Source organism: Moschus berezovskii, chromosome 14, assembly GCF_049115385.1.
Source record: "Moschus berezovskii isolate FMDL1 chromosome 14, NW_MosBer_1.0, whole genome shotgun sequence".
Lineage (NCBI taxonomy): Eukaryota > Metazoa > Chordata > Mammalia > Artiodactyla > Moschidae > Moschus > Moschus berezovskii.
This window is the reverse complement of record NC_142473.1, coordinates 39,165,800-39,441,654: the sequence shown is the minus strand read 5'-3', so window position 1 is coordinate 39,441,654 and position 275,855 is coordinate 39,165,800. Positions and strand designations below refer to the sequence as shown.

The following is a 275,855-nucleotide window of genomic DNA, read 5'->3' as shown; positions in this document are numbered from 1 at the left end:
AAACGAACGGCCATGAGAAAATACTTGAGCAGATAATAGTTGAAAGCTTCCATAAATTGGGGAAGAAAATAACCACCCAAGTCCAAGAAATTCAGACAGTCCCAAACTGGATAAAGCCAAGGTGAAACACCCCAAGACACATATTAATCAAATTAATGAAGATCAAACACAAAGAGCAAATATTAAAAGCAGCAAGGGAAAAGCAACAAATAACACACAAGGGGATTCCCATAAGGATAACAGCTGATCTTTCAATAGAAACTCTTCAAGCCAGAAGGGAATGGCAGGACATACTTAAAGTGATGAAAAAGAAAAACCTACAATCTAGAGTACTGTACCCAGCAAGGATCTCATTCAAATATGAAGGAGAAATCAAAAGCTTTAGAGACAAGCAAAGGTTCAGAGAATTCAGCACCACCAAACCAGCTCTTCAACAAATGCTAAAGGATCTTCTCTAGACAGAAAACACAGAAAAGGTTTATAAACTCAAACCCAAAACAACAAAGTAAATGGCAATGGGATCATACTTATCAATAATTACCTTAAATGTAAATGGGTAGAATGCCGCAACCAAAAGACAAAGACTGGCTGAATGGATACAAAAACAAGACCCCATATATGTTGTCTAGAAGAGACCCACCTCAAACCTAGGGACACATACAGACTGAAAGTGAAGGGCTGCAAAAGGATATTTCATGCAAATGGAGAGCAAAAGAAAGCAGGAGTAGCAATCCTCATATCAGATAAAATAGACTTTGAAATAAAGGCCATGAAAAGAGACAAAGAAGGACACCACATAATAATCAACGGATCAATCCAAGAAGAAGATAACAATTATAAATATATATGTACCCCATAGGAGCACTGCAATGTGTAAGGCAAATGCTAACAAGTATGAAAGGGGAAATTAACAGTAACACAATAATAGTGGGACACTTTAATACCCCACTCACACTTATGCATAGAAACAGAAAATTAGCAAGGACACACAAACTTTAAATGATACAATGGACCTGTCAGACCTAATTGATATCTATAGGACATTTCACCTCAAAACAATGAATTTCACCTTTCTCTCAAGTGCACATGGAACCTTCTCCAGGATAGATCACACCCAGGGCCATAAATCTAGCCTTGGTAAATTCAAAAAAATTGAAATCATCTCAAGCATAATTTTTTATCACAATGTGGTAAGATTAGATGTCAAGTACATTAAAAAGCAGAGACATTACTTTGCCAACCAAGGTCCGTCTAGTCAAGGCTATGGTTTTTCCAGTGGTCATGTATGGATGTGAGAGTTGGACTGTGAAGAAAGCTGATCACCAAAGAATTGATGCTTTTGAACTGTGGTGCTGGAGAAGACCCTTGAGAGTCCCTTGGACAGCAAGGAGATCCAACCAGTCCATTCTAGAGGAGATCAATCCTGGGTGTTCATTGGAAGGACTGATGCTAAAGCTGAAACTCCACTACTTTGGCCACCTCATGTGATGAGTTGACTCACTGGAAAAGACTCTGATGCTGGGAAGGATTGGGGGCGGGAGGAGACGGGGACGACAGAGAATGAGATGACTGGATGGCATCACTGACTCAATGGACATGAGTTTGAGTGAACTCCTGGAGTTGGTGATGGACAGGGAGGCCTCGTGTGCTGTAATTCATGGGGTTGCAAAGAGTTGCACACGACTGAGCGACTGAACTGAACAGGAAAAAAAACTATTAAAAATACAAATATATGGAGGCTAAATGACACAGTTCTGAAAAACCAACAAATCACAGAAGAAATCAAAAAAGAAATCAAAGTATACATAAAAATGAATGAAAATGAAAACAACACCCAAAAATCTATGGGATTCAGTAAAAGCAGTGCTAAGGGAAAGGTTCATAGCAATACAAGCCCACCTCAAGAAACAGGAGAGAAATCAAATAAATAACCTAACTCAACACTTAAAGCAACTAGAAAAGGAAGAAATGAAGAACCTCAGGGTTAGTAGAAGGAAAGAAATCATAAAAATTAGGGCAGAAATAAGTGAAAAAGGAACAAAAGAGACCATGGCAAAAATCAACAAAGCCAAAAGCTGGTTCTTGGAGAAGATAAATAAAATAGACAAACCATTAGCCAGACTCATCAAGAAACAAAGGGAGAAGAATAAAATCAACAAAATTAGAAATGAAAATGGAGAAATCACAACAGACAACACAGAAATATGAAGGATCATAAGAGACTACTATCAGCAACTATATGCCAATAAAACGGACAACTTGGAAGGAATGGACAAATTCTTAGAAAAGTATAACTATCGAAATATGAACCAGGAAGAAATAGAAAATCTTAACAGACTCATCAGTTCAGTTCAGTTCAGTTCAGTCGCTCAGTCGTGTCCGACTCTCCGCGACCCCATGAATCACAGCACGCCAGGCCTCCCTATCCATCACCAACTCCCGGAGTACACTCAAACTCATGTCCATAGAGTCGGTGAAACCATCCAGCCATCTCATTCTCGGTCGTCCCCTTCTCCTCTCGCCCCCAACCTTTCCCAGCATCAGAGTCTTTTCCAGTGAGTCAACTCGTCGCATGAGGTGGCCAAAGTATTGCAGTTTCAGCTTTAGCATCAGTCCTTCCAATGAACACCCAGGATCGATCTCCCTTAGAATGGACTGGTTGGATCTCCTTGCAGTCCAAGGGACTCTCAAGAGTCTTTTCCAACACCACAGTTCAAAAGCATCAATTCTTCAGCAATCAGCTTTCTTCACAGTCCAACTCTCACATCCATACATGACCACGGAAAAGACCATAGCCTTGACTAGACGGACCTTTGTTGGCAAAGTAATGTCTCTGCTTTTTAATATATTATCAAGGTTGGTCATAACTTTCCTTCCAAGGAGTAAGCGTCTTTTAATTTCATGGCTGCAATCAGCATCTGCAGTGATTTTGGAGCCCAAAAAAATAAAGTCTGACACTGTTTCCACTGTTTCCCCATCTATTTCCCATGAAGTGATGGGACCAGATGCCATGATCTTTGTTTTCTGAATGTTGAGCTTCAACCCAACCTTTTCACTCTCCTCTTTCACTTTCATCAAGAGGCTTTTGAGTTCCTCTTCACTTTCTGCCATAAGGGTAGTGTCATCTGCATATCTGAGGTTATTGATATTTCTCCCAGAAATCTTGATTCCAGCTTGTGCTTCTTCCAGCCCAGCATTCCTCATGATGTACTCTGCATATAAGTTAAATAAGCAAGGTGACAATAAACAGCCTTGACGCACTCCTCTTCCTATTTGGAACCAGTCGGTTGTTCCATGTACAGTTCTGACTGTTGCTTCCTGACCTGCATACAGGTTTCTCAAGAGGCAGGTCAGGTGGTCTGGTATTCCCTTCTCTTTCAGAATGTTCCACAGTTTATTGTGATCCACACAGTCAAAGGCTTTGGCATAGTCAATGAAGCAGAAATAGATGTTTTTCTGGAACGCTCTTGCTTTCTCCATGATCCAGCGGATGTTGGCAATTTGATCTCTGGTGCCTCTGCCTTTTCTAAAACCTGCTTGAACATCTGGAAGTTCACGGTTCACATATTGCTGAAGCCTGGCTTGGAGAATTTTGAGCATGACTTTACTAGCGTGTGAGATGAGCGCAATTGTGCAATAGTTTGAGCATTCTTTGGCATTGCCTTTCTTTGGTATTGGAATGAAGACTGACCTTTTCCAGTCCTGTGGCCACTGCTGAGTTTTCCAAATTTGCTGGCATATTGAGTGCAGCACTTTCACAGCATCATCTTTCAAGATTTGAAATAGCTCAACTGGAATTCCATCAACACCACTAGCTTTGTTTGTAGTGATGCTTTCTAAGGCCCACTTGACCTCACATTCCAAGATGTCTGGCTCTAGGTCAGTGATCACATTATCGTGACTATCTTGCTCGTGAAGACCTTTTTTGTACAGTTCTTCTGTGTATTCTTGCCACCTCTTCTTAATATCTTCTGCTTCTGTTAGGTCCCTATCATTTCTGTCCTTTATCAAGCCCATCTTTGCATGAAATGTTCCCTTGGAATCTCTAATTTTCTTGAAGAGCTCTCTTGTTTTTCCTATTCTGTTGTGATCACTGAGGAAGGCTTTCTTATCTCTCCTTGCTCATCACAAGCACAGAAATCGAAACTGTAATCAGAAATCTTCCAACAAACAAAAGCCCAGAACCAGATGGCTTCACAGATGAATTCTACCAAAAATTTAGAGAAGAGATAACACCTATCCTACTCAAACTCTTCCAGAAAATTGCAGAGGAAGGTAAACTTCCAAACTCATTCTATGAGGCCACCATCACCCAAATACCAAAACCAGACAAAGATGGAAGAAAAAAAGAAAACTACAGGCCAATATCACTGATGAGCATATCCTTAACACTGATGCAAAAATCCTTAACAAAATTCTAGCAAGCAGAATCCAACAACATATTAAAAAGTTCATACATCACGACCAAGTGGGCTTTATCCCAGGGATGCAAGGATTCTTCGATATTTGCAAATCAATCAATGTGATACACCACATTAATAAATTAAAAACCATATGATTATCTCAAGAGATGCAGAGAAAGCCTTGGACAAAATTCAACATCCATTTATGATAAAAACCCTCCAGAAAGCGGGCATAGAAGGAACATACCTCTACATAATAAACGCCATATATGATAAACCCACAGCAAATGTTATCTTCAATGGTGACAAACTGAAAGCATTTCCCCTAAAGTCAGGAACAAGACAAGGGTGCCCACTCTCACCACTGCTATTCAACATAGTTTTGGGAGTTTTAGCGACAGCAATCAGAGAAGAAAAAGAAAAGGAATCCAGATTGGAAAAGAAGAAGTAAAACTCTCACTGTTTCCAGATGACATGATCCTCTATACAGAAAACCCTAAAGACTCCACCAGAAAATCACTAGAGCTAATCAATGAATATAGTAAAGTTGCAGGATATAAAATTAACACAGTGATCCCTTGCATTCCTATACACCAACAATGAGAAAACAAAGAGAAATTAAGGAAACAAATTGCAACAAAAAGAATAAAATACTTAAAAATAAATTTACCTAAAGATACAAAAGACATACATATATATCAGTTCAGTTCAGTTCAGTCGCTCAGTCGTGTCCGACTCTCCGTGACCTCATGAATCACAGCACGCCAGGCCTCCCTATCCATCACCAACTCCCGGAGTACACTCAAATTCATGTCCACAGAGTCGGTGATGCCATCCAGCCATCTCATTCTCCGTCGTCCCCTTCTCCTCCCGCTCCCAACCTTTCCCAGCATCAGAGTCTTTTCCAGTGAGTCAACTCGTCGCATGAGGTGGCCAAAGTATTGCAGTTTCAGCTTTAGCATCAGTCCTTCCAATGAACACCCAGGATTGATCTCCTCTAGAATGGACTGGTTGGATCTCCTTGCAGTATAAGGGACCCTCAAGAGTCTTCTCCAACGCCACAGTTCAAAACCATCGATTCTTCGGTGATCAGCTTTCTTCACAGTCCAACTCTCACATCCATACATGATCACGGGAAAAACCATTGCCTTGACTAGACGGACCTTTGTTGGCAAAGTAATGTCTCTGCTTTTTAATATACTATCAAGGTTGGTCATAACTTTCCTTCCAAGGAGCAAGCGTCTTTTAATTTCATGGCTGCAATCAGCATCTGCCTATAAAACACTGATGAAAGAAATCAAAGAGGACACAAACAGATGGAGAAATATACCATGTTCATGGATCAGAAGAATCAATATAGTGAAAATGAGTATACTACCCAAAGCAATCTATAGATTCAATGCACTCCCTATCAAGCTACCAATGGTATTTTTCAGAGAATTAGAACAAATAATTTCACAGTTTGTATGGAAATACAGAAAACCTCGAACAGCCAAAGCAATCTTGAGAAAGAAGAATGGAACTGGAGGAATCAACCTGCCTGACTTCAGGCTATACTACAAAGCAACAGTCATTAAAACAGTATGGTACTGGCACAAAGATAGAAACATAGATCAATGGAACAAAATAGAAAGCCCAGAGATAAATCCATACACCTATGGACACCTTATCTTTTACAAAGGAGGCAAGAATATACACTGGAGAAAAGACAATCTCTTTAACAAGTGGTGCTGGGAAAACTGGTCAATGACTTGTAAAAGAATGAAACTAGAACACTTTATAACACCATACACAAAAATAAACTCAAAATGAATTAAAGTTCTAAATATAAGACCAGAAACTATAAAACTCCTAGAGGACAACATAGGCAAAACACTCTCCAACATAAATCATAGCAGGATCCTCTATGACCCACCTCTCAGAGTAATGGAAATAAAAGCAAAAATAAAAAAATGGGACCTATTTAAACCTAAAAGCTTTTGCACAATGAAGGAAACTATAAGCAAGGTGAAAAGACAGCCTTCAGAATGGGAGAAAATAGTAGCAAATGAAGCAACTGACAAAGAGTTAATCTCAAAAATATACAAGCAACTCCTGCAGCTCAGTTCCAGAAAAATAAGTGACCCAATCAAAACACGGGCCAAAGAACTAAACAGACATTTCTCCAAAGAAGACATAGAGATGGCTAACCTATGAAAAGATGCTCAACATCAGCATTATCAGAGAAATGCAAATCAAAACCACAATGAGGTACCATCTCATGCGGGTCAGAATGGCTGCTATCAAAAAGTCTACAAACAATAAATGCTGGAGAAGGTGCGGAGAAAAAGGAAACTTCTTACACTGTTGGTGGGAATGTAAACTAGTACAGCCACTCTGGAGAACAGTGTTTAGTTCAGTTCAGTTCAGTCGCTCAGTCGTGTCCGACTCTCCGCGACCCCATGAATCACAGCATGCCAGGCCTCCCTGTCCATCACCAACTCCCGGAGTTCACTCAAACTCATGTCCATCGAGTCGGTGATGCCAGCCAGCCATCTCATTCTCTGTCGTCCCCATCTCCTCCCGCCCCCAACCTTTCCCAGCATCAGAGTCTTTTCCAGTGAGTCAACTTGTTGCATGAGGTGGCCAAAGTATTGCAGTTTCAGCTTTAGCATCAGTCCTTCCAATGAACACCCAGGAGTGATCTCCTTTAGAATGGACTGGTTGGATCTCCATGGAGAACAGTGTAGAGATTCCTTAAAAAACTGGAAATAGAACTGCCATACCATCCAGCAATCCCATTGCTGGGCATACACACCGAAGAAACCAGAATTGAAATAGACACCTGTACCCCAGTGTTCATTGCAGCACTGGTTACAATAGCTAGGTCATGAAGCAACATAGATGTCCATCAGCAGACGAATGGATAAGAAAGCTGTGGTACATATACACAATGGAATATACTCAGATATATAAAAGAATGCATTTGAATCAGTTCTAATGAGGTGGATGAAACTGGAGCCTATTATACAGAGCGAAGTCAGAAAGAAAAACACTAATACAGTATATTAACTCATATATATGGAATTTAGAAAGATGGTAACGATGACCGTATATGCAAGACATCAAAAGAGACACAGATGTAAAGAACAGACTTTTGGACTCTGTGGGAGAAGGCGAGGGTGGGATGATTTGAGAGAACAGCTGTAAAACATATATATATCATATGTGAAATAGATTGACAGTCCAGGTTCGATGCATGAGACAGGGTGCTCAGGGCTGGTGCACTGGGATGACCCTGAAGGATGGGGTGGGGAAGGAGGTGGGAGGGAGGATCATGATGGGGAACACATGTACACCCATGGCTGATTCATGTGAATGTATGGCAATACCCACCACAATACTGTAAAGTAATTAGCCTCCAATTAAAATTTTTAGAAAAAGAGAAGAAAATTAAGAAAAAAACCCAAAACTCAACATTCAGAAAACGAAGACCATGGCATCCAGTCCCATCACTTCATGGCAAGTAGAAGTGGAAAAGTGGAAGCAATGACAGAATTTATTTTCTTGGGCTCCCAAATCACTGTGGATGGTGACTGCAGCCATGAAATGAAAGATGCTTCTTCCTTGAAAAGAAAGCTATGATAACCTAGATGGGTATTCAAAAGCAGAGATATCACTTTGCCGGCAGAGGTCCATACAGTCAAAGCTATGGTTTTTCCAGTAGTCACATATAGCTGTGCGAGCTGGACCATAAAGAAGGCTAAGCTCCAAAGAATTGATGCTTTTGAATTGTGCTGGAGAAGACTCTTGAGAGTCCCTTCCACTGTAAACCAGTTAAGTCTTAAAGGAAATCAACCCAAATATTTATTGGATGGACTGATGCTGAAGCACCAATATTTTGGCCACCTGATGTGAAGAGTCCACTGATTGGAAAAGACCCTGATGCTGGGAAAGACTGAAGGTAAAAAGAGAAGGAGGGAGAGAGGATAAGATGGTTAGATAGCATCATCGACTCAACGGACATGAATTTGAGTCAACTCCATGAGATAATGAAAGACAGGGGAACCTGGGGTGCTGCAGTCCCTGGGGCTGCAGCAAGTCAGACATAACTTAGGCCCCTAACAACAATACCAGAAGAGGATTTCTCTTCACGGATGATTCCGTGGAAGGCGTAGCAGTTGAGAAAAGGTGTAATTTAGGATGTTAGAATTCCATAGCTGGACCTAACTTTGCAGTCTACTTGTTACAACTGTGGCCCAGAAGCTAACATTCTGAAGGCCCCTCAGCTAGTGATGTCAATGTGGGCACCCTGTTCATCCTCAAGTTCTTTGCTTTTTCCAAAACCGTGCGTGCGTGCTGCTTATTCCGCAGGTAAGTGAGAATATAAATATCTGTTTAGTTACTGATAGTAAGTCTAATTTAGTAGATTAACTCTAAATTCACTATGCCAGTAAGGCTACTCTTTATTGGGACGTGCCTAAGTTTATCATGCCACCTTAAGTGGATCTTCCTTAGCGCGGCGCCCGGGGCAATCGGATCCTCCCTCCGGGTTTACAAAACGATCCTAGAGACAGCCCGCTAGTCCTCCTACCTGTCCGCCGGTCAGTGTATCCGTCCGCCCCTCCGCGCGTCCGCCCCTCCGTCCGTGCGCGCATCCCTCCGCCCCTCCGCGCGTCTGCCCCTCCGTCCGTGCGCGCATCCCTCCACCCGTGCGCGCGTCCCTCTGCTCCGCCGCCCCTCCGCCCCGCGCTGGGAGGCGAGGGTTGGCTGTTCCCCGGCCTGCGGCTCCTAGCCGCACCCGTTTCCCCGCGCGGCTGGCAGAGGTGCGACTGAGCAGGCGCTCGCCGCAACTTTTCCTTCTTCGTGAACGGAGTGACCAAGACGACTTCGCAGAGTTCTGCAGAAGGTGCCCAGAGACCTAAGAAGGGGAACGTGCGCCCTTAGTTAAATACGCCTATAGTTCGGTCTGGACGCGAGAGAATACACTTTCCACCCACTTCTTAGGCGCTGCTCGCTCTTAAGACGGAAAAGGACCAAAGAGGAAGTTCGAGGCCGCCGGTAAGGCTAGGCTGCGGCAATGGCGAAGAGGGCGGCTGGCAGCGTGCGGTGGGGCTCCGTGTGGCTGCTCCGCGTTCTGGTGTTGGTGCTGGAGCGCTTCCAGCTCATCGCAGGTAGGACGTGAGGGAGAGGAGGGAGGGAGGAGGGGTAGCGGTCGCTAGGCGGTGAGGTCGCGGTCGGCTGGGTTAAGGGGCACGAATAACCCCGAGGTCGCTTTCGGAAAATGCTGATTCATTTACTGAACAATTACATACTGATCCCTGCTTTGTGCAGAGTCGCCTCATGTAGGAGCCTGACAAGTGTTTCCTCAAGTTTGTGCTCTGGTGTTCTGTAAACTTCTTTCTGTCTAGCATCATGCTAGTTGCTGGAACTGAGGGAAAAAATAAAAATTGTGAAATGAGATTACTCCGGGACTTTCCTGGTTGTCCAGTGGTTGAGACTACACTGCAGGAGGCAAGGGTTCAATTTCTCTTGGGAGGGCGCTAAGATCCTGCATGCCACCCGTGGTGGCCAAAAACAAAAAACACTCAACAGAAACCTCTTCAACAGGGGAGAAGGAATTGGGCCATGGATCATACTAGCTGAGAGTCCCTTAAATTCCCTTTAAAAAGAAAAGGAAATAGACTCCACCTGCATATCTTGACTTCACTAAAGTCTTTACTGAGAGTGCATGGGTGTAACCGAAAGTGGGGTCCACCTGTTGGTCCCTCAAAATCCAGTGAAGAGGCCAGGTTGGTGGAAAGGAAACTGCTTTATTTTGGATATTGGTGGATTGGCTGGGTGGATGGGGTGGGGGTGGGTTTGGTGGGGGAAGGAAGAAACAAAGTTTGAGGATTTTATATGGATTAATGAGGGGCCATGAACTAAGGAGTTTTGTATCTGAGGATGCCCCCCTTGACCTGCCCCCCCCCCCGCAAAAAAAAGGGGAAGATGTTTCCAATCACATGATTGTGTTTTCGAGTACCAGGAGTATGTTTCTTTCAAGGGTCTTTCATAACCTTCTCTTGTTGCCGCAGGTTTACTGCAAGTGGAGATGGCAGGGACGACTCAGATGGTTTTCTTGAATGAAAATGTGACTATCTTTTGCAAGATCCCTGGTTCCCCACACCTGGACATCAACAGTATGGGTATCACCTGGTTTCAGAAGACTCGAGAGTCTGAAACCCCCACCAAACTATTTGAGTATTTCGGAAACCACAGGGAAGCATCCCAGCGTGGAGCCTGTGTGTCTCTACCGAGTCTGCAGAGGGGAGATGCCTCATTGCAGCTGCCTGGTGTCCGGCTGGAGGATGCAGGGGAGTACCGCTGTGAGCTGGTGGTTACTCCTCAGAAGGCACAGGGGACTGTCTGGTTGGAGGTTGTAGGTGAGTGCCTGAGGGCGTGCCCTGTGGTTCTCATGGTGATTGGGGCTTGCGGTGGAGATGTGGATGGGCTGAGTGGAGCAGAGGTCTAGAGCGTGGGCCTAGGAGTCGAATAGACATAGGTTTAAGTCCAGGACTTCTGTGGACTTCTTAACAACTTTGGGCAAGTTTTTAATCATGCTGAAACTCTAAACACATGTAATAGTATTTTTACTGAGAGAATTGATTGTAGGGAAGTGGCTTGGGAAAATGCAGGTAAGCTAGCTAGTAGGAAGTTGTTGTATAGCACAGGGAGCTCAGCTCGGTGTTCTGAGATGCCCTAGAAGGGTGGAATGGGGGTGGGGTGGGGTGAAGGGGCTCAAGAGGGAGGGAATATATGTGTACATAGAGCTGATTCACACTGTAACACAGCAGAAACTAACACAACACTGTAAAGCAATTATACTCCAACTAAAAAAATTTTTTTAATGCAGGTAAAATGCTCAGTATAGAGCTTAGTCTTTTTAAAGTAGCAATAAAAGATACTCACAGTAATTAGATAATTTCCCTGGTATGTCTATAGTTAGCCTTCTGAAAGGTAGCTGGGGAAGGAGAGAGATTGCACTCTGGTTCCATGGGTCTGAATCCTATTCTGTCTGAGTTTGCTGCTTCCAAACTGAGTGATTGGTCAGCCATTTAACATCTTTACCTGTAAATTTTCTCACTCAAAATGAGGTGACAAGTCTTACCTGCCTCATAGTGGTCCGAGGATTACATAATGTATGAAAATGCTCAGCCAGTACTGTTTTGAGCCAGGTGCTCAGTCAAGACTTACAACAGCAGCATTCTTCCCTAAACACCTTTTTGAACTCCTCTTTCTGCTATTATAAGTAGGTTGGATTCTCTGTGGATGGGTTTGGGGCTGCCATAACTGAAAACACTACTGACTGGGTGGCTTATACAACAGAAATTAATTTTTGCACGATTCTGGAGTCTAGAAGTCTGAGATCAAGGTGACAGTAGGGTTGGTTTCTTCTGAGGCCTCTTTCTTTGCCTTGTTGGTGGTTGTCTTTTTCCCATGTTTGTGCATCCTAATCTCCTTCTGTAAAGACATGAGTCAGATTAGGGCTCAACCTAATGATTTCTTTTTAACTTACCAACAACCTCAGTAAAAACCCTATCTCTCAGCTTTTGCTTGTCTGTAAAGCTTTTGATTTTTCCTTCATATTTGAATGAGATCCTTGCTGGGTACAGTAATCTGCGCTGTAGGTGTTTCTCTTTTATCACTTTAAGTATATCCTGCCATTCCCTTCTAGCCTGAAGAGTTTCTATTGAAAGATCAGCTGTTATCCTTATGGGAATCCCCTTGTGTGTTATTTGTTGCTTTTCCCTTGCTGCTTTTAATATTTGCTCTTTGTTAATTTGATTAATATGTGTCGTGGGGTGTTTCACCTTGGCTTTATCCTGTTTGGGACTCTCTGGGTTTCCTGGACTTGGGTGGCTATTTCCTTCCCTATTTTAGGGAAGCTTTCTATGATTACCCCCTCAAGTATTTTCTCTTGGCCTTTCGTTTTGTCTTCTTCTTCTGGGACTCCTATGATTTGAATGTTGGGGCATTTAACATTGTCCCAAAGGTCTCTCAGGTTGTCCTCATTTCTTTTAATTCTTTTTTCCTCTCTGCTTCACTTATTTCCACCATTCTATCTTCCATCTCACTTATCCTATCTTCTGCCTCAGTTATTCTACTTTTGGTTCCCTCCAGAGTGCTTTTGATCTCAGTTATTGCATTATTCATTATTGATTGACTTTTTTATTTCTTCTAGGTTCTTGTTGAACTTTTCTTGCATCTTCTCAATCCTTGTCTCCAGGCTATTTATCTGTAACTCTTATTTTGTTTTTGAGATTTTGGATCATCTTTACTATTCTGAATTCAGGTAGACCCCCTATCTCCTCCTCTTTTGTTTGGTTTGGTGGGCTTTAACATGTTCCTTTACCTGCTGAATATTTCTCTGCCTTTTCATCTTGTTTAGGTTGCTGTGTTTGGGGTGGCCTTTCTGAAGGCTGGAAGTCTGTGGTTCCTCTTTATTGTGGAGGGTCCTCCCTGTGGGTGGGGTTGGACGAGTGGCTTGTCAAGGTTTCCTGGTTAGGGAAGCTTGTGTCTGTGTTCTGGTGGGTGGAGCTGGATCTCTTCATCTGGAGTGCAATGAAGTATCCAGTAGTGAGTTTTGAGGTGTCTATGGCTTTGGTGTGACTTTTGGCTGCCTGTTTTTTTTGTACTCAGGGTTATTTTCCTGCTTTGTTGGAGAATTTACTTGGTATGTCTTGCTGTGAAACTTGTTGGCTCTAGGGTGGAGCTTGGTGTCACTGTAGGTATGGAGGCTTTTGGATGAGCTCTTGTCAATTATTGTTCCCTGGAATCAGGAGTTTTCTGGTGTTCTCAAGTTTTGGATTTAAGCCTCCTGCCTCTGGCTTTCAGTCTTATCCTTACAGTAGCCTCAAGACTTCTCCATCCATACAGCATCAGTGAAAAAACATCTAGGTTAATGGTGAGAAGATTCTCCACCATGGGTGACACCCAGAGAGGTTCACAGAGGTACATGGAGAAGAGAAGAGGGAGGAGGGAGATAGAGGTGACCAGGAGGAGAGGAGGGGCAGTCAAAAGGAGAGAGACCAGGCTAGCCTGTGATCAGTTCCCTAAGTGTTCTCCACAGCCTGAACACCCAGAGAGCTTCACAGAGTTAAGTAGAGAAGAGAAGGGGGAGGGAGGAGATAGAGGTGACCTGGGGAGAAAAAGGAGAGTCAAAAGGGGAGAGAGCAAGCAAGCCAGTAATCACACGCCTGAGTAAAAATGGGAACTGAAGATTGGATTCTTAAAGGTACAGAATTGATAACAAATACCAGAAAGCAAAGATTAAAATCTAGAGAAGAGGTTAGACTCTCAAAAATACAATATTAAAGACACAAAACAAAATGGCAAAAATTATTTTAAAAAAATATGAAATTTGCTTTAAAAATAGGGTCTGTTTTTGCAAGGTAATAGTAGATTATAAAAATGAAAATTAAAGGAGTAATAAAGAACTTAAAAATTTAAAAAAATTAAAAAAAAATAATAGTAAAATATATCTAGGAGTTTTTCTGGAGCTGTTGAGGGCAGTGTGGGGTCAGTTCAGTTGCAGATAGTTCCTTGTTCCAGCTTATAGTTTTTCTCAACCTCTATAGGCCCCTTCCAATGCTTAGTCAATGCTAACTACAGGGTTTTAATCTGTTGCACCTGTCACTTCCAAAGTGGTTCCCTCTTTGTTTATTTTGGTTTCCTCTGTTTGCAAGTCTCTTCAGTGAATACGTTCTGCCCTGACACAAAGGGGCGAAGGTGGTCAGTTATTTAGGCTTACTTGTTCAGTTGTGCTGTGGGGAGGGAGGAACACTGAAAACAAATATCGCTGGCGTGCATGGGGAGTGCTCGCAGTGTATGGACCACACTGGGTCTGCCCCAGCTCACAGCGCATGTGCTTATATGACCCAGCAATCCCACTGCTGTGACACCGAGGAAACCAGAATTGAAAGAGACACGTGTACCCCAGTGTTCATCGCAGCACTGTTTACAATAGCTAGGACGTGGAAGCAACCTAGATGCCCCTCAGCAGACGAATGGATAAGAAAGCTGTGGTACATATACACAAAGGAATATTACTCAGCTATTAAAAAGAATGCATTTGAATCAGTTCTAATGAGGCAGATGAAATGAGCCTATTATACAGAGTGAAGTAAGTCAGAAAGAAAAACACCTATACAGTATATTAACGCATATACCTCGATAGCATATTAAAAAGCAGAGACATTACTTTGCCAACAAAGATCCGTCTAGTCAAGGCTATGGTTTTTCCTGTGGTCATGTATGGATGTGAGAGTTGGACTGTGAAGAAAGCTGATCGCTGAAGAATTGATGCTTTTGAGCTGTGGTGCTGGAGAAGACTCTTGAGAGTCCCTTGGACTGCACGGAGATCCAACCAGTCCATTCTAAAGGAGATCAATCCTGGGTGTTCATTGGAAGGACTGATGCTAAAGCTGAAACTTCAATAATTTGGCCACCTCATGCAACGAGTTGACTCACTGGAAAAGAGTCTGATGCTGGGAGGGATTGGGGGCGGGAGGAGAAGGGGACGACAGAGAATGAGATGGCTGGATGGCATCACCGACTCGATGGACATGAGTTTGAGTGAACTACCGGAGTTGGTGATGGACAGGGAGGCCTGGCGTGCTGTGATTCATGGGGTCGCAGTGTCGGACACAACTGAGCGACTGAACTGAACTGAACTGAGTGGAATTTAGAAAGATGGTAACAATGACCCTATATGTGAGACATCAAAAGAGACACAGATGTGAAGAACAGACTTTTGGCCTCTGGGAGAAGGCGAAGGTGGGATGATTTGAGAGAATAGCATTGAAACATGTATATTATTACATGTGAAATAGATCGCCAGTCCAGGTTCAACGCATGAGACAGGGCACTCCGGGCTGGTGCATGGGATGACCCTGAGGGATGGGATGAGGAGGGAGTTGGGAAGGGGTTCAGGATGGGGAACACATGTACACCCATGGCTGATTCATGTCAATGTATGGCAAAAACCACTACAATATTGTAAAGTAATTAACCTCCAATTAAATTAATAATAAAAAAAACCCCTATCTCTAAATATAGTCACAGTCTGAGGGAATAGGTTTGCTGCTGCTGCTGCTAAGTCACTTCAGTCGTGTCCGACTCTGTGTGACCCCATAGACGGAAGCCCACCAGGCTTCCCCATCCCTGGGATTCTCCAGGCAAGAACACTGGAGTGGGAATAGGTTTAGGCTTCAACATATGAATTTGGGAGGGGGTACAATTCAGTGTAACTGGGGGGCAGTATCTGTGAGCCCTCTGCAATTTCACTGAAGACTTGGAATGTTTGTACATAACAATTTTGGAGGTGGGGATGTATATTAGAATTCCTCTGCAACTGATAGCCTAAAAGTTTTTTTTTCTTTCAAAAATTAAATAGAGTTTATTTTTTTAGAAGAGGTTTAGATTTATGGAGAAATTGCAAAGATAGTACAGAGTTCCCATATTACTCTTGCCTCCACACCCGTCTTGCCCTATTAACATTTGCATTTATGCTATATTTTTATAATTAATGAACCAATATTGATACATTATTATTTATTAAAGTCCATAGTTTATTTGCTTCTAGCTTATTCGGTAAAAATCTGCCTGCAGTGGGGGAGACCCGGGTTGGATCCCTGGGTCGGGAAGATCCTCTGGAGAAGGAAATGGCAACCCACTCCAGTATCCTTGCCTGGAAAATCTCATGATCACAGGAGCCTGGTGGGCTGCAGTCCATGGGGTTGGAAAGAGTAGGGCACGACTGAGTGACTAACACTTAAGTAGTTTATTCAGATTTCCTTAGTTTTTTTTCTCCTGATAATTTTCTTTGCTCTGAAGGCTACTTTTTTCAAAAATAGTTCTATTTAATTATTTGTTTTTGGGTGTGCTTGGTCTTCATCGCTCCATGGACTTTTCTCTAGTTGTGGCAGATAGGGGATGCTTCTCATTGCAGGGGCCTCTCATTGTGGAGCATGGGCTCTAGGGCACATGTGCTTAATCATTATTTGAAAGTCCCTATCTGATAATTCCAAAATCTGTGTCATTCCAGAGTTTGGGTCTGATGCTTGCTTTGTCTTTTCATACTTTTTGGCATGCCTTGTGATTTTTTGTTGAAAACCAGATATTACGTATCAGATATTAGGAACTGAGGTGAATCGGCTTTTGGTATGAGAATCTGTGTTTCTTTGGCTAGGAGTTGGACTATGTTTAATGTTAATGCTGTACCTGTAGGTGCCAGAGACTTCAGTTCCTTCTGGTGTCTTTACCCACCTGCCTTGTTTTCTTTGAGTTTCTTCACGAACTCCTTCTGAAATAGAGCCTGTGTTTAACAGCTCTCTCAGTTGTAATCTACTGTTATCATTCTGGGGCTCTGTTGATATAGTGGTAAGGTGTCATAGAGGGGCAGCTGTTTATAATTTTCTGATTAAATCTCATTCTTTGAGTTGCCTGAGCCCCTAGACTGTCTCACCTTCACAAGTGTTTCTAGGTGAGACAGGAAGGCTAGAGGGGGCTGGAGTTGGCTAAACATCACTATCCCAGGTCAGATAAGACTTTGGCAAATTCTTTTCCCTTGAGAGCATCCTTTATTGTGGAGAATGCACTGGGTGTGTATACATATATTTATATATATAATTTTTATTTAATTACTCAGTTTTGACTGCTCTGGGTCTTTGTTGCTGTGCATGGGCTTTCCCTAGTTGCAGCAAGTAGGCGCTCCTCGCAGGCTGTGGTGTGTGCGCTTATTACAGTGGCTTCTCTTGTTGCAGAGCACAGGCTCTAGGGCGCACAGGCTTCAGTGGTTGTGGTACATGGGTTTAGTTGCTCTGCAGCAATGTGGAATCTTCCCAGACCAGGGATCATGCCCGTGTCCCCTACATTGGCAGGTGGATTGTTGACCCCAGGACCACCAGGGAGTCCTGGGTATATTTTGAAATAGTTAACTTTTCTTCTCTTCCCTGCTCAAAACAGGAGGGGATTTTTCTTGAATCTTCACAGTTGAGAGCCTGGTGGGATTCTTGGAGGTACAACTCATGAAAGTGTGTGGCCCCGTCTAAGGCTGGGCCTCTAGGAGATTTTTACTTTCAACCTAGTCCACACTTATCCTTTAGCAATTTGTCAGAGTTAGTGCTTGTGTAAGTCAACCAGTTTATTACTCTAGTACCTTCTGCTTAAGGTTTTATGATCTTGGCCGTGATTCCCTCAATCTCTGTTGTTTACAGGGTGATGGTTTGCCCTGTCACCTCAATTCTCTGATGAATCTAAGAAAAGCTGTGGATTTTCAGTTTGTTCAGCTCAGCTTTCTTTCCTGTTCCAAGGATAGAAATGATGACTTTCAAGATCATTACATGTGAGAGGGTAAGCCAGAGGTCAGTAGTGCCTTTAAGAATGCAGCTTATTTTCCTTTCACAAAAATGTAGCCAATCCAGGGCAGATATGGCAGTGCTCTGATCATCTGGGACCCAGGATCCTTTTATCTTGTCATTTTGCTGTCCTCAACCTGCATTTCCACCTTGTGTTTAGAAACGGCTTCTCTGTCCCCAGCCACGACATACTATGAAGTGGAGGGGGAGAGACACTGTTCTTTTCTTTAAGATGCCCTTGTTATTTCAGGATACTTCTTAGAAGTTGCTCTCACCACTTCTGATTACAATCAAACTTGCAAACCCTTTGTTCACATGACTACACCCAGCTGCAGAGGAGGGTGGGAAAAGTAGCTTTAACTTGGAGGTGTCATGGAAGATTGGAGACTGGCAGCAATTAGCAGTCTCTGCCCACATCAGTGTTTATTCCAAGGGTTTCCTCAGATTCCCAAAGGTATCTATGACACAGAGGGGCTTCAGAAACTCTGCGTTATAAAACTTCCTGAGATTTGGGGTCACAGCATATCAGTACCCCGCTGGTACTGGGACCAGCGTACTCAGAACACTTAGTCTAAGCAGAATACCATTCAGTATACTTCGCTTTCCTAAAGGCTTGCCATGGGTCTGACATTGAACTGATAATAAGCAAATCTCTACCTACCCTCAGAGAATGATTTCTCTCCCCTGGCAGCTCAGCCAGTCAGCAACTTATCTGAACAAGTCATGGTGACAGATAACAAGGACAAACATATTTTGTGTACATCAAGTGGGTTCTACCCAGAGGATATTAACATCACATGGAAAAAGTGGACCCAGAATGATCCCCAGTTCCGGGAATTTTCTAAGAACATCACCACTGACCACATAGTCAAGAATGAGGATGGTACATTTAATATCACTAGCCACCTGAGGCTGAAGCCATCTCTGGAAGACAATGGGACCATCTATCAGTGTGTGGTATGGCATGTATCCTTGCCCACAATCCAGAGTTTCAACTTCCACTTGATTCTGCATCCAGGTAAGCATCTTCCTGGACATTTCCCTTACTCTTCATCTTGAGGGGAGTATCATATAAACTTTGGTTATATAGGGAAGGGGAGAAAGATTAGTCTGATTTAGCTCAGCCACTCCAGTACTCTTGCCTAGAAAATCCCATGGATGGAGAAGCCTGGTAGGCTGCAGTCCGTGGGGTCGCTAAGGGTCGGACACGACTGAGCGATTTCACTTTCACTTTTCACTTTCACACATTGGAGAAGGAAACGGCAACCCACTCCAGTGTTCTTGCCTGGAGAATACCAGGGACGGGGGAGCCTGGGGGGCTTCCGTCTATGGGGTCACACAGAATCGGACACGACTAAAGTGACTTAGCAGCAGCAGCAGCAGCTCAGCCCCAGAGTCAGCAGTCCAGATTAGGTCCCTAAGCCAGGACAGATGGTATAATAGGTAGACAGATGGTCTAATAGGTGACCTGGCTTCTATGGTCATGGCTCTGGTCCTCGGTGGGGATGACCCTGTTGGTCCAATGCATCTGCATAAAGCTGAGAGAGGTAATGAAGGCAGAGGCTGACTGGTGGCCCTGAGGGATGTGGTCTGGGTGTGCCAGATGGGGCTTGAGATGATCCTGAAGGGCGAGAGAAATTGTTCTTGAAAGTAAAGACTAGGGATTGTGTAGGTGGTGTGTACACAGATGTGTTTAGGGTATCTCAGAAACACGGGGACTGTGAAATTGAAATATGCTTTGTGTGTTTGGTATCAGGGATTTGTCTGGGCTGGGTGATATGTGTATATCTTAGCCCATTGTTGTTGGTTAGTTGCTAAGTTGTATCCAACTCTTTTGTGACCCCATGCACTGTAACTCGCCAGGCTCTTCTGTCCATGGGATTTCCTAGGTAAGAATATGGAAGTAGATTGGCAGGCAGATTCTCTACCATCACCAGTCACCAGGTAAGCCCTCTTAGTCCACATGGACTGCTGTAACAAATTGCCACAGACTGGGTGGCTTATAAGTGCCTCCTCAGGTGCTGCAGTGGTAAAGAATCCGCCTGCCAATGAAGGAGATGCGGGTTCAGTCCCTGGGTTGGGAAGATCCCCTGGAGAAGGAAATCGCAACCCACTTCGGTATTTTTACCTAGGAAATCCCATGGACCAGAAGAGCCTGATAGGCTACAGTGCATGGGATCGCAAAGAGGCAGCCACGACTGAGTGAGCGTGCACATGCACGCATGCGGGTGGCTGATAAGCAACAGCACTTCATTTCTCACAGTTCTAGAGGCTGGAAGCCCAAGATTAGTGGCCAGCATGGTTGGGTGAGAGCCCTTTTGCAGGCTTCAGACTTCTCATGCTATCCTCACAAGGTGGAAGGGGTGAGGGATCTCTCAAGGTCCTCCTTTATAGGGCAATGATCTCACTCCTGAGTGCCCTACCCTCATGACCTGATCACCTCCCCAAAGCGCTGTCTCATAATGCTGTCATACTGGGCATTAAGATTTCAGCATTCAGATTTTGAGGGGAGAGTGACATTCAGTCTGTAGCGGATGGTATAGTGGTGTGGAAGCTTTAAACGTGCACAGCGTGTGCATATTGTATGTGGTGTTTGATATTGCTGTATTTCTGATAGTGCTAAACAGGCTGTTTGACGTCTGGAGATGTAAGTGATAGGATGGAGGAGGGCAGAGACACGTGATAGAGGGTGGTGGTACTATCTCTGACAGAAGATGGCATACAATCACACAGATCCTAGAAGCAGTCACGTGATCTCTTTGGCCCCTGCCAGTAGGCTTCCTCCTAACGTTTTCTTCCTTCTTTCTGCAGAATCTGAGAAGAAATCTGACTGGTTCTATATTGGAATGAGTGTATTATTCATTATTGGACTGATCATACTTTTATATTTTTTTTCTTAAGAAAAGGTAAGGTGCTCCAAAGCAAAGTTCAGCCTTGTGTTTTGGAGTAGGCTCTGGGAGTTCAGAATTCATGGCCAGTGCATGTATTGGAGAGCTCTCAGGATTGATGCTGGGGTGTTCTAAGTATATTCATGATGTGTGGCTTTTTTTGATGTGTTGGGGAGGAACTGTGTCATCTGGTCTCCATGTAGTGGCCTGGGACTCTGGGAAGATGTGCTGTAAAGCCCCTCTGCCTCCTCCTGATGAACCAGCTCACTGTGAATCAGGCCTGACCTCGTTGTTCACACCAGGCCCATGAGTGATACATGAGCTGCAGTATTGCTGTCACATATAGAGTCCATGGCTCAAAGAGGGGATTTCCTTCCCCACCATTTGCGCATATTTTATTAATAACTCAATGGGATAACTTACCACCCAGATTATATTGGTTTAACCAAGAATTTCCAACCCTAGTGAGGGTGTTTCCAAACATGTTATTCCCTATGGTCCAAATAGCAAATAAAACAACTCAAACTGTTGTCGAGGCCAGTTTAAATGCATTAGTTAAATGCTTTTGGGTAATAAAATTGTCCCCAATTATTTACAGGCCTGCCAACACAGAATCTGTGCAGTAGCTAGTATATCTTATTATAAATGCTTTTGGAAAAGCAGACCAATCCATTCATCAAGAAAAAAGGCTGTTTGTCTAAAGTTGGCCAACAGATTCATAGGACTGACTTACTCTTCTGATTTAACCTGGGTCAGTGAAACGCTGGAAAAGGTGCTTGCTGGAGGATGCGGAGAGAGGGTCTGCTCTCAGTGCTGTGTCATGAAGAGTTGGACTATTGTCTGTAGTCCGCCAGGCTCCTCTGTCTGTGGAATTTTCCAAGCAAGAACACTGGAATGGGTTGCCATTTCCTTCTCCAGGCGTTCTTCCCAACACAGAGATCGAACCCAAGTCTCCTGCATTCCAGGTGGATTCTTTACCGCTTGAGCCATTGGGGAAGCTAGAGGATGAGAGACACTGTAATCAGAGACTTCTGGAGGATAAGAGACCCTCGAAGCTGGAACTGGATCAGATGACCGCTTTCTCAACGCATCAACAAATCTAGCTAAGATCATCAGTGCCAACAGAACGACTCTTGAGTGCATGAGACTTATTTTTCAAAGCCACTTGAAAAATAAAGCAATAGAGTGGCTTGTTACACAGCAAAAGCTGACTGATACAACTCTTCTGGAAGCTGGATTTTGACCCAAAAGTGTGGTTGCCATGGAGATGTGCTGCTGAGACCCCCTTCAAGAGACAGCCTGCTATGAAGAGGGTACTTAGCCACCATGTTCTATCTATGGCATCTCAGGCATCTGCTGTAGTTTTCAGGTTTACTTGCAAGCTAATGCCATGCTATCCCTCACTTATCCCTTCTTCCTCCCTTCACAGATAGCAGACCTGTGTCAAAGTTTCAGTCAGGACTGTACTTTATTTCCCTCTGATTTACCCTGTATTTATTTATCTTCTCTTCCCCAATAACAATGGCATAGTGGGAAAAACTGGAATTGATCATGAAGTAAGAGTACACAGAAGCAGGGTTACGTAATGAATTGTGTGGTTGCATATGCACTGTGTATCACTGCTTCAGTTATTGGCATCAGTTCCTGGAGGGACCTGAGGACAGGGGAAAGACAGAAGTTTACACTCCTGTACCCAAGTGGCCAGTCTAGGTGGCCTGCCTTTCCCATCACTCCAGAGTGGAAATAGAGTTGGGTGTAGGAGAGATGAAGATATACGATGCCCAAGCAGGTGGACCTGGCTGAGAGATGCCGATTGTAGGGAAAGAGCAGTTGGCAGCGGCAGAAGTCAGGCTCTCTCTCGTTCCACGGCCTCTCGCTCTTGCCCCACGTTTGGTAAATAATGATTATGTAAGAGCTGAGATCACTTATAGCACTGTGCATGCACGTCATCAGGTACTTCTTGGCCACAGGCTGCTTTTGTTCTGTAAGTATATATAAGCTCCGCCTGAAAAGCCCTGGAGGCTGCATTAAGTCTACATTACGGCTGTGTTAAAGTTATGTTATGGCTGCTGCTATGGGTGCTGTGCCAGTCAGGAGAGAATACATGTGTCTGCAGTTCCTACGGCTCCTTGTGTCTTCTTCCAGCCTCTTAGTTCACACCTCCCCTACCCTGGGTTCAGCGAACTGTGCATACAATGAGATACAGCAAGATAGCTGGTATAGTCAGCAGGATACAGAGAGACACCAATACTCTAGGTTCTAATGCAACAAACTCACTCTCTGGAACCCAGTTCTGACTCTAATCCCATTGTTTGGCCTTTCCCCCACTCCTTTCAAGTTGGAACAGATCTGTTGTTATTCAAGCCTACCCTAATCTGGGGTCAGCAGCATGCATGTCTTCTTCCTCCAGGTCTTCTGCACGTCTTAGTACAATAAGGTGTCTGACACTGGCCCTGGTGAGACCTCAGAGGTGAACCCAGAGATTTATGGGGAGCCAGAGCTACTCTTTGCAGCAAGCACTCTAGGAAAGTTCTCCCTAAGAAAAGATATTGGAGAGGAACTCAAGAGCAGGACAGAGCTGAGAGAATGATACACGAGGAGAGTGGGTTCATAGAAGCTGGCTGAGTCCTCCCCAGCAGAAAGATCAGAGGGCCACCTAGGTGGGCCACATGTGGGCTGTGTGGTGACTGGCTGGAGATGCCAAACCCAGAGGCATTAGGCCTGAGCAGTTTTCCATAATGTCTAAGTAGGCTAGTTTCTCCAGCCTAGCAATTCAGTTTCACTACTGGAAGAGGGTGGCTTGGCTTCCCTTCTCTGGTGAGCGCAGGACTGAGACCCAGGGCATGTGTCACAACACCTGCGTGAGTTGGAGACAGGGATGGCATATGTGCAACATCAGTCTGCACTGCCACCTGACTGGCTGGAGTTGGGGGAGCCTGCAAGGTAGGGACCCCAGTCCACATGAAGAAGGCAGAAAATGGAGGGTTCTTCATAGACACGAGTGGGAAAAAGTGTCAGTGAGGTGCTATAATAGGGAAGAAACTTTGTATTCTATTACAAGTTAACCAATAAAGGACTGTTGCCTATAAGGTTGAATTATACATAATGGCCCATCCCTGGGAAGCCTGCCTTCCAGGTAATGAGTATTGAGCTAAAATACCTTTATTTAGCTCAAACGAAACATCCTGATGACCTATGAATGACTGCAGAAAGGAAGAAATGAACACATCTCCTCTGGAGGATGACCAGAACCAGTAAAGATGTTTGATTTTTACTTCCGTTGCCTGAATTCTAACTCAGGCAAGATGGTTCTGAGGGGCATGAGTCCACCATCTTCCTGGGCTGCTGCTGCTGCTGTTGCTAAGTCACTTCAGTCGTGTCTGATTCTGTGTGACCCCATGGACGGAAGCCCACCAGGCTCCCCCGTCCCTGGGATTCTCCAGGCAAGAACACTGGAGTGGGTTGCCATTTCCTTCTTCAATGTGTGAAAGTGAAGTCGCTCAGTCGTGTCCGACCCTTAGCGACCCCACGGACTGCAGCCCACCAGGCTCCTCCATCCATGGGATTTTCTAGGCAAGAGTACTGGAGTGGCTTGCCATTGCCTTCTCCCTTCCTGGGCTACTGACTTTCTAAATAAAGTTGCTATTCCTTGCCCCAACAACTCGTCTCTTGATTTATTGGCCTCTCATGTGGCGAGCAGTATGAGCTTGGACTCAGTAGCAGTCCCTCTGGCTCCTTTGGTGTTTGGACATGATCTGGGCTGTCACTTATAGATGAGTCTGCATCAGTCTCAAATCTAGGACCTTCCTGAGTTACACTCTCCCTCTTGTCCTTGGTCTGGAGACCTCTCTCTGCTGGTGGTGGTTTTCGAGAGCAAGGTGGCACCCCTAGTAAAAGGTGATGCTCAGGCCATTGGGTTCGTGCAGTGGTGGGAAGGGAAAGCGCTTTGGTGTGAGACAGACTCAGGTCCGAATCTTGGGTCTGTCACCACTTACTAGCTGTATGATCTTAGCAAGTGACCCCCAAGTCCAATCCCATTTCCTCATCTGCAGATTTGGAGAAGACCTCCTTCCTCTGCACTGGACCACAGTGACATGAGACACATCCTTTCTGGGGGATCTGCACACAGGGTGTGGACGAGCTTAGACTGCTCCATCTGTTCTCACATGATGCCCTGGAGGCAGAATATCAGAAATAATTCTCACAATTTCCTGCTAGGCTGAGGGGAGGTTAGGGGAGTTCTGTCTATAGTTAGACAAGTGCCTTAAAGAGATGGGTGGCCCCAGAGGATGGGAGCACTGTTACTGGACAAGAACATCTGTGGGTTGGTCAAAGGAGGTCTGGTCCAGCTGCTCCCTCCATGCCGGAGCTTTTCAGCTTTTCCCTGCTGCTGCTGCTACTAAGTCACTTCAGTCGTGTCCGACTCTGTGCGACCCCATAGACGGAAGCCCACCAGGCTCCCCCTTCCCTGGGATTCTCCAGGCAAGAACACTGGAGTGGGTTGCCATTTCCTTCTCCAATGTGTGAAAGTGAAAAGTGAAAGTGAAGTCGCTCAGTCGTGTCCGACCCTTAGCGACCCCACAGACTGCAACCCACCAGGCTCCTCCATCCATGGGGTTTTCTAGGCAAGAGTACTGGAGTGGCTTGCTAGGGATCTCACAGGGTGAAAAGCCTAGGACTAGTGATTCTGATTTTCTGGGATCAAGTAGGTCTTGCCCGTGGCCAGCAGGTGGCGCTAAGCCCTCAGTTCTGCCATTTCACTATCACCAGCTGTTTAAAGGTGTATGAAGGAGTGGAGGAAGGTTGCTCTGAATGGTCCCCAAGGAAGGTGCTGCCCAGACGCTTCTCCTTAGTGAGTCTGGCCTCCTCCTCTGGTCTTAAGGACAGGTAGGCTGAGTCTTTAGACTAAGAACCAGGTACTGTCCCCAGAACCTTGGGCCAACTTTAAACAGCTTTCTCATCTCCTTCCTCTAAACCAGAAACAAGGCAGCACAGCAAAAAATCAGCTTTCGGGTGGGAGTGGGGGGGGTGTTTCTGTGGGTACAGGGACGGGGCATCTTAGAGCCTGAACCAGCAGCTCCTTCGTCCTTCAGCCCTGCCTCTGGAATAGCCTGGGACAAACTCTCACTGATCCAACCAAAGCCGTCTACAGGCCTCCTCACACTGCGCTATTGACCTTGACTTGTCCTGTACATTATTCATCATTCACTCATTCAGCACTTACTCAGAGACAGTCACAGTGCTCAATCAGGCACAGTCCCTGACCGCAAGGAGCCACGGACTGGGGAGTGGGGAGACAGACCCACAAACGCTGGCGAAAGCAGAACGCCCACAGGCACAGAGGAAGGGACAGGACCATCACTTTCCAGAGGAATCAGGGGAGGCTTCAAGGAGGCAGCATGGTGGCTTGGACTTTTATACATTTCCACAGGGAGAGATGAGGCCTGGACAGTCCAGGCAAAGGGAATAACATCATCTAAAGCTCAGAGGTAGGAAGATCAATGCTGTATGCAGGGAGCGGATATTGAGACTGCCAGGGTGGTGGGCAGTTACATAGGGTCCTGGCCAGAGAACAGCAGGCTGTAATGACTAGAAGTCAGGCAAAGCCTGAAATGACTGGTGATGGGTCTAGCCTTGACCAGAAGGTAATGGGGAACTACTGGAGGCACTTGCCACTGGAGAGAAAGAAGTCTTTTAAAAAGACCACTCTGGTGGCCACATGGTAGATGGAGTCCAGAGGGTTGAGACAGAGAAAGCAGCCCAGGTAATAGGTGCTGCCACAGCCCCTGTCATCAGGGTCTGAGCTGGATGGGGACACAGTGTAGAAGGTAAGTCCAGGCAGAGAAACTCCTCACTAGGGGACATATAATAGCACTTTCTGTCTTGGCATTTGCTTGCTCAGGTTTCTTATCTTGTAGCTGATTCAACAGCAGTCTCAACAGTTAACCATAGCACACACTATGGACGAGGCACTCAAGCATTTGACATGTGCTCTTCATTTACTCCTAAAGCAATTCTATGAGGTCGGTACTATTAGTAGCCCCACTTTATGGATGAGGCAACTGAAGCACACAAAGGTTACGTTAGGTGAAGCCTGAGAACTCGAGCCAGGGTGTGAACGAAAGCACTTGTTTTGAGAGCTAATGCTCCAGTCGTCACACTAAGGCCCATGACGTCCCCGCCTCTTTCCTTGAGCACCTCAGCCTTCCAGCAGATCCCTGGGAATGGAGGCAAAGCTCAGGGCTGTAAGCCTGATGAGTCCCCAATCGAAACGGGCAGACACGCTGGCAGGGCAGGGCTACCGGAGGCAGAGAAAGGAAGCGTTCCTGAATGGTGGAAGAGGACCAACCCCAGGTCTCTTTCTCGGCCTCCCAGCTAGGGTCCCTGGAGCCTCTGAAATGTGGCTGGCAGCAACCAGCCCCTGCCCTCCCTGCCCACCAGCAAGAACAGCCCAGAGTTTAGGTCACAAAGGCGTAGGCTTTATTGACGACAAAGAAGGCAGAATTCTGGGCAAGTACACACAGCACTGCTCCAAGAGTCCGGCTTGGGGTCAAGCTGGTCACAGTCAACGTCTTTTCTGCCTCAGGGACCTCACCCACCCCCACCAACCTGTGCTTTCCAACATTTCCTTTTCTCGCAATCCAATGGCTCTCTAAGGCCACCTTCTTGACAAAGTGAGTGGCAGCCACTGGTGGGGAGCCAGGCCAGAGCATAGGCCAGGCCTGTGGTGGGCCCAGGACCCTAGTCTCTCTCAGCTTCTTTCAGTCCACAGCCTCCCAGGGTGGGGGACAGAATGGGAACAGGCAGGTGCCGCAGCCATGGGCCATGGAGCCCCCATTAAAGAAGCTTTTGAGGTCAGAGGCAAGCAGCCTCTCTCTCCTCCCCGTGCCTGAGCAGGGCTCAGAAAGCTAAGCCACTCAGTGCCGTTTCTGCTGAACCTGCCCGGGGGGCAGGGGCTCGACATCTCCAGCCCTCCAGCTCGACTGTGCTCCCTCATCGCCTGCTCTCCCTAGCAGGCCAGGCCCACCCTTTCGTCCATCACTTTTTCAGGGACCAAGTAGGGGCTGGGGCCTCACCACAGGAATCTCTTGGGGCCACAGAAACAGGGCAGCAGGCCTCCAATTTGGGGCCTGTTCTTCCCCAGCCACCTGCCCAGCTTGTGGCCAGTCAGTCGTGGGGACCCAGGACTAGATGGAGACCCAATTTTAGGGCCTGACCCTTTCCACAGCTCTGTCAGTCTGGGGCAGGGGAGGGGGACGAGCCAGTCCCGAGTTGGGGCTGGGAGGAGCAGAGACAAAAATAACCCAGTGCAGGCTCCTGCTGAGGCCAGAAATAGAGTAGTGACAAGTGCCTTGTAACACTCTGGGCGAGCAGCAGGCAGGGAGGCTGAGCTGGAGGACCCAGCCTCACACCAGGTCCTGGCCTGGCTGAGGGGCCCACACCACATCCGCTCTACATACCATGCCACATTGGCGTGTGCACACATAAAGAGGGGGCCCAGAGGAGCAGAGCTCAGGACAGGGAGTCTGGAGAGATGCTGAACTTGGGCTTGGCCTTGGCCACGGCCATGCTGCGCTTGCGTAAGGGCCCGCGGGCGAGGGTCAGGACATCCAGCAGGCTGGGGTCCTCCTCAAGCTGGCGGGCAGTGCAGAGTGGTGTGGGCACTTTGATAGTGTTGCCAAACTTGGAGTAGTCCACGGTGTAGCGGCCATCCTCCTCGGCCACAATGGGTACAAAGCGCTGGCCCCACAGGATCTCGTCGGCCAGGTAGGAGGTGCGGGCCTGGGTGGTGATGCCCGTGGTTTCCACCACACCTTCCAGGATGACAATGATCTCAAGGTCCTGATGATGGTGCAGGTCGCAGGGCGCCAGGTCATAGAGCGGGCTGTTGGCGTCAATGACGTGGTAGATGATGAGCGGAGCCACCAGGAAGATGCTATTGCCGCCCACACCATTCTCCATGGGGATGTCCACCTGGTGGAGGGGGACCACCTCACCCTCAGGGCTGGTGGTCTTGCGTACCACCTGCATGTGGATGGTGGCGCTGATGATCATGCTCTTGCGGAGGTCGCCCACGCGCAGCATGAAGCAGAGGCGGCCGTGGCGCAGGGCGATGACCGCGTGCTTGCTGAAGATGAGGGTCTCAGCCCGCCGGTGGGCCTGGGCTGTCTTCATGAAGATGCAGCCCAGCATGATGGCGTTGATCATGAGCCCCACGATGTTCTGCACAATGAGGATCAGGATGGCCAGAGGGCACTCCTCGGTCACCATGCGCCCGCCGAAACCAATGGTCACCTGGACCTCAATGGAGAAAAGGAAGGCAGACGAAAAGGAGTGGATGCTGGTGACACAGGGCACAGCGGCACCCTCGCCAGGGGCCAGGTCACCGTGGGCAAAGGCGATGAGCCACCAGACCATGGCAAAGAGCAGCCAGCTGCACAGGAAGGACATGGTGAAGATGAGCAGCGTGTATGGCCACTTGAGATCCACCAGCGTGGTGAACACGTCCTGTAGGAAGCGGCCTTGCTCCCGGATGTTCTTGTGGGCCACGTTGCAGTTGCCGTTCTTAGACACGAAGCGGGCTCTCCGCTCACGGGCTCGGTATCGGGGCTCTGTGGGGTCCTCCGCTAGTCGCGTCAGCACATACTCCTCGGGGATGATGCCTTTGCGGGACAGCATGGCTCCAGGGACCACCAGGGAGAGGCCTCCCCCATGGAGGAGGGGGACAACCCCTGGCTGAGCCTTCTCCTTACTGTGGGGTTCCCACCCTGGGACCACCCTCAGTCTGCACTGGTCTTACTTCTGAGACGCCTCTCCAGCTAGACTCATCCTCACCTCCACCTGGCCCCTGCTTCACTTCCTTATACCAGCCTCACACCGCAGCCCACCTGCCCCACTGCCTACTGAATCACCTCTACTCTGCCTGTTCGCCACCCGGCGCTGGATCCCAGGTTAATTCTCCTCCACCCGCTGGCGACCCCTAGGCTTCTTCCTAGGACCCCTTCTCCCCACCAGCCTTCCTTCTCAACCCACCTCTCCCACCTGGGAAAGTCACACCTCCGGCTCTTACCGACCGATCAGACCTCACACAACGTCCACCGTGTGTCCCGTCTCGCCCATTTCCGCCCTGGGCTCCCCTCCAAGCTCCGGTTCCACACGGTCTCCCCTCCAGGTACGCTCCCTCTTTCCCCACCCCACCCCGCGGAGCGCTTTCGCCGATCTGCGATCCCCCTCCAGCTCTCGTCCTCTCTGTCTCCTTGGGATCCTGCGCCCTCCAGAGTCGCCAGTCCACCCGGCCCCACTCCAGATCCCCTCGCCCCGGCGCGACCCGGCGGGGCTCCACTGGGAGTCGCGGCGCCCCGGCCCCGCGCCCGCCGCACGCACGCCGGCGCCGCGCCCCCGCCCGCTGCTCCGGGCCCGCCCCGCCCGCCCGTCGCCACGGCACCTGCTCCTGCTCCTCAAGCCGCAGTCCTCGCGTCCCCGCCCCCTCTGCCGCCCGGGCGCCCGCGGCGGGTCGTTCTGCGGCCCGTCTGTCCGTCAGTCTGCCGGCGGAGGCCGACCTGCGCTAGGCGGGGTCGGGGATTGGGGACCCCGGGCGCCCGGGGCGTGGAGTAGGGGCCGCGGGCCGCCAGGGGGCGCCCGACCTATTCCTGGGCTGGAGGGCGGGCGGGCGGGCAGCGGCGCAGGCCCCGCCCCTCGCCATTCACCTCCCGCGCCGGCCTGCTCCCGAGCTCGCGGTCTGGCTTGGGGACTTTGCCTAATCAGATGGTCCGAAGAGGTTCCTCCCAGCCCTCACACTATGCAATCAGGGCGGGGTGAGGGGCGTGAAGGGAGTCGCGACCCGATCTCCCATTCTGGGGACAGATTCCCTGTTGTCCTGGCTCTCCTGCTCCAATTTTCCCTTCCTCGGTTATGCCAGTATCTGCCTGGGCTTTGTGGGTTCCCCGCGATAGGAGATAGAGGAGCTGTGTCACCAACCTGGTGACTGGGGCGGGGGGCAGATTAGGTGGCCGGAGGACTTCTCAACAGACCGCTTCTCCTTGGCGATACTTTTTAGTATTTTCTGAGTCACGGATTCTTTGGGAATCTGATAAAAGCTACGGACTTCCTCCCCGGAAAAAAAGTACCTTAGTAGGTGTAGAAACAGTTTAACACCCACTACAGGGAATGCTGGATGCTTAAGCCCAGAAGCTTGGGTGGTTGCGTCTTCTTCAGTCATGACCCATCCTTTTAAAACCACCCCTGCATTTTAAAGAGGCTTTGAGCCACGGGCACCTTCCGGATGGCTCAGCAGTAAAGAATCAGCCTGCCAATGCAGGAGATGCAGAAGACGCAGATTCGATCCCTGGATTGGGAAGATCCCCTGGAGAAGGAAATGGCAACCTACTCCAGTATCCTTACCTAGAAAATCTCATGGACAGAGGAACCTGGCGGGCCACAGTTATGGGGTTGTAAAGACACGGCTGAGCACGCACGTACTTAAGCTACTGGTGCTTGCTTTACATGTCCTGGGGTACATGATTTTGTCTGCTTTAGGTTATTGGAGGCACCTAGGTCTGAGGAGCTGTGTCAAAGGGCTGTTTTGGGCACTGTATGTGTGGGGCGCAGGGAGGGCTCAAGATCTTGGCCTGAAGAGGAATGGTGTTTCTACTGCAGGCATCTACCTTGGGTTGTTCTGTGGCTTGGGCCCCTCTACTACTCATGGTAAGCATGATTTGGGGCTGTGTTACCAGAGATGCAGATGAAGGTAGGAGGAGAAGGGGAAGACAGAGGATAAGATGGTTGGATGGCATCATGAACTCGATGGACGTGAGTTTGAGCAAGCTCTGGGAGTTGGTGATGGACAGGGAAGCCTGGTGTGCTGCAGTCCATGGGGTCACAAAGAGTCAAACACGACTGAGTGACTGAACTGACCAAAGATGCAATGCTTAGGATGGGGAGGGGAAAACAGGATGAGCAGAGAGGGGAGCTCAAAGAGACAGTTACCCAGGAAACCTCTGGGGCAACTACAGCTGTTCAGCCATCAGGAAAGAAGCCTTGGAGAGCCTTCACAGGGAGTTTGTGTACTATTGCAGAAACCCCTGGTGTCCAGGGAGCATGGACTAGTTATTTTGTGTGGCTCAAAATATAGAATTGGTATGGAGACTGAGTGGAACAGAGGCAGGCTTTGATTTCATGTATGGAAAAGAAAGTGAGAGAAAGTGCTAGTCACTCAGTCATGTCCACCTCTTTTGTGACCCCACAAACTGTAGCCCACAAGGCTTCTCTGTCCATGAGATTTTCCAGGCAAGAATACTGGAGTGGGTTGCCATTCCCTTCTCTAGGGCATCTTCCAGACCCATTGCAGGCGAGTTCTTTACTGTCTGAGCCACCAGGGAATCATCATGCATGTATGGAAAAGTTAGTTCTAATAACCAGAGATGACCCTCATCTGTGGGGTGTCCGTATCATGGTTGGTGGACCATCAGGGGTGCTATAGAGAGATTTAGGTTGAGATGACCTTGGGCATCTCTGCAAGACTTCAGTGTGAGCTGTGATGTGCCCCTGTGCCTATGCTGCTGCTGCTAAGTCACTTCAGTCGTGTCCGACTCTGTGTGACCCCATAGACGGAAGCCCACCAGGCTTCCCCGTCCCTGGGATTCTCCAGGCAAGAACACTGGAGTGGGTTGCCATTTCCTTCTCCAAAGTGTGAAAGTGAAAATTGAAAGTGAAGTCGCTCAGTCGTGTCCGACCCTTAGCGACCCCACGGACTGCAGCCCACCAGGCTCCTCCATCCATGGGATTTTCCAGGCAAGAGTACTGGAGTGGGTTGCCATTGCCTTCTCTGGTGCCTATGCTACTTTCCTTTAATTCCTCGGTGGGGGAGGGGGGTCACAGACATGAGGATTGGGAATCATTTTTCCCCTCCTCAGGCTCAGGCTCTGCTCCTTCCCAGCGGAGGGAGTTGCTGGGCCCCCAGAGGCATCTCTGAGGCATCTCAGAGCTAGAAAGGCTAGGACTTGCCTCACAGGGTGGCCCCAAGGCCTCAGCTATTCCTTGCTCTTCCTTTTGCAGGAAGGCTTGCTCCCCACCCAAAGGGCTCAGCCTCCTGCTGTGCTCCATCCTTCACCTCCTCATACTTATCTCCCCCCAACACTGAGTTTGTCAGGTCTCTTTCTCACTCAGAAACCTTCTTCACTTTCCTGTTGTGCACAGGCTTGTCCCAGACCTTTGGTTGGCCCTGGCATTCAAGGCCCTCTGATCTTGTTCTCCCTCCCCTTCTTGGGCCTTTTTCATTAACTCTCTGCTTAGATAAAATTCCTACCCTTCCCATGATCAACTTCAACCCTGCCTCTCCCAGGCACCCTGCCAGGTCTCACAGAGCTCTTCCTTCTGAGCTCCTCTGGCTCCTAGAACAGCCAGAAGGGTCTATGCTGGGCCCCTCTCCAATGACTGGTGGGTTTCCCTTACACTGTCTGACTCTGACCCCCTTGCAAATGACAAGGCTGCAGGTCCAAGACACCTGTGTCTGCACCCCGGGACTCAGTACAGCTACTACTAAAGGAAACATATAAATGATCATAAAGCAATATGGAAATGAGCACCTTCCTTTCTTGCTGGGACAGGTGTGCACTCTTGTCTCATGATGCCTGTGGAGTCTGAGGACAACTGTCGTAGTCCCCCCAGTGTCCGGGCCCAGCATCTCCCAATCACTACCTGGCTGACTTGTGGTATAGGTACTGTGCTTTCCCTCTGACGGGCCACCCTTCCTCAACTTCTGAATGTCCCTATGTGTGGGATGGAGTTGGGGACATGTGATTCAGGCCCCTCTCCTTTTCAGAGGGGGTACGCTGCAGGGGCCAGTAGCCATCCGTCATGGGCGAGAGACAGGAAGACTCCATCAGCCCTGATGGCAAACACCTGGACCCAGCTATGCTTGAAGTAGTACACCTCCTGACACCTTCTCAGTCACATAGGGTAAGAAATTCCAGTTTTTTTTAAAGCCACTCTGAGTTGGGTTCTTGTCATTTGTAATCGAAATGCACTGATCCAGAGTACCTGGGGACCCACAATTTTAACCCAAGAATTAAAGTAAGAAGGACAAGGGACCAGACTGTATGGGAATCTGCCACCTTATCTGATGATATAATCACAAAAATACTATAACCTTGTTATGGACTGAATGACATCCCCCCCAAAATTTGTATGTTGGAGCCTCCAATGTGATAGGGCCAGTGAAGAGGTAATTAGGTTAAATGAGGTCACAGGAGTACAGCCTCATCCATTATGTCTAGTATCCTAGTAAGGAGAGCGAGACCAGGGGTGTGCACAGAGAGGAAAGGCCATGTGAAGATGCAGCTGGAAGGAGAGAGGCCTCAGGAGAAATGAAGCCGTGACACTTGGACTTACACTCTCCATCACTGTCAGAAGTAAATTTCTGCTGTTTAAGTCACCCAGGCTATGGTGTTTTGCTATGGCAGAACACAACCTAGCAGATGAAGACAGCCCTCATTTCACAGATGAGGAAAAGTGCTTTCGGCCACACTCACACAGCTTCCTCTGGTCTACTTGATGCTAAAGTCAGATTGGATCCATGGGACCCACGGCCCACCCCAGTCCCTGCCGACCAGACCCACGACCTCTGGCCTTCAGTAGGAAATAACCAATCTCTTTATTTACAAGTGATTTACAGTTAGAAAACCCAGGCAGGAGGGTGGGGCAGGGATGGCACTTGGGCTGTGGTAGGTCACTTGTCAGCACGGACAAAAGAGGCAAAGACACTGTCCTTCCGGCTGAGCAGCTTCTCTGGCTTGTCGAACTCAAGGATGGCACCGCGCTTCAGGACAATCACCAGGTCTGCGCTCAGGATGGTGTGCACGCGGTGCTGGGTGAGGCAGGAAGGGCTGTCAGCGTGGTATGGGCAGGGCTGGGGCCACTGAGGCATCCCTCCTGCATCTTGGAGGAGGAACCAAGTGGCCAGAATGTCCTGTCTCCATGGTGACTGCCCTTTCCCGGGGTGAGACTCCAAACCCTCCATCCACTAATGCCACCTTCTCCCTCACCAGGTCTCAGATCTGCTCAGAGATCCCCAACACCTGCATCTCCCATTTGCTCTGGAGAAGTAACCCTAGCCTAGCTCACAGGGCCTTGGGACAGGAGTGGACCCTGGAACCTGGATAAAGAGGGCAGGTCTAAGGGAAGTGTGGGTGCAAACCCTCCTACACTCCAAATCCTGCAATCCAGACTCCTTGCAAGCCTGCCAGACTGCTTGCCCTGCACTGCCCAGGGCTCTCTCTTGATTTCCAGGTGCAGGTGAGCCCAGAGGCTGCCCACTGATGATAGCCTCATGAGGCCAGCCCTCTCTCTGCGTGTCCCCCCTGCACCCCATCAGTGGGCCCCTTACCGCGATGGTGACCACGGTGCGGTCTGCGAAAGCCGTCATCACCACTTTCTGGAGGATGTTTTCCTGCCAGGTGGGAGCAGCAGCTGTTGGCTCACCTGCCCAGGGGGTGGGGTTTGGCCTGGCTACTGGCCCAGTTCCCATGTGACCCCCAAACCCAGCCCTGCCCCCTCCCTGGGGCTCTAGTCCCCACAGGACCAACCCACTTCCCAGCATTCAGGGGCTGGGCTCTGCCTGTTGGGAGTTCAGCTGTGTGTGGGCATGTGTGCGTACATGCAGGCTGTGAGTGTGTCTGGGTGTGCTGTCTGGTGGGGGATGGGTGTGAAATCTGTGGGTCCCTGTGCAGCTTGTGTATATGCGTGTTATAAGCATCCTCTCAGACTAGCTGAAATCAGGGTCCCTCAGTCTTTGCCTTTTCTGCCCCAAATGACCCTTGATGTTAAAGGCAACCTGAACTTCAGAACTACTTTCTGAACTTCTCCCTAACACCCCCTGAAAACCCTGTCCAAGACCCCTGCCCCATGGGTGTGCCCAGCACCGACCGTGGCCATGTCGATGGAAGCCGTGGCTTCGTCCATGATGAAAATACTGGTCTTCCTCACGAAGGCCCGGGCCAAGCAGAACAGCTGCCTCTGGCCCTGGCTGAAGTTCTCCCCGCCTTCCGTGATGATGGCATCTGAAAACAGTGCCGGGGAGGGCTGAGTTAACCCCGCGTTGTGAGTTGAGTGGATGGAGTGGCTTGTGTGGGAATGTGTGTACAGGGCTAACATGTAAGTGTGTGTCATGGGTAGAGGTGTGTGCAGGGTGGCTGCGCCTTACACAGCACAGCAATTACAGGAGTTACAAAGCGAAGAGTGTCCCCTGGAGTTATGCGCGGCTGTGGCCCTGGGCAGCGGTGTGAGCACAGAGTGTATACGTCAGGCATATGTGTGGGCCATGGTGGGGTAATTTTCTGAAGCCAAGGCTTGGCCCCAGGGGTTGCAGCAGGTACACCAAGGCTCTGCTGACCCCCTCCAGCCCCCGGACTGGGGACAGACTCTTCTCAGTAGTGTTGATGACTAAGCTGTGCCTGCGATCCCTGAGTTGGTCTCTCCTTCCTCAGGGTGGAACAGGACAAGAAAGTGGATGGGGAGGGTGGGGCATGGTATCAGGGACTTGCAAGCTCTGTGTCACAGTGACCCTTACTGTCCCCCCTGTGCCCTGCAGGAGGGGCCAGATCCTGAACTGACCAGTTGTGTGACCTGGGACAAGTCACATGACTAACTCAATGGTTTCTGGGTTTCTGCCAGACCCTAATCTCTAAACTCTGGGTGAAGTTAAGATGTGGGTGTGAGTCGTCCATCCCTAGCCCTTACAGGTATCCCTCAGTGCCCGGCCAGTTCTCAGCCAGGAGTAGTTACCAAGGCCTCCCGGTAGCGCCTTCACCACCAGCTTCAGCTGGGCTATCTCCAGGGCCTCCCACAGTGTGTTGTCAGAGCACTTCCGCTCTGGGTCCAGGTTAAATCTGGAGGGTGACACACAAATCCCTTCAGGAAGGGAGCAGGGTCCTGGCTCCATTCCCAGGGTATGTGCAGTGGGCAAGGCTGGAAAAGGGAGCAGTGAGGGACCTGATTGACTTGGGGGCTTGGCTGGGAGGGGGCAGCAAGCTGCTGGCTGTGGGAGGGGGGAGGAAAGCATCCCAGGCCTGAGGAGTGGGAGACCCCTACCTGGGCTCAGCAGGAAAGAGAAAGGCATGAGGGTGCAGCTCTAAAGAACCAGCGCCAACCCTTCATGCCAGAGCTAGAGCAGGGCTGCCCCTGGCCTTGCCATTCTCTCCTCTCTCTGCCCAGATCTGGGGCTGGGGTGGGCCTGGCAGTGGGGCAGGGGGCTCACCGGATGGTGCCGCTAAAGAGGACGGGGTCCTGCAGGATGATGGAGAGGCGCGAGCGCAGGGTGTGCAGCGGCAGTTTGGCGATGTCGATGCCGTCAATGATGATTCGGCCTGTGTGCAGACAGTGTCACAGGCGGGGCACCAGGGAGCGGGGAGATGACGGCGCTGGGGACAGGGTCCGCCTGGGACATGGGTCCCAATGAGGACGCAGGGGAAGGCAGCGATGGCTGGGCCTCCTGCGACTTCTGAGCAAACCCAGGACCGAGATCCCGTCTGGTGGCTGTGGGATGCCTGTCACACGGCTCACCTTCGAACATGTCCACCATGCGGAAGAAGGCGAGAGAGAAGGAGGACTTCCCACTGCCTGTGCGGCCGCAGATGCCAATCTGGAAGGAGAGGAGCAGCCCCGCTGTGGGCACCGGGGTGGCTGGGAGCCGTGAGGGCTGGCTCTGGGCTGTGTGGGCGTGGGAGTGTCTCTTCAGCCAGGGCTGGTCCCAGGTTCGGGCTTGTTTCCTGCAGTGGCTCCAGAGGGGGCTCCGGCTTGCCTGGCTGCGTGTGGGCGTGGCTGTGTTGGGTACAGGGCCTCAGGGGAGCTGGGGGCACTGGGGGCACTCTCAGTGCGGTGTGGCAGGAGGGCACAGGGGTGGCCGAGTGTGGTGTGCAAGGTGTGCCCCCCCTTAAACTGGAGCCATCCCTTACCCCATAGCTTCCTGCCCATGGATCCCTACAGAAATGACCATCAGGGACCAACCCAGAGACAGAGATGGCGATACAGAAGGACTGGAGAGGCAGGGACAGAAGTATATCGAAAGGTCAGGGAGAGTAAGATGGGCAGCCACAATGATGAAGTGGGAGAGACAGGAGGAGGGGCGGAGGGGGTCAGTCAAAGTCAGATCAGAGTGCCAGATGGGGGTTCCCTCCCCAGGACAGGCCCTCGCTCTCTGCCCCAGGACTCTGCTCTGAAGTTCGGGGACCAGTGTCCTGGGAGAGCCCCCGACAAAGCGCCTCTGAGCCCGTGGAGTCTGTGGTGTCCGTCTCCGTGGTGGGTGAGTGGGGGCAGCAGGAGGAGAAGAGGAGAGGCCCAGGGCTGGGAGACTGGGGGTTGGAGTGGGTGTGAGGTCTGGAGGGCCCTGAGGGTCAGAAGGTGACCCCGGGGGTGCTGTCCAGCTCTCCCCGCCCCACCTTCTGTCCGGGGGAGATGAGGGCGTTGACGTGCTTCAGCACCGGCTTCAGGGAGCTGTCATAGCGCACACTCAGGTTCTGGATCTGGATCTTGCCTTGGTCCGGCCAGTTCTTGGGGATCAGCGATGGTGCTGGGGACCGGTGTGGGGGGCCACAGCTGGTATCCAGGAGTGCCCCCGCACCCCCAGGTCCCCAGGCTCCTCAACCCAAACACACATCCACGCTGGGCCGTTTCCTCGGGAGCCCTCCCGCGCCCCTCACCCAGCAGCCCCTCGTAGCGCTCCGCTTCGGTCTTCAGCAGCCCGTGGATGCGTTTCACGGCCCCCAGCTGGAGCTCCATGTCCGCCAGGTTCCTCACCATCCAGTTGAGGTAGTTGGACACCTGCCGGGAGTGAGCCGGTCACCTGGTCCCATTGGTGATCCCCTGATCCTGTCCCGGGGCCCTGGGATGGCTCTTCTTACAGCCCAGGGTGCCTTCGACTGCCCACCACTGGCAGTGCAGGGGGCCCTCCCTGGGGGTTACAGTGAATGTGGATCCTCACCCAGCACCCATCTGGGGCCCAGGCCTGGGTAAAGGGGTGGGGACCTGCAGGGAGCCCTCCTGCCCACATGGTCCCTCTGGTATCAGACTCGGTGTAGCCTGGGGGAAGGCCCAGGAGCATCTCAGTTGGGGGAGAGGGGTACCCTGTTGTCTGCTGGTGTCTACCCCTTCTCCTGCCCTGCCTGTCACCACTCACCATTAGGGCGTAGGTGAGGCCCAGGCCCACGAGGCCGGCAGAGAGCTCCTTGTGCAGGGAGTTGGAGATGGAGGTCACGGCCGCGATGAGGACCACACATGCACCAATGTACTCCTGCGGAGGGAGCGGGGCTGGCCTGGGCCCTCGGTGGGCGCTTTAGCCACAGCACGCCCCAACCCAAGCCACACTCACTCCCTTAGGACAGAGAGCAGCTCAGCTGAGACTCAACCGCAGCCCCGCACTGCACATACATATCATCAGACACACAGGAGGGCGTGAAGGCTGGAGCCCTGGGAGACACCGTGTGCACACAGCAGTGCTCCCCCCACCCCCATGCCCAACACGCATGCCTCACCAGCTGGCCCCACGTGCCACATGACCCACTTCACACACACACACTTGTCACAGCCCAGCGCGCAACTCTTCTCCCTCTTGGCCTGCACCTCAGACACACAAGCCTCCAGGCGGTGAGAGAGGGAAGAGGAGGCTAAGGGCAGACACAGGGAGGACCCCCAGGGTTGGGAGAAGCAGGAGGGCTCGGCACCAACCCCCGTGTGCACACCTGAGTCAGCATCCATCCTTCCTTCCCGCCCTCCGGCCCCTGTTTGGCCCTTGCTCTGGCAGCACAGCGCTATCAGTGCTCCCTGTCCTGGGGCTGGGGGGTGGGGGGAGGCACTTGCCATGCGGACTTCCAGCCACCTGTTGGCGGCCGTGAGGAAGAGGGAGGCGATGTTGTTGGAGTCTGTGTATTCAAGGAGCTTCTGCTGGAACCGGGCCTCGTACCTGGAGGGAGGGTGAGGAAGGTGAGGGGGAATCATTTTGGTCCACGCAGCCCCTGGGACCCTCCTCCCCTGCAGCCCTGAAACATGCCACCTCTGCCACCTGATGTACGCCACTCCTCTCTGGAATGCCTTCCCAGCTCCCTTGTTATTCACACCTGTCAGGAGCGCCACCTCCTTCAGACTCTTGTTTTCACTCCAAGACCAGTTCTCCTCTGTAGGGCTTCCCTCTTACACTAAAGGGCTCCTCCACCCACCCCGTTGCTCAGGCCAGAAACCTGATTCACATCCAATCCCTCAGTCCTGTCTACCTCCAGTACCACCCTTGCCTCTCTGCCTGCCTCTCGCCTGCTTCCTGCCCACCACAAACTCACCTGGACTATAGCATCAGCTTCCTAACAGGTCTACCTGCCATCTCTCTACAGTCCACTCTCCACACAGCAGCCAGCATAAGCTTCCCAAATCATGAACTGCATCCTATCTCTCTGACGCTAAGAATATGAAAGACTTTTTAGGATAAAGAACAACCTCCTTGCCTGTGGGAGCCAGCCCCTGCCAACCTCACCAGCCTCCTTCCATGCCACAAATCCCCTTGCTCACTGCGTTGCAGCCACAGAAATAACAGCAAAGTAATTTATTACATTGCTTGCCTTTTTTCAGTTTTGTGACAATGCCAAGTTCCTCCCCACCCAAGGCCTTTTATCACTGTTTCCTTTGCCTGGAATGCTAGCTCCTCTGCTCTACCCAAGGCTGATTCCTCTCAACCTTCAGGCTTTACCTTAAATGACATTTTTTCAGAGTGGCCTTTCCTGGCCTATTGTTCTCCATCTCTGCAGCCTGTTTGTTTCATAATCTCTGCTCATATATTAATTTCTCTGTTTATCATCGATCTCTGTCACTAGACTGTAAACTCCATGAGGATGGAGACCTTGTCTGTTTCAGTCACTAATGTATCCCCAGCACTTGTGTGTTCTCAGTGACTGCTGCTGCTGCTGCTTCTAAGTCGCTTCAGTGGTGTCCTACTCTGTGTGACCCCATAGACAGCAGCCCACTAGGCTGCGCCGTCCCTGGGATTCTCCAGGCAAGAACACTGGAGTGGGTTGCCATTTCCTTCTCCAATGCATGAAAGTGAAAAGTGAAAGTGAAGTCGCTCAGTCGTGTCCAACTCTTAGCAACTCCATGGACTGCAGCCTACCAGGCTCCGCAGTCCATGGGATTTTCCAGGCGAGAGAACTGGAGTGGGGTTGCCATTGCCTTCTCTGGCTCAGTGACTGAGTCGTGTCTAATTCTTTGTGACCCTATGAACTGTAGCCCGCAAGGCTCCTCTGTCCGTGGGATTCTCCAGGCAAAGATACTGGAGTGGGTTGCCATTTCCTCCTCCAGGGGATCTTCCCAACTCAGGGATCAAACCCATGTCTCTTATGTCTCCTGCATTGGCAGGTAGGTCCTTTACCACAAGCGCCACCTGGGAAACCCTATCCCCAGCACCTGGCACTGTCAATAAATATCTGTTGAGTGAACGAACCTTCTCCTATCCCTCTAAGATAGATGGATCTTTCTGTGCAAGGAGCTCTGGAGGCTTCGTCCCTGTTCTCGTGCCCTCATCATATTCTCCCTCGTGTTACTCTGTATGGATCTGCCTCTTCTCTCTGACCAGCCTGGGCTCCTGGTGCCACTCTCCTTGGCCACCTCTTCAGGCCTTGGGCCAGGCCTACAGGAGGGGGCAGCTGTGCTTCTTTGATGGCAAATAAAGGAAAACCATCCCAACATGGCCTCAGGGAAACCACCGAGGGGACTCAGAGGGACTCCAGATGGATCTTGTTGGGCGTTTGCTTTTCACTCCCAGAAGGTGTTTGTCCTGCTTTGATTATTTCTGGGTGAAGGGTCTGAGTCTGAATCACGTGTCTGAGGAGAGCAAAGTGAATCTCTGGGGTGTGAGAGGGTGTGATTGCCCAACCACAGGGTAGATGTGTGTGTGGCGGGGTGATGTGTCCTACGGGAGTGTGAAACCATATGTCAGAGGGCTTGAGGGAGTAAGTGCGTGTTGAAGATGTGTATGTGTGAGTGCTCGTGTACCTGGAGAGCCTGAGGCATGTGTGCCTGGCCTGAGGGGTGGGTGTGCATGAAGGTGCATGTGAGATGGGGCTTCTGTGTAGGCGTGTGCTGAGGTAAGGACTGTGCAAAGAGCCCCAGACAGGGTCACGCAGAACCAGGCCAGAGTCTTACTATCACTGGCTATGTTTCAGGACTGAAGCTAAGTTTTTCATGGGGCTAGTAATAGTTCCTACATGAACTGTTAACTGAGTGACCTACAATCACTCAGTGCTGGGCATCCTTGAAACGTTTTGGGGAGAAAAAGTAGGGCTTCCAGGAAAACCAGAGGGTCAGCCAGACCGGGGTCCCAAGCCCAGAACCAGCCCTCACTGTCTGTGTGACCTCAGGCTGGTTGCTCAGCCTCATCTGTAGAATGGGGCTTCTCCTACCTATGTCACGAGGCTCTTGTGAGGATTAAATGTTATAATCCATACACATGCCTGGCACACAGGAAGTGTACAACCAATAAATAAACACTAGTTTGCTCTTGGCAGGGCAGGCTGCTGGGCAAAAGCCAATGAATTCAACACCTTCAGGGATGATTTTAAAAAGTCCTTCTTTCAAATTTAAAAATCATCCCCTGTGTCGGTGCAAGGTGAAGTAGGCCTCCCGGGGAGCAGTTTCTCTAGCCAAAGATAGGCTTGGTTGAGGAGAGTTGCAGGATGCTGGCACCCACGCAGATCCTGTCGAAGGGGTCTGGCCCACTTGAGGAAAGTCATAATCTCTCTGCCCCAGGCCGAGCCTGAAGGCCTCCAGGATACCAATGCTAAGAGGAGCATCACCAAAAGTTAGAGTAGAGGTTGGCCTGGGAGTGCTGAGGGATCCAAAGGGTGGAAGAACTGGGGAGTTCAGACTGGAGAAGAGGAAAAAGCTGGGAGGAAACCCTGGAGTCAGGCCAGGCTCCAGGGAGTTTCCATGGGGAAGACAGCACAGGCTCACACAGTGGCAGGGGAGGTTCAGGGAGCAGGGCCAAGGCCAGGGCAGAGTTCAGCTTTGCTTTACTCAGGTGAGACCCCAAAGAGGACTTCCCATTGGCCCCAGATCCCCGAGGAGTGAATTGGGACTGTGGTGTGGCTCCAGGAGTCTGGTCAGCCGGACTTTGGGGGCTGGAGGGAGGAGGTACAAGCCTGCTCAGACCCTCTCCTTGAGCCCTAGGGTTCCTGGACACAAGGCCAGTGTCGCATGTTTATTGTCATGCCCCGTGCAGCTGTGTCATCCTAAAAATAACCTAGAGTTACTCTCCAAGGCTTAGAGACAAGGGCCCCAGAATCTGGGTCAGACGTCTCTAACGTGTCTGTCCAGAGGGGAGATGCTCTAGTATTTCAGACAGAGACTGAGGTGGGTAGCAACAGCCCTAACCCCCACTCCAAGGCAGTCTCAGATGCCTCTGTTAAGCTGAACGTCACAACTCAGAGTGGCAAGAGGATGGCAGGACACTGACATTTGGGGGAAGTTTCTATAGCCTGGTGAACTCTTATCTACTCTTTGAGTCCTAGCACTAATGCCACCTCCTCAGTGAAGGCTTCCATGAGTGCCTCCCTGCTATGCTACCATAGCCTTTCTTTCGGAGTACTTGGCACATGGGTTTGTCCTGGCCTGCTCAAAGCCTAGACTGTAAATGCCTCCAGGGTATGGGCTCATCTGGATTATTTCTATCTTTTCAGTGCCTGGTAAGGGGCTGGGTGAACACTCAGTAAATGTGTGTTGAATGAACAAGCCAGCTTCAAATCTGGACTTTGTGGAACCTCAGTTTCCTCAGTTTCTCAGTGGGAATCATCTAGCTTTCCAGGTCAGATTGCAGTACAGAATGATGAGTACTGGCGTGTAAAGTACTCAGCAGTACTAGTGTCTGGCTCACAGTTGTGTCTCAATGAAAGATGGCTTCAGGGCTGGCCCACATACTGTGAGGGTCTTTCCAGCATAGATTCATGAGGAATTGTCTCTGCCTCGTCTCTTTTCACATTTTACCTTAGTTCACAGAGGCCCTGGGCTTGGCTCCAGGTCTGAGAGTCTCCCCTCTGGATCATGCAGCTGGAGCCCAGTGGACCTGACCCCTCGGATGGACCGGCCTCGGGGCCTGATGAGGGGCTGGCAGACATGTGTTCTGCGCTTTCCTAAGTGGAGCCCTGAGAATCAAATCCCATGACCTGTGACCCTGGCTCCATCCCCACCACCCTACCCTCCCAGGGTGAATCTGGTACCTGAAAGCCCGGATGGTGGTGAGGCCTTCCACAGTTTCAGCGAAGTGCGAGAGCAGCGGGAGCTGGGTGGTGTCATCCAGCTGCTGCAGGTCCCTGTGGGGGAAGCAGGGAGCAGAGCCGAATGGTTAAGAGGGTGGATCGGGGCTCAGCCTGGGTCTGAATCCACCCCTACTACTGTGGGGCCAAATGGCTTCACCCTCTGGGCCTCAGTTTCTCACCTGTGCAGAGGGAAGGGGAGGGTACCACCCCATCGTGTTTGTGCAGATGCTTAAGCAGAGCACGTTGAAGGGTTACCGTTAGCCTGCACGTCATCCACCTCACGTCTGTATCTGTCTGCTGGCTTTGCTGCAGCACCTCACTCTGTGGTGAGGCTCTACAGGCAGTGTTAGTTCCCTTTCAGAGGTGAACAACCTTAACAGCCAGTCAAAGGAACAGGAGGACCAAACTCCCCAGTAACCACCACAGGTGCTGGCACATCACAGGCCAGGATTTAAAGAGCTCCTTGAGAGGGAAAGGCCAGTGGTTTCCATGGCAACAGAATTTGCTCCTGCTCCCCAGAGCTGCACCTGACAAGTGTATTAGTGCCCGGGAGGCCAGGTTGGAATGCAGGAAGCAGCTTTCCTGGAGAAACCACGCCCACGGCCAGAGTGGATGCCAGGGGAATAGGGTGGTTTCTCTGGCAGAAGAAATGAACTTTGTAGAACAGCTTGTATAGTGTTTAAAAAGCCTCTGTGATTTTGTGAATATCAATGCACTTTGTTCTTTGTGGGTACCAAGGGATTCCAGATCAACCAGGCAAAAAGCCATTTATACAGATCTTGATCCTTGCGGGCAAGGTAATTGTAGCCAAAATGTATCTAAATTTAATTATTATTATTATTATACCCAATGAGTATTTTGACTCATTTCTAACAAACTCTGTGTACTTGGGAGACATCCTTAACCTTTCTGTCCACAACCCCAGTACCAAACACATTTTATATTACAAATCAGTACACACATGCACACACACCCCACACACACCCATACACAGCCAAAACAAAGGTTTCATCAAGAAAAGCTTACTGTTACTATATGCCAATACAGTCTGATATTTTCTATTTCATTGAAAGCCTGGTTGTGATCTATGATACTGGTACCATGATGCACTGATAGGTTGTGGTTGGCAGTTTGAGAAACACTGGCCAAGAGGCTCTTAGAAACTGGCCCTACAAATCTTTGAATCTGTGAGCTTAATAGAATCACTCCCAGAAAGAACTTCTTAGAAAAAGTTCTTAGAAAATTTTGAGTAGGAAAGAGCCATGCATGGTTCCACGGCCCAGGAAGGTGAATGTGCTCAGTGAGAAAGGCTGTGAGAGGCTCCCTCGAGTCCAGGGGTTTTCTATCTGTGCTCTGGACTCGCGTGAGTTGGGAGGCCTGATTGCCATCAGACCCGTCACATCAGGTGCCCTCTGATTTTATGCGTCAGCAATCAGCCTGGACACTAGAATCATACAAGGGCACAGTCGCATGTAAACACCCTGACCTAGCAATCCCATTCCTGAATGTATCACCCCAGGAAATAGTTCCGATAGTAATGGCAGTGCGTGTGTGCTGCCAGATGCTTATATTAGGATAGTGGAATATGAATATTTCTATTTTCATTTTGGGGAAGGGGACATGACTCTACCACTTCTATGATGGTTCTGAGAACAGAGCTGAAGTGGCTATTGCAAAGCAGCTCCTGTCCCTCACCCCCACTGGCCAGTGCTGCCCTCACCTGGATGCCACCCGGAAGTACTTCTGGATGAAGTAGCACACGACAGCCAGGGGCAGGAGGGCCACGAGGAACACCGGTGTGACATAGGAGATGACGGCCAGAGCTGAGACACAGAGCAGGGTGGAGCGGCTCAGGCACTCCAGCGTGGACGGGATGTGCTGCGGGAAGGGAGGGGGAGAAAGGGAGGTGAATCATTTTTTCAAAACTTAAAAAATATATATTTATTTATGTATGTCTGCATTGAGTCTTAGTTGTGGCCCGTGGGATCTTGGCTGTGGTATGTGGGAGCAGCCCACGGGCTCCAGAGCTCTTGGGTTCTGTAGTTTGCAGCACGCAGGCTCTCTATCTGAGGCCCTCTGGGCTTAGCCGTTGAGGCACGCAGGCTTAGTTGCTCTGCAACATGTGGGATCTTAGTTCCCCCACCAGGAATTGAACCCTCATCTGCTGCACTGGAAGACGAATTCTTCCACTGGACAACCAGGGAAGTTCTGGGAGGTGAGTTTGGGTATTTGGTCATCTTCAGCGTGTTACCTGCTGCCAGGTTTTGCTCTTCCTTTCCTACTGGTGCATGTTTTATCCCTGCAGCTAGACTGTAGGCTCCCTGAGACCAGACATTAGGACTTTGCTTTTTCACCATTTAGTACGATAAAGAATAAAGGACATAGGCAGAATCAAAATGCTTGTTCTCCAGAAAATCAGTCACCTTAGTGCAGAGTATACTGGAACCTTCTTGTGAGCCAGAGTGGGCTTGGCCAGAAGCCAAAGGGATGTGGTTTCCTTCAGCCTCAACAGGAGAGTCTCCCAGGGAAAGCCCCAGGTCCTGAGGCAGCATTATAATCAGATGGAGCCCACTAGGTTCTTAGCCCAAGGCTCTGATCACCTGAACTGGGGAAGCCAGCATCAGACAGGAGAAGCTCCTGGGGACCTGGCTTTTCTTTGGACTGGGGACCTACATCACTGCGATCTTGTGTACCTGGTCGATGGTGTTACAATCAGATGAAAATCTGTTCAGGATGCTTCCAAGGGGCGTGGTCTCGAAAAACCTAAGAGGCGATCAGAGGACAGTTACTCATCCGTGTATTGATTTCCTTCCTGTTTACTGAAGGAAGGTAGTTATTTTTTTGTTTCCACATCTCTGGAGTCATCCCCAGGTCTGCCTTTCCAGGGCGGTTGCCTGTGTCTGGCCTGTGTCCCTGAGAATTCCCGAGGCCGCCCAAAGGGGTGCAGCTTCTCTGCAGCTTCTCTTTGCAGCTTCTCTGACCCTTCTGCCCATGTGTGACCACTGCCACCATTCTCTGCCACATTCAGCAGCTGTCCTCCTGGGGACATAGAGTTCTCTCCAGAGAGACGACTCTCCTGGGGGTGGGGATGGGGCGGGGAGGGCAGAGGACGGGGCCCTGGGGACAGCCTGTCAGCTGGCTGACCATGCGAGGCCACTCCAGCTGTCAGCACTCTGGCTGTGACCCGGAACCAGCCCAACCCCAACCAAAGAATTTCAGAACCACAGATCTGGGACAAATAGAGGATAAGTAAACTTGGAGGCTGTGTCTGTGGGCCACAGACTGATCATGAAACTGAAGAGAAGTGATTGTGATTGGATGATGAGGAGGGATCAGATAGCCTGTTTGCCTGCTGGGTTTGTAAACTGAGTTGGCAGCCAATCAGGCTGTGACAGCTTTAAAAGTCTTTCACACCAAGCAGCCTTTGGGGTTTTGATTGATCCCATTACAGAGGATTAGAATAACTACCCTGTGTGTCCCTGGGGTCAGAACCTGCAGAATGGCTGAATGAGGAAGCAGAGGCAGGGGAGAGCTGAACCGGGGGTGGCACCTGCCTAGAAAGGGGAAACGTTCATGCAGAGCCTGCAGACCCTTGAAGGGCTGTTGTGAGAATTAGATGAGCTAACTGAGTGACATTTCTAGCACCCTGTCTAGCTGAAGAGATGACAGTTTCCCTGTTTTCTGCACCAAGGAGGGGGCTTTTCCCACCCCATGTCCTTGAGTCACATCTAGCGACCTGCAATAGAGATCGTATGTATTGATATGTCCCTATTTCACAGATGGGAGAGCGGAGGCCCAGAGAACAATGACTCGCCCACAGCCAGGCACAGCCAGGGGAGAGGGCTACCTCATGGGAGCCAGGATGATCTGGTTCAGCAGGCTGCGGTGCAACCTCTTGGCCACCTTCAGCCCCGTCCATTCCACTGTGACGGACGTGACGAGGCACAGCACGATGCCCAGGCTGCAGAGCACCGTGAACACCATGGCGTAGCCGGTCTGGTTGAGGGAACACTCCTGGGCCTGGCAGAGAATGAGGCTGGCATCCTGTGGGGGGCCGCCCGTGCTCCGTCCTCCCCGTCCCCTGGGCCCGGCACTGGGGCTGCTGGACCCACCTGGCTGAGGGAGCAGTTCCTGGCCATGGGGCTCAGGGTCAGGGCGCTGTCAGTCCACTTGGCCAGCCAGTAGTCGATGGCCACCAAGACCATGTGCTTGAGCAGCTGGGAGAAGACGAGCAGCGAGAGCAGCAGGACGCCGGCCGACGACAGGTACTTGGCGCAGGCCCGCCACGGGATCTTGGCACGCTGGTGCAGCACCGACGACAGGCTGTCGTCCTCCTCGCTCTCGGCCGCATCCTCTGCAGGTGGAAGAACCCGTTATGGATGAACCTTGCACACCCCTCTGACGAGGACCTGGGGTTGTATCAGTACCACTTACAGATGGGGAGACTGAGGCGCACAGCGGGGAAGGTCTGCGTCAGAGGCTCACCATCTCCCCACTCCCAGACCCCAACCCTCAGTCTCCTCATGGTGAAGCAGACATCAGGCCATGATTCCACTCCAGTCCCATTGCCTGTACCTTCCTCCTCTTCCTCATCCTGCAGGAGCCCATCTCTTGAGGACATGGCCCGGGGCAGGCCCTGGGGTGGCTCTGTGGCTTTTCTCTCCAAGACAGTTTCCTGAAAGATAGATGGGGCCTGGCTAATGACCTCAGGGTGTGCAGAGGGGGAAAGGGAGGCGGTGGGGGGAATCGCCCCTGGTGATGGCCACTGGCAGTTACCAAGTTGCCCCTGCCTGGAGGATGGTCCAGATGGACACATGGTTGCCTGCCAGAATTTACTCCTTCCCCTGTGTCAGCTACTAGCATCCCAGTGTTCCTGTGGGAGACCACCTCTCCCTTATTCTTTGTTTCTCTGATTCAGGTGGGCTAATCATTCTCTCTGGCTCCCTGAGTGGGCATGTGACTCAGGATTGGTCAGTCTTCACATTCCACATCCCTGACCACAATGATTTGTTCAGGATGGGCACACGACCAAACTGGACCAACAGGAGTCAGCCCTGGGACCTTTGCTGAACTATCATAAAACAGGCACTGTCTTTCTGGCAGAGCTGCTGACCTGGAAGAATGGAAGCCTGAGATGCCGATGGCCCTCACTGCCTCCATAAGAATGAAGCCGGTGTGAGAGAAGCAGAGCCAAGGGGTGGGAGAATTAGATTCCTGATGATATTGCTTGATCACCTGGATCCAGCTCCAGCTGAAGCTATAGCATCACTGGACATTCTAGTTTCCTGAGCCAGTAAATCCTTAACTGCCCACCCCCTTTTTCTCTTTGTTTAGCTAGTCTGAGTTGGTTATCTGAAGCTTTGTAACTAAATGGTATCTGACTATCTCAGGACATGGGCAAGGCATCAGCCTGACTCTGCCTTGGGTAGCTGGCACAGGTACTGGCTCTCTAGTAGGAGCAATTTGATGCCCAGCTCCCACATCTGTCCTTTGTGTGTGTTTGTGGGGGGCTTCCTAGGGCCAATGAGGGCAGGAAGGCCTTTATGAGTTCAGGTTCTAGCAGAACCTTATCCTCAGGGGCCAGGCTGCGCGGCCCCCAGGCTACACCCACCTTCTCCAGTTCTTGGTCCTGCCGGTTCATCAGCGTCTTCCAGTGCTCAAAGAGCTGGCACTCAGACCTCTGGAAGTCCTTGAGTGTGCCCTCCCTCTGGATGGTGCCATCCTTCATCGCAATGATCTAAAAAGGCAGAAACAAACTCAGTGGGGGGCTGGCTGAGGCGGGGGAGTGGAGGTCATACCCCTGCCTGACCAAGGGGTCTGAGACGGATGTGTGCAGAGCACACATCCCTTCCCCACCACAAATGGCTCCAGCTTACCCACTGCCCTCATCAGGACACTCCAGGATTTAGAATCTGGTACATCTCAGGGGTAGTTCTCCATGGTTGCCCCATGGTTGACAGGAGGGTTTGCAGAGCATTAGTGCATCCTGGTCAAGTTGTCTGTTTATCCCCAAGGACTCCAGCAATGACAGCTGTTTGCATGCACTTAATGGGCCAACAGCTCATTACCCTTAGCTCCTCCTCACATCAGGCCTGACAGGTTCCACCAGTGTTTGGCAAAGCACCTGTTGGTCTAAAGGTGTGAGGCCTCTTTGAGATCAATAAAACGTCTTTTATTTGAAACATTCAATGCTTTATACTCACGTAGACCCATCATTAATTCAGAAACCCAACCTGTTCTTCTCACTCCCACTCACCCCATGCAGGGGTTCAAGGACCAGTGCCCCAAAGTCCTATTCACTTAAGGAACCAGGCACTTCTGTGTTTGCCTTCTTTGGACTAAGGATTCTCCTGAATTGTCTCACCAGGGTCACCACAGAAACTCAGACACAAACTTGTACCTCCTTAAATAGCTATTTTAAAAATCTGGAATCCTACACCCCCGCCCCCAGCCCCTGCTGCTTTTTTTCTGCTTTAATAGCTTTTTTGAAAAGTCTGGATCTTTTTCCTTTTTATTCATAGTAGAGGGGAAGAGCTTACTACATGTAGAAGGAAGACTTATTTAAGGGGAATTATCAGGGGCATTTAACACAGACAGGGAGGCCTGGCGTGCTGTGATTCATGGGGTCGCGGAGAGTCGGACACGACTGAGCGACTGAACTGAACTGAACTGAACTGAAAGCTTAGGATAGGAGAAGGCAATGGCAAGCCACTCCAGTACTATTGCCTAGAAAATCCCATGGATGGAGGAGCCTGGTAGGCTGCAGTCCGTGGGGTCGCTAAGGGTTGGACATAACTGAGTGACTTCACTTTCACTTATTGGAGAAGGAAATGGCAACCCACTCCAGTGTTCTTGCCTGGAGAATCCCAGGGACGGGGGACCCTGGTGGGCTTCTGTCTATGGGGTCACACAGAGTCAGACATGACTGAAGTGACGCAGCAGCAGCAGCAGCAGCAGCAAAGCTTAGGATGGGCCTCATTTTCATAGACAAATTTATGTAGGAGTCAGGCAAGGCCCCGATTTCAAAAGTCACATGATTTCCACTTTAAAAATTAAAAGCTTTCCAATTATTTGAAAAATAACTACTGTCTTCGTGTTGAGGAATATGGGGATTTAACTGATGTGATATTTCATTCTACTGATAACAGTGACTTTTCCATTACTACTGCCAATGTTTGTTTCCATATTTCCCGTTTGATCCTAACTTGAATCTGACGCACTAGCAGGCAGGAACATGGCTCTCCTGTCCACATGGGCACTCCCCAAGGACAGGGGAATGAGTCATCAAACTGGGTAGGAAATGGAAGTAGGAACTGAGTGTCTGCTTCTTTCTGAGACTTCTTGGTGCTGACCTTGCGTGCACCCATGGGGCCCACGGTCAGGATGCAGATGTCTGCAACTCTAGGTGACACCAAACCCTTCGACTATGCCAGGTCTCCCTGATGGGCCCAGCCTGAGTGAAGCCATCCAGTGCTGCTCTCTTCTGCTCTGTGACCCTCAGCAATTGCTGCTGAGACAACTGATTGAGTCCTTTGAAGACGCCCAACTGCCTCTCCCACCACAGCCCTGCACAGTTCGACCCGCCGCTGGCCCCTCACCCAGTCTGCATGTGGTAGGTATTGTAGCTTGTGGGTCACTAGGACCACGGTCCTCTTATCATCTCGGAGCAGCTCAAGGATCCCGGCCTGCATCAGATGGTCACTCAGATGGACGTCAAGGGCTGAGAAGGGGTCATCCTGGGTAGATGGGAGAAAACAGGGGCGAGCATGGGGGTGGGTAACAGTGGCTATAAGAACAGTGGATGTGCATGGTCTGGTTTAGGGACTGACACCACTTCGCTGTGTGACCTTGTACAACGTACCTAACCTCTCTGGACCTCAGTTGCCTCATCTTAAAATGGGCTATCAGTCATCACTCTCAAACAGATCTAATCACAAGCACTTCCTGACTCCCGAACCTCCAGTGGCTCCCCATAGTCTATTACGTCCGAATTCCTCAGCACCCTAATCCAGACCCTTTCCCACCTGCTCAGCCTTCCTTTCCAGCCTCACTTCCCATCTGTCTTGTAAAAGCTCCCTACGCTCTGATTTCCAGGGAATCTGCCATTCCAGGCCTTTGCCCAGGCTCTTCCCTCTGCCTGGAGTGCTGAGCTGCCTTTTGTCTGTCAGGTGAACTATTATTCCTCCTTCAGCACCTCCCCGCGGCACCAGCTCTTCCTGTGTCCTTCCCTGATTCCTGAGCCTACTCTTCCCTCCCTCTTTCCCAGTGACACCCTGCAGGAAGTCAGGTCTGATAGCTATTTGTCTCCCCTGGACCGTGGGGCCCTCAAGAACTGATGTCCCCTGTGCCCGTGCCTAGTACAGAGTAGGAGCTTAAAAGTTAGCTGAAATAAATTAAAGTATCCACTTTATTTCTCTCTAACAAGGTTGTTTAAAGCTCACAAGGGATCATGAATAAACTAGTACTTTGTAAAATGCTATGCCTGTGTCAGATGGTAACAAACACTGTGAACTTTTCCATTATGCAGTGAGTTTAGTGGGGAGGTGGCGGGGAGGAGAATAAAGCTAGGATTGGAGACCTGAAAGTCCTTCCAATGGTCTGCCCAAATGGCTCCCTCTTTCCTTCCGTTTAACTGACTCATTCTTTAATACTCTCTTCTATGAAGCCCTGCCTGATTACTCTTGTCCTCACAATTGTCTCCTTGGACAAGGCCCTTCATAGTCTGTCACACAGTTTGGCTTTCAAGTGGGCTGTGGCTCTTGAGTATGGGCGAGCTCTGTTTCCCTAATTAGATTCTAAACCTCTGAAGCCAAGGGCTCTGTCTTGGAATTCTTCAGTATCAACTAAGGCACACCACACAGAACTTGGCATGAAGGAGGGCAGGTATAGCCAAGCTTTATCTCAAGTTTGATTATTAGAGGTTACCTGGGGTGCTGTATTAAGAAGGATTCTGAGGCCAAGTTAAGTTTTCATGGGAGAGAAAATTGAGATTAATTAGCAATGTCTGCTCTGGGCCTGAAACAGGAAATGGCAATTCACTTTCCATGTATTTGTGATTCTTATATTTGGGCTAAATAAGTATTAATAGGTTGGGGATGTTCTACAAAGCAGGGGCCTATAATTACTGCACACCTCCCCTCATGGCTACTGCAGAGCTGTGTGAAGTCCACATTGATCAACTGGACTAATCTTGTCTCACTATTTCCATCAACAAGATCAGTAGGTAGGGAGGGAGGTGGGAGGGGGGTTCAGGATGGGGAACACATGTACACCCATGGCTGATTCATGTCAATGTATGGCAAAAACCACTACAGTATTGTAAAGTAATTAGCCTTCAATTAAAATAAATAAATTAATTTTAAAAAAATCAGTAGGTAATATCTCTGGCAGGAGAAGTTTGCTCCTGGAGAGGGATGTTGTTTGGTGATGGTGTATGTGTCTGTTTGTGTGTGTATGTCTGTCTGTCTATCTGAATCAAGGGGGTAGCCAGACACAAGGACCCCAAGGAAGTTGCTGGCTGGTGCACTCACCAAGAAAACGACGTTGGTGTGCTGGTAGAGGGCTCGGGCCACGCTGATTCGCTGGCGCTGACCACCGGACAGGTTGATGCCCTGCCGCCAAAGGGGAGGAAAGGTCAGGCCTACACAGCCCTTCAGCAGAGACTGTCCAGGCCCATACTTGATGTGAGCTCTTTGGCTTCATCCACCTCTTTGTGCCCTCCTCATCTGGTAGAGAGGAGGAACTTGTACACGTTCACTACACACTTGTACACACCTCATTCAGAAGTGGGGAGAATGATCCCCAGGCCTTTGACAATTCATCATGTAGGTGCTAGGGACCATCTGACCCATGAAAACCAGGACAGAGGAAAGTGAAAGTCTCTCAGTTATGTCTGACTCTTTGCTACCCCATGGACTATACAGTCCATGGAATCCTCCAGGCCAGAATACTGGAGTGGGTAGCGATCTTCCCAACCCAGAGATCAAACCCAGGTCTCCTGCATTGCAGGTGGATTCTTTACCAGCTGAGTCACAAGGGAAGCCCAAGGATACTGGTGTGGGTAGCCTATCCCTTCTCCAGTGGATCTTCCTGACCCAGGAATTGAACCAGGGTTTCCTGCATTGCAGGTAGACTCTTTACCAACTGAGCTATCAGGGAAACCCTAGGAAGGGGGGATTTAAATCACACACCAGGACAGCCATGGGAGAATCCTATTCATCTAAGCTTATGGAGGAGGGACCCCACCTGAGGATGGAACAGGAAGAGCAACCCTGAGCCCGGCACAGTGCTGGGCAGGCTCTCAGTACATACTCCGGGTGTCAGTAGAGAGGTCAGGCCCTCCCCAGCCTGGGAAAGTGCTAAGCTGACCTCTGCACCCAGCAAGACTGGAAACTTGTCCAGGACAGCCACCAGCCCAGGGCTCAAGGAGATCATTCTGATCCTACGGCAGGCACTCTGCAGCCATACCTCTCTTTCATTTCGCATTCCCCGCTCTCCCTGAGAACGATCTCAGGCCATGGTGATGGTGATGGGTGGGGAGCAGGGGAGGCCAAGGGCCCCAGCTTTGAGTAACTCCCCTGGAAGTTGCTACTAACCCGTTCCCCAATCTGGGTCTGGTCTCCATGGGGCAAGATGTCGATGTCTGGCTGTAGGGAGCAGGCTTCAATGACCATCTTGTACCTGCAGTGGGGCGGGGTGGGGACACAGCTGAGCAGCCTGGCCGGAGGTGGGCCTGAACTTCTGCAGAGGGTCATTACCCTCCGGGCAGCTGTGCCAGGATGAGCGATGGCTTTAATGGGCCTCCTGATGGGTGTGAGCAAACACCACGTGAGCATGGAAAGGGCTGAGGGCAGCGCCTGACACCATCTTGTAGCAAGATAAATATTTGAAGGATGAAATTGGATGGGAGCAAATAGCCATGTAAGTGACAAGAGAGGGCCTGTGGCCCCTGTGCAGTGGGAACAGCTAGAGCCAGAGCCCACGCTTGGGGCACTGCCAGGGAAAAATCACTGCTGGTTTGTTGAGGCAGTAAATGATGATGGCTGCTCAAATATTTGCCCAGCCTGCTCCCCTCATACTTCCCTGGTCAGCTCTCAGTCTGGGTGGGTGCCAGCCAGGGTGCGTGGAGGCATCAGAGTGTCTTGGTGACAGGTACTTGGGTGTTAGAAGATGGATTTGAAACCCATTTCTGTCACTTCCTGGCTGGGTGGTCTTGGGCAAGTTACCTAACCTTCCTGAGTCTTGGTTTCCTCATCTATACAATGGGGATAATAATAGTACCTGCCTACTGGGATTGGTGTGAGCATTAGAAGAAATCACGAATACCAAGAGCCTCTGGAAAGAGGTCCATGGATGTCAGCGGTCATTAGCCCTGGAGGGATTTGTGTGTGAGCTGCAGAGCTGGGGGAGGGGAATCACGAGAATGGAGAGGGCAGAGCGCTGGGGGAGCCTATTCACCAACCTCAAGAGGGGGTACCAGTGCGCCCGCACCTCCCTCCCCTCCTACCCTCTCAACCACGGGAGCTGGACTGCCCAGATGTCCAGAACATCCGGATCATTTCCAGATGGACCATATGGAACAGGCTGGAATCCAGATGAGCGGGCTGGAGAGCAGGATGGCGGGGTGGGGGAGATGGATGGAGGAGCAGACAGCTGGCTGGGCTTAGGGGCTGGGGAGGGAGACCAAAGCATGACCAATTTCTCCCCTCCCCCAGCCTGCCTCCCTCTGGGAGGCTTTTACCGTTGCTTGTTGAAGGCACTCTCAAAGGTGATGTTCTCCTCCACGGTGGCATTTAGCAGCCACGGCTTCTGAGAAGCATAGGCCACTGGGCCTCTCTTCCTGGAAAAAGCAGGGCAGGAGGAGGGGAGGCATTCTCAGGGGGTCACTGTCAGAGGTGGTTATCAAGCTGACAGATAAAACTGGGACTAGGGGGCGGGGCGCCGCGAAGATGAGGAGGTGCAGTTGGCTGAAATCTGCTCTGTGTGTGGCTCCTGGTGGCCTTTCCCTCCCCCGAGGCCTGAGGCAGTCTTGGAAGCTGGGCCTTAGCTGACTGCGGGACATGGGACCTCGACCCCTCCCTGCACTCCCTGTCCCACTCTGCAGTCTGTTCCCCTTCCCAGGTCTACTCAGAGCCTGGGAGAAGCCAACTAAGCGAATATTTGAACCCTGATCTTCTTCCTTGCGTAGCCCTCAAACCACTCAACTTTGATGTTAGCAGCTAACTCTCCAAATGGAAATTTTAAAAAGAGCAGTGTTAAGGAAATCACGTTTAGCGTGGTATGATTTCTGAAGACAAAGAAAGAAAAAAAGGAAAAAGAAAAGGAAAAGATGACCACAGGGATAAAAATTATCTGGTGTGAAGGGCTTGATGCCCGGAAGCAGCAGTGGTCTCCCAGCCACCCTGTGAAGCACAGCCCCCTCCCTGGCCTCCTCTGTGGCTGGGCCGGACCTGGGGGGCTGCCTTCCTGAGCTCTGTGGCTCCTCAGGCCTCACAGCCCCTCTGAGGAAGTCTGCCCCAGGGAGCAGCGCCCGGGGTCACAGTACCTGACGTCCGCATCGGCCACCGTTTCCCGCTCGGGGCTGCAGCAGGGAGGGAAAGACACACATTCAGGGTTCACCCGTGTGGACTGATCACTCCATAGACATTGTCAGCTCCTTCAGACCCAGCGTGAGGGCCTTGATAACCCCTGAGACAGAGTCTGCAGCCACAAATGCCACAGGTCCTCGTGGGGAGCCTCCACTGCCTGAATACAATCGGGGTGTGAAATTACAAGGGAGAGTGGAGGGAGGGCACCTTGGGTGTAGGCTTATGGTGGTGGCGGCCTTCCTACGTCAGAGGAGTCTGAGGCCCAACTCGTGGCTCCTGCAGACCCAGCCTCTGAGTCAGGGCTCGGATGCACTGGCCGGGCTCATGGGCTGACACGGCTGCACAGACAGCTGGGGCAGGGAGTGCACTCTGACAGCAGCCAGTCCGGGTGGGATAGGCCACCATGGGTGCCTGCAAGTCCGGGGGTGGGAACCCACAGCTGATGCAACTCAGGGTGGCACCTGGAGGGCTGAGAAGAGCTCCAAGTGTGATTCCCAGAAGACAACTGTGGGGCCTAGGAGAGTCACCCAGAGGGACAGGGTCAGCTGTGGTGGCCATGTGGCCTGGATGGGCCCCAGCTGCTCTGGGGTCAAATATTCTGTCCTGTTGCTCTTGTCCACATGTTCACACTTGTCCCATACCGTGAGGTTTGCTTTTTGGCTCAAGAGTTATGGTCACTATGGCTAGAGAGGCTGGGCTGTCATCAGGCCCTGGCACTTGGTGACAAGTTAGGAGAAACGGTGGAGAAAATATGGGGACGGGAAACCTCTGTGGAGTTAGAGAGTGAAGGCCAGACACTTACACTGAGTTTCAGGGTCAAGTCAGCCTTCCCAGGCCTGACTTCCCACCACCTCCAGTGTGTCTTGATTGTCTTGAAAGAAGTGTGCTTAGGGAGGGTTTTGAAGGTCTTACAGCCACATTAATCTATTTCACTTGGATGTTTTAGACAACCAGAACATAAAGCACGTAGACCATAAAGCAGCAAGATTGAATTTTCTGTCTGGCCTGGGGGATAACCGCTTCTTCTCCTTACAGCTTTGTTTCTCAACATTTTTTCCTTGGCCATTTTTCCCAGGGCCATTTTAGACATATTTTTTCTAACTGTCCTTTCCCTGCCACATTTGTCTTCCAATTCAGTGTTTTTTTGTTTTTTTTTAAATTATATTCACAAGTTTGTGCAACCACCGCTGCTGTCTAAATCCACAATATCTTCATCATCCCTAAAAGAAGCCCCATATCCATTAGCAGTCATTGCCTTCCTCCCTTCCCACTAATCCACTTTCTGACTCTATCCACCATGACATTTTAAAACAACAGATCTACTGTATGTCTGCTTATATACTGTGGCCCTTTGGAGAGCCACAAAACATGGGAATATCTAAGTTTTTCCTCTCCAGTACCAGATTTTGCCCTCTTTGAGAATGCATGCCTCGTGTATTATAGAGCTTGTTGTCTCTAAGTGTATGTGGACTATACAGCACTGCCTATACTCAGCACCCCTCCCTGCCCCCACACCCTGCCTAGCCCTTCCCCCACCTTATTATTATTATTATTTTTTAAAAAACTATTTTCCTCCCCTGTATTTCCTCTCCCTACTTTTTAAAAATAAGCCGTATGGCATGGCATTTGGGATCTTCGTTCCCTGACCAGGGGTTGAACCTGTGTCGCTTGCAGTGGAAGTGTGGAGTCTTAACCATTGAACCACCAGGGAGTTCCCCCAAGCCCCTTCCCTTTATTGGGGACCCACTTCCAACCCAGTCCCAAGGCTGTACCTGGGGTCTTCTCCCGTCTCACTGTCAGGAAGGCTGCTGGGGCATAAATGGGAAAAAACAACACCAGTTACTTCTCCCCCGCCCATTGCCTTTATTTAGATCACACTGCGTTTTTGGGGAGAAGCAACCTCCACAGTCCCCACTCCTCCCACCCATCCCCAGTGTCCCCAAGTGGCTTTTCAATTTCTGTCTCTCCCACAGCCTCTGGATGGGCTTCCTCCAGGTAGCAAGTGGCACCACTCCCAGCAGCAGTGAGGCTGACTTGGTGTCAGGATGGGCTTTTAGTTGGGAAAACTAAAGCTCAGAGAGGGAAAGTGACTTTCCCCAAGGTCATAATCATTTCATACAGTGTTTTCAAACTGTGGATTGGGACCCAATATAGGGTCTGAAATAAGTAAACTGCAACTGCACTAGAACAAACAACATACAGCTCCCCCACCCCCAAACCAGTTTGCATCACATGTGGTCAAGATGTGTATTCTACATGTAAAACTTTTTCTTGCCTATCAGTGCATATATGTAGCAGACTGTGACATGAAATGCACTTCATACTGTGAATCATAGTAAAAAAAATTTTTTTTAAAAACACTGTGTGAAGTGACCTGAATTTTGGTGCCAACTTTGCTAGTGCTTTTTCTCTTGCCCCAGGCCACCTCTCAACCTTCCAGAAGCAACCTTCTGCCAATGAAGTGTGTACTTCTGACATGCACATTTGAGGAAAATCAATCTGTTCTGTTTTCAAGCAGATCTTACTGTAATAAAACTAGCTAACAATTATTATAATTTTGATAAGCACAGGGATAAGCACTGCAATCAGTTCAGTTCAGTTGCCCAGTCATGTCCAACTCTTTGTGACCCCATGGACTGCAGGACACCAGGATTCCCTGGCCTTCACTATCTACTGGAGTTTAGCACTGCAATGCTATTATCTATTTTAAAGTTCAAAAAAACCATATGGAAGAGGTCTCTTTATAGACAAGGAAAGTGAGACTTTTGAGAGTCTAAGTAAATTGTCCAAAGTCACACATCCAGCAAATAGCAGAGGAAATAGATTTGTCTGATTCCAAAGCTCCATGCTCTTAATGACTATGTTATATTGCCTCACTATGACTACCTAGGCCATAGCTCTGATAAATTTCTTCAAGGAAAATCAGGCTGGATAGAAACAGGGATGGGAAGAAGACAGATGAAATTCTCTTCTGTCCTCTGCTGAGGGGCAGAACTTAACTGAGACCTTGATGGATATATAATCACCAACTCCCTATGATCTTATTCTTCTATCTTTATTAGTTTCACTTCATTCTCTCAACTCAACCTAACTCGTATTGCTTAATCATCAGATTGCTGTAATTTATGGACAAGCTGGTAACATGAAACAGATAAAAAACTCAAGCTTCCATATTCCAACTCTGCGTCCACAGCCCAGAGAAGCTTATCTCTGCAGTCTTCTGCCTTGACTGCTTCCAGAGTTGCAAAGGCTGTTATTTATCCGGAGGGAAGCACATCTGTGGCCTCCCCAAGGACCCTGGGACACAGGGAGCTCCTTCGGCTCTAACTCAGTTTGCATCATTATCTGGGCTGCTCAATTAGCCCTTATAATGGACTACTTTCCCCTCTAATAAGTTCCTGTGTAATCCCGGTGGTATTTTAAGGCAGAAGAGCATCTTTTTTAGCCCCCACAGGGCTTAGCATATGGGAGATCTGTTATAAATGGAGGTTGATAACAGACATCTTTAATTATTTGGGAGGAAGGAAGGGAGGGGGACTGGCACTCAACGTGAGCCATTGTGTGCAGTTGTTTGTATCCATGGTTTCATCCTCACAACTCTATAGAGAGGTTTTCCATCTTACGGAAAAGCCAAGGCTTAGAGTTTGCCTGATGTACCCAAAGGTCAGAGCTAGGAAGAGGAGAAGCTGGGGTATGAATCCAGGTTCATCGTCTCCTCTTTCCAGCATAGTTCCAGCCTTCCTAGAATGAGCCTCCTCATTGTATATGCATGTCTTAATCTGAAAAGTAAAGAAGGGTACACATGGCATGCACTTCCTCCCACTGATTGCTGGGCTCTTAAAGGAGTGTTCCTCCCCTGCCTGCACTTTTGGGACCAAACACTGAGCTAAGAAGATAATCTCTCCAGTTCTCTGACCTGCTTCCTTCTCTGCAGCCAGCTGTGAGCTGGGTCCCTGTGTGCACATCAACCTGAATCATGGCCCACAGCCTGCCCTCAAATGGTTCATGGACTGGCAGAGTGAATCCAACATGTGCAGAAGTCAGAAAGCTATAGAGGCCAAAAGAAAAGTAGAAGCAAGAAAGTACTATAGAACTTTGGGAGAAAAGTATACAAACACATATGCAAATATGCAGAAAAAAGACTGGAAACTGCTGGGTGGTGGGATATTGTGTGTGTTCATATTAGGTGGTTTTTGCCCTTTTTCTGGAGAAGGAAATGGCAACCCACACCAGTGTTCTTGCCTGGAGAATCCCAGGGACGGGGGAGCCTGGGGGGCTTCCGTCTATGGGGTCACACAGAGTCGGACACAACTGAAGTGACTTAGCAGCAGTAGCAGCAGCCCTTTTTACACTTGCTTCTTTTCTTATTCAGTGTACATTCTTTTAGAATCAGAGAAAAATATACTTTTTTAAAATAATTTTTTTTGATGTGGCTCATTTTAAAAGATGCATACTCTTTGGAAGGAAAGTTATGACCAACCTAGATAGCATATTAAAAAGCAGAGACATTACTTTGCCAACAAAGGTCCGTCTAGTCAAGGCTATGGTTTTTCCCGTGGTCATGTATGGATGTGAGAGTTGGACTGTGAAGAAAGCTGATCACCGAAGAATTGATGCTTTTGAACTGTGGTGCTGGAGAAGACTCTTGAGAGTCCCTTGGACTGCAAGGAGATCCAACCAGTCCATTCTAAAGGAGATCAATCCTGGGTGTTCATTGGAAGGACTGATGCTAAAGCTGAAACTCCAATACTTTGGCCACCTCATGTGACGAGTTGACTCACTGGAAAAGACTCTGATGCTGGGAGGGTTTGGGGGCAGGAGGAGACGGGGACGACAGAGAATGAGATGGCTGGACGGCATCACCGACTCAATGGACATGAGTTTGAGTGAACTCTGGGAGTTGGTGATGGACAGGGAGGCCTGGCGTGCTGTGATTCATGGGGTTGCAGAGAGTCGGACACGACTGAGCGACTGAACTGAACTGATTTTAAAGTCTTTTTTTGAATTTGTTACAATATTGCTTCTGTTTTATGTTTTTGCTTTTTGGCTGCGAGGCATGTGAGATCTTAGCTTCCTGACCAAGGATCAAAGGACCAAGGACCCCCTGCATTGGAAGGCAAAGTGTTAACCACTGGACCACCAGGTAAGTCCAAATGTATATTTTACAAGTAGTCTGGAGGAGGAAGAAATCTGAGAAAGTGAGGAAGGGCTCATAGAAGTTACAGGTGAATGGAACCTCAAAGAGAGAAGGATTGAGACTAGGAGTGGAAAGAGGGAATTCCAGGCTGGAGGAGGAGCTAGCATGAGTGCAGGCAGTGAGAGAAATGGAAGGAACACAGGCTATAAAGTCTGTACCTGAGGGGCTTCTCTACTCACTGGCTGTGAAATCTTAGGTGAGTCCCTTTACTTAGGTAGCCTTGTTTCCTTATCTATAAAATTGAGGTCATGGTAAGAACCTCACCATGACACTGGGAGAATGTATTAACAACACAGCTCAGAGTTGGCTGGAGGGAAAGATGAGGATGGGGTTTGAGAATGAGGGATGGAGTAGGGGCATGGGGAGACCATCCTTTTAGCTCAGTGCTTGGTTTCAAAGGTGCAGGCGGAGGAGGAATCCAAAGGCCCCAACACTCGTTTAAGACCCCCAACAATAAACAAAGAGGAAAACTGTGGGGGCTGAGGTTGGAAGGGCACGTCAGGACTTACAGGTCTCCACGAGACTTACAGGTCTCCCCAGAGAAACTTATTGCTGCTCTGAAATGTAACCTTTCACCCCCAGTGCCCTTTCCAATTGAGGTCATTGGGTCCTCATGCCAAATCTCTGAGGGAGGCAAGGGTTTTGCTATTCTTCAGATGAGGAGACTAAGGCTCAGACAGGTGAAATAACCTGCTCAACGCTCCACAGCTATCGAGTGGCAGAGTGGGGACTCCAACCAGAGATCAGCCCGTTCTCAAGGCGGCTCGTCACAAGCGCACAGCGCCCCCTCCGGCTGCCCACTGCCTCTCCACAACTGCTTTCTCCAGGAAACCTGGGGTGTCCTTGAGCTCCTGACCCAACTCCCCAAAGGCTCCAGGGACTGTATGAACAGATGGATCACAAGGCTATTCTGAGAGGAGCCTATTTTTTTTTTTTTTTTGCATTTTGGCCACACCCTGCAGCATGTGGGATCTTAAATTCCCTGACCAGGGATTGAACCCACACCTCCTGTGTTGGAAGACAGAGTCTTAACCATTGGACCACCAGAGAAATCTAAGAGGAGTTGTTTTTCACCCCTGGAGAATCAGGCGTCTCAGGAAGCAGCCTTCACAGCCAATCACCACAAGGCAGCAATGTTCTGAGAGCAAGTAGGGCCTGGTCCTCACACCCTAGTGGGTGGCAGGAGCAGCAGGGAGCTCCAGTGAGGCCAGTTTGCAGTTCCTGTTGGGGAGCTGGGATCTTTCTCCCACCCCTAAGTTTTTCTCGGATCCCTGCTTCCTGCTGGCTCCCAGGGGACATCTAAAATCAATCTACTGTGGACACTAACAGTCCTCTTCTTTATTTCCAAGGAAAGAACTTCACTAGAGTCTATCTACTAATTTTGACCACTTATTAGAATGTTTTTCTCTTAATGATCAAGGAGAGAGTTTGCAAATTCCAAGTTAATGGTGCATCAGAGCACAGAGCTGGGCCGGGGCAGGCGAGTATCATTAGAGAGAATTTTGAAAGCTGCAGTTTTCCCAGAGACCTGGAGCCCAGCAGCTGATGTGTGGGATCTGCTCAGGGCGGCCACAGTAATTCTTCAGCCTGGAATTCAGGGCGTTACCCCTGGACTCCAGGGCCCCCACAGGCTTCTGTCTACCTAAGACTGATGAGCCCCCTGAGGGTGGGGCCAGGTCTTCTCCTTTGTAGCTTACACAGAGTGGCTTACAAAATACACATCCCGTGTGGGCACCGCATTGGAATAACCCTCCAGCCCCACCTCCAAGGAGCTCAGTGTCCTGGGGGAGACAGACACACAAGCATGCGATATGAGGCACACACAAAGAAGATTTGTGCATTCTAAATGTTGGTGGAGAAGTTGGGTGGTAGATTATGGGTGAGGGAAACAGCTTGGGCCAAGGTGTGTGGGAAGGAGAGAGACATAAAGACATATTTAATGACAGTCTCCTAAAGGTCATAAACTATTCCCAGTTCATTCATTTAGCAAATGAACTCATTTAGCAAAGGCACTGTAGACACAGAGAGACAAATAAGATATGATCTTTGTCCTCAGGGAGCTCACTGCAGTCTCTCCTGGGAGGCAGGCTGGGGTATAATTAAAGAGCAATAGGGGGATTTTTTTCCTGGCATAGAAGTACATTGTCAAAGAATAATATTTACACTAATATTTATAGGGCACTTGGTATGTGCCAGGTTAAGCCTCACATTAACTCCGTGGGTAATAAGGGGAAACTGGTACAGAAGGGTCACAGAATTTCCCAAAGGATAGAGTCCAGGTTTGAACTCAGGCTGCCTGCCTCCTGAACTTTTGATCCTATGCGCTCAGCAGTACCGCTCATCTTTTTCAAGGAAGGAATAAATGAATGGTGCACACGCAAACCCATCTCCCAGAGCATTCTCTGTTGTGTGCCTCCTGCTCCCCCAAATCCCTGCCTTGGGCCTCCTGGGACTCTTTCTGGCTGCCTGGTTACCAGGTCTCAGCCTTGGTATGGATTAAAAAATAATATGGGAGCAACCTGGCATCACCCTCACCTCTGGCTGCAAACAGGCAGGCCCTCGGGAGGGGCTGCTGGGTCAAATGCTATTTTGCTCTTGGTTCATTTTGCAAGTGTATCATTTCCCTGCAGACCTGGGGACCAAGGTCTGAGGCACGGAGCTCCTGCAAGTAATGGAGAAGGGCCCTCAACATACAGCCCCTACACCTAACTCACTGCCCAGGGTAGGTGGGCCAGGCAGAGCTGGGTACAAGCCAGGATTCTGAGAGCAGATGAAGCCAATGAGCCATGTCTGGCCAGCCTATTCCTTCTCCCAGTTACTGTAATGAGCTCGGGGCTGGTCTCCCTTCCTGTGGCCTCTCTCTCTCCCATCCCTCATCCTGTATCATCAGTACCTTTCTTCTACAGCCTTCAGACTAAATCTTATTTCCTGAGCCTGGAACACAGGGTGCCTGACCTCAGCTCTGCCCATATTTTCAGTTCTGACCTTCACTAGTGCCCCCCACACCCACTGCTCCGGGTACCAGAACCACATCCTCTCACATCAGCATGCCTTTGCCCACCCTGATACCCCTACCTGGAACACCTTCCCCTCCCACCGCTGCCTCTTGCATCTGATGAAGCCACAGGGGTCCTTCAAAACTCAAGACACCACATCCACATGAATCTTCTCTCCTTGACCACAGAGTTCACTGTTCCTCTGAGGTTGATGGTGGCACGAGGTGGCACCATGGCACTGGATATCTGTTCCCCTCCTTTGGAAGCAGGGCCACGTCTTCACGATCTTTGCATTCCTATTGCTGTGCCTGGGGTCTGGCGTACAGCAGGCACTCGATAAATATGGGGCGAGTAAACACACCAGCACAGAGAAACCAGAGCACAAGTGGAGTCATGAATAAATTCTCACAGCTTCTCAGGGTGGGCTGCAGGCTACCCTGACGTGCTCGCTATGCTTGGGAGGGAAACTGAGCCATGGAAGAGGACAAAGTAGCTTCTGGAGACATGAGATCCTCCCTGAGCCTCAAACAGAACCAGGATGTGGGGCCCAAGCTGCCTGTTGAGGAGAGTGAGTATCCATGCAGACAGAGCTGTGAGCAGCGATGTGATGGTTCTTTTGGGGTCGGCGGACAGGGTATCACAGCCATAGCGGCTGCTGGCCTTCAGAAGGTCAGGCTGGCTGTTTCTTCATGTTGCTCTCCAGCCCCTTCTCTCTCAGCACACAGTGGAAAGCCCATGCACTTGAGCACTACTTAAGTGTACATTCCACTTCTGCCATTTAAGAGCTGGGTGGCCCAGGGCAACTTGCTTCACCTCAGTTTTCTCATCTGTTAAATGGGGATAATGAGAACTGTCTGCCTCATAGAGTTTGGTGAAGACTGACTAACACAATGAAGTAAATAAAGTGCCTAACACAGTAATCTTGCACACAAGAGCCTCTCCAACTCCCTGGAGAGGACCCTGAACCCCCTGGGGCTGGGGCAGATTTTTTTCATCTGTTAAATGGGGCTAATGAGAACACCTGCCTCATAGAGTTTGGTGAAGACTGACCAAGACAATGAAGTAAATAAAGTGTCTTACACAGTAATTCTGCACAAAAGAGCTGCTCCAACTCCCTGGAGAGACCCCCTGGGGTTGGGGCAGAGGCTTCCGAAGAGAAAGGAGGAGCAGTCAGACCCTGAGAGCTTGGAGAGGAGGTGGGAACTGAGGCCAAGGCCTCTGCAGAGGACAGAGAGGTCTGACGCTGGTGTAAAAGGGCACACGAGGGTGAGGGGTGTGGGGAGGAGATGAGGGAAGTGGGACAAAGGGGACAGGCTCAGAGAGGGCTGAGCCAGATGCAGAAACGGGAATCTAGGAGTGACCCCAGTCTCTGAGCAGTGTAATCCCATCCAGGAAATCCCACCCTACCCTGAGAGAGGGCCTGGATCCAGCTTGCCCTCTACATGGAAACTGGAGAATAATCTCTGGAGCTAAGACCCAAGGGACCCCAGCCCAAGGCAACAGGCAGGCTTGAGGGAAGCAGTCCAGGTTTGGACTCTGGTCCACACGCTGAGCATGTCACCCCACCTCTCTGTCCTCAGTTCTTACTTCTGTGAAATGGGGTAATAACACCCAGCCGGAGGATTCAACGAGCTCGTGTGTGCAGTGCACTTAGCAAAGGGCCTGCCCATAGCAGCTGCCCAATAACTATCAGTTGTTTTGTTCGGCTCATAGTTCACTGGAGTTTCCTGTCTTCCTGTCACAGATATACACAGGCAGCCAGTGGCAGGGCTCCTCCCTCCAAAGCCCTGAGAGGCAGTTGGCACCAGGGTCTGGCAATCCAATGCCTGGACCTTTCCAATCAGGCTGTGTTAAGAAACGCCTGAATAAGATGGGGAATGGAGGCAGAGACCCTGTGCCCCCATACACACCACATTCCCAGTGGAGTTAAGGTTCCTGAGACTGAAGTTAGAGGAAACCCAAGGAGCTCATTGCTAGCCCACAGCCCTGTTGAGGAAGGAAACTTGCCATTTGTTGGGTGCACTGTTCAGGGGCATTTTGGAAAAGCAGGAAATGGGGGTGCCCGTTCCAAGGCCTTTCTCTCTGCTCAGTCTGCTCTCAAGTTGGTGAAAAAACCTGACATCTTGACTGCTAATTTGCCCCTAGAAATGATCGCTAGGGAAATTTGTCCTCTGTTGAATTGGCCTCGATTTTTATTCCTAAAACCTTGATCAGATCCCTCTTTCTCTTGGATACTTGGGGGCAGGGAGGTGTTGGGGGCAGAGGATGGTGGACTCTAAGCCAGGTTACATGTTGACTGCAGTAGCCAGGTTCTGCCCAGGTTTCTGAACAGCTTTCCCACACTCTTCATTTCTTGGCTCGTCTTTTCTTACTTTTAAAAAAGCTTTTATCGTATATGTATCTTTAATCAACTAGTTTCAAGTGCTTTTTGGAAATAGGTAGCCACATATAGTAGATTCATGATTGACTCAGGCTGGGGTTCAGCTCTTTAATTGAGATAGTGATCTTTGCCCAGAATCCTACATTTGCCTGATTTATCTCTGGTTCCTTGAAATATGCACTGACTAGTTTATATCAGCTCTGCTGATGACCAAGCCAGAAACCAACGTTCGTGTTACGGATCCCCGCACTGGGAGGCAGTACAGCTGACTGAACATGGAGTTTGGAGTCAAACAGAACTGAGTTTGAATTCCAGCTCTGCCACTAATTGGGTAGGTGAATTAGGGCAAATAGTTTGGCCCTTCTGTACAAAATGAGATCTGTTAATAGTACTCACCTTGCTGGTTTTCATAAGAATTAAATGAAATAGTGTGTGCAGAGGACTTAGCAAAGTACCTGGTACATAGTGAAAGTGTTAGTCACTCAGTTGTGTCCGACTCCTTGTGACCCCAGGGAATGTAGCCCGCCAAGCTCCTCTCTCCATGGGATTTCCCAGGCAAGAATACTGGAGTGGGTTGCCATTTCCTTCTCCAGGGGATCTTCCCGATCCAGGGATCGAACCCAGATGCCTGCATTGCAGGCAGATTCTTTGCCATCAGAGCCACCAGGGAAGTCCTTGGCACATAGTGAGGGCTAATACTAATGATGGTAACGAGAATAAGTAACTGGTTTCACTGAGTGCTCGTGGAACACACTCAATACATGCGTGACACACCCTGCACTGAGAAAAACGGTTGCAAGGAGGGCTGCCCGCCTGCCCACTGTCTTTCCACTAACTGAGCCCGGAAGATGCACACTGTACCTGTTCCAGAAGACGGCCCCTGAGATCTTCTGCATCTCCCCCAGGGTGGCGAGGAGGAGCGAGGACTTGCCGCAGCCCACCTGCCCCACGATCATGGTCAGCTGGCCTGCAGGGAGGGAGGGCGGCAGGTGGAACTGAGGCCAGAGGGAGCCGGAACAACTACCACCCAGAAAGACAGACAGACAGGCAGACAGATATACCCAACTCTGGGGCCCCCTCTTGCTCTCCTCCTACCTAGAATCCCCAGGGAGTCCTTTCCTCCTTTGAGCCTTTCCTTCTGGAAACCCACACTCTGTCTCTGGCTCTCCACGTCCTTCTACTGCTAGTTCCCTGCCCTTTCCTGGGGGCCTACATCTCACTCCAGTGCTCTCCAGTGTGAGCTCAGTGCCTCCTGGCCCCCACAAAGGCCACCCTATCCTTCCCCCTCCCGGGCTTTGCTCAAGCTGCTGCTTCTGCTGGACTGTCCACCCTGCTCACGGCCTGAAGGACCCTGCTCATTCTTGGAGTCCCCAGCTCCTTCACAACGCCTTCCCTGGCTACTGTGGATCACCTTTCCTTTTGTGAAGCACCCACTCTGTATGCAACAGATGGTTTGACATCAAGGCCCCGCTGTCTGGCCCTGTCCTTGCTGCTGCTCTCCCACCAAGCACCTGGACTCCCCGAGGAAGGAGCCCAGCCCCTCTCTAGCCTTCATACCCCAGAGCACCCACCAAGAGTGCACATACAGCAGCTGCTCAGTCGGTCCTGATTTTTCTTTTTCTCTCCTTGTCATTCAGTGGAACATGGGGAGGGGGTACTTTCAGACATGACACCGAGGGGGACACCCCAAGACCATGATGGAGGGGTGAGCTGGGCCATACCTCGGGGGATGCGGATGGTGATATTGGACAGTGTGGGGATTCCATCAGGAGTCCACGTGAAGAAGCCTCCAATGATCTTCATTAGGGGCACCCACCGACCGGAAGAGAACAGAAAGGCAACTGAGTTTGGTGTGAATAGTCTTGCATCCCCTCCCCCATGAAAGCAAAAATTAAAAAAAAAACACACTGACTCCAGTCCACCTCCAAGGCAGGGGAGTTGGGGCATGGCCTTCTCATGCAGACCTCTACCTGAGGCACCCTCCCCGGAGGATAGACACAGGTCCCCCCACTTGGTGGAGATGGAAGCACTGGCCCTGGTCTCAGGACTCCTTTGGACACTACAGGCAGGCAGGGTGACCTCCATTCAGGGCAGAGGGCTCAGGACACAGGTGTCTGGTCCTTCAGATGTTGTGCTTCCTTCTGGAGATGGTGCTGGGTGGCCAGGCATGGAGGTGCAGGGTCTAGGACTCACCTGGACACAGCAGTTGTCAGCATCCCCATCTGTGCCAGGGGCCAGGCTCTGCAGCGGGTTCGTGAGGCCCCGACAATCCTCCCGGGCTGGACGTTTGCGGTTCACAACCTTGAGGGGCTGGAGTTGATTAGAGAAGGTGAGGGCCCAGGGACTGGGAGCTATGCAAGGAAGCTGAGGCTGGACAGGAGCAGGGGTGGGGGGTGCAGGGCAGCAGGGCACTCACCACCACCTGGTACTTGCTGGCTTGGCCCTGGGGCGCGGGTTCTCGCGGAGCACACTGCTCCTCACGGATCTCTGCGCTGGACAGGAACTCGCTCAGCTTTTGCACGCTGCAGAGGAAGCGCAGACACCCCTCACCCTGCCGGGGGGCAGAGGGGAGGGGAGAGGGAGGAGGGCGAGGCCTGAGAGAGCAGCTCTGAGAAGACTTCAGCTTCCAGTTGTGGCCCCCACAAAGCCCACACAGGAGGGGACAGACCAGGGCCATTCCATGGGGGCAATAGGAGTTACTGGGTTTGTTAGGGTTGACTAGTCAGCTGGAGTAGTTTAGGGCATGGATTTGGAGGGACTGACTAGTTTTAGGGTTAGTTTAAAGTTAGTTGGTTAGTATGGTTATTAGACTGAAGGATAGTTGGTGTTGGGCTTTATCAGTTACTATTAGAGTTCTGATAGGTTAGTTAGGATTAGGATTGGCTATTAACCATTGAGTTGGGGCTTGCCTGGTGACTCAGACAGTAAAGAATCTGCTTGCAATGCAAGAGACCCATGTTCAATCCTGGGATCAGGAAGATCCACTGGAGAAGGGAATGGCTAACCACTCCAGTACCCTTTCCTGGAGTATTCCATGGACAGAGGAGCCTGGCAGGCTACAGTCCATGGGGTCACAAAGAATCAGACATGACTGAGCTACTAACTACACAGCAGACACTGTTAAATGCTTTATAAGCACATAATTTAATTCCCATTAAATAATTTGATCTTGCTGGGGGAGGAATGGAAGAGGTATTATTCCCAACTCATGGAGGAAAAGGCTATTCTCCACCCCAAGGATTTCCTTATGAACTCAGAGGAGGTTCCAGAAGCTTCACTTGACTCATTCTCTCTTATCCCTAGGGGTTGGCAAGGTGTCTGGAGAATCTTGAGAACTGTTCAAACAATCCCACATTTTGCTTAAATTTCCAATAGTCTGGGGGCCACCCCTACCTCTATTTCTGTTCTGAGCACAACACTCCCTCCCCATACAAGGAGCAGACTGCCAGCCTCTGCCTGCTTCTCCTTTTGTCCCCATTCCAACACAGCTCGGTGGGGTGGTGCGGGGGCAAGGAGTGGGAGATGGAGTCGACTTAGGGTAAAGCTTCAGGCTGTGTCATGTTCCCACTTTAAGCCCAGAGTCTGGTCTCCTTCTTTAAAAAGGCTGTAGCTATCCTGAGGTGAGATGAGGAGTATTTATATAGAAATTCTTCTGGGTCAGGCAAGAGATTCCCCATAGTTGTAACACCTTTGAGTGTATGGGTTCTACACAGAATCATCGGCTGGGGTAGGGGTGGGGGAGGAGGGCTGATCATTAGCAGTCACAGTGTCACTAAAAGTGAGTCAACACAGCTGACCCTGGAAGTGGGAGCTAACCCCCTTTCCAGTCAGCTGCTCCTTAGTAAGATTCTCCTAAGACCACAGCTCTGCTGTGTTCCTTGACCCTCTTTCCACCAGCTACTTCATTCCAACAGCCACCCTCCTGCTAGCTGCCTCGGGCCTGCCAGGGTCCAGGAGAGGGAGGTCACTTCCCTCAAGGCTGCAGGGGTTTGAGTACAGAGGATGTTTGTTCCTGTCTGGTCCCACTGCTGATAAGGAAGGACATAACCAGCTCTCCCCAGAGGCACGCCTGGCCCTTGCTTTCACAAAGCTAGTTCAGAGGCCTCAGGAGATCTTCACACTCCAGCTGTGGCATTCCCCAGCCAGAGCCTCAGCCTTCTACCTCCAGGTTTTCACTCCCAAGAAGGTGATGCCTCTGGAAGAGTGGCAGAGTCACCACTGGGCTCTTGAGCCCTGAAGTGGGGCCTCCCAGCATGCAGGCCAGTTGGAGACGGGAGTGCAGGTGCTTGGGGAAAGCCTCTTCACTGACCAGGACTGTGAAGGCGCTGAGTCCCATGGAGAGACAGAGGGTGTTCATCTTGGGGAAGACAAACATTTCAGGGATGCCTTCTAACATCTGCAGGGCTGTCACTTGGGAGAGGGATGACGTTCATTCTGAGTGGCTCTTGAAGGCAGAACTTGGACCAATGGTTAGAATTTATGAGGATATACCAAGTTCGGCTCAATGTTGATTTTTTTTTTTATGGAGTTGTCTTGAAGGTGACATTGAGTTCCCCCTCCTTGGAGGACAAAAGAAATTTGGTTAGTCCTTCTCGGGGATGGTGTAGAGGGAAGCTACACATGGACTATGTCCCTCTGACCAACCACAACCAGCTTCAGCAAAGCCCACATCAATGGGCAGGCGTGTCCCGGGACCAAACAGCTGTGGTTGCTGTGGTCACCGGAGTGAGCCTGGGCCCGACACGTGAGCAGCCTGTCGCCCTGGCTGGACCCCTCCTCTCACCTGACCAGAGCCTTGACTGTGGACCGGACCACGCTGGACAGCAGGAACAGTGGCGTGACCAGGATGTGGAAGAGGGAGAGGGAGGCGAAGGCCACCGAGGGGGAGAAGTCGGCCTCTCTGAAGAAGCTGACGTGGCCCACGAAGGTCTGTGGACAGAGGCACAAATGAGACGGAGCAAAGTGTGATTCAGGGCACGGGCCCCTCCTACGCTGGCAGTCCTCCGTTCCCGGGGAAGGAAACCAGAAGCGGGGGGCAAGGGATCCAGGGGAACTTCTGGTTGGAGATGCTGTCATCCTGAGTCATCTCATGGAACCATCCCTCCTGGCCCTGCCTCCTTCATTCCAGGAACAGCAGGAGCCCTCAGGTTAGGTCAGCTCTGCCCACTCTCAAACAGTCCTCAGCCAGAAAATGTGAACATGCTAATTACAAAACCACCTCCTCAGCTGCGCCCTGCAGCCTCCGGCTACCTGGCTTGGCTCGGCAGCCTCTGTTACCCAGAGTTCCCCAAGAGCCAGGCCGGGAACCAGCCCAGTAAATCATGTTGAAAGTGAATTCCCAAGCGTGACTGACAGGCTGTGAACTTGACACCGTTCAGAGACTCCGGCCCCCGGGGAAAGAAATGCATCTTTTTAAAGAACTGCAGCGGTCACAGAAGCCAAGGATGGGAGTCCTGAGAGAAGGGGCTGTGGGCGTGTGGCCTTTCTGGAGGGCTGTGCTGCTGGCCCCCACTGATCAGCTCCCACACAGCTTTGGCCAAAATTGCTTTAGAAAACCACCACTGTGATATTTAATGATATGGAGAATTGTTCATGTCATAGTCTTAACTTTTAAAAAGGTTGCAAAACTGCGTGTGAAGCACGATCCTATTTTTGTAAAAATGCTGCATTCTGTGACTCAAGAAAAGACTGGAAAGAAACACACTGAAGTTGTTGCCAGTGGGATTATGGGTGATTTAAGTTGTCTTTGCCTTCTCCCTTCTGAATTTCCCAACATTTCTACAAAAATGTGTCTCACTTTTATAATGAAAAAGTTTGATGGCAGTTTTTTAGAGAAAGTTTAGTTGCTCTCGAGACTAAGCATGAGGTCTTCCAGGCCAGGAGGCAGAGGTCTTGTCTGCCTGGAGTGGGGTGTGGAGGAGGAACCAGCTCCATACACAGATAGACTTGCCATCCATGACCCTATTCTCAGTGCCCCTGCTGAACCTAGCTTCTGAAGCCCCTGTGCAGAAAGGCCAAACCCTGGGAATCTCTCACTCCAGAAATCCCCACTGCCCCCCAACAATGGGAGATGGAGAAAGGATCCACTTACGATGAGGACAGCTGCAATGGGGATGGCCGTGTTCATGAAAACTGCGGAGGAAGCACAGAGGGAGTTTAGCAGGGTGAAGAAGACAGCTGGAGGTGAAGCTGCCCAGGTTGGACTGGAGGCAGGGCAGCCTCTGGGGTCCTTACCCAGACAGCAGGGTGGAGCTAGGGTATGCCCTTGAGTCATACAAGCCTCTAAAGAAAGGCTGAAATGCTCTTACTCTGCTCCATGTGGACAGTGTGAAGAAAGCCCTGCGAGAAAGTCGCAGGGGGAGGACTGGAGAGTTGGCGACCTGTGGTCAAACGTGAGGTCAGCAGCATGTGTTTCTGGGGGCACCAAGTTGCTTCTCCTTTCTCTGACTCTGATCCCTGAATCTACCCGGACTGAGTCTTAGAGGATTCCCAGTCTCCCATGGCTCTTAGAACTTCCCTGGTGGCACAGATGGTAGAGAATCTGCCTGCAATGTGAGAGACCTGGGTACAATCCCTGGGTCAGGAAGATCCCCTGGAGGAGGAAATGGCAACCCACTCCAGTATTCTTGCTTGGAGAATCCCCATGGACGGAGGAGCCTGATGGACTACCGTCCACCAGGTCGCAAAGTGTCAGGCACGACCGAGCAACTAACACTCACTCTCGCCTGGCTCTTAGGAAGGATTTCAAACTCGTTCACACTGAGGTATTAGTGACTGAGGACAGCTCGAAGCAGGGACTGGCTTAGCTCTAAGGCTGCGAGTCCATGCCTAGGTGGGGCAGTCAGTTTCCTGCAACAGAGGCCCCTTTGTTCCGTTTACAGAGCAGCCCTCAGACTCTTCACAGGGACCCCAAAGAGCAAAGAGATATGGACTTAAAGTCAGAGAAGGGTGGAGTCCTCATTTTTTCTAACCTGTGTAATCCTGGGCTGATCGTTTACCTCCCTGGACCTCAGTTTCTTTCCCGAGTTTTGTTAACTTGTACCGACTTGTTCCCACACTGGGGCACTCTCCAAGGTGAGAGCAGGTAATGTAGGGAATGGGCTCCATGAAGCCTCAGTGCTACCTAAGTACTACACCTCTCGGGAGGCTAGCTTGGCCCTGCTCCTCTGGCCCAATCTGTGAGATGCCTGAGGCAGCCTTGACCCCTGGCCCAAACTTCCGGAGAGAGCACCCCTCTTGGAGTAAGCGGTGCCCATTCTAGCTGCCAACTTCCGACCTCCTCCCCCTTCCTTCCTGGAGCCTCTTCCAGACCAGCCAAGAGTCTGGTTCTGCAATTAGCCAGATGAAAGCAGAAGGGGCCAGGAACCAGAGGCCAAGGGCTCAGCCTGTGCACATAGCCCCTGTTCAATGAATGGTGACACGTCTGACACTCTGAAGAATTCCAGACGTTCAACACCATTCCAAGAAGCTGACTGTCTGGTTACTCCAAGAGTCCAGCACCAGCAAGAACATCCACAGTGTGTGTTGGAGATGTGGAACCCCAAGGGAGAGGAAGAACGTGGTCCCTGCCCTCATGGGGTTCCCGGTCTGAGGAAGGAGATAAGGAACTACACTCCCAGGAGGCACCTTACAGGATGGGAGACAGGGAACATACCCCTGTGGGGCTCTCAAGCAAATAGGAAAGACACTGTTCCCATCTTTGGGGGATTCCTGATCTATGGGCCCTGCCATTGGAGGGCTCCCTGTCTCATGGAGAAGATATGGCTGGAGCCCTTGGGGAACTGCCCACCTCTCTGACCACAAGACTTTTTGTCAACACTAGTATCATACATGATGGTGTTTTGACTGCTCTTCCTGGATGAAGGCTCCATGGCCTCCTGGTGCTCACCACAATGCCACAGCCCTCCCTCATGGCCCTCTTACACTGCAGGAGGCAGGATATAAGCAGTGTTGGTTTTCTCACAGCACAGGGAACCCAGATCTGGGACACAGGACACAGCATGGCCATCACTGGCTGGGGAGAGGGAGGGAGAGGACCATGTCCATCAGGCCTGGGCCCTTGACCATCACCATACAGCTCGAAAGACAGGTAGCCTCGCCCCTCCCCTACAGGCGGTTCCTCCTTGGAGTTCCCTCAGGGCGAATGGCACCTTCTGTTCCTCTCCTGACCACCCTGTCAGCAGGAACTTGTGCAGCCCACCCTGCCCCAGGCCAAGACCCCTCTCACACATGTGGGGGCTCAACTCGCAGCTAAAGAACAGGCCAGGAAGTTAGATTATAAACTGGTACAACTCGCTCAGAAAGCAATCTGGTGCTTCGTAGCTAGAGCTGCACAGAAGTTCAGACCTTCTGATCCTGTAATCTCTCTCCTGGGAATTTATCCTGAATAATCACTCAAGAGAAGCACAGAGCTCTCAGTAAGACGGTGTGAGCCACAGCATTATTTGTCACAGCAAAACGAAAACCGCAACCACAGCAAAAAAGCACTGAAATGAAGTAAACTGGAAACATCTAACAGGAGCGGCTGTTTTAGTAAACAAGGGACAGCCACTCCAGGCAGACTTTACAGTCAGGAAACGTGTGATAATTGACATTTTGTTCTACTCCATGTTTTCCTTGGTCGTGATTTTTTAATTTATTTTTTTCTATTTTATTGTCCTCATTCTTGTAGCTGCCTGCAGTCCTTTGAGGAATGAGACCAGCTATACATAAATCTGAAAAGGCGCATTCCAAAGCTGATGCAGCAACATGGAGAACACAAGCGATACGTAATTAACTTCTGTCCGGTTCTGGCTGTTGTATGGAGATGCTAAAAATGAAAAGGTTATTTTCCATTGTCCTCATTCTCTTTTGGAAGGATGGCCTTTTTACAGCGAGCTCTGGGTCACTTTCAGGGATGGGGGTTGGGTGAATATACTCACCAGCTGCAAGATCAGCCCATTAGGACCTGGGGTGAACACAGCTGGAATTGGGGGTGTCGGTGCCAGAGTCTGGGAGGTGTTAGCCGCAGGCATGCAACAAGGTCTGGCATCTCCCTGCACTCAGCAGACCCCCCTGTGCCTGGGATGAAGATATGGTGGGGTGGGGTGGGAAGGGAGCTGGGCATCCCTTCAAGCTGTCATGGCTTGAAGACCTGAGGCCTTGCTTCCATTTCCCTGAACCACATAAGGGCCTATAGGAGGAGTGGGAAATAAGAGCAAGAATAGATTTCTCTCCAGTTTTGGCATGGGGCAGGCTGACTCACTTTGATGTGATCTAGGAAAAAATTTAAAAAAGAAAAACATGACAGTGCTCAAACCTTGAATGTTGGGGAGTAGGAAATACTGTTAAATAACACGAAGTGAAAGCAGAAGATTACGAAACGAGGTGTGAGTGTGATGCTGTTATGGAAAAGTTTAGTTGCGTGTAGGCAGGCCTGAAAGGCCACCTTCAAAAGGGAAAGCCTTTCTGTAACAGTGCAGAGTTAAGGAGAGCTACTGTTTTAATAACCCCCTCCTCCTTGAAGAAATATTCATTCAGAAATTGAGGGTCTCCCCTGTTCCAGGCATTGCATTCCAGGCGACCAGCACAACTCCTCACGACTGAGGGGTACAGTAGTGGACGACTGTGTCACCCCTCAAACAAAACGAAATAACACATCCATTGAAAACAAAGCAGGGCTCAGATAACCCGCGCCCTGCTGCCTTTGGTCAAGGAACACTGCCTGGCCCGTGGGTGCCAGCCCCCACACTGTAATAACAGGAGCTTTTCATCTCCAAAGCGTTGATAAATATTTCAGAAGCCACGCATCGGGGAGTCACAGTGAGCCATTTGTGCCTCTGGTTACATTCACCCCCTCCCCGCCAGGGTCAGGGGAGAAGCTGCCGGCTCACAGTGAGGCAGGCCGCCCCTGCAAGAGCACTATTCAGTCTGATAGTCAGTCTGAAGTCAAGAGAGGGAAGGAAAGCAGGTTCATGGTGTGTTGGGCGCTGTAGGTGGTGGAAGTGAGGCAGGAGGCTCACAGCCAGCTGAGTCCTGCCTCCAGCTCCCCCCACACCGCCCCCCGGCCACCCAGTGCCCCCGCTCCCCAGGCAGGCCAGGGCAGGCATCAGCAGCCCACTGAGGCTGGCGGGAGGAAGAGCAGATGCTAAAGTCCCGAGATGCTGGAGAAGTCTGGAGGTCACCTTGTCCCCAGACATGGGCTGTCCTCAGTCAGGGCCTCTACCCCGGGGGAAAGAGGGAGCTTAAGACTTGCCAAGAATAGCCAGGCCCTGGGTTTCCAGGAGGGGCAGGGGCTGGGTGCTCCGTGAAAGGCAGAGCTGGGTTTGGTGGGGGCGGGGGGTTGCTTTTTGTTTTTCAGGACACAGTATGAGGCCAGTCACATTTATCCAACATGAACCACTTGAGTGTGGTTCCGACCCGACTGGGAAGAGGGAAGGCCCCTGACCACAGAACACTGGAAAAGACGGCAAACCCGTCTTTCCTTTAAACTCTTTCAGTGCCTCCCTGCCTCAGGAGGAAACCCAACGCACACAATGCTGCATGATCTGGCCCTGTGCTCTTTGGTCACAGCAGTGTATTTGAGTCTTGAGCACGTTGTCAGCCTTTTCACTTCTCGGCCTTTGGGCCTGGAACATTCTTCCTTTACTCGGCTGACACACAATTCTTTGGGCGTCAGCAGTGGGTTTCACCTAGCACAAGCCTTCCCTGACACCCACCACCCCTAGGACTAGGGTGGGTGCTATTCCGATGGACTCCCCTTTCTGCTCCTGTCACTCAGGGCACAGTTGCACACCTGGCTTCCACTGAGCAGCCTGCAGCAGGGACTGGTACTTCTTCTCACCACCTGGCATGCTCCAGGCCCTGACACATAGTAGGTACTCAGTAAATGTCTATTAGGTATGGGAATGAAATAAAAGAGGCCAGGGCCAGGTGTGCACCATGAAAGCAAACCCGGGGGATTTAGAACTGACCACAGGCATGGCCCCTGTTCACATCATGGTCTCCCACAAGGCGCAGAGGCAAAGGCCATGCAGCCTCCTCACTAATGCCCAGGGCCTGTAGAGTCTGGCAAAGAGAGAAGGCTCTGGAATGAGTGCTGCACAAAGGACAGAATGAACGGGCAGCATGTCGGCTGGATGACGGTTAGGGCCTGGGACCCTTCTGTCACCTCTGCAGAGCTTGTCCTCCAATTCATGGCTGGACTGGACACCTAGAGCTATGTGGGTACTGCAAGAAAACAAGGGTGGGTCTGACTTCTAAGAGGAGTGAGCACAGCACTCACCCCCGCTTTTCCTCACTTGGTCTTCTACTTACTAAAACCTGGCCTGTGCCAGGTGCAGCCAAACCTCCTCCTGCATGAAGCTTTGTGTGCACTCCCTGCCCACGTAGACTTCCTTCTCCATTCTCTGCCATTTATTGGCTGAGGACCTCAGGGAGTCCTTTCACTTTCCTGAGCCTCAGTCTTTCCTGCTGTAAAATGGGACAACAGGGCTACACAACTCACAGAGTTGTGAGGGTTAGTGCAATCAGACTCGCTGAGCAGCCAGTGCAGAGCCGGTCTTGTGGTTGAGAACTCCCAGCCACACTGTCTCACGTATGTGAGCTCTGACTTGTTCGCAGAGTATAAACTCCGTGAGAACACGAGCACATCTTTTGGCCTCTTGAGTGATTAACACAGGGCAGGGCTCACTCAGTGCCATCTGAGTAACTCATATCTGTTTTTGTTCAAGAGGAAATGCCCATTTTGGATTTTGATAGCAGGGAAACTGCACTCATTTCCTTTTCACCCCCTGTGCTGACCTGCCCTGAACCAACTCAGGGCTCCATACAAAGGAGATCTCAGTGATGCTGACATTGAGACCGTCAGATAGAGTGTCAGAGGCAACCTTGTCTGCCTGACAGTCTGACTGCCTAGTGTACGATGACCAGACTGAAAACCCAGCAGGCAGCACCACCGACAGGCCCCATCAGGAAAAATGACTCCAGGGCTCCACTGCAGCACCAGGACCCCATGGTTGGTGGCAGAAGAGAGAATGAAAGATGCCCCATTACCTCAAGCCTAATCACCTGTGTCCTAATTCCAGGTGACAGAGAGCAGAAGGCAGGAAGTCCAGGAGGACATAAATGAAAACACACTCAAAGCCAATAACTGCAGCCTGGCAGAGCCCCTAACCTGCCTCTCCCCATCCCACCATCAACCAACACAGAGAAACCCATCCCAGGAAGGGTGAACACCCAGAGAGCAGCACTTGGCTTTCCAAGCTCGCTCTCTCCGAGGGCTTTTCCTGTTCCCCTCTGCCTTCTCCCATGGACCAGCCTGGGCTGCTCTGTTACCAAGTACTGGACAGGGGAGGGGCCCTGGGCAGACCTCTGCATAGCTCCAGAGCCCCTGATTCCTTCCAGAGTCATCTCAGCTCTGGAAAACAGGCAGTCTCCTTGCCCTAGGTCCTCCTGCCCCAAACCCTTCACAAAGCCATGGCTTGTTGTCTGGGGGCCCATAGGACAAACAGCATTTACTAGACAGGCTTCACTGGGCTAGCCCGGAAACCTAGGCATCTTATAATGCTGTTTACATAGGAAGCCATGTCCCAGCGGGTTGCAATTCAGATCGCAGGAAATGAGCATACATTTCCCAGATGCAAAGGAGCTCCCACATGCCCCTGTCTATATGATCTGAGGCTACCTCTACCTTGCTGCTGGGAATCTTGGGGACTTGGTGCCTCCAATTTCCTTACTGCTTCTCTTCTCTCTCTCCCATTGTAGCAATGGTGAGCCTGCCCCATTCCACCCTGCCACATTCTTGTTGGGAGGGAGAAGCCCTCCCCTACCTCAACAGCTGTTCCTCTCGATGGGGTGTCTGGAAGCCAAGTGTCTGTAACTCACAGAGCTGAACAGAGTGTGCGGTTACTGTTACCACGACCAGCCCAGGGATAGGCAGAGCTGACAGACAGGCTGAAGAAGGCCTGGGGCTGTGGACACTGGTTTCCCTGAGCTCCCCAGAGGCTCCGCCCCAATTTCTCCTGTTCTGTCAAGTGCTCACAAGAGCCCCTCGGACACCAAGGAGATCCGACCAGTTGATCCTAAAGGAAATCAGTCCTGAATATTCACTGGAAGGACTGATGCTGAAGCTGAAACTCCAATACTTTGGCCAATACTCCAATACTGATGAGAAGAACTGACTCATTTGAAAAGACCCTGATGCTGGGAAAGATTGAAGGCAGGAGGAGAAGGGGATGACAGAGGATGAGATGGTTGGATGGCATCACCGACTCGATGGGCATGAGTTTGAGTAAGCTCCTGGAGCTGGTGATGGACAGGGAAGCCTGGTGGGCTGCAGTCCATGGGGTAGCAAAGAGTTGAACACGACTGAGCAAATGAACTGAACTGATCAAGTGCTCAGTCCAGGAGGAGGCCACAGGGTCATGGCAGAGGAACCTGGAGTGTCTCAGTAAGGAGTCCAGGAAGCCTGCCATGCTCATCACTCCATTCTGTGAAAATCAGCTCTTAGCAGGATTTCCTGCAGAAAGATGCCATGTCTGGTGCCATGCCATGATGGTGGATGGGCTGGTCACTGCTGCATGGACCAGGATACCATCTGTCCTGTGCTGTCTGGCCAGACACAAGGAGGTGCTCAGTGCAAGCCCTGCCCTGTGAGAACCTTCAGATTGAATGCAGACCCCTTTGCCCCGCCAGACCCTCTCTCTAGGCAGTGGACTGCCAGGAACACACAGACGACCCGAATCCCATATCGTTCCCCCTGTGCCTCTCTGGGAAACACAGTCAGTGCGCCCTCCACTGCTGCCCACGGCTGGCATGCCCACACGTATGTCTCTTCTGGGCACACCAAGAGAACCAGCTTCAGCTGGCAGAGGGGGTGGTAGTGTCTATCTCTAATTTCCTTCTTTGTTTCCCATTCCCATCAAAGCCCATTCTCGGCTGCTTCTCCTCCATTCAGAGACCACAGCCTGAAAATGGTGTTCCATTGTGTCCTAAATTTTCTTCACCTCATTTAGGTTGTCAGCTCTGAGAGTCTCAGTGATTCCAGAGAATCTAGTCTGAGCCATGCTATTAACCTCAGAAGTGACCTCAGGAAGAAACCCACTCTGGGCCTCAATTTCCCACCTGTAAAATCGTTCTCCCAACTTGCAAAAACATTTCCCATTTACTTCTCCCTGCCAATTCTGTGTAATTTCCACAGATAAATCTTTTTATTCACAAATCCCCTCTTCAGCTATGTGGATTCATTTAACCTGTACACTGAGTTCTTGTCCTTTTATTTTTTCCCTTTGGGGGCTTCCCCTCAGCCCTTCCTACAAAAATGGCTTTTAAACTGGGCAGATCAGGGAATCAGCATGGGTCTTCTAGCTGCTAAATATCTACCTCCTGATTATGTACTTGGTCAGTAACTGCAAAGGGGTGAGTCCATGGAGCCACCAGACCAACTGTGGAGATAAACTTAGGCCAGGACTCCATCCACTGCGTGACCTCTGTAAGCCCACTTTGACCAGGGAGCCACCTGAATTCAAGAACTGAATTTCTAATTTTGAGAAGTTCTTTCAGCCTTTTTTTGCTATTTTGCCTTGTGCCCTCCTTTAGCTCTTTAGTTATTTTAACACATATATTTTATTATCTCTTTCAAACTATTTTATCATCTCGAGGTATTGAAGAACTAATTCTAGTTTTTTGCATTTGCTGACTTTCACTCTTTTCTGGTGGATTTTAATTTCTTTATTATTAGCTCATTATTTAACAGCAATGGTTGCCACTGGAGTCCTATGTTCTCTGGAAAACGGTTTTAATATGTGTATCTTCTGGGACCATAAGAGTTTTACCAGTTTTGGGGGTTTTTTTCTCTATGTTCTGGATTTGGGCTTCCCAAACCACTTGATTCGGAGAAGGCAATGGCAAGCCACTCCAGTACTATTGCCTAGAAAATCCCATGGATGGAGGAGCCTGGTAGGCTGCAGTCTGTGGGGTCGCTAAGGGTCGGACACGACTGAGTGACTTCACTTTCACTTTTCACTTTCACACATTGGAGAAGGAAATGGCAACCCACTCCAGTGTTCTTGCCTGGAGAATCCCAGGGACGGGGGAGCCTGGTGGGCTTCCGTCTATGGGGTCACACAGAGTTGGACACGACTGAAGTGACTTAGCAGCAGCAAACCACTTGATTAATGTAAATTCAGTCCCTATACCTGTAAGTACCTCAAGTTTGAGCTTTTGTTCTTTAAAGAGAGAACTTCTCACTCCTATGGCCCCAGGGAGACAAAAGCTTCCTTGTAGTTTCTTTAGGGCAGTGGCAGCTCAGCATGACTTATTGAAAAGAAGTCCTCACACTTGGGAGAATTCAAAACTGCGTTATTTATTCATTTATTGATGCCTCTCAATAACATATCAGTTAGTAAGACATCAAAGACCAGATCTGTCTTTCTCATCACTGTGTCTTGAGGGCCAGCCCAGTGTCCTACACATGGCAGGCTCTCAATACAGTTGCTGAATCAATGGCTGAGAACACCGCTTTCTGGCAGTTCTGTTATAAGAGTTTGATCATCCCTGGATGGAATGGTCCCAAAGTCTCCTGCTTCTGCACCCCTACTTCCTCCTCCAGCCCTGACACCCTATCCTGTCATGTGGGCAGCAGCACACAGTGCTGGCTGGTTGGTGGAGGCGGGGGTACTCACTGGAGATGGATGTGCAGATGGCGAAGGCCCGGAGGCTGGTCATCTCCTTCTTGCGGGTCATCTCGACCCGCGTGCGGAAGATGTTCTCCCAGGCATACAGCTTGAGCAGCTTGATGCCACGGAGCATCTCGTTGGTCTGCTTCAGCCTCTCATTGGAGTACTCCTGCCAGAAGTCACCAAATCAGAAGAGGGTTTCTTTTGCCCCCATCCCACTCAAGAGGAAGGAGCTGAGTCAATGCCTTCACCATTTTACAGACCCAGCTTCTGTCCCCACAGGAATGTCCCTGTATTAACCTTATTTCACAAAGAAACTGATGTCTGGACAGCTGACGTGACCTGCTTAAGGTCAGTCACAGTGTGGATGTGAGGGGCTGTTTGGTGGCACCCGGGGGAAGAGTGAGGAGACCCATTAATATGAGGGGAGACGAGTGGGGGAAGGGTGGGGAGGGGGGCACATGCACACTGTGGATACTTACCAGTGTGCTTCGCTGGGCCTGGGAGAGCTTGGTGGCCACGAAGTACTGGACAGGGGCCAGTACGATGATGACGGCCGCTCCAATTAAGGCACTGATCCCGAGGATGTAGTAAAGGAGAATCACACCCACGATGATCTGAGGGAGGGTCATGGAGATGAGATCCCTTTGACCTGGGGGCTGCCCTGCCAGGTCATGTTGATGTTGTTCAGTCACTAAGTCGTGTCCAATTCTTTGTGACCCCATGGACTGTAGCCCGCCAAGCTCCCCTGTCCATGGGATTTTCCAGGCAAGAATACTGGAGTGGGTTGCCATTTCCTTCTCTAGAGAATCTTCCCAACCCAGGTATGGAACCTGCATCTCCTACACTGACAGGCATATTCTTTATCACTGAATCACCAGGGAAGCCCCTGCCAGGGGTATTGACAAAGTCTGCACTCCACCCCCCCAACCCCACTACCCTAAAGCTGGACATGCCTTGGTGTCCAGCCTTCCAAAGTTTCCTGGGAGAAAGAAAAGGAGGTGTGACAGTGTGATTTCAGAAGGAGGGATTAATATGATGGGTTCTCACACAAGCAGAGAGTTTCTGGACTGACAACTAACTACATTTATCTGCAAGCTTGACTGAGGCATTCACTCTCTCCAGGTCTACTTTCCAGATGGAAGTCAGCCTCAGAGCTGAGGCTGCACAAAGAGTGGCGGTACCTTTTGTTCAGTTTGTTGCTTATCAAGGTTGATATTTCACTCCATTGGAAAAAAGTGATACCTGAGAAAAGGGGTAAAAGAACTGCATCCATGCCTGACAAAACCAGTCCAGGGTCTGAGAGTTTACTTTTTATTCTAATGTTCCTGGTGTCTTTAATTTTTAATGAATCTGGTAGGTATTCTCTAAAAAGAGAATTCATTCTGCTTCTAGCTTTATGTAAGTGACAGCCGGCTTCTGAATATTGATGAGAAGTGTAAATTACTCTTGCCAGCCCCCAAAGCCTCAAGATGACAATTTCGCAGGTTGCCTTCAAAGGCAGACACTTCTAAATTCAGGGCTTATTCTAGAAGAACAGATGTGTTGTCTTCCTTAACTGAAAAAAAAAAGGTTAGGTTGGCCCTGCACTGCCTGAGCCCTCAACAAATTGTCACTAAGCTCCTGCACCATCTCAAGGACAGAGGAGTGAGTGGCTGACTCTGTAATATCTATTAATTACAGAATGCCTCCTCCATTAGCGGGTTCTTAGGGGCTGGTAAATGACCCCTTCACCACCTGCCTCCCAATGTTTAACTGATGTTAAATGCTGGCACGGGTGGGCAGAGAAGCACATTAGGGAACATTTCTGCTCTTGCTAGAACCCACTCCCATCATCATTCTGGAAAATTATCGTTGGCATCTACCCTTTTCATTAGCTGTCTTCATTTGGAGGCAATCAGGGTGTTGTTCAGCAGCTTGGGTAAAGATGGACACCACAAAAGCTCTTAGAGCATTCCCAGGGCCCCAGCTGGGTGTAGGTATCTGTATCCACCACCACCTCCATGGCTGGCAGCTGCTGGGGATGTGACCACTGCTGCCACCAGGCTCATCCTCACACTTCGCCCACCCTGTGTCACACTACCAAGACCCTCTGTCTGCTCTGATCTTCTTCAGGGGTCTGAACGGACCACTGGAAGAACACACCAGAAATCAGGGATTCAGAGTGTGCAAAGCAAGTGTGGGGAATAAAAAGACTATTTTATCTCCTAGTCACAGGCCAGGAGAGCAATCTCGTGTAGTAGTGGGGCGATCACAGTCCAAGAGTTGGGAGCCCTGAGTTTGAATGCAGTCAAAGCACTTACTGGTTGTGCAATCTTGAGTCTCAGCTTCTTCATTTTTAAGGTGGTGATTTTAATTGCCCACTTAGCAGAATTGTTGTGAAGATTGCATGCATGCATGCTAAGTCACTTCAGTCACGTTCGACTCTTTGTAAACCCTATGGATTGAAGCCCTCCAGGCTGCCCTGTCCATGGGATTCTCCAGATAAGAATTCAGGAGTGGGTTACCATGCCCTTCTCCAGGGTTGTGAAGATTAAATGAACATATATGATAAGCATATATATAGTGCCTGGCACACAGCTGGAGACAAGATGGCTGATCCTCCTTATTAAAATAAACAAACAAGCCTCATGGGAACTCTGTCACTAGGGGACCACAGAAAGGATATACCTTGGTATGGTGTTGCTACCAGGTTGCTGGTCGCCCAGGGTAAGGCCCTTGCCCTCTTTGGGTTTCTGATGCTCATGGGATAAAGTGGCACAGAGGTCCCCACTATGGGCAAGTTCCTTAACATAGTTGTCCATAAGCTTCAGGGGGCCCACAAAGCCCCTGAAATTGTAGGCAAAACGTGTGAATGCACGTTTGTTTTTCTGAGGAGAAGTTTCATTACGTTTTCAAAAGTAATGACCTGTATGGGAAAAGAATCTAAAAAAGAGTGGATGTATGTGTATATATAACTGCTTCACTTTGCTGCACACCTGAAACTAACACAACATTGTATATCAACTATACAGCAATAAAAATTATATAAAAGAAGTATATGTAGATCAGGGACGGTGCAGAGCTGGGGGCAAGGATGAGGAGTGACTCATCCAGTGGGTATAGGTTTCTTTTTTGGGGTAATGAAAGTGTTCTAAAATTGTGATGATGTTGCATAATTCTGTGAACATGCTAAAATCCACTGAATTGTGCACTTTAAATGGGTGAATTATATCTCAATGAAACTGTTATTTAAAAGGCCTTTGTGATCAAAAAATGATTTCAATTGGGAAGAGCCTTTGGGGATGAAGGAATGGGGCTCCCGAGCTCTTTTCAACACCATCAAAAGCCTCGTGTGCCCTGTGGATAACCAGGCTGCATATGGAATCCTGAGCCAGTTGAAGGGATTATATTAGTTCTGGTGGTAATACGGGGTCTTGAGGGCTGGTCAAAGCTCTAAGTGCAAAGGTACAGTCTTTGAGGAATTAAGAACAAAAAATCAAGGTCTTCCTTGGTGGTCTGGTGGCTAAGATAAATGCAGGGGCCTGGGTTTTATCTCTGGTTTGGGAATTACAGCCCACACGCTGTAACTAAGGATTTGCATGCCACAGTGAATATTGAAGATCCTGTGTGCCACAACTAAGACCCAGTGCAGCCAAATGAATAAATAAATATTAGAAAATAAATTTTAAAAACCTAGAAAATCATATGATACTTCATGATAAATAAGTATAGATAAGTAATCAGTGGGGGCTTCTTTGGTGGCTCAGCGGTAAAGAATCTGCCTGCAGTGAAGGAGACTTGGGTTCATTCCCTGGGTTGGGAAGATCCCCTGGAGGAGGACATGGCAACCCACTCCAGTATTCTTGCCTGGAGAATCCCATGGATAGTGAAGCCTGCCGGGCTACAGTCCATAGGGTCATACAGAGTCGGACACGACTGATGTGACTAAGCAGCAACAGCAGCAAGTAATCAGTGGAGGTAAAAATTCCTACCTAACTTTCCTCCCACTGTGTTGTGAGTGTTAATTACACAAGTGAGAGAGGCTGGACAGGCCAGGCACAGGGCAAGGGTTATTAGTTGTTAGTTAGTATTAGTACTGTTAGCAATGGTCCATATGCAATAAAAACTATTATTAATAGTAACCAGGTTTGTAGCAGGTTTGATGGACAAAATCTCCTGAAACGAGTTGTTCAAGGGAAAACAAGTGAAATGATGAAAGATAAAATGGTAAATCTTAGCAGAGCGGAGGGGGCACAGGAGTCTGGGGGTGAGTAAGTGGGGGATAGCATATATGGCTGTTGCCATAGAAAGGACCATCAGATTTCCTGCCCTACAACCAATCTTGTCTAGAAGGAAATGGCAACCCACTCCAGTATGCTTGCCTGGAGAATTCCATGGACAGAGGAGCCTGGTGGGATAGAGTCCAAGAGGTCACAAAGAGTCAGACACGACTGAGTGACTAACACACTTCTTCCAATCTTGTCTAGCTGCCTCCCTATACAAGCCTCTTCTATTTTCCTTTTTTCCTTTAGTGTCTCTTAAATACAAACTTTGAGTTTCCCAGGTGGCTGAGTGATAAAGAATCTGCCTGCTAAGCAGGAGACTTGGGTTCGATCCCTGGGTCAGGAAGATTCCCTGGAGAAGGAAACAGCAACCCATGCCAGTATTCTTTCCTGGGAAATTCCACAGACAGAGGAGCCTGGCGAGCTACAGTCCATGGGGTTGAAAAAGAGCTGGACACGAGTGAGTGACTAAACAACACTCTATGTCAGGCTCCCTGCTTGGTGCTTTGCTTACATCATCTAACTGAATCATCAGAGCAACTCCAGAGAGCAGGAATCTTCCCCTTTTTCACAGATGAGGAAACTAAGGTTCAGGATAGGTTAAATATCTTGAACCCAGGGAGCCTGTAGACTTTCTGGGAATGGATCTGGTATTTTGGCTTTTGACCTGAGCACCAGAATGAAGATTCACCCCCAGCCACAGGACAGGAGTCACAGACTCTGTGGTGGAAGAGCTCAGGATGGGAGAAGGAGCAGAGGAGGCCAGAAGTCAGGAAACCATGCCAAGGATTCTCATTCTATTGTCAGAGGAGAACACGCCTCCTCCAGAGCCAATCTCAAAAGTTGTCTAGCTTTAGAAAATGCCATGTTTTAGATTTCCAAAATTAAAACAGGCTTATTTGAGAATTTAGAAACGAATAAATCAAAAATTTATAGGGCTTCCCTGGTGTCTCAGTGATAAAGAACACACCTGCAAATGTAGGAGACATGGGTTCAATTGCTGATCTGGGAAGATCCCACATGCTGTGGAGCAACTAAGCCCTTGCACCACAACTACTGAGCCTGTGCTCTAGAGCCTGGGAGCTGCAACCACTGAGCCCTCACGCCACAACGACTGTAGCCCACAGGAGAAGCCATCAGAATGAGAACCCTGTGCAATGCGATGAACAGTAGGCCCCACTCACCGCAACTAGAGAAAAGTCCGCTCAGCCACAAAGACTCAGCACAGCCAAAACTAAATATAATTTTAAAGAGAATTCATTTCTTTAGAAAATCACTTGTAAGCCCCCATGAGGCCCTTTAGTTCTTTTTTTCCTGTGTGGATCTGTGCAAAGGCATACATATGTGTATTCCAATTTATCAGGAAGCACGTCGTGAATACTAAAAACACACTTAAAAACACATCATGAACACTTTTCAATGTAAGTAAGTACTTTGCTATCACACAACTTTTATGTGAAAGTGTTATACAAATGATTATCCTTCAGTTTTGTTTTTTTTTAAAGGTTGGCTGCACTTTTAAAGTCTTAGTAGCCATTGCCTTCATTGATCATCAAGAGAGACGCCTAGACCCCTTGGAGAGTGTGAGGCAGTGTAGACACCCAGGATGCACCCCATGGAGATCCCAAGGAGGTGAAAGGTATAGGTAAACATGGAATGGAAGATGGCAGGCTCTTAGCCACTGGGCATGCACCAGCAATTTCCGATTTTGTGTCTCCCAACTCCCAACAAAGCACACATCCCTTACCTGTACTGGCATGGCCCAGAGGTTTGGGCACAAGAAGAAAAACCACATGAGCTGGTTGGTGTCGATGGCTACCAGGTTACAGATCTGCCCGGCTGTCATTTCTCCCATGGATAGGTTGGAGGTGGACAGGTGCATTATTTTATTATAAATCTTGGTCTGGAAATGAGAGTAGAGTGTTTCACATTTGTCATCATCAACCCCCTAATCACCACTCCAGAAGCCATGTGTCTCTAAAGTGCCAGGGGCTCTTCAGGCATCCCCCCATGGAGCCCCAGATCAGCACTGTAAAGAGCACTGTGCGACTGTTCCAGTTTTACAAATGGAGAAGCTAAGGCTCAGAGAGGTAAAGGGCTTTGACTACAGTCCAAGCAAGTCAGAGAGGCAGCATTCCCATGAGGAATCTACACCATCATGACAAGCTACTACCCCAGCAAGCAAGACCTTTCCCTTGGAGACAGGACTTAATTGCCTATTAAATCTTAAAAGCATATTGTCATGCCCAGTTGTATTCTTGATTTACTGGAGGCCAGTGGAGAACATACTTGAGAGCCATAAAAATGATGAAAGGTGGCAGCCTTCTGTTTTAATGTGGCTTATCCAGTGGGGAAAGGGGTTTGCTCTGGGGCTAAATCCTATCTTAATTGAGCCTTGAAACAAATTCAAGGGTTCAGCCTGGTAAGGTCTTATGTGAGACAAATGCATATGTCAATCAGCCCTAGCACTATCCCAAGTCCAGCCACCCCCGAGGACCTTGTTCTGTCTCTCCAGGGCACATGAGGAACAGCCATGGTAATGGCTTCCCACGAGCTCTGAACCTAAAAGCTCTATGTGCAGAGGGATTGTGCCTCCCAGAAAGATGGCAATTTTCAGGCTATGTGTCTTGAAACAAGAAAAAATGCATTTCTGTCTTAATGACCTGGGGATGCCTGCTCTTGAAGGAAATTCTATTGCTCATTCTGTTGTAAGGTGGATTCCCAGCCCTTAATTCATCTTTTGTGTAAAGCCAGGCTTTTTCATGGGGCAGGTCAGCTTAAAGTACAAACTTCTTCTGTCTTTTTTGAGTTTATGTACATCATGGTTGAGGTTTAAAATAATGGCAATGACATTTTTTTGACTGATCTAGGCTTATCCTAAATTATATACAATCTAGTTTCAGTGAAGTAGGAACATAAGTAAACTAACAAAGAAAGCATTATTAAGTAAAGACAAGCAATCACAGAATTACACAACTAAAACCTGGTATATGTCAAAAATTATATACAATACAGGAATTTTGCTTCATAACCTTTTGTGCAAGAACTGTGGTTGTTCTCAAACTCACGAAAACATAAATATTTATCTATAGATTTCTATAAATCTTTGAAAGGAAGAATCTTTTTCTAATTTGTTCCCATAATTAATGCCAGCATTCTCTTTTGTGGATATAATGAATTAATCTTTCTTATTCATGCAAAATATTCAGACAGTCTAATAAAAACAATTACATGCTAATACATTAAAAAGTCATATTTGGCTCTTTAGCATAATTGGAAAATATTAGGTTAGACTGTGATTTATGACAGAAATAGAAAGTAGATTTAATTACAAAACTGCTTGACTACAAAACTGGCTGTTGTTTGCAGTGGTATGTGCCTGCTTATCACTGGAAGGCTCTGAACAGAGGTTGGAATTTTAGAAAGGTTTTCTGAACTTGCAATAGCTTGGTTCTCCTAGATCTGAACCCCTATGAGTCTTAGGGGTCTTGGATTTTTCTGGGATCTTTCCATCATTTTCACATGAAGACCTTCATAAGGAAATGGCTGTGCTTTTCAGAGAAAAACCATTGGAGATGGAGTGTTGTCATGCACAGCTTCACAAGTTGTGTACTACACAACTCCAGGGGGCCCTATTCACATGGACTATACCAAGATAACCAGAGTTTGGACCTTGACACTGTCCCCAGCCTAGGCTATACCCTTCTCCTTAGTCCCCTTTCTGCAGTGCTTCTGATCCTGGCTCCCAGAGAACCAGTCAATGTAAATGACTTTCAGGAACATTTCTGAAGAATGAGGCAGCTTTGGGATTTAGTCACAACCTCTTAGTGTTCCACCAACTTCATGGGAATTGCTGGGTATGCCAGAATCTGCTAGCTGTCCCTCATTATCCATTCTCTTCTTTTCAAAAGAAGAATTTGTAGCAGGGTATAAAAGCCTGTCAAGAATAAAGCCACAGTTTCTAGCCTCTCTAGGTATAGCCATGGGGCCAATTGCTCCCCAACGGGATGGGTGAAGATCTCTGCAAATTCTGCATCATGATTTGAAAAGAAGGCAGCCTTCCCTCCTACTGTCCCACCTTTATTCTCGTTGGTTTAAATGTAGACACAATAGTGGCGATATCCATAGTCACATTAAACCATGGGACAAAGTCATGTGAGAAGGCTGGCAGCACACAGTACAGAAGGAGCCAAGATCTCTGATGACTGTATCAGCCCTGACCAAACGTGAAAGACAAACTTCCATCCTGTTTAAGCCACTATCTCACTGGGTCTCTCCATTCTAACAGTGGAACTAAAATTCTAATGAAAACACTGGGGCTCGTCACTACCTTGCCTAAAGGGTCCCTGAATCCTTCCTGACCTTGATCAGCCTTCCAGACTGTGAGGAGGAAGTCACGGCAGGCAGTAGCAAGAACCTAGACCCAGGGACCTACCAGGCCAGATATGTCCCTCTCATCATGGCCTGAGACTTAAGAGCTCAAATTGATCTTGGTCTGGTCTGAAATTGCTCAGTTGTGTCCAACTCTTTGTGATCCCATGGACTGTAGGCCACCAGGCTCTTATGTCCATGAAATTCTCCAGGCAAGAATACTGGAGTGGATTGTCACTCCCTTCTCCAGGGGATCTTCCCAATCCAGGGATTGAAACCTGGGTCTCTTGAATTGCAAGCAGATTCTTTACCATCTGAGCTACTCAGTCTATCTAATCCTGATATGTCAAAGATGCTTTTTTGTAACCAAAGAAGACTGTCCAGTAGCAGAGCCCTGGAACAGTATTTGTAGAAGGATTATGAGGCTGCACTTGCATTCAGCAGGAAAAAGTTCTGTGATTGATTAGTGATGTCTGTCCCACTTCGAGGCTAAGCAGCTGACATCTCAGATCTAGTCCAAGGCATAACTAGGGCTGGAACTACTACAGTTCCAAGGCCAGCCCAAGGCACTTTCCACTGTGTCACACTGCCTTGTCAATGGTTAGTTTCAAAACACTGTCAAAGGGCAACAAAACAATAAATTCACAGCGGAATCATTCTTGAGTGTTCATGAGGACACATAACGTGGTCCTTATTGCAAAGCGAAAAGATAATCATTCAAGTACCTGTATTGCTCCTCTCAAGTTAATTCCAGTTTCAATGGCGACATAGTAAGATGCTTGCAGAAATGTCCTTTGCAGTAGGAGGGCAAGGAACAGAAGCACGGCTAAGACATAGGCATTAGCAAGGAACTCTTGGGATGAGACAAAGTAAACTCCGAGAAACTGTGTCTGTTGGAAAGAGAAATTCAGAGGTAGCTGTCATTGCCAGCAAAATGACTGCCGTTAATACCTGTTTTGGGCCACAGAGGCCATTGTTATAGGACTCTCCATGCTTGCAAGACTTGTGCAACTGTTTATGAGTGGAAAAATCAGGCTAAACATTCTTGTTGCTATAGGGAGGGTTGCCTATACTCTCGCCATCAGCCCACTTAGGTAAACAGAATGTGACCCAGTTCTAACCTTATGTCCATAAATATGATTCTCAGTTTTGTGGACACGAGGCCAGGGGATTTCACTCCAAATGGGGCAAGAATAAATAGAGCAAATCGTAAAGCAGTCAAAACTAGAGCCACTAAAACAGATCGCACGAGATGTATTCTCTGCTACAAAAGTGGAATCAGCTGAGGTTTTGTCTCACACTCACCAACAGCTTTCACTGTAGAAATTTCTGGGAAGAAAGACCAACAGAAAACATGGCAGTAGTGCTCCCAGGGAGGGATGGGACCGCATTGCCTGTAATGGACTATTTCAGACCCAAGCACCCCAGTCTTGTGGGCTCCTGGGACCTCCTTTCAAATGGAAGGCTTTCTGAACCTCCAGCAAGATCTCAGACAATAAGCAGTGGGGGAAAAAACCAAATGGTTTGATTTTGTTGCTAAAGATACCAGAGAACAACAGCGTGTCTGTTTCTAAATTCAGCATCAACAGCTCCCAGGAAAACTTTGATCTTGATTAAGTCCATCGCTCCACATCAATGTTTCCATGAAGACATAGTTCACCCCTTTCTGAGACTCTGCCCTGAACTCTGCAAGTGATTTGGAAGGTTGTGGGAGCTGCTGCTGCAGGGTAAAGAGTGGTGGGAACAAAATGATGAGAAGGAGCCTGAGGGCGTGTCCACACTAGGATCAGGCTGAAAGGGTCAGGATTCTAAGCGGAGGCCTTTTCTAGAGTCAGAAATCCCTATATCCTGGACATAGACCTTTCTGATAGTAGGAAAGATTTGCCTCTTGGTTCAACAGGGCCCTTCAACCAGCTCTCACAGGTCCATGGAGCTGGTTCTGGTTACAACTATATTGCCCTTCCTCTGTGGGACAGGGTTGCTCCCTTTTGGGGACAGCAGGAAACAGTCACAGGGAAAACTGAGGGTCCTACTGAAACCCGAAGCCTCTGATTCTGTCTCACTTGTTAAAGCACAAGAGGGAAAGGCAGAGGGTGGAAGGGAGAAGGAAGAGAGTGGGGGTTGCTGGAAGCAGTAAAATGGACCTTAAAATTAGGCTGCTGAGTTTGAGACCTAATCTTACAAGGAAGCAAGGGGCAGGGCCCGATGTTTACCAGGTGCAATGCTCACAATACCCAAAGAGAAGCACACCATTACTAGACCAATTTTATATATGAGGAAATGGAGTTTCATCATGGTTACGTGGCTGGCCCAGGGTCACATGCTGATAAAGGGAAAGATGAGAACATGAAACCATGTGATGCCAAAAACACTACCATAGATCCACTACCTGAGCCTCATCCAACCTTTTGAGTCTCCTACTGTCAGCTGCAAGTTTTGGACCTTGCAGGGACTGAAACCTGCCCACTTGGCTAGTTCTGGGTCCAAAAATGAAGGCATCTGGTCTAGGGGAAAACCTGGTCCTGTCTAACATGCCTTGGAATTCCGTTCTACCAGCCTCTGTAGAGACCCAGCTCTGGAGAATGGAGTCCATTATTTTAAAGCCACAAAGGACATGGTGGGGATTTATCCCAAAGGAAATAATTTAACATAATGAAATAGCTGTATGTGCAAAGATGTACTTTCTCTGGGTTAGAGCAGGCAAAAATCCATGTAAATGTGTAACCACAAGGGATGGTTAAGTATATTATGATACTCATGGGAAACACTACATACCCAAGAACACCAATCAATATGAAAGCTCTTAAGTAGCATGGAACGGTTCACATTCACCATATCACAATGATCAGAAAGCACATGGGCTACAGAATGAGGGCTAGAAAAATCAACCGATCTCATTGTTTAGGTTACAGGTGCGTGTATGTTCTTTGTTAAATGCACTCAACAATATCTGTACATTTTCCACAAAGCAACAAATTCTCTTTTTAGAATTTGTTGGGATTTTGGGGCTTGCTCCCTTTCCCCAAAATGCACACATGTTAGGGTCAAAAATAATATTTATTTGGGTCAAGAGTTTTGTAACCTGTTAAAATGAAAATCTGCTTGCAGGTGTAAGTCATTGGGTCATTTTCTGATCTCTCTTCAAAGAGAGAGCATAAAAGAGATAGGGGCCAGAACCTTTTGATTAAGAAGTAGGTACTAGACTAGCCAAAGAGGCCAGGGATACTGCTTATGGACAGCAAGCCCTGGGAAGCTTCAAATGGCTGTCAGGGCACTGGCATCGCCCAGCACCCTAACAGCTGGAGGGAAAGGCCAAGGACTTACAACTTGACGTTTGGTGGAAAATGCTTCGGAAGATCAGACGCCCTTGTCTCACATTTTCACAAGCTTTCAGGGAAGAAATTGTGTTTGTTTCCAGGGGATTTCATAGTAGCACTCAATAAATATATTTTAAAGTAATCAATGCATATGATCTTCATCTCCATCTACTTTTTATAGAAGCTATCCATTTCCTTATTTTACAGTTGAGCCAATCAAGGCATGCAGAATGTAAGGTCCCAGCTCTGGAAGGCCCCGGTAAAAACGTTGATAACTGTCTTTGACCACTTATAGACCAAGGCACCCACCTATCCATCCACAACCATTTGACATGGTGGTTTAGAGTTTGCTGCTGCTGCTGCTAAGTCGCTTCAGTCGTGTCCGACTCTGTGCAATCCCATAGACAGCGGCCCACCAGGCTCCTCCGTCCCTGGGATTCTCCAGGCAAGAACACTGGAGTGGGATGCCATTTCCTTCTCCAACGCATGAAAGTGAAAAGTGAAAGTGAACTTGCTCAGTCGTGTCCGACTCATAGCAACCCCATGGACTGCAGCTCACCAGGCTCCTCCGTCCATGGGATTCTCCAGGCAAGAGTACTGGAGTGGGTGCCACTGCCCTCTCCGTCAGCCCATATCTGAGTTCAAGTTCTGACTCATTATGTTAGTGACTGTGTTTTTAGTAAGTTCCTCAACCTCCCTGAGCTTCAGTTTCTTTACATGTAAGATGAAGCTATTAAGGGTTTCTACTTCAGAGAGCTGTTATGATAATTCAGTGTAATAATGTAAGTAAAAATTTTTCTTAGGACTTCCCCAGTGGTCCAATGTTAACACTCCACACTCTCAACGCAGGGGGCATTGCCTTAATCCTTGGTTGGGGAACTAAGATCCCACATGTTGCATGGTGTGGAAAACAAAGATTTGTAGTAAGTATAAGCACTCAGTTGGAGAAGGCAATGGCAAGCCACTCCATACTCTTGCCTAGAAAATCCCATGGATGGAGGAGCCTGGTAGGCTGCAGTCCATGGGGTCGCTAAGGGTCGGACACGACTGAGCGACTTCACTTTCACTTTTCACTTTCACACATTGGAGAAGGAAATGGCAACCCACTCCAGTGTTCTTGCCTGGAGAATCCCAGGGACGGGGGAGCCTGGTGGGCTCTGTCTATGGGGTCACACAGAGTCGGACACGACTGAAGTGACTTAGCAGCAGCAGCAGCATAAGCACTCAATATATGGTAATGTCTGCATTTTTCATTGAAAAATCATTTATCTTGTGCTTCCAGTGTGTCAGGCATGGAGCTGGGCACACAGCATCAGCCAATGCAGATCCTGTCCTAGGGGACTCAGGGTCAAGTTGAAGAAAAAGAAAATGGGTGTTCTGATGGTGCAAACATAGGATATTCCAGAGCACGGAAGAGGAGCATCTAATTCACTCAGAGGAAGGCTTCCTGGAGGAGGTGACATCAAAGACACGTCCTCACAGTTCAGAGGGAGTTAGTGAGGCCTGCCAGACCAGAGCAGCCGCATGGACACTGTCATACAGAGACCAACCCGCACGTTGACAGCACAGTCACAGAAATGTGTCTAAGTTCTCAAAGTGCCCAGAGTGACAGCCCCAAATATGGGTGTCCAGATGGGGACACGGATACACGCAGAAACAGACATACCGAGAGACACAGGGACAACAGCAAGACACACAAAGACTCATAAGCAGGGCCCAGGAGAACTCATTCAGAAATGAGTTCTACACATGATCCCCATGGAGGCTTAGAGGCCGTGTGAAGTTTTGTTTGGCCCTGAGGTCAAACCCAAACTGTTCTTTCTTCCTCTGCTCAGCTGACAGCCTAGAGCAGTGCTGGCCGGTTTCAGATGCCAGCAGTTCTTTATAAATCCAATTCCCTTGCCCTCCAGCCAGATCAGAGGCATCCACGGCAGGTGACAGATTGTGGGTGGGGGTTGGGTGAGAGAGGGGGCTGGAAAGAGATCTGTCAGGGGTTTTGCAGGGCCTGGGTCCCAGCGTTGCCTGAGGAGTGATGGTGGGGACAGGAGTGTTGAGGATCTAGCAGGCCATATGACACTTCCAGTAATAAAAGAAGAAATAAGAAATGCCTGTCCTTGAGGATGCCAAGGGCGGCATGATTTCTTGCCAACTGCGAGGATCCTGGCAAGGGAAGAGATGACAGGGCAGCCACTGATAACAGAGTAAACAGTGGGTGCCCGGCTGCGCCGACTGCAGCAGGATGGATCCAGGTTGAGCGGGAAGAAGGGCTCTCTCACGGAGAGGGTTGTTAAACACAGCTAGAGAGCTTCCTTCTCTGTTCATGAAGACTAGGATAGCACCTGTCTCTCTGGGTGAGAGCCACTGGGAGGCTGGGGGTGGTGGTGAACCAAATAACTTCAATAAATGAACCCTTTCCCCCACTCGACCTTCCTTGGTGGCTCAGACGGTAAAGCGTCTGTCTACAATGCGGGAGACCTGAGTTCCAACCCTGGGTCGGGAAGACCTCCTGAAGAAGGAAATGGCAACCCACTCCAGTACTCTTGCCTGGAAAATCCCATGGACAGAGAACCTGGTAGGCTACAGTCCACGGGGTCGCAAAGAGTTGGACACGACTGAGCAACTTCACTTCACTTTCCCCCACTACATGAGAATTAAGGCATATCCCAGGCAACCACACGACTGAGGACTCGCTGTTGCCGACACTGGAGACGATATTTACTTTCAACTCTCGTTTCTGTGTCTGTAATTTGCTGACTGCATTTGGGCTGCTGGGAACAAATATTAAATTTGATAAGGCCTGCTGCCACTGAGGAAGGGCCATCTGTCTCGGCGATTTATGTGCTGACAAGTAACTAAGACAAGAGCATTCCAGTGAGAGGGCAGCAAATCCCTGGGTTTGTGTACAAAGAGAAAAGAGAAGGCAAAGCTAACATTCAAATGAACTAGTATTCTAAGCGTTGTTCTTACCATTTTTTTGATACATCTGGCCCCAGAGTTCTTAGGAGACTAGTGTAAGAGTTTAGGGAAACAGGATGAAGGAGATGATGTGGATACACTGAGAAGGGCTCTGGCTGGCGTCACTTTCCCCTAATGTTAACAATCGGCTCCATACTGCTGTAGGCTTATCAGTGTGGAGTATTTGGGAATCCCCTATGGCTTCCCTGGTGGCTCAGATATAAAGAATCTGCCTGCAGTGCAGGAGACCTGGGTTTGATCCCTGGGTCAAGAAGATCCCCTGGAGAAGGACATGGCTACCCACTCCAGTATTCTTGCCTGGAGAATCCCATGAACAGAGGAACCTGGCGGGCTACAATCCATGGGATTACAGAGCCAGACATGACAGAGTAACTAACATTTCTTTTTTTTTTTTCATTTATGGTTAGACTGAAGCTGAAGGTGACACTCCTTTTTACAAAAGAAACAATCTCTTCCCCCTTGTCTTGGGCCAAATAAAGTTCAGCAGCTCAAAAGCCAGAGAAGGTCTCAAGAGCCACTGAAGTCTAAACAAGCAAAAAGAGTCCTAATCATCTTTTCTTTTCTTTTTTTTTTTAAGGCTTTCTTATGTTAGTTTTTAAAAGAATCAATGCATTATATAAACATTTTTAAAAGTGAAAAAACTGTGAAGTACTGTAAAGTTTTCATGAAATTTATTTCCGAGTTAATAGTTCTCACATCCTTAAATGAATAAGAAATCTACCCATCTCAACTTAGGTAACTCCTGCTCATCTGTCAATGCCCCATTCAAATACCTTCTCCTTTTCAAAGCTGTCATGATCACTGGCTGAGTTAATTACTCCTTTTCCCGTAGTTCCTTGTATCTACTTCCAAGTAGCAGTATTTAGCACATGAGTGGCACTAGTGGTAAAGAACTTGCCTGCCACTGCAGGAGACGTAAGAGACACAGGTTAGATCCTGGGTTGGGAAGATCCCCTGGAGGAGGGCATGGCAACCCACTCCACTATTCTTGGCCTGGAGAGTCCCATGGACAGAGGAGCCTGGCGGTCTACAGTCCATAGGGTCGCAAAGAGTTGGATATGACTGAAGTGACTTAGCACACATGAAATATTTTATTTAGATTGCTCTCTCTTCCATTTGGTTTCATATTCCTCGAGGCCAGAGATGAAGACTTGATAATAATAATCAATTTAATATCACGACTGTAAGTGCCCAGACTATGGAGTAAAAGAGACTTGGTTTCAAATCCTGACTCTGTCACTAACTAGCTGAGAGACCCTAGGGAAAGTTACTTAACCTCTTTGAGCCCCAAGTTCTTCATCTATAAAATGGGGATTAAAGATACCTACTTTATAAGCTGTATGATTTTGTCAATTATATCTCAAAATGCTGTTACAAAAAAAAAAAAAAACAACAAACTTACCCTAAAAGGCTGTTTAGGGATTCAATAAGATAGCACATGGATGTGTATTAAGCAGTCAATCAGTGGTTGTTATTATGAATTTTCCTCATCATAACCATTGTCTCTATACTCTCACAGTCTTACCCAGGTCTGGCACATGGGACGGCTCAATAATTGTTTGCTGAGTAAATCAGACAGACTTAGAGTGTCTCATATTCCTGGCCAAAAGTGCTCAGCTGATTAATTATGTCTCTGGAAAAAAATTCATATGCACCTCCTGGGAATTAAATGGTATTTGCAGTTTTGGAACCCACGAGATGGATAATACTACACAAGGGGAAGTCGTAAATTAGTAATCAGCTCCCTAATCAGTAATTACCTGCATCATTTTTGGACTGTCTCTTTGTGGTTAAAGGTTATAATGATGTTCCTGCTGGTAAGACTCGGAATCTTATTAGAGGCGAAAAGTTTTCCATTTTGTGGCCATCTAAACCTGGCATCATCGACTCAGTGGACATGAGTTTGAGCAGACTCTGGGAGATAGTGAAGGACAGGGAAGTACTCGCGTGCCACAGTCTGTGGGGGTCGCAAAGAGTCGGACGTGACTGAGCGACTGAACAACAAACCTAAGCAGCTGCAGAGAAACAGATGAAAGAATCGGGTACTCCACCCTCACCCCCAGAGTGAGTGCTGTCGCCCCAAGGAAGGAAAACAAACCCCAGAAAGAGTTTCTGTCTCTGTTGTCCGACAAATTTCAGTTTGGAGCATCTTTAGAGCCGGAAAGGCCACTGGGTATCATCTAGTCTAATGGGTTTCAGATACTTTTAAGACACGGAATTCTTTTTCAAAAAATAAATTTTAATCAGAAGTTCTAACACGTCAATAAAACTGGGGCAGCTTTTAACAAAATTTGGAGTGGAGGGAGAAAAAGCCCCACAGATGGAGGTTTCCCACTCTCCTCCCCACAACAGCAGCCACCAAAGTGGCCCTGCAGAGCCTCAAGCCCTATGAGCATACAAAACTGAAGAAGAGAGATCCTGTAAAAGTTATCGAGAGTCCGTTAGGATAGCATGAATTAAAAACTAATAAATAAAAGCTTTAGACACCTCCTGCAACTTTCTGAATGATGACATAACCAAGAGAAGTATTATGGTGATAACGGTATGCTGCTGTTTAGTTGCTAAGTCAAAAACGCAGGGCACCATAAATTCTCTAGGGGCACAAGCTTCCCTTCGAGCATTTCTGCCTACCAGATGCAGACATCTCCTAGAGACAGATATTGCTAAGGGCTCTGCATGGTGAGGAACTGCCCTGTGCTCACACACATCAACCTCTTGCCTGTTCTCACAAGTGAGTGAAAACCTTGCAGAGGGTGCCCTGCTCTACCCCTGGGGGCCTACCTTGGGCTGGAAGACGCCATTCTCCTTCCCAAGGTGGTCCACGATTCCAAAGATGCACAGTGGCCCGGCAAAGCCCAGCAGGTCAGCCAAGATGCGGAACGTGCTGCTGAGGACCAGGCGCCTCCCAAAGGCACAGCAAAGGGCCTGCCAGATGGCCGGGGCACCTTGTGTGCTTTGCATGTCCTTCCGCTGCCCAGAGAGACAGAGTGAGAGTGGCTGAGGGCCCATTCACAGCAGGGCCCAGCCTCCCAGGGAACTCCTGGCTCCTGCTGCCTAGAGAAACCCAGTGGCCACGTCTGCTACAAAAAGGTGGATTCAGGGAAGAAATTATAGAACCACCAAGTGGATGGTTGTGCAGGTCCAAATAGAGACCTAACGTGGTCCAGATAGGGAAACTGAGGCCAGGTGATGGATCAAGGTCAAATGGCTGGGCAGGGACTGTGTGGTGAGCATAGTGCTGTAACAAGGGCATGGCATATGTCAGTCCAATGCCACTGCGTCTGTCTTGGTGTTTTCCTCTGAAATTCTAGGGCAGAGGCAGGGAATGAGCACTGGATTGGGAGTCAGGCGACCGACTCTGCCTCCTGCCAGAGGTAGGCTAGCTCCAGGGACGTCATGGCCTTTCTCAGGGCGTCAGTTTCCTCATCAGTGGTTTGAGGAGCTGCCTTCTGGCCTATCTCAAAGAGTTACTGCAAGGATTAGGCCAATAATGCCCTTGCTCTCCAAATGGGTGACAATCCCCACCTGTACAGTCACTGAGCTCCAAAAGAAAGACCACAAGACACGGGAAATCCAGTAGGGTTACCTCCCTTTAGAGCCTCAGTTTCTCCACATGGACAATGAAAGTGTTAGGCTAGGTGACCTAAACCGTGAGGATCATTCCAGCTCTGACTGTCCTATGGGTCTTTGGTCTTGGACTTCTCCCTGGTTCACTGTGTGACTTAGGGCAAGCCTCTTTCCCTCATGGGACTCAGTTTCCCCACTGTCCCATCAGGGGTTTGACCTGATGCTTTCTGAGTTCCCTTTCTGTGACGCTAAACCAGAGGGCAGGGAACGGACAGTGTGATCACGCCCCCACTGACCGCCTGGGCATCGAAGGCCTCGCAGAGCCGCTGGTAGTTGGTGAGGGCCCGCATGGCGATGGGCAGCTTCCCAATGGCTCGGAGATCGATGGGCTTCTTGTGGGCAGTCTTGATGAAGGCGTTCATCCACCAGTAGGTGCCTTTGGACAGCAGGTTCACAAAGGGCTGCAGGAAGCGCACCCCCAGGTCCTGCAGGTCCTCTGGGGGCTTCACCTCCCTTGGTGTCTTGAAGAAGATGTACCTCTGTGGGCACACAGGACACCGGGGAAGGGTAAGTGCAACTTCTCACCACCTCTACTTTGTCCCAGCAGAGATCTGGGGTTGTGTCGTCCCACCCTTGACTTCTAACAGGTCAGGCCATCATTTGCCTCTCCCCAGGAAAAAGACCCCCCAACTCCTCTTGACCACCAGTGCCAGGGCCTCCTGACTTGTAACTCTTCATCGAGGTCCTACTTTGAATCTCCTGGGCTGGGTTGGGTTGGGCAAGAGCAGGAGTCTCCCATATGCCATCTTCTATCTCCTACAAATCTGAAGAAACCACCATGTTCATATAGGGTTTGCAGAATGTGGAGCCATGCAGACCTGGGTTCGAATTCTGCCCCCTCCACTTACTAGCAAGGTATCTTTGGATAAACCTCATCTAAAATGTCTCATCTTAAAAAGGGATTTTACTTGTATCACAGCGATGCTGTGAGGGTCAGTGGAGGCAGAGAATATGAAAGCCTGTGTACCCTGCAAATCACCAACTAAAAGCAGAGGAGTCAGAGAAATGCAAATTAAAGTAGCACTTCACACTCATCAGACTGGCCCAAATTAGAAACGGCTATAGCCCACATTGCTGGTTGGAGGAAGGCAAAGGGCTTTCTAATTCATTGCTGGTAGATTACAGCATTTCTGAAAGGCAATCTGCAACATCAACTAAAATTTCAAATACACAGGCCCTCTGAGCCAGCAAATCTGCTCCTTGGATTCCCTCCCATAGAAATAGAAGCAGCTTTACATAGATACAAGTATGTTTAATATGCCATTATTTGTGATGGCAAAAAATTGGCAACAAAGTGAATGCTCATCAATAGGGTAATTGCTCTGTTACATGATGGAATATTATGCAGCCATTAAGAAGACTAAATTAACCATACTAGACTTGGAGGGAGTCCTAAGAAATATCTGATAGATGAGAAAAGCAAGATGTAAAAAACTATGTCTAATATGATCCCATTTTCATAAAACAAACATTGAAAGAAACAATGCCTATTTAGGTTAAGGAGATATCCTTAACAGATGCAAGTATGTAGCAGAATATATTAATAAAAAGAATGGAAGTATACGTATTAGAATGTTAATCTGGGTTACCAGGGGAGGGACGGGTTGAGGGAGGGGAAGATATGAATCTCAGAGAGGGAAAGAGAGCAAGCAGAAATGATAAAAAAAAAAAAAAAACCCAAAACTCAAAAGATATGTATGCAGCCACACTTACCACATTTACTAATTCATGTGTAATTATATGAATACATTAAAATAAAACAAGCCCCCCTACCTCAAAAAGAAAAAAAAAATCAAACTCAGAGAAGTCAGAACCTGAAGTTTTATTTCCTCTCTATTAAACCCAGAATCCTATAGCCTTGGCTGTCACCTCCTTTCTCCCTGGGAGCCTGGGGTAGAGGGTTGCTGGGCTGGATAGAATGTTCCTCCTGAAACATCCCTCACTGGCCTCAACTCTCCTTTTGAGGACAGGTAAAAGAAGCTGACTCCTTCCAGGACTTGGCTAAGAAGCAGGGTGGCGGCCCACATCCAGGGGCAGGACCCTGGTCAGCAGGTGTGTCCGCAGGTAGGTGGCAGCCCAGGGGGGCCTGCTTACCCTCACCCTGATGACGTTGATCTCCACGAGGAGAAGCATCCCGTAGAGGATCACCAGCAGCCCCGTGAGGCAGAAGCGCAGCTGCGAGAAGCCGATGGCGTGGTCGTAGAACTTGACAAACTTGATGGTCTTGGTGATGAAGGCCAGGGTCCAGTAGACTAGCAGGGCTGCCGGGGAGAGGCGAGAGGGGAGGGCGTGCGTGCACGTATGTGCATGTGTGTGCACTCACGTGTGTGCAAGTGTGTGCAAGAGGACAGAAAAGTGTGTCAGGGATGAGGTGTGCCTGTGGGCAAGCACACTCAGTGTGAGAGATGTCTGTGTGTGTGAATATAAGAGTATATGATTTTGAGACAGTGAAAGTGAAGGTGTTAGTCATTCATTCATGTCTGACCCTCTCTGCGACCCTATGGACTGTGGCCCACCAGGCTCCTCTGTCCATGGAATTCTCCAGGCAAGAATACTGGAGCAGGTTGCCATGCCCTTCTCCAGGGGATCTTCCTCACTCAGGGATCAAACCCGGGTCTCTTGCATTGCAGGTAGATTCTTTACTGTCTGAGCTACTAAAGAAGCAATGTGCATACATTAAAACATTCATGACAGGCATGTTCAGAAATAATAATAATCCTACAAGTCAAGATGCCAAATTTTCCTTTATAATAAATAAGAAGAAAAATGGTGAAATTATTTCTTGAATTTAGCTAAGTTATAGGCAATGTGTCAAATAAGCACTTTAAACATATTTATCTCATTTATTCCTCACAAAAGCCTCATGAGCAAAGTCCTGCCATCACCCTCAATTAAACAGATAAAGGAATCAGAAAGGTTTAGTAACTGATCCAAGGTCACACAGCCATTAAGTGGCATAACTGGGCTAGCCTAATGCCTAATACATGTAGGCTCCACCTTATAATGGCTTCCTTGTGGAATCCCCAGTCTGGGAATATCTTAAAGGTCCTTCAATCTAGTCCTTTAATTTTACAGATGAGGAAGCTGAGGCCCAGAGAGAGGAGGGGACCTGCCCAAGCTCACTGCGAGCTAATGACAGAGGGAGGGTGAAGGCCTAGGTCCCTGGCCTACCTCACCCAGAGCCCACTATGGCACAGTGATGCTCTTCAGGGAGCATGGGGAGTGGGGGATACAGAAACGTGAGTCACAGTCTTGTGAGGCAGTGCATATTGTGGTTAGAGCTGGGCCTGCAGCCAGATATGCTTGGGCTCAGATTCTGTGACTTAATAGCTACATGATCCTGGCAAAGTCATTTAACCCATCCAGGCTTCAGTTGCCTCATCCAAGAATGGGAATAAATATACTACCTCAAAGGTTGTTGTGAGCAATGTATGGAAAGAATTTAGCACAGTGAGCCTAGCACACACTGGGTGTTCTTTGGATAGCGGGTGTTGATATATTTATTATCTCCAGACTTCAGACCTGGGACTGTAACATCAGAAGCCATCGGTGGATGCTATCCTCTAAATTCCTATCTACCCCATTCAAATCCACCAATAAACCAGCCAGTTTTGGCTTACAACTTACAAAAGAGAGCAGTAATTAAGTCCCCCTTTAGGGAGTGCTTTAGCACAGGCAGTCCTTCCCCCTTCCTTACTCCCTAGAGTCATATGGTTTACGATATATGACATATGGGATCTTATATATGATATAAGGTCAGCCTAAATGCCTAGAGTTCTTCTCTAGAGGAATCATAGAGAGGGAAGAAGACCATCACCCTGCCTTTCATCCCTAGGTGGGCCTGGACGTGAATACATCTCTTGGGGCAAAAGCTGTGTCTGTCTCAGCCTGGCTCTGGGCTGGGAACTAGGTTGAGACACTGGGTGGGGAGGGGTGAATGCCACCTATCTCAGGTCCCCAAGTGACAGCATCAGGATAGAAGGCAGGAGTGTCTGCTTCTGGTCCCAGCCCTCAAGTCTGGATGGTGTCTCTCAGCTAAGTATGGTCTCCGGGTTACAAGGAATCCCCTACCTGGAGGCCACACCCCTATGGCCTCCACACCTATACTCTCCCAATAGACTCTATCCCAGGCACCAGAAGCTCTGGAGGCCTTCGTGACGGTTTCCTACTGGGACCAGACTTCTAAATACGTCTCAGATTGGTCTAGCCTCTAATGCTTAACAGATATGATCTGATTTGATCTTTATAAGAACCCTATGACTTAGCCAGGGACTTACTATTCCTGTCCAGATGGGGAGACTGAGGCTCAGAGAGCCTGAGAGTCTTGTCCAAGGTCACACAGGGAGTTAGCGGTGGACCCAGGACTAAGCCCAGGGGTAATTTCCACAGCCGTACCCTACAGTGCTGAGCCCTCAGCCTGTGGCCAGATACAGCAGTGTCCGGCAGAAGCTTCGGGCTTGTCTGAGAGAACAGGAGAAGGGAAAGAACAGCACAGGGGCTGCTGCTGAGCTTTAAAATCTGAATTCCCCTGAATTCACAACACTGTTAATCAACTATCCTCCAATAGAAAATAAAAAGTTAAAAAAGTAAAATAATGAAAAAAAACCCTCTGAATTCTCATTACCTCTGCTTCTTCCCTCTCTCTCCGCTCCCTCACCCCCACAACCTACCTATTACCAAATTCTATTTACTTCCTAATTATCTTGAATCCATCCACTTCTGTCCATCCGGGTGGCCAGCTGGGTTGCCACCATCATGTCTCCCCTGGACTACCTTTAGAGCTTTCTCAGGGTTTCCCCACTTCCCCTCTCACCCTTCATAGACCAATACATTTAATGAAATATGATCTCAATGCATCCATGCTCATAACAGCATAATTGGTAGTTGCCAAAAGATGGAAGCAACCCAACTGCTTATTGATGGATGAATGTATAAACAAAATATGGTATATATATAATATATATATATATATACAACGGAATGTGTGTATACACAATGGAATATATATATATACACACACAGACACACACAATGGAACGTCATTCAGCCTTAAATAGGAAGAACTTTCTGACGCTTGCTACAAATGAGTGAACTTGAGAATATAAAACAAAGTTAAATGAACCAGTCACGAATGGACAAAATAGTGCATGCTTTAACTTAAATGAGGAGCCTAACGTAGTCAAATTCACAGAGACAGAAAGTAGAATGCCAGCTTTGAAGGGTTGAGGGTAGTTAGTTATTGTTTAATGGGAAAATGAGACAGTTTTGGAGATGGATGGTGGTGATAGTTACCCAACAAGGTGAGTGTATTGAATGCCACTGAAGTGTACTTTTAAAAGTGATTAAAATAAGTTTTATGCTACATATCCTCAATGGCTTCCCATTGTCCTTGGGATAAAGACCCAACGCGTGTGGTGTGGCCTTCAAGGTCCTGCCCTACCTGCCACTCTAGCCTTCACAGCTCAGCTCCCTTCTGCCCTCTGCACTCTAGCACTCCTTCCCTCCCCCACTCCAGATTTCCTAATGTGCTTTCTTTCTTCTGCCTCTGGGCCTTTGCACATGCCACTCCTCTGTCTGAAGCATTTCCCTGTCCCTTTCCCCAACTAATTCCTACCTATCCTTCCATTTTCAACTCAAACATGACTTTCTCATAGAATACCTCCTGATCTCACCCAGGTCCATGAACAAGGTTACTTGTAAGCTGCATCACGGTTCACCTTTCTGCAGGACTCCAGACCTGCGACCAGACAGTAGCCTCCACAGAAGCACAGATCTTTCTCTAATACTCACTGCCCTGCAGCACATGGGGTGCATCCTCTTCACTTTCCCCTGTTCTAGAACTTTCCGCTCCGCAGAGAGCAAAACTCTACCTAAAGAGAATGGAGGGAGTTAGTCCTTGTTCCTTGGAGAAGGACTGGTCCGTCCAAGGGTGGTAATTTGTGCTTCATTGTTGTTGTTGAGACACTAAGTCATATTCGACTCGTTCAACCCCGTGGACTGTAGCCGGCCAGGCCCCTCTGTCCACGGAATTTCCCAGGCAAGAATACTGGAGTGGGTTGCCAGTCCCTTCTCCAGGGATTGAACCTGTGTCTCCTGCATTGGCAGGCAGATTCTTTACTGCTGATGCAGGGGAAGCCCAATTTGTGCTTTAGGCAGAGAATATTATATGCTTTCTGGAGAATGACAAAATGAACTTGCCAGATGCCCAGATAGGGTGTTTCCAGGGGCACTGGTCACCCGGGCCTGGTGATTAAGGAGGGGTCTCTGTGCATGAGAAGCTGCTTCAGACACTGGTGCAGGAGACTCTCTGAAGCCTGTATTTAACATCTCTCCACGTGCTGCCCCTCAGTCCCCCAACCACACTCACATGGGGGCCCCTGGGGTGAGGATATCTCTTGGATGATCCTGATGGAGTGCAGCTCCCACCTTACCAGGAAGGTAGACCTGAGACTAGCTTGGGAAGCACTCTCTGCCCACTTAAGACACCAGGCTGTCTCTGGCTTATCATAGAGAGCTCCAGACTCCAGATGTCAATTAATGCTGTGACTTCTAAAAATCATGGTCTGACTTAATGACACACAGTCTGACCACAGCTTAACAGTAAGATGTACAGCCCGGCCTTAGACATCCAGACCGAGCCCCACACAGAGGAAGATCTGTGGATTTATACCTTGGGTCCAACACAGTCTGAGGACTTTTAGACACACAGCTTCATTCTTTTTAAGAGCCTGCTTGGGTCCCAGACTCCTGGGTTCTAAACCGGGCTTTACCCCTTGACTAGCTGGGGAGACTAGTGCAAACCACTTAACTTCTGAGCCCTGGTCTCCTGATCTGCAAAAGGGTAATAGTGGTACCTCTCTCATAGAGTTGTTGTAAGGATTAAATGGAGTTAATACATGTAAAATGCTTAGGATTGTGCCTGACACATAGAAGGTGCTAAATGAGTGTTCGCTGTCATTATGCGTAACCTCTGTGAGTTCAGTGTTCACGTCTGTAAAATGGGGATAGCAACAGTACAAGAGGGAGAGTGTGGGGGTTAAGTGAGATGATGCATGGAGGAAGCTTAGCACTGAGCCTGGCACACAGTACAGTCTCAATAAAGGTCAACAGTCATCACTGTTGCTTCTGCCTGGGACCCTGGCCACATGGTGTCAGAAGGTCTAAGCAGGCACTCCTAAGCGTTGGCAAACCACAGGCTCTGGTCCTGGGGCCCTTCTCTTTTCTAAAGGTTACCACATCTGGGCTCAAGTTTACATGCCACCTACAAAGCCATGACTGCCCCGGACTTCCCCTGAGTGCCTAACTTGTTTATCTGTCTGCCTGATACTCGAGCTGGCTGTTTCAATTCTGTGTGGCTTAAACACCCCAACTCCTGCTCCTTTGCCACGTCAGTCACTAACACACTGTTCACGCAGGTGCCCAGGCCCAAAGCCTAGGAGTCTTCCATTCCTCTCCTGGCCCCCGACCTAACCTTCAACCATTCTCCCTGCATTTGCCTTGGCCTACCAGCTTCTTTGCCAAGTTTGCTCCTATCAGAAGGTCTTTGAATTTGCTTTACCATTTGCATGCAATATCTACCCCCCAAAGCCTGCATGCTCACTCTCACCAGAGGCCTCCTCCAAGCATCCTATACAGACAGCAACACTGCCTTTCCTCTCTGCCCCTCACCATACTGTGTGTTCTTCCTAGCATCATCACTACTTGCTTGTCTACTGTCTTTGTCTGTAGGTCTCCTCCACCAGACTGGAGGCTCCACAATGGCAGGGATTTTTCTCCACTTCTGAACCTCTGGCGCCTAGCACAGCGCCTGGCACGGGAACAAATGGAAGCCCCTACTCCCTCCCCCTCTCACCGTTCCCGCTTCCCTACCGATCAGCAGCTTGGGGAAGTTGGAGGTCTCAATGTTGTGATAGTAGACCACAGAGGTGACAGCGGCCATGAACGCCATCCCGGCTGGCATGTACAGGTGGAGGTGGCGGGACTCGGTCACCCTAAGAGGAGGGCAAGAGAGACGGAGAGAGGAGAGGTGGGTGAGCTGCGCCATACCCCAACAGAGTAGTCCAGGCCTTGTGTTCAGAGCTCAGCATGCAGTGCAGCCTCCAGAACACATGTATGGCAGCTATATGTTGGCAGCTCTGCTCGGCAGTACCCCAAACACGCCTGTTAAATAAGGGGCCCAGGCGTTCACACAGAGATGCTATGAGGGTTTGGTGTTCAGGCTTTGAAATTCATGGTCTTCTCTCCCTGGGTTCACGCTTACAGGATCTGGCAGAGGGAAGCTGGCCTTGGCAGTCACAGCTGCAAAGCTTCCAGCCTGAAACCAGAATGCAGAGAAGCTGGGGTCCTGATGCCATCATTAAGCTACCACACCAACTAAAAAAGGTGGCCTCCAGATTTCTTGTTAAATGAGAATGTAAATGTTGATATTCTTTAAGCCTTGATTAGTGGATAGTCTCAGCACAAGGTCTTCACACTGTTACAGGAGGAACAAGGCAGTCACTAGTGGGGACACTGGGAATAGCCAACACCCTGCCCAGGGGGCCTTCAAAACTCTTGCCTCTGTACTCCTTGAAATAACTCTGAAGTGACTTCCTTGGCAGTTCAGTGGCTAAACACCACACTCCCAATGCAGGGAGCCTGGGCTCGATCCCTGGTCAGGGAACTAGAGCCCACATGCTGCAACTAAGACCTGGCACAGACAAATAATAAATAAATCCTTTAAAAAGAAATACATAGAACATTTTTTAAAAAGAAAGAATTTTGAAAAACTCTACTCCTGCATAGATTTTAAGTGACATCTAAAATGTTATTTCATAAGTTGAAATACAGTCTTCTATTTGTAGTAGAAGGTAGAAATAATAAATATTTTATAATATAAAATGACAATGAATAATTACAATTGAAATAAGTATTTTATGACATGACTTAAACAGATTTTTGGCTGCTTTATTGAATAATACATACCGATTTAGGTAACAAATTAGGTAAAAGTTTCTACAGGGCTTTTTCCAGTTTATGCTGGTCTGGGAAAACATTCTATGTTAAGAAAAAAATTTTTTAGATAACTTAAAAACCTTTGGTTGTTCTAAATTCAGAGCACCACAGAGAAATAATCCTTATAGGAAGACAAAAAGCCCTATAGATTAGCCCCATACCTTAATCACGGAGAAGGCGATGGCACCCCACTCCAGTACTCTTTCCTGGAAAATCCCATGGACGGAGGAGCCTGGTGGGCTGCAGTCCATGGGGTTGGGAAAAGTCAGACACAACTGAGCGACTTCACTTTCACTTTTCACTTTCATGCATTGGAGAAGGAAATGGCAACCCACTCCAGTGTTCTTGCCTGGAGAATCCCAGGGACGGGGGAGCCTGGTGGGCTGCCATCTATGGGGTCGCACAGTCGGACACGACTGGAGCAACTTAGCAGCAGCAGCAGCATACCTTAATCAATCACTATAAGAGGCCTGCATATGTGCTAAGCCACTTCATTTGTGTCTGGCTCTTTGTGTCCCCATGGACTGTGGTCTGCCAGGCTCCTCTGTCCATCAGATTTTCCAGGCAAGAATACTGGAATGGGTTGCCATGCCCTTTTCCAGGGGATCTTCCCCTACACAGGGATTGAACCCATGGTATCTGTGTCTCCTGCATTAGCAGGCAGGTTCTTTACCACTAGCACCACCTGGGAAGCTCAAATGAGGCTTATGCTTGAAGACCACTGCATTAACACCCCCTCTCTTATCTGCCCTGTAGACTTCCCAGCAAGTCTGTAAACCCAGGTTGGGTGGATTGGGGGTGTCAAAAGGCAGGGACTGTGGCTTCTCCTCCAATCTGATGCCCTTCCCATGTCCCTCTTTCATGCTTGCCTGCCCAGGGGTGTAGGCTACAGATGGAAACCAGAAGACACCAGGCAACAAGTGCCCAACTGAGGAGCTGACCCACCCTCTGGGGAGCTGATGGTGATTTGCACTGAGCGTAGAGAGGTTTGGGATACAGTTGCTGCCCACAGGGTGGGGTCTGCTGAACAGCCAGCAGGAAGGAGTCCCCAGCTTGATTCTTTCCAGTCTCCCACATCCTGGGAGTGTGCTATCTGCCCAGGGCTCTGCCACTCTGCACTCTGCATCTTCTCCATGCTCTAATATCATCCTGGACTCTCCTATGAAGCAGGTCAGGCAAGGATTATGAAGCTCATTTCACAGGTAGAGAAAGTGAGGCCCAGGAAGGCTGAGTGGCTTGTCCAAAGCCCCACAGCTGATACATGGCATAGCAGATATGCTGGTGAAGACCGAGGTCTACCTTTTCTACAGAAATGATGTTTTCCTCTCCATTGCTTTGTTTCTTATAGCCCAGTAAGTATCTTCTGGCTCCAGGGCTCACAAGGCAGCCCTCCCCTCTCTGGCATTTGCGCTGCTTTGGAAAGGGTGCTGGGATGGAAGGTGGGAGGCAGATTTGTCACCTGCTAGTTTTGTGGCAGTATGCATTCTTGTCCTGCTCATCCGTTGGGCTTTGGAGGAAGCCCAAGGCAAGCAGTTATCACAGATATTATCTCTGAAGCCAGCAGGCAGTGGGAGTGGAGGGTGAGGGAGTGTGTGTATCAATGGGTGGGGATGCCCTCCCCGTGCCATCCACCTGCAGGAGCCAGGGCTGGCAGGAGCGGAGTCTGGGCATAGTCTACTCCCCGCTCAGAAGGGTTGGACCTCAGCTATTTAAGCCAAATGCCCACCACCTTCCACCACCGCTTCACCCAGGGAGTCATTCTTCCTTAATGCGGTGGCTGCTCACCTCCTTCTCATCTGCAGCCCCAACTGCTGACACACCGCTTTCAGCTGCAGTCATCTCTCACCTAGACTACTGCAGTCACCTCCTTGGTGCTGTTTCTACCTCCAGCTACTCACTGCTGCCACCCTGCCCTCAAGTTCTCACCTCCAAGTGTGCTGATTACATCGCTTCTAAACTGCCTGCAAAATTCAACTCAAACACTCAGCCTGTCGTTGGAAACCTTGCTGGAGATGCCCTCAGTGTCCAAGTCTCAGCCTTCACAGCTCTGGTGTGTTTCACACTAGCCCCGCTGCACTGCTCCCACCCTCTCCGGAACTCCTCTGCTCCTCAGAACCCTAGTCATCCTTCCAGACTTGGCTCAGAAGCCCCCTCAACCATGAAGCTTCCCAATCTGCCTTCCTTTATCCTCCCAGAGTACTTACTTGCAAGATTATTTCATTTATTCTCTTAAGGAGTCACAAAGGGACTATGGAACTTTCTCATGTGCCTTGCATGGTGAAAACAAAGATGAGTAAAATGCAGCTTCCAACTCTGAGGCCTTTCTGGCTTAGGGGGAAAGAGTTTGCAAACAGATACAGATGAGAACATAGAGTGTGACCTGTGCAGTGGCAGAGGTGTGGAGAGCATGCTGCGAGGCCCTGGGAAAGGTGGGCATGGGGAGAAGGCCTTTGGGAATGAGGTTCGAGATAGGGAGGGCCAACTGTGAGGAACCTGGATGTCAGGCTAAGGACTTGGGATCTTGAAAACAACTGGGAGCCAAGAAAAGATCTCAAGCAAGAGTGATTTTTGCCCTGAGAAGGTAACTCCAGCAGTCTGTGGGAGAGGCTGAGTATAACCGCAGGAGCTATGGTACTCTAATAAATTATAGGATTCTTTCACTGGGTCTTGGTGTGCAGATCTGGGTGGGCATGATTCTCAGTGCCCAGTGCCTGGCACAGAGAGCCTGGCACACGTATGTTAGGTAAACGGTTGCCGAATTTATTAGCAAAGGAAACCGTATCGGCTCATGGAATGCAGGTGAGCTGGGGTCTCCTTGGGCCTTTTGGGAGGCAGCCTGGAAGAGACCCGCTCTCTTGGGTCCTCTGAGAGTCACTCACCCATCAGACAGGATGCCCTCCGCAATCTCGCAGACCAGGACGAAGAGCAGCATGAAGGTCAGGATCCAGCGCAGGTTGTGCCCAGGGAAGTGGAGCCATGTGCTGTGGTGAATGTGCACCTTGGAACTCTGGCTGCCCCATCCTGCAAGGAGACACAGGGAGAAGTGGGAAGCCTGGCTCACCTGGAGGAGGCTTCTTGACCCCCAGGAAGGCGCTTAGGCTCTGGGCCCATGGTGGGGATGAGGAGTGTACCCAGGACAACACCCCAGTCTGTTCACTTGAACTAAACGTCTCAAATGAAGCCCAGACCCATGGAGGCCCACACGTGTAGGTACCCATTTTATATCTGGTTTTTCATGTGACAAACTACAGCATAAATAAACCATCTGGTTGAGAGCAACAGTGTAAATGCTGGTACAGTTTTTGATGTATCTGTGAGCATAGTTTCCTTCCTATTTCTAATTATCTTTGTCAGTAACCAGCAACTTTTTGCTTCTGCAGCATCCTTGTCTTTCTAATTCTTTGACAATTATTCCCTTCTTCCCCAAAGCTGTGTAGGAATGTTAAGATTTGCTTTTTCTCTTAGAGGGAATTAACAGGTTTGGGGAGAAGCAGGGAACACCCTGTGAGTTGACAGAGCTAGCCAGCTTGGGAAATTCGAAGTCTTGCGGAGACACACAGGGGACCCCAGGAAAGAGGCACTGAAAACCTCCCGGGCGGTTCCGCCCAGCTCTGCAGAGGGTTTTCAAACAGGGTGCTGGGGGCCCCCCCGGGGTCGCTGCTAAGTCGGATGGGCTCTGCACGGAGCCTGAGAAGTTGCGCTCCAGGCACACGCGCGCCCGTATGGGGTTGGCTGAGAAAGCGGAGCCTCTTCTCGCTCAGGGCGAGTGGGATCCCAGGATCTCCGGAGGCTGCTGACCACCACTGTCCGGCTCAGCCCGAGGGCTCGCAGGGCCTCCATCCCAGCCTCCGAGGCGCAGGCTGCTCTCCCTGGCCCCAGTGGCGGCTGACGAGGAGGGTGCCCTGGGGGAGGGGTGGCCCGGCTCCCTACACAGCGCCTCTGAGAGTACAGCCCGACCCCCTCCCGACCTTTCCAGCACGGAAAGGGACTCCCTGCCTTCCCCCTTCTCCATTCCGGCTCTAGCCCTGCGGTGGCACAACTTGGGGGTCCCCTGGGTCAGGAGCGTCCGTTGCGGTTGGTGCGGTTTCAGGGACATCCCAGTAGTGAGGGCGGCGCGGGCAAGCGAGCGCAGGGACCGAAGGGCATCATACAGAGCAGGGGAACCCCGGAGGGAGGCGAGCGGCGATCGCCCGCCCGCAAGGGGACACCCAGAGCGGCAGGACGCAGCGCCTCCTCCTCCCTCCCGGCCTCCGCCCTCCCCTCCGCCGCCGCCCGCCCAGAGCGCTCACCGATGAAGAGGATGGGGAAGGTGATGAAGAGCAGGAATACGTGCGGCACCACGTTGAGCGCGTCCACGAAGCAACCGTTGTTGAGGACGCCCCGGTCCACCCGGTAGGCGGCCGAGTGGTTCTCGCTGCCGCAGAAAGCCAGGGGCATGGCGGCGCGGCGCGGGCTCGGGCTGCGGCTGCGGCTGCCGCTGGCTCCACGCGCCTCGCGCGCTCCGTGCCCTGCAGCTCCGCGGCCCGGCCCGGCCGCCAGGCCGCCGCCCCCACCGCGGGCCCCGCCCCGCCGGCGCGCCCGCGCCCCCACCCCCACCTCCCTGCTCCGCTACCCGCGGGGCCCCGGGGGGCGGCGGGGCGCCCCACCCGCCCGGCCGCGCTGGGACCGGGAGTTCCAGCTGTGGCGCCCCGCGAGGTGCTGTGCGGGGGGCCGCCTGGTGGGTGCCCCGCTGCGCGCGCACCCTGGGGCATGGGAAAAAGCAGGCTGGCTGGCTGGGTGGGCCCGCTTGATTCTGGGCGGGAGGCTGAGGGGTGCAGAAGAGAGGAAGGGCCTCAAGTGTCCGGAGTGAGTGCTGTAGGAGTCTCATTACCCTGGGTCTAAAATGTGGGCTCACCTGGCCTGGTGCTAGTGGATTAAGTTAGATCTGAGGGTCCTGATGGAGGCAGAGTGGGACAAATCCCACCCCATATGAACAGGAAAAGCTTTGGAAAACAGTATCTAGGGGGACAGTTCGATTGTTTTCAAAAGTCCTTCCAGGGGCTGGATGTTCACAAGTGCCTTATAGCCTATCCCACTCTTTCACAAAGGGCATCTCCCAGTACTCCTGCTAAGTACAGGTTATAATCTCTCCCATTTTTCTGATGAGGAAACTGAGGCTCAGGGAGTTTACATGACTGACCCAAGGTTTCACTGTATCCAGTGAAGGCAATGGAAGGCAGCCAAGAGAGGTGGAAAGATAATGTCACCCTAAGCTGTATCCTTGGTGCCTCAGTGGTGAAGAATCTGCCTGCCAATGCAAGAGACACAGGAGACTTGAGTTCGATCCTTGGGTGGGGATGATCCCCTGGAATAGGAAATGGCAACCCACTCCATTATTCTTGCCTGGGAAATCCTATGGACAGAGGAGCATGGCAGGCTGTAGTCCATGGGGTCACAAAGAGTCGGACGTGACTGAGTGAGCGAGCACACAAGCTGTATCCTTAACCTGACACACACAAGCTTAAGGAGTTCAGGAACCCTCAGCTTGTGAAATTGTAAAGACAATGTCATGCCTTTTTGGCCTTTTGGAAAAATTCTCACAGGTCTGTGGTCAAAAACAGTTTATGTCCTATGAAGAAAGAAGACAAAGGGGATTTTGGTTTAGATTTTAGAAGAATTTTCTGAGTTAGAGATTTGCAACATAAATGCATGTATTCTCAGGGGGAGCTGGGGTGCCATCAAGGAAGCTGTCTTCAGTCCCTTTCCCTCTGAGCCTCTCTGAGCCAGTTCTGAGGCCACTTTGAGGCTCGGAGCCTTTACAGAACACTGTCAGGCAGGGCTTCAGCTCTGCCTCAGGCCTTGAGAGAGGCCAGGGCAGAGCCAGGCACCACAGGAGAAGGCAGGTGAGGCTGAGTGAAGAGCTTAGGAAGGGCAGGAGATCAGAGTCCGAAGTCCTTGGACAGTCTCTGACTTTGGGGAATCTCCATGAGGCTGAAAGAGGCCTGCAGTATTAGCCAAAATAGTGAAAACTTGGTGGCGGTAAATGTCCAGTGCCAGTGAAAGGAGTTAATTAAGATGGGTGAAGGCAGCCCCTGAAAAAGCGATTGCTGAGTGTATGTGTGTAACCAAGTGGGAAAAGCTTATGAGACAATGTCAGGTGAAAAATCAAGAAATAAAATTGTTTGTTTCCTTTGATTATAGTCATATTAAATATATATATTTGAATGCAAGCCCGCAGGGGAAGCTCAGACTTGGAAATGGCTGTTAGGTTAGGGTGGTGTATAGTGTACATTAGCTGCTGTTGCTGTGCTGATTCTTATTGTTATTACCATTCTCTTTCTGTAAGAACGGAACAACTAAGTTTCAAAGAGATATGATGTGCCCTTGGTCACCTAATAAGATTGTTTTGAGGATTTTATTTTTGACTCCCAAGTTTTCTTTTCACACTTTCTGCTGCCATTCTGGGGACTTCCTTAGTGGTCCAGTGATTAAGTCTTCACATTTCAATGCAGAGCGTGCAGGTTCGTTCCCTGGCTGGGGAGCTAAGCTCCCACCTGCCTTGTTGCCAAACAAACCAAAACATAAAACAGAGGCAATATTATTGAAGTAACAAATTCAATAAAGACTTTAAAAATGGTCCACGTAAAAAAAATATTAAAAAAACAAACAAGCAACTTTTTGTTGCCATTTTGTTTTTGTAGTTATAATTTCAGTTTTTCACACTTTCAGCAGTGCTACTTTACCTTTCAGTAGTAGCAATATTTTGTTGTTGTTGAGTCACTCAGTCATGTCCGACTCTTTTCGACCCCATGGACTGCTGCTCGCCAGGCTTCCCTGTCCTTCACCAGAGAATATATACGTGTATTCCAGTAGTACAGTAGTAATATAGGTGTGTTTAAAAGACAAGTCCCCAGTCCTGGCTCTACCGCTGTGAGTTATGTCACATAGGACAAGTCACCATTCTGTACTTAACTTTCCTCTTTTCTAAATGGGGAAGATAATAATACAGACCCTAGAGGATTAAAATGAGGTCACAGGCATACATGTGCTGTGTTAGACTGGAAGATGATCCTGTTTACTTCATCCTCTGGGGGCTCACACATGAGACCCCATCAATCAATGAAGGTTATCTAGTGGTCTTTCCCTTCCTTGCACTCAGCACACAGTGCCCAGCATAACCCACACACTTGCTTCTTCTAGGTCATTTGAAATTTAAAAAAAGCCTGCTCTGATGCTAGGAGGGATTGGGAGTGGGAGGAGATGGGGACGACAGAGAATGAGATGGCTGGATGGCATCACCGACTCTGGACATGAGTTTGAGTGAACTCCGGGAGTTGGTGATGGACAGGCAGGCCTGGTATGCTGTGATTCATGGGGTCTCAAAGAGTCGGACACGACTGAGGGACTGAACTAAACTGAACTGAACTGAACCTAAACTGGGGAGCTTCCCAGGTGACATTAATAGTAAAGAATCTGCCTAAAATGCAGGAGACATGAGTTTGGTCCCTGGGTCAGGAAGCTCCCCTGGAAGTGGACATGGCAACCCACTCCAGTGTTCTTGCTTGTTAATCCCATGGAAAGAGAAACCTGGCAGGCTACAGTTCAAAGGGTTGCAAAGATTTGGACACGACTGAAGCGATTTAGCACACAACCCAAGCTGGACTGACATATACAGGACAATTAAGGGATCACTCACTGGGACTAAGAGAGTGCTGGGTCTAGAGGCTGGAAAGGGTACCACATTTGCCATCTCTAATGCAAACCTACTGCATGACTGTGGGCAAATTCCACCCTTCTCTACACCTAGCTTTCTAGTGAGGATACCCATCCCACTGCCCATCATGTGACCGTATTATCTTGAAAAGTGTGGAGCTAGGGGACTTCCTTGGTGGTCCAGTGGCTGAGACTCTGTGCTTCCAATGCAGGAAGCCAGTTGGATCCTTGATCGGGGAACTAAATCTCACATGCCTCAACTAAGAGTTTGCATGCCACAGCTAAGACGCAGCATAGCCAAACAAATAAATCTTTTTAAGAAGTGTGGAACTGGGTGCATAAAGAGGCATGAAAGTACTGCTGTAACGTGGATCGTAATCTAGAAAACACCCAAATGTTCATCAATAGAGGCCTAGTGAAAGCAAAGCCAAAAAACAAATGAACAATATCATAATTCCATGCTTATGGGACACTGCGAGGCAAATACAGAGAATGAAGTAGGGTTATGTACAGAGATGTGGAAAGATGTCCAAGGCATAGATACAGAGAAGTTTGTGTGTGTGGCATGAAACCATTTTATTTCTGCAACAGAAGCAGACAGGGAGCTGCACTGTCTCTATGGGGAGGCACTGCATCTCAAGCTTTTCCACCTCTAAAGATGCTGGCTCTATTACATCAATAGCAGGCTTGAAACAAGGGTATTCCCTTTCGAGAATTCTCAGCTTTCCTTGGAGTAGAATGGAAAAGCTGGGAAGGATTTCATGACCTGGATTCTTGAGCTCAAAGGGCTCACCAGGTGAACGTGATTGCAGGCAGAGATCCTCCCTCGCTCTGTGTAAAGCGAAAGGAAATCTGGGTACAAGGCTTCAGAAAACTTCCTTCTAGCTGTGATGTTGTTCATCCTTTAGTGCCGTGTCTCAGGTGTGTCAGTAACCATGACAGAGGAGGTCATCAAGATGATAATGGTGAGATAGTAGAGAAGGAGGATATTTTAAGAAATTCACCCTTTCAGTAACCCCAGTCAATAGTGAGATGGTGAAAAACAAAACCAAAACTGCTATTATCCATGCTATGCAGAAGTACAGAGAGTAAAGTAGGGCTATCCGTGCATGCATGCTAAGTCACTCAGTTGTGTCCGACTCTTTGTGACCCCATGGACTGCAGCCTACCAGGCTCCTCTGTCCATGGAATTCTCCAGGCAAGAACACTGGAGTGGGTTGCCATGCCCTCCTGCAAGGCATCTGCTTGGCTCAAGGATCCAACCTCCTTCTCTTAAGTCTCCTGCATTAGCAGTACCTCTAGCGCCACCTGGGAAGCCCCAGGGCTATCCAAGCGGACTCGGAAAGATATTTTCCCCCGCCCCCAACTCTCCCTTCAGGCAGATGATTGCAAAGGAAATTCCAGGCAGAGAACAGACAATTGATATATCAAAGAGAGACAAGTTCTTGAGACCAGGAACCTGCACTCAACCTCCCTGCCTACCTGCTGCACGTGTGTGTGTGTGTGTGTGTGTGTGTGTGTGTCTGTAGGGTGGGGAGGAGGGGTGGATAGCCACCCAGCAAGGGAAAGGCTAGGTGTCAGTTGTGCCAGAACAATCCACACAAGGGCCATTTTGAAGGGAGATTCCCTTGCCTCAGAGCAGGGGCACCAGCTGACAGCAGCAGGGAACCCTCTGCCACCCTCGCCTGGGTGGATGCTGCAGAAACAAGATGAACCCTCCCCAGTGTCTTGGCAACGTGTAAATGGGGAGGTGGGGAAGGAACTCCGAGAAAACCCAGGGTTAACATTTTCTGTCAGCCTGGAAGGGATGGAGGTCTGAAACAGAAATTAAATAAGTTCTTAAGCTCTGCTCTAAGATCACCCTCACCAGACTAACACAAGCCGGAGGACAACTCCATGCGTGGCCTGGTTTCTCTGCGCGCTTGAGGACAAGCCCATCCTCTCACTGTATCCCCGAAAGACCCAGCTCCCCAGTACCTTGATTTAAAATGGAGGCTTTACTGAACTCCTCATGGGTAAGTGGGAAGATGTAATTTTCACACCTCACAACAGAGACTTAGAAGAATCTCCTGTTTCTCCTCCAGCCCCGTCAGTCTTCTCTGATTTGTGTTTTCTTACATCTCCTCTTTCTTTTTTCCCACACAGCCTCTTCTTCAAAGCATGCCCCTCAGTCCCCAGGGCAATTCAGCATTTGCTTCAGCTTCTACACCCACTCAGGGTTTCTCAGGCGTGCCCTGTCCCTTCCCTGGCTGCTGACTGGCCTCAAGCCTGCTCTCTTCCTGGACAGATTATTGGGAGAGAGAATCAGATTTTTCTCTCTTTTGTTTCCCCAACAACTGTTGAGTTCTTAGTGTATACCACACTACCTGATTTAAGTATCAGAGGTAGAAGTTACTATTATCAGAGAAAACTGAGACTTGGAGGAGTTAAGCTCTTTTCCCAAGGTCACACAGCTGGAAATTGGTAGAGAAAGGACCAAAACCCAGTTGGGGCCAGCTTCAGAGCCTGCTCTGTCAGTCATTCCTTAAAGCGATGCTGAGGGTTCTGAGAATTTTACTGCCTCTGAGACTTCATCTCCTGAGAAGGGAATGAATGCAGGCCCCGAAGGACAGACCTCTGGGGAAACCTGCACAGCTGTGTGCTCTGCCTTTTCTCTGTGTTAGAAGCCAAAGGAAACACCCAGTCATGACATCAGTCACTGGCATCAGTCGGGGGCCAGGTGGGAGGACCTGAGTGTGAGGGGGCCTCACCTGTGGGTGAAGCAGGCTCACAGATGACCTTGCAGTGATTTGCTTCGGAGTTGATTTCCAGCGACAGAGGGAATGATTGCACGTGAGATGCACAGGGATCCCATAACATGCGCTGGGCTGCCTTTCCCCACCCCAGGTGGCCCTGCAGCAGAATCCCCATCTGAGCTCCTCTCTCTGGCACAGCCTGGCCCCAGACAGGTGCCTCTGGCAGGCACAGTACAGCCCCAGCTCTCTGGGCCTGAGGGGCCCCGCCAGAGCCAGGGCTGGAGCCGGGTGAGGTGGGGGATGCTGCTGGGCCACCTGTCTTCCTTTTACCTTTCTTCCACCCCCCCACCCACCCAGAGGGACCTCAGCTCCTGTTCCCCTGAACCAAGGCTCCTGGACCCAACTCGGTGCTGGGGAAGTTCAGGTTCCAGTTCAGCCCTGACCAGCTATGTGACCTTGGGCAAGTCAGCTTCCCTGGTCTTCAACTGTAAAGGTGGACAAATAAGCCTTCTCTCGCGATTCAGTTGTGTAAGAAAGCCTAGCAAATTGGAGACCGCATATCAGGCTTTCCAATTCTCAGATCAGCTTCTTATCCAAGGACAAGACATTGATCCCCCTCCTAGTTTTATTAAGTGAAACTGACATACAACAATGCATAAGTTTAAGATGTATAACATAATGGCTAAATATATGGATATTATTATCATTGTGTTAACATCCATTTTTTTACAGAGTTATAATTTTTTTTTTCCTGTGATGAGAATTTTTTAAGTTGCTCTCTTAGCAACTTTAAAATATACAATACAGTACTGCTCACTGTGGTCACCATACCATACATTACATGCTCAGAACTTATTATCTTATAACTGGAAGTTTGTACCTTTTGACCACCTTCATCCATTTTCCCTATCCTGCTCCTCCACCCTCCATCTCTGGTAACCACCAATTCATTTCTACGAGTTCAGCTTTTTTAGATTCTGCACATAAGTGAGTTCATACAGTTATCTGTCTTTCTCTGACTTATTAACTTAGCATAGTGCCCACAAGATTCATCCATTTTGTTGCAAAGGGCAGGATTTCCTTCTTTTTATGGCTAATATTCCATTTCACATAAAGACCGTATTTTCTTTATCCATTCATGCTTCGATGGACACTTAGGTTGCTTTCCATGTATTGGCTATTATAAGAAATGCTGCAACACTTACTGATTTTTAATAATTGATTGAGTTCCTACCTAAAACTTGAGTGGGAAAGAATAAAATGCCAAGGCCCTTATAGCATCCCCTAGGTTGATCATCATCTCCCTTTAAAGCAGGTGATATAATCATCATTACAGAGTTGAGCATGAAGCAGAGTGGAAAAGTCACTGACCCAAGGACCCACAGCCATGTAGGTAGCAGAACTCAGGTCCCTCCTGGAGCATCCTGCTGAGAAACAGGGGTGGGTTGGCGTAGGGGTGGAATAAATGAGGAAGGCCAATGGGGTATGGGAGCTTTCCAGTTGGAAGGTGTGAGGAGGTGTCATGGGGGTGTCTGGAAGTTGTCTCTGCAAAGCAAGTCACGGTCCTTATTTAGACTTGGCCACTTGAGGGTGTGCCTATACATAAGTATATATACAGCCAACTTCCTGGCACATTGGTGAAAACCTGGTGTATAAATTAAGGTACGTGTGGGCATGCCTGCCACAGTGATTCTGTTGGGGAGGAGGAAAGAAGACCCTTCTCTCTGGTGCTTGGGCAAAGCAAGACCCCTTCACTCAGGCAAACAGACCTGAAAGGGAGGGCGGGAAGGAAAGCTGGGGATGAGAGAGACAGAGGCGTCGAGACAGACTCACAGCCACTACCTAACATGTACCTACTTACTCGAAAGAGACTTTACTGAAGCAACCCCCCTCATTACCTGTACAGACTCGAAATTTATTTTTAGCTAAAATTTAGTATATTAAACATTCAAATTCGTGAATATATTTAAGCTTAAGCTTTTTGAGTAGCCAGGGTGCCCTTGAGAAGACAATCATTTAATGATGTGAGTGTTCTGGGGCTTGGGCAAAGGACAGAGCCTGGAGAAGTTGTGTGAAGAGTAAAGAGCCCAGTGGTTTGGAGAGAAGCATCACCTTTTCCACTAGAGCTGGAGAAATCAAATCAAACTCCTCTGGTAGTCCAGCCCCCTGGTGGGAGAGGGTGGGGGGAGGAAGATGTTGAAATTTGCTTGCTCTCTTATTTAGGAGAAATAACTTAGCTCAGTCCATGGCCACTCCAATCTGTATCTGAGGCGGTTAGTCAATCCATTATAGGCTTTATTGGGTATCTGCTGTGTGCAGACTAGGCTTCCCAGATTACATTGTTCCCTGCAACCCTGTAAACTATTATTGTGTCCTTAGGAAGCTAAAGCCCAGAGAGGCCGAGGGACTTGCCCTAACTCACAAGCCAGTGAAATGCATAGCCTGCACTGAAACCCATGTTCATCTGGATCTGGAACCACTATGCTTCCCATACCAGTGGTTCTCAGAGTGAGATCCCCGGGCCAGTGGCATTACTAAGGAATTTGTTAGAAATGCAGATTCTTTGGTCCACCCTAAACTTATAGAATCTGAAATTCTGGGGATGGAGTTGAGAAATCTGTCTTACTTTTATTTTTAAAAATATTTATTTGTTAGGCTGCACCGAACCTCAGTTGAGGCCTGAGGGATCGTCCATCTTTGTTTCAGAGTTTGAGATCTTTAGTTGCAGCATGCGAACTCTTAGTTGAAGTATATAGGATCTAGTACCCTGACTAAGAATTGAACCTGGGAGCTTGGAGTCTCAGCCATCGGACTTCAGGGAAGTCCTAAGAAGTCTGTTTTAACAAGTCCTCCGGGTGATTCTAACCCATTCAGAGTTTGAGAACCATTGCTGTCTACTGCATTGTCTTTTGATTAGGAATAACAGATTGTCCCTACCCTTAGGGGTTTACAATCTGCTTGGGAAAACAGGATAAACATACATCTATTTATTTTTTTTTAAGGTGACTTGGCTTGCAGAGTTAGCTGTCTTGATGTTTTGGGGAACAGTGGCCTTGGGGATGGCCCAGCCTATACAGGGGAAGAAGGGGGAAACTGGCTGGTTAGGGAGGGATACAACTGTGTGTAAAGGTGGGAAAGCTGGGGTCAGACTTTTCCAGAGGCAGTGAGGGAACCAGTAAGCCTGGCAGGGATGAGGCTCCATGAGGAAGGACAATGGGAGGCTGGATGACTTGTGCTTTGGAATTTCCAGCTATGTAGCTCCCCCTAGAGATTCTGCCCCACTGTTCATTTGACAATCCACATTTAGGAAGCATCTGTTGGGTGTGCCTGGCAGGGAGCAATGGGAGCTAAAAATAGGTTCCTTGACCCACTGACTGCCTGCTTCTAGGCTTTCAGCCTTGGACTCAAATGTTACTTTCTTGTGTGAAGCCTTCCCTGACCCTCCCTCTTGGTAGGCTACTTAAAGTTTCTCCTTTTGGTCTCTGAGCACTTTGTACAGTCCCTGTCACTGCCCTCGCCCATAGTGATGGGCCATTTGCTGGTCTGCCTGACCCACTGTGGGCCAACCCTGAGTCTCATGTAACTTTGCTTCTGGCACATGGTGGGTGCTCAAATCTCAATATTTGTTAAATGGATGAGTGAGTGGATGAATGAACGAACAGGTTGATCAATGATTATGTTTCCCCATGGGCACGACAGCTGGGTGCTTGCTCAGCTAAGTGGAAAATTGATGTCTATGAATTGATTCAGCTTTTTCATTGACTTACATCGTATCATACAGGTGCACTTTCTTTGTCTGTCTGTAACAGATTCCTCCTCATTCATGTGTTGGCATATCTCTACTGAACACCTATTATATGACCAGCCCCTTACAAAATTCAGAGACCCAGTGGTGAATACACGGTCTGCTTTGAGTGAACTTATTCTTTAATCTTCTGGGAGTTCCCAACATCTCATTATTAAGGTTTTTTGTTTTAATCATCACCCTATTATAGAGTGGATCTAACCTCTTTTGGATCAGAGATACTTTTGAAAACCTGATAAAATTTAGACCACTTCTCCAAAAGGAGATTTACATTCTGAGGTTCATAAGCTCTCCCTAAATCTATCCGTGAACCCTGAGTTAGGAACTGCAGGCCTAAGGTGGCTGCTCAGTGGGTATTGGTTGAACTGTGCAGAAGGTTTCGAGCCACGTCAAGCAGAATTTTGCCCCTCGGTGTCTGTCAAGTAAGGGGGCCTGAACGGTAGAGTCTGAGCTGACTCAGTGGTCTCAGGATCACCATAAACTGACGAAGAGTCTGTGATCAGAGTGGCCAGCTGTGCAGCACACGGGTAGAGAGGAAGAAGCTCTGCTTCCTCTGAGGTGACAGCCTCCATCACTTGCCTGTGATGCTCTCTGAGAACCTCCCTTGTCTGTCCACCTGTGGCCAGCATGTGGACTGTGGGGAAATAAAACTCCCTTAGATTTCTCAGGTGTCTATTAAAAAAAAAAAGAAACCCTAGCCTCCTGAGATTTGGAAATATATATGATGTAAAGAAGAAATTTTTGCTTTCACTTTCCCTAGAAGCATTTTGCCCTTCATACACCATGAGGAGGTCTTCCCTGATGGCTCAGGGAGTAAAGAATCTGCCTGCAACTCAAGAGACACAGGAGACATGACTTGGTTCCTGGATCAGGAAGATCCCCTGGAGGAGGGCATGTCAACCCACTCCAGTATTCTTGCCTAGAGAATTCCATGGACTGAGGATCCTGGTGGGCTATAGTCCAAAGGGTTACAAAGAGTCAGACATGACTGAGCAACTAAGCACATGCATACGCGTGTGCACATGCACACACACACATATACACACACATACACACACATACACAGACATACACAGACACACACAAACACACACACACACACACATACACACACACATACACACACATACACAGACACACACAAACACATACCATGAGAATTAGATCTGTAGTCATTTGTTTAGATAATTGCTTTTACCCCAAAGGATAACAAAACATATCCAGCAATTCCACCTGTGGATAGATGCTCAAAATTATTGAAAGCAGAGTCTGGAAGAGATATTTGTACACCCATGTTCATAGCAACGTTATTCACAATAGCTAAAGAGTAGAAGCAACCCAAGCGTACGCCAAGAACTGAATGGATTAGAGAAATGTGCTATTTCCACACAATGGAACAGTATTCAGCCTTAAAGTCACATGCTACAACATGGAAGAACCTTGGGGAGATTATGCTAAGTGAGATATGTGTGCTTAGTCACTCAGTTGTGTCCGGCTCTTTGCGACCCCATGGACTGTAGCCTGCCAGGCTCCTCTTCCATGGGGATTTTCTAGACAAGAATACTGGAGTGGTTTGCAACGCCCTCCTCCAGGGGATCTCCCCAACCCAGAGACTGAACCCAGGTCTCCCACACTGCAGGTGAATTCTTTACCATCTGAGCCACCAGGGGAGTCGAGAAAAGACAAACACTATATGATTCCACTTATATGAGGTACTTGGAGTAGTCAAATTCATAAAGAGAGAAAACAATGGTGGTTGCCAGGGGCTGAGCGGACAGGGGTTATGGAGGATTATTTTAAATCCACTGAGTACAGAGTTTCAGTTGGGCAAGATAAAAGAGTTTTAGAGATGGATGGTGGTGATGGGTACACAATAACGGGAGTGTGCTGAGCGTCACTGAACTGTGCGCGTGAAAAGATGAAGACAGGAAACTGCAGGTTATGTGTATCGGGTCACAATTTAGAAAATGATAGCAAAGCTTCTCTTATCTCTCCAAGAGAGCCAGAAGGTTATAGCCAGGGCCAGGTCCCCAGGTTAAGCCCCTGAGCTACCAGGAAGACAGGAGCACTAGCTCCCTAGGTGTGTATGCTCCAGAAGTTTAGATTGAGAATCCTTTCCATCCCTTCTCAAAGAAGAAAAGACGTTTTCAGTTTCCTTTTCAAGAGGGGGGCGGGAAATGGCTCTCTGCCTCCTATATATAAATGGAGAAAACCCAGTTTACCATCCCTGGCCTATGGGTTGTCCCATTACTCATGTAGGGGACTTTCCCATCTGGTTTTCATCTCATCACCTCAGGGGTAAGATCGGGGGCAGTGGGAGGAGTGGGAAGGAGGGGCTAACTCCCTTATTGCCTATAAGATAATTGATAGGAAATCTGCCTGTGCAGAATACCTCCAGCACACATTCAGGACACAGTTACTAAGGATGAATATTAAACACCCAACCAGCACATGTGTGTGCGTGTGCGCTCACAAGCACACACCCTCAGCTGGTGGCCTGTTGGGGAACAGGTGCAGCTTCCCTAGTAAGTGAAGGTGCAGGAGGACTGTGCACAGAACACGCGGTTGGGGAGACAGCCCCCCAGCTGCTATAGTTGTGGGTGCAGAGCACAGAGGCCGGCTGAGCAACACCTCGACCTCAGAGTCCAGCTTGGGGAAGCGCATCCTGAAACGGGTCCTGAGCTCCTCTTTCTATCCACTGTAGATCAAATAATAATGTTAATTTGAGATCCAAGAACTGTTTCTAAGCACTTTACCTCTGTTCCTTTTGATTCTCGCGAGTCTATGAAGTAGGCACTGTTTTGTTGTTGTTATTGTTCAGTTGCTGTCACGTCTGACTCTATTGCAGCCCTATGGACTGTAGCCGCCAGGCTCCTCTGTCCATGGGATTTCCCAGACAAGAGTATTGGAATACATTACCTTCTCCAGGAGATCTTCCTAACTCAGAGATTGAATCTGTGTCTCTTGCATTAGCAGGTGGATTCTTTACCACTGCGCCACCTGGGAGGCCCCATATACTGTCTATGTAACACTTGTATAGTTGAAGAAATGGAGGTAGACATAAGTAACATGCCCAAGGTCAGGTTTCAGTTCTCGCTTCTCTGGACATTTGGAATCAAGTGTTGGAACCCCTGTATCTCAGCCCGAGAGTTCTGTGGTCATAGCAGATCTTTCATATCCACATTTCTTGTCCCTAAGTGGTGACCAAGCAGCCTGCCCTGGCAGCTGGAGTGGGTGAGTTCCACACACCAAGGGAGTTATCTCCTGGCCTCCTGAGCCTCCTCCAGAGTAGATCAAAGCAGAGGAAAAGGGAGACCAGAAGGAAGGGAGGAAGGAAGGGAGCTTGGGGGAACCAAGGTCCTTAGGGACACTAGTTTGGGACTGCCCGGATCTATCCCTGGTCCTCCGTAACAGCATCCCAATTTTCCTCTTGGAACCCAGCTTCCCCTTTACTCAGTCCAATCGGGTTCTGGTAGGGTCACATGGACGAACATGTGATCCAGGCCTGGCCAATAAGGGAAAGCCTACTCCCAGGACAAATTTATTGGAGCTACTAGGTTAGAAGAGTGCTCTTCCCACTGAGGTAGCACTGCCTGGTAGAATATGTTTTGAATACTGGAGGCCATCTTGGCATCAGATGGAAGAGCCCATCTGAGAATGAAGCCACCCAGAGGAGGGTAGAGCCAACAGATCATGTGATGGATAATTTTATGTTAACTTGGCCAAATGCTGCTATGAAGGTATTTTCTTTAGATGAAATTAGCCTTTAAATTAGTAGACTTAGAGTAAAGAAGATTATCCTCCATGATGTGGGTGGGTCTCATTCAATCAGTTGAAATCCATAATAAAGAAACCCTACTTTAGGACATTAGGGTACTAATGTCCCCTGAGGAACAGGGGGACAGATTACCTTCAGACACAAACTGCAACATCATTTCTTCGTTAGGTCTCCAGCTTGTTGGCCTGCTCTGCAAATTTTGGACTTACCAAGCCTCATAATCATTTGAGCCAATTCCTTAAAATCTCTCTCCCCTCCTTGACACTCACAGATGGCCAGAACAGATTCCTGATATCATTGTTTTAACACTTGGATCTGACATCAAGTACTCCTGGATTTTTCACTAAGGTGGTCGTCTTGAATTGTGTTTCTGTCACTTACGTCTTAAAGGGTCCATCTCAGGAGGGAGCAGGAGCTCACACTGACTGAACTCTATGCCAGGCCCATCGCTCCCCTTTCACAGTCCCCTGGGCCTTGAAGGATGCAGAGACATTCGCACGGGCATGAAGCGGACAGGGCAGAGTGAACATGTGCAAACACACAGGTAAGCGATAGAGCACGGAGAGCCCAGGAAATCCATGTGTGGCGGGTGTGGAAAAAGTGATGGGCGAGACACTGGGTTGGAGACGTTGTCAGGGGCTACGTGACGCAGGATTTGAATGCCAGGCAGAGGAGTTTGGACTTTGTCCCGAGGACAGCAAGGGAGCCACTGAAGAGCGTTATGCAGAGCAGTTAAATGAACTGACTCAGGCTTTGGTTGGTTCACTGAGCAGTGTGAAGCACACAGGATGCACAGATAACAGAAGCAGAGAGAAATCATTTTATGGCTGGTGATTTTATAATATCCTAGACATGACTTCCCTCTCATCTGCTGGAAGCAGTAAAGCACAGTGGTTAATGATGTGGCCTGCTGGAGCCACCCTGCCTAGCTCCGCATCCTGGCTCTGCCGCTTCCTGTCTATTTAACCTCAGGAGGGTCTTGGTGCCTGTTTCTGTAGCAAAAGTAACATCTTTGTCCACCTCTTACTAAAGTCCTGCAATGATTACGTGTCATCACATACTTAGGGCTCAGCACAGTATTTGACACGTTACCTCATGCGACGAGTTGACTCACTGGAAAAGACTCTGATGCTGGGAAAGGTTGGGGGCGGGAGGAGAAGGGGACGACAGAGAATGAGATGGCTGGATGGCATCACTGACTCTGTGGACATGAGTTTGAGTGAACTCCGGGAGTTGGTGATGGACAGGGAGGCCTGGTGTGCTGTGATTCATGGGGTCGCGGAGAGTCGGACACAACTGAGCGACTGAACTGAACTGAAGGTGGTATAGTGGTAAGAACCCGCCTGCCAAGGCAGGAGATGCAAGAGACATGGCTTTGATCTCTGGGTCAGGAAGATCTCTTAGAATAGGAAATGGCAACCTGCTCCAGTATTCTTGCCTGGAGAATCCCATGGACAGAGGATCCTGGCAGGCTATAGTCCATGGGATTGCAAAGAGTAGGACACCACTGAGTGACTGGACACACATACACACACACGCCTAGTAGTTAGTAGCAATCTTACCCCTACCAAGGCCAACAGGCAGCCTCCTCGGCTGCAAACCCCAGGCCCCAGGGCAGCAGCAGCGGCAGGCCCTGCCCTCTGTCCTTTCCTGTGCCAGCCCCACCTGCCTTCCCTGGAGACCTTTCCAGGAGTCTGCCTTTCCAGTTCTCACAGAGGCATGGCCAGCCCAGGCCTTGGGGAGTTGGGAAGGGTCACTGCAGGGACAGGAGGAGAAAAGGGCTTTTAGTTCTAGAAACAGATTCTCCTTTAAGTCTTGATCTTGGGAATTAGGCTGGAATCGGGTAAAAACAAGTTTCCCAGCCCTGCACAAGCCCAAAGGGGGTGTTCTGGGATCACAGAGACTGTCAACTCAGCCCTTTCACTCCGTCTTCCAGATGCAGAGGTGAGAGGCTCAAAGCGGGCTCCACCCCAGGGACCAGCTGTGGGAAGAAACTTCAATGACATGGACACAGGGCTGAAAGTTCAGAGTCAAAGGGCAGCCTTGAATTCCCAGCCGTTTCGTCCCGTCTCCTCACTGTGCAGTGCAGTGGAAACGGCGGGCCTACCTCCCTCCACCTTAGGGGGACTCTGGACAAGACACCACCTTTTTGGCCCTAATTTTCTTGAATACCCACCAATGGGGGTTGGATTCAAAGGTGGCAAATAGTGTTCTACTTAGTGGCCAGACGTTTGATCAGTTTTAACAGCTACCTGGTTAGCTGATTAGAAAGAGTGCTAGGGACTGCAGGAGTGATGTCCACCCTGCCTGTGGGAGGCAACGGGTGGTGTGTGGGCAGTCTGTGGCCTGGATGGGTTTTTCGTCCTGAGTACTCAGTCTTGGCTCTGAAGTGGATTCCCATATCTGACCCAGACTCCCAGGTGGACTCTGAGCCTCAGTCTTGCCCTTATGCATCGCCACCTCACCCCCACCCCCAGAAGGCCAAATACTACTTTTAAGCCTCCCTTCTATACATATTCTCTGAAGTTTTCCAGTTTTTAAGTGGTTGATGCCAATGTCTGCTAGGTACTTTGGGCTTAACCTGGAATGGCTTTGCAACACACGAGAACTGATTTCCTTGAATCATGAGCGTCAGGCATCATAGAAAAGGAAGCTGAAGCCCAGGACTTACGTTCCTCCCCCCGTCCGCAGCCTCCCTTTATTTTATCCTCTCTTCTGGCCCTGTCCAATAGCACACTCTCCCGGCTCTTCTTTCATTAACCAGGGGCTCAAAGCCCTCTTGTCTCACTCATCCGGTCTTGATAAGCACTGATAAACTCATTGACCCCGAGGTGCCAATACTAAGAATAGCTGCAGATGAATTTCAAAGGGTGAAATTCCAGGCATGAAGGAGCTAAAGGCCTCAGCAGCATAATTGTAGGTCATACGAGGAAGTAGCCATCCTTGAAGAACTGAACATTCATTGCTCTTCAACTGTGGGAAGAATTGTCCTGCTAACAGCCTAAAACCTGAGACACACCAATGAGGGTTGCCCTGCCCCCTGCAGCTCAGAGTGGAGAAAGGTATGTGTTCCTGAGACAGAGCACCTGGGTTTTGAATGCCAGCTCCACAACTTCTTGACTGTGGGACTTGGGGAAAGTCACTTCACCTCTTTCTACCTCAGTCATCTCTTAAAAAGATGGGGTTGATGATGGCAGTCCCTACCTGGTGGAGTTGTTGAGGGGAGTAGATGAGCTTACCATAGAAAGACCAGTACCTGGCAGACAGCTGATGCTAAGTGCTGCCTGTTAACACTGGGCTCCTTGGTGGGGTGAGGGCGCTGCGGCAATCTTGCTCATTGCAGTTTGAGGTGGCAGACACCAGGGTCCAGCTCAGGGATGGCACACAGGAGGTGTCATCACATAGGAGGTGTCCCTTCCTTCGACCTTCACTTTGGAGTGGTCACCAGAGCCAGGTTAGGAGCCAGATAAGAAAACACAGAATTCCTCAGCATGGTTGCTGTCTCTGGGAACCAGCTGTTAGGAGGTCATCGTGGCTTTGTCTCTAGTGCGATCGGAAAATCCAAGTTTCTCCCTCTCTCCTTTCTCTCTCTGCTCCTCCCATTGATCATGACTTGCAGCCCACAGGTCTGCCCTTGCCTTGCCTCAGCCGCCTTGTTGGGTGGTATGTGACTCTGCCCCCAGCCACAGCTGACTGGACATGAGATTGGCCCCTTCCCCCAAGACCGCCCATTCAGGTGAGTTGGCCCAGTCAGATTCTGCCTCTGGAATCAAGAATTGGGAAATGGTGGTGGAGCTACAGCTGAAAGGTCATCTAGAATAAGGTAGAAGATGGTGATGGCTGTGTTCAAGGTGAGCTCCGAGGATGCAGAAGAAGCTGGTGGCAGAGACAGGAAGCCTAGTCAGAGAAAGCTGCTCCTCTGAGGCACCTTAAATCAGAATCACCTTCCACTTCTCAGAGGCCTGGAGACCCTCCGCTCCTCGTCTTGGATCCCCATGATATGCCAACCACTCTTTTCCTTGGAGCCAGCCTGGGGACTCATCCCTGGACCCTGAACCAAGAGGGCTTCCACTCACCCCCTGCCAGCCCCTTCAAGTTCTGCCCTTCTGCCTCACATCCTTGCCTCCCACTCCCATGGAGTGGACCACCTGAAGCTGCCTTGCTCACATCCTGTCTTGGTGACTTCAAGAGAAATAGCTGTGACCATGCTGTCTGTGAGAGAAACTGGGACACCTCACACCTTGAGGTGACCCTCTGGAGCTGCATGCTTCAGCTATACTTTCTGGAGTTGAGCAAAGTACGTGCCACAAGAGTTTCATTTCCTGCCATCCTTCTGCTGAGAAGACATGGAAGAGCCCAGCCTGTCTCCAGCTTCCCTAGCCCCCTGCTCCAATCCAGCTCCTAGCCATTGGATCACATCCTTCAAGTCAGTCCCAGATCTCAGCACCCGGATCTGTTTCTCATCCTTGAATAGGAGGCAAAACTACATGAATTTTAATTTGACAGCCTTGAACCTGCTGTCCAAAGCCACACTCACTCCTATAACCTAGAAAAGAAGTCTGCTTATTTTATTAATGAGTTCAGAGTAAGGCTGTGGCATCAATCTTAGCAGCAAGGAGATCAGGAGAGGGAGGAGAGGGATGGGGGGAGAGAGAGAGAGAGACCCAAGAGTCAGGTCCTAGCAGAGTTCAAGAAGCAGTCTCCCAGATTCACTGGGCCAGAGGAGTGACAGAAGAGTCTGCATCAAAGGGCCTCTTCAGAATGGCTGGCTGCTCCGTCCCTCCATGTTGGCCTTCAGAAGGGTGGCCCGAGGTGCTCTTTACACAGCCCTGCTTCAGGGTCAGAGGAAGTTTGCCATCCCTGGGGAGCGGCTGCGGGTTTCCAGGGAGCCTGCAGGCGGCTGTGTCTCAGATGGTTCCAGGCATGAAGATCAGGAGGGTGGAGCCACAGCTCACTGGCTTCTAGGGGTGAATTTGTTTTCTCCTTTGAACTTCAGAAGAAGGTCCTGCGGGGAAGAGGAACAAACCAGGCAGGTACAGGCCTGCGGGCGGGCACTCAGCCGAGGGCAAGGCCAACGCCAGGGAGCACACACTGCACCCCCAGAGGCACAAAGCCTTGCCAGCTTCCGGACGCCCCTCTCGGTGCAGGCCCCGAGCGGCCACACCCCAGCCATAGCCACGGCACACAGGAGCCAGGGAGGGAGCAGAAGGGACACTGGGGAAGAGGTAAGAGGGGACCAGAAGGCAAAGGCGACGAGGTCCCTCGAAAAGAGCAGATGGCAAGTGACAGAAAACATAGGGCCACCGAGGCCACCTTGCAAGCCACAGCCACAGTTGAGGTCAACGGACTTGGGAGCATGAGGCCCTAATGTTTTGAGAAATTTGTAACAAAAAAGTCAGCATATCCAGGCTTCAGTCTGCTCCAGAAGCTGCCGGCTGTGGGCTTTAGGCCATACCAAACACCAGGTTCATGGCCACCTACCAGCTCTGTCCATGGGCACTGCCCTGTCACAGGGCAGGAAATACATCCCAAAGCCGGGCTCCAGATAGAGTCCTCTATCTGTCCCACAGATAGAGTTCAGAGTCAAGGGGGAGAGAAGGTGTCGAGGATAGTCTGGTCTGAGCCGGGCTCAGGCTACAACAGGTCACAACAGTACATGGACCAGTCAGATAGGCCAGCCTTGGTTCTTTGGACCAGCTTCAATTGCTTCTGAACTGCCCTGGCTCTACTCCAGCACAGTATCCTGGTGGAGCTCCCAGGGGTGGGCTCATAGGGAAGGGGAGGTCCAGGCTGCGCTTCCTTTGGGTTCTCTCAGCCCATCACGCCTAGTTTGAGGTGCTGCCGTGCCCAGCAGAGAATGGTGCTTACTGCTCCATCCTGCTCACAGGGGTCTGGGGGGAACCCAGGGCAGATCCCCAGGGCTGTGATGAGTGAGGACACCCAGGTCTCAAGCATGCTACAAACTGGGCTCTGCTCAGCTTCCCTGAACAGGAGGGCCTCTGAGTCCCACAGAATTCCAGCATCATCACCAGCAGGCCCAGGATGGCACATCTCCTAGATAGCAGTCCAAAGAACCTGCTGGCAGCGTGGGCAGCAGATGGCCACGCCATGCAGCCCGCCTGCCTATTCACCGTGGGGGCTGCCGGGCTCCGGTTGCAGGAGGAACCCATGTCTAAGCACAGGAGCACAGTCTTCAAGGAACTTTCGGACTGGCTGGGGGCTTTCAGCTGCAGAGGAGGGAAGAGAGGGGCTACATCCGCAGAGCAGAGCAGGAAACACAAAACAGGGCTTGGTTATTCCAGGCAGAGCTCCTCTGGACCTCTCCCTTCACTGGGCTCCTGCTTTGGGTCCTGCCTGGACCCTGGGTTCCAGAATTAGTTGCTATAAGACCTTGATTTCCCTAAGACAGACAGGACTCAGCCTCTGCTGGGAGGGGGAGTGAGCAGGCACAGCTGTGACAGGCAAGCACGGAGTCGGGGGAGGTGATGTGACGAAGTGAGGAGGAAGGCCAGCGAGAGAGGCACACGCAGAGATGGGGAGAGACAGAAGCAGAGACGGACAGACAGATGCTGGGAGGAAACGGGTGCACACGCGTGGCGGAGACAGGGAATCGGACTCAGAGCCAGAGCTGAGAGACACAAGTAAAGGGGGAGAAGGGGGAAAGGGATGAAGGGGAGACGGATGCAGGGGAGAGGAGTGGACAGGAGGAAGATGGACAGGAAGGATGGGGGAGTGAGAGGGAGGGGGAGGAAAGACAGACGAGACAGAGAGACGGACACAGAGATAGGAACGAAGCACACAGGGACAGACAGACCCTGGACCAAGGGAAGCCTGCAGGGTGGGGCCAACGCCGACAGTCCTGGCTACATGAGGTAAAGTAGCGAAGGATCAGGCAGCCCTTCCGGAGAGCAAAAGACACAGAAGCCTTTAAACCGGCTGGTGATGGGGCCAGAGATGAAGTGCTGCATGGAGCATCAGAAATCTGAGGCTGTATCCCTACTTTGTTGTTTACTTGGCCTGTTTTCCACATGGAAAGAATTTGGACAAGATGGACTTGGAGACAGCTCTGGTAACACTTGAGGGCTGTGACTTTGTTCTAGGCTTGCTCTAGACAGGGAGCTTTCTAGGATCAATTACTAGATGTTGTGTGCTTGGGCCGTTCCTTCAAGCTGGAAGAGGGTTGGGGCTGGGAGAAAGAAAGTGGCCAAGATTCCAGAGGAGGAAGAGGAAGACAGAAGAGTGGGCCAGGCACCCGCACACACTTACAGCTCATCGTCATACTCCTTGGGGGGACAGACGGCAACGACAAGGTCGATCCAGTCCTGTGGGGAGAAGCTGTGTGACTCTAGGGCATGCTCAGTGGTCGTGGCATGTCTGACCCTGACACTCCATTCCCATGCCTGGGCACCACGGCCCAGGACAAGCCAGCTGGGGTCTTCTTCCCATGGGAAGGTAGGCCCAGGTTGGGCCAGAGGTCCTCCTGGTGGGGAGGACTCTCACAGTGCAATCCTTCAGTCTGGGGAAGCTTCCAGTCTCTGAGGTTTCAGAACCATTGAGACCAGAGTTGCCAGGTCCTTGAATGACACCAGATTCCCAAATGGGGATCTGTGGACCACAGTCAAGCAAAAACCTCAGAATCACTCAGGAAATTTCTTCAAATTCTAGATTCATGGACTTGGTCCCCAGAAATCTGAGGTTAGGTCCTGGGAAATAGCATTTTCAACAAACTCCCTAGGTCATTCTGATGCACAGCCAATTAGGGAATTCAGGCTATTTCTGCTCCTAACATTTAAATCCCCTCAATGGAATCACCTCCATCCTTAGCTTGTTCCTCATTGTCCATCCTTGGCTTGGGTATATCCAACACAAATTTTGCGGAATTTATCATTAGGCCCCTCTACCATGTAATCATTTCTGATATTGAACTGAAATCTCTCCCCAGGACCTCCCTCCATCCAATCCAGTTCTGCCCTCAAAATCACAGAAAACACTCTGTTCCCTCTACCCTAATGCAGCACTTCAGATAGTCAAAGACAGTCATCATGTTACCCGTAAGTCTTCTCTTCTCCACATCCCTTCATGTGGGTCCCAGGCCCATCTGGTCAGCATCCTCGGCACTGAACTTAATATCTCAGGCTCGGCTGCCTGCATACAGTTGCACAGGTTGTGCATTGCACAACATGAGCGAGCACCATTCACACTGTAGTCTGCAGGAGGGCATCCCCTCTGATTGCGCAGTGCACAGCCTGGGAGACCTTACATGGCAGTCCTGACCCAGGTGGGTGTCTAAAGAGCCAGAGCAGACTACCACCAGCCCCTCCTCCATTCTGGGCCTTCTACTTCTGTTAATGCTTTTGAGTAGCCCGAAGCACTCTTTTGATTCCTGTTTGGCATGTACTTAGTGAAGACTTTAAGTCTTTTTCTTGGGTGGGTTGCCACATCTGGTCTTGTGAAGTCTATTTATGCTTCTTGGTTTTCGTACTCAAGGTCAGAAACTGACTTTCTGAATTCTGTTTTGTCAGATTAAGACCACTGGCCAGGTAGGATATGTGGGTGTCACCCAAGAGTTACCTGACCTTGGATATCTGCCCTGGGATGGGGCACCCTGATTGTAAGGTCTGGCTGAAGAGGCCAGGGTTTGAGGCAGGCAGACCAGGGAGGGAAGAAGGGCGGGGGTTTGTTCTTACCCCTTGATTCCAGGCCTTCTGCAAGGTGGCCTCAGCCTCAGCCAAGGTGTAGTCCGTCACGATCTTGCCATTGATGGCCATGATCTCATCCCCTTTCACAATGCCGCCTGCAGGAAAGTAAGGCTGACATGCAACTGGGCTGTACGCGGAAAACAGGGCGTCACTGTAGGGCCGCAGAAGGGGCCTGACTCTTGGGTTCTGAAAGCTCATATAGGTTCAGAAAGCACGAGGGGAAACAATTGACCAGGTTACTCAAGGGCAGCACTTCCTTCCCACCCCTTCACACGCCCTGCCCCCAGCTCAGCTGAATCAGGACACCAGTGATGAATTCCTGCCAACCCAGCTCTGTCCCTCTGGCTGCAGAGGAAGGCTGACCTGCATTTCCGGTGAGGTTAGCCAGAAACACGAGCTACTTCCGTGAGCCCTCCCTCACGGTGCTTCAGCCGTTCTGGTTGGTTTTAGGTCCCTGAGCCTGAGTTCTCTCCTGCCTCAGAGCGTTCACGTGATGTTTCACCTGGAGCACTTGCCTTCCCTCTTTCCTCATTTGTTCCAATTCTGAGATAAAACTCTTGAGAGGTCTTCTCTGACTCACTCCCCACACTCAGTCTCAAGTGGATCTTTCCTATTATTCTCTCATAGCATAGTATTCTCCTGGTCTTTTCCTGTACAGCATATTCACAATTTGTAATCATATATCTATTTGTTGACTGGTGGTCCCTCCTATCAGACTGTCAGCTCCATAAGGGCAGGGGTTGTATTTTTGACTCACCACCACATATCCAGTGCTTAATGAAATACCGAATACAAAATAGGAATTCAACAGATAGTTCTTGAATGAATGAGTGTGGTTGAAGGTGTTCCTGGATAAGCAGACCTATGATCTGATAAGTTTGAGAAAAGCTGAAGTTATAAACAAATTAGAAGTACTCGCTGCAGGACTTGTCAGAGCCTTGAATATACTAATATAGTATGCTTGAGCATACTAATATGCATTGTGCCTCTCCAAGAAGTTGATTGTGCATGGTTTCCCCACACATCTTCAACTTCAGAGCCTCTTCTTTTTTTGAGGACTTTCTCCGAGTCCTGCTCTCCACAGAACATTCTGTGTTATGTTGACACAGTTTCCCCAGGAGCCTCGTGGGCAAGAAGGCCTACCAGACTGTGGTGTGTGCCGCTGAGGATGGCGGCTGTGATGGCTTAAAACACAAGTGCTCCTGGGGGAACTCTCACCAGCTGCTCGTATGTCCAAGCAGTGTGGGACCAAACTGTAGACAGCAGCTTCTGGACAGTGGGCCCGGGGAGAGGCAGCGTTCACATTTTCATCTTGTGCAAACCCAAGATGGAGCCTCAGGGCCAATAAGACAGTGCTCGGGCTGGGGCTTTGTAAGGAGGGGAGGGCCCAGGAAGTCACCCAGCCATCCTGGTGCTCTTTCCCTGCTAGACATGGCAGACAGGTGGGGCCAAGCATCAACACTTCCCTCAGCTGGTACAGGAAAGGAGGGCAGAGGAGAGGCTGTGAGCTAGGTGGGCAGAAGTGGGCCATGGCAGCTGCCTGGTGGAGAAGGACACCCTCCTATAGCAGAAATGAAGGCTCAGAGTGTGGCTGTGAGGGACGAGGTCATGAAGGCCATGGGAGGCTGAGCTGGCCTCACCCTAGTAACTCACAGAAGCCTGGCTGCCGCCGTGGCCAGATCACCTTGCCATCACTCCGCCTCCTTCCTCAGGCCCACCCCACCCTCTGTTCTCACCTCGGCTTGTGGGAGGGACTCCAGCCTAGCACTGTCGAGGAGGGATCTGACCCCGGGATTTCCTGCAAGGGTGTGTGGTGTGTTCGTCGCTCAGTCATGTCCGACTCTTTGCGACCCCATGGACTGTAGTCCACCAGGCTCCTCTGTTCTTGCCTGGGATTTCCTAGGCAAGAATACTGGAGTGGGTTGCCATGCCCTCCTCCAGAGGATCTTCTCTACCCAGGGATCAAGCCTTGGTCTCCTGCATTGCAGGCAAATTCTTTCCCTTCTGAGCTACCAGGGAAGCCCTCTTTGGCCTGCAAAGGGACTCCTCCTTCAAGGGCATCTATTCCTCCACAAGGAGTCAGGAGTACTGAAAAGCTGCCAGACTGGAAGAAGAATTCATAAGTGGTGGCATTTTGGACACTGACACATGAATGGGTTGATCGTTTGAAGCAGGAATCTGTGCTGGGTCCACAGAGGCGTCACTCATTAGCAGGAGGTGTTTTTTTGTTGGTAAGGGGATCAAGGCAAAGCAAGAAGATCTGCTGCAGAAGGTCCCAAGCAGGGGCGGCACTTGTGCTGGCCAGTAAAGCAAAGGACCAAACTGTGTGTCCAAGTGCTGCCTCCACTGCTACTGGCCGCAGGTCCTGAACCCTTCCTGTGCCTGTTTCCTGAGATGTGAAATGAGAGTGATAACCATAGCTACTCTTGGGGTTGTATACGGATTAAACAGGTTAATGCACATGAAATACTTAGACACAAACTATATGCAGGTACTTAGAATAACATCTGGTGCAAGGTTAGTTCTGGACAGATGTTGGCTCTTATCATTGTTAAAAGCATGGCTAAAGTTTCAGTGGTTTCTCTGTTGCCTTTACTTGTGCGGTCCTCTGCCTGGAAAGCTCCTTCTCTCCTTCTCAAGGCAAGCATTGACTTACCTTTAAAGGCTCGGCTCAGGTATCACCGTCACAGGGAGCCCTCCAGGCTGCCCCCTTTCCCTCAGTGGGTTAGGCCCTCAGGGTTCCCACAGCTTCCCTCTACCCTCTCAGTCCTTGGCCAGCCCGCTGCACACCATACTGTTACAGTCAGCATTCGGTGATTCTGAGGATGTTTCCACCCCTAGACAGGGAGCCCCTGGAGGGCAGAGCGGTGTCTGCGTGGCTCCGTGCTCGCAGATCCCGACACCATCATGTGCCTGAGGGGAACATGTGGGACTGGTGGATGGATCCAGCGGGGAGAGCATTCCTGAGAGCTGCCAGCCCGCTCCCAGCAGGCTGCTGTTTGCTTTCCTGGAGGAGCCAGTATAACCATCACACCATCCCCAAACCTGAGCATGGCTGGTCCCTACTCACCGTGCCGCTCAGCAGCTCCGCCCTCGTAAACAGCGGAGACAACCACCTTCCCAATCGGGGAGTCCACACCGCCTTCCAGGGCCAGGTCTAAAGCTCCCTCCTGATGAGAGGGAAACAGGCCTTTGGAGCCAAGCAGACAACAGACTGTGGGCACCTGGGCGCCCAGGACCCTCTTGTCGGGGCCACAGAGAGGGCAGGAGAAGCCGTGGGGGGCAATGACAGGCAGTGCCATCAGCAAGAAAATGGGGCGTGGGCACCAAGTGGGGCCTGGGCGTGTGGTCCCACCAGAGAAGGGGTGTCCCCAGGGGGGCAGCGGAGAGTGGGGATCTGAGAAGTCACCCAGGAGTGACTTTGAGAGTAGGAGAAACAAGGGACCAAGACAGAAGCAGGCAGGGACAGAGAAGCGTGGTCCCCGCCCAACCTGTGTGCCCCATACCTTCTTAATGCGCAGGAGCCGGACATCCTTCCCCACGATCTGCTCCGGGGTGAACTAGAGGGAGGAGACAAGGGGTGAAGGATGCAGGTGGGGGCAGGGGTGGGAGGGAAAGCCAGGCACCTGTGGGACTTTGGGCCCCGCAGAAGGGATGGACAAGGGGACCCCGCCCGCCCCATTCCCATCAGTCATCAATTGGGGGCCCCATGGACACCCATACACAGATGGTTTTTCCCTGGGATTATTGTGAGGACTAGGCGATAGCGTGCCTGGCATCACCAGCACAGTGCCTGGTACACAGTTAGTACTCAGCGAGTGTAACTATTGTTATAAAGCACACGCGTACACAGTTCACAGTGGAATGCTGTCTGAAAGAAGCCTTAACAGGCAAGAGCCTCCTTGGGGATCTTCACAGCCCCTGACTCATCCCCAGGACCCTCACAGCCCAGAAGGCATCCCCACCAAATAGACCATAATCCCCGCCCCCTGCTCCTGGGCTTACTCCCCAGGGGAGGAGAGTCATCTCTCACCATGGAGTAGGGGTCGAAGCCTTCCTCATATTTCCGGAAATCCTGGAAGCAAAGAGACAGTGTTAGGGCTTTGGGCTCCTCCAGGGGCACTGCAGGAAACAAGCTTATGGTGAAGGAAGACAGGGAATGGCTGGGAGGTAGGGAGAGAGTGGGGGGTCAGGAGGCAGTTGTGGCCAGCATGGGGGATGCGGGGAGGAGGCTGGTTGCCCCAACAGCCAGAGCATCTATGTCTGGGAGAAGCAGGAAGCTTGGGAAGCGTTTGAAGGACCCCAGCCCTGGACCCTCCACTGTTCCGGAGGGGTGGGCATCTGTGGCTGGCAGGGGCACCTGCTGACATCGAGGTGGTCTGGGCAGCCTTGCTGAAGGTCTCCTTGCCCACAACTTTAGGTCTTTCAGGCCCTATCTCAGTCCCTCCAAGCCCACCTGAAGCCAGGTCCAGGTTCTGGGGGTGAAGCCCAGCTTTTCTCCACCCACTGCTTTGACCCTCAAAGAAGGACGATACAGCTTAGGGGTCTTCCTGTGGAAACCAGCTACATACAGCATGATGGGCATGGGGAAGGGATGTCAGGCACCCAGAGGAAAAGAGGGCGTCTGTGCTTGCCCAGTGTCCAGTACTGTTCTTTATGTTACGCTTATCTAGAAGGCAAGACTCCCCCAGAACTCTAGCCAAGGGAGGAGGAGGGGGACCCTCAGCTCAGAGGACCTGGCTTAGTTGGGGCAGTGGGGACAACATCCCCAAGAAGTAGAAACAAAGAGATGAGGAGGGAGAAGGGGAAGCAGTGTCAGAAAACACAGTCTTTCTAGGAGTCACACACAGAGAGCAGGAGCTCAGGGTCCACAGACTCAGGGGCTGGACACCCCAAGCCTGGGGGCAGCAAAGCCTCAGTCAGTCCCCTTGGCAAGGTGGGTGCAAAGGAGAAGCCCTGCGACCGATGCCCACACAAGCTTTGTTGAGTGGAGCCATCCCCTAGCACACAGTCACCTGGGCCATACCGTGTCCCCTGGGGCCTGTGGTTGGCATCATGGACAGCCACAGCCCCCTCTATGCCCAGCAAGGAACAACCATGGTGAGGGCACAAGACAGGGGCCAGAGAGCAGCAGCCAGGTCCCTGGGCATCTGCCTCCTCTGCCTCCTCATGAGCCTTCATCACTCAGGCTCACCCCAAAAAAAGCCTGGGGGTCTCCAGCCCGGCCCAGCTCTGAGGCCACTCCCAGGCTGGCATGTGGGTGTCAGGGCAGAAGAGAAAGAAAGGGGTGCAGCAAATCCATGGGCAAGAAGGGTAATGGCAGGACATGGAGTCCATTCTCTTCTACCAAGAGGTCTCTGCCCACCCACGGCTGTTTCTTCTGGAAAACTGAGCCGTGCTGGCCATGGGTCTCCCTCTTTCCTTCCCTCTGAGAATCTGCTCTCAGTCGCTGGCCAGATGACAAGGACTTGTGCCTTGCGTGAATTCAGATGAGAGATCTATAAGCCACTAGCGCTGGTCAGTCCTTGAAGAGGGAATTAGCCCTTCATCCAACAGATTGGAGACACTGGGACCCAGAGAGGTGACACCATGCTCAAGAGGGTGGTAGAGGATTTAGGAGCCTGACTGTGGAGCCCGACCTCCTATGTTAAATTCAAATCTGGGGTCTGACACTGGCAGTGCCACCAAGGGCATGATTCCCAATCTTTCTGCATCTACAAAATGGGGATGATATAAACACTTACTTCCTAGGTTCTGGTAAAGATTAAAAGAGTTAAAATACATAAAGTATTTATAAACAGTGCTTGGCACAGCACAGCTTGGGTACCTGTCACTGCCCGGTGGGTTGGGAGCAGCCTCCTTAGAAGTCCCCCCGGTCTCACTGTACAGTTGATACCTCCCCTTTCTTCCCTGCCTGCAGTCTTTTTCAGCCTGTAGTCAGATATAAGGCTAATGGTGAGCATGTTGGTGGGCTTCCTGAGGGGCTCAGTGGTAAAGAATTTGCCTGTCAATGCAGGAGACACAGAAGACCTGGGTTCAATCCCTGGTTTAGGAAGATCCCCTGGAGGAGGAAACGGCAACCCACTCCAATATTCTCACCTGGAGAATCCCATGGACAGAGCTTGGCAGGCTACTACAGTCCATGGGGTGGCAAAGAGTTGGGCGTGACTGAGCATGCACACACGAGGATGTTGGCTACAAGATCTCCATCTTGGGCTCTTTCATTGGCAATAAGTTGGTTAACTAATGGCTGCCCCTGAGGATGTAAGCCCCAGGAGGCGGGAGGATAAACGGTTGCCTGCCTGAACACACTCAGGGACCAGCAAGGACTTCTGCGGGCCCTGTGCACAGGAGTGCCCCCTGCAGACAGAGGTCCTTGGTCCTTACTTTCTTCCTGATGCTGGTTTGGGGCCAAGTGGGATTTGTTGAAGCTGTGATCTGCCTTGAGAAGGAAAGGAGGGGCAGGGGCAGGGAAATGCCTCAGGCAGCCCTTTCTCTCTACGGCTGGAGCAAGCAGCCACCTTGGCCTCTGTGACACTCTGAGCGTTCCCTTTTCCTGCTCCTCTATGAACAAACGGCAGCAAAAGAGGTGAGTCCCCAGGGACCTGCGGCTTTCTCAGCTTGGGCATGGGAGTCTCAGCACCCCAGGATTCCCACCTTATATGAGAACTCCCCAGCCCTGAGCCACAGGGAATGAGGGACACAGTTTTGGCCTGAGGCTGCCAGCAGATGGTGCTTGGGGCCACCTTGGAGCTGACAGGCACTCCCAGAGAGGTCAGAGTGGGAGGGGCAGAAGGAGGTGCAAAGGACCACAGACACACAACGGGGATCCTTTTACTTGTCGGAACGCTGTCTGATAAACCACCATCCTCTTCAACATCTCCTGTGGCTGCCAGTGGGGGAAAAAAAAAAAATCTATGCTGGACTCTGCCAATAGGGCTTGTCTGCCCCCTGGTGCCAGGCCTTGGGCCTGCCAGCCTGGGACTGCCTGGCCAACATCCCTCCCCAAACAGATGCAGCCTGATTTACCGGGGCGGGGGGGTGGGGGGTGGGTGGGCTCAACACCCCCAGACACAGCAGCTACCAGTCCCAGGCAAGCAGACACCACCCCTTGTCATCAGCCTGAAAACGCAATGCGGAGGCGTCCACAGGCTGTCATGGGAGAGTGAACTTTCACTCTTTGCGGAGCTGAGAGGACAGCTAAAACTCAAAATAAGTATCCAAGAGGCTCCACCCTGACATTTAGGTAGGCTTTCCTTGAGAGGGGAATATAAACTCTAGCACGGCTCTTCCCACTGTGGGTGGGAGGCCTGTCAGTGGCCGGCACTCCTGGAGGGTGTGCACCTGGTCCCAATTTGCTCAGTCATAGGTGATGGGGGTGGGGGGTAGACCGTCCCACTCCCCCCCAGGACCACACCCCACACTCCCAGCCCCAGTGAGGAGTGAGACGTGAAATGGAGAAGTGAAATGGGTCAGCTTTGCTCACTGCCCCATCTGAGGGTGACCCACCATAGGCCTTAGGGGCTCAGGCCAGGGCAACTGGAATCGCTGTAGGTTTTGGCAAAATGGCATGGAGATCAGAACTTGGGCTTTGGAGTCTGAGAGACTGGAGTAAATAGAGTCAGACTTGGCTCTGCCTTGGACAACCTACTTAACCTTTCTAAGCCTCAGTTTCCTTAAGTGTTGAACAGGGGTAGCAAAGGAACCATCTCACCTAATTATTGTGAGGATTAAATGGGGCCTTACAGAGCCTGACACATGGAGGCTGATAATAATCAGTGCTGTTATTATTCTTACTTTGAGATGGCGCTCTAGGCCGTTTGATCAAGTGAGGAACAGGAATTTCACTGGTAGTGGCAACACTCACCTATACCCACATGGATTCACCACCTGCCTAATGAGAAGGTTATTAGCCTTACAAAGAGTTATTACAGAGTTATTACAAACTCTGATGTGCGTTTGAATCCCACCTCGCTTTTCCTCTAGAGGCGGCAGCAGCCAGGGGAGACAGCCCGTGTCCACTCCTCTGAAGCAGCCTTTCAGGGGACCTGAGGGGCTTACCAGGACCTCGGATTTCACAGGTGGCCTGTAGACGTAGTTGGACTCCTGGTGGACCATGACAGGCTTGGAGATGGTGGACACGCCAGGGCCTCGTGGAGGCTGTGGGCTTGGGCAGAATGTCTACAGGGGTTAGTTTAAAGGGAGGTCATGAGATCAGTGGCCCAGGCCAACCACGGCATTTTGACACACAGGCAAATTCACACCATGCACTGAGCCAGCCTGGTCCATTCGCCCTGCGGGATGTCCTCGGTGTGTGACCTTCAGCAGAGGGACAAGAAGTCCATCGCGGCCACAGTGTGTCCTGAGGCTACAGAAACATTTGGGTGGTTCCGAGGAATCAGGGACTTGAGCCAGAGCTTGTTGTGGGGGCGCCAGAGGGCACTGTCACTCAAAGGAAACTTTAAAGGCTCCCCCCCAGTGGCCACGGGTGCCATCCATCCTCTTCTCTTTCTAAGGAGGCAGCTGCAGTCCCCGGACTTCACTTGCAGCATCTGCTGCTCCTGGTGGGTGGGCACAGAGTCCCTGGAGGCGGGGGCTGGGAGGGCAGGCCAGTAAGCACAGCATCAGGAGAGCTGAGGCAACATGTCTGCTTGGCTCTGACCCAATTCATCACGTTGGGCAAGACAAATTGGGTCACAGCCCTGCCCCAAACCCTTCATGGGTCCTCACTGACTACCAAGCTCCTTGGCTCAGCCCCCAGGAGCTTCTCTACCTTCCTTGGCAATCACATCCCTCACTCCTTGCCCTCCTCACGCTGATTAGATTGAGCCTCCAAAACGCTCAGCTTTCTTGCCTTGAGGCTTTTGCACATGCTCTTCCCTCCCGCTTTACCCACCCAGGTATTGGCTTGGGTGTCACCACCTTTGGGGACCATTCTTTCACCCCCTTCCCTCCATTTCCCTCATCTGTCCTAGTGTGTGGGAGTTTCCTGCTGACTTGGTTGTCCTTAGGACTGGGCTGTCCTTCTTGTGTCGGCTCTCAGTGCCCAGCACCGTGTCTGGCATAGAGTAGGAGTCACTAAACAAGTTATATGAGTAAATGAAGGACTTAGTAGGTAAGTGGACACATGGGACAGTGGGTAGACAGTGCCCTGGAAACCTTCCCCTGGCAGGTGCCTGTGTGGCTGACACGGGTGTTTGTTTCCACCACACGAGACCTGCTGGGGGCAGGGCTGACTGTGCAGACGTGTGATGGCCCACACATCCTGCTGCAGCACTGATGACCCTCACCGGAGCACGCAGGGAGGAGGAGGATGGGCAGGGTCGGTGGCGCACGGGCCAAAGTGCTGATGTGGAGAGATGAAGCTAACCGAGGCAGCTAACTCCCAGCCTTCATGGCTTTTATGTCACTTAAGACATTCAGGGTCCAGTTCTTCAGAGGCTCCTTGTGTGGGGGGAGCCTTTAATTTTCTCTCTGCTCTGATCAGGAACTAACAGTGGGAACTTCATGATGACTGGAGGAATCTGAGAAAGTGGGACCTGGCTTTGAATCTTGATCCTGACTCAGAAGGCTGCAGTTTACCTCTGACCTCATGTTCGCAGCTTCACCCAAATTTTCTTGAACCCTGATCTGTCACTGATCACAGGTAATGTCTATTGAGCGCCTCCTGTGTGCTCCAAGTATTAGCTTAGAATGAGTTCAGGTATTAATTCATTTGATCCTCATAATAAGTGGGTGCCGTTAGCGTTCCCATTTTACAGATGAGGAAACCCAGGCTCAGACAGATGAAGCAGTGCGTGACCAAAGTCATAGAGCCGGTGACTGAGCCAGGATTCAAACCTGGGTAGTTCCTTCTTGTCATTGTTATGTCCATGGCACCTGCAATAGCCTTCTCCCATCCTACATGTATCACTCTCCCCCAAGGCTTAGCTCTAAAGAGGTGCTGTCAACCTTCCATTAGAATGAATCCCTCCCACAGCACCTAGCCTGTGCTGCTGTTATAGCTGATTCCTGCCTGGTCAGCTGTTAATCCTTTAGCTGGCAAAGTCCTGGAGAGCACAAGTGTGCCAATTGTCTCTGTACTGTCTTCAGCTCTGCTCCCCGCACCCTGCCGCCACGGCCCCGACACAAGCACTGGGAGGGTGCTCAGTTGATTACTGAGTTGAATTTGTTGAGGGAAAGCTGCTGCCCCTCTTGGTGGGGGCCCCTCTCAAGAAGTATGTTGGCTTCTGTGCCAGACTGACACAGCCCCCCTGCAAACCTACTCTGGCTGGGCCTGGGGGCAAGACATCCTTGGAATGCCAGACTTCTGTCAGGGCTCAGGACCCCCCCGCAAGTCCCTCTGAGAAGCCCCTGCTGGCAGTCGCAGCCTCGTCAGCATCTGGCACTTTCTTTGTTCCCAAATTCCTTCATCCAAGTGCTCCTGAATGCTCTGAGTGCTTAGTCTGCACTTCATGCAGGAACCCAAACCCATGCAGCAAAGGTTAATAAAAACAGCTGATCAGGTACTACTGACTACCCTGCTCTCAAACCCCACTCTTGGTCGACATGAGCTGCTGTAGTTCTGACTGAAGTCTTCCCTTACAGCTACTGGAGCAGAGAAATATTTTGTTTTTCCCTCCCAGGGATCAAAGCTCTATGTCTTCACTGTGGATTGCCTCTTCAGTTCAGTTCAGTTCAGTTCAGTTAAGTTGCTCAGTCGTGTCCGACTCTCTGCGACCCCATGAATTACAGCACGCCAGGCCTCCCTGTCCATCACCAACTCCCGGAGTTCACTCAAACTCATGTCCACAGAGTCGGTGATGCCATCCAGCCATCTCATCCTCTGTCGTCCCCTTCTCCTCCCGCCCCCAACTTTTCCCAGCATCAGAGTCTTTTCCAGTGAGTCAACTCGTAGCATGAGGTGGCCAAAGTATTGGAGTTTCAGCTTTAGCATCAGTCCTTCCAATGAACACCCATGACTGATCTCCTTTAGAATGGACTAGTTGGATCTCCTTGCAGTACAAGGGACTCTCAAGAGTCTTCTCCAACACCACAGTTCAAAAGCATCAATTCTTCGGCAATCAGCTTTCTTCACAGTCCAACTCTCACATCCATACATGACCACGGGAAAAACCATAGCTTTGACTAGATGGACCTTTGTTGCAAAGTAATGTCTCTGCTTTTTAATATGCTATCTAGGTTGGTCATAACTTTCCTTCCAAGGAGTAAGCGTCTTTTAATTTCGTGGCTTCAATCAGCATCTGCAGTGATTTTGGAGCCCCAGAAAATAAAGTCTGACACTGTTTCCACTGTTTCCCCATCTATTTCCTCTTAGTCTTTGGCTTAAGAACAATGAATGAGGAATATGTCTTTTTGAGAAAGATCACTGTTCTGCCTGCTGACATCCAAGAAAAGCGTCCCTAATCTTTTAGTTGCAAATTCGGAGCTTTCTAGGAACTATTCATTTTCATTTTTTTCTGTAGCTGGCAGTTGGCTAGAAATTTCTGGGTATTATGCTAAAAGCTAACGTAGTTGGCTAGTGTAGAAAACGGCACGGTAATGTCTTAATACGGCACTGGACAGTGTTATCACCTCACTTACAGAGCCTAATACTGCTCCCCTGTTAAATAGAGGATTCATTCACCACATTCAAGGCTTTCTGAGCTAATATCAAGAAAGACTACCTGGCATATAAATAGAGCTCTGGCTCTTCATTAACAGGGCCTTGCAAGTGCTACAGTGAAGGTTACCCGCCTTACTAGCCAAGAGGAGCAGAGAAAACAATTAACACTGATACACTGTTGCTCACCCCGAGTATCACAGGCCATTCAGCATACCATGCAGCACTTCAAAATCAGCAGAAGCCATACACATGCAGGAAGTCCACAACTGCAGGCTGGGGAGCCAGTTCCTGGAAAAGGGGCTGGGGTGATGTTTCCTCCCGTCTGCACTCAGGAGCAGAGGAGGGCATAGGAAACAGCAGCCCGGCCCACTCTTCCTGCTTCCCTGCATTGCATTCGGAGCAGAGGCAGTACCTTCTGGGTGGGTGGGAAGCTCCGATCGGGGACAGGAGAGTTGGCAGGCTTCCCACTGTGGTTCTTGGCCTCCCAGTCCTCTGCTGGATTGCCTGTCTCCCCAGTGCGGAAGGGGTGGTTGCCCAGCGCTTCTTCCAGCGCCGAGGGCAGCGGGCGGGTGGGAGTGAGGTCTTGGGTGGGAATGGAGGGCGGGGGAGGGATGGGAATGGGGGGTGGAGTGCGCTGCACCCAGGGCGAGGAAGAGGCACTCACGCGGCCCGATGAGGGCAGGACAGGGGGCGCGGGGACCTTGGAGGGCGGGTTGGAGGGTGGAGGGTGAGGCATCACAGGCAAGGCAGAGGCGCTCTTGGGGGGATAGTGGAACATGTCCAAGGGGATGTCATCCAGGTCAGTGGTGTGCAGGTGCAGCCCGCCTGCGAAGCGTCTCAGGGGCGGGGCCAGGGGTGACACAGAGGGCGGGGGAGGTGGGGGCCCTGTGGTCATCTGGGGGTGGCAAGGAAGCTCTGTCACTGACGAGCACCCCACTTCACGATACAGTGAGTCTAGTGCTCATCTGTTTCTCTTGCTGCTGGAGACCCACCACCCTCAAACCCGACCCTTGGGAGTGGGAGGCAGGGGTCAATTCTCTGCCACCTGGGTGCCCAGCTGACCCCATACCAGGTGGCCAGTAGGGGGTACCCAAATGCAGTTATGCAAGTGATGAAACCATCTAAACTGGAATGCACGTGACAGGGAAAAGTACACTCTTAACAATTATGCCGGGACAGCAGGCCTAACTGATCATCTCAGATGAGCTGGGACTTAGAGGTCACTCTGGAAATAAGCCCAGAAGTACAGATACACCTCTCTCCTCAAGAGAGAAGCAGGGAGTGGGCTGGTCAGCGGCCCTGGAGGGTGAAGCCTGTCAGTGGCCAGGCTGCCTCCCTAGCATGGGGACATGCTGCCTCCTGCTGTCCCCAGGGTGGGTGGTTCCAAAGGCAGCAGGAGGGTCTATGTGGACAGAAGCATTCTGGGAAGGGCTCTGTTACCTCTGAAATCTCATTATCAGCAGAGGAAATCTGCTCAAGGCGTGTCTGACAGAGCCTTTCCACCCAATACTGAATCTTTTCCGACTCCTCAAGGTCTTCCCGCTCTGTCTCAGATACCTGGGACCCAAGGCCGGCATGAAATGGAGGACAGAGGGCACAATGAGTCACACGTGCACGGCACACTCGAGTCAACAGTTCAGAAGCACTTCTTAAAAAAATCAGAGTATGGTTGAATGTGTCAACTGCCTAGGAAAAGTCCCAGACTCGTTCCACCTGGCCCCAGCGGAGGGGAAATAAGGCAGAGAGGTGTTGGGGTGTCAGCTTACAGCAGGTATAGGCAAAATTCTAGAATGGGTTTATGCCTTGCATGGGATTAGCTGTCTTTAGGATTCCCACAAACCCTGAGGCTCTTAGGGTTCTCCAAAAATGGTCCTTTTGTAGGCGCATCCCAAGAGTCCGGCTTTACTGTTTGTTTCTTTTCCCCCTCATTCCAGGCTGCCTTGTCCTCAGGAGCACAAGTTCAATGTTATCTTTAATTCTGCAGCTAATTTGTTCTAATGTCAAATTTAATGCACTTCACATTTTCCAGGATTTCTCTGGTTTTGTAATCTAATCAGCTTGGCATTCTGATTCTCAGAAGCCTTAAAGAGAAGCATAACCTGAGTTGGTGATGGGGCGGGGGAGGCGGCTCAGACTGACCCAGATCTAATGACAGATGAGTAGAAGGCTAACTTCAGATCTACAGTCTGGGCAGAAGGGTTAGCCTCAGACTCAAACCCTGGGCAGGGAGGCCAGCCTTACAGCCATACCAAGGAGGAGAGGCCTAGCCTTGTGTTCAGTCTGGTGGGGGTGGGGGTTGCGGACAGACACAGACCTCTAGCCACGTGCATGGAGGCCAACCTGAGACCCACAGTCTGGGCAGAGAGGCCAACTCCTGAGCAAGGAGGTGAGTCCCGATCCCAAACATACACACCTTAGCCAGAAGCTAGTCTCATGCTGGGGAGGTGGGAAGATCTCACCCTCCAGCCTGGGGAGGGGGCTGGGCTCACTCCGTCCTCAGACTCCATCTGGGAACAGCTACTCCAGCTGGTTCCCTGAGAGCATGGTGGGGACCAACCAAACTGTCCCAGGGATGCTCCCTGGCCTGGGAGCAGGACACGTCATACCTCCTGGGCCAGCCGGTTGATCTTCAGTTGCTTTTCCTTCTCCAGCATTTCCTCTTTCTCTTTGTAAAGCTTCTGCTCAAACTCCAGTTCCTTCTTATTCTTTCTCAACTCCTGAAGGCTATCATACTTGGCTTTCTTCTTATCCTTTCCTTTCTGAGCAGATGTGGCATTGTTTATACAAGGCTTACAAGGCAGTGTTGACACTGGCACAGCACAGCAAACAGGGCATTCAGACAACAGCAGGCACCTCCCCGCCATGAGTCCCTCTCCAAGGTCTGCTCAATCATACTCGGCACTGGGGCACTGGGTTTCAGGTCTAGAACAGGCAGGATGCTGCTACCCATCACACAGTGAGACACACTTCCCGTGCCGGTCAGAAGAACTGGCTTACTAGTTCACTAGCAAGCTGTGTGACCTTGGTTAAGCTCCTTAACCTCCCTGGGCCTGGTTTATCTCACCTCCAAAATGGGGGAAATACAGGTTTGCCATCTAGAGCCAATGAAATAACATCTATGAAAGCACTTTGTAAGCTTCCAAGTGCTGTATTTTAAAAAGGCACTGTATTTATTTCCCAGTGTCTGGGCATAGGCCTTCTCCATTGTCTGGGTGTTCAGACACCACAGATGCATCCTGGTAGATTCTAGAGAAAATCTGGGACAGCTGGCTAAGCCTCATTTACAGAGCTCCTCTGTCCTGAGCTAGAGGAGAAGGGTGTCAGCCTCAAACCTGGAAGCCCAGAGCCAAGGACATCTATTTTTTTCCTGCTGCTTTAACTCCAGAACTTTTCCTCCTACAGAGTCCAAACCCACTGTCTCCTCTGAACTAGGTGGACTAGTTAGAAACTACAGGACTGGGAGCTAGTGTGGAGAGGCAGGTAGGAAGGATGGCCCAAGTGTTCTTCACTGGCCCTCAGGGTTCCAGAGGATTGGGGGAGGGAAATGGAGGGCAGATGGACTTCTTTTTCCTGTTTGAATTAGACCACAAAGTCTGCTTTCCTGGCTGCTTCTCCCATGGACTTGCAGGGAAGCCAAGGAGTAAAGAAGGAAGAGAATTAAGACTTATGGACTGCCTGTGTCCCAAGAGGTTTACATTCCTTATCCCGTCCATGGGGCTTCCCTGGTGGCTCAGATGGTAAAGAATCTGCCTGCAATACAGAAGACCTAGGTTCAATCTCCCTTCTCTTGATGAAGGTGAAGTCCCTTGCCTGGTGTCAAACATCTAGTAAGTGGTGATGCCAGAATTTGGACTAGAGTCTTCCAGGTCCCACAGTTTCCCCACTGCACCCTGATGAGCTGGGGGCAAAGGGAGCATGGCAGGAGGGAGTGTCGGCCCCTCGTACAGCACCAGGAAACGGGGAAGGAGGAAACCTGCATGTTCGTTGAACTCACCCCCACCCTCCCAGGCCTTCCTGGGTGGGGCCTGCTCTCAGAACTCCTGAATCATCCCATCATTCAAGGCCAGGAATGAGAAACTGAGTTTCCCAGCAATGGACACACAACTTTGTTCACAGCTAGAGGGGCCTGATGGATCATTACGGACCTGTGGCTGAGTCATTCTCCCTTCCTAAAGACAACTCCCACCTCTGTGTACAGGTGCTTTGGAGATGGTCCCCCATCTAGCAGATGGGGGCCCCACCCTCAGAGCAGTCCAGGAGCCACTTGAGAAAATGGTTTCCACTGCTTCAGAGCCCTGCTTGGTTCCTTCTTACCTTGTTCACTAGACTCTTGGCTCAGTTGATAGATGAATCTCTACCATTCCATTATTGATTCAGATAACTCCCCAAGAGGAGTCAGAACCATTCTGCCCAATGGCAGCTTGTTAGACTAAGGGCATGGCCTCCCACAGGCACCATCAAAATAGGCATGGCCATTCTATTGTTTTTTTTAAAAAAAACAAACAAAACAAAACACCAGTGTTAAGATTTTAGAGCTAGGGCTCCTGGGTGGGGAGGGAGATGTGACAGTTTCTGTCCAATCTCCAAGAAAAGAGCACCTGCTTACTGATGCAGAAAGGCAAGCTGCCCCATAGCGTTACATACTGATCTCATAGTACCCTTCTCCGTATGGGTTACTTAGCTGTGTGTGAATCTGCCTCTCTTGCCAGATGTCAGGCTCCTACCAGTAGGGTTGGTTTGAATAATTCACTCAAGCAGTCCTGGGGAAAGGACTCAGTCAGAACCACAAAGCCTTCGGGCACTGGAATAGACTTTGTGAGGCCACAGGCCTGGACTCCTTGAGCCCCAGAGGGCCCAGGAAGACTCTGAATAGTTATCTTTTCAAATAAGGGGAATTTTGTGCGTTGCTGATCATGGCCATCAAAGGCCACTTATAATACCTGGGGACTTGGTCCCAGCTGCTTGGAGACAAAGCATCTCATATAACTCTAGAAAAAAAATGTCAGTGGATTTTCAGAGTCAGCATGAGGGACATAATTCTGCTGTCCTTTAGCGGTCAGTTAAATTCACTGCAAAGGTTCCTTCTGGTCCAGACTGAGAGGACAGGCAGATGGGGAGGGAGGGGTGTTCTTGCTTGTACCTTCACGTGATTTTTCTCTCTTTTGGAAATGAGATGAAAACCAAAACACAAGCGATTTCTGGAATGACTAGACTAATGAGGAGAGGAAAACAGGCTTTCCTCTTTACCAACAGCGATTCTCAAGTGCTGCGATTTCTGATGGGAGGTGTGTGTGAAGGAAACACTAGTTCTTTTAGATTTACCTAGTTATTAGTGCTTGGAAAAGAATTTACCTGTACATCTCCTTTTATTATTTTTTCAAGTAAAATCCTCTGGCAGGGTGTGTGTGTGTGTGTGTGTGTGTGTGTTATCCTGTCTAGTAGAGATAGTATATAGAGAAGAATTAGAAATTGAACCCAGTGAAATATCATAAGCCATAGAGTCAGCCTGTAAGATGAAAAGGACAGCCCATGAGACCAAGACCTTTCTGAGAGAGGGGCAGTGTAGAAAGGGATCCCCTGAGATGCTCTGTTGTGCTTCTTCAGTGCCATACAGATCATTTTCTATGCTTCTAGGTAAAGACATTACCCCTGTCAAGAGTAATACTGCCATCTATTATCTTAACAGTACTATGTTACAGGAAGGGGGTGGTTATTTCCAGCACATCAGATATTCCCATTTTCCAGGCAGGCAGACATTACATATCATCAAGGTCATCCAGCTGCCAGTGCTTTGGTTTCTGGGGAACTGACATCCTGCCAGAAAGAGCCAGTCTAATGATAACACCTAAATTAGTTCACCCAGATTTATGCTGATGCCTGATTTCCAAATACCAAGTCATTCTGAATATCCAATCTACAAATATTAACAGCAGCATTTTCATAATCAAATGCCAAAGTGATTTAGAAAAAAAAAAGAGGGAGCTTTATGGGGTCTGGAGATACAGGAATAAGATTTAGAGAGAAAACTCAAGGCCTCAGAGGCCAGAAAAATGCATTATCCTGGGCACACGCAGGGAAATTTCTAGGATAGAGCTAGGATTGGTGCGGCTTTGGATCCAGCCTGAGGCAGAAAAATCCCCACCCTGGAGCCAGTCTGTGCCTGGCGCAGTCAGCCTCATAACCTGTCCTGCATGCACCCGATTGAATTTTTCACTCTGTCTGACCTTGGCTTCTGCTCTTAGCCTCTGGTTCTACTTGACAGAGAAACAAAGCAGAAGATTCCTGCCATGGCTCTTCCCTGCCCTGTGCCCAGTGGGCCTGGTGCCGGACCCAGCGGAGCTGGATGCTACCTGGGCAGGTCTCCACCTGTGAATACTTGCCCCACGGTGCCCCTGAGACAGCGCCCTACCCTGTGACATCAGGCATCAGAGCGGCACAGAGCGGGGTTAGCCCCCGCAGTAAACTGGTGGTCGCACTGTTGAGAGGCAACAGGAAAAGAAACAGTGGGAAATGTCAAAACCCACAGCAACTCAGTTGCCAGCAGCACTCAGTCCTGGCCTACCTTCCGGATGGTTGGGAATTTGCCATCGTAACGATAAAACCAGCCAAAGGCTGTAAGAACACAGAGAACAGAGTGATGAGCTGCAGATCGGCTTAACCAGGGTGTCCACAGGCAGCCGCCAGGAGCAAGGAACATGCGGCTTTGTGAGATGAAAGCAGCCCCGGCAAATCCAACAGTCGAACCGCACCCTCTGCCTGACTCTCCACTTACCTGGCCTCACCCAGGTTGTAAAACAGGCCCAAGACAACCCGAGAAACGGCCCGATTCCCAGGCCCTGGGCCGCTGTCAATTGCCTCCCCCTGGACACTGGCTTCAGAAGTCAGTGCCAGAAAGTCCAAGACAAAGCCCCTTGTAGAAGGATGAGCTTTTCCCCATCATAGCCACAGTCTGCGAACACAAAGCCCCATTGAGTGAGACCTCTCCTGACCGGTGTTGGGTCCCTTCATCCAAGAAACAACTCAAAACAAAAGGGAGCCTGGGTCTCTGTCTAGAATGACCGTCAGACAGGACAAAACTGTCTTGCCTCACAGTGTGGTCCATGTCCTCAGGTTTTAACGTCGAAAGAAGAGACCCTGCAGGGTTGGGGGAGGGCATCAGCCCTGGGAAGGATACTCAGGCAGCAGTGGGCAGAAGAACTGCCCCCAGAAAAGCATATCCCCACCCAGGCCAGATCTGCAGCCCCTGCCTTCCCCAACAACAGCATGAAGGATGGGCCAATATTGCAAGGCTAAAGCTCCCTGGCCAGTGGTGATGGCTTAACGACCCACCCTTGACCAGCCTGAATTCTGGAACAGGATCTAGAAAGCCCCCTGCTGGAGCCAGCACTTCCCTCTTAGTTGCTGGATGTTGGGGAGGTCTAGAGAGCCCTAGGGGAGAGGCCAGGGCACCAGAGGAGGAACCTGGGCCTGTGCGGTATTAAATATTTGAATCAGTGGTTCCAGGTGACATTTCAGCCTGGGCACAAGTCTTTCCCTCAAGGTTTTGCAGACAGGGCTTTGGACCAAGTCGGGGGCTTGAAGGAGCTTCCCAGACTCCAGGAGTCCCCACCACGTACTGGCCCCGCAGAGCTGAGAGTGTGCAGGTTTGGCAGGAAGAAGCAGGCAGGGCAAGCAGAGCAGCAAGGCCAGGGAGCGAAGCAGGGGCTGCAAACCTGCTCTCCCCGCTTGTCCGTGCCTCCGTCCAAGTCATCTGCTGGGTCAAAGTCGGGGTCCACGCCCAGATCGTCTACCCAGGAAAAGAGGAGGAAGCTGGTGAACCAAGAGGGACTTGGAAGACCAAGGGGCCAGAGGTGGTTGGGGGAGCCTGGGGGCCTGTGATCAGCTTATTCTGTGGGAGAGTTGGGAGGTCAGGGGCAGGAACAGGGCTCAGGAATCCAGAGGAAAGGTTTCTTGCTGTGGGATGGTGCATGCAGCACTTTCAGCCTTAGAAGCTCTCATTTCTCTATCTGTATATTGGGCTAATCTGATCTGATGGCAGCATGAGAACAATTTTGCAAGGTATTTGGTTGACATGGGAGGGGTGGTGCTGATGACGGGAACACCTGAGTATTTACCAAGGGCCTGCAATGGGAGAACAGATCCTCCCTGCTTCTTCTGATCACCCTGGGAGCTCTGGGTCCCCAGGGGATGTCAGAACTGTGTGGATGGGCAGCAGATGCAAGTTGGGATCTCAAGGAGGTGAGGAGATGCCAAGGAGTGAAAGCAGTGAGGAAGACATGGATTTTGACCTAATGTGGAGAATACCAAACCATCTAATAAAGTGGTTTCTAACCCGGACTCTGGACTCCCTGGGGCCCTGGAATATTTGAGTCTGTTATGAGCTGCTTATTAATATTTCAAAATATTAATGAGAGGAACTTGCTCATTAACAAAGGAAAAGGTTATAAGTATTAATAAGTTCCTTTGTTTTGGGCTCAGTTCATATTTACTCCACAGTGAAACACTTGCTTTCTCGCTAATGAGAGGGATTACTTCATGAAACAATGAACACAAAAGGATGACTTAATAGTTTGGTAGGAAAAAAAACTCAGCTTCTAAACCATGGGGTCTAATGGGGGTGGGGGCTACCAGATGGGGTCCTTGATGGGAAGAGATGGCTAGAAAGCTCTTATTTAAACTTCTGTATCTCTCAAGGCTTCTTCCAGCTCTGGGATCCTTAAATACCCCTCTGCTCCCTGTTGCTTTTGCTAAGGAAAGCTATTTTGGGGCCTCTGTGATGGTGTGTCCTGGCTTTAAGGACTCCATGTGATGTTGGGGTTCTGCTGGGTCAGTCATGGGTAGGCAGCCAGATCCCTGGGACAGGGGGTAAGGAAGAGATCAGAGTGGATCATTAGGATGAACTGCTTTATTTTCCAAGCAAGAGATGTTCCTTGTTCTTTCCTATCTGTTCAGAAATGCAAGGTCCACATAGGCAGACACTTGAGTCAGATAAATAACCTGTCAGCTGACTGGTCCCCCAAACTGAAGAGTGGTCAGGGACGGGTAGGCTGCAGCCTAGTTCTATCAGCTCAAGAAGAGAGCATTCCAGCCTCCCAGCAATGGGCAAGAGGCAGGAATCGGGCTGGCTCAGAGGCCTGAATGTATTTCCTGATCAATCTCCAAAGCAGAATTAAACTGCCGATGCAAACAGAGGTGGATGGAGTTGTAGCCACTTTAGCTCGGCTGGCAGGCCCTGGTCATCAGTTACGTGCTTCCTGGGGTCCCCTGAGAAAACCCTTATATCTTGAGCAAAGAGAAAGTTCCTGCTCCTTTTATTCAAGAAGATTGATTTGGGTTAAAAGCAGTGAATAAATAGCTAGAGAAAGGGTTTTTATTTTCTACAGTTCCTGAAAGGGTGTGTTTGCTCTGAAGCCCAGATCCAGTTTCTAGGAAGGTACTAAATTGACTAGGATTACTTTCATAAGAAGCAATTAAAATTGATTCCTCTCCTTTGGAAGCTCCTATTTCACTCCTAAGAGCAAATTAGCTCCCTGCCTAAAACACTGATTATTCACTGAGAATGTAGCTCAGCTAACACCAAATGTCATGGGGTGGCTGATGACAGCTGCTTTGTCCTTGGGAGAGGACCCGAGATGACACTTCCCTGGTGCCAGCAGGGAATGTGCTGGGGGCTGTTTGCCCCGCCCCAGGGAGGGGTGATATGGAACTATCCAGGTGCCCTGCACCTCTTGCTGACCCAAGTGGCCTGTGCTGGCAAGCTGATGTCCCTCCAGGGTTCAGTATGATCCACAGCTGGGGCCACAGCTGTCCGGACCCCATCACAGGATCCCATATGGCTGTTGCACAGCAGAAGTGGGGGAACCTTGGTTCTCGGATGCAGATTCAACCCCATATCTGGAGGATCCCTGGTCAGCTGAGCACAGTCAGCTGGAAGAGATTCTGCCCCATGTCAGGTACAAATCAAAACAGCTGGAAAGTCAGAGTAAAGGCCCAACCAGGAACCCTGGACCTGTGACTGCCACGGCCCCCACACTTCTTTGCTCCTGACTCCTGCTTTGGAAGAAGCACTGAGAAGGAACCCCCTCCTTTGCCCCTTGAAGAGACATGACACCCGGGGAGCTGAAGTGGACAGCAGGTGGACAGGCGAGCAGTTGGTGGGGGCCTGGACTCAAAGTGGACGTGGGATCATAAGACAGATGAGGAAAGATGGGAAGGGTAGAGGTTGCTGACGCCCCAGGATGGCTGAGGCTTGGTGCTCAGAGGGTCACACAGTTCTCTCCCCAATTCCACCCTCGGAGTGGAGTGACTGGGGTCCACGCACAGGGGTGCAGGTGGTAGGGGCATTCCCAGGAAGCTCCTCCCACAGCTACCCATCAGCCTCGGATCACAGAGTCCTTCTCTCATGTGAATTCCTTCCCCTCTTTCTTACCGCTGTTTTACCACAGCCCCAGTTTGCTGCTGCTAAGTCGCTTCAGTCGTGTCCAACTCTGTGAGACCCCATAGACGGCAGCCCACCAGGCTCCCCCGTCCCTGGGATTCTCCAGGCAAGAACACTGGAGTGGGTTGCCATTTCCTTCTCCAATGCATGAAAGTGAAAAGTGAAAGTGAAGTCGCTCAGTCGTGTCCAAATCTTAGCGACCCCACGGACTGCAGCCTACCGGGCTCCTCTGTCCATGGCATTTTCCAGACAAGAGTACTGGAGTGGGGTGCCATTGCCTTCTCCCAGCCCCAGTTTAGAACCTGGCAAAAAGAGGACGTGACATCCGACATACAAAGATGATCATCCCTGAGCAGTTCCCGCTTTTGCCACCGCTCTCCAGTCCCTCTTCAGAGGTCCAAGAGCACATGCCAGAGCCTGGGTCATGGGGCACAGCCTGGCAGCAGGCCCCAGGACAAGGTAGGCAGGCATACTCCATCTATCCCAACACCCTGGCAGACATCCCCTGCACATGGCTGCCCCTCCATGAAAACAGCCATGGCCGATTGGCCTGGGCAGGTGGTGGTAGGTGTAGGGAGACCTATACTTTTGTCGAGACACCCCCAGATCCCTGGAGGAAGCCCTCTCCCCGCCAGCACATGATACATACACTTTGGCTTGCGAAGGGGCAGTGGGTGCACCTCGGCGGTGATGGTTTTAGGTGACCGCAGCTGTTCCTTTGAGCCCCAGTCTTCTTCCCACTGCTTCCTGAACTTCTCTTCTTCCTCCACGATCCTGAAATAAGATTCCCATGCCTATGACTGGAGTCACAACCTTCACAGGCCGGCCTTCTGCCTATTGGAGAACCCCAACCACCCTGGGGAGTAGCCATGTGGTTCCAGTTGTGGTGAAGGAACCAAGTCCCTGGCACTTGTATTCTAAATCAGGTGGGAAGGCCACCCTGGCAAACAAAACCATGTTCCAGTCACCCCAACCTAGGAAGATCCATTACAAGGATTATGGAATGGCTGCAAATAAAGGACAATCCACCAGGGGACAAGCTGCTGCGGCTAAGTCGCTTCAGTCGTGTCCGACTCTGCGTGACCCCATAGACAGCAGCCCACCAGGCTTCTCCGTCCCTGGGATTCTCCGAGCAAGAACATTGGAGTGGGTTGCCATTTCCTTCTCCAATGCATGAAAGGGAAAGTGAAGTCGTTCAATCGTGTCTGACTCTTCGTCACCCCATGGACTGCAGCCTACCAGGCTCTTCCGTCCAGGGTCAGGTAACCTGGGCCTGGAAGTGGCCTCTGGGGCCACACTCCTGTGAGCACACCCACGTCCACACACAGACACATGGAGCCAAGGCACTCACTGTTCCATCTCCTTCCGGTATCTCTCATTCTCCTCTGCTGCCTTCTGGGCAATCTCCTTTTTCCTTCTGAAACACAAATGTAAGTTGACATGCTGGAGTAAGAGAAGTTAACTCTTCCTTGCAGCTAATCTCTGATTTGAGGAAAAGTTTTAAATATTTCTTCCAGGCTCCTTTCCAAGGATGCCTGGACCAAATTTGGATGCTGGGGAAGTGGGTCCAACAAAGTCTGGGTCCCAAAAATGTCTGTGTGGTTTCGCTTGACATTGATGAGCAGAGATGCTCCTCTGCAGGGGACTGGAGGCCATTCAGGGCAGGCCACATGCCATGCAGCCACCTCTAAACACCAAGAGGAAGTGACTCAGTGAGGTCCTCCCAGAGGAGGGCCCCAGACCCCAGAAGCAATGCCAGGGCTGCTAACCAAGGCCAGGGTGGTCCTCCAGGCTAATTCTGTGATGGGAAAGATGGAAAGATCCTGTCCACCTTCCTTTCCCAAATTCTTACTATGCTTGTAGAATGCATCTAGATTGGAATTTTGACAATGGTTTTTGAGTTATAAATTGCTAGCTCTATTTATTCTCAGTCATCATCCCAACCACTCTGGGGTTAGTGGGGGACAGTTCTTAATCACCACAGATGGGGTGGCCAAACTCCCAGGGTGTGAATTTCACAGCTTGGCCATATCTGACTTGGTACATGAGAGGTGTAACCTCTCTGAGTCTCAGTGTCCTCACTTGTAAAATGGGTTAATAATCATTTTTCTTTCACAGTTATTATGGGAATTCAGTTAAGGAACATAAACAAGGCCCTCATGCAATGCCAGCCGCATGGTTGGTACTTGACAAATGTTAGCTACTGCTAGTAGCATCCTCATTTTCAATATTCCTGAGCTTTGGAAATCAGGGGGTTTCCTTGTTAAGGAGGGTGGAGCCCAGTGGTCTGGAGGCAGGGGATACTCGCACTGAGCATCACTGAACCCATCTGGTGTGAGGACAGGCCTCAGGGGGAGAGAATGAAGTCAGCTCAGGACGCAGCCGACAGGAAGCAAAGCAGGTGGGTTGGTACAGGGCCTGGGAGGGCTGGACGGGGGCACCCTGGCTGGCCACACTCACTGCCTCTCCATCTCTTGCTGCTCCTGGAGGATCTTGTTGGATTCCATCGCCAGCCGCTTCTGCATCAGGAGATCCTGCCGCTGCAGCTCGCGCTGCCGGATCTCCGCCAGCCGCTCCCGGTCTGTCATGAACAGCTCCCGGCCCTTGTGGAAAGAAAACAGGCCCATTGCTCAGTCCCCGGGGAGCCTAGAAGTACAGAGCCAGAGCTTTGGGGGGCCAAGATGTGGGTTGTCTTCTCATCACCATGGCCCCCCATGTCAGGCATGTGGCTCCTGCCCTCTCTGACCCTAATTTCTGGCTGGGCAGGGGTCTTCCCATCAACTATCAGAGCTTCAGGGATGGAGACCCCTGGGCCAGGAGAGTGTGGTGGAGACCAGGGGTCTGAGCAGCTGGGCTGCAGGTAGGGATCGTGGGGCCCCCACCAGCTTGTTCTGGACTTACAGCTCCAGCTACGATGGAGATGGTCAGGCTGCGGCTACTCTTCAGCACGTTCACGGCCTACAGGGGACAGACAGACAGTCAGCAGAGGCCTGACAGACCAGAGCAATTGCGGCCTCTGGGGAGCACAGAAGAGTTCAGACACTGCGGCAAGGAAGAGGAGGGTAGAAAGAGGGCAGAGAGGCTCATGGCCGGCAGGTGAAAACTCCACATCTCACCTCCTTGTGGTCCAGGTTGGAGAAGTCGATGCCATTGACCTCAACAATCTGGTCCCCTGTCTGGGGGAGAAACAGAAAGGCATCAGTGAACTTGTACTGTCTGGACACTTTTTCTGTTGGAAGGGCTCCCCCTGGAGGCCAGTATCGGACACTGGATCTTCAAGTAGCAGCGCCTCAACTCTTTTCAACGAGCAGTGTTCCAACCGGGTCCTTCCAGGGCCCCTCCATTCTGTATCTCTTTCAAATATTACACCAATAGACGTTCATTCCTTTGGTTGAATTTATGCATTTGCTTAAAAATCTCAGTTTGTAGACATAGGAGCCTTTAAGATTCTCATACAGTAGATTCTGTGTGGAATTATAATAATAATTCATATAATAGCTAATATTAATTGATCCCTCCCTGTGTATCAGACACAGCTTGAAGTATATGTGTTAGTTCATTTAATCGACACAATGACCCTAGAAGGAAGACTATTACCCCTATTTTACAGGATAGGAAACTGAAGCACAGCAAAAGGAAGTAACTTGTCTAACGTAGAGGTTAAAAGTTCTTGTTTTAGCATCAGACCACCGAGGGTTGAATCCCAGCCCGGCCTTACCAAGTATATGATCTTGGAAAAAATCACATACTTTCTCTGGGTCTCAGTTTCCTCACCTGCAAAATGAGGCTAATGATAGTACCTAATTCTCCGAGTTCTCATACATTTTAAAGGGCTTAGAGCAATGTCCAATCCAGTAATCACTCAGTGAACGTCAATTCAAATTATTGTTACTACATTCCCAAGCTCAGGACCAAAGGATCCCAGAGCTGGAGAAGGGCTGTAGAAAGGGTCAAATGTCACCCCCTCTGTGAAGCCTTCCCTTCGAGGGATTAACGGCAATCGTCAGGAAGTGAGTGCTGAGAGAGGGCTGTGTGGGAAAGCACGTGCTCCATCCCTAGCAGATCACAGTCCGACCCCGCACCCCATGGGCCCCCCCTGGAGCAGGCCCAGGGTCACTCACCTCCAACCCCACCTCAGCAGACAGGGAGCCAGGCTTCACATGGCTGATGAAGATGCCGGGTTTCTGGATGGGGCCGCTGGAAATGCTGTGGGAGAGATGGGAGGGGTAGGTGAGCCTCTGCTGCAAAGTGCTTGCTCATTCAATGTCCTGCCCCACCTGCCTGTGTGTCCAGGTCACCTGTGAGCTCAGTACTCAAGTCCTCTGCCATCTGTCTACCTCCTCAGCCTCTGTCTACCAGTCCAGATTCATTCCCCTGGGGCAATAACCACAGGAAGCTACTTCTAACTCCCCGCACCCAACCTCTCATCCAAAACATGCAGATGCTGTTTCTTCTCTTTTTCTAGCATTTTCCAATGCATTCTTTAAGACTCAAATGCTATCTTCTCCTCATGATTTTAACCAAACTCCTTATTCTCTCTCAACACTAAGCTGGTTGCTCCCTTCCCAGTGCGCCTAAATCACCTACAGCTAGGATGGCATTTGTACTGTTATCCTCCCCTCCCAGGTCTGTGGCAGAAATCACTAATCAATCAAACACTCTTTTCTACCTGAGCCTAGATACAGCCTTAAAGTTCTTTTCAACATAGTATTCCAGGGTGGCAGCTACCACTAATTTATTAGAGATAGCTCAGAGTAGACAATCTATTTGCCATGCCTGCATGAGAGTCCCTCAGTACTGTAACTATTTATGTGGTTGGCTTCTACATTAAGCTATAATTTCTTCAAAAGGAGGGACTTTTTTTTTTTTATCACTTATGCGTGGCAGAAAAGTGTTAAATAAATGTGACAGAAGGGAAATAAGAAGAATCACTTAGGGAATTCCCTGGAAGTCCAGTGGTTAGGACTCTGCACTTTCACTACCAAGGGCCTGAGGTCAGGGAACTAGGATCCCACAAGCAGTGGGGCATGGCCAAAAAAAGAAAAAAATAAAGAATACCTTAAATAATAACAGCTAATATTTACAAAATGCTTACTACCTGCCGGGCACTAAGCTTGGTGCTTCACTCTGTCATCTCATTCTTTCTCACAACAACCTTGTGAGGTGAGGACTATGGCCTCTGATTTATAGAGAAAGCTGAGGCTTGGAGTGCTTAAGGCATTAGCTCAGGGTTCTCAAGCTCATGGGTGGCACAGCAGGGCCCAGAACCTAGATCTCTAACTGTTGCACTTGTGTGCTTAACAATACCGTCCCCTGAGCCCCTCTGTCTGTTGGCAATTCCCTGGCTGCCTCTTAAGGAAGTGACAAAGTAATAAGTGACAACAGAACTGTGTCAGAGGTGGCCAACTGGACAGGCTCCTTCTGTGTGACTTGAGGGCCCACCGAAGGAAAATGGCTCTTGCTCTGGGCCTCAGTTTCCTCCTCTGTAAAATGAGGCTGATAGAGCTGTCCCTCTGGCCCTACAGGACTGTTGTGAAGCTCAGAGGGGAAATCAAGCACTAAGAAGTGTCATTTCCAGTGGACAAACATCTCAGTAACAGCAGTGAGAGAGGCTGGCTGGCCATGAGTGAGCCCCAGGGTGCGCCTGCTACCCACCTGCAGCCAAGGCCCCGGGAGCCCACCAGGCTGATGAAGACCTTCTTCTCCTTGTTTTCCTGGCTGCCGGGGGAGCCCAGGCTGCTCCGCCCACCCTGGTGGAGGGAGAAGCTGAGGTCACCAGGTGTCCACATTGTGCAAGTGGCCTCCCATGCTCATAAGGCCTCCAGGGTGAGCACTGCTGCTCCCCCACAAGCCTGACTGCCGTTCTGGCCCTGGGGGTGTGTGTCTGCACCGGCTGGGCCACCACCCACAGGGCCATTCTGGATGCGCTCGCAGCCTGTGTGAAGCCCCCTGAGAGCACCTCTCTAGAGCAAGCCTTCCTTCAGGCGGGCTGCCCCTCCTGGAAGTCTACCCCATCCAGGCCAGCCACGGTGGTCCTGACCTTACCCCAGATTCCGACACAAACTGGTCCACGTACTGCCATTTGAGAGGCTCGTCGGGAGAGCTGATAGGATGGGAATGTAGAAGAGGGGTCGTTAGGGAGAGAGGGTTAAGGCACCAGACCCAGAATCCAAGTCTGGCCTCTCTGAAGCCTCTACTGTCACTGGCCCAGGGGCAGAGCTGGCCAGACCCCAGGCTGACCCCAGGACCCTGAGTGCACAGAAGTCTGCCTGCAGAGGAGACTGAGGTTCAAAAAGCTCAAGAGACTTGAGCTCACCTCTTCACAGGGATCAGGCCGATGTCTGTGGGAGAAAGGGGAGGTGGGTTATGATGGCTTCTCTGCCCTTCCTTCCTCCCATCGCAGCTGGGTACCACCAGCTGCCAGACCCCACCCCACTGTCAGCAGCCCCTGTCCTGGCCTCACTCACGTCTCACTTTGATGGACACAGTCTTCTTGGTGCGGATGAGGTTGATGACCTCCTCATGGGTGCAGGAGGAGATGGAATACCCATTGATCCGGACGATCTCATCCCCTACCTTGGCCACAGACAGACAGAACACACATTGGGCGGCTGGGCAGGCTCACGGCCAGTGCCTTGTCACCAGCCACACACCCTCCCTAAGCTGGAGGACCCCCAGGGCAGGCGGCACGTCCCAGCAGTCTTTCTGCCCATTTCACAGACGGGGGAACAAGATGGAGGTGGGTGGCTCAGAGAGCAGGAAGCAGAACTGGGGGTAAAAGTCAGAACTCGGTGCCCTTACTCCATGTCACCTCCATCCAGGGGGCACCATCAGGTTCTGGAATCCATGCAAAGGGCGACCTTTCACTCAGATTTAAGCGGTTCTTCCCTGGCCTTTGTCCCCCCAAAGGAGCAGGCTCGCATCACAACATCACAACTGAGTTGGGGTAGGAACTTCCATGACCCCTGACTCAAGCTCACATTGCGGACACACACTAGCTCTTCTGTTCCATTTGATGGAAACTCAATGAAGGTTTTAACTCTGCCCTGGCCCTGACCTCTGAATTCCTCTTCTGGAAGAAAGCAATGAACACTGAATGAACACAAGGCTCTAGCATCAGATGTCCTGGGTTCAACCTCCTGCTTTTATTTTTATTAGCTGTGTGACTTTAGGAAAGTCTCTTGAGCTTTTTGAACCTCAGTTTCCCTCATCTGTAAAATGGGGAAATACTCATGGCTGCCATGAGAATTAAGTGAGCATGTAAAGCCAGCTAGCGCCTGCTGCTGCTGCTAAGTTGCTTCAGTCGTGTCCGACTCTGTGTGACCCCATAGACCGCAGCCCACCAGGCTCCCCCATCCCTGGGATTCTCCAGGCAAGAACACTGGAGTGGGTTGCCATTTCCTTCTCCAATGCAGGAAAGTGAAAATTGAAAGTGAAGTCTCTCGGTCGTGTCCGACTCTTAGTGACCCCATGGACTGCAGCCTACCAGGCTCCTCCATCCATGGGATTTTCCAGGCAAGAGTACTGGAGTGGGGTGTCATTGCCTTCTCTAGTGCTTCAGTTCAGTTCAGTTCAGTTGCTCAGTCGTGTCCGACTCTCCATGACCCCATGAATCACAGCACACCAGGCCTCCCTGTCCATCACCAACTGCCGGAGTTCACTCAAACTCATGTCCATCGAGTCGGTGATGCCATCCAGCCATCTCATTCTCTGTCGTCCCCTTCTCCTCCCACCCCCAATCCCTCCCAGCATCAGAGTCTTTTCCAGTGATTCAACTCATCGCATGAGGTGGCCAGAGTATTGGAGTTTCAGCTTTAGCATCAGTCCTTCCAATGAACACCCAGGATTGATCTCCTTTAGAATGGACTGGTTGGATCTGCTTAGCACACTGTAAATAACCAATAAACAGTCGCTGTTACCATTAGTTGGGCCTCAACTCTAAGTTCTCTGCTCAGATCCCTCTTCTCAGGACTTTAGTCTCATTAACTGGGAGAGATGGGGGTTCAGGGACCTGCAGGGCCAGCCCTGGATACGGATCCTTGGTGACATCAGTCGGTTCTCTGCTGGACACGGCTGTGGGCTCCCCTGAGCACCTTGGCTCTGGGGATCAGTCCTGAAGTTCCTCATTTAACAACCACAGGCTGGAAGGATGCCCAGACATAGGTTGAAACGGAGGCCCAGGAGGTGATGGTTTGTGCAGGGTCAAGGTCATGAGCTGTAGAAAAGGAACTGGATGGTGGATGCCCTCTCCAGTCTGAGACCAGCACGGGTCAGCTGGAGGCTTAACTCACACCACATTTGCTGACCCTGTGGAGACTTGTTGGTGCATGTGGGGCACATAGCTTGATTCCTTGGAGGGTCACGGACTGGGCAGGCATACAGCCTTTGCGGGGTCCTCTAGGCCAACTCCTACCCTCTACAACACCCCCGCCCCAGAGTCACCTTCTTCCTATTGTCACCCAAACACTTCCCTTCCTACATGGACACGGACCCCAGTCTTCTCAGGGGCCTGGCAGGAGTGGCAAGCAGCTCAAAAAGGTGACATGGGGCAGGGGAGGGGCTTGCTAAAGAACTCGCTGTGTTTCTGGGGATGTCTCATGGAAGGAGAACAGCTAGATGACCTCCCTGCACCCATTCTTTACAACAGCCTGTGTTTCTGCTAATAAGGTGAGGGAACTGAGGTTTAGAGGGGTAAGGAGACTTGCTCAAGGTCATCCAGCTAGAAAGAGTGTTGCTGAGATTTTAAGTCAGGTCTCCCTGACAGACAGCAAATGCTGACTTTTGGTTATTTGGAAGCAGGAAAGAGGGCGTCTGGCCAAGCTTGTCTGCAGTTCCCTACGTCCTGTCCTCTCTGGATCTTTGCCACTTGACAGAGCCCCCGAGGACCATAGGAAAGGCAGGGATTACTCCTTCCATTTTACAGCTGGGACAGCCAAGGCACACAGAATCATTCTCCAGCCCTGGACTATACAGCAAGCTGTGCAGGGCAGAGGATGCAGGTTCAGACAGGATACATGTGGATAAAAACCAAAATGCCTCCAGTAGGGAGACTAGAGCAGAGATGGAGTTCCAGGGCAGGGTCCAGGACCCCATTTGGAGTCCAGACTCACAGGCCAAATCAGCAGAGCCTCTGGTTCGGCCAGGTTTGTCTGAACATGCCCCTCTCCTGCCTTCTGGAATCTTCCCCCAGCCACCCTGAGGCATGGGATCTCTCCAGAAATATGAACCTCAGACAGGTGAGTGGATGCAGACCTTTTTCCCCAAGCTCCTCTGAGTGAAGCTCCCTGTCTTGTTCCTAAAGGGAACTTGTGGGACCCCAGCGGGATCATTCCCACACAATCCCCAGCTCAATTTGCAGGATCAGTGTTCCTCTCCTTCCCGCCCCTGCATGAAGCCTTGCAAAGGCCCTTTGTGCAAGGGCCACGGTGAAATGACGATCTGAGGGAGAGCGGCACAAAGGAGAAAAGAGCCCATCAACCTGAGAAAGGGTCGATAATTCATAAGCCTGAGAAACGGGCAGGGAGGTAAAGCTCTAAGATTTATTAAAATGCCCCGAAGTCCCCAGGCACAGAAGCGTCGTTGAGAAATGGCTTGTCCTAGGAGGAGAGCTCACCCTGGGAGAAAAGAAACGGCTCAGCTGACGCCAAGAGAGGAGCTCATTATGTTTTCTCTCTGGCTGCGTTTCTGGGCTGGAAAATGTGTGGCACAGGAGAGGGATAGTGAAGGGGCTGAAATTTCAGACGCTCCAGCGAGCCGTGAGACAGGGATTTAGAACAAAGCGATGTCTGTCAGCGCCCAGTTTCTACCTCCCACTCCACAGCGTCTCATACCAGCCTTCGGGCCCCCTGAAGCCCCTGGCTTGGCAGCCCAGATTGGGATGCTGATAACAAACATGCTGGAAGCTCTGAGGAGGGCGTGGGAGGGCCTCTGTTATCTGGACATACAAAACACAGCTCTGGGCTCTGGCAGGAGCGAGACCTGAAGGTCTGCCCGTCTCTGCTGGGACACTGAGGTGTGGAGACCCCAAGGGAGGGACCCTGGGGTGCTGAAGAGAAATCCCTGGGCTTGGCAATAAGGAGACCCAGGTTCAAATCCTGGCTCTGCCACTTAATGGCTGTGTGATTCTAGTCAAGTCTCTGATCTTCTATCAACTCTGTAAAATGGGGATGATCCAGCCAAGGCATATAAAAAGAACTGGCTGTCAGCATGTTATCTGGCACATTACAGGTGCTTATAAAATCTCCCTCTCTGCATGTTTAACAAGCACATGGCATTTACTGGTATATAAAGAATGGATAAACAAGATCCTGCTGCATAGCACAGGGAACTATATTCAACAACCAGTGATAAGCCTTAAAGGAAGAGAATACAAAAAGAATGTATAATATTTATAACTGAGTCACTTTGCTGTACAGCAGTAATTAGTACAGCACTGTAAATCAACTAAACTTCAATAAAAAATCCATTTAGAAAAAAATAATACATTCATATGATTCAAAGCCAAACAATCTAAGAGGTGTAGCCTTAAAAAACCCACTCTCACTTTATTCCTATCCACTCCAGTTCCTCCTCCAACAAGTAACGGCCTTTCATTGGTGTGTGTGTGTGTGTTCTTGCACACAAATACAAATAGAAGTCATACAGATTCTAGGAACATAAAATACATGCTGTTTTGTGCAAACAAACACACAGCATTTATGTGTCAGGTACTGATGCAAGTACTTTGTAATATGAATTCATTTATTCCATCAGAACAACCTGATGAGGTAGGTTGTTTGTCATCCTATTTTACAGATGAGGAAACTGAGGCAGTAGTTTCACCAAAGGCATCCAGCTAATGAATAGGAAAGCCAGGGTATTCTGGCTCCAGAGTCTATGCTTGAAGCACTGCACTATGCCAGGATTTCCTTTTCCCTTCCAGGGAGAAGGCTATGTATCCAGAACTTCAGGTGTCAGGGCATAACTGTGCTCATCCTTCAGACATAAGGGAGGTGGGTGCAGAGCAGCAGGGGCAGTAGCCGCTGCTAACCAGGTTCTCAGCTCCCCTCAAGAAAACAGGCAACACACTATTAAAATGGATAATAAGGACTTACTGTATAGCACAGGGGATACTACTTAATACTCTGTAATGGTCTATATGGGAAGAGACTCTACAAAAGAGTGGATATATCTACATGTAGAACTGATTCACTTTTCTGGACACCTGAAACTAACACAACATTGTAAACCAATTATCCTCCAATAAAAATTAAAAATTGAAAACAGACAAGTGCCTGCAGCCAGATTTCTATGGGCCTGAGGACAATCTGTCAGGATACTGTGGCCTTTTCCTCTCCCAAAGGCTCAGAAGGGTGAGGTGACCACGTTATACCACACAGCCTAGTGTGGGGAGGCAGGAAGCCTGAGGGCTTGGTGCCCACGACCCCGGGGCCCTGCTCACTCACCTGGAGCCCGACGCTGTCAGCCTGGCCACCTTTGATGAGGTGGGAGATGAAGAGCCCACAGCCAAACTCGAGGCCACCACGCACGCTGAGGCCAAGGCCTTCGGGGTGCAGCCGGTCCAGACGCACCTCCTTCAGCTTCCTGCCATGGGAGGAGGGGTCGGTCATAGCCCAGCTCTGGCCCAATGGCCAGCACTACCCCATCCACTTGTGAGCGACCCTGTCCACCCCAGGGTAAGCTCTCCCAGTTCCACACCTGGAGCGCCGGGGGGTCAGCTGATCGTACTCCACCTGGTGTTTCAGAGGGATCAGAGGCCTGATGGCATCGAACAGGGGCAGGCGGCTGGGCTCGTTGATGACCAGTTTCAGGTCCCCCACAAGCACGGCCACGTCCATGGTCCTGCAGAGACGCGGGTGCCCTGGAGCCTCATCCATAGCCACAGCCTCTGAGACCCAAGGATTCCCAGAGGAAGAAGTCCTGGGTTGGGTCCCCAGCCCTGGGCCCAGACCTTGGGGGGATAAAAACTTAAAGCCCTTAACCCTGGGCCAGGTGCCTCAGAAGAGTTTGTTCTCCCACCTAAGTATCCCAAGGAAACCATCCAGGTAGGGGTTGCTAAGCCATCAGGCAGATGAAATTGAGCCAGGATTCTCACTCATCTCTGCCTAGTTCCAAAGCCCAGGGTCCTTCCAGACAGGAAAGTCTGTGAGGTGGTGGCCAGCCCTCTCATACCCCCGCTTCTCACCTCCGAACTGAAGCTGAGCTCTGTAAATCCTGCCCTCACACTACCTTACACAAGCTTCCGCCTCACACCGTTCAGACCTTCAGTGTCTAGGGCCGGCACTTTTCTGGCTACCAGCTGACTTGCTTACTCTCAGTCCATCACCTTCTTTTACAAATATAAGCTGCTCCCTTCTCAAAACCCTCCGACGGTTCCCCACCACCCAAGAGTCAGTGGGAAGGGTGATGCAGTCCATCCTTCTTGGCAGGCTCACGGTCTCCACGGCCTGTCTCTGTAGACCTGCCCAGGTTGTGTACATATCTGCTGACACATGTGAATGGCATGTCTACCTGATTCCCAGGAACACTGAGCACTGGCCTCCCTGGGCACCCCCAGGATTCCAGATGGAAGTCATCCTGTCTCAGAAAGACCTATCCCAGGGCTTCCTGAAGACAGAGGTACCCGGGCTGGTCCACGGAACCTGGACCCTGCACACTTACTGGTGATACATCCGTAGAACGTCGTAGAGATAGTCCTTTTCTGCATCATTTTCAATCAGAAAATCCACCTGGAAAACCCCAAGGCAAAATTATAGCTCCAGGCCCAGCACCCCCACAGCAGATCCCGGCACAGTGAGGTCACTGACGGGGGTGGCAGGGGGGTGGCCCTCCTCCGCATCTCTTCAGGGTTGTGAGAAGAGGAGGGAAGCCAGAGGCCAAGCTGGCACCTGACTGCAGCACATCAGAAGTGCAGACCGCCCTGACGTGGCCACGGGAGTCCCCCTGCCTCGCATCTGGGTGCGGTCAGGCTGAGCCTCGTCCCCGGGGTGGTGATGCACCCCCGGCAGCCATACTGCTGATCACCTCCACGGCTATGTCACCGGTGTCCAGGCCGGCAACACCAGGGTCAGCTCCCCGGTCTGGAAGCAGCCCACTGTCTTACCTGATGGTGGCTGCAGTGCCGGATGACTGCTTTCAGAAAGGATTTAGGCCACTCACTCAGATAGCACATCCCCTGCCCCCCGCCGGAGCACCCTAGCACTGAATTCTCCGTCGTCCAGTCCTGGCCTAAGCTGGGTCGGCCCTGACTTCTGGTTACTTTTTCCCCTTCCCACGTCCCTGTGAGCCTCCCCTGCCACCGGAGGGGGAGAATCAGGTTACATTTTTTTTCAGCTTCCCTGACGTCAATGGCTGGGAGTCCAGGGTCAGGGTCAAGAGCCGTTTCGTCAGCTGATGGGCCAGGAGCCCCGAATTCCACTTCCTGGAACAGCTCAGTGTGTATCTCTGTACACGATGTCCTGAGCTCTCTCTTCAGCCCAGGACTGAGTGAGAAGACAGGGTGGGAGCTTGAGAGGTCCTTGGATCCCTCCCTTCTCCAGGCCCAGCAGCATGGTCCAGGGCCTCAGCCCACATAAGGGAGAAGATGCGGCTGGAAGCTGCAAGCTCCTACCTGATTGGTCCTCAGAGGAAAGTCGGAGCACCTTTGCCTTTTCTCTGGGTATCTTGAGGATTCTGGGAAGTTGGGGGTAAATCTGTCTGTCCTAACCCAGAGAGGATACAGACCCCAGTGCTTGGGATTTCTGGCCTGAGCAGATGGGTACAGAATGCAGACTTCTGGTCTTCACCTAGCAGTCCTTCTTCCCTCTTAGAATCAAGATGAACATTTGATTAGAGATGAGAATAAGCTAGGAGGATTGCCCTGCACTGACTCACAGTTGGACTTCAGCAGCTTCAGAAATTTATCCTACCCACTCCAAGGAGGGCATTCCTACTTCCTTCTGCTTCAGTGCCCCTCTCCAGGTCAGCAGAAGATGGAGGACAGAAGCACGCGCTAGAGTGGGCACCACTGAATCTTACGTGGTAGCCTTGGCTTTTCTGCACACCACAGAAATGGGCACCTCGAAAAGCCCACATCTGCGAGGACCCAGCCTGGACTCTCTCTGCACCCTGCCTGGGCTTGCGTGAGAGGGGTGGGGAGCCACACCAAGACAGACCTGGACTGCCCACATGTGGCTGCGGTGCAGGAGTCTGAGCAGAGAAAAATTCTGAATTTCTCTAGGATCAGGTTTAGAAATATTTAAATAAATTGGATCATATCACTTTCATGCTTAATAGTGTCTCAATGTACTTAAAACACAATTCAAGAACTTCCCTGGTGGTCTGGTGATTAAGATTCCAGGTTCCCAGTGCAGGGGGCCGTGGTTCAATCCCTGATTAGGGAATTAGATCCTGCATGCCGCAACTAAGACCCGGCGCAGCCAAATTCCTTACCTTATCAAGGCCCAACTTTAGCTCCTGCCACTCTTCCTAGCTACACAAGCCTCCTCTCAGTGTTTCCCACAGGCTACACTAGCCTCATGGCCATCACATATGCTGTTCCTTCTGCCTGGATGGTTTCCCTCCTTCCCTGCATGGCTGGCCTCTGCCGCAAGGAGGTCTTCCTGCTCACCAACCTAAACAGAACCCACTCCATCACCCCAAAGGTGCTTCAATTCCTTCATTACAACAGTCACAATTTGCAATTAATTAAAGGCTTGCTTTTTTGTGAACTGGTTTGTTTCCTTCATCAGACAGAAAACCCCACAAGGGAAAGATGAAGTCTATTTTTTCTAAGTCTCTCGAGCCTAATGCATAGAATATGATCAGTAAAGAAGGATCAGAGGGGTTTCTCCATCCCCCTGCCTCCTGGTCCATGCACAGGCAGATGGGAGGAAGGGAATCATGGGAGCAGAAGGGGAAGGGAAATTTGCATCATGGGATGGCACCAGGAGCTTCTCTGGGCTTTACTCCACTTGTTTATCTCACCAGCCCTACAAGGCCAGTTTTGCAGATGAGGAAACTGAAGACCAGAGAGGTTACAACATGTCACACAAGGTCCCACAGCTAATCAGAGACAGAGCTAACATTTGAACCTCAGTCTATCTGATTGTGGGGCTTCCCCAGTGGTTCAGCGGTCAAGAATCTGCAAGGCAGGAGACGCAGGAGACATGGGTTTGATCCCTGAGTCAGAAAGATCCCCTGGAGGAGGGCATGGCAACCCACTCCAATATTCTTGTCTGGAGAATCCCAAGGACAGAGAAACCTGGTGGGCTACGGTCCATGGGGCCACAAGAGTCTGGGTCACTGAAGTGACTGAGCACGCACACATGTCATCTTATTCCAAAGCCTATGCTCTCCCCGCTATACCACTGCCTGTGTGAGTCAGGACTGAAAAAACTTCAGCGCCTCTTTAGGCCGAAATTTCAAAACTTTTGCTCTCAAGCAGGTCCCCTTTATCTTGAATCCCCATCTCTCTCCTTTGCATTCTTAAGAAATCCCTTTGGGTTTGGTCTATAACAAACAAGAAAATACCTCTTTTGGATGACTCCTGGAACTGCAGATGTTCTGCTTTCTATGAAAGCATAAAAAGCCCATCTGCTCTGATCGCAGTGAGGAGAGCCCGACCAAAGGGCTTCTAGCTCAATTCCAGCCATGGGTGGTGACACAAGACAAAGTAGAGGAGAGGGAAATCTCTTCTTGACTGAGGCCTTATGACTGAAACTCTCTGCAACCTCTCCTTGCAGAAACGCCTCCTGCTGCATCGTTAAATGTAAGAAGTGAGGCACTGTCCTTGGCAGACAGCGTTTACGCACTGGGTGGAAAGTAGAAACGGAAGACAAAGGCAATTTCCAATATTAGAGTCTAAGGTTCTGCTTTTCTGCATCCCAAGCACAGATCACCTGGAGATGCTCTTCGAGGAAAGAGCCTATTCCTGGGGGTCCCAGGCTCCTGGTCCTTGTGGGCAGCCCTCCAGTGCTGACCCCTGCATCCAGAGGTCCCCACCCAGATACCACATCCTATCAGTCTCCTTCTAAGGCAGCCTGCAAAGTTCAGCTCTTTAGCTCCATTCATTCTCAGAGCCTAGGTCCCGCCAACCCTGACTTTCAATTCTGCCCTTACCTACCCCTCCAGGGTCATCTCTATCACCTCCCAAGTGTGACTCAGGCTGTAGCCAAACAGACCTTCCCCTAACACACTGGAACCTCCTCAACCTCATTCAGAATTGTCCCATCTATCCCCAGCAATTCAACCTGTCCATTTAAAAAATTATCCATTTACCATAATATCTGGGAAATCAGATCTGGCTTATGTAGAATGTTCTTTAAACACCAATGTAAGGGATAAGTCAAAATGGTGGGAGTCTCGTGACCCTTGCCATTCTCCACCCAGGAATGTCTCCAAAAAGACTCAGAGATAACTGCACCACTTTATTCTCTGACCACACCTGAGTGAAAACACACACACCAAGAAAGACAGCTGAGAAGGATGGAACTTTCTCTGGAAGCCTGAACGCGCAGAGACATCACCACTGTAATTCAAATTGTGCGTTTAAGTATTTAAAAAACTTATATGATGTCTCTTCCTCCTGGAATCTAGGTTCAAGCAAACTCCCCAGGAGGGTCTCCCCCATACCAGTCCAAGGGGCAGCTTCAGGGATCCCGTCCCTGAATGTGCTGTGTGTTAGAATGGCTGTGTGCCATTCTCCCAAAAGCTTGTGCTCAGCTACCTGTAACACACCTGGTACACAGTAGGTCTTAAAGCACCATGCCATGCAAACAGGTGCACAGTGCTCAGTGGTGTCTGCTGAATGATGAATGAACTCCAGCGGTCTTAGTCTAGAGCCTTCCTTCTATCCTTTCCGCCAGTCTGGAGTCACCTTCCCATCACTCCTCAGTACACAGCCTCCTGGATCTGCCTCCTCTTAGCTCAGTTCCAGTCTCAGACCCACACAAGATGGCCTGCCCTCCCTCCCCCACCGACCTCTGTTTTCATTTAAGGGGGGTCCAAGCCCCCTCTTCTAGAATCTTTCCTGACCATGCCCAGCCCAGAGCCTCCTTACCAGCCTCCCAGCCTGAGGCCTTTGACTGGCTCACTCATTTGGGCCAGACTCTGCTTACAGGCTAGCCACCACGTCTGAAGTACTTTACTTGTATTGTCTTTAACAACCCTCTGAGGTGGATGGATATTATTCCCATTTGACAGATGAGGAAATCAAGGCTCAGAAGTACTGGAGATGAGATAACTGCTGCCTCCAAAACCCTTGCTTTTTTCCAAACTACCACATGGTATCCACTTACCAGGTTCAGTTCAGTTCAGTTCAGTCACTCAGTTGTGTCCGACTCTTTGTGACCCCATGAATCACAGCACGCCAGGCCTCCCTGTCCATCACCCACTCCCGGAGTTCACTCAAACTCATGTCCATCGAGTCGGTGATGCCATCCAGCCATCTCATTCTCTGTCGTCCCCTTCTCCTCCCGCCCCCAATCCTTCCCAGCATCAGTCTTTTCCAGTGAGTCAACTCTTCGCATGAGGTGGCCAAAGTATTGCAGTTTCAGCTTTAGCATCAGTCCCAGGATTGATCTCCTTTAGAATGAACTGGTTGGATCTCCTTGCAGTCCAAGGGACTCTCAAGAGTCTTCTCCAACACCACAGTTCAAAAGCATCAATTCTTTGGCGATCAGCTTTCTTCACAGTCCAACTCTCACATCCATACATGACCACTGGAGAAACCATAGCCTTGACTAGATGGACCTTTGTTGGCAAAGTAATGTCTCTGCTTTTTAATATACTATCTAGGTTGGTCATAACTTTCCTTCCAAGGAGTAAGCGTCTTTCAATTCAACATCTGCTGGATCATGGAGAAAGCAAGAGAGTTCCAGAAAAACTTCTATTTCTGCCTCATTGACGATGCCAAAGCCTTTGACTGTGTGGATCACAATAAACTGTGGAAAATTCTGAAAGAGATGGGAATACCAGACCACCTGACCTGCCTCTTGAGAAACCTGTATTCAGGTCAGGAAGCAACAGTTAGAACTGGACATGGAAAAACAGACTGGTTCCAAATAGGAAAAGGAGTACGTCAAGGCTGTATATTGTCACCCTGCTTATTTAACTTATATGCAGAGTACATCATGAGGAACGCTGGGCTGGAAGAAGCACAAGCTGGAATCAAGATTGCCAGGAGAAATATCAATAACCTCAGATATGCAGATGACACCACCCTTATGGCAGAGAGTGAAGAGGAACTCAAAAGCCTCTTGATGAAAGTGAAAGAGGAGAGTGAAAAGGTTGGCTTGAAGCTCAACATTCAGAAAACAAAGATCATGGCATCTGGTCCCATCACTTCATGGGAAATAGATGGGGAAACAGTGGAAACAGTGTCAGATTTTATTTTGGGGGGCTCCAAAATCGCTGCGGATGCTGATTGCAGCCATGAAATTGAAAGACGCTTACTCCTTGGAAGGAAAGTTATGATTTACCAGGTAGAACCTCCTTATTTGCATTTGTCTAATACACATTAATTGAGCACCTACTGTGTGCAAGACACCATGTCTTCTTTCTCTAACTAGATATAAAAAGACTTTCCCTTTCTTGGATCCCTCTTGATGATGAACACAGAAGCCTTAAGGAGACCACCATGTACAAGTAACTGTGTGGGGGTCTATCACATGAATACCCTATGCCCACTCATCTTGTGTCTGGTCCCCTCTGTCCAGCATGGGCCTTCTCTGGCCAATGTTCAGCTGGCTCAGTGCTATCGGCCTGCATGGTAAGGCATATCTCCCTCCTCACAAGGTGCAAGCCCTTGTCTAGGGCACTGAAAGTAGATTCTGGGTTTGGCCTCGGGGCCTCTCCAACCTCACCTCCCTGCCTTCCTCTATATGGACTGCCCTTTCAGATTGGCCTCACAGGGGAAGCACACAACCTTCCGCTCATGAAAATTCATGTATGCACTCAGCCAAAGATGGGGAAAGAGAGCAAGAAGCAGATTAAATAATTCATGTTGTTCCACTGGGTGACATTTGCCCTCTGAGGGCTGTGTCGGGGATTAAATGAGTGAATATCTGTAAAGTGCTTGACAGTGCCCACGGCTCTGAAACTTCAAGGGCTCTAAAATGTGTGCTGCATCGCTACCCTTTTGCCTCCAGACCCACAACCCAGCCTCCTCCACCTAGAGGAGTATCCCAGGAAGTATTTTGCCAGGGCTCCCTGCCCTCTACTTCCTTCTGGGTTCAGCCAAGGAGGGCGGTAAGACAGCCTGGGGAAAGGGAGTGGGTCTCTGATTCCCCGGTCCTCTCCGTGCCAGACCACCATGAGGCAGGTGCCCCCACCTCAGGCTGCAGTGTCTGACTGGGTGTCTCTCTGCAGCCACTCTCTCCTTTGTTCTGGAAACCCCTTCCCTTGCCCCTTCAGGAGCCCCTGGCCTTCTACTGCTGCTCCCAGGCTGTGTCACCACGCCTTGGCAGCTCAGCCATCCCCGCCCTTTCCTGTAAGCAGTCCCTTCAAAAAACTCTTTAGTCTCCCACTTGAGTGAGGCACCTGCTTCCTGCTGAAGCCCTGGCTGGTGTCAAATCTTAGTTATAAGCACTGGTGGTACCAGCAGTATTTCTTCTTTGTGAACTCTTCCTCTACCTATAAAAGTCACTCAGTAATGTCTGACTCTTTGCGACCCCAAGGACTGTAGCCCACCAGGCTCCTCTGTCCGTAGAATTCTCCAGGCAAGAATACTGGATTGGGGAGCCATTTCCCTCCTTCAGGGGATCTTCCCAACCTAGGGATCAAACCTGGGTCTCCTGCATGGCAGGCAGATTCTTTACCATCTGAACCACCAAGGAAGCCCATGTCTCCTCAAATGCCAGTTTCCCTTGGTGAAGTCTTTCCTCAGGCTCCCCCACAAAGCCTGCCTTGTCATTCTTTCTGCACAGGATGACACTTTGTCCCCACCTCTGCCGTGGGACTCCCCAAGCTGTGTTGGACTTCCTTTCTTCACCTGCCTGTCTCCTCACTAATCTGTATGTGGTCCCAACACAGGCCTAGCGGAAGGAAGGCGGGCAGTGAGGCCACACCGCCTTCCCCGTGTGGGTCTGCACTTCTCTGTGCTCTCAGTTTCCTCCTCAGTAAAATGGGGATAAAAGTATCTCATAGGATTCCATCCTTTCGTGAGAGATTAAAAATGGCTTTAAAAAAAATTCTTCATTGAATGAATAGTTGTTATTTTGAACAGTGCCTGGAAAGTAGCAGGTTCTAAGGGTTTGTTAGTTAAACTAAGTAAGAATAAATGAATACAAGTTCCGTGTTCTCAGCAGCTGGCAGAGAGTGGACCTCCATAAGTGTTGTTGGGACGTTGGGATCTAGTTCCACCTCCACCCAGGCCTGCACCGTGTGCATCCCAGAGTTCAGTTCAGTCACTCAGTCGTGTCTGACTCTTTGAGAACCCATGGACTGCAGCATGCCAGGCTTCCCTGTCCATCACCAACTCCTGGAGCTTACTCAAGCTCATGTCCATCGAGTCAGTGATGCCATCCAGCCATCTCATCCTCTGTCGTCCCCTTCTCCTCCTGCCCCCAATCCCTCCCAGCATCAGAGTCTTCTCCAGTGAGTCAACTCTTCGCATGAGGTGGCCAAAGTATCAGACTTTCAGCTTCAGCATCAGTCCTTCCAATGAATATTCAGGACTGACTTCCTTTAGGATTGACTGGTTGGATCTCCTTGCAGTCCAAGGAACTCTCAAGAGTCTTCTCCAACACCACAGTTCAAAAGCATCAATTCTTCGGTGCCCAGCTTTATAATCCAACAGTCACATCCATACATGACTACTGTGGGCAACCCAGAGAGCCCTGAATTTACCTGACTCATGTTTTATTACCCTTTGTCTTTCAAGAGACTTGTGTCACGCTTACTAGTTGGTAGCCTTTGACCCAGTGCTGGGCACAGCAGATCACACCCTCCTTCTGCTGGTTCTCTTGCCTTGTTTGAGGTTCCTTCTCCTCTTCGTCTCCTCTATAGGTTGGGGTGCCCCAGGCTCTGTCCTGAGTCTTCTCTCCATCAGCACCGTCTCCCTAAGTGACTTCGCCAGTCTCTGAGGTTTAAATACCATTTACACCATAAGAATTCACTGAGGCTTATCCCCAGCACAGAACTTTCCCCTGATTTTCACACTCCTACATCTACTGATCTTCTCAGTCGCCTTTGTACTTGGAGATCTAAAAGGTATTTCAAACATAAGACATTCAAAATGGAACTCTTGGTTTCCACCACCTCCGACTCTGTCTCCACCAACCTGCTCCTCCACCCAACACTGTCTCACCCTTGATACATTTCTCTCCACACCTGCAACCATCCCATCAGCAAAGCCTGTCAGGTCGACCTTGAACACGTATCCTGGGTCTGGCACTCCATCTAGTCCATTGCGGGAGCCTCCTAAGGGAGGCTCCCCCTTCTCCCCTTTGCCCTCTCAGTCTGTTCTCTACCAGCCGTCAGAGCAATCCTCTTAAAATATAAGTCAATCATATCACTCCCCTGCTGGCTTCTCTCACCAGGGAGACTCTGATGAGTAGGACTCCACCACCCCTCTGATCCATCTCCCGCCACTCTTCATTTTGTAAGTCCTCTCAGAAACACCATCCCACTTGCTGTTCCTAAAGAAGGCAACCAGATGTGTGCCTCAGGGCCTTTGCACTTGTTGCTCCCTCTTCCTGGAATGTTCTTCTTACCACCTGGGGCACCAGGTGTTCTACCCAATAAGGTAGAAATCGGCTCATGAGGTAGAAATGACTGCATGCGGATATATGCAGTCATATAGCTGCATGACTCCTTCCCTCATTTATGTCTCAATGTCTTTGCTGAAATATCACTTTTTCCAGAGCGGTTTTCCTGACTATCCTATAAAAAGTACTATCTTGTCATGCTTTATCCCTTTACCTCACTCAGTTTGTTTTTTTCATAGCATTCATTACTACTTGGCATTTTTTGACACTTCCACTAGTTTGCTTGTTAACTGTCTGTCTTCCCTACGAGAATGTACTCTCTAAGAGGGCAGAGACTTTGTTTTGTTATTCAATGGTTAGAGTACTGCCTGGCATGTATTAGCAACTCAGTCAATATTTATTGCACACGTGCATGAATGAATGAGAAATAGCAAATCCCTAGAGGCAGAGGCTCTTTCTGACCTTATTTATCCCCCAAACCTCTTCTGCCAGATCCCTAGCTTTGGGCAGGGTACACTAGAGATGCCCATGAATATGTGATCGCTGAACAGTCAATAAATACTTTTTGAGCAAATGAGTAACCAAGTTCCTGCAACCTGCAGGTGCAGTGTGCAAGAGCAGGTTTCTTTTGAAAAGCTGGTTTTCCTGGGGGGAAGCCTTAGTCTCTGATGCTCCTCTCCACTTGCCTGGGTATCCTGGCTGAAGGTTGTGACCAAGAAGGGCATGCAAGTGCTGCTCATGGCCTTGGGGAAACTGTACAAGCCCAACAGTCCCCGCTCAATGGTCTGGAGACTGTTGGGTCATCCATTAGGATGCTCTGTAGGCATCAGTGGGGAATAGTGAGGCCATTTACCAAATGGTTGCTGCACAACCAGAACAGCCAGTATTTGAACACCTATTTCATCCTAACCATCCTGTAAGGTGAGCACAATGAATTCCATCTCACAGTGAAGGAAACTAAAGCACAGTGAGGTTAAGTGGCTTGCCCAAGGTCTCACTGCAGTGAGTGACAAGACTGAGATTTGAGCCAATTTCTACCTCACTGGGTAGAACAGCTGGTGGCTCAGGTGGTAAAGAGGCTGCCTGCAGTGCAGGAGACCCAGGTTTCAGCCCTGGGTGCGGAAGATCCCCTGGAGAAGGAAATGGCAAACCACTCCAGTGTTCTTAACTGGAAAATCCCACAGACAGAGGAGCCTGGTGGGCTACAGTCCATGGGGTTGCAGAGTCAGACACGACTGAGCAACTAACACACACACTGCCTACCTCATTGGAAAAGACCCTGATGCTGGAAAAGACCGGAGGCTAGAGGAGAAGGGGACAGCCAAGGATGAGATGTCTAGATAGCATGACTGACTCAGCGGACATGAATCTGAGCACAATCCAGGAGATAGTGAAGGACAGAGGACCCTGGCGGGCCACAGTCCATGGGGTCGAAAAGAGTCAGACACGACTTAGCGACCAAACAACAACTGCCTAATTCCAGACAACAGACAGCAATAGACATTTACTGAGGCTTCACTAAGTAACAGGCTCTATTTAAGGTCTCTACACATGTGTAGGTCTCATCTATCTCTCACAATAAATGTACTAGTTAAATATTACTGTGATCCTCATTAACCAAATTGGAGAACTGAGGCACAGAGAAGTTAATAACTTTCTCCAGGTCACACAGCACTTTCCGTGACAACACACTACCTTTAATGCTACCTCCAATGACTAAGGATTTATTTAGATTACAAATCATTCTCAAGGGGGTAAATTTGCTCTGAAACACTAAGGAAGGGGCATCTAGAAAGCAATAAATAGCAAGTTCTCTCCTCGGCTGCTTCATCCTCTCTCCCCAGTTCCCAGATGATCTCCAACCTGGGAGGGGAAGGCTACTGTGGCCTCCGAAGCAACAGGGCACAAAGTCCAGCCCCGGCCTTGCCCAGCACGCCCTGCCTGCACACTCAGGGCATTAATAGGTAATGACGCTTGTGATGAGGAAGAGCAGGGCGGTGGAAACACAGAGGCCTGGGGAAGAGAAACAGGGGCTAACCCAGGGGTTGAGTCAGGCACCGGGGACCCCAAAAACAACTCTCTCAAAGAGGCAAAGAAAAGTACCTCTTGAGGAGAAGACAAAAGAGGACCTGACATTACTTTCAACACCGGGGCAGGAAAGTGAAATTCAAGCCTGAGTCATCTTGGGGTAGGGGACGGGCAAGTGGGTTGCCTGAAATCTACACTCACCAAATGTCCCCGGCGGCTGAAATTTCTCCCCTCGGGTCCCTTTGCAACAGGATGCGCTGGTGAACACTGTCTCACACTCTGCTTGTTATTTCCCAGCCCCCTTACTCCTGTGTGAACTTCCGGTTCTCTCTCATCCCTGGGATCCCAAGGCCTCATTTTTAGAAGATTCCAGCCAGCAGGAGCTGCCCCCTTTGTGCCCCCACCAACACTCAGCACCCAGGTGTGGGTAGCTATTGGTGTAGGGTCTGTCTCCCACCCACATGACCAGCAACTTGAAGGCACAGACTGGTTGCTCAAAACATGTTTCTTAAATGAACAACTGACCGTTGGTCCCTAGTCCCAGGCCACAGCCCTTAGCCCCTGTGGCCTCCATACTGGCGGCTCCTTGAGCTCCCCTGGGCCTCTCTGTAGCGAGAGAGGGGCCAAGCCCCCGGACCTTGTCTACCTGAGCTCTGCCCGCTCGGGCTTGGGAAGGGGGTTGCCTGGGTCTAAACACTCTGCCCCCCTGGGTCGGTCTCAAGGCACAGTCACCCTTCCCTCAGGGAGGGCCTGTGGGTAGCTCCAGACACCCCTGGCTGCACCCTTGGGCTCTGAGGCATCCCCAGGCCTAGTGGGGAGGTACACTGGATCTCTTCAAAGGGTCCTCTCTGACCTTAGGGCCTCAGCAACTCCTGCACAGCTCTGGAAACAGTTCTGGGAAGCCTGGGTCAAACCCAGTGGTCTCCAGCGATGGTCTCTGACAGTCCTGGGCCACCAATGAGGCCCCTCACTGGTGGAGAGCCTGAAGGGTCTGGCTGACTCCCATGGCCCCCTGGGCAGTTCCTTGACTATTTCTCAGGTCCTAAGAAATGCCCTTAGGTGGGGAGTGGGCTGCCTCACATGCCTCCAACTCGAATTTTCAGGTCAGAAGAAAGATGGAGGCATACACTTGCCCTCCCTCCCAGTCCTCACCTCTCAGACACTATCCCAGAGCCTCTCCACACTCTCCAATAGCCCAGAGCTGGGGGCGCTGGGGGGGAGCGGGGCAGGGAGGCTGGGCATCTCAGAGAAATATCCCATCTCAAACCAAGATCGGAAGGAATTCTAACCCCCCCAACCCCACCCCCGCAGCGTATTAAGAAAAAGGACACTTTTAGGAAGGAAATCGGTTTAGTGGCTTCTACACCTAGAGTCCCAATGCTCCTCCCTCATTTTACCGGGGATTCCTGCTAGCAACCAAAGGACCCTCGGGGTCCCAGCCCACTCAGAGCCCCAGGACCAGCTGGCAAAGGGAGGGGTGGTGCCGTGGGTATCCACCGCCCATCCACCCCGCCCCCAGACTCCGAGGGGGCGCTGGAGGGGCCGCTAGTGGCTCTGACCTTGTGCCGGAATTCTCGGGCCACCTTCCGATCCATAGCTGGGTTGGATCGAGTCGCTGGCTACACAGTTGCGCTCCTTCGGGCGCCGGCTGCTGGGTGAAGGGCTGCCCCAGCGGGCAGAGGCGGCGACCGTGACAGGCGGAGCCTGGGAAGGAGAGGGTGGGGCCTGGGGCGGACGGGGCGGGGCGGCGGGAGGCACCTGTCCTGAATCTCGCCGCCTCTCGCTGAAGCCTGAGAGCCTCTGGCCAGGACGGTGTGTCTGTGGTGGTGGCAGAGATGGTTGGACATGTGACTGGCCCTGCCCTTGGAGTGGTTCCCAAACACACGCGGTTAAGGGAAAGGATCTCAGGAAGCTGTCTGTCACCCCTTGCCAAGCGTACACCTTCAGTATACATTCTATAGCGGTCGCTTCCCTGGACTTTTCCAACTTGGAAGAAACCTGTTTATGAATTCCTTGGGGCTAGGTTTTACTGTAGCCCATAGGAACCTGAACAGTGGGTAGGAGGGCCCACTGACTTCCTCTTCCACAGTTCCCTAGCTCCCCTACACACACACACACACACACACACACACACACACACACAAGCATGGAAGGCCCTGGAAATGACATCCTGATTTATAGCCGACCTTTATCCAGGGATGAGGCCCCGTCTGGTTCATTTGATTCAATTCAACTAAGATCTGAGGTCAGACTTCCCTGGTGGCTTAGACGGTAAAGCTTCTGTCTACAATGCAGGAGACCTGGGTTCTATCCCTGGGTTGGGAAGATCCCCTGGAGAAGGAAATGGCAACCCACTCCAGTACTGTTGCCTGGAAAATCCCATGGATGGAGGAGCATAGTAGGCTACAGCCCATGGGGTCGCAAAGAGTCGGACATGACTGAGAGACTTCACTTAAGATCTGAGGTAGGAGATAGACGGGCTCCAGGTTGGACATTTGCAATCAGCCAGCCTGCCTCCTCTTTGCATTTCCTGAGGCAAGAGATAGGTGGGCTGTAGTTGAGGAACTGACCACCAGCCCCCTGTTTGCTCTCACAAATGAAAACAACAACAGAAATAGGGTAAATAGAAAGTCTTTGTCTTCTGTAAACATCTCAAGGGAATAAGGCAGAAGTCCAGTCTGAGTAGAGGATATGGGAGACACTGCACATGTGCAGAAAGGCTTCTTGGAGTTAAAAGTCAGGGGATAACTCCAGGCCATATGAGTCTTGCTCCTCCCAGAAGCCTTCACTTCGAGATCCATCTTGGCTGAGGGGGTGTGTGCACACCCCAGGGGAGGGTACCAGGGTAGGCCAGGTATGAAAAAAGAAATCAGACCATTGGCCTGAAAGAAGATAAAGGCCTGGAAATACTGACCTATATAAATGATTTAACTGCCTCTTTACTGTGCTCCTCCTCATTAGGGGGACAGCCACACCCTTCCTCTCTGGGTGTGCATCTCAGCCTTGCTTCTATCTCAACTAAACTGTTTCTCTATGCGCTCTCCCTCTTGTTGTGCTGTGTCTCTAAACTAAACTTTGTACCTGCATTTACAGGTGATAAATGCACTTTTCACTGGGGGCAAAGATCCAGGGAAAACTAGCTTCTAGCCTCTAGCCCTTGCTGGTTTGGTGGCTAGGATTCCTGGTTTTCATCCAGGCTGCTGCTGCTGCTAAGTCACTTCAGTCGTGTCCGACTCTGCGCGACCCCATAGACGGAAGCCCACCAGGCTCCCCCATCCCCGGGATTCTCCAGGCAAGAACAATGGAGTGGGTTGCCATTTCCTTCTCCAATGTGTGAAAGTGAAAAGTGAAAGTGAAGTCGCTCAGTTGTGTCTGACTTGTAGCGACCCCATTGACTGTAGCCTACCAGGCTCCTCTGTCCATGCGATTTTCTAGGCAAGAGTAGTGGAGTGGCTTGCCATTGCCTTCTCCTTCATCCAGGCTACCCAGATTCAATTCCTGGGCAGGGAATGAAGACCTCGTTTCAGGCCACTGGTCTCTGATGCCCCACACAGATCAGGTCTAGTGCTAGGGTGCAAAGGTAATGAGGAACCAAGCCTGAGACAGACTGAGAGCACAGAGGGGGTGAGGGGTGATAAAGACGGTTGTCTTTAAAGAATGGAAAGAGTGGGCGCTTTTAATTACGAATTTGTGTACTTGTTTCTGCATTCAACCCAGGGCGAGGGCCTGCCCTGTTTGCACCATGTCAAAGGGGAGGGGACAGGAGATGGACTGCAGCCCAAATCAGCGAATTACTATAATTTCAGAGGCACCTAGAGACCCCGTCCTTTACAGCCCACCCACAATAGCTGAAGTTTTGCCAGCAGACTACTTTTATTTGTCTAAATTATGACCTAATTTGAGATGTAAATCCTTTCTGGAAAAGAACCTTAAAATAGCATCCATATTCTCCCCTTAGTATTAATTAGTTATGTCAGAGATAAAAGACTTGTGGGATTTTCAAAAGGTCTAGGAAACATGCACAAAATAAATTCCCCTCTAACTGACTTTTTTGACTTTCTGCATTTCATAACTATGTCATATGGCTGTTTACTTCATGTATAGATTTCAGGCAGAGCAGCAAATGCCCTTATGAGGGTGAATGACATCCATTGACACCCCAATTCTTCTTTTACCTGAACACTGCCCACACAGATGCTCTTCTCTAAATGCCTCCCTCTTGGTTTTAGGGACAAAGCTGAGTCCTGGTTTTCCTTTCCCATTGATACCAGGCCCAAGCTCATATTGTTTGCTGCACAACAGACCAATAAATTGAGAGATGACTTGTTGGGGCAAGGAACAGTGACTTTATTTGCAAAGCCAGCAGACCAAGAAGATGGTAGATGAGAATTCCAAAGAACCATCTTCCCTGAGTTAGAATTCAGGTTTCTTTTATACTGAAAGAGGAAGCAGGCATCTTTTATACTAAAGGGGAGGGAGTGTGGTTGGATGTTGCAAACTTCTTAATGCTGGAATCCTTTGTTCTTATAGCTCTGTTCACATAGCTTGGGTCCTGTAAGCATCAAACAAGACAAATGTTATTCTCTGTTCTGAAATTTTTATTTCTATAAGAGTGGGAAAGTATTAGACCTTTAATGGTCAGAGCCCTGAAAATGGGTTATCCTGTATATTTCACACTATTGGCTACATTTTTGACTTAGAGCAAAAGCAACAGAATACAAATGTTAAAGTAAAGGAAACAGATTCAATATGGAGTCAGATTTGTCCTTCCCTATTACACCATGAATGTTCCTTTTCAAGCTTTCTCTGAGACAATCTTGCCTTCACCCATTCCTTAACTGGTGTTCTTTAAGGTTCCATCCTTGGCTTTTTCCTCTTCATCATCCCACCTAAGCCCATGGCTTCAAATATACTCTGTGGAGATGGCTATCCATGCTTTATTTACCACTGTATTTCCAGAATAGGGTGTGGTGAGGAGTAGATGCTCAATAAATTTGTTGACTGGATGAATGAATAAATGCATCCCAAATATACACCTCTGCCCAGGGGCCTATGAGGCCTGACACTATCATCATCACCATCTACAAGGCCTGGCATCTGGTTGGTATTCTAACACTTAGTTGGCCAAGTGAAAGATGCCAAGTTTCCCAAGGCTCTCAGGCCCACATTTCTACCATTCCAAAATTTTTCCTGGACAGGGTGTATCTTATTCACAAAACTAAAGTTGTTTTTGTCAAAGTCAGGCCTCAATGGGACCAATAATATCTGAGTGTTAGTTAGTCAACATATCCTGAACTGGGGCCTGAGCTAGTGCTGGACATACAGAGGACTAAGGCATGATCCAACTCCTAGAGGTGCTCAAAACTAGGGGTAGAGTGGGGTCTTGGGGACCCAGGAGGCTGTAGTGGGAAATGGTGTAAGCACAGGCTAGGACTCTGCAGGCCTGAGCCATGCAGTTGGGCCTCCACGGACCTCTGTAAAAGGAGTGCATAGGACCAGACTCATACCAGCATCTTGGGTCTCCAAGAACCCAGTAAGGGGCTTCTAACCCAGGTTGCTGAGCCAGGGATCTCTGAGGAGCAAGGGATGTTGGAAGCTGCACAGACTGCCTGCCTCCTTGCTCCCCCAAGGGACTTAGGGCTGAGCGTGATCTGAATCCAACCTCCCTCTGGGAAGGGTAGCCACAGGCCAGAAAGAACAAAGGCGGCCACCCCCCACCCTACCCCACCCCACCCTTCAGGCTCCTAAATTATGGTAATAAGTTGGGCGGTCCTGTCTCTCCAGCTCGGGGCGGAGCCAAGTGCCTGGGAGGCGGAGCCAAGGGTACCCAGGGGCAAGAGAGCAAGAGGTCCGGCGGCCTCCAGCCAGTGGAGATGTGACTCTACCTTCGCGGGAGAGGCACTCGGAATCGGTCCTGCGCTCAGGCTTCCCAGTCCCCGCGCGCCCCTATGGGGGCCCCGGCGCCAGTGTTCTGCCTGCTCCTAGCTTGCGTCTGGCTGCCCCGGGGTAAGCCGGCAGGGGAGTTTCTGCCACTGCAGTCTCTCGGTGAGAGGGGTGTGGACTAGGGGAGGCCAGGAACCTGGGAGAACGTTTAGAGGGACAGACCTGGGCCACCTGGAGAGAGGGGAAAGAAAGAAGGTTTGAGGGAAGGTAGGGGGACAGCCAGGGAGTGGGTCCGGGGAGAGGGACCGCAGAAGGAAAGAAAGACCAGCCGCAGTCAGGGGAATGGCTCTCAAGCTGGGCAGCCTGGAAGAGATCCAAGGAGGGGGAACCAGGGAGAACTGGGGCACAGAGAGTAGGAAGGAGGAGGGGGACCCTTGCTGGAAAAGAGTCCCGAGGGACGGGGAGAAAGGATTTGAGAAGGCTGCAGGGAGAGAGAATGGGGGTGATGCCAGGTATGAGAGAGGCTTCCCAGCAGGTGGGGAATGGGGTGAGAAGGGGTGGGAGGCATAACTTGAGTGGAGAGTAATCCCCCCACCCTCTAGCCGTGGCACCCACACCCCGGGGCAATGCAGAGCTGCAGCCTGAGCCAGCCCAGGATCCCAGGTGAGCAGGCAAGAACTGGTAGCTCCCCTGCTCACCGGTTCCACCTTCATTCCTGGCATGGGTGACCTCAGGGGTTAGCATGGGGGGGGGGGATGGGCCTGGGGGTGGTGGTGGGGCATGGCCCACTCCTCTCCCTTCACCCACACCAGGCTTGTTTCTCACCTAGCCACAGCCATCAGGAGGCAGTCCTTGCCATAGGGGATGCTACCACGGTGATGGGAGGCCAGGTAAGAGGAGGCCTGGGGAAGGGGGCACTTCACTGGGCAGGGGCTTATTTCTGTCTGAGCTTGAGGCTGTCTGGGAGCTCTGTAGGTGGCAGGAAATATGTTTCTACAGTTATTCAAAAGGGAACCAACAAGATTCTTAGTATGTGTCTGAAGAATGCAAATTCATAGGCTATTTCTACTTCCCTTTCCTAATCTCTTGGGGCCCTATAGCCAACTTTTGTTTATTTATAAATTGTGTTTTAGAGGAAGAGGGCACAGAGTCGCCATCAGGAGACAGCTGAGCTCTTTCCTTTCCTGGGGGAAAGCGGGAAGGTGAGGGTGTGGGAGAGTGGAGTTCTCTGTTCCCTGCCTGGCCTAAACCCTGTCAGAGGTCCCTCTTCATGCCCTGAGCAGTGCCTCAGCAATGGTGCTTTGAGAGGAGAGACAAAACCAGATCACCTGGTGGGGCCTGCAAGGAAGGGTTGGTTGAGAAGCAGAGCCATCGTCTAAGTCCTGACCATTCCCCGTTGCCCACCCTCCCCAGGTCCTCTGTGCTTTATTACCGCTTTAAAATTTTTTTTTCTGATTGAAGAATAATTGCTTTACAGAATTTTGTGGTTTTCTGTCATACATCAGATCCTCTGTACTTTAGGAAGAGGTGGTGCTTTTCTCTTTTTGCTAAACTTCGGTCTTGACCAAGTGACTCAGGTTCCTTTTCTAGTCCTGGCTTGCGTCTGTCTCCTTTCTGCAACCACAAACATGATACAAATACAGCCCACCCGATATCAGGTCCCCCAGAGAATCTTGAGCCTCGGTTCACACACCCTGGCCCTTGGGATCTGCTCTGGGGAGCTCCTTGTGCCAGCAGGATGGAAGCATCCTTTATAATAGAAAACAATGTGTCCCAATTACCTGCCCTTTTGAAATAGATATGAAGATCCCAAGGAAGGAGGAGAAGTGTTTACTTTTGAATGTCTGGATTATGTGGGGAATTTGTATCTTTTTTCCCCCATTTCTCCAGACCCCAGATTGAACTGAAAGATAATGGCATCATTCTTTTTATTTAGTTTTTATTTTAAAAATGTTTTCATCATTCTTTTTATGGATGGGGATACTGAGGCAGGTGGATGGTTTGTCGGGCCCTCAGGGCACAGGCAGAGCAAGGTCTTCTAGCTAGCGTGTTCTCCCACATCATAAATGCCCCCACTGGACTCCAGGGATCCCTGTATTTTAGCGGGGTTATGATCCTCCTACCCAAGCACTTCATTCCCCTAGAGGGCTTCTTTCCTTGCTGGATTCCAGGGTAGGCCTCCCCTTCTTTTCCTTGGGGAAGCATCTAGACCCAGCAACCCCAGTAGGTTTCTCACATTACTCCTTAGAACAAACAAGGGGTTAGAATGGCCCTCCTTGAAGGCAACTGGAGTTGGGGGAGGCTGGGCAGCAATAAGGCTAATTAGAGAGCGAACCTGGGGTCCCTCAAAGGCTTCTGCCTGGAATGCCCTCTTCAGTAAAGGAAGGGGAGGTCTCAGACCTGTAGCTCACCACCCTTCATTTCTGTGCTGCCTGACTCTATAGAGTTCAGCCATTCTCCAGAGAACCGCTGGTGTAGACCAGAAGTCCACGAACTCGGGTGGGGGAAAAATGCATTGTTATTTATGGGAACCTCAATGGAACTGGAATTTAGTCTTCCCTTTAATTACTGCTAGATGTTACAGACCACAGAATATTAGCAGCGTCCGTGACTCTCATTAGTAGAAATCACAGGTGTTTTCCTGTCAGCTTGCAATTGTCGCTGTCTCCAGATTGTATCTATGCTCACTGCTCCCGCATACTCGCAGTGGTATGGCCTGTCGCTTGGTCCTGTGATTTAATGTATTAATAAAGAAGCACAAATATTACCGTTACTCATTTTATAAAACTTTTGATCACTGCATTGCAATATGTTTGATTTCCTTTATAATCTTATTTTATGTATTTAGAAACATCTGTTGCCAGAAGGGGCCCATAATCGTCACTAGATTGTCAGAGGGATTCATGGCATAAAAATGATTAAGAACTCCCCATCTATACTGAAGATGAATCATTTGGAAAGGATTTAAAATTCTTCTCCAGAAATGGCCTCGATTCGTTGCAGCACAGGCCAGGCAGGAGATGGAGAGATACAACCCACAGGAGAGACAAAGAGCTGGGGCTGGGCTCCAGGACCAAGGGTTCTGAATGCTTCTGTGTTCCTAGTGTTTGCTAGACGCTGGGATTTAGCCCAGGGACGAGGAGGTGACAGTGAGGGAGAAGATACATGAGACAAACACCCTCAGTGTGGTTCGTGCCTTATCAGCCCTGTGAGCAAGAACACGTGCTCTTGTTCCCTGTACCTGGGCCAGGCTGGGCCCTCAGTCCCAGAAGTTGTACAAATGAGAGGACTTAGGCCCTGAGAGTGAGGATCCTACTGTGCCAAGGGTCCCAGTCCTAAGTGACATTAGACTCTCAGGCTGGAGTCCTGAGAGGGACTGAACACAGTGAAATGATGTTCGGGGAAATCCTGATTTCAGATGTTCATATCTCAAGAGACCATGGGATGGGGTTTCTGGTCTGGAAAACAGGATCTCAGCGGGGCTTTGCCTTTGTCCTCAGATGTGTGGTATTGGGGAGAGTTCTGACTCGGACAAGTTCTGAGAACGGAGGGTTGTGATCCGTGCGGCATTGTTTTTGCTGATAGAAGAGCCCAAAAGGCTGAGTTGGGGTGGGGGATGTTCCCCTGCCCTGGATTGAGGGGCTGCCTTTGTTTCTCAGCTCTGGCCCGTATGGTTTCTGTGGTGAGGAGGCATTGTGCTTGTTCTCCAGACAAGAGGGTTTTGTGCTAGGCTGTCGAGCACACAAAGGCTTACTAGGGAGGGAGTCAGGGGAGGCTGGGGGACACCGGAGCGTGGAGGGCAGGGGGTTGTGTTCAGGCTACAGGCCTCCCCAGCCTGCCAGTGAGATGCCACTTGGGAGGGTGTAAACCAGGCCTCACGCCACCTGAAAATCCCGCCTCCAGGCCTCTCAGAGGTGGGCTGGGTAACTGGGGCACCCAGCAGCAGAGGGCCTGCCTCCCTCCAGGTAGTGAACAGGAGGGGTTGTGACCTCCAGGAAGCCTGCCATCCCTGAGGTCAGCCCTTGATTGAATTCTTTTCCGTTTCCTGTCTGTAAAAGGGGGAAGGTGAAGTCCTGGACTCCTTGGCCATGTCTTCCTGGGAAAGGCGGCTCCATCGGGCCAAATGTGCACCGTCTTGTAAGTGGCCTCCTTCCCTGGGGCTCGTGGGAGGCCCTTGCCTGCAGAAAGGCCTGTGAGGGAAGCCCGGGGCTTTTCTCGGGGCCTCCTGGGACCTCTTTTCCCTGCAGGGGGCCTCTTTCCACCGTCCCCAGCCCCAGGGTCCAGCTCTACTCTGCTTTCTCCTTCCTGGCTGAGGAATGCCCTGTTCTCAAGACCGTGCCCCTGCGGCTGTGCCCCCTCACACTGTCTGAGTCCAGTGAGGTCGAGCTTCTTGTTTAGTGGTGGTTTTCCCCCTGGGTATCATCGGTGTCTGGAGCCTCTCTCTGCTATCTTGTGGCCTCTCCCCTCACCTGGTCCCTGTCTGTGGTCCCTCTTCTCACATATGGCTCCCTCCCTCACCACACTCCACTCTGTCCTCTCATCCTCAGAGGCCTTCCTTTCTACTACATTCCAAGTGCGAGGCCCCTCCACTTCCCTTGGTTTACGCTATGGACTCTTCCCCTAAGCTTATGGAGTGATGAGGAAGAACAGTCCATGAAGACACTGGACAGGCTCCTGCTCACCCCTCATGCTCCGTATTCACAGCTTTGATGCCTTGCCTGGTGGCCAAGAACTTTTAGCTTAGGAAACTGAAGGCCTAGGTGGGGCTGGCCTGGGGGCCACTTGATACATACTGAAGGGCAGTACTCTGAGACTTCACGGCCTATTAGGGAGAGGGTGGGGCAGCTGTCTGAGGCACCCTGCTCCTGCCCCCATCAAAGCCAGCTCCTAAGGAAAGTTGGGGCTCGCTGTGATGGGGATCCGAGTTCCATGTCGCTCTGGGAGGGCGGGGGCCTGGGGTCCCATCATGACGGAGGTGCTGCGTCAATGGATTCTGTCATTCTCAGCTTGATGGGGCGATGCCTTGCGTCTCCCTTGCAGACTTGTTCTCCTGCTTCAACGGGGGCGAATGTGTGCACCCGGCCTTCTGTGACTGCAGGCGCTTCAATGCTACCGGGCCGCGCTGCCAGATGGGTGAGTCTGGCTCCATTCCACCTCTGGGAGGGGCCACAGGCTTAAGAAAATCTGTGGACCTGAGGCTCAGGGGTCTGGGCTAGAGGGAGTGGGCATGGAACCCACTAGCCTTGGGCTCAGTGTCCACTGCTGCTACACAGAGATGCCCTTTTTGTTCCTGGCTCAGTGTACAATGCCGGCCCTGAGAGAGACAACATCTGCCGGGCCTGGGGACAGCATCACGTGGAGACGTTTGATGGCCTCTACTACTACCTGTCTGGGAAGGGCAGCTACACTCTGGTGGGGCGCCATGAACCTGAGGGGCAGATCTTCTCAGTCCAGGTGAGGTGTGCACTGGCCCCTGCCTGTCCGGAAAGGTTCCTCTAGGCCCTTGGTCTGGGCTTGGTTGGCCTGGGCTCTGCTGGGCAGAGTTAAGGAGGCTGGCACTTTCCTTCACCCTCCCAGCTCCTGCCCAGGGCTTCTGCACCGGGAGGCAGCTGAAGGCTCCACGGTTCTCACTCATCCACTCACTTTGGGTTGCCCCTGGCCATTCATTCACTTAGCCTCTCGTTCACCAAGTATTTATTAAGTGCATAGCTGTACTCTTTTCCTGGCACAAGGCCTGGTGCTGGCCCTGTGGACGACAACACAGATATGGCCTCTGTCCTCATGTAACTTACAGTCTAATGGGAAAACAGACATCAAGTCAAATGAATCATTTCAAGTGCCACTGAGTGCAATAGAAAAGAATGCCAAATGGTTAGAAGAGCATGTGATGGAAACCTAACCTTGCCTGTTGGGAAAGATGGTGATCAGGGAGGGCTTCCTGCTGGAGGAAGTGATATTTATGTTGGTATTTAGACAAGTGAAGGGGTGGGGACAGACAGAACACTCTAGGTCAAAGGAACATTGGATGCTACGGTATGAACCTTAGATAAGAAAGACCATGGTGCCACAGAGGAAATGGTAGAGGTCCTGAATGACTCACCTTAGAGTGACCTCTTCTAAGAAGACGTTTTGCATACTCTGACCTCCTGAGTGGGCTCAGGGGCTCGTTTCTGTGGAACCAGAGTTCCACACCATTGCCCTATCATTGTGTTTCTCTTACAAAAATCTGTTTCTGGGTTGGTGTCCTCTTCAGATGTACGTTTTCTAGGCAGGGACCGTGTCTTTTCAATTGCTGTTCCCAGTACCTGGATTAATGCTCAGTAAAAGCTTGTCTTGTGTATGAACACATGTGAGAGTCACAGTCTCATGGTCAGACAGATTTGATTTTCACATTTACCCTGAGTGTCAAGTGGGCAGTCACCTGCAGGTATAGTCTCTACCTGGAGAAGAGTCTAGTTGGGGAGGCTGCTCTGCTGGAGGGCACTTTGGCCAGTGTGGAGTTAAGGCTGAGAGGTTGGGAGATGGGGGAGACCATGGTGCTCAGTGTCATCCCTCTGCCAACTGGGTGTGCCCCTTCTGTCTCAGGCATAGACCTGCCAAGGGACTGTCTGGGGGCCAGGTCCTGGATGGACCAGGGACCCTGACCCTCTTCGCCTCAGAGTATCATGGGTATCACACATCATGACTGTATCATTTCATGCTGGCTCAGATGGTAAAAAAAAAAAAAAATCCACCTGCAACGATTGAGACCCAGGTTTGATTCCTGGGTTGGAAAGATCCCCTGGAGAAGGGAATGGCAACCCACTCCAGTATTCTTGACTGGAGAATTCCATGGACAGAGGAACCTGGTGGGCTACAGTTCATGGGGTCAAAAAGAGTTGACTGAGTGCCTAATACACACACGTTGTGATTACCTAGACCAGTGGGGTGCCACACATTCATGAGTTATGAAATGAATAAGTAATAAGTCATAACCAGCATGAAAGAAAGAACAAAAGAGAATATAAATAGAAAATATTGTAAGAATGCTTTGCACATTAATAGTGGTGAATATTATTTTGTAAAACTTTTGTTTTATTTATATGTGTATATATTTCTCACTATGGGTCATGGTCGCAAAAGTTGGAAAAATATTTAGGTTATGGAATGGCTTTCACAGGCCCTACTTTTAGTTGAAATGACTCCAGCCTGCCTAACCATATTTAACAATAATCTAGTGGAAGGTTTGTTCACTTATGGGATGGATTTTCACATTTGCCAGAGATACATTTCAGATTTTTCCCTGAACTCTGAGAGCCCCTGCCTCCTTTCCTTGGGTCCTGTGGCTTTGGAGGTGTAGGTTCTGTCTGAGCGGGGGCAGAGGAGACACGCATGTGTCAGGCAACACAGGAGTGATATGTGTGTGGAGGGGACAGCTACGCTGCCTCCACCAGCGTGGTGGTAGGAGTGTGTGTTTATACTGTGAGCATTGAGAGTGATATACCTATTTGAGCTGTGTGTTGTGTTCATTATGAGTGTGAGATGGTGTGAGTGTATCACTGGGCTTTCAGTCTGATGGGATAAGCTGGGGTGGATAAACAAAAAAATCCAGAAGTAGGGAGACAACATGATTGGATTGGAATCCTGACTGTGTGTATGTCACCTGTGTCACTTCACCTCTCTGAGCACGAGCCACCTCCTCTCTGAGGTGCAGGTAAAGATAGCTCTGGCCTCCCTGTGGTGCTGTGGGGACTGGGAGAAGTGACAGAGGAAAGATGCTCCGCATGCAGCGGTCAGGCAAGCCAGCATTAGTGGGAGCTCAGCAGGGGCTTCTGGGTGCATAGCTGAAGCTGGGGACCAGATGAGTGGCAGGGACCTGCACAGTGGCCTCTGAAATGCCCCTGTTCCCCCAGGTACACAACGACCCGCAGTGTGGCTCCTTCCCCTACACCTGCTCCAAGTCGGTCAGCCTCTTCTTTGCCGGAGAGCAGGAGATCCATTTGGCCAAGGAGGTCACCCGTGGAGGTGTGAGGTAACTCTAACACCTTCTGCCCTGAGCTCCCCTGCTGCCTGGCATGGGTGGTGGGAGATGGCTGAGCATCTGCCCTTCTCAAGTTGTTTTCTGGGGGCAAACAGAATCTCTACCACTATGGCAGAAACATACTGGCAGGTCAGCTGAATTTCTAGTCAGCTGGGCTTACAGAAAGACGAGTTCCTCGTGATCTTCTGGAACTCTCAGGCCCTGTGGGTTTCCAGACAATGGATTTTCGGGCAATGAACAAAGTTTCCCAGATAGCTGTATAGGCATGATTAACAGTTTTTTGCTTTCACAAGTTGAAGGAAATCTTCCTGAATGTATCCTACATAGTTCAAGCCTCATCAGAGCAGATTTTGAGCACACTTTCACCTTTTTCTGATGGCATGGTGTCATTTGAATGTCACTTACCTTGTTAGGACCTCAGGGATGACTGAGGGACTATTTAAGGGGTGAAGTCCCAGCTTCCTACATCAAAAGGCCCCAGACTGTGGTCCTTTCGAAAATCTTTCTTTCATCTCTTCTTCACTGGCCTCTGCTTCCTTGGCTGTCTGCTGCCACTTCATCTAGCTGTTAGGGGACCCTCCTGCACTGACCCTTCTCCCCTTTCTCATTTCCTGCTTCAGACCTGGAAACCGGGTAACCAAGCTTTCTGGTGCTAAGTGTAGAATTGAAGATCCAAAATGTTTCCCTGTGAATGAAGCCTTGGTAGATGGCTCTTTTGGTTCCAGCTTTGACTGGTTAGACACACCTTTTGGTTTCCTCCTGATTTTCAGCTATGTTAATGTTGCCAAATTCCAGATCGGCTAAGAGAGTCTCTGCCAGTAAAACAGGGGAAGATATCAAGATTGCCGGAGCCCTGAATTCTTTCCTTCATGTCCTGTTTGTCTTCTTTCTTGGGTTTTTCTTTTTCTCTTCCAACTCCTTTCTTGCTTCCCACCAAAAATATAAGCAAATGGATGTCTCTATACCATCACTCCTGTCTAGGTAAAGGAACTGGCAATTTCAGTCACTCTAAGATTTATTCCTGCCAGGGAAATTGTAGTTTTATTTTTTAAGTATTATTTTCTGCTTAACTAACTGCCCTTTATTTATTGAAGCACCATCAATAAAATATATGTCAATAATTTTTGTATAAAAAGTCACCCCTATTTTTGCTCAAAGTCCCATGATTGTCCTCACTGTAATTCCAGATAGCAAGGGAAATTGTAGTTTTGAAAAGCAACTTTAAAACTCTGAAAACCAAGGGACCCCTTTCTAATTGTGGACTTGCAAGCGCCCAAGTCAGGGGGAAGGAAAATGGGGACCTTGGACCCTGTGGTGTCAGTGGCCAGGGGTGAGGCTGATCCTGTGTGCATGGTGGGCCCTGCGGGTAGAGGATGCTGGTCCTCTGGTGAAGGGCCTGGGCTGGTGGGGGCGACGCGGATGCCCTGAAGCTCTGGGCTGTATGCTGCAGGGTCCAGCTGCCTCTTGTGATGGGGAACCTGCGTCTACAGCAGCTCGCTGGCTATGTCCTTGTACGGCATCAGTCGGCCTTCACGCTTGCCTGGGATGGTTCCTCAGCTGTTTACGTTAAAATGAGTCCAGAGTTCCTGGGCTGGACCCATGGGCTGTGTGGGAACAACAACGCCGACCCCCAGGATGACCTGGTGACCAGCTATGGTGAGGCGCAGGCCAGGTGGCCTCCAAAAGGGTTTGGTTGGGGTGGGGGATAAGTTGGGCTGGGAGGAGTGGAAAGGGACTTGGCACAGAACCCTGGGGTCATGGTATAAAGACCTGGTGGGAGGTCAGAGGCCTCTTCCAAGTGTGTTTTAACCTGGTTTCCTCAGCTTCCTCGTTTGTAAAATAGCTGTAATGAGAATTTCTACTTAGGTTGTGTGAGGATCTAATGGACACTTTGCCAGGTGGCGCTGGCCCTGCAAGGTGTCTGGGGGATGGAACGGCTGAGGGGACTGCAGGGTGCAGGGGCCAGAGGGAGCCAGGGAGAAAAAGGCTCCACCTGGAGAGGCAGGAAGTTAAAGTGAAGAGTTTAGACCAAATCACAGCAACTCTGGCTAGAGAGAAAGTGACACCTTTGAGCAGCCACAGCACACTGAACACTTTACCCGTAGCGTCTCGTGTAGTCCTTGCAATAAATTCACAAGGGGATGGTTTGCCTTATTCACATATGGGAACCCCATGCTCAGAGAGGCATGGGAGCTTGTTCAGACTCGCACGTTCGTTCCCTCTCGATGGCATGGTGTTGCCTTTCTGAGTTTAGAGCAGCAGGGAGAGCCGCTCCCTGGAAGCTTGAGGGTCTTGAGCATTCTTGACTATGCTTACCAAACAACTCTTTCAGGAGAATGGCTCTATAGGGAAATGCAGACTGGGATGGTAGCTCAGGAGGCTGGTTTTTCAACGCGTTGCCTTTCTCTTGGCATCTCTTTGGCTCCATCTGCCTCCCCTCTGGCCCCCACCTGCGGTCATGCTGGTCCTGCCCTACAGGGAAGCTGACGGACGATGTGGCGGAGTTCGTGCACAGCTGGCAGGAGCAGGCCCCCAACCAGCCTCCAGGTCCCACGACCTCCTCCCTGCCCCGCCCACCATGCCTGCAGCAGAGCCCGGGAACCATGCAGGTGTGTCTCCTAGGCCGAACCCCCTACTCCAGCCCTCTGCCCCCCGCCCTAGTGTCTGGCTTAGGTTGGTTTCCTGTCTACTTCTTGTAAAGTCACTGGCTGCAGGGGCCAGGGTTGTTGGTGTCCACACCCCTTCCGTCTCCTCTCCACCCTCCTTTTTTCTCCCTCGGGCCCAAGTTGGGGTGCTGCATGGGACTGGTGAAGTCAGAGGGCTATGTGTGGCCCTGCCAGCCTCTAGCTCTGGCTTCTGGCCCACACCGCAGGGTGTGTATGACCGCTGTGAGGCACTGCTGCGACCCCCCTTTGACACCTGCCATGCCTACGTCAGCCCTCTGCCCTTCATGGCCAGCTGTACCAGCGATCTCTGCCAGTGAGTGGGGACCCAGGAGCGAGCGTGGTACTGGGCTGTGGGGAGACCTCTCCTAGTAGTGGGTGGGGGCTCAGCACGTGGGCCACTGAGCTTGATGATCCCAGTAACAGATATGCTTCACAAGGGTCTGAAATGCTTATGTATCTGCATGGGTGGGACAGACTGTCCTCATTCAATCGAGGCCCAGAAATGGGACCTGACCACCCCCGGGTCTCATCAGTCAGGGGCAATGCTGAGACAAGAGCCCAGATTTTCTGACCTCCAGTCTAGGGGTCTGTATACCTAGCTGCCTCCCCTGGCTCCCTTTCCCAGCTATAGAGTCTGAGCCCTGGCAGACTCTATTGTGTGCTGGGGGCTCGCTGCAAGTTGAATCTTATATCCTTGGCTTCCCTGCACAGATCAGCAGGCGATGAAGCCACCTGGTGCCGGGCACTGGCAGAGTATGCCCGGGCGTGTGCCCAGGCAGGTCGGCCGCTGCAGGGGTGGAGGAACCAGCTCCGGTCATGTAGTAGGTGCAGCCTGGTTGTGGGCAGGGAGGGATACAGACAAGCTCTGTCCTGGGGCTGTGGGTGGCATTCCCAGGCCTCAAGTCAATGTTCTGTCCTGCTGAGAACCACAGTGATCAAGAGTATTAAGCCCTGAGGTTCCATCCCCATGAGACAGATGGGAAAACTGAGGCTCAGAGAGGGAGGGACAGGTCTGGGGCCACTGAGTGCAATGAAAGTGGCTTTTAGGGTCTCCCAGGCTCTCACTAATTTCCTGGTCACCCTAAGAAAGCCCTCCTACCCCCACCCCAGGGCTTAGGTAGGCCCTGGTTGGGTCCTGGAAGAACTGGGGCCAGAAGGGAGTGGGCGGGCCATATCATGCTGCCTTCCTTCCAAGCGGTGCTCTGCAAGGAAAAGGCCTTTGTCTACAACGAGTGCATCGCCTGCTGCCCGGCCTCCTGCCAGCCGCGGGCATCCTGTGTGGACAGCGAGATAGCCTGTGTGGACGGCTGCTACTGCCCTGATGGTATGCTAGTGGTTCAGTGGGTGCCTGGCAGTATTTCTCTGGCCTGGCATAGATGGGCGTGAAGCCAGGGGTCAGAGTATGTCTGTCGAATGAAGGAAAGAAGGAGCAAACAGTACACGAATGAGTGAATGAATGGCTTAAGGGAGGTAAGGGTAGGGGCAGAGCCGTGGCTCTTGATTCATCAGGATATTTAACTTCATTGAGACTGAGCTTTTTAAGGTGTGTAGATGGGAACAAGTTATTCAGTCATGCATTTACTCATTTACCACACGTGTATTTGTTTAAACTTTCATCCATGCACTGTTTTTCATGGTGTATAAATCTGTAGCACATCTAATGGTGCAGAGCTTGCTTGGTGAGGATGGGATAAAAAATATAAAGATACAGTTGTTGACTTTAGGAATCTGAGTCTGGTTGCAGTGATGACACTTACACTTATAACTCCAGTCTGAGGCATAATATGGTGAGGACCAGCTCAGGAGTTCAGACAAGAAAAGATACAGGAATCCATTTGTGGGGAGAGATTATCAGGGAAGGCTTCCTGGAGGAGGTGTCCCCTTAGCTGGTTCTAGATACAGTGACCGGCTTCTGAGAGATGGAGAGAAGAAGTTAGTCAGCATGCACTTTGTGTGGGGTGAGTCGTTCTCAGAGCAAAGGTCTGGAGGTGGCATTATTTGCTCAAAGGGGATTCAGATCTGGCCTGAGCCATGCATTTATACGGGAGAAAGTTTGGAAGTGAGCTTGGTGGTGAAAGAGTATGGATGAGGTGATCTTTATCACAGGCCCTGGAGAGCCATGAAAGGTTTGTTAACGGGAGTGGAGGTGAGTTAAGTGGGCCTTTGCTGTCACCCTAGGGCTTATCTTCGAGGATGGGGGCTGTGTGGCACCGGCTGAGTGTCCCTGTGAGTTCCATGGGACCCTGTACCCGACTGGCTCCGTGGTGAAAGAAGACTGCAATTCCTGGTCCGTGTCCACTGCTGGGAAGGGGGCTGGTGACTTCTGGGGCTTTCCGTCACAGCTGCCCCTCCACAGTCTGGGATCCTGACCACATGGGGCACTCACTCAGCACCTCGGAGTTGCAGATCTCATCAGATCCACTCTGAGGGTGGAATCTCCACCACCCATTTTAGAGCTGGGAAGACTGAGGGCTGGGCAAGAGCTCTGCAACCCTCTCGCATCCATCCTAGCCCTGGGGGGTGAGTTCCTACCTGTTTTGTCTCTGTGTTTCAGCACATGCTCTGCGGGCAAGTGGGTGTGCAGCACGTCTGTCTGCCCAGGTACGCTGGCCCCACTTGGGCTCCACCCCTTCTCTCAGCCCCTCAGCTTTTAGGGCCAGGGAGCTCGGAGGGCCAGGCCTGCTGCTGCGTGGGGCGCTCACTCAGTCCCGTTGGCTCCGCCTGCCCCTCTTTGTGTTCTCAGAACTGCTCAGACTGATGAAGGGTTTTGTTCTGCCCCGGCAGAGAGGGTTTTTCATGGGGTCCCTTCTGAGTGTAGGGGGCTTGGAACGAGACTGGCCTCCATGCTCAGGGCCTGGTCTCCGGTCAGAGGGAGAGGAGGGGAGAGCTGCGTCTCCCTTCAGACAGACCTGGGGGACTGCTCCCCAGTAACCGGGGCTCTCAAAGGGAGGGCCAGGGCTCCAGGCACCCCCCTGATTCCTGAGGACGGGGTGCCCTCTCCTCTGGGTGCTCAGAGCCGCAGGGCAGAGGCACACCCTGTGGGGCAGCCCCCCCCCGGGTCAGCTGCCTCTCTCTGCCCCTCAGCTGAGTGTTCAGTGACTGGTGACATCCACTTCACGACCTTCGACGGCCGCCGCTACACATTCCCTGCCACGTGTCAGTACATCCTGGCCAAGAGCCGCTCCTCGGGCACCTTCACAGTGACGCTGCAGAACGCCCCATGTGGCCTGGTAAGGGCTGGGATCCCCGGCTCCATCCGCCCCAGCCACCCCTGACTGCTGCCCCTTAGAGAGGCTGGGGCTTTAGGGCAAGGCCTCAGGTTCTCCCACAGCCCCATCCTGCTGTCTGTTGTTTCTGGGCAGAGCCAGGGGACAGCAGACTGGGTTCTGGCTCCAGAACATCTGTTGGCTGAGTCACTTCCCTGTCCTGGCCAGCGTTGTTTTTTTGGTTTTTTTTTTAATTTATTGAAATACATTTGATTTACAATGTTGTGTTAATTTCTGCTATACAGCAAAGTGAGTCATTCTTTCTGGTTTTGTTTTCTAAATTTTACTGTAGTTGATACACAATGTTATGATAGATTCAGGTGCACAGCATAGTGATCCAGTTCTACATATACAGATATTCATTCTTTTTCAGATTCCTTTCCCATATAGGTTACTGCAGATTATTGAGCACAGTTCCCTATTCTACACAGTAGGTCCTTGTTGGTTAACTATTTTATATGCAGTAGTGTGTGTCGACTGAAGTGACTTAGCAGCAGCAGCAGCAGCAGTGTGTGTATATTAATCCCAAGCTCCTAATATATCCCTCCTTCTATGCCACGTTTCCTCTTGGCTAACCATAAGCTTGTTTTCAAAATCTGTTTCCCTTTTATAATTAAGTTCATTTATATAATTTTTTAAAAATTAGATTCCACATATGAGTGATTTCCTGTTTATCTTTCACTGTCTGACTTCATTTAGAATGATAATCTCTAGGTCCATCCAGTGTTGCTGCAACTTGCATTATTTCATTCTTTTTTATGACTAATATTCCTTGTATATATGTATTATATCTTCTTTATCCATTCCTCTGTCAATGGACATTTATATTGCTTCCATATCCTGGCTATTGTAAATAGTGCTGCAATGAACATTGACAGGCTTGTATCTTTTCAAATTATGGTTTTCTCCCGGGCTGTGCCCATGAGTGGGATTGCTGGATCATATGGTAGTTCTATTTTTAGCTCTTTTAAGGAACCTTCATACTGTTCTCCATAGTGGTTGTATCAATTTACATTCTCACTAACGGTGTAGGAGGGCTCCCTTTTCTCCACACCCTCTCCAGCGTTTACTGTTTGTAGACTTAAAGCATTGTTTTTTTAATTTATGTTTGGCTGTGCTGGGTCTTCGTTGCTGCATGCACGGGCTTTTTCTCTAGTTGCGGCGAACAGGGGCTACTCTCAAGTTGCGGTGCGCGGGCTTCTCATTGCACCAGCTTCTCTTACTGTGGAGCGCAGGCTCTAGGACATATGGGCTTCAGTAGTTGCAGCTCCCAGGCTCTAGAGCACAGGCGCAATAGTTGTGGGGCATGGGCTCAGTTGCTCTGTGCATGTGGGGTCTTCCCAGACCAGGGATCAAACCCTTGTCTCCTGCATTGGCAGGTGGATTCTTTACCACTGAGCCACCAGGGAAGCCCTATAATAATATTGTATCGATAGTATTACTATGTGTTATATTATTGTTGTGATTATTTTTACATTATTATTGTCATTCCCCAAGATGTCCCTTCCTGTTTCTGCAGGCTAAGTCTCCTTAGCACCCTACACCTGTTTTCAGCACTGATCACAATAATTAACCAACTTTGCAATCCCTTATTTACCGTCTGTATCCCTCACGAGTATGTATTCTTCATGAGGTCAGGGACTATCTCTATCCCTTTCATCATGTATGGTCATGTGGAAGGGAAGTATAAATGGACCCAATAATGTGTACTACCCATCTCAGGGATGAGGCCCAGAGAATATGAGCTCATTTCTTGCCTGCTTTTGAGTGCAGCTTAATATTCCACAGGGTGTGACACATGGTAAGAGCTACACAAACACCAATAAAAGGATGAAATTAAAGTCCTGGGTTGCAGTCAAGTGGGGAGGCCAGTGTTTCAGAGACTGGACTCTGAGCCATCTGGGGCCCAACTCTGCCCTGTGTCATAGCCTGAGGGGTGACTACCATTTTTATTTGTATTATCCTAGTTCTGCCACTAACCTTCTCCAGCCTGGGCCTCTGCCTTCTCATTCCACAGATGAGAGCATTTTTTAGAGGACCCCTCACGTCCCTTGGGTCTCTGACCCTGTGAGGAGCCTGCCCCTGGCCTCAAACTGTGCTGAAATCGCTGCCTTTGGAGGTCTCTGCTGGTATCAGCAGGCAAGACAGACTAATCCTTCCGTCTGGCCTTCCTCTCTCACTAGAACCAGGATGGAGCCTGTATCCAGTCAGTGTCACTGATTCTGCATCAGGACCCTCGGAGGCAGGTGACCTTGACCCAAGCAGGGGATGTTCTTCTGTTTGACCAGTACAAGGTCACCCCACCCTACACAGACGGTACGGCCCTGGCGGACAAGAGCTAGCTGAAAGTTAGCGGCCCAGGCTCTTCTGGCCAAAGCCCTGATGCATGGGCCAGAGCTCACATTCTAGTACTGGGTGAATCAGGCCGGGGGACACCTTGGTCCCAGGAACGTGGACTCTGGACCTGAAGAATTGTCTCTGCCCCCACTGCAGCGGGTTTCATGGCAGTATGATGGCTTCTCCTAACTTAAGGATATTAATGGAGCTCTCTTCCATCTCCACTCTATTATTATCCTTTCTGATTTCACAAGGGATTTGTGATAGCCTGTAGGAAGCACAAAATCTGACAAAGATGGCAGAACAATTAAGAAAATAGCATCAAAAAAACTAAAAAGAAAAAAGGAATAAGGGCTCAAGGCTGAGAACAGTGAAGATGCAAGGGGTATAAAGGGGTTAAAAATAGAAAAAGCAAGTCACAAAAGGTGTAAAATTCACTACAACTAAATCTAAGATTTAAAATTGCTACAATTGAATCTGAAATCATAGTTTCACCTTCTTGGTGGCCACTGTGAAAAAAAAAACCCAAAACCGGGTAGTTACACAATTCTTTTTGGCTAAAGAAGGAAACATACCAATTGCTTAGGGGGGCAAGCCTTTAATTGGCACTGAATGCTAGAAGAAATTTCTCATCTGGGGCTGCTGCGGTAGCTTATCCCTGGGTCCTGATTTCATCATTGACCAGGATTTCTTCAGGGCTCCCCAAACCAACCCAGAGCTTCACTTCTTTATGGCAGAGCTTTACTGTGTTTGAAGACTGGGCTGGGTATGGGGTGAGCATGGGCTATGCAGGTGATGGCGGTGGATGGGGTGATTTTGTCCGAACTTCCTACATCCCTTCTCCGTTCTGTGCGTAGACGCCTTTGAGATCCGGAGGCTGTCCTCCGTGTTCCTGCGCGTGAGGACCAACGTGGGTGTGCGGGTGCTCTACGACCGCGAAGGACTGCGGCTCTACCTGCAGGTGGACCAGCGATGGGTGGAGGACACCGTGGGCCTCTGCGGTACCTTCAACGGCAACACGCAGGACGATTTCCTGTATGTGCCCTGCCCTGGAGCCGGAAGGAGAAGGGGAGGCGGGGCCCTCAAGACTATATGCTCCTGGACACTGTCTAGTAGTGTTTCTCAAGAACCCCCATGGGTTCTCACTGTGCAAAACGTGCATCGTTGGTTGTTTATTCCTCTACATTTAAATTTAAGTATGTTTCTTTAGGGCTTCCCTGGTAGATCAGCTGGTAAAGAATCCACCTGCAATGCAGGAGACTCTGATTCGATTCCTGGGTCTGGAAGATCCTCTGGAGAAGGGATAGGCTACCCACTCCAGTATTCTACCCACTCCAGTATTCTTGGGCTTTCCTGGAGGCGCAATCAGTTAAGAATCCGCCTACAATGCAGGACACCTGGATTTGATCCCTGGGTTGGGAAGATCCCCTGGAGAAGGGCATGACAACCCACTCCAGTATTCTTGCCTGGAGAATCCCCATGGACAGGGGACATTGACTGTGGGGCTGCAGTCCATGGTGTTGCAAAGAGCCGTACAGTACTGAGCGATTAAGCACAGCACGTGTTTCTTTAAGGCAGTTCACAGTCTTTCTTGTGCCAAAGAGTCATCCCAAGAGCTTGTTAAAATGCTGACTCCTCGGCATGTACACAGTTTGGGAACTTGGGAGGGGACATAGTCAGACTTTCCAGAAAGGAAAACAAATGATTGATCTTGATGGCTGGAGGCTCTGGTCAGTCCTTCAAGTTACACGCATTATGTGATGTAGAAGGAAACGTGAGAGGCTTTCTTCAGCCAGAAATGAGAATTTGTTTGGAAATCAAGAATACAAAAAGCTTGAGAGCTCTTCCATGCAGGTACATTTTAAAATGTAACATCCTCCTCTGCCTTGCCTGGTGGACAGCTCCTTGCCTGGTGAACAGCTCCTTGCCTGGTGTTAGGGCACCTGGTCAGAAAGAGGGGAGCCAACCTTGTTTATTTAGTGTGTGTGTGCCATACTCCTAGCCGTGAATCCTGGGTGGAAGTAGCGCTCTGTGTAACTTGTGTTCTCACTGTTCTGGAGCAGGAACGTGCTTGTGGTGGGTGCCAGGCGGAATTTGCCTCTCATGGACCTATGACCTCTGGCCATTGTACCACCTACACCCAGTTCAGTAACCCCTGGAGACTGATGATATCTAGGAAACTTGAGTATCCCCCGCCCTTTGTTGCCCCTCATGTGACTATTGCCCACCTGGAGAGAGAGGGAGGGAAAAGGAGTTTGGGGGAACTGTCCATGGAGGAGGGCGAAGGCAGTCCTTACTCAGTGAAGTTTAGTTCATGGTGTCCCTGTTTATCTCTTTCTGACATGAAGACCCAAGGGTGGGTAGGGAGTGTAAGCTAGTGTATGGCCTCAAACCCACGTGGAGCCTGTTCAATGTGATGTATATTTGTATGCATGCACATTTGTGATTGTATGCGTTTGAATGTGTCTGCGTAGATCTCCTTTTTGTTTGCATGTCTCTGTGTGTGTGTGTGTGAACCTATGAATATTTGGGAGGATTCATATGCATCGGAAGGACTGATGCTAAAGCTGAAACTGCAATACTTTGGCCACCTCATGCGACGAGTTGACTCACTGGAAAAGACTCTGATGCTGGGAAAGGTTGGGGGCGGGAGGATAAGGGGACGACAGAGAATGAGATGGCTGGATGGCATCACCGACTCTTTGGACACGAGTTTGAGTGAACTCCGGTGATGGACAGGGAGGCCTGGCGTGCTGTAATTCATGGGGTCGCAGAGAGTCGGACACGACTGAGTGACTGAACTGAACTGAACTGAACTGATATGCATCAGAATATGGGTGTTCATGCCTTATGTTTACCTGTGTGTGTGTGTGTGTGTGCACGCACATGCATGTGTGCATGAGCAGGTGGATGCTTACCTGGGTGTATGCTGTGTGTTCCCTCGAGTGCCCATGGGCCAGTGTGTGACTGTGGCTCTACCGTGGCTGCAGGTCCCCAGTGGGTGTGCCTGAGAGCACTCCACAATTCTTTGGCAATTCTTGGAAAACGCTGTCCGCCTGCTCCCCGCTGGTCTCTGGCTCCCCGCTGGACCCCTGCGACGTGCACCTGCAGGCCGGTGAGGTGGTTGGGGCGGTGGGTGGGATTGGCTTGAGAGGGATGAGATGGGAGCCTGGGCGTGAGGATGTTGACCACGTGGGGTAGGAGTGATCAGAAAGGAGGAGCTGTGGGGAGGGGACGGGCCTTCCCTTCTGGTGAGGATCGGACAGAAGCAAACTTCACGTTCTATCCCTGTCACCCCTATGCACGTTTGTACTGGCTCCCCCATCTCAGGGCAAAAGTCCAGGCTCTCACAGTGGCCCCGCCAGGCCCTGCACTCCCCTCCCACCCCCTATCTCACCTCCTCCCCGCACCCGCCCTCCACCCGCTCAGCAGCACTGGCCTCCTTGCTTTCTTCTGACCCAGCCTGGTCTGTCTCCTCTCCAGATCTTTACACTTGCTGTTCCATTCTCCTGGAATGTTGTTTCCTCATAAACACATGCCTGACTCTATCTCTTTCAAGGTTTTAGTCTAACAACATCTCTCCACTGAGGCCTTCCGAACCACTGGATTTAAAATCACAATTCCCCTCCGCCCCCACCTTGCAATCCCATTTTTCTTCTCAACTTTCTCTCCTTTGACTCTTCACTTTGAATTTACTGTTTAAGTTGTTTAGGGATGGTCTCCCCAACCCAGAATGTCTGCTACAGGAAAGCAGGGACTTTTGCCTGTTTCCTGTTTTGTCTACTCTTGTCACTCCTGACATGAGGAATGCATAGCGTGAGTGCCTGCACGTGCTCACGCACATACATACCGCACATATATACACATACACACATGCACACACACTCCTGGATACAGTCCCCGCAGCTGTGGGGAGGAAGGGAGAAGCTGGGGCCCGGAGCACCAGGCAAACTAGACCCCTGACCCTCGCCCATTCGTCTGTCTCCAGCCTCCTTTGCCCTGCAGGCCTGCAGCGTGCTCACGGGGGAGCTGTTTGCGCCCTGCTCCGCATACCTGAGCCCCGTGCCCTACTTTGAGCAGTGCCGCCGAGATGCCTGCCGCTGTGGGCAGCCCTGCCTGTGTGCCACTGTGGCTCACTTCGCCCACCTGTGCCAGCGCCACGGGCTCTCCGTGGACTTCCGTGCCCGCCTGCCAGGCTGCGGTGAGCGCCCCACGCTTGTGTGCCCCTGGGAGGGCACTGGAGGAGTTGGAGCGCCAGATCTGAGTGTCTACCTGCCCCTGCCCCCCAACTGGCTGTGGGAGACCCCAGGGAGTGGGCTGGTGGCCAGGTGAAGAGAGGGCAGCCTCAAGTCAAGGGCCCTGGGAGGCTGCTGGAGGGAGCACAGTTGATCTTCACAGGTCATGGAAGTGAGAGAGGCAGAGTGTGTGTGTGTATTTACACACCTGTGTATGTGTGTCTACGTGTGAGTGATGGGGTGAGTGCAAGCTATCAGGGGACGACCTCCACTTCCCCCACAAAATCACTACCTAAGAGGAATGCCCTGCAGAGAGAAGTAAATGCCAGTGATAGGGCCCAGGCTGAAGTTGGGAGATGGGATCTACCGCTGTGTCTCTGCCATTCTGGGACAGTGGGAGGCAGACTGGATTCAAATCCCAGCTGTAACCTTGACTTGCTGTGTGACCTTGGGCAAATGTCTTACCTTCTCTGGCTCTTTTTCTCTTCTTTATGATGCTGACCCCACTCCACAAACTTGTGGGTGTGCAAGGGAGGCAAAGCACGGTCACATTTCTCACTACAGCGCTGTCCTGTGAGGCCACCAAGGAGTACAGCCCGTGTGTGGCTCCGTGTGGACAGACCTGCCAGGACCTGGCGGGCCCTGAGGCCTGTGGGGTTGATGGTGGCAGTGACCTCAGTGGGGACGAGTGTGTGGAGGGCTGTGCCTGCCCACCAGACACCTATCTGGACACCCAGGCTGACCTCTGTGTCCCCAGGTGAGGAGGCTGTCTTGAGCTCTGTGTCAGGGGGTAGTGAAGCTGGGAGTCTCCAGAGCATAGGCTGGGTACCTGCCTGGGCCTCTCCTGTGCCTACTTCATCTCAGTCGCAGGGCAGGCCTTGGAGGATAAGCTGGGCTTATCGAACGCCCTCCCCACTTCCCACCCAGGCCTCTCTCCCCAACTCTGGCTCTTGGGTCCAGTCTGACTTTGCCACAAGTCAAGACAATCCCACAGAGCTGAGAGGGTCTCTGCCCTCATCTACCCTCTCCTTCCACACATCTTGATTTATCTGGTATGTTCCAGACATTTTTAGACAATTCAGCAACAAACAAAATGAAATCCTGCCCTCACAGAGCTCACATTCTAGGTGATGAGACAGCTAAAATAAGCAAATAAACAGAAACTCAATGGATCTGATGGTAACAAGAGCTACAATGCCAAGTACAGCCAACTGAGCCCAGGGAGTCCTGGGGAGGGAGGGGTTGCTCTTATGTCACATGAGGTGAGCATGGGAGGACGGCCTTTCTGAGGAGTGGCATGTGAGCGGAGATTTGAGGAAAGAGTACTCCAGGCAAAGGGGACTCGGGGAGCACCCTGAGATCTGGCTGTGGGCATTCTCTGTGCAGCTGGAGGGCAGACTGGAAGGGGCAGATGGGAGGTGGTGACCTCACAAGATCTCAGGGTTGACTGGCAAGACCCCTGGTGCCCTCCAGGCCTGTTTTTTTTGTTTTATTTTAATTTATAAAATGGTATCACATTCAACTGAATGTGGGGGACATCAACATGAATGATGGGGGATATATTTGATTCACTCAGAGCCCTTTTAGAGCTGGAGTCCTCGCTTGAGATCCAGATGTGTGCCGTGCCCCTACCCCTTGAGGTTGAGTGTTGTGAGCGAGGGGAGCCTGTGAGGGTTATGTGGGATGGAGGAGGAGTTAGGGAAGGAGAAGATGGTGAGGAACACTGGGGTTGGATGAGTACAGACAACCAGTCCAGCCCTCCACTGCTCTGCTCCAAGGCCTGCACTTGGCTGTAACCAGCTGTTTGAGGTATGGGAGGAGGAAACACAGTCTTTGCCCTCAAATGGCCTACAAACAGGAACCTATGAAGAGGGTCGCGTAAGGATCCCCTCTTTACAGATCCCCTGTAAGGGAGAGAAAGGGGGGCCTAGCCTGATGTTCACAATATTTTAGCCACCCATGTGGTATAGGCACTGAGCTATCAGAACAGATATTGGGTGTGAATGCCCTTGGCTGGCTGCAGGGCGGGGTCCCTGTCCTTGGTGGTCCCTGCCCCGTCTCCGGAGTCACCTCACCTTTCTCCGTTCCCGGCTTTTATAGGAACCAGTGCTCCTGCCACTTCCAAGGAATGGATTATCCCCCTGGAGACAGCGACGTCCCGACTCTGGGCCACTGGTGAGCTTTCTAGACAGCAGCGTTATTATTCTTGTCTTTAAATGCAAGTTGCTGACTAAAGAAAATGCGGCTGTGTGGAACTTTCCATAAAGTGACAGCCTCCCTCTCTGCGCAGGGAGCCAGAGACAGCAGTGGGATGTCTGTCTGAACTCCGCGATGACCTGAGTGCAGTGACTCAGGGTCTCTGGGCCCTGCAGTGACTGGGTGGGCTGACCCCAGTGCCTCTCTCTCTCTCTGCAGCCACTGCAAAGATGGAGTCATGAGCTGTGATAGCGGAGCCCCGGGTAAGGGGGATTGGGAGGGTAGGGGCCCCGTCATGGTGGTGGGATGGGGGAGAGGAAAGTTGGGAGCTCGAGCACAGGCCAGGACGAGGAGAGCCTGCCCCAGGTCTCGTGCCAAACCAAGCTTTCTGTAGTTCTTGTCCCCTCGGGAAAGGCTGCAGCTTAGAGCGTGGCATCATGAGATCCTGTCCCAACCTCAGCTCCACTCTAGAGTTTTGAACATTCAGCTGGAGGTTTGCTATTTATAAAACACTTTGGTACAATGATGTCCCTCCTGCTTGTCAAGGAGATGCCGAGACTCTGTCTCCCTCAGGGGTGACCAGCTGGGATATCTGGGCAGGCCTGACCTCCCCTGGCTCCTGGATTTCCTCCATCTGAACCATCACGTCTCTGCTGAGGCTGACTCTGTATCCAGCCCATGTGGGATGTGGGGGTCATTGCAGTGGGGCGGATAGGCTGGGTCTTTGAGACCCTCTCAGGCAGTGGAAGTTGGGGGTGCTGGATGACACAGTGGTGGATCGGCCGGTGAGTGTCTTGGATGGGCAAGGAGCTGGAACCCTCAGAGAGGGCCTTGGAGGGCAGAGGATGCTGCTAAGTATGGAGACCAGCCCAGAGAAGGTCAGAGAGTAATCACATGGCTAAGAGCAGGGCCCCCAGACTCAGATGGCCTTGGCTTCACATCCTGCCCAGCCCTCACTGCCTGTGCCACCCTGAGGAACTCACTTCACCGCGCTGAGCCTTCATGTCCTCTCTTGCTATATAACCTAGATGCCTGCGTTCTTCCCACGTTTCCTGTATATCCCTGAAAGGGTGCTTTTTTTTGTAGTTCCTGTCCTCAGATTTCTTCTCTTTGGGACCTTTATCTCATCTCTTGTGTCTGTCCCTTTCTCTCTGTTCCATCCCAGGATTGGCATAGAACTCAGTCCCATTTTATTGATTTCCCTAAGAAAGATCACTCGCATGGTGTAACTATACAAGGCCAACGTGACTGAAGGCTCTGGGAGAGAGAGTGGGTTTATGTCACAGAAACACAGGTGAACGGGAAGTTGACTTTCCTGTTGTTAAACCTTCCCGGCTACTTTTGCATGGCTGTTCTCTTCCTGGCTCTGCTTCTGGTCCCTCTGGGACGCTTCTTCTTTCTTTATCATGTCTTTTGAAAGCAGAAGTGGCTTCTCTCCATCATATGGGAAAGTAGGGGATAGTAATCCCTTGCAGAGTTGTGGTAGGATAAATAAGAAAATGCAGGTGAAGGGCTGGGAGCGGTACCCCGTGAAAGGACACATCTGGTAACTGGGTCCAGTGGTGGTTGTCCTGTTGTGGCACAACACACACCCCTCCAACCCACTGTCATGCATGCCTGGGAACCTGAGGAATGCAGAAAGCCACAGAGTGCCATCTCTGCCTGCAGCCCCCAGGATCTCCCTGCCCTGCCTCCCAGGAACCCACCCCAGGCCCAGGTGTTGCAAGCATCCTTCTGAGGGTCCAGGCTCTGGCCAGCACCACCCTCTCCTCTTCCAGCTGCTGCCTGCCCAGCAGGCCAGGTCTTTGTGAACTGCAGCGACCTGCACGCCGACCCTGAGCTGAGCAGAGAGAGGACGTGTGAGCAGCAGCTGCTGAACCTGAGCATGCCAGCCCGTGGGCCCTGCCTCTCAGGATGTGCCTGTCCCCAGGGGTATGTCTCCGCGTTGCCCTGGGTTTCCATCCCCGAAAGGCCGGCAGAGCCAAGGCCCACAATGTGGAGTGAGGGTCGGGGAAGCCTCACACAGTCTTGCAGGGAGGTGCCAGCCCAGGGCTGCCCAGGCACAGCATCATAACCAGGGAGGAATCTGAGAAAGGACAGGAGGGTGGGGAGCCAAGCCGGAGTGGCATCTACCTCCCTCTGCTTTTCACCACTGTGTGGCCTTAGACAAGGAAGGGGCCTTGCTCCTCTGAGGCTCAGCTTTTCATCTGTAAAATGGGAATAATAATAATACCTGCTACCCCAAGAAATGCTTGTGAGAATTAAATGAGGTGCTGAAGGGCACGCACTGGATGGTGCCGAGCCTGCCCTAGAGGTCTCGTGGGCTGAAGACCATGAGAGAGGAAACCCATGTTTAGCTCTCAGCCTTCATCCCTGCAAGTTTCTGACCACGTTGAGGGCTCAGGCCTCACCCAGTGGAAGTGGTCTCCCTCCTGGGTGTCTGAGATGCTGCCGTCACAGCTGTGTGATCTGCATGCACTGACTTTTATGGGTTGCCTCATGGGTGTTCTGCTTGCCAAGGTGACTGCAAGGGCCCAGCGCCTCACTCTGCCCAATCCTGATGCTGGTCTTACTGCAGGTCTAGGCTGAGAAGACAGCTGGGTGCCTCGTCTCATGACTTGGCAGCATGAGGCTGCATCCTTCCACCTGTGCAGAGCTCAGTGATCAGCTGGGAGTCCCAGGCCAGGCCTGGTGGCCAGGGAAAGTGAGAAGAGGGTCAGGGCTTCTAGGGTGCAGGGGGGAGGGAACATTCAGCTGGAGTTTTGCTATTTATAAAACACTTTGGTATAATGATGTCTTTCAATCTCAGAGCATCCTTGGGAGAAAGGAGGGGGAGGATCATTATTCCAATTTTGCAGATGAGGAAATTGAGGCCAAGGGTTGGATGGAGGGAAGTGGTCTGCTTAAAGATCCATGACCCGAATCCAACTCTGCTTAGTCCAAACCCTACCCTTCGGTTAGAGCATGCTGGCTCTGGGACGCCTGGGGTCTAGTCCCGTTCACAGAGGTCATGATATGGGTCATGAGCCTGCCCTTTCCCAGACAAGGGCATCCACAAGGGACCCCTGTGAGGTCTGGTGAACTCTCACAGGATCCTAGACCTGCCTAAGACTCTGAATTTCTATTAATAACAAGCTCCCACGAGGTGCTGATGTTGCAGATCTGGGGACCATACATTGAGGAGCAAGCTTCTAAAGCAATGCCTGACATTAGGGATTAGTTTAACTCAAAAGATCCTGAAACCAGAGCGGGGTTCCCTTTTCAATCCCCAGGTTGCGAAGGGTAGGCTAGGATGTGAAGGTTTCCAAGGGCTGGGTGACCTTTGACAAGTGACACGACCACTTGGGCAACAGTCTTCTTGCCTGTGAGGCCCTGCTGCTGTTTGCAGGACTAGTCTGAGCGGACAGTACCTGAATCCTCTCTCTTCCTCTGCTCCAAGCCCCTCAAAGTTCAGTCCATGCCCTGGTGCTGTGCCAAGAGCATCCACAGTCCAGAGGGCTTAGTGTTGGTCACTAGCTATGTGATCTTGGACTAGTCCCTGAATGTTTATGAGCCTGAGTTTGCTCATTCTGTGACTTGAGGGCAGTAACACCCACCACGCAGGACTCTGGTGAGATTGGATGAAGACAGCAGCTGTGAGGAGCTGGGCACACTAACTTCTCCAGAGAACCTTGTCCTCTTCCCCGTATTAGTGTCAAACCCCTATCGGCTCCTGGGGTCTTTGCTGTAGTGACTCATGCCCTCTGAGGAGTTTCAACACTCCACAGGGGCTTGTCAAAGGGAAATTGTTACAGTCTTAACTGCAAAGGAAGGACAGGCACTTCCTGGCATCGTGGAACATTCTCCTGGGAGCTGGGATAGGGCTCCCTGTGATAAGTAACACCCCCTGCCTGGGGCCCTCTGGGTCCCTGGTCCCTCTGCCACCCTCCTTAGTATTTTGTAGAATCTCTGGGTGTGTGTATTGCTCCTGGGCCACTGCAGGCATCTGGCGCTGTCTATGCTGCTCCCAATTCTTTTGCATCTTGGTGCTGAGCCAAGGGCTCTGGGGTCACAAGGCAATGTAGCACAGTGGTTAGGAGCATGGACTCTGGAGTCAGACTTGTGTCCTGACTTCTTACTGGGTGGGTCAGTTAACTTCCCTGAGGTTCAGTTTCCTCATCTGGAAGATGGCACAGAGTAAGCACTCTCTGTGAGTGATAGTACTGTCTTTACTTGGATCCTATGCATTTGCAAATGCCCCTGAGGAGAGACCCCCTTAGCAGTTAAGGAGAAAGAGCTCCACAAACTCAGGCCCAGAGCTCCTTCCTGTGTGTTCCTGTCTGTGGTGGGCACACAAAAGGTGCTAAGGATACACACAGGTCTGCAAAAGGCCAAGAGGGAGCAGTGGATGGTGGGTGGCAAGGAAGGGCCTGAGGGTGAAGATGGAAGGTGATGAGCCAGTCCATCACTGGTGTCTGATTCAATTATGGGGAAAGGAAGGACAAGAAACCAATATTCTTCGTGTATCTACTAAGTGCTAGGCAGTGTGCCCAGGTCTATAATTAAATTCTCTTAATGACCTTCGGAAGAAGGTGTCATTATCCCCATTTTACCTATGAAAAAAACAGAAAGGTTAAATGGCCTCAGGTAGAACATTGTGGATTAACCACATGATTTTTTATTTTTTCCTCTCACAACCACAATGAAATGTTGGTAATGGAGTAAAAAAAAAAAAAATGTATAAATCACCAGGGACAAAGGGAACAAGAATGGGATGACAGTGGCATGAGATGGGCCAATAGTTCTTGAAGAAGGAACCAGGGTGGCGGTGTAGAAACTGACCCTGCAGAGCAGAGGTTGACGGCTGATGATTGTAGAAGGGAAGGCCAAGGAGAAACAGGCTACATGGTGTTGCCAGCTTCAGGAACAGGACACTCCAGGCATCTCAGAAGAGGCGGTGGTGGGAACAAGACAGTGGGATAAGTGGCAAGTCTGTGTAAGGAGCAGTTAAGTGTCCAGATTCCCTTACCCCATACAGCAAGAGCAAGACAGTAAGAGTTTCTAGAAAAGTCAAATCAGAGACTTTGATCTTGTGGACAGAGGCAGGGATGAGATGCAGAGTGACGAAGGGAGATGAGTGAAAGCCAACTGGGGCCCAGCCCTCTTCCCCAGCTTGGTTCCTGGGATGGTGGCATCAAAGATTTTGCCTCCCGAGTCAGAAATGGAAGAGGATTCTAATCCTGAAAATTGGCTGGGCAAAAAAAAAAAAAAAAAATGCCTCCAGAAACTGACATTTTGGGACATCCTCAACAAAATGGTGGCCACCCTTAAATATGGAGCTTCCAATCAATGTGTACAGTAAAACACACAGACCATAAGTATACAGTTTGCTGTGCCTCTCTGCTCAGTCGCTTCAGTTGTGTCCGACTCTTTGCGACCCTATGGACTGCAACCCTCCAGGCTCCTCCACCCATAGGATTCTCCAGGCAAGAATACTGGAGTGGGTTGCCATTTCCTTATCCAGGGGATCTTCCCAACCCAGGGGTCTAATGCCACTGCATCTCTGTGTCTCTGCATTGGCAGGCAGGTTCTTTACCACCAGCGATCCCTGGGAAGTCCCATACAGTTTGTTGAGCTTTGACAAATTTATACCCTCTTATTACCCACACCTCCATCAAGATATAGAACACTTCTTCCCCCTCAAAAAATTTCTTGTGCCCTATGTCTTTTCCCAGTTGGTATCTCCCTGTACCCCTTCACCATAGTTCTTTATTTTTGGCATAAATAGGCCCTACCTGTTCTAGAACGTCATGAAAATAGAGTCATACAGTATCTACCCTTTGATGTCTGACTGCTCCCTCAGTTCAGTTCACTTCAGTCGCTCAGTCGTGTCCGAATCTTTGTGACCCCGTGAATCACAGCACGCCAGGCCTCCCTGTCCATCACCAACTCCCGGACTTGACTCAAACTCATGTCCATTGAGTCGGTGATGCCATCCAGCCATCTCATTCTCTGTCGTCCCCTTCTCCTCCCGCCCCCAATCCCTCCCAGCATCAGACTCTTTTCCAGTGAGTCAACTCATCACATGAGGTGGCCAAAGTATTGCAGTTTCAGCTTTAGCATCAGTCCTTCCAATGAACACCCAGGATTGATCTCCTCTAGGATGGACTGGTTGGATCTCCTTGCAGTCCAAGGGACTCTCAAGAGTCTTCTCCAACACCACAGTTCAAAAGCATCAATTCTTTGGTGATCAGCTTTCTTCACAGTCCAACTCTCACATCCATACATGACCACGGGAAAAACCATAGCCTTGACTAGATGGACCTTGGTTGGCAAAGTAATGTCTCTGCTTTTTAATATGCTATCTAGGTTGGTCATAACTTTCCTTCCAAGGAGCAAGCATCTTTTAATTTCATGGCTGCAATCAGCATCCACAGTGATTTTGGAGCCCAAAAAATAAAGTCTGACACTGTTTCCACTGTTTCCCCATCTATTTCCCATGAAGTGATGGGACCAGATGCCATGATCTTTGTTTTCTGAATGTTGAGTCAAGCCTACCTTTTCACTCTCCTCTTTCACTTTCATCAAGAGGCTTTTTAGTTCCTCTTCACTTTCTGCCATAAGGGTGGTGTCATCTGCATACCTGAGGTGATTGATATTTCTCCCGGCAATCTTGATTCCAGCTTGTGCTTCATCCAGTCCAGCGTTCCTCATGATGTACTCTGCATATAAGTTAAATAAGCAGGGTGACAATATACAACCTTGATGTACTCCTTTTCCTATTTGGAACCAGTCTGTTGTCCATGACTTCTCCTTAGCTTATGTCTTTGACTGATCCATATTGTTGCATTTCCCAGTTGTTTGCTTCTTTTTATTGCTCAGTAGTACTCCATTGTATGAATGTATTATAATTAAATCATCCACTCAAATGTTGATACATGTTTAGGTTATTTTAAATAAGGCTGCTTTCTCTCGGAAGAGCACTTCAGTGTGGACTTGAGTGGCAGGATAGATGTACATTTCACTGTGTAAGAAATTCCCAAACCTTTTTCCAAAGACTTTGTACCATTTCACACTCTCGTGTGAGAGTTCTGGCTGCTCTATATCCTCACTAACACGCGATGTTTTCAGTCCTTCTCATTTTTGCTATTTTAGTGAGAGCATAGTCAAATAACATTATGGTTTTAATTTGTATTTCCCTAGTGACTAGTAATGAGTACTTTTTCATGTGTTCTTTGGTCATTTGTGTATCTTCATCTGTAAAGTGTGCAGTTAAGTCTTTTGCTCACTTTTTATTTAGCTGATTTTTTAAAAAATTGAGTTGCTGACGTTCTTTATATATTCTGGATGCAAGTCCTTTGTCGGATATATGTATAGCAAATATTTTCTCCTAGTCTGTGGTTTGCCTGTTAATTTATTTCAGTTCAGTTCAGTTCAGTCGCTCAGTCATGTCTGACTCTCCGCGACCCCATGAATCACAGCACGCCAGGCCTCCCTGTCCATAAAATGTCTTAATATATCCAAACAGTTCTGATGAGCAGAAGTTTAAAATTTTAGTGATATCTACCTTGGCACTTTTTTATTTATGATGCTGTCTGTGTCCTAAGACATCTTTGCCACAATTCCAAAGATATTCTTCTGTATACCCTCTAGGAGCTTTATAAATTTTGCTTTTACATTTGGGTCTACAGTCTATCTAAAATTATTGTATTTTGGTATCTGCTACAAAATGGAGTCACTTCATTGTATTTGTTTCTGATGGTTATCTAGTGGTTCTAGCCCCATTTAAGAAGGACTTTCCCTGTTGAATTGTTTTGGCACCTTAAAAAAAAATCAATTGACTGTATAAATGTGAGTCTATTTCAGGACTCTTTCTTCTGTTTCATTGATCTATTTGTCTATCCTTTGGCCAATATCACTCTGTCTTGATTTCTGAAGGTTTATTGTAAGTCCTGAAATCAGAAGTTGATAGTGCCCTGAATTTGTTCCTTTTCAAAGTTTTCTGGACACTTCTAGGTTTTTGACTTTCCATGTAAATTTATGATAAACTTGTCAATTTATACAAAATGGCCATTGGAATATTGATTGGGATTGTGCTGAACCTATCGATCAGTTTGGGAGAACTGACATCTTCATACTAGTGGATCCTCTAATCTACAAGTAGGCCGCTATTGTTCCACTTCCTGGGCCTTCTTTCATTTCTCTCAGCAGTGTGGCCTAGTTTTCACCCAGAGGTTTACACATTTGTCATTGAATTTATTTATAGATATTTAGTGTTTTTGCTGTTCATCCCATAGAAGTTGTCAAATTTATAGGGACATCAATGATCATTTTTTTGCCTGTTTGTTCTATCATTAATGGAGAAGAATGTTAAAATCTCCAACTATAACTGTGCTTTTGTCTTTTTTCTCCTTCGGTTCTGTGAGTTTTTGCTTCTGTTTCGAAGCTCTGATTCTTGGTGCATGCCCATTTAAGATTCTTATGTTCTGCTGATAAAATTATTTTTTTTTAATTTATTTATTTATTTTAATTGGAGGCTAATTACTTTACAATATTGTGGTGATTTTTGCCATACAGCAACGTGCTGATTCTTTTTTTTAAAAAAATATTTATTTATTTGGCTATGCCAGGTCTTAGTTGTGGATATGGGATATTTGTTTCTGCATGTGGGAGTCTTTTTTCTTTCTTTTTTTTTTTTTATGTTGCAGCATATGGGATTTAGTTCCCTGACCAGGGATCAAACCAAGGCCCCCTGCATTGAAAGTGCACAGTCTTAGCCACAGGACCACCAGGGAAATCTCTGACTCTTATTATTATGAAATATCCCTTGTTATTAGAGTTAATGTTATTTGTCTTGAAGTATACTTTGTGTAAGTTTAATATAGCCACTCTGTCTCTCTTGTAACTAGTGTTTACATGGTATCTTTTCCCATCATTTTGCTTTTCATTTATTTGTGCTATTATATTAATATTTCAACTATATCTTTAAGAAACAGAGTACAGTTGAGTCTTGCTTTTTTAGCCAGTGTTACAGTTTTCCCCTTGTAATTAGACAGTTTATGCATTTGCCTTTAATAATTGGATTGAATTTAACACTACAATCTTGTTATTTGTCTTTGCTTTTTCTTCTTTTCTTTCTTCTTTTGGGTTAAGTAACTTTAGTCTGGGAGAAGGCAATGGCAAGCCACTCCAGTACTCTTGCCTAGAAAATCCCATGGACGGAGGAGCCTGGTAGGCTGCAGTCCATGGGGTCGCTACAAGTCAGATGACAGAGCGACTTCACTTTCACTTTTCACTTTCACATTGGAGAAGGAAATGGCAACCCACTCCAGTGTTCTTGCCTGGAGAATCCCAGGGACGGGGGAGCCTGGTGGGCTGCGGTCTATGGGGTTGCACAGAGTCAGACACGACTGAAGCGACTTAGCAGCAGCAGCAGCAACTTTAGTCTTCTATTTTTTCTCCTTTATTTCATTTAAAATATATATATTAGTATTTTTAATATTTTTTTAAAATTTATTATTTTTTTGGCTGCACTTCATGATATGTGGAATCTTAGTTCCTCAACCAGGGATCAAACCTGTGCCTCCTGCATTGAAAGTGCAGAGTCTTAACTATTGGACTGCCAGGGATGTTCCTATATCCTGATATTTTTTGTTTTATTTTAGTAGCTCTCTAAAAATTACAATATGTATCTTTCATTTATCACCATCTGATGCTGGGAAAGGTTGGGGGCGGGAGGAGAAGGGGACGACGGAGAATGAGATGGCTGGATGGCATCACCGACTCTGTGGACATGAGTTTGAGTGAACTCCGGGAGTTGGTGATGGACAGGGAGGCCTGGCGTGCTGTGATTCATGGGGTCGCGGAGAGTCGGACACGACTGAGCGACTGAACTGAACTGAACTATGAATTAATGTTTTACCACTTTATATAGACTACTTGCAATAGTCTGCTTTCATTTACTTCCTTCTTGTCCTTTTAATCATTATTTTCATACATTTTACTTCTATGTGTGTTAGAAACCCCACAATTAATTGACATTAAGTGAAAGTGAAAGTCACTCAGTCCTGTCTAACTCTTTGTGACCTCATGGACTATACAGTCCCTGGAATTCTCCAGGCCAGAATATTGGAGTGGTGTAGCTTTCCCTTCTCCAGGAGACCTTCCCAACCCAGGGATCAAACCCAGGTCTCCCACATTGCAGGCGGATTCTTTACCAGCTGAGCCACAAGGGAAGCCCAATTCACATCCAGTTGACATTAATCTTGCTCTAAATGTTTGATTATCTCTTAAAGAAATTGAGAAATAATTTAAAAAAAAATTTACCACCATATTTTCCACTTTTGGAGTTCTTCATTCCTTCATGTGGATCTGAGTTGCCATCTTCCTGAAAAATTCCCTTTCACATTTCTTTCCAATGCAAGTCTACTAGTTACTCTATGAGCCACCTGGGTAGAAGGGTCCATGCCCATGCCCATGGTGTGTTCATTAGTGTACAGCTAGTGTCCACAGGACAGCTGGCATCCAGCCTGACTGGGAGGATGTGGCTGGTAGAGCTGAGCCTTGCTTCCCGATGGATGGCAGAGACTTCTGAGCTGGGCCAAGCCTGCCTCTCATTTTCCAGTAGCTGAGGTAGCTCTGAACCTCATTGGGCAGAAGCAGGATGGTGGTAGGTCCATGGTCACTCTCTTCCAGGGTAAATACTGAGAGCCATCCCAGGGCATCCATGTGGCTGCAAGGTCGTCCACAGGTGGCAGAGATGGAAGGGTGCTCTCCTGACCATCTGCCTGCTGTGTCCTTACAGCCTGCTCAGACATGGGGATGCATGCTTTCTGCCAGAGGAGTGTCCATGCACTTGGAAAGGGAAGGAGTACTACCCTGGGGACCAGGTCATGTCTCCCTGCCATTCCTGGTAAGTGAGGGCCCCATCCAGGCTCTACCTTTTGTTGGGGCTGAGGGTGGATATGGGATGTATGATTGTGAGTGCAGTCTAGCATCCCCCCTTCAACCATGTTCATGTTTATCTTGTGTGATTGTGTGGTCTGCAGGGGTTTGTGTATATATACAAATACATGCACAGAAAGAATTTGAGGGGATGTTTTTGTGACTATAAGTATCAATGTGAGTTTGTTCATATGTGTATATGAATGTGTGTGCATGTGTGTTTGCAACCATGATGATGTGTTTGCGTATTTATATGGATGTGTGTCGGTACATGTCCAGACTCATAGACTGCACATGTGAGTGTGTATGCACGTTCGTGTGTGTGAAAAAGCTGGGCATTCAGATCATGTTACTCCCATGATGAAACCCTCTGAACACTCCCTCTCTCACTGCTAGCCGCGGCCTTCCAGGACCTGCGGGACTGGAACCTCTGTTGCCTCCCTGAATTCCTCCTCTCCTCCTACGCTCTCTGTTCTGGCCATGTTGTCTTCCGGAGTGTCCTTCAGGATCTTTGCAAAGGCTGTACTCTCTGCCCAGGACACTGTTTTCCCAAATGTCCATATACTTAATTTTCTCACACCCATTAAATCTCTGCTCACCTGTCCTTCCATCCATCTTATTTAAAATTGCAACCCACCCCCACACACATTCCCAGTCTTTTTTATCGTGTTCCTTTCCCCACATAGCACTCATTACCTTCTAACTATTACCTACTCGGGGCTTTCCAGGTAGCTCAGCAGTGAAAGAATCCATTTGCAATGCAGGAGATGCAGGCTTGATCCCTGGGTTGGGAAGATCCTCTGGACGGGGAAATGGTATTCCACTCTAGCATTCTTGCCTGGAAAATTGCATGGACAGAGAAGCCTGGTGGGCTACAGTGCACGGGGCCACAAAGAGTCGGACACGACCGAATGACTGAGCACACACACACACATTACCTACTCATGCTTACTTACTATTTTTTATTATTTAGTGTGTATCTTCCTCCTTTAGAATACAAGCTTCACAAAGGCAGAAGATTTTTTGCTGTTTTGTTCACTGATGTAGCTCAGACTCCTGGAATAATGCCTGGGATATGGTAGATGCTTATTACTTGTTGAATGAGTGAATGATTGATGTGGCAAAGAGAGTGTGGATATTGGAGTTGAATCGATCTCGGGTCAGTCTTGGCTCTGTTATTGATTGGTTTAACCTTCTGAACCCCAGGGTCTCTTGCATAAAATGGGGACCCAGCCTCGTATCCTTTGGGCCTTTGTTGGAGGTCGATGATGTTTGTTGACACTCAGCCCAGGGGAACACAGTGGGCACGTGACGGGCAGTGGCCCCACCGTGGATGCTCAGGGTGGGGGCGGGGCTTCCCTGTGAGGGGCCTGGGCGCGTGTGTTTCAGCGTGTGCCAGCGCGGCTCGTTCCAGTGCACCCTCCACCCCTGCGCCTCCACCTGCACGGCCTATGGTGACCGGCATTACCGCACGTTTGATGGGCTCCCATTTGACTTCGTGGGGGCGTGCAAAGTGCACCTGGTCAAGGTGAGCGTCTGCGTATGTCTGCATAGCTGGCTCCATGGGTCCCCAGAGCAACCGATGCATAATTGGATGGTTGGCGCGGGAGGACCTAAGCCCTGGCGTTTGGCAATTCAGAGCCTCAAAGAGGTGCTAAGGAGCAAGATCAGGGCTGGACAGAGCCCACCAGTTGTAAATGCCCAGTGCCTGTCCACTCACCATTATAACCCTGCCCTTCTTGGGTGCCAGTGATTTTTCTGTCTGTTATAGTAAAAACTAATACTTTCTGGGCCCTCATTAAATACCTGGTGGTCTACCAAGCCATTTTAAAGCATTATTTCACTTAATTCTTACAGCACCCCTGAATGACAGAGCTTATTGAGCCCATGTTAGAGATGGAGCAAATTGGGCTGAGGAAGGTTGGCATCTCACCCAGGTCGCACGCTAGTCAGTGACAGAACTGGGGTCAAGCTGGAACCAAGAAATCTGACTGGAGAGTTGGTGTGTAAAGGAGTAATGTGTTAAAGCCACCAGCTCGCCCGGAGGAAAAGGAATAGTGATGTAGGAGAGCATCATAGAGGCAGGATCCCCTCCAAGAGGAGAAGAGGGTACCAACAGGGCAGGTGGGAGAGGCCTCAGTCCCTTTGGCTAAGGGCCTGTCCATCTCATCAAATAATAGTAATACCTTTTATGGGCTCCCTTTGTGGCTCAGCTGGTAAAGAATCCACCTGCAATGCAGGAGACCTGGGTTTGATCCCTGGGTTGGGAAGATCCCCTGGAGAAGGGAAAGGCTTCCCACTCCAGGATTCTGGCCTAGAGAATTCTATGGACTGTATAGTCCATGGGGTCACAAAGAGCCAGAGATGACTGAGCGACTTTCACTTTCAATACTTTTTATGGAATAAGCCCTATCTGATTCATGGGGTCACGGAGAGTCGGACACGACTGAGCGACGGAACTGAACTGAACTGAACTGAAGCCCTATCTGTGGCGCAGGCAGTGTGCTGGGGTTTTTCATATAATTTCAAAGACTTCACAAGACAAAGATGATAGACCTTGTTTTATTTTATTTTTTAAATCTCAAAGGCTTTGCATGCTCGTCACTAACATTTAAAACAATGGAGAGGCATATATTAAAAACGAATATCCCTCTTCACACCTCTTCTGTTCCTGTTGCCTGCTGAATAAGCACTCATAACAGACAGGTGTGAATCCTGCAGGAACATGAGTTCAGTTCAGTTCAGTCGCTCAGTCGTGTCCGACTCTCCGCGACCCTATGAATCACAGCACGCCAGGCCTCCCTGTCCATCACCAACTGCCGGAGTTCAGCAATTTGCTTTCATCACTTAATAGTATTCTTTGGACATTATCTCATATGGTTGGTAAATTTCTCTTCTTATTCCACAGAAAGGACGTGCTCTAGTTTGTTTTATTATCCACCAGTATTTAAATACTCGATGAATACTTGTGTAGATGTGTCCCTAGACTCTTAGAAGTAGAATTTGTATAAAAGTTATCCCTTTAGGATATTGTCTGGTGCCTGCAGATTGCCCTCCAAAAAGGCTTACACTACCATCATTAGTGTCTGTAAGAGAGTGCTCCTTCCCTCACACTCCCGCCAGCACCAGTCGTCCCTGTTATATAGTCATTCATTCATCAAACACTTTTTGGATAGTCCCTCACGCACCAGGCACCCAAAACAAAACTAAGCTTCAGAGAAGTTTAGTTCAGAGAAGTAAGTTGCCCAAAGTCACACCACTCATGTGAAGCAGGAGTGGGTTGAAAACCACTTCAGAGTCTGCATCCCTCTACCCGGTGCCTCTCAACAAAATCTCTTCTCGCCCTGGTTTATTGCGCTAACTTATTTCTCCCCAGAGCACATCGGATTTCAGCTTCTCTGTGATTGTAGAAAATGTAAACTGCTACAGCTCTGGCATCATCTGCAGGAAATTTATTTCCATCAACGTGGGGAACTCACTCATCATCTTCGATGACGACTCAGGAAATCCCGTAAGGCCTGGTGCAGGTGAAGGTTGTATGGACAGTTTGCCAGCTGATAGGGGGCAGAAGAGGGCTAGGGACTGGCTTCCTTATCATAGCACTTTCTCTTGGAGCCATTAAGTGATCAGTCCAGATTGAGTTCCTTGGTCATGGCCAGGAACCCAGAGGTCACTGTCAGGACATGAGGGAGGCAGAGGAATTGGTGAACTCCTGGGGCTGGGCAGTGACTTGTCGCCAGGCCCAACTGACCCAGCTACTGGGGGACGCTCTGGCGTCAAGAATGCCTATCTCGGTCCCCCTAGAGCCCGGAGAGCTTCCTGGATGAGAAGCAGGAGGTCCACACGTGGCGGGCAGGGTTTTTCACGCTGGTGCATTTCCCACGGGAGCACATCACCCTCTTATGGGACCAGAGGACCACGGTGCACGTCCAGGCCGGGCCACAGTGGCAGGTAGTCACATGAGCAGTGACCCTCATCAGTGCTGTGCTCCTCCTAGAGCCAAGGAGCCCCTGGGTGTCCTTGCATGAGCTGTTCCCTCACCAAAGAGCCAGGCGCACCATACCTTCTGTCCTCTCTGCCCCGCCCTGCCCTGGGCCCCTTCTCTTCTGACTCTCCTATCTCTCTGCACTCTATGACCCCAGAAGTTGTTTCTAGGCCCATGACAGACTCCTAGGCTCATGGTGACCCCCCACCTATGGTTCACCCTGGGAATGCCTGAAACAATTCTGTCTTCTTTCAGGGCCAGCTGGCAGGACTCTGTGGGAACTTTGACTTAAAGACCGTCAACGAGATGAGGACCCCAGAGAACTTAGAGTTAACTAACCCCCAGGAGTTTGGTGGCAGTTGGGCTGCAGTCGAGGTAAAGCGTCTCCAAGCTGGCTCACTCCCCTCACCCAGATGGACCCTAGTCAGCACTGAGAGAACCTGGCCACAGGTCAGGGGAGAAGGACATTGGTGCAAGGCTGCTCCTGCAACCCACTGTCAGCCTCTGCTGGCGTCCTCAGCCCTGTGGCCTGAGGACATGCACCATCATCCCATCTCACAAGTCAGTCCCTGGACCAAGACCTGGTGGGGGAGCTGGGGCTGGGAAGGAGACAGAGTCTCTGCCCTAGGAGAGGTGACCACCTAGTAGGGAAGATGAGGCTTGTTGAAGCAGGACCATTTTATCCATCTCTGTGCCAATAAGTCTAGCCCAGAGGAGAGGCCAAGAGAGATCTACATGGGTTGAGGCAATCAGAGAAGACTTCCTGAAGGTGGCGGGACTAGTGTGGTACTTAAAAGATTGACCATATTTGGATGGCTGAATGTATCAGAGAGAAGATCTCTGAGAGGGAGGACAGTTTTATCAGAGGCAGAAATGATAGGAGATGTCTCTGAGGTTCGGAAGATGTCTGACTGAGGCTGCCAAGCTGTGAGCGGTGAGGGGACACAGCACTGAACTGTGAGCAGTAGACCTGGGTTCTTGTCTTAGATCATCCAGGGACTTGCTTGGTGACCTTGAATAAGCCCCAGCTTCTCTGTGATCTTCTGTGAAGTGAAGGAGCTGGAAGAGGAATGGTGGATACATTTTACCTCATGTGACAAATCTGATCAGTCAGATGAGGCTGCCTGGGAAGCCACGTTGAGAAATGCCAACAGTTGTGTCAGGTTCACCTGGAAGAACTGTGATTGATTAGTTATGTCTGCCATGGATGCTGTATTAGAGAGTGGTGACTCGAGTGTTACATATTTGCCTTTCCTGGACTGAGTGATCTTCGGTTCCTGATTCTCTGTTGGAGAGCAGATGGAGAGGAGCCTGTATAGACTGGAGTCAGGGGAGCAGTTAGTCATGACATGGAGCTCAGTGAAATTCAGAGGTGGGACAAATCTTTTCTCAAAGCCTCAAAAAACTGTGCTTTTAACAGAGAAGCTGAATGGGTGATTAACTTTCATTACTTCCTTCATTTTACCCACCCCCTAATGTTATTTCTCTCTCAATAATTCCTATGGGCATACTCTGGGGGGCTCAAGTGACAATATAGGCCCAAGGGTGGAGGCTCAGCAGACACCAGAGTGATCTGTATTCATTCACTCTAGCAGGATAACAACATAACTATAAACTTAGCAGCATCCAGTCACACACACAGATTATCTCACAGTTTCTGTGGGTCAGGAATTAGGGTTCAAACTCAGTTCTCTGCATACAGTATCACAAGCTGCAAGTCAAGGTACCAGCCAGGGCTGGGCTCTCATTTGAAGGTGCCCTGGAGAGGGATCGCCTTTTCTGACCACTCATGTGGCTGTTGACAGCCATTCCTTGTATCTCAGAGAACTGAGAACTTTAGTTTTTTTGCACACTGTTGGCCCAGGATGACCCTCAGCTCCTAGAGACCACCCACAATTCCTGCCATGTGCCATTCACAGTCGGCAAGAGAGGGAGTCCAGCCAGATGGGCCCTGCAGGCTTATGTAACATGATCATATGCAATCACTGACACATAACCACATCCACGCATCACCTTTCCCATCTCTTGTTGGCTTGTCAGTTTGGTCCCTCCCACATTCAAGGGCAGGGGATTATCCAAGGACACGGACACAGGAGGCCAGCATCAAGGGAGCGGCTCCAGGAGTCCCTCCACCACATCAGGCAGTGGGCATGTGAGGGGTCAGGAGATCACCAGTGCTGCCTTTGCCCCCTCAGTGCCCGGACACCCTTGACCCCCGAGACACTTGTGTCCTGAATCCTCTTCGAGAACCCTTTGCCAAGAAGGAATGCAGTGTCCTGCTCAGCGAGGTGTTTGAGACCTGCCACCCTGTGGTGAGTGGATGCCGGGCTCCGCTGCTCCTGAGACGCCCCTCCTGCCACCTCCCTGGAGTCCCTTCTGCCCTCAGACCCTCCGCCGTGCCTTGGTCTAGAGGGAAGACTCACCTCTGCCATTCCCCTGCCTCTGGCCTTTTCAGATGACTCTGTCCTGTTTCCCCAGATGACCCAGGACAGACAGACAGTCAAACAGCTTCTGTGCCCTTTTCAAGCCTATCTCCTTATGTCTCTTCCTCCCGATCAGGCCGTTCTCCTGAATGGTGAACACAGACCCCTCATGCTGCAGCAGCAGCCCTCAGTGGAGACAGAGGAGAGCTGGTGCTCAGCTCGGCACGGCCCCTCGGGGGCTTCAAAGGCTGCTGTCAGACTGGTCTTGACTGTCTCTGGCCCTGGCGGGGGGTTCACACCCCACGTCTGTTTTTCAGCCACACCCTGAAGCCCTGGATCCTAAGCCTAGGCCCAGAAAGGAGAGAGCTTAGTTCTCAAAACCTGGGTCTACCCGGGCCACAGAGTTAATGTTTCCCTCTGAGAGGCCTGCCTTCTGCCCTCACCCAACATGGACAGTGCACACCATCCTTCACGCTTGTGCTGCTCCCTGAGGCTGAGTGGCATCAGCCCAGAAGCTGAAGGGCTAACATTCAGGACCTGTCCTCTGACCTCTGACTTCTGACCTCCTCCAGGTCGACGTCAGTTGGTTTTACTCGAACTGCCTGACAGACACGTGTGGGTGCAGCCGGGGCGGCGACTGTGAGTGCTTCTGTGCCAGCGTGTCCGCCTATGCTCACCAGTGCTGCCAGCACGGGGTGGCCGTCGACTGGAGGACCCCGCGCCTCTGCCGTGAGTGTCCAGACCCATCATCTGAGGGGGAGAGTGGGGCCCCTCTATGGGCAGGCCTGTGGGGTTCCATCACTCTGGTGAGCATCTATGGAGTACTTACCATGTGCCAGGCATCATCATGGCTTATGTGTATAATTCATCAAATTATCAAATACCCAAGTGGCTCTAGTGGTAAAGAACCTGCCTGCCAGTACAGGAGACATAAGAGATGCAAGTTTGATCCCCGGGTCCAGAAGATCCTCTGGAGAAGGGAATGGCTATTCACTCCAGTATTCTTGCCTGGAGAATCCCATGGACAAAGGAGCCCGGTGGGTTATGGTCTAAAGGATGGCAAAGGGTCAGACATGACTGAAACAGCTTAGCACACATGCACCCTGTGAAGTAGGACTGTTTATTCCTGTTTTACAGTTGGAGAAATGGGTTAGAGAGAGAGATTCAGTAACATGCTCAAGGTCACAGAGGTTGGTGGAAGAGCCATATGGTCTGGGTGCAAACCCAGGACTGTGCTCCTGACCACTTCACCAGAGGAGTCAGGAGCCCTGGGTTCCAGACTCAAAGCTGCCATTTGCAAGCTGTGTGACCTCAAACTAGATCTCAACTTCTCTGGGGCTCAATTTCTTATCTGAAAAATAGGAATAGACCTGTCCCACAAGGTTTATTGCGGAGGTCAAAGGAGATAGTGAGCATGAAAGCCCCTGTCAGCTAAGACACATAAGGCCCATCAGAGGCACCACAAGATAGTAGTGTTTTTTTGACCATTGACGGTCTACAAAATGCTTTTGTTTGCACACTCCTAGCAAGTAAAAACAGATGCACACACACACACACGTACATATATATACATAGGTTCAGTTCAGTTCAGTCGCTCAGTTGTGTCCGACTCTTTGTGACCCCATGAACCGCAGCACGCCAGGCCTCCCTGTCCATCACCAACTCCCGGAGTTCACCCAAACTCATGTCCTTTGAGTCAATGATGCCATCTAACCATTTCGTCCTCTGTCATCCCCTTCTCCTCCTGCCTTCAATCTTTCCCAACATCAGGGTCTTTTCAAATGAGTCAGCTCTTCGCATGAGGTGGCCAAAATATTGGAGTTTCGGCTTCAAATCAGTCCTTCCAATGAACACTCAGGACTGATCTTCTTTAGGATGGACTGGTTGGATCTCCTTGCAGTCCAAGGGACTCTCAAGAGTCTTCTCCAGCACCACAGTTCAAAAGCAACAATTCTTCTGCTCTCAGCTTTCCTTATAGTCCAACTCTCACATCCACACATGACCACTGGAAAAACCATAGCCTTAACTAGATGGACCTTTGTTGGCAAAGTAATGTCTCTTTGTATATGTACATATACATATATATTTATATGTACATATACATAGGTACATGTACATATATATAATATTAGTAGTGTAAAGTATGCCACAAAACAGATACAAAAATAAATATTTAAAAGATGAAGTAAAATACATATAAATTTCAATGATTTATTATTCGTTCCTGCACACCAAAGATCTTCCTGGCGCAAGACGCCTCACTTTGGGACAGAGCACTAGTGCTCGAGCTGATGTTGCTGTCATTTTTCGTGGGGACATGGGTGCTTGGCATGTCCTGAACCCTGGGAGCTCCAGGCAGGATGACCTCAGGAAGAAGATGGAGCAGAATCACCTTTGGCTTCCCTTTTCTCTGCCCGTTTTACCCTGAGACCCTTCCACCACAGATGCTTTAGGTCCTCATGCAGTCTGCTTCTCCTTCTACTTTGGTAAAAGTTCTTCAGGAAGGAGGCTTCCCAGGTGGCTCAGTAGGTAAAGGATCCACTGGCAATTCAGGAGACACAGGCAGATGCAAGTTCGATCCCTGGGTCAGGAAGATACCCTGGAGGAGGGCATGGCAACCCACTCCAGTATTCTTGCCTGGAGAATCTCATGGACAGAGGAGCCTGGTGGGCTACAGTCCATGGGGTCACAAAGTGTCAGACAGAACTGAAGCAACTGAGCGTGCACTTCTGGAAGGAGAAGGGAACATGTCTATTGAGGATCCACGGTGTGTCATGCCCTGTGCCTTCTGTGCATTAAATCGTTTAATATTCAGGACTAGGGAAATACAAGTGAGGCCAGTGCCTGGAGCCTAAGATTTAAAGGAGTACCAAAAGACTCAGTAATCAAGATAAATCACATTTTCAGGCAATACTTTTTAAAAATCAAAACTATTGCAAGAACATCTTCGATGAATAAAATACCACAATTTTAGTAATAACAAGCTCAATATTATTGATTTTTCCTTTCGCCTCAGACTCCAATATGGCTCAGCAAGGTGCTGTCACTGATTTTGTCTTTGTTTTAAAATTTTGATATGTTGTTCATCATGGATATTTTTCATTAACTCTGAAATTTTAAAAGTTGTATTAAAGTATGACATATCCTGATTACTGAAACTTTTTTTTGAGGTTCCCTTAAATTTTGCATCAGAGATGACTGCTTGCTTTACTCCAGTTCAGACCTTACCAGTCTGTGGGGTAATACTTGTGGTTCCCATCCTACAGAGGAAGACACTAAATTTCAGATAGGTTGAGAAACTTGTCCCTAGTATGCACAGCTGATGAGTGAGAGATGGGATTTGAACCCAGGTCTGGGGGTCTCTAGAGAGCTGGCTCGTGACCACGTCTTTGGGCAGCCAGGTACACACTTGAAAACAGAGACTTGGAGATCTGATTTTCAAGTTCAGTCTTCTGAATCCACAAGTGAGGAAAAGCACATACTTGCCCGTAACCACATGGTGGGTCAGTCTACTGATTCCTAGTGCTCTTTCCAGAGGGCAGTGCCAGGTGCAGAGGAGAAGTGTTCATCATGGGGTGTGGGGTGGAGTTGGTGGCCTATGAGTGAGCGAGGCCCTTCCTCAGCCTTTATCCCAAAGCTACTGGGTCAACTGACTTCTCATGGTCTTGCTCCTGGGTTTAGGTGCCCCTGCAAAGTGTTAGTGATCGTTGCTCAGTTGGGACCTTTGTGACCAACTCTTTGTGACCCATGGGGCAAGATCCCAAAGGGCAAGATCCCGTGGACTGTGTAGCCCACCAGGCTCCTCTGTCCATGGAATTCTCCAAGCAAGAATACTGTAATGAGTGACTATTCCCTTCTCCAGGGATCGAACCCAGTCTCCTGCATTGTAGGCAGATTCTTTATCTTCTGAGCCACCAGGGAAGCCTCCTGCCAAGTCCCCAGCTTATCCCAATGGACTAATCCACGGCTGACTTGCCAAGGGAACAGGCTGTGGTGCTGTGCTAGGCCACTAGAGGGCGTATGGAGCACATACTTGGAGGAGCTCATCAATGCCTAATGGAAACTGCGCTCAGGGCTTTGGATCCCGGAGGTCTTTGGGGCCTTCCTGTCCATGCTGTAAAGACCAACTTCTGTCTTGTGCTTGCATTTCTCTAGTACCTTCCACAACATTTTCGACTGGAGCTTCCATTTCTTTCTTTTAAAAAAAATTTTATTTATTTTTTTAATTGAAGGATAATTGCTTTACAGAATTGTGTTGGTTTCTGCCAAACATCAGCATGAATCAGCCATAGGTATACATACGTCACCTCCCTCTTGAACCGAGCTTCCATTTCTTGATTCTATTCTTGCCCTTTGGGATCACACAGAATACACCCTTCTGTCCCAGCATTCATTCAGTCATTCAGTTCATGCTGAATGCCTACTCTCGGCCAGCCTTTGAGCTTTATGCTGGGGGCAAAGAGAGGAGCCATTGTATTTCCTACACTTTAAGACATCTGGATCAATGGCCATGTCTGAATCTTGGAGTTTGGGAGGCAGGCCAGGTCCAGTCCTTGGGGAAGGAGGGTGAGCTGGGATGCTAGGCCCTCGGCCCTGACCATCCGTTCCAGGCTTCTCAAGAGGTCTCTATTCTCTCTCTTTCAGCCTATGACTGTGACTTCTTTAACAAAGGTAAGCTCAACCTTGAAAGCCAAGGCATTGCTGTCTGTGCCCTAGTGCCACAGCATCAGCCATCCTGAGGCCCTGCTGGCCCCGAGTGATGTGGGCAGGAAGACTCCATCATGCAGAGAGGGCCCTGACAGTGCAGGGCTCAGAGATACCCTGGGACTCTGCCCAGCAGCTTCTGCTGCCTCTGTCCGAGCCCAGGGCCAGCGAGCTTCCCAGGGGTGCTCATGTGACAGGTTCACCAGGAAATGAAAACCCCTTTTGCACCAACGTGCTGCCCATAGCCTTTATCATCTGGCTCGTCAGGCCCATGGAATCTTGTCTTGGGTTTCCTGAAGTTTTGAGTTGGAAAAGGCAGATGCAAACTGCTCTTCCTTTGTTGGGGCAAAACCTGTGGTCCAGCGCGGTCTATCAGATTTATCTTCAGTTTTAACCAAGGTCACAGGGTAATGGGATACGTTCCGACTTCTCATTAACTAGGTCATAACTAAAGACTCCAGGGAGGTTAATGTCCAGTGTTGGAACCAATTAGTCACTTTAATCACTGGGGTTGGATGGGATTGGAGGGCTGCCCAGGAGTAGTTTTCAGCACCGATCTTTGTGCGGTGGGGCCAGGTTGGCCAAATTAAAAGCTCATCAAGTCCTTGGTGCCATTCACCTTTGACTTCTGTGGTCCCCTCTGCTCCCGCTTCCAAGCACCATCCTGCCAGGAGCAGGTCTATATGGGTACAAGCCCAAAGCTTTTTCCCTTGTTACCCACATGATCAGATTTTGGTTTGCAAAACATCCCCCTGGAGAGAGTATAGCAGGTGAAATAGTGGGGGCCTGACTAGAGGGACAAGGATACCATGTAGGGGTCCATGAGATGAGAGCTGGACCAGGTACAGCATGATCATTCACAATAGCTGCAGGGCAGCTCAAGGGGCACAGGTTTCCTAGACAATCACAACAGCCCTGTAACCAATCTCACAAGCTCTGGTGTGCCCTGCCTTCCAGGATCATCTTTCCAGCCACAGTCCCTGCTGCGACTCAGAATATTAGCCTCAAGGGGCTCTTGATAGGCCCCGACCTTTAACTCCTGGAGGCCTGAATCTGTACTGGAAGGACTGCGGTCCCTTCACAGGCAGGGTCTGTCTGACACCAGGCAAGACATTTCAGCAAGACAGCTCTAAGCAGAGTTTTCTCCCTTCTGTGGCATTTTGGGTGGCAGTAACTGACAAAGGACAAGCTGCTTCTAGCATCCCACCCCCACCCACCCACCCACCTATCCTTTCCTTGCTCGGCTTTTCTGCCAACATTTTCTCTGGTCAGGCCCTTGCCGGGAGCCGGGGATGCAATGGCGAATGAGACCTGTCCCGGTGGCGCTCAGGAGCCAGCCCACCCCGGCTCTCTGGAGCTCACCGTGTCTCTAAATTCCACTTTCAGTTAGTGCTTGACGCTGACCACTGGTGGGAGTATTCACACCGTGGAAATCAGCAAGCATTACCAAATGGGTTTCTGTGTATTCATTTTTTGCTGACTCTTCACCATTTCCCAGTACAGCACTGCCTGTGTCCCCTCTGGTAGGGGAGACAGATGTGGACTCCCCAGTAGAGACCCTCCTCGTAAGAGCTGTGATCACCATGTGCCATGCACCGACGCTGCTGAAGCACAGGGGAGGAAAGATGCCCACATGTGAGAGGAGAGGGTGCAGGGAGAGCTGCACCACAGAGGCGGCATTTGAGCTGGGCCCCAGAGATGGAGGAGGCGTTGGTCGCGGGCACAGACAGGGGAGGACTGCGCTGAAAGGGTGGGGCGGCACAAGTGGAGACAGGAGATGGAGCGCCGTAGGGTTCTTACAGGGAAGAGGGAGAGAAGTTCGGTGTGGCAGGGGCAGGGGTTAGGGCTTGAGGGGTCCCTGAATTCAGGCCGGACTCTTGGACTCTAACCTGAGGGCAGAGGGGAGCTGTTGAGGAGTCACAGCAGGGACTGGAAAGATGACTCTGGAAGGCAGGGCACACCAGAGCCTGTGAGGTTGGTTCCAGGGCTATTGTGATCGTCTGGGAAACCAGGAACCCAAGAGACCCAGAAGTGACACATGTTTGAAAGAAGTGGGTAGACACTAACGCTGAACCCAAGCCTTTCTGGCCTTTACTCTCCAGACCTCGGGTGAGCAGAGACTAGGCAGATGTCTTCTTCCAGGGGCCACTCTGAATAGCAAGCAGCTGGGATGGTAGAGTCTCAGGCAGGGGGACTGGCCCGTGGAGAGACGTTGTGGACCCAGATGCCCACCCACCCCCCTTTCCTCTATAGGGGTGGCCTTGTTTCCAAGCTTCCCACAAAGTGATTCAGGGGCTATGAAGGGGGTCAGTTCCTCAGAAGCTGGCAGCCTGGGCCTCCCGTCCCTTCCTTCTCATGGAAATCAAGGTCCCCAGGGCCTGGGGTGAGGGACGTGACCCATTGGAGCTCTTGGGCCTCTCTTCTCCCCCCTCTCCAGCAAGCCTGGGCAGATAGGGATGGGAGGTGAGCAGAGGCCCAGGGAAGCAGGGCTTATGACTGGGACCCCTTTCTCCAGCACTAGGGAAAGGCCCTTACCAGCTTCAGATAGGGATACGAGGTGAGCAGAGGCCCAGGGAAGCAGGGCTTATGACTGGGACTCCTTTGTCAGCACTAGGGAAAGGCCCCTACCAGCTGGCCAGCTTGGTGGCCGGCGGTGCCTTGGTGGCCATGAAGGTGGCAGGCGGTGCCTTGGTCCTAGTGAGAGAAGAGGACGTGGTGCCGGGGGATATCGTGAATTTTCTGCTGACGGCTGCACTGTACAAGGCCAAGGCCCACGGTAAGGCTCACCCTCTGGCCCTTGGTGGAAGGAGGGGCAGATGCTGTGGCCCTAAGCCAGCTTTGGTAGCTGGAGAAGTGTGGGATTCCAACAGGTGCCCCTTTCCTAGTTGAGACAGGGTTCTGGGTCAGCCTCTCAGCCTCTTTCAAGAGACACTGTCCATCTTCTTCCTGAGAGATCAGGGAGGCCAAGGTCCAGATGAACCTGTGCACCCTGCTTCACACAACAGCTATGTTCCAGAAAAGCCAGGTGGCAATAATTACTACTTCCCCTCCTCTCCCCTCTGTCTCTCCCTTCCTCCTCTTCTGCCCCCTCTATTTTTAAGATTAGACAGACTTCAAATACCAGAGGGCAGCTGGCTAATGTAGTAGCTCCAGCAGATCTTCTCCTATGAATGGAGGAGCGGGTTCTTGATTTGCTCAGGTTGTGGTTCGGAATTCTGAACTGGTGGTTTAACACAGACTGAAGCACACAGCCCATCTCCTGAGTCTCAGACCATCAGCAGACCCAAAGGCTTAGCTGTAGTGGGCACCGTCTTCTCTTCAGAGTGCAGTAGTGCCTGAGGGCTGGCAGGACCTTGCCTGGTGGGGAGTGACCCCCGGGTGGTATTTGTGTTGGGTCCTGGGCCAGCCAAGGCCTCAGTTCACCAGTGCTGGGAAGCCTTCTCTTCTGTGACCATTTCTGCATATCCCAGCATGCGGCCACTGTGATCAGTTTCTTCCCCAAATCCTGTTGGTCCCATCTAGTCAGTATCTCCCTAATCACGAGGATGGTTCACGCAGCCAGTTCCAGCGTGGACTGGAGTCTTGAACCAAGACACATCTCAGAGAGTTCATTCTAACCTGAGAATTTAAGTTCTCACATTCTTAGGATCTGTGGTTTGTCTAGTTATGAGGATCATCCTCCCCTCTCTCTTTCTCTCCCCTCCTCCCTCTTCCTCCTCTGCAGCTTCCCTTGCCTCCCTCCCTTTCATTGAACCCTGTCCCCATGCCAGGCACAGAGTTGGGCACGAGGGAACCAGCGGTGTCAGAGACATCATCCCTGCCCACCAGAAGTCCATGGTCCCACCCAGGGGACACAAAGGCAGTTACAGTGCCTGTGAGAAGGCAGAGCCCCTAACTCAGTCTTGGGGAGTCAAGAGAGGCTTCTTAGAATAAGTGATGTTCCTTGAGGGGTTGGAAGGAGCCAGGGAGGGACCTGTAATCCAAGTGGGTCTTTATCCTGAGAGCACTGGGGAGCCATGGAAGGGCTTTAAGGAGAGGAGGGACACCCCAGCACAGCTCGGGGTGGTGTTCATGGTGGGGTGAGTCAGGGGTACAGGAGGAAGTGCCAGGAAGAATCCCATCACTGTGCGAGGAAACGTGGGCATGAGGATCCAGGGACTAGGCCATGGGAGGGCCAGAAACACCCCCAGGGTCCCCCAAAGAGAACGCTTCCTCCCTAGACATTTCTGACCTTCGGGTCTGTGTGGTCCTGCTTGAAGAATGAAGGGTGTCTTACAACCTTCCGGATGTAATGGGCCATCTGCTTAGTGGGAATTTTCTATTCCCCATTCAGTATTTTAGTCCAGTGGGTAAGGTCTAGTATGAGAGGGGGTGTTGATTTTCCAGTGGTTTTATGGCATGTTAAGCAGAACCTAGAGTAGCCTGACCATGGAGAATGTCACTCCAGGGATGCCCCTGGATGTGAATGGGATGCCCCGAGGCTGTGAAAGCCAGCCTCCATTTCGGTCAGACCTGGGTTACCTGAGCAGCTGGGGGCAGGACCCAGTGAGGACCCCGGCTCCCACTCCCACCCCATCCTTTGCTCCTTCCCTGTGCTGAGCCCAGGGTACGGGATAGCAGGAGAGAACGTCTCTTCCAGGTAAGCTCTGGGGTGGCTACGTGGAGGAGGTGTCCTTTGAACTTGGCCTTGAAGAACGTGAAAGTCTGTGATGGAAAGAAATTCACAGATGTGGAAAGGTCGCAGAGAGGAGGACTCGGCGGTCGTTTCGGCCTAAGCCTCTCACTGGCAGCTTTGACCGCTGTGGAATGTGCCGAAGAGACACATTGCCACATCCCGGCAGCACGTCTCCCTGGAGTATCAATTTTCATTCAAGATTTTCAGAGGAGGTTATCTATTATTGATTCTAAGATTTATTATTAATAAGACCTCACTCTTCTGTAGTACCTACCATGTGCTGGGCACTGTCCTAAGTGTTTCACCTGTAATAACTCATTTAATCCTCACAACAGTCTTAGGAAGTAGGTGCTATTATTTAAATTATTTCCCCAGTTTACAGATGTGAAAACTGAGGCCCAGAGAGGTTAGGTAACTTACCCAAGGGCACATCACTTGGAAGTCACAGCAGCCTACTTTTTGATAGGCTGCCTCCTAAACAGAGAAATTAAAAGAGAAATAAAATTTAAAATGTGGAAGGTGAAAATCACTTGATTAAGGTAAAGCACAAGACTTTGTACAGTCAGTCCTCTGTATCCATGGTCCTATGTCTATGAATTAAAACCAACTGCAGGCAGAATTTCAGATGTGAAACCTACAGATCAGGATGGATGACTGCTAAGACATTTAACATAACAGACTTGGGCATCTGCAGATTTTGGTGCTGTTGGGGGTACTGAGGGATGACTGTACCTCAAGGTTTGGGTTTCAGCCTCCCCCCTATTAGGAGAACTTAAGGACAAATGATTGAGAAACTTGATTTAGGCCAACCCCAATCTTCACAAAGGAGAAAGCCAAGATTCAGAGATGGGGAGTGACTTGCCTGAGGTCACACAGCAAGGGACTTCGCGCTCCACACCTCTGGGATGCCCCATGCCCACTCCTGGATCCCATCCCTAGGGCTGACTGCATGGTGGTTAAGAGTCTGGGCTCCAATCCTGCCTCCCTCATCCACCATCAGTGTGACTCTTGGCCTCGCTTTCCTCATCTGTAAAATGGGAATAACAGTGTCATCACCTTCTAAGCTATTATACAGAATTTGCTTATTCTCTAAGTTTACTCCCCCTGCCCCTCCACATCCGCCACTTGAATATCAGCTCCATAAGGACAGGGGTTTTGTCATTTTGTTCTCTGTTGTGTCCCCAGTGCCTAGAACAGTGGCTGGCACGTGATGGGCCCTCCGTAATATTAGCTGCTGAATGAGTGAATTCATTGCCTCACAGGGCTCTCTTGGAATTTAATACAAGCAGCAGGCAGAGGCCTTGCTTGCTTAGCATTGCGCCTGGCACGGAGTAAGTCCTTGATCAGTTGCAGTTGTTGCTGACATTAATAATGAATTCTTCCTCCAGTTATCTCATGTCTTCTCACAGCTGCCCAGGGAGGTCTAACAGGAACTCCTGGGACTATGAGGGGAGGGGTGGTGATGGGGGAGACGCACCAGGTCGGGTGCTGGGCTTTCACACGTTGTTCCCCCTTCACAACCTGGAGGCGTTAATTCACTTGCTCACAACATGCCAGCCATGGCGGGCAGGGACTCCAGACACCTGCTTGTGGATTTGGGTCCTGACCCTGCAGGGCCCTGCCTGTGTGTGTGTGTGTGTGTGTGTGTGTGTGTGTGTGCATGTTTGTGGGGGCGGGGGGAGATCCACCCAGCAACAATGCAATCTCTCCAGAAATAGGCCCTTGTGGAGACAGGAGAGAGGACAGAGGGGCCCAGCTCTGGAGCAGTTTCCCCTCCGTGAGTTGTACTCGAGTCCCCAGGTCCCCCAGCTCTGACCCGCTGGGATTCTGTGAGGGGCAGGACCAAGGAAACTGAAACCTGGCCAATCAGCAAAACCCAGCTTGTCCAGTACGTCCCATGGAACAGAACTCCGCCAGGACGGCCATTCCTGTCTGTCCTACTCCCTGCCGTTTTCTCAGCATCTAGAATAACACCTGGCACACAGAGCAGCCTCAGAGATGTTCGTAGGAGGGAGGTGGGGAAGTGGGGGAGGGAAAGAGGGAGGAAGAAGGGAAGGGGGAAGGGAAGAAAGGGAGGGAGGGGATGGTTCGGTCACCTGCACAAGGCTCTGCAGTTGGGACTATAACTCCCCGCATCACCACCCCCTCGGGCAGAGGTGGTGTGTGCAGAGGGGCGGCCAGCAGGCCGAGATGGGTGGGCCGAGGGGAGGCGGCTCAGGCGTGGAGGAGCAGGGCCCAGTCCTGGGTCGCTGAGACTGCAGATGGTGCCTGGGTGTCTGCCCCACCCCCGCCCATCTGGATCCCTCTCTGCCGACTTTACCCCCGTGGCTCTTTGCAGACCCAGATGTGGTGTCCCTGGAGGCAGCGGACAGACCCAACTTCTTCCTCCACGCCACAGCCAACGGGTCTCTGGAGCTGGCCAAGTGGCAGGCCGGCGAAGCCTTCCGCCACCATGCCTCCTTCTCGCTGCACCGGGGGACATGGCGGGCAGGCCTGGTGGCCCTGGAGTCCCTGGCGGAGCCCGGGGCCTTCCTTTACGTGTCGGGCCCAGTGCTGGCCTTGCGACCGTACGAGCACACGGAGGCCTTCCGCCAGGGCACGCTATTCCGCCTTCTGGGTAGGTGTCTACCTTGCCTTACCCTCCCTGCCCTCTCCCCACCTCACCCTTCCCATTGCCCCCAAGAGACAAGACCCTCACTCTCCTGTTGCAAGGAGGCCACACGGTGCCACCCGTGAGATGAGAGGGTGCCTGGCCTCGGTATTGGTGGCCCAGGGAGCCTTGGGCAGTGCGGCTTGGTGCCCAGGCAGCCTCCTGGGTCTGCCTACTCCCACAGGCCATTTACATGGTCTAAAAATAGGGCGGCCTTTGTGGAAGCGAGGAGGAAAGTGATCATCCTGGCCACAGCTTGCATAGCCTGCTGGCTCAGGTTTCCTGCTGATGGGGACACATGCCTGCCCTTTGAGCTCAAAGACTGCCCACTGGGGCACAGGCTGAGGAGCCCGCAGACCCCCTGTCCCCGCTGAGAGGCCCCCGACCCTGGGTGGTGATGGGGCAGCTTCGTGCCCTTTCTAGCCAAGACCAATGGCTTCCAAGGCTTTGCCATACCCCTGCCAGGTGGGTCTGCCCCCAAAGTATTTGTTCTCTGCCTATAAACCCTGGAGACAGTGATTATAATGTCCTTACTGCTCCGGGCTGGTCTGTCTGTCTTGTATATGAACATGTATGTTTGCGCTTGTGTGGGTACCAGTGCTGTATGAATGGATCCATTTACATGCACATGTGTGTAAAAGTGTCCCCAGTCAGCCTTTCCTTTACCATCCCTTGCCCCTCTCAGCCCCGGGCTGGGCCAGCTCATTCTTACATTCAGTGGTCACCTGTCAAGTCCACCAGGGACCCCACCCAGCATGGATTCATCACCGGCTATGATGCCAGGACTATGTCCCTTGCGGGAAGTCACCAGGGCAGAGTGAAAAAGGCCCAGGCTATGAAACCAGACAGCCTGGGTTTGAATCCTGAGCCCGCTCCTTGGCACTTGGAAGGGCCCCAGAACCCCTCTCCCTGTTTCTCCACCTGTACAATGGGGACATTTGCCTCAGAGGTTGTTGTGAGGATTGACTGTCCTCTGGGCTTTGCTCTGGGCCTGGTTCACAGTAGGTGTTCCTCAGATGTAAATTCCTAGTTCTGATCTCAAGGATCTTAGAAAAGCAGACTTCTTTACAGTCAGCAGCAGTGTTGGGGACTGGGGAGTCAGGCTGGGGCTGCTCCCTCCAGCCTGCTGGGGAACTTGCCCATACCTCCCAGCTCAGGCCATGGTTTCAGAGACTGGGTCACTTGTGCCAATGTGGTCTGGGATCTTGGTGGCTCAGACGGTGAAGAATCTGCCTGCAGTGCAAGAGACCTGGGTTTGATCCCTGGGTCAGGAAGATCCTCTGGAGAAGGGAATGGCAACCCACCCCAGTATTCTTGCCTGAAGATTCCCATGGACAGAGGAGTCTGTTGGGCTACAGTCCATGGAGTCTCAAAGAGCTGGACACGACTGAGTGGCTAACACACTACGTCGAAACCCCCCATGGTCTCCAGACTTTCCCTGAAGATCCTGCATTTGTCAAGGCACTGGTTACAAGTCCTTTTTGGAGGAAATCACTTCTGGGAAAGTTTAATATTCCCAGCATCTTCTGTGCTCAGTTTCCTCATCTTTAAAATAGTGCTACTTGTGAGGGTGAGTGAGTAAATGCTTGTGAAATGTTGAGTGCAGTGCTTGCTGTTAAGAGTTGGCTGCTGTTATCATTAGCCACCAAGGTCAGAGGGGGCAGTTCTGGCCAGGAGGGTCTCAGAGGGGCAGGGTGACAGGGTAGCCTCATGGAAAGGTCAGGGGTCCCAGCCTCTTTGGCTGCCTCTCAAAGTCCAGCTGCAACTGCCTGCTCCATAGTCCCACCCTGCTGAGACTTCAGCCCCCACAAAACCAAGGTCCCAGGGTCCCAACCCAAGGATCCCCCAGACACTGACCTCAACTCTCAAGAACACAGTTTCTCCTTAGGTTGGCTTTTCATTTGATTTTTAAATTTCATTTCAGTCTTCACTTTTTTTTCATGAGTCCATTCGTCTCTTCCATGGAGCAGGGTGGGCATGGGCTGAGCTGGGATGACCTCTGTGCTCGGGCACCTGGTCAGGAGCTGGTGCCTGGTGTCACTCAGTCTCGGGGCCTTGGGATTGGGTGCTTTTCCAGATGCCAAGCCCTCGGGGCCTGCCTACCCCACTTGTGAGTGGCACTATGATGCCTGTGCCAGCCCCTGCTTCCAAACCTGCCGGGACCCACGGGCAGCCGGCTGCCGGGATGTGCCCAGGTGAGGGGTCGTGGGAGTCAAGGTGTGTACATCAGTGTTTGCGCGTTCGCCTGTGTGAATGCGTTTGTATGCCACCGTGAGTTTAGGCATGAGCTTGTACTGACATGTGTGTGTTTTCACATGAGCCTGTATATGTATGCTTTGTTTACTGGGTACGGTGTTGCATGTGAACCAGGGTGAACCTGACTGATACGGACATATGTGAATATGGATTTGTGCATGTGTGCGTAGAGCTGAGCCCTGTGTGTGTTCGTGTGGGTGTGAAGGGTGGCTGTGGGTGCACAGGTGTACACAGCTGTGTGTATGTACTTGTCTATGAGCTGCAAGTATGTGGGTGTTGGTGTAGCTGGGTGTGTGTGCTTAGGAGTGTGTACACTGATGTTTGACAGACTGTGGACATGTAAGTGTCTGTGTTAATGTGTTTGAGTCCTGCAGGTGTGGAGAAGAAATGTGAAAATGTGCCTAAATGGAGACATGTGCACATGTGTGAACGTGGGCTCCAGGTGTGCATAACCAGCCCTTGTGCTCCAGACCATTAACTAGCACCCTGCTCTGTCCTCAGGGTGGAGGGCTGTGTGCCCGCGTGTGCCACCCCCAAGGTCCTGGATGAAGTCACACAGAGATGCGTCCACTTGGAGGACTGTGAGTGGCCTGAACTTCTCACCCCTTCTCCAAAGTCCTGTAAATCCCCCGGTCTCACCGACCAGTCATGCTCACCAGACCCCCCGGGTCCCTGGAGAAGCAGAGTCAGCGGAGGGGTCTCTGGAAGGTGATGATCCTCTAGAACAGGCAGGGACTCATCCAGTCCATTACCTGCTTTTCACAGAGAGAAAAAATGAGGCCCATGTGGGGAAGAGGCTGGCTTGGGGTCCTGTGCTGAGAATGTGGCCAGATTCAGACCTGAGGTCACTGGGCTCTGGACTCAGGGTTTGAGATGTGGGGCAGGGACCTGCTGATGTCTTGAGTCATCTGACACCACGTAACAGAGGTCCTGGGTGGATCAGCAGCTGCCTAACCCCTCACCAAGGATGCCAGCCCAGGAGCCCCACATCACAGCCCTGCCCAGTGATGACCCCTGGACGCAGGAGTCGCCCCATTGGCTGGGCCTCTTCTCTCGTCTGCCCCAGGTGTGGAGCCTGTGGATTTGGTTCCCATGGAGGCCCTTGGCAACGAGACCCTGCCTCCTGGTCAAGCGCTGCCCACTCCCAGTGATAGGGAGCCACAGTTTCCACAGGAAGCTCCCGGGGCCTCATCCCACAGTCCAGTGCTCACACCGACTGCCCCGCTCACCACAGCCCTGAACCCACCCACGGCAGCCACGGCGGGGCCAGCGCTGTCTCCAGGCCCTGCCCAGGCCACTCAGCAACAGCTCCTGGGACTCACAGCCTCTAACCTCCCCGAGCACCCCACAGAGGCCCCGGCCAGCAAGGGAGTGACTGCTGGCCACCCGGCTAGCCCCAAGGCCCTAGAGCCCTCATCCCTCCCCGATTCACAGCACGTGCCCACATCTGGCATGGGGTCAGGTGCCATGGAAACGACAAGGGTGACCGTGATCCTGGCCGAGAGCCCCAACATCACAGTCTCCTCTCTGTCACCCCCAGCTCCTCGCTTCCCCCTCGTGACCAAAGCTGTGACAGTCCTAGACCTTGGCTCCTTGCCCGTTAAGACGACGCCCCTCCAGCCCTTCCCCAGCCTGGAGTTGCCTGCAAGTCCTTCCTCCAGGCCTGTGGCTTCGCTGGCAGTGACCACCAGGCCCCCCACTTCCTCAGGAGCCCACGAGGCTTCGCTGACACCTGCAATGACCAAGGTCATGACCGGGACAGGAATCCCACAGTCCATACAAGCCCAGGCCCCTTCCAGTCCCAGCAGCCCCCAAGCTGAGGCCAGAACAGCTGCAGAACAGATTTCTGCCCATCCCCTGGTGACTGAGAGTGTGGAGACCGTGCCTTCCCCAGAGAAGGTCCAGCCCGGGCCCGGCCAGCCCACAGGCCTGCCAGCAGCCCCACTTCCAAGCCCATTCCCCATGGCCCCAGCCCGGCCCGCCCAGCACGCCACCACAGCCGCCAGGCCCCCAGCTCGGCCCTCGGGGACTGCAGCTGCCGCCAGCCTGTCTACAGTTGCTCACAGGCTGGGGACCACACCCTTCACCACTCTGGAGTCCACCCGGCCAGCCCAGCTCCTCTCTGGCCTGCCTCCTGACACCAGCCTGCCCCTGGCCAAGGTGGGGACGTCAGCCCCAGTGGCCATGCCTGGCCCCAAAGGCTCTACCCTAACCCCTCCACTCCAACAACAGGCCACGACTCTGCCTGCTGGGACCCTCAGCCCCACACCACCTCTAACCCCGGCTGTCATGGCGCAGGTTCGCCCACCCGGCCATGCGGTCCCTCAGGCAACAGGCACGGCTCCAGGCCTGCTTCTGGGAGCCACACTGCCAACCCCTGGGGTCGTGGCCATGGCTGAAGGGGCGGCCTTCACAGTATCTGCTGCCCCACGACAAAGCACCACGGAGAAGACGGCCATTCTGTCCAAGCAGGTGTCTCTGCCCACCCGGGTATCCAGCCCTGCCCAGGGGGGCCCCACGGAGCTCATGCCTGCGGTGGCCCACGCTGCTGCTACCTTGGTGACGGGGGCCGAGGGCCCCTGGGCCGGCACGGTGCCCCCAGTGCCCACATCCTACCCGCTGAGCCGAGTCTCAGCCAGGACGGCCTCCCGAGAGGGCGCACTCGTTCTGCCCCCACAGCTGGCTGAGGCCCATGGCACCTCAGCAGGACCTCAGCCCCCAGCGGAGCCAGAGGGAGAGGCCACCACCCAGCAGTCTGGGCGCTCGGCCCCCGCAGTCCAGAGCGTCTCAGCCGAGGCCTTGGCGACCACCGCTGAGGCCAGTACACCTGCCACCTGTGTCGTGAGTGACTTGTCAGGGTCTGCCCCCGTTTGTGGGCCCTCTGTGCCTTCCCTCCTGCCGTGCTCCGGAGATTGGACACGATCTTGCTCTCACATCCTCATGGCTGGCTGCAGCTTCTCCTTAGCCAGCTTCCAGACTCCCAGATGACTATTTAGCCTCCATCCTGGCCCCTGCCCCAGGCTCCCCGGGCCCCTGATGCCATAGCAGATCCCACATGCCCCACCTGGGGCCCAGGGGCCTGTTGGATAGCGTGGTGGGACAGCCAGTGTGACAGCATGGTGTGCTGGTGTGTGTGTAGCGTGTTCATGTCTGTGTACCCACACGGGACTCTGTGTGAACTTGTTTGTGTTTACATGTATGTGACTCCATGTGAGCACTCATCTCTCTGCGTGTGTGCTCTTGTGCGTGTGATGTATGTTGTTGCTGTGTCTGTGTGTTTGTAGGAAAAGAGATAAAGTGTGTATGTGTGCATGTTTTGGGTTTCTCTGAGTCTGAGCTCGTGGTCCACGCGCCTCTGTGCCTAGAGCTCTCTGCAGGGCCAGGCGGTTATGGAGACTCTCTGGGACTCAGCCCCTGACTCCAGCCTCATGCTCAGCCCAGCCCCAGGCCCTCGATGTTGTGTTGGGTGGGTGGAGGGAGGGTAAAGGCACCGTTTCCTCATTGTTGTGCCTCAGGGTCCCCCGCCTGCCAGAACCTACAAGGGTAAGGATCTGTGCCCTTATGGCTGGGGGTGGGCCAGGGCAGGGGGCGTGAGTGGCCGTGGCCCCAAGGGGGTCACTCAACCTGTTCCTCCACTCTGTGCCCTAGCCAATCGCCGAGCAGGACTGCGTCCGCCACATTTGCCTGCAGGGTGAGCTGATCCGTGTGAACCAGTCCCAGCACTGTCCCCAGGGCGCCTCACCCCCTCGCTGTGGGGTCCTGGGCCTCGCTGTGAGGATGGGCGGCGACCGCTGCTGCCCCATCTGGGAGTGCGCCTGTGAGTCGTGGGGTCTGCCAGCGCCTCCTGTGTCTCCCTCATACCCCTAGTCTAGCCCAACCTCTGCCCCTCACCTGTGTGCTCTCGGCTCTCAGGGTAACTTGGACATGAACCCGCAGTAGGACCTCTGACTTTGCAGATTTCCTACCCCTGTGACCTTTGATCTCTGTGGGACCCTCCAGCCAGCCCCCAGGGCCTCAGGATCAGCCCAGAAAAGGCCTGGTGCTCCTGAGTGGCCATGGCCCTGGGGGCATCTGTTCATTCTTCTTGCCTCTCCCCTCTCCAGGCCGGTGCTCAATTTTCCCTGATCTGAGCTTTGTCACCTTTGATGGGAGCCACGTGGCCCTGTTTAAAGAGGCCATCTACATCCTCAGCCAGAGACCGGAAGAAATGGTCACCGTTCACGTCCTCGACTGCAAAAGTGCCAACCTGGTGACTGTCCCCTGCTTCCCTTCCTGCTGGGACCTCGGGGCTTGACTAGGTTTGGAGGGGAGATTGAGCAGTGAGTGGGCTTTGTTGAGGGTTATCAGAGGCCCCTGCCCACAGCTCCCCTCTCAGGCAAAGGGCGGAGTGGGTGTCTTCTGGAGCCAGCACTTGGGGAAAGAGTGAGTGGAGCGCCACCTCCTGGCCCTTCCTAGGGCCTACACCATTGACTGCTCATCCTAGCAGCCTAGGCCCCTGTGAAAGGTACTGAAATGCTCTGAAATGCAGAGGAGCTGGAATGCCATTCCTAGGATGTGCTCTGTGGGCAAGGATGCTGGCTGCAGTGAACCACCTACTAGGATGCTCCCATGAGCCAGGTGGAAGGAGACAGCTTTTTGGGGGGCTTGCAGGAGGTCAGGTGGAACCAGAGTGTTCTGTGGGATTCTGTGCACCATCTGCACAGCTGCAGTGGGTGCTCTTAGCATACTGTAGGAGCGTTGGTTTGGGGGAATGGGGAGAGCTGCTCCCCAGGAGGAGGAGCCTGCAGCACTGGCCTCCAGGTTGATGAGTGCTGGCTTCTCTCTGTAGGGGCACCTGAACTGGCCCCCGTTCTGTCTGGTGATGCTGAATGTGACTCACAAGACCCACGAGGTCACCATTGACCGCTTCAACCGCAAGGTGAGTGCATCAGGGAGCTGGCCCACAGGTCAGGGCAGCAATCAGGTGAGGGGCAGGAGGGGCTTTGAAGCTTATTCATAACTTGGGGTCAAGTTGGGGAGGGACCCTTTAAAAAAGTAGTGCAAAATTAGATATGCTTGGAGGTGATTTTCATTAGGATATTTGTGACCACTCTAATGTCAGGGGAGGAAGTGTGCCAGGAGGAATACTGTGACTGAAAAGAAGCTAAATGGCAAGAGACAGTAGCCTTAAATGATTGTGGCTAAAATATTGGATTGGCCAAAAAGTTCATTCAAGTTTTTCTGTAAGATGATGTGATGGAAAGACCCAAATGAACTTTTTGGCCAACCCAATATCTCACTTTTGCAATTTTTACGAAAATAGAAGGCCATGTGAACACACTACTAGGGACTCTTCCAAGAAGGGGACTATCTAAGCAAGGAGCCCTGAATTTAAGCTGCATTGGCTTCCCATTAAGCCGTCCTCTGTCAAGGAGGCCGGTGCCTGACCACAGGCCCCCGCTCTGTGGGGTACCCGCCCCAAGGACCCTGCCTTTGCTTCTCCCAGTGGGAGAGTGAGCTGGGCTTACTCCTCCTCAGGTCCTGGGGTCCCCGCTCTCCCCACCTCTTCCTGAGGTAAGACCTGTAGCCCTCTTACTAGGATCTGCTCATGAACACACAAGGTCCATGCCTTGTGAGGCTCTCAGAAAAACCCACTGCTTAGACTTTAGCATAATACTCCCTGGGTTTTGTCCCACATGCTTCAGGATCGTGGAGCCCATGGCACTGTCTGTATAGCTCAGAAGGCTCAGGATAAGAGAGAGCCAGGGACTTGCCCAAGGTTAAAGTTTTCTGACTGCTGGGCTGGGACTCCCTCTATTCAGCACAGTAGTTTATGCACTGGATAATTTGCCAAGTGATTAATAAAACAGTGATGCTTGGGTGGGAGGGTATAAAGTCATTATAAATATTTTAAAATCCTAATCTTTTCATCTCCCATTTCTACAGAGTAAAACTGAGAATCCATAATACATACAAATTTAACCTTGTCTGTAACAGGGGTTGTAGCTTTGAGTTTAAAGTGTTGCATATTTAACAAATATGCATTGAGCCCCCAATTGATGTCAGGCCTCAAGGCAGGTGCTGGAGATTCAAAGGTGAGTGACTAGACATAGTTTCTGTCTATAAGAAGCTCATAGTCCACTGAAAGTCATGATGAAGGAACAAATCTGTCTTAAAGGCCAGCACAGATCTGGGGAGACCCCAGAGAAGGATTACCCAACCTAGGGGCTGGGGATTTAGGGAAAATCTCCCAAAATAAAAGGACTTCTCCCATGGCTCAGTGTTTGTAAAGAATCTGCCTGCAAGGAAGGAGACATAGGAGGTGCAGGCTTGATCCGTGGGTCAAGAAGATTCCCTGGAGGAGGAAATGGCAACCCACTCCAGTATTCTTGCCTGGGAAAAATTCCCATGAACAGAGGAGCCTGGCGGGCTACAGTCCATGGGATCACAAAGAGTCAGACACGACTGAGCAGCTAAACATATGAGCTTGTCCCAGAAGAAATGACCTGAGCAGAATCAGGAAAGAAGAGAGTGATTGGAAGGGCTCAGGATTTGTGCATATTTGGGCATATAGAAATTGCCTGCCTCTGGCTATTGCATTTGTTTCATTGTTTTGTGCTCATAAAAATGATTTCAGAATTTTTCTATGCCACCTTAGACTGTGTCTTGCCTGCATGTACCTGAAACAGAACCTGTCACAGAGCAGATTTTTAATAACTGCTAGCTGGATAGACGGGTGGAGGGATGAATGAACAGGCAGGCAAGCTGTGCTCACGTTGAACACCCGCCTCCTCACAAGGTGTCTGTGGACTCGCAGCCTGTGTGGCCCCCCGTGAGCTGGCACGGGTTCAGAATTGAGGATACAGGCCACATGTACGTGATCCGGACGCCGTCACACATCCAGATCCAGTGGCTCCACAGCTCAGGACTCATGATCCTGGAGGCCAGCAGAGCCAGCGAGGCCCAGGGCCGTGGCCTGTGCGGTGAGAGGGGACCCAGCTAGGGGAGGGAGATGATTCCTTGGTCCACCTCTGGAACAGGGAAAGCTGGGACGAGTGCCGTGCCAGAGGTGGGACCAGTGGGGCCACTGGAGCAGAGACATCATGTCTTGTGTCCTGGGGCTAAAGTTGCCAGCCGGGAGATGGTGCAGGGCTCTGGCCTCGGCCAGTTGTCGCTTCAGCCGAGATGGTCCGTCAGCTTCCCTGATAGCCTCCTAATACCAGATAATCCCCCCTGTCTGCATATGCCTGGGCACTTCACAAAGCACTTCCACACTCTGATCTCACTTATTCCAGGTTATCCACACAATAGCCTTGAAGGATAGCCATTGAACTAAGAAAGAAAGGGGACTCAGAGAAGTTAAGTGGTTTGCCTAAGTTCACACAGCAGAGCTGCCACAACACAGAACTAGTGCTCTTCAGACCATAGCATGACTACAGAGAGCTTTCCCTAAGAACCTGGATGTATTTTGATAAGAAAAAGGGGCACAGTAGTCTGAGCGTGGACTGCTGCTTCTTGCAGATACAGAAGGAAACCCAGAAGACACTCCATGACAGACTGCCATGGTTATAATGATGGGTGACACAGGAGTACTTAAACACACATACATGCATGCCCTCCATCCGTAAATCTGCACCCATTTTATTCATTCACACTCTGTCAAAATACCTTCTACATATGCACCATCACATGGCAGTCTGCACCCTGCTCATTCTCTCATTTGTGCACCACATATGTGCCGAGTATCAGCCACTAGGAAGTAGGCAAAACAGCAAAATGTGTCTTATGAAGCTTCCATTCCTACTGATGAAACCATCTCTTCTTACACACACACACACGCACGCACAGGCACACACCCTTCCACCACCATGAGCACCTCCTCTGCCATCCTTTCTCACCATTTCTTCCTTCCACTGTTTACGACTGGTGAAGGGTACTATGGTCAGCCTCTGGTGGGCCAGCTACTCCCTATGATGCCTTTTTGACACCCTTCCATCACTCAATGCCAAGACACCAAAAATCTGACCATTGGGACTATTGATAAAAATCTGAGGATTTTGTGTTAAATTATGCTTTATATTCATGAAATTAGTGGCTAGAGGTATCAGAGAAGAAGTCAGCTAATTTATCTCTGTTTTATCCAAACTGACACTTGGTGTCTTGGGCACCTGCTAGACAACTTGGGGAAATATTGAAAGAGTGAGACTATAAAGGAAAATGAATCTTTGCACTCAGAAAGCAAGACAGACCTGCAAACTGAACCTGTCACACAGAATTGGGAAGGTCAGGGACCATGCATCTGAAGGGCATGTGAAGGAAGGACTTCAGAGAACATGTTTCAGACAGAAGACAAGAGCAGGGAAGTGTGTGTTCGGAGCCTAGATTGTGAGAGATGAAGCTGGAGGGTAAGGTCATGTTAGAAGCTATGACAGATGAACCTGAGTCCCATCTCAGTGCCTTAACACAATAGAGGTTTATTTCTTGCACACGTAAATTCCTAAATGGAGATTCCTTCCATCCCATGGCCCTGCCATTTGCAACGCAAGCTTCCAACTGCACAGTAGGGCAAAGAATTAGGCAAATTTTATGCATCCAGCCTGGAAGTGGCACCCATCACCTTCACTCACGTTCCATTGGTGGGGGACTCCTCATGTGGTCTCGCTAGCCACAAGAGAGCCTGGGAGAAGTAAAGCTAGTGGACCTTCCAGGAGGAAGAGGAGACAAGTGCTATAATTAGCTAGCAATCTCTACTAAAGCAGATTTTTTGCAGTAACTTTTCAGTTCAGTTCAGTTCAGTTCATTCGCTCTTTGCGACCCGGTGAATCACAGCACACCAGGCATCCCTGTCCATCACCAACTCCCGGAGTTCACTCAAACTCATGTCCATCGAGTCGGTGATGCCATCCAGCCATCTCATTCTCTGTCGTCCCCTTTTCCTCCTGCCCCCAATCCCTCCCAGCATCAGGGTCTTGTCCAATGAGTCAGCTCTTCACCTGAGGTGGCCAAAGTATTGGAGTTTCAACTTTAGCATCAGTCCTTCCAATGAACACCCAGGACTAATCTCCTTTAGGATGGACTGGTTGGATCTCCTTGCAGTACAAGGGACTCTCAAGAGTCTTCTCCAACACCACAGTTCAAAAGCATCAATTCTTCAGCGCTCAGCTTTCTTCACAGTCCAGTGCTCACATCCATACATGACCACAGGAAAAACCATAGCCTTGACTAGACGGACCTTTGTTGGCAAAGTAATGTCTCTGCTTTTTAATATGCTATCTAGGTTGGTCATAACTTTCCTTCCAAGGAGCAAGCGTCTTTTAATTTCATGGCTGCAATCACCATCTGCAGTGATTTTGGAGCCTCCAAAAATAAAATAAAGTCTGACACTGTTTCCACTGTTTCCCCATCTATTTCCCATGAAGTGATGGGACCAAATGCCATGATCTTAGTTTTCTGAATGTTGAGCTTCACCCAACCTTTTCACTCTCCTCTTTCACTTTCATCAAGAGGCTTTTGAGTTCCTCTTCACTTTCTGCCATAAGGGTGGTGTCATCTGCATATCTGAGGTTATTGATATTTCTCCTAGCAATCTTGATTCCAGCTTGTGCTTCTTCCAGCCTGGCATTTCTCACGATGTACTCTGTATATAAGTTAAATAAGCAGGGTTATAATATACAGCCTTGACGTACTCCTTTTCCTATTTGGAGCCAGTCTGTTGTTCCATGTCCAGTTCTAACTGTTGCTTCCTGACCTGCATATAGGTTTCTCAAGGGGCAGGTCAGGTGGTCTGGTATTCTCATCTCTTTCAGAATTTTCCACAGTTTATTGTGATCCACACAGTCAAAGGATTTAGCATAGTCAATAAAGCAGAAATAGATGTTTTTCTGGAACTCTCTTGCTTTTTTTGATGATCCAGAGGATGTTGGCAATTTGATTTCTGGTTTCTCTGCCTTTTCTAAAACCAGCTGAACACCTTGAAGTTCATGGTTCACGTATTGCTGAAGCCTGACTTGGAGAATTTTGAGCATGACTTGACTAGCGTGTGAGATGAGTGCAATTATGTGGTAGTTTGGACATTAATTGACATTGCCTTTTTTGGGGATTGGAATGAAAACTGACCTTTTCCAGTCCTGTTGCCCCTGCTGAGATTTCCAGACTTGCTGGTATATTGAGTGCAGCACTTTCACAGCATCATCTTTCAGAATTTGAAAGGGCTCAACTGGAATTCCATCACCTCCACTAGCTTTGTTCCTAGTGATGGAGTAACTTTTAATTTTGATACAATGTTAAACTTAGAAGTTGCAAAACTTGTATAAGAAACTCCCATGTACTTTTTACCCAGATTTACAAGTGTTCGCGTTTTGTCCATTGGCTTCTCTTTCTTTCTCTCTCCTTGTGCCTGTCTTTGTGTGGATGTATGCGTGTGTATATGTAACTATTCATTTATATATGTATATGCATTTTATATATTCAGTTCTCTACGCATATGCAGTTTATATAAATGCGTTTTTTCTGAACCATTTGAAAATATGTTTGAGACATGGGTCCCTTTATCCCTAGGTACTTTGATGTGTAGTTCCTAAACAAAGACAGTTTCTTCCACAGGGAGTTTCTTGGCTTCTCTGTGTCGTATTTCTCTCATCTATAAAATGGGGATGGCAATAATACCAGCCTCAAAGAGTTATTGCGAGGAATGTTCAGTGTGACAGCTGGGGAGCTGGGAGTGGTAGAGATTACTGTGGCCACTGGGGTAATTCTGCCCCTTTCAGGTATCTGTGATGGGGATGTGGCCAATGACCTCACCCTGAAGGACGGTTCTGTGGTGGGTGAGGCGGAAGACCCTGCTCCCTTTCTGGACAGCTGGCAGGTGCCCAGTTCCCTGACCTCAGTTGGCCAGACCCGCTTCCGTCCAGACAGCTGTGCCACAGCCGACTGCTCGCCCTGCCTTCGCATGGTGTCCAACCGCACGTTCAGTGCCTGCCACCGCTTTGTAGGTGTCACCGGGCTCCAGCAGGGGGTACCTCCCGGGCTGAGAACAGCAGCTCCTCTGCTCCTGTCTGCAGAAGGCGAACTCCCCAGAGGTGTTGATCTTGGGATGGGTTGGGAGCCTGCAGAAGCTGCTTGCTGCCTCTGGGCCAGGCTGGGAGGAGCTGAGCCCTGACATGTGGAGGGTCAGAGTAGCAACACCATCTGATGCACGGCCCAGGTCCCTCCGGAGTCGTTCTGTGACCTGTGGATCCGGGACACCAAATACGTGCAGCAGCCCTGCGTGGCACTGACCGTGTATGTGGCCATGTGCCACAAGTTCCACGTGTGCATCGAGTGGCGGCGCTCCGACTACTGCCGTGAGTTGTCGGGGAGGGGAAGGGGAGGGAGGCGGCGGAAGCAGGGCACCCCGGGGGCTCCTCCATGCCTTCTGTTGCTGTCACCCCTCACCCTTGTTAGAGTGGGAGAAAGGCTCACAGACCTGAGTCCAGGTCTGGGCTTTCCCAGGTTCAATTATTCATTCATTCACTAAAGTATATCAATTAATAAAATAACAAATATTTTCTAAATAAATCTATAAACTACTAACAAATTTAAAATTTTATGTTTATTATAATTTATATGAACAGATCAAATAAATATTATTAGTTTATTATTTAGTTTTTTTGTTTCCTTTCCTCATCTGTAAAACATCATTGAGTGTTGTTTTGAAGGTGACATGAGACAATGTGTACAAAGTGCCTCGCACAGGCTCATCACGTGTTTCCATCCAGTAAATATTAGTCCTTCTCTCTTAGTTTTTGGTCGTCTTTCTCTTTCTATCTTTCCTGTCCTTCGTTGAGGATGGACGTAAGAGCCATTCCTCCCCACCCCCCCATTAGGTTTGCACTGGTGGGGTAGGCAGGGTGGACCAGCCTAGAGTAGTTTGATTTGTAAATGTGAACACATCCAGAAAGGCTGGAGACAGCTCAAAGGAAGACCACATCTATAATATGACAGACAAAAGATGAAAAGACAAGCTTATCTAGGGTAGTGCTTTTCAGGGGCTTCCCAGGTGGCTCAGTGGCAAAGAATTCGCTTGCCAATGCTAGAGCTGCAGAATTTGTGGATTTGGGTGGCGAGATCCCCTGGTGGAGGAAAGGGCAGTCCACTCCAGTATTCTTGCCTGGGAAATCCCATGGCCAGAGGAGTATAGTGGGCTACACAGTACATGGGGTCACGAAGAGTCAGACAAGACTGAGAGACAGCATACATGCACAGTGTTTTTCAGACTGTGGATCTCAAGTCAGTGGGTACGAAATCAGCATACCTACTGATTTGAGGGTTGGCATCAGCATTTAAAAATGAAATAGAATTAAAAAAAAAAAAACCTTAGTGTATACTACACCTAGAAAGGTTAAGTATTTTGTGAAAAAAAAAGGTTTTGTTATAATGCATCAGTGATTCTTAATCCCAGATACCCTTTGAAATCACTCAGGGAACTTCAAAAAGTATTCATGCCTGGGCCCCACAGTGAGAAGTGCTAATTCAGTTGGTCTGGGGTGGGGTCCCACCATGATGTTGCAAAAGCTCCCTTTTGCAATCAGGCTTAAGGACCACTGTTTATGTTCGAGTGTATATTGGACCACAGTGTAAGATCTAGTTTTTACAGTCAAGGAAGTTTGGAAGCACTGATCTACAGCAAGATGTTGGCAAGTGTTTCCTGCAAAGGACTAGCTAATAAATAGTCAAGGCTTTTAATTGTCTCTGTCACAATTACTCAACTCTGCTCTTATAGTACAGAAGCAGCCAGATACAATAGTAAGTGCATGGGCATGCCTGTGTTTCAATAAAACTTTATTTGCAAAACCAGGCAGAGGCTGGATTTGGACTGTGGGCTGTGCTTTGCTGGCTCCTGATCTAGAGGAAGGCAGCAATGCACTAAACCCTTTTGAATTAATACTCTGCTGAGGCACAGATGGACCCCTGCTCACCCTCCTGGGGTCTGAGCTGGGCCTGGTGCTGCTGCTGTGCCCCTGCAGCCTTCCTGTGCTCCAGCGATTCTACATACCAGGCATGTGTGTCTGCCTGTGAGCCCGCTAAGACATGCCAGGATGGGATGCTGGGCCCGCTGGACCCAGAGCAGTGCCAGGTGCTGGGCGAGGGCTGCGTCTGCTCCGAGGGCACCATCTTGCACCGGCGCCACTCGGGGCTCTGCATCCCCGAGGAGAAGTGCGGTAAGTCCCTCCCCTCCCCGGGCAGAGGGGGTCTGCCCTAGAGTCTGCCCTAGAGTCTGGTAGACCCCAGAGTCTCCTTCGCCCTCCTGTGCCCATGGCTAAGGCCCCCTGAAGCCCTCCAGGTCTGCTCTGGGGTTGGTCAGTTTCCCAGGGAGGGTCTGGCCTGGGACATTCTGGGTCTCCCCACCCTCCTCAGTCCCCGGCACCTCGCCATGCCCACTGCAGCCTGCACAGACAGCACGGGCGTGCCACGGGCCCTGGGGGAGATTTGGAACAGCTCCCTCAGTGGCTGCTGCCAGCACCAGTGCCAAGCCCCAGATACAATCGTCCCGGTGGACCTGGGATGCCCAGGTCCCCGCCCTGAAAGTTGCCCACGCTTCGGGGAGGTGGCCCTGCTGCAGCCCACCGAGGACCCCTGCTGCCTGGGGACAGTGTGTGGTGAGTCCCACCCTTAGACCTCCATTGTTAGATGGTTGAAAGACTCCAGCACTGCTCCTTGACCTTGATGGTTAAGATAAGGCCTGGGGAAATGAGAGTGTCTTGTGGGGGTGTGTTGGGGAGAGTGGAGGACCACGGGGGTTGAGGGGAGCTGTGCCCTCTGAGTCAGTGTAAGGCAGGACTTAATGTTGTGCTCTTGGAGCCAGGCAGCCTGGTGGACGCTTCCTCTACCACCTTGCAGCCTTGTGGCCCCAGCAGATCATTGAACACGAGGTCCATTCTCCTGTAACATGAGGCTGATAAAAGTACCCACTTTCTGGGTTGTTACGAGAATTATAGAAGTTGATACTGATCTAGTAGAGCTACAACCGGCATGCGGCCCGCTGGATGAATGTTAACTCTGACGGCTCTTCCGTCTCAGTCCTGACCCCTATGTGACCCTCAGAGGGCTTCTCCAAGAATATGGGTCCTGGGTCCCAGGGGAAGTGCTGGGGGCCAGGTGTCCAGGGTCTGGGCAGTGCTGGAGGCTGGGGGGAGTCCTGGCCTCCAGGTGACAGGCCCTGTGGCCCCCGGGCCAGTGTGTAACCAGACTCTGTGTGAGGGCCTCGCCCCCACCTGCAGCCCCGGCCACCGGCTCCTCACCCATTTCCAGGAGGACTCCTGCTGCCCCAGCTACAGCTGTGGTGAGAGGCCCAGGGTGGGGCTGGGGTAGGGGGTGGGACATCTATCACCCAGGGGCGGGGAACATGGCTAGCTCTGGGAATGACTGGGTTCTAGACGGAAATGAAAGCAGGGCTAGGATGGGGGCCCAGGCATGGCCATGCAGGGTCTGCTCCCAACCCTGAAATTCTGTTTCCCCCAGAGTGTGACCCCGACCTGTGTGAGGCAGTGCAGGTCCCCAACTGCCGCCAGGACCAGATCCTGATCGCGGGCCGCCTGGGGGACACGTGTTGCATCTCCTACTTCTGTGGTGGGTGGACGTGCCGTCCAATGGCAGCAGGCCTGCCCGAATCACCGCCACCGCCTCCCTCACCGCTGCTTCCCTGGGTGGCTGGGAGGAAAGGGTGGGGATCTTTGGGTGGAAGGGGCACAGGGCAAAGGGTGAGACCCCTGTCCAGGAAGAAGCGTAGGAGGAAACCACCACTGCTTTAAGCCGTACATTACTGAGTACAGGAAGATGGGTGCTTGTTCAGTAAAAGAACTTAGGTGGAGGTGAGGGAGATCTTCCCGGTTCTGACTGCAGGACGGGTCATGTGGGACTGTGGCACACTGCAAGTGTTACCAAGCCAGACTTGGGTCTGCTCACCTGCCCGCCATAAAGCCCATCTACTGACTTCAGGTTGTGGTGAAGGAAAGTGCAGCCTTTATTGCAGGCACCAGGCAAGGAGAAAGGGTTAGTTGCTCAGTTGTGTCTGACTCTTGGCGATCCCATGAAGTGTAGTCCACCAGGCTCCTCCGTCCATGGGATTTCCCAGGCAAGAATACTGGAGTGGGTTGCCATTTCCTTCTCCAGGGGATCTTCCCAACCCAGGGATCAAACCCCAGGTCTTCCACATTGCAGGCAGATTCTTTATCATCTGAGCCACCAGGGAAGCCCTGTAAGGAAAACAGGCAGTTAATGCTCAAACTCGAATTCCTTGCTTGGGGTCTGCAACAACCACAGCAATTTCCTTCACCACACCTGGGTGTCAGTAGATTGTCTTTACTGCAGGCGGGCGAGCAGACCCAAGTTTGGTTTCGTAACGCTGTGAGTCTGGCTCCTGTCACACCTGTGGTTTAGGTGCTTCCCACAACCACTTGCTCTGGACCACCCACCCCGGCATGGGGACTGCCTGTGACAGGGGTGGCCCCTCTCTCCCCTCAGCCTGTGGAGACTGTCCGGATCCCATCCCCGAGTGTCAGGAAGGGGAGGCACTCACTGTGGACAGGAACACCACGGAGCTCTGCTGTCCTCTGTACCAGTGTGGTGAGTCCTGCAGGACGTGGGGGCCAGGGCTGGAAGGGGCTCTGGGGACTGTCACAAAGTCCTCACCCTGGGATCAATGGGCATTCAACAGAGGGCAGCTAGGAGCCCCCAGGTGGTGGGCTCTGGGGAAGCCATGGAAGGAGGCCCCACCTGAGGAAGCTGGGCTGAATGGCGAGGGTCTGGGCTGTCACACAGATGGCTCTGAGGCTTCCTAAAGAAGGTCCCTGTCCCCTCCATGGAGCCCCCAAGAGCCTGGGTTGAGGCACAAATGCTTAGGCCACTCCCAGCCACCCAGCCTGGATCCGCAGTCCTCCTTCTCAGACTGACCCAGGGCCCCTGCCTCAGGGTCTCTACCACTGTTACCATAGTCCCTACACAAGGTTGCATTCTGAAGCCTCTGAAGCCCTGTTATTTTGCAATGATAAATCAAAGTGGGCCCATTCTGATATTTTTACAAGACATAGCACCTGTATGTGTATAGGCTGTACCTTAACATATTACTGTATACAATTACAGGAACATATTACTGTATACAATTACAGGAACATATTACTGTATACAATTACAGGAACATATTACTGTATACAATTACAGGAACATATTACTGTATACAATGCCTAATAAGCACAGTCATAGCACAGCCAGCATCCTCGACTTTAAGCAAATCTATTGGATGAACATTAACAAAAGGGTCAAATTTAAGTATGACTTAATTTACAAAAATTACTTTTCATACCAACTGTAGGAGAAATGTGAGGTGGACCACACTGGCCCAGAGCAGTGTAGGGGAGGGGTCTCTCCCAGGATACCCCAAGGGCAGTCCCAATGGGATCAATTTCTAGAACCACCTTTGAAGCAATGCGGGTTCCCATGGAGGAGAGTTCCCCCAAAGGCCCAGCTGTACCTGACCAAGCAGCTGCACCCGGGGGCTCAGAGGCCGCTTGTCGCGAAGTGCTGACAAAGCTCATCTGAGCAGAGGGCCGGCAGCTTTCCTCTCCTCCGTCCTCTTCAGCCTCTCTCCTCATGTCTCCTTCTCGGCTTCCCTCTCGTGTTTCTCAGGAAGGACTCGAGTAATGTGGAGTGAGTACAGGGCTGTGGGGTCAGTCACTGTTTTAGTGCCAGTCACTTACTAGCTGTGTGGCCTGGGGCAATGGACGACTTCTCTGAGCCAAGGTTTCTCATTTGTAAAATGCTGGTAATAGTATGTGCCTCGGGGATATTGTGACGATCAGAGATAATACGCATGAAGGGCGTGCTTTGTCCAGACTACCTTAATATGATGGTGCTCGGCTTATAGTGCATGCTGTCTCCTTAGCCATTTCTGACTCTTTGCAACCCTCTGGACTGTAGCCCGCCAGGCTCCTCTGTCCATGGGATTCTCCAGGCAAGAATGCTAGAGTGGATTGCCATGCCCTCCTTCAGGGGACCTTCCGGACCCAGGGATCGAACCCGGGCCTCTTCTGTCTCCTGCTCTGGCAGACAAGTTCTTTACCACTAGCGCCCTCAATAAACAGAGGCCATCGGTGTTACCCTGTCTTCACCACACTTTGCTTGCAAAAGCGCTTAGTCTCGTAGAAAGCGCTGAATCCAAGTAAAGACAAGAAAATGAAAACACAATTTTCCTACCTCCCGGGTATTCCATTGTCAGTATCCTCCAATTCAGTACATATTCTTCCAGATATTTTCTATGCCTTTATACAATATAAATGTGTTTTACCAAATTGAGTTTATACCGTGCATGCTCTTTTTAAGCCAGATTTTCAGTGAATGACCTTTACTTTTCTTGCTAATACATTTTCAAGTCCTATCACACCCAGTCTATGATTTGCCTGGTCTGTCCAATCCAGGATCCCAGCCAGACCCACACATTAACATTATGTCTCTTAAGTGTCTTTGAATCTAGTAAGTGTGCTTTCTTCCACGCGATGCTAAATTGTAGAGTTTGGGTTATGGTCCAGCAGAAAGTCCCACCTTCTGGATTTACCTGGTTGCTTCTTCTTGGAACTGTTTACATTGCTCCTCTGTCTTCTGTGTTTCTATAAACTGGAAATTAGAACCAAGACTTCATGGATGCAGGCTAAAAACCTACACTGTTCTTGAGCTTCATCCCAACAGGAGGCACATACTCTGTGGTTGCTGGCCTTGGATTAGGGTGACCTGTCCATCTTACATTTGCAAATTTCCTCTTTCAAACAGAAAGTAACCCATCACTTAGACATTATACAAATGTCCCTCTCACCTTTCACCTCTTAGGTTTTTGAAACATTGATTAATAATTCTTACCTGTGCCAATATATTTTTTAATAGATAAAATAAGTTTTACAGTCTTTCACCTTCAGCATTATCCCTGGCACCTTCCCTTCCCACCAGAAAGTTGTGTCCAGGGATTCCCTCCTCCTTGTCTTGGTTTCTCAATGAATGGCCGGGGAATCCTGAACTAAGAGGGGACCTGCTGAAGAGCAGGACAAGGGGAAGTGTGAGCCCTGGAGTGTGTGTAGCATCTTCTGAAGCAGAGCAGACTGGGGCCGGGATGGGCTCCCAGAGGAGGAAGTCTCCACAGCATGAGAGGAGCTGTGTTCTTAGAGAGGAACTGTCCCTCAGGAGAGCTTCCCTTGGTCCCTGACTACCCTCGGAGCACTAGTCTCAGGGTGACACAGAATCCCAAGAGGGAGGCCCCGCTGAACGAGTTGAAGGTTCTTACATTGTCATGTTGCTAATACCTCCTGGAGCAGAGCTAGGGTGTCCTGACATAGATCTGTGGGGAGCCGATACTTTGACCCTGGACTCCAGAGGGTGTCTGAGGACACTGAGGGGGCCCCCGGGGGAGCTGGGAGGTACCCCCTCCTTAGCCAATGTGTTTCTGAGGACTCCAGCTCCAGGGTGTCTGTGTCTGATGCGTCCCCTGCCTCCCCTCCTGTGCAGTGTGTGAGAGCTTCCGCTGCCCCCACGTGCAGTGTGGCATGGGCACGGCCCTGGTGGAGGTGTGGAGCCCCGAGCGCTGCTGCCCCTACAAGTCCTGTGGTAAGTCCCCGCACAGAGATGCCCCCTCCCCAAAGGTGGAGACCCAGGGCCCCTGCGGGAGGCAGGAGCGGGGCCACCACTGTCCACCTGGCTCAGGCTCTCCTCCTGCAGAGTCACCAGAGGGAAGCCTTCAAATGGCCTTCCTCCTGGCTTCATCCACTCCCTGAGTGCTGGACATTTCTTTTGTCTCCCCAGAATAAGAGAAGGAAATAAGCAACTTCCCTGTTGCAAAAAGGAACTTTTCCACCTTAAAAAAAAAAAATATTTATTGCAGCCATTGGATAGTAATCATGATTTCGTTCAAATTCACTTGAAGTCCTTTTGGGAAGCAGGTGGGGAATGGCAGTGATCAGTAATGAATACCAGCAAACTTTATATAAAAATGGTTTTCAAAAGAGTTCAAAAACTCTGTTTTGCATCCGGGTATTTTGCTTGCTTTTTCCAGGCCTCACTAAAATGTAAACTTCACAAAGACAGGGATTTCAGTTTGTCTTATCCATGGATTTGTCCCCAAAGCACAGAAAAATCTCAGCATATAGGTGCTTAAAACTATTTGCTGCATGAGTGGGTGACTCCAAAGTGTGTTTCACAGCCACTGTGACCCTGACTTCTCCCCCTGAAGCTAGAGCTGGTGGAGCCCTTATGTCACAGGCAGCGGTGCCTCCGAAGTCAGCTCCTTCACAGCTTAGAACTGGACCTGCTCACTAGAGCTCAGCTTGCTGAGTGTATACTTTGGGAAATGCAAATGATCAGAAATTCCACCCTTGCCATGTTCCTTCTTGGAGAGGCCCCACTCTGCTCTGCTCAGTGGGTTCTGGAGCACTGGGAAGGATGAAGCCCAGATGATGGAAGGGAACCTGGGGTTGATCCATCCACCTGCTTATCCTCCCTGCACATTCAACTGTGGGCCCAGCACACCCCACCTGCCCAACCAGGGGAGCTGCAGCCCCCGTGTGGGGATGGAGGGAGGCTCGAAGAGAGACTGCACCTATGGTGGGGGATCTGGGAGGCCCAGGGGGCTCCCAGCTGGACACCTCTGGTGAGGTGGGTGCTGGCCCCTGCTGTTTTTCAGAATGTGACTGTGACACAATCCCAGTGCCTCGGTGCCATCTGGTATGCAGACCCTGCCCCGCCCCTTTCCCCCCCGCCCCGTCTTCCTCCCCCTTTTCTTTCCTCTCCTTCCCTTCTCCACTCCTTTCCTCTGGTCGATGAGCCTTGAATTGCAAGTCAGCATTCTTGTATCAAGTTCTGCTCTCTGGGCATAGTACCCTCACTTGTGAAGTGGGTCTGATCATAGTTCAGAGTTGTGGTGAGGATTCAGTACTACAAGGAAGACACTGATGGTGGTGGTGGTGAGGGGATGATGATGGGGGTGGTGGAGACGATGGTGATACTCATGACAGTAGCTAAGGTTTCAGTTCAGTTCAGTCGCTCAGTTGTGTCTGACTCTTTGCGACCCCATGGACTGCAGCACGCCAGGCTTCCCTTTCCATCACCAACTCCTGGAGCTTGCTGACTCATGTCCATCAAGTCAGTGATGCCATCCAACCATCTCATCCTCTGTCATCCCCTTCTCCTCCCACCTTCAATCTTTCCCAGCATCGGGGTCTTTTCTAGTGAGTCAGTTCTTCGCATCAGGTGGCCAAAGTATTGTAGCGTCAGCTTCAGCATCAGTCCTTCCAATGAATATTCAGGACCGATTTCCTTTAGGATGGACTGGTTGGATCTCCTTGTAGTCCAAGGGACTCTCAAGAGCCTTCTCCAATACCACAGTTCAAAAGCATCAATTCTTCAGCGTTCAGCTTTCTTTATAGTCCAACTCTCACATCCATACATGACTACTGGAAAAACCATAGCTTTGACTAGACTTTATATACATTATCATATTAATCCTCATGATAACCCAAACGAGGTGGAGTCTATGATTATCTCAGTACAAAAAAGGAAAATAAGGTTAATGCAATGTAGCTAGTAAATCTCAGAGCGAGGATTGAAACCCAGGAAATCTGACTTCAGAAAACATGCCCTTATCTATCAAGCTGCATGGCCACTGAGAAAAGTTGAAACTACTTTAAGAAATGGAAAGTTGTGTTTAAAGTTCTGTTGTTACATGATTTTCTGGATCATAAGTATTCCCTCCCTCCCACCCAGCCCTCATATCTTCTCATGTTTTCCCCCATCCCAGCCTCTTCTCCTTTTAACTGGGTTAGGAGGAAGGAAAGTGTATGAGCAGAGCAGGGCTCTGGGCCACCAGCCATGCAGGGGCCCAGCTGATGTGGCCAGTGGGTGTTCAGGATAACAGGAGAGGCCCGAGGCCCAGAAGAGGACATTGGGGAGCAACTCCTCAGCAGGGAGGCTCAGGAGCCACACAGGCATCCTTATGAGGATGACTGAACTCACAGGGTGCCGAGGGCCCCCCTGGCCAACAGGCCTGCCAGCCCCCTCCCCACCCACTGCCAGGAGACTACTGACAGAGAGAGGGCCCCAGGTGGCAGGCTGCTCCTGACGGAGGGACTGGGCCTCCCCCACCCTGGGGTGCTGACCTCCTCTGCCCACCCAGTGGGAGAAGTCCCAGCTGGACGAGGCATTCATGCGCAGCGCGGAGAACGTGTGTGGCTGCGCCAAATACGAGTGCGGTGAGTGGGGAGGGGGAAGCTGGGGAGGTAGAGCAGGTTGGGCGATCCAGGGCCGGGCCAGTCAGCCTGGGGCTGGTAGGGGTGCTGGGCTCTTGCTGACTGTCACCACCCTGCTCGCCCATGCAGTGAAGGCCGCCGTGTGTCTGAGTCGCGAGCTGGGGGTGATGCAACCGGGCCAGACGGTGGTGGAGCTCTCGGCAGACGGCGTGTGCCACACCTCCCGCTGCACTGATGTGCTTGACCCTCTGACCAGCTTCTACCAGATCAACACCACCTCCGTGCTGTGTGACGTCCACTGTGAGGCGGTAGGGGGAGGGGGCTGGGAGCCCGGGGGGCTGGCCTGCAGACCTTCGGCACCCTGGGTGGCAGCGGGGCCCTTCAAGCTCGCCCAAGCTCTTTGGAGGAGGCTAGAGAGTGGGCATGGCGGGGGACCTCCAAGACCCCCTGTGGAAAGTGCTGAGGCCAGAGGGGAATAGCAGGAGTGCAGACCTGGTGAGGGTGGACATTTGACAGAGAAAATACACGTTCATTAAGCGCCTGCTCATGCCTGGCACGTTGCCTGTCTTCTTGCTTTGTGTCTTTGTGTTGCTCCCATTTGTTGAGTGCTTCTATATGCCCAGGACCTAGGACAGCAACTGGCTTCTCGTAGGGCCTGGATCAGTATTAGTCAAGTAAAAGATGATGAAATTATTCCCATTTTTCAGATGAGAAAACTGAAGTTTAGGGAGGTCCAGCTGTTTGCCAGAATTTCCCCAGGAACTGGGACTGCAATGAGAGTCTATCTGGAATGAATACTGTCAGCCTTAATTAGCAGCAATGCCATCCCTTGGTCCACTGGGGCTGGGTTTAAGAAGGGCTGTAAGGGAGGCTCAGGTAGACATAAGGACGGCCTTCCTACTTGACATAGAAGGAGCCTGGGGGTTTCCTTTCCAGCCATCTCCAGGGCCCCTCCTCTGGTTTCTGGGCTCAGGGACAAGCAGAGAATGGGAGCGCAGGAGGGTGGAGGTGGGCCCTGGGGCTGAGGCCCATTGCGTCCTGCCCTGTCCTTCAGAACCAGGAGTACGAGCACCCGAGGGACCTGGCGGCCTGCTGCGGCTCCTGCAGGAACGTGTCCTGCCTCTTCACCTTCCCCAACGGCACCACCTCCCTGTTCTTGGTATGTAGCCCTTAACTGCACAACTGGGAAGGTGTTCCAGGCAGGGACACCTAGGACCAGCTCCCAGGACTGGGTCCACATGGGGTCCTGGGCAGTGCCAAGTTCTGGGCAGCGCCTGTCCTCAGAGCTGTGCCCTGTTGGTTAACTCGGGCCATCGTCCCCAAGTCCCCTTCACCCACCTCTGTCCCCTCAGCCCGGGGCATCCTGGGTCGCAGACTGCACCCGCCACCACTGCAGCAGCACTCCCCTGGGCGCCGTGCTCGTCCGCTCGCCCATCAGCTGCCCACCGCTCAACGAGACCGAGTGTGCCAAGGTCAGTGCCAGCCACCTCTCCCTGCAGCATGGCTGGAGGCCAGGGGTATTGGCCGTCTTAGTGGTGGTGGCGGGTAGGGGCAGGGGTGTCTTGGTGTGGAGATGTGTGGAAGGAGGGCTTCCCTGGAACCTGGACGTGTCCAGCCACCTTGACTCCACCTTAATTCCACATCTCTCCATGTATGTTTGCTCCGACCCCATCATACTGCATCCGCACACATCACACGAGCTGTGTCCAGATGCACGCAGACATACGCTGTCACATATTCTCAGCACACTCACATACACACCAATGTGGGCAGTCAGCCGCTCACAGACACTACACTCTCCACAGGGCTGTTAACACCTCAGCAGGCCAGTGCACATGCCCCACACCAAGGCACACTTGCACCCATGCGTCACACAGATGCACTGTTCAGTCCTGCAGTCAGCTCATGGGTGTCCAGTACTAGCATGGAGAGCTGTCATTCTGTGCACACCTAAAGGAAAAGGATTTCCTGGAGGGTTTAGGGCAATAGTTGAATTATTAGAGTTCCTGACATTCAGTCCAGTTCAGTCACTCAGTCGTGTCCCATTCTTTGAGACCCCATGGACTGCAGCATCCAGAAAAACATCTATTTCTGCTTTATTGACAAGCCAAAGCCTTTGACTGTGTGGATCACAATAAACTGTGGAAAATTCTGAAAGAGACGGGAATACCAGACCACCTGACCTGCCTCCTGAGAAATCTGTATGCAGGTCAAGAAGCAATAGTTAGAACTGGACGTGGAACAACAGACTGATTCCAAATTGGGAAAGGAGTATATCAAGGCTGTGTATTGTCACCCTGTTTATTTAATTTATATGCAGAGCTTCCCTGTCCATCACCAACTCCCAGAGCTTACTCAAACTCATGTCCATAGAGTCGGTGATGCCATCCAACCATCTCATCCTCTGTTATCCCCTTCTCCTCCTGCCTTCAATCTTTCCCAGCATCAGGGTCTTTTCCAATGAGTCAGCTCTTCACATCAGGTGGCCAAAGTATTGGAGTTTCAGCTTCAATATGAGTCCTTCCAATGAATATTCAGGACCGATTTCCTATAGGATGGACTGGTAGGATCTCCTTGCAGTCCAAGGGACTCTCAACAGTCTTCTCCAACACCACAGTTCAAAAGCATCAATTCTTTGGCAATCAGCTTGCTTTATGGTACAATTCTCACATCTATACATGACTACTGAAAAAACCATCGTTTTGACTAGACAGATCTTTGTTGGCAAAGTAATGTCTCTGCTTTTTAATATACTGTCTAGGTTGGTCATGGCTTTTCTTCCAAAGAGCAAGCATCTTTTAATTTCATGACTGCAATCACCATCTGCAGTGATTTTCGAATCCCAGGAAATAAAATCTCTCACTGTTTCCATTGTTTCCACATTTGTTTACCATGAAGTGATAGGACCAGATGCCATGATCTTGGTTTTCTGAATGTTGAGCTTTAAGCCAACTTCTTCACTCTCCTCTTTCACTTTCATCAAGAGGCTCTTTAGTTCCTCTTCACTTTCTGCGGTGGTGTCATCTGCATATCTGAGGTTATTGATATTTCTCCTGCCAATCTTGATTCTAGCTTGTGATTCATCCAGCCCAGCGTTTCTCATGATGTACTCTGCATATAAATTAAATAAACAGGGTGACAATACACAGCCTTGACATACTCCTTTCCCAATTTGGAATCAGTCTGTTGTTCCACGTCCAGTTCTAACTATTGCTTCTTGACCTGCATACAGATTTCTCAGGAGGCAGGTCAGGTGGTCTGGTATTCCCATCTCTTTCAGAATTTTCCACAGTTTATTGTGATCCACACAGTCAAAGGCTTTGGCTTGTCAATAAAGCAGAAATAGATGTTTTTCTGGAATTTTCTTGTTTTTTTGATGATCCAGAGGATGTTGGCAATTTGATTTCTGGTGCCTCTGCCTTTTCTAAATCCAGTTTGAACACCTGGAAGTTCTCGGTTCATGTACTATTGAAGCCTGGCTTGGAGAATTTTGAGCATTACTTTGCTCATGTGTGAGATGAGTGCAATTGTGTGGTAGTTTGAGCATTCTTTGGCATTGCCTTTCTTTGGGATTGAAACAAAAACTGACCTTTTCCAGTCCTGTGGCCACTGCTCAGTTTTTCAAATTTGCTAATATATTGAGTGCAGCACTTTCGCAGCAGCATCTTTTAGGATTTGAAATAGCTCAACTGGAATTCCATCACCTCCACTAGCTTTGTTTGTAGTGATGCTTCCTAAGGCCCACTTGACTTTGCATTCCAGGATGTCTGGCTCTAGGTGAGTGATCACACCATTGTGCTTATCTGGGTCATGAAGTTCTTTTTTGTACAGTTCTGTGTATTCTTGCCACCTCTTCTTAATATCTTCTGCTTCTGTTAGGTCCATACCTTTTCTGTCCTTTATTGAGCCCATCTTTGCATGAAACATTCCCTTTATAGCTCTGATTTTCTTGAAGAGATCTTTAGTCTTTCCCATTCTGTTGTTTTTCTCTATTTCTTTGCACTGATCACTAAGGAAGGCTTTCTTATCTCTCCTTGCTATTTTTTGAAACTCTGCATTCAGATGGGTATATCTTTCCTTTTCTCCTTTTCCTTTAGCTACTCTTCATTTCTCAGCTATTTGTAAGGCCTCCTCAGACGCCATTTTGCCTTTTTGCATTTCTTTTCCTTGGGGATGGTCTAGATCACTGCCTCATGTACAGTGTCACAAACCTCCATCCATAGATCTTCAGGCACTCTGTCTATCAGATCTAGTCCCTTAAATCTATTTCTCGCTTCTGCTGTATAATTATTAGGGATTTTATTTAGGTCATATCTGAATGGTCTAGTAGTTTTCCCTACTTTCTTCAATTGAAGTCTGAATTTGGCAATAAAGATTTCATGGTCTGAGCCACAGTCAGCTCCCAGTCTTGTTTTTGCTGACTGTATAGAGTTTCTCCATCTTTGGCTGCAAAGAATATAATCAGTCTGATTTTGATGTTGACCATCTGGTGATGTCCATGTGCAGAGTCTTCTCCTGTGTTATTGGAAGACGGTGTTTGCTATGAGCAGTGTGTTCTCTTGGCAAAACTCTATTAGCCTTTGCCCTGCTTCATTCGGTACTCCAAGGCCAAATTTGCCTCTTACTCCACATATCTCTTGACTTCCTACTTTTGCATTCCAGTCCCCTATAATGAAAAGGACATCTTTTTCAGGTGTTAGTTCTAGAAGGTCTTGCAGGTCTTCATAGAACCATTCAACTTCAGCATCTTCAGATTACTGGTCAGGGCATAGACTTGGATTACTGTGATGTTGAATGGCTTGCCTTGGAAATGAACAAATGTCATTCAGTCATTTTGAGATTGCACCTAAATACTGGATTTCAGACTCTTTTGTTGACTATGATGGCTGCTCCATTTCTTCTAAGGGATTCTTGCCCACAGTAGTAGATATAATGGTCATCTGAGTTAAATTCACCCATTCCAGTCCATTTTAGTTTGCTGATCCCTAAAATGTTGATGTTCACTCTTGTCATCTCCTGTTTGACCACTTCCAATTTGCCTTGATTCATAGAACTAAAATGGCAACCCACTCCAGTACTCTTGCCTGGAAAATCCCATGGACAGAGGAGCCTGGTAGGTTACAATCCATGGGGTTGCAAAGAGTTGGACATGACTTCACTTTCTTTTACTTTTCATGGACCTAACATCCCAGGTTCAGATGCAGTATTGCTCTTTATAGCATCAGACTTTACTTCCATCACCAGTCACATCCACAACTGGGTGTTGTTTTTGCTTTGGCTCCGTCTCTTTGTTCTTTCTGGAGTTATTTCTCCACTGACCTCCAGGAGCATATTGGGCACCTACTGACCTGGGGAGTTCATCTTTCAGTGTCCTATCTTTTTGTTTTTTCATACTGTTCATGGGGTTCTCAAGGCAAGAATACTGAAGTGGTTCACCATTCACTTCTCCAGAGAACCACATTTTGTCAGAACACTTCACCATGACCCGTCCGTCTTGGGTGGCCCTACACGGCATGGCTCATAGTTTCATTGAGTTAGACAAGGCTGTGTGGTCCATGTGATCAGATTGGTTAGTTTTCTGTGACTTTGGTTTTCATTCTATCTGCCCTCTGATGGATAAGGATAAGAGGCTTATGGAAGCTTCCTGATGGGAGAGACTGACTAAGGGGGAAACTGGGTCTTGTTCTGATGGGCGGGGCCATGCTCAGTAAGTCTTTAATCCAATTTTCTGTTGATGGCCGGGGCTGTGTTACCTTCATGTTGTTTGACCTATAAGCCAAACTATAGTGGAGGTAATGAAGATAACGGTGACCTCCTTCAAGAGGTCCCATGCACGCACTGCCACACTCGTTGCCCCTGATGTAACCTGATGTAGCCTGACGCAGGCCACCGTCAACCCACGCCTCTGCCAGAGACTCCTGGATATTGACATTAATATTGAGCTTTTAAAGATTTCTGGTCTCACCTAGAATACAATTACACACATCCAATCATTCTCTCTCATTCATACAGACACACACATGCAAAATCACACACATATACTGAGACCCACACTCACACACACATATTTATTTACAAAGAACTGTCACATCCATTCTTTTATCCATTTCACTGTAAAGGAGAAGGGCTATCAGGGATCATTGTCCCATTTTATTATTATTATTTTTCATTGTCCCATTTTAGAGGTGGGAGAATGGGCTTCTCTGGTAGCTCATTGGTAAAGAATCTTCCTGCCAAGTAGGAGATGTGAGTTCGATCCCTGGGTTGGGAGGATCCCTTGGAGTAGGAAATGGCAATCCACTCCAATATTCTTGCCTGGAGAATCCCATGGACAGATAGGGGCTACAGTCCATGGATTCAACTTAATGACTGAGCAGAAGCACAAGCACAAGAGATGGCAAAACTCAGTCCAGAGGAAAGAGGTATCTTATCCAGGACTGAGATAGAGCCCAGACCACTGCTCCACCTGGGTCATCCCTTCCCTCTCCCTTCCCTGACCCTCTGTGTAGGAAACACTAAGCGGGCTGACAGTGCTGGGGGCAGGGTACATAAGGAGAGCTACCCCAGACAGACAGGAAGCCCTGGCACCCTGCCCCATCTCTGCCCAGCCTCCAGCCTCACTGGGTGCTGAGGTAGTCTTAGACCCCGTGTCCCAACCAGTCAGGTTAGGCTTTGTGACTCCCAATGATGGCCAGCCCAGGGGCCCTTCCCACTCTGGCCTGGGCCTGCTGGACCATGGGGCCTGGAACTCCTGCCCTGGAGCATCATGGGAGGGAACAAGTCAAGACTCTTGCGATCTTTGTGCCTCTTGCTGGCATCTTGGCTCCTGACCTGGATAGGGTCTCGCACCCACCTCTTCTCCTCTCCCTCTAGGTTGGGGGCTCGGTGGTACCTTCCTTGGAAGGATGCTGCAGGACATGTGAGTGAGCAAATGTAGGCCGGTGGGGTGGGAGAGGGGGCTGTGGTCGGGGGCACAGGGTATCATGTTGGGGCTCAGAGGGCCAGGTTCCTGGTCTGGCACCTCTGGTGGTGGCTCTTCCTGAGAGAGTAGATGAAGGGATAACACCCCCACCATGGCGTTCACAGAGCTGATGTAGGGCTGCAGGTGGGCAGGGGCCGTGCTCACATCCCTGTCCCAACAAAAGGCTTCTGCTCCTTGTTGGAGATGGGGGGCATTGGGATGTTGGATCCAGGAGGTCAGAGACTCCCCAGCTACTCCGCCTCCTCCAGGCCTGCCATGACCTCCAGCCCAGATGCCCCCGCATGAATTCTCCCTGTGCTCCGGAGCCCTGTCTTGGAGGTGCCTCCTGGGTGGGCCTCAGGCACGTGGGCTCCCTGACCAGGTCTGAGTGAGAGCTCTGAGCATCTGTCCTCACCCCTACCCCTGGAACCCACAGCCCAGCTGCATGTGTGTGCGTGTTCCCATCAGCCTGAGGACCTTTGACCCCATGCCTCCCATCCCCCAGGGCCCTTGACCCTCCCATGGAGGGATGTAGGATATGGGACCCTTTTAGGTCCACCTCACATATTCCAAGGACGCTGAGTTCAGTGCCTCATTGACTGATCTCTGTTCCCTGAGATCACAACTCTGTTGTGATCCCTGTGCCTCTGTTTCCTGGCACAACTCACGTTCTCTGAATGTCCCAGGTGCTCCATGTGACCCATGACCCATGTACCTCTCCCCAGGTTTCCCGGGGACCCTGCTTCCCGTGGTCCCCATTAGCCCCGCGTCTCCTCCACGTGTTATTGTCCACTGCCACCCAGGTACTCCTCTTGGAAGCCCATGGGGCTGGAGGCGTGTAGCTGCATTGCTATTTCCGACAATGTCCCTATTGCTAGGTGGCCCCAAGCCCTGGGGGTGGGGGAGGGGAGCATGGTGCCCCGGCTCCCTGCCGCTGGCAAAGGCCATAAGGCCCACAGTGCATGCTGGGTATCAGGCTGCGCCCTGGGCTTGCATGGGGATGCTTCAGCAGTGCCCGCTCTCCTGGCACCGCATGCCCACCAATGCCCAGTGGTTTGCTCCTGCTGGCAACTCAGCTGGTCTCAGTCCAGGACCCTGACGCCATGGCCAGGACAGCCCTTGGTTCTTCTGCTTCCTGGGAGCAGAGAAGGAGGAAAAAGTGAACTTAGCTCTGGCTAGGAGATCTCCAGCAGGTGTGGTCAGAAACCCACTGTGGTGAAGCCCAGAGGCCAGAAGACAGGATTCCACCCTATTTCCTGTGGGCACGCTGGGGTCACAGAGGGAGTCTATGCATCTGGGTAATATTTGTTTAGCACCAATATGCCAGGCCTTGTTCTAGGCCCTGTAGATAGAGCAAAAATGACAGTCTCATGGAGTTGACGTTTTAGTGGGAGAGTGAAAGAAAGCGTGAAAGTCGCTTAGTCGTGTCCGACTTTGTGCGACCCCATGGACTATACAGTCCATGGAATTCTCCAGGCCAGAATACTGGAGTGGGTAGCCTCTCCCTTCTCCAGGGGATCTTCCCAACCCAGGGATTGAACCGAGGTCTCCTGCATTGCAGGCAGATTCTTTTTACCTGCTGAGCCACAAGGGAAGCCATATTGCTTAGTGGGAGAGACAGAATGGCAAGTAAAATTACAGTAAGATGGATGTAACTGGTTTTATGAGGGTTGAAATTTATGCACTTGGGGGTGGGCTTCATTAAGAAAAGGATCCCAAATTTACAAATCAATATTGAGGTATGAGAGTGAAGATTTACTTAGAATGAGAACTCAATAACAAATTGTGGAAGGAGACTGTGCAAAAGAAGACCCTACAGCTTACGTGTCAAGAACATCATTTCCAATCTGTCTCTCAGGATGGTGACAGTGCCCCGGATAGAAATAGGGAAGGGAGGGATCAGGGAAGGAGGCTGGGTGGAGGGAGGGTGCTGTCATTTCAGAAGAGGACTAGGAAAGGCCTTGGTGAGGAAATATTTGAGCAGGTGAGGGTGTGCATGAGCCATGTGATTGGTTGTTTGTGGGAAGCATGGTCCAGGAAGAGGGTTTATCATGGACCATGATAAGCATGGTCCATGCTTATCAGTTTCTATCTCTGTGATGGCTGTGTGAGGTGGGCCTGTCTTATTTGATAGCTATGGAAACCGAGTGATCCTGCTGTGTGCAAACATTGACAATGCTAGGGCCTGGGGCTACCATTCACTCCAGAAACTGCAAAATCTGAATGCTTGAACAAAAGCTCAGAGAGGGGAGAATACACACCCAGGGTCACCAATGCGTTAGACACAGGTGTTGGGGCTCGGGTAGAGGGCAGCTTGCTTTGTCCCCATATCCTCCTCTCCCCTAGCCCAGAGCCCCCAGGCCATCTCAGGCATCCTTCTCTGTCTCACCATCTCCCCTGCCTGGCTGCCTCCAACTCCTTCCAGGGCACTGGGTCACGAGCTTTTCCTCTGGTGGGGAGAGGCTCTAATGTGGGGCACTAACACTGGTGGAGGGGCCCTCCAGCATGACACTAACCCCCTCCCCCCAGTCTGGCCCAGCCTGCAGCCCCGGGAGCACTCATTAGCTGTAGCTGCCTCACTCACCTGTCCCCCCAGGTAAAGAGGATGGGCGCTCCTGCAAGAAGGTGACAATCCGCATGACCATCCGCAAGAATGAATGCAGGAGCAACACCCCTGTGCGTGTCTCTGGCAAGACTGTGGTGGGGGGTGGGGTGAACTGAATATGGAAATTGAGGGAGCTCTGGGGGGAAGGAAGCCACACAGGCTGCCTCACTGGCCTGCCTATCTCCAGGTGAACCTAGTGTCCTGTGATGGGAGGTGCCCGTCCGCCAGCATCTACAACTATAACATCAATACCTACGCCCGCTTCTGCAAGTGCTGCCGCGAGGTGGGCCTGCAGCGGCGCTCCGTGCAGCTCTTCTGTGCCACCAATGCCAGCTGGGTGCCCTACACGTTGCAGGAGCCCACCGACTGTGCCTGCCAGTGGTCCTGAGGCCTGGGGGTGGGGGCTGGTCAGACCACTGTCTGCTCTGGCTGGCCTAGTGTAGGGTTGGGGGGGGCACTAAAAGTATGGAGAGCTGGTACGTGCTGAGGGTGGGATGGTGGGCAGAGCACAGAGAGTGACCAGAACCGGCCACACTGGCCCATCCTGCCTCTCCCTCCTCCACATATGGGAGAGTGCCACGGCCTGGGGCTCAGGGAGCTCAACTCTTTCCCTGGCTTGAGGTCTGGGAAGGGTCCTCTGTCACCGAAGACTCTGGCTGCAGTGTTGATGGAGGAGGGGGCAGCTTTCCTGAGAAGCCGGGACCAAGGCTGGAGCCAAGACCCAGCAGAGAGCCTGGATCTGATGACCCATCCTCCTCCTTGGCCCTCTGGACCATGGAAGAACCACAAACTCAGTAAAAGGAAAGAGGGCTTTAATTGCAACACCCGAATCTGCACAGTGTTGTCCAGGAGGGCTTCCCAGAAGCAGAGAGGGTGGGTTCCCAAGCCCACGTGCTCTCACCAGTATCTGCGAGGTCAGGTCCAGAGACTGGGGAGTGCATCCAGTGACCTTCAAGTTTTCCATAGCCCAGAGAGGGGAGCCCTGGTATTCTGTCATTGATCTTGTAATCAGGAAAGGGTTTAGAAGAACAGGGCCATACTCACTCCCACTCTCACCCCTCAGAACCAGCCTTCCTGACAGGTGGGCTGGCTCTGGTGAGGTGTGGTGGGAGGACCCTCACGGAGGGTCCATGTGGCTGCACAGTCCCTCCCTCCAAGGGCCTTAGGGTGTTTAATGATAACTTCAGCCTGCAAGGGCAGACCCTGGCTCTGCCATGTGCCTTTTTTCCAACTACATTGTCTCTGGAGCGGCCCAAGTGTGGGTTTCATAGCTCAGACAGTGCCCAGCTCTCTGCTTCATGAGACTGTCCAGTAGGAGAGCCATGGTCAGTGGGAAGTGAGGCCTGATGGGTGTGTAGCTATCTCTGAGCATCTGTCAGAGCCTAGTCTCTGAACCACAGCATCCTACCTAAAGCCAGCCTGGGGCTCCCTCCACACCCCACCACATGCCACTTTGTGCTGCTGGGTCCAAAAGGTATGAACGTGAGGGTGTTCTGACCCTAGCACTGCCCTGTATGTCTTGAGACGTGTGGCTGCCCTGGCGCCCTTGGGATCGGGGCCCTGTGCCAGGATGGTCCCCAGCTGTTCCTGCAGCCTCTTTGTTCCTGTATCTGTGTTCTGTTTGTATATCCAGTAAACCACAGGAAGCCATCAGGCCTCTGAACATCTCTGAAGGTGTCAGCTTTGCTTTGAATCTGAAGGAATTTCAATTCTGAAGACAAGACCCTATTTTAGGACCCTGAAGGTTACGCTGACTTCTCCTGTTCCACCCTCACTATACACTTACAGGTGGCCACATGTTCTGATGATCACACTGATCTCTGGAATCACATTGTTCCTGGGTTTCCATCCCCACACAGGTACCCTCTCCTGCCTGCTTCTCCTGGAAGCCCACCTCACACCCCAACCCAATGGCAAAAACTCCCAGTCCTGTTCCCCTAGCTTCCTCCTGGGGAACCAACTCTTTTAGGCTAAGACATGAGTGAAAGATTAACAAGAAGCAAATCACCAACCAGCATGCTTCCTGCTCTGCACTGGGGGAAGATAGCAA

The 275,855-nt window shown here is 50.4% G+C and overlaps 5 protein-coding genes across 11 annotated transcripts; 2 read left to right on the top strand and 3 right to left on the bottom strand.

The window, feature by feature from the left end:
* The first annotated feature begins 9,136 nt into the window (after positions 1-9,136).
* NCR3LG1 (natural killer cell cytotoxicity receptor 3 ligand 1) lies at positions 9,137-24,321 on the top strand. 4 transcript variants are annotated; one of them, XM_055423273.2, is made up of 5 exons: positions 9,137-9,556; positions 10,460-10,807; positions 18,474-18,800; positions 20,594-20,688; positions 21,636-24,321. In XM_055423273.2, the coding sequence occupies exons 1-4, from the start codon at positions 9,463-9,465 to the stop codon at positions 20,680-20,682; spliced, it is 858 nt and encodes a 285-aa protein (XP_055279248.2). In that variant the 5' UTR covers positions 9,137-9,462; the 3' UTR covers positions 20,683-20,688; positions 21,636-24,321. The 4 variants fall into 4 exon arrangements, with proteins under 4 accessions (XP_055279248.2, XP_055279246.2, XP_055279247.2 ...); XM_055423271.2 differs by having other exon boundaries at positions 21,269-24,321; XM_055423272.2 differs by lacking the exon at positions 21,636-24,321 and adding an exon at positions 21,427-21,535.
* Positions 24,322-27,133: 2,812 nt separating this feature from the next.
* Positions 27,134-30,077, bottom strand: KCNJ11 (potassium inwardly rectifying channel subfamily J member 11). Its single transcript, XM_055423270.2, has one exon. It carries the CDS (start codon positions 29,347-29,349, stop codon positions 28,183-28,185), a length of 1,167 nt encoding a protein of 388 aa, XP_055279245.1. The 5' UTR covers positions 29,350-30,077; the 3' UTR covers positions 27,134-28,182.
* Positions 30,078-34,309: 4,232 nt separating this feature from the next.
* On the bottom strand, positions 34,310-114,793 carry ABCC8 (ATP binding cassette subfamily C member 8). Of its 2 annotated transcripts, none has more exons than XM_088843049.1 (39): positions 114,608-114,793; positions 113,198-113,339; positions 109,194-109,315; positions 103,419-103,585; positions 101,561-101,803; positions 100,479-100,667; positions 92,130-92,294; positions 88,781-88,936; positions 83,251-83,385; positions 82,775-82,937; positions 73,204-73,244; positions 71,896-72,041; positions 69,529-69,634; positions 69,306-69,482; positions 68,834-68,909; positions 67,974-68,079; positions 58,312-58,344; positions 56,497-56,532; positions 55,693-55,791; positions 54,548-54,632; positions 53,483-53,563; positions 51,551-51,688; positions 49,564-49,689; positions 48,528-48,627; positions 48,065-48,306; positions 47,800-47,966; positions 46,646-46,715; positions 45,673-45,830; positions 43,914-44,006; positions 39,520-39,622; positions 38,840-38,953; positions 38,364-38,484; positions 38,103-38,233; positions 37,228-37,306; positions 36,923-37,031; positions 36,451-36,554; positions 35,593-35,726; positions 35,054-35,116; positions 34,310-34,534 (listed from the first exon to the last, which is right to left on the bottom strand). In XM_088843049.1, the coding sequence occupies exons 1-39, from the start codon at positions 114,753-114,755 to the stop codon at positions 34,397-34,399; spliced, it is 4,806 nt and encodes a 1,601-aa protein (XP_088699175.1). In that variant the 5' UTR covers positions 114,756-114,793; the 3' UTR covers positions 34,310-34,396. The 2 variants fall into 2 exon arrangements, with proteins under 2 accessions (XP_088699175.1, XP_055279249.2); XM_055423274.2 differs by having other exon boundaries at positions 47,800-47,972; positions 58,312-58,347; positions 69,306-69,422.
* Positions 114,794-132,873: 18,080 nt separating this feature from the next.
* USH1C (USH1 protein network component harmonin) lies at positions 132,874-184,479 on the bottom strand. 3 transcript variants are annotated; one of them, XM_088843048.1, is made up of 26 exons: positions 172,173-172,322; positions 171,731-171,798; positions 170,768-170,911; positions 170,515-170,653; positions 165,538-165,646; positions 165,387-165,411; positions 165,116-165,173; positions 164,726-164,820; positions 163,192-163,276; positions 162,187-162,246; positions 161,972-162,028; positions 161,531-161,673; positions 160,422-160,487; positions 159,720-159,844; positions 156,345-156,418; positions 151,239-151,391; positions 150,073-150,189; positions 149,045-149,527; positions 145,089-145,208; positions 143,866-143,916; positions 141,061-141,102; positions 140,534-140,587; positions 140,098-140,197; positions 137,016-137,122; positions 135,595-135,650; positions 132,874-133,333 (listed from the first exon to the last, which is right to left on the bottom strand). In XM_088843048.1, exons 1-26 carry the CDS (start codon positions 172,239-172,241, stop codon positions 133,321-133,323), a joined length of 2,613 nt encoding a protein of 870 aa, XP_088699174.1. In that variant the 5' UTR covers positions 172,242-172,322; the 3' UTR covers positions 132,874-133,320. The 3 variants fall into 3 exon arrangements, with proteins under 3 accessions (XP_088699174.1, XP_088699173.1, XP_088699172.1); XM_088843047.1 differs by lacking the exons at positions 143,866-143,916; positions 145,089-145,208; positions 149,045-149,527; ... (1 more) ...; positions 151,239-151,391; positions 172,173-172,322 and adding an exon at positions 184,344-184,479; XM_088843046.1 differs by lacking the exons at positions 143,866-143,916; positions 145,089-145,208; positions 149,045-149,527; positions 150,073-150,189; positions 151,239-151,391.
* A 4,195-nt stretch (positions 184,480-188,674) lies between these two features.
* On the top strand, positions 188,675-274,930 carry OTOG (otogelin). The gene is made up of 56 exons (XM_055422506.2): positions 188,675-188,829; positions 189,270-189,330; positions 189,497-189,557; positions 192,726-192,804; positions 193,708-193,800; positions 193,967-194,121; positions 196,560-196,678; positions 198,138-198,343; positions 199,166-199,296; positions 199,560-199,666; positions 200,065-200,174; positions 200,549-200,677; positions 201,532-201,640; positions 201,908-201,954; positions 202,438-202,583; positions 204,803-204,935; positions 205,814-205,991; positions 207,947-208,071; positions 208,945-209,157; positions 209,756-209,948; positions 211,292-211,366; positions 211,607-211,650; positions 213,166-213,319; positions 222,171-222,278; positions 223,700-223,838; positions 225,687-225,821; positions 226,115-226,261; positions 226,551-226,670; positions 228,491-228,607; positions 229,291-229,447; positions 233,363-233,389; positions 236,031-236,198; positions 240,436-240,714; positions 242,825-242,942; positions 243,505-243,584; positions 244,070-245,844; positions 246,652-246,820; positions 247,107-247,252; positions 247,832-247,921; positions 249,782-249,965; positions 253,749-253,969; positions 254,186-254,324; positions 255,987-256,181; positions 256,407-256,619; positions 257,198-257,302; positions 257,482-257,589; positions 258,484-258,585; positions 261,508-261,606; positions 262,679-262,719; positions 264,167-264,242; positions 264,369-264,547; positions 265,294-265,398; positions 265,592-265,711; positions 271,113-271,158; positions 273,797-273,876; positions 273,993-274,930. Exons 1-56 carry the CDS (start codon positions 188,733-188,735, stop codon positions 274,191-274,193), a joined length of 8,754 nt encoding a protein of 2,917 aa, XP_055278481.2. The 5' UTR covers positions 188,675-188,732; the 3' UTR covers positions 274,194-274,930.
* The last annotated feature ends 925 nt before the right edge of the window (positions 274,931-275,855 follow it).

Bases quoted from the DNA above. Each gene is read 5' to 3' on its own strand.
- NCR3LG1 (XM_055423273.2), top strand. From the start codon at position 9,463: ATGGCGAAGAGGGCGGCTGGCAGCGTGCGGTGGGGCTCCGTGTGGCTG. The intron at 10,808-18,473 runs GTGAGTGCCTGA...CTCCCCTGGCAG, and splicing joins TGTCTGGTTGGAGGTTGTAG to CTCAGCCAGTCAGCAACTTA. The intron at 18,801-20,593 runs GTAAGCATCTTC...TTCTTTCTGCAG, and splicing joins CCACTTGATTCTGCATCCAG to AATCTGAGAAGAAATCTGAC.
- KCNJ11 (XM_055423270.2), bottom strand. From the start codon at position 29,349: ATGCTGTCCCGCAAAGGCATCATCCCCGAGGAGTATGTGCTGACGCGA.
- ABCC8 (XM_088843049.1), bottom strand. From the start codon at position 114,755: ATGCCCCTGGCTTTCTGCGGCAGCGAGAACCACTCGGCCGCCTACCGG. The intron at 88,937-92,129 runs GTACTTGAATGA...TCTCATTTCCAG, and splicing joins ACTTGAGAGGAGCAATACAG to ACCAAGATTTATAATAAAAT. The intron at 49,690-51,550 runs GTGAGGGGCCAG...CTGCCTTTTTAG, and splicing joins ACCTACCACATGCAGACTGG to ATCATTGCGATGAAGGATGG.
- USH1C (XM_088843048.1), bottom strand. From the start codon at position 172,241: ATGTGCTATCTGAGTGAGTGGCCTAAATCCTTTCTGAAAGCAGTCATC. The intron at 162,247-163,191 runs GTGAGTGACCCT...TTTCTCCCCCAG, and splicing joins CTGCTGAGGTGGGGTTGGAG to ACAGGGGACCAGATTGTTGA. The intron at 140,198-140,533 runs GTATGGGGCACA...CCCTCTCATCAG, and splicing joins GGCTCCTGCGCATTAAGAAG to GAGGGAGCTTTAGACCTGGC.
- OTOG (XM_055422506.2), top strand. From the start codon at position 188,733: ATGGGGGCCCCGGCGCCAGTGTTCTGCCTGCTCCTAGCTTGCGTCTGG. The intron at 194,122-196,559 runs GTGAGGTGTGCA...CTGTTCCCCCAG, and splicing joins GGCAGATCTTCTCAGTCCAG to GTACACAACGACCCGCAGTG. The intron at 211,651-213,165 runs GTAAGGGGGATT...CTCCTCTTCCAG, and splicing joins CTGTGATAGCGGAGCCCCGG to CTGCTGCCTGCCCAGCAGGC.